Source organism: Eumetopias jubatus, unplaced genomic scaffold, assembly GCF_037043125.1.
Source record: "Eumetopias jubatus isolate StellerSeaLion01/CBP00866 unplaced genomic scaffold, mEumJub1_p1.0 scaffold_17, whole genome shotgun sequence".
NCBI lineage: Eukaryota > Metazoa > Chordata > Mammalia > Carnivora > Otariidae > Eumetopias > Eumetopias jubatus.
Genome location: NW_028274823.1, coordinates 59,438,659 through 59,722,901, shown reverse-complemented (window position 1 = coordinate 59,722,901; position 284,243 = coordinate 59,438,659). Strand labels below are relative to the sequence as shown.

General features: G+C 37.1%; 3 protein-coding genes and 4 pseudogenes across 7 annotated transcripts; 3 read left to right on the top strand and 4 right to left on the bottom strand.

Moving 5' to 3' along the window:
- Positions 1 to 12,343: 12,343 nt before the first annotated feature.
- Positions 12,344 to 47,749, bottom strand: DNAJC12 (DnaJ heat shock protein family (Hsp40) member C12). Its single transcript, XM_028109660.2, has 5 exons — positions 47,528 to 47,749; positions 32,926 to 33,004; positions 25,267 to 25,406; positions 20,052 to 20,256; positions 12,344 to 12,884 (listed from the first exon to the last, which is right to left on the bottom strand). The coding sequence occupies exons 1-5, from the start codon at positions 47,603 to 47,605 to the stop codon at positions 12,790 to 12,792; spliced, it is 597 nt and encodes a 198-aa protein (XP_027965461.1). The 5' UTR covers positions 47,606 to 47,749; the 3' UTR covers positions 12,344 to 12,789.
- Positions 47,750 to 77,830: 30,081 nt separating this feature from the next.
- Positions 77,831 to 89,940, top strand: LOC114214117 (tubulin alpha-1B chain-like; annotated as a pseudogene).
- A 142-nt stretch (positions 89,941 to 90,082) lies between these two features.
- Positions 90,083 to 120,040, top strand: SIRT1 (sirtuin 1). 2 transcript variants are annotated; one of them, XM_028109641.2, is made up of 9 exons: positions 90,083 to 90,569; positions 92,125 to 92,241; positions 94,641 to 94,882; positions 96,321 to 96,473; positions 104,295 to 104,442; positions 105,620 to 105,699; positions 107,899 to 108,085; positions 110,058 to 110,621; positions 116,634 to 120,040. In XM_028109641.2, exons 1-9 carry the CDS (start codon positions 90,167 to 90,169, stop codon positions 116,960 to 116,962), a joined length of 2,223 nt encoding a protein of 740 aa, XP_027965442.1. In that variant the 5' UTR covers positions 90,083 to 90,166; the 3' UTR covers positions 116,963 to 120,040. The 2 variants fall into 2 exon arrangements, with proteins under 2 accessions (XP_027965442.1, XP_027965443.1); XM_028109642.2 differs by lacking the exons at positions 90,083 to 90,569; positions 92,125 to 92,241; positions 94,641 to 94,882; positions 96,321 to 96,473 and adding an exon at positions 103,677 to 103,790 and having other exon boundaries at positions 116,634 to 120,038.
- Positions 120,041 to 122,174: 2,134 nt separating this feature from the next.
- HERC4 (HECT and RLD domain containing E3 ubiquitin protein ligase 4) lies at positions 122,175 to 253,502 on the bottom strand. 4 transcript variants are annotated; one of them, XM_088019910.1, is made up of 25 exons: positions 253,131 to 253,502; positions 251,050 to 251,354; positions 225,143 to 225,302; positions 218,900 to 218,976; positions 215,809 to 216,030; positions 214,633 to 214,724; positions 205,404 to 205,534; positions 192,266 to 192,426; positions 177,940 to 178,016; positions 177,537 to 177,661; positions 176,255 to 176,314; positions 176,013 to 176,124; positions 175,323 to 175,512; positions 173,659 to 173,831; positions 161,874 to 161,993; positions 154,723 to 154,746; positions 152,201 to 152,299; positions 150,516 to 150,683; positions 150,197 to 150,340; positions 138,023 to 138,189; positions 137,333 to 137,399; positions 134,731 to 134,813; positions 129,800 to 129,983; positions 125,071 to 125,173; positions 122,175 to 123,419 (listed from the first exon to the last, which is right to left on the bottom strand). In XM_088019910.1, exons 2-25 carry the CDS (start codon positions 251,273 to 251,275, stop codon positions 123,211 to 123,213), a joined length of 3,174 nt encoding a protein of 1,057 aa, XP_087876036.1. In that variant the 5' UTR covers positions 251,276 to 251,354; positions 253,131 to 253,502; the 3' UTR covers positions 122,175 to 123,210. The 4 variants fall into 4 exon arrangements, with proteins under 4 accessions (XP_087876036.1, XP_027965296.1, XP_027965298.1 ...); XM_028109495.2 differs by lacking the exon at positions 154,723 to 154,746; XM_028109497.2 differs by lacking the exons at positions 154,723 to 154,746; positions 251,050 to 251,354; positions 253,131 to 253,502 and adding an exon at positions 246,480 to 246,601.
- LOC114214099 (ferritin heavy chain pseudogene) lies at positions 133,224 to 133,874 on the bottom strand (annotated as a pseudogene).
- On the bottom strand, positions 176,556 to 176,674 carry LOC114214234 (5S ribosomal RNA; annotated as a pseudogene).
- On the top strand, positions 231,832 to 232,506 carry LOC114214084 (ribonuclease MRP subunit p24 pseudogene; annotated as a pseudogene).
- Positions 253,503 to 284,243: the final 30,741 nt, after the last annotated feature.

The following is a 284,243-nucleotide window of genomic DNA, read 5'->3' as shown; positions in this document are numbered from 1 at the left end:
TCATCAGAAGGAAGCCCTTGGACAGGAATAAAAGAGGCTGTTTAATTCACGTTATTGGAGTGGAATTTTCTATGCTGGATTGTCTCTCTGAGCTGAGCGAGTTCCCTGGGAATTGATTGCACGAAGCTGCCCGGAGCTGGCTCTGGCCGAGGATGCGTTTCAGACTTTATGAGGCCCTTCTCTCAAGGTGTGTCATTACTCTGACATTCGCTCCTACCTGGGCCTTTTTTTTTTTTAATGTCTTTTATAGTTCATTATTGGTTTTACAAATATAATTTCCCAGCCTGGGTTACATTCCTTCTTCCAACTCCATTCATCACAATTTTTAATTAAATCATATTAATGTGCTTATTGAAGAGCTAAGATAGTCTCCAGGCTTGAAATCATAACAGCTCCCTCCTCCCCCTGTCCTCCTGCCACCAGCGACCCCTTCCTGGACCACCTATGACCAGTTTCTCATCTTTTCTTTATGCACATGCAAGAATATACATAGCTTTTATACAAATGTTAGCACACTATACAAAGTGTCCTGAACCTTCTTTTGTTATTTTAAAATATATCCTGAACATCTTTCTGTAGAAAAAGCTTTCTCATTAAAAATGGCCTTCTGCTAACTGAAATGCCCTCACTGCCTCAGAATAAAAGGACTGTGACTTATTTAACCAAATCCCTAGTTATGATGATTAAAATTATTTCCAATCATTTGATTTTACAAAAAAAAAAAAATGCTTCAAAGAAAATCTTGTATCCATGACATTTTCGAAAGCAGGGATCTCAGTCCCAGTCATCTACTGTCATGCAGAATGAAGAGAAAGGAGTCAACCCTTCGTGCAGATAAGCAGGAATTGGGCACAAGAAATCACAGCGATTGAACCGTTCTAAAAACATAGTCTAACCTCAATAAAACTGAAAAGGATGATAAAAAAAAAAGTATAGTATAAACAAATGCCCTAGAAAGAAAAAGGCAGCGCTCCCCTCTGCTAATCTATTCCATTTCCAGGGAAAAGCAAGGGCTAAGAGTGAAAGTGCCATTTATCTTTTATCATCTCAAATGAGTTTGTTCTTGGAAATGGTCTCCTCTTCCTCCTGCTCTTTCCTCTCTCTGTCCTTAATTCCATATTCTACCAGAAACTCCTGGACTTCATGAGTTTTTATTAACAGTTCAAGATGCTTCCGTACTAATTCCTGTGACCACAGCCCCTACTAACTCAAATGGTCTTGGGGTGTAGTATTCACTGCCTCTGGCCATGAAGAGGAAAGCAAAGACTGGATTACAAAGAATGCAGGTCTGGAAAGTTCCCTGCGGAATGACAAAGGTTGTTTATAAGGACAGAGAGTGATGGGAGGTCCTTGGGACCAACTGTCAGTTACTACTTCTTCTTGCAGAACCTTTCAGGGGTGAGATGTAGCACTTGAATTTTTTTAGTACCTACATTAATCCAGCACAGTCCCAACTCCTTTGCAAGACTGACTTGAGGTGGATTCTCATTAGAAATGAATTTATTTCTAAAATGCAGGCAAAGAGGCACAGACACTCTTATCTATTGCTTTTCTTGTTCTTTTTGCCATGGAAATTAGCCAATATATCGTTCAGATCTACTTGTGACTATTTGATTTTCATTTCCATTCATCCGGGCTATGAAAAATGACCACTGCTCAGGCAGATTGTTGCTTCCCGAGCCACTCTTTTCTTTTTTTTTAAGATTTTATTTATTTATTTGACAGAGAGAGCACAAGTAGGCACAGTGGCAGGCAGAGGGAGAGGGAGAAGCAGGCTCTCCGCTGAGCAGGGAGCCGGGCCCAGGACCCCAGGATCATGACCTGAGCCGCAGGCAGACGCTTAACTGACTGAGCTACCCAGGCACCACTTGAGCCACTCTTTTCTAACATGTATTAATATATCAATACCACCTTCAAGTAGTATGTCTTTCCAAATTATTCTTTGTTCCCCCGCCCCAATGCTTTTTAAGCTTCATTTAAAAACAAAAACAAAAACCCTCTCACCATTTTTCTCGAGACTGTCTCTATAAAACATCCAGCCTGCTGCTAACTAGGCCATATCTTCATATTTCAATTTTTTAGTGGCTCTGTTTTATTAACTATTATTATTACTACAGCATTTGAGAATTTCTCATTGGGGCATATGTTTGGCCACTGGAAAAATAGAGATTTTCATCTTTCCAGCTAAACCTCACCACACAGCTGTAACATTTCCCAGTTACAACTCTTCTGCAATGTCACTTTCTAAAAATGATAAAAGTATCAAAACACTTGTATCTGTCTTAAAGTGTATGTTTAATGCTTCTATCTTCATGAAAGAAGATGTTAGTTGAAAGATGTTTTCCATACAGTATTCTTTCTTAGAGTTAAGTATATGACACTTCCTTCATGCTTTCCACATATTTGAAAACGCTTTTGAAGGGGCACGTGCACCCTAATGTTTATAGCAGCAATGACCACAATAGCCAAACTGTGGAAAGAGCCCAGATGTCCTTCGACAGATGAATCGCTAAAGAAGATGTGGTATATGTACACAATGGAATATTACTTAGCCATCAAAAACGATGAAATCTTACCATTTACATCAACATGGATGGAACTGGAAGGTATTAATGCTGAGGAAAATAAGTCAATCAGAGAAAGACAATTATCATGTGGTTTCACTCATATGTGGACTATAAGAAATAACACAGGGGATCAAAGGGGAAGGGAGGTAAAACTAAATGGGAAGAAATCAGAAAGGGAGACAAACCATGAGAGACTGTTAGCTATAGGAAACAAACAGGGTTGCTGGAGGGGAGGTGCATGGATGGATGGGGTAACTGGGTGATGAGCATTAAGGAGGGCACGTGATGTGATGAGCACTGGGTGTTACATGCAACTGATGAATTACTGACCTCTCATCTGAAACTAATGATATATTATATGTTGACTAATTGAATTTAAATAAAAAAATAAAATAAAATAAAATGTAGGTTTTAGGGGTGCCTGGCTGGCTCAGTTGGCGAAGCATGCGACTCTTGATTTCAGGGTTGTGAGTTTGAGCCCCACGCTGGGTGTAGAGACTACTTAAAAATAAATAAAGAGGGGCACCTGGGTGGCTCAGTCATTAAGCGTCCGCCTTCGGCTCAGCTTCTCATCCCAGGGTCCTGGGATTGAGCCCCACCTCAGGCTCCCTGCTCCACTGGAAGCCTACTTCTCCCTCTCCCACTCCCCCTGCTCGTGTTCCTGCTCTTGCTCTCTCTCTCTCTCTCTCTCTCTCTGTCAAATAAATAAATAAATAAATAATCTTTTAAAAAGAAATCTTTTAAAAATAAATAAGTGAAATGTAGGTTTTATTATTATTCAGGTATGGGGAGGCCAACAGATCAGAAGACTGACACTGAAAGGAAAGTCTGTTACTCAGACTAGAGGAGGGGGCACGCCACACCACAGAGGCAATGGGTCTGTCCAGAGGTCCTGCAAGCAAGGCAAGGGGGAAATTATGGGCTAGAGCCTTCTTTTTTTTTTTTTTAAGATTTTATTTACTTATTTATCAGAGAGAGAGAGAGAATGAGCACAAGCAGGAAGAGCTACAGGCAGAAGGAGAAACAGGCTCCCTGCTGAGGGGAAAGCCTGATGCGGGACTCGATCCCAGGACCCAAAGATCATGACCTGAACCAAAGGCAGACACTTAACCGACTGAGCCACCCAGTCTTCATTTTGGTTTCTGCCAAAAGAAGCTGGTGAGTCAGGGTAAGTAGGTTTAAGATTGGCTGCTGGTTTGAATGATTTCTGCAGGCTCTGAAGCCCAGGGGCCGTTCCTTTTTGTCTGGTACCGGTCCCCAGGACAGATTAGGGCAGGGGAATAGTGGCCTTGAGTGTAAGAGCTTGAGGAAGGAGGCAGTGGGGTGTGGGCTCAGGACTGGTGTGTTTGCAGACAAGAGGCCCAAGAGCAGGTGAATTGTTCCCTGTCTCTAGGAATTGGCTAGCCATGGGAGGGGCAGTCTCTCCAGATTTAGTAAGGTCTCATAGGTCAAAACATCAGAAAGGCAAAAAAATAAAAAGGCATGGTTTATAGTATATATAGTATCAGTCATTATCTCAGCAGGAAGCAGAAGGCACATTCAATTTAGGACAATTCTATATGGGTGGGTTTTTTTCTATATGGGTTTAATAAACAATTTACAAAGGTATGGAGAGGGTACAAGGAAACCACAAGGGACAGAAAGCTGTCACCACTCCTACGAGGGGAGGGAATAGCCACCAGAACCCAGAAGTAAAGTTCTGAAAAGAGGGCTGCCCCAGAAAAGCAGTGACCTCCCTTTAGGGGACACAAGTGGTGCAAGGTGACCCTGCAAGGGGGTAACCGCACCTCCTCATTCTTCTCCCTCCCTCTGCTCCCTGGCTGAGCCTCCCCATTGGCCAAATGCAACTGGTCAGCCTCGGCAGCTGAGGACAGCAGAGGGCGGGTCTGAGGGACAAACGGAGAAAGCCAGGACTCTGCCTTACATACAACTTGGGAAGCACACTGTGGAGATGGAGAGGCAAAGAAACAAGCAGGTCTGGAGTCTCTGCACCATCACAGCAACTAGCAAACGCTTTTTGGGTGGTTCTCCTACTATTAGCCCAAAGCTGCCATCTTGTGGCCATCTGAGGAATGGTGACTCGACCTTATAGATTTGAAAAATAGTTTTATTTTTAATTTCTTGAGGAAGCCCTGTCCTGTTTTCCATAGTGGCTGTACCAATTTACGTTCCCACCAACAATGCATAAGAGTTCCCTTTTATCCACACCCTCACCAACACTTGTTATTGTATTGTCTTTTTGATGATAGCCCTTCTAACAGGTGTGAGGTGGTACCTCATTGTGGTTTTGATTTGCATTTCCCTAATGATTAGTGATGTTGCGCACTTTTTCATGTTACCTGTTGGCCATTTGTATGTGTTATTTGAAAAATTGTCTATTCAGTTCCCCTGCCCATTTTTAATAGGATTATTTGAGCTGGGATGCCAGGGTCCTGGGATTGAGTCCCACATTGGGCTCCTTGCTCAGCGGAGAGCCTACTTCTCCCTCTGCCTGCAGCTCCCCCTGCTTGTGTTCTCTCTCTCTCACTGACAAATAAATAAATAAAATCTTTATAAAAAAAGGATTATTTGAGTTTTTGCCATTGAGTTAGATGAGTTCTTTATATATTTTGGATTTTAACTCACTATCAGGAATTGACTTGCAAGTGTTTTCTCTCATTCTGTAGGTTGTGTTTTCATTTTATTGATTCTTTTGCTGAGCAGAAGCTTTTTAGTTTGATATAGTCCCAGTTATTATTTTTGGCTCTGTTGCTTATGTTTGGTGTCTTATCCAAAAAAATCATTGCCAAGACCAATGTTAAGGAGTTTTTTTTTCCTATATTCTCTTTTAGGAGTTTCACAGTTGAAAGTCTTATGTTTAAATCTTTAATTTATTTCAAGTTCATTTTTGTGAGTGATGTAAGACAGAGATACTATTTCATTCTTCTGCATGCTGTCATCCAGTTTTCCCAACACCATTTATTAAGAAACAATCTCTTCCTCATTGAGTATTCATGGCTTCCTTGTCAAATATTAGTTGGCCATATAAGTTTCCCCCTTCTTATTAAGATACACCAGTCATATTGGATGAGGACCAACCCTAATGACCTCATTTTAGCTTGATTTCATGTGTAAAGTCCCTATTTTCCAAATAAGTTCACATTCAGAGGTTCTAGGAGTTAGGACTTTAAAACATCTTTTTGAAGGACTCAATTCAACCAATAACATGGAGTATTTCAAACATAATACATATGCAAACATATGCAGAAATAGAGAGTCTAGTGTAATGAACCCTATGTACCTATTACTGGGTTCAACAATTATAAATACAGAGCCAATATTGTCTCACCTGAACCTCATCCACTCCCTCCCCTCCTATATTATTTTCAAGCACATCTCAGACTTCTTATCATTTCATCCATAAATATCTGATGCACCTCTAAAAATAAGGACTTATTTTAACCCAACCACAATATCATTATCATACCTAAAAATATCAATTATTAATATCCAGTTAGTGTTCAAATTTCCAATCATTTCACAAATTGTCTCAGTTTTTTTTAACACTACATTTGAATCAGGATCCAAATAAGGTTCTCAGAGTCATTGACATCTAAACTACCTTCCTAGGAGGTGGGTTAGCTATCTCAGCATCTTTATTCTCCCTCTGGTTGGTTGAGCACTGGATGATTTTGAATATATAAAGGGAACTCTGAATTTTAAATGGATGGAGGGAGATCTAGGCAGGGGGGAAGAGGGAATGAAAAGACAGCAGGAGGTGGGAGGAGATTCAAGAGGAAGATTTAGATCCAGGGGACACAAGACCCTGATGAGAGGAGCCTGTGGGTAGGGGAAGTGGCCCAAATTGTGGTGGGAAGTGGCTACCAGACAGACTATGAGAATAAGGAAGTCTGGTAAATAACATTTTTTACCTTATACATCAGCTATCCAGAAGTTTTCTCTTTCCAAACACACCAAGCATTGTCAAGTCTCCAAGCTGTTCCTCCCACTAAAAATACTCTCTACCACTCCTATCCCAGCTCCTCAGCATGGAGAACTCCTGTACATCCTTCAAAACCCAGTTCAAATATCCACACTTGTGAAGACCTCTCTGACCTCTCCCCCACTCAAAGTTGATTTACTCTCTATTTACCACTCCATAAGGCTTTGGACACACCTCTCCTAGAGTACCCTACAAATTATCCTATCATTACCTCAACTCATGTCTGAGTCTCCCACTAAGCTGTGGGCTCTCTGAGGCAGAGAGGCAATGTTGGTTCATCTTTGTATCCTCAGTCGCCAGCACAGAGCATTCAACAAATTCTTACTAAATGAAAGAAAAATCAGAGGATGAGAAAGAAAAGAACAAAAGGAAAGAGAAAGCAAAGATGAACTCAAAAGAAGAGAAGAAATAGAGACAATAAAGGAGGATATACGTAAGGCAAACAATTGATCTTGGCAAGGCAGAACCACACAGCTTGATTTTCAGGCCACAACACCAAGTCAAATCTGGTATTCAGCAATGCTGAATCAGGTGTTTGTTTAGTAATCAAAATTTAAAACTTACATAAAAATCCAGATTTTAAACAAAAATAAAACTGTCTAGTGTAACCAGGGCCTAACCTCTTCCGTGGTAACCATTGGCTGTATCCGAATACGCTTTCCCAACCCAGTACTGCCAACCGTAGCCCCAGCACAAAGGTTGAGTATCACTGGCCACTCACCATGACAGACTTCATCCATTTACTTCGCCTGCCTGGCTCTTTTAAACATTAGTTTGTCACCCTTATCCCAGGCAATTTTCTCCATCTAGATGCTCTGTGGCTACCAAAAAAAAAAAAAAAATTATTGTGATAATTATTCTAGAGCTGTACTGTCCAGTAGAACTCTCTAAGATGATAGAAATGTTCTGTAATCTATACTGTCCATATGTATACTGTCCTATATGTGGCACTTGAGCATGTGAAATATGGCTAGTGTGACTGATGAACTGCGTCTCTAAAATTATTTCATTTTAACTAATTTAATTTTAATTGTAATAGCCACATAAGGCTAGTGGCTACTGTATTGGAGATGCAGTTCTAGGGCAGTGCTTCTCAAGATTTAAAATGCATAGAGATACCTGGCAATCTTGTTAAAACACAGATTACAACTAAGCATATCCAGAATGGGGCACCAGATTCTGCATGTCTAGTAAGTTCCCAGGTGGTGCTGATGATTCTGGGCTTTAGACCATACTCTGGAGAGCAAAATTCTAAAATAGTATTGCTCAAACTTCAGCATCCATAACGAACCCATGGAGATTCCAGAGAGATTCCAGAGTCCTGGGCCTTATCCCTCATAGATTCTGATTCAGTAGATCTAAGGTGGTGTCCAATAATTGGCATTTGTATCAAGTTCCTGAGTGATGCTGGAGCACCATTCTAGAGTTTGGGAAGGTGTTGGAAAAAAAGTTTTAGTCACTCTCTGATTTTCTTTCCCAATGGCTACTATTAATAGTTAATATTTTAAAATAGTTAATATTTGTGTCCTACATCGAGGTATTTACTATCCCATTTTACTGATGAGGAAACTGAGGCACAGGGACATGAGTAAACTTGCCCAAGGTTATACTGATGGTTAAGTGCTCTCTGCAGAGCCACGTCTTAACCACATATTTTCACCAAGGATGAAATCATTACGGATGTCTGCCAGTGTAGTGTCCTTGCCTTGATGCATAGACTCCCTGATTCCTTGACTTTAGACCAAAAGAATTAAAACCAGAACAGTCTGGTTTGGGTTCGCAATTTTCCTGGGTTCGTTTCATTTCCTGGTACAATGAGGTTTATGTCTCCTCATTTTACAAGAGAGGAAATGGGCTCAAAGAAATGAAAGGACTTGCCTCAGGCTACATAGCCAATCACTTCTCTTTAAGTATTATCTGGTGAATAACCTTCACATCGGCTTTTTTTCCTAAATTTTTAAGCTTTTATTTCTAAATTTTCTTTTTTTTAAAGATTGTATTCATTAATTTGTCAGAGATAGAGAATGCGAGCACAAACAGGGGGAGCGGCAGGCAGAGGGAGAAGCAGGCTCCCCAGTGAGCAAGAAACCCGATGTGGCACTTGATCCCAGGACCCTGGGATCATGACCTGAGCAAAGACGGACGCCCAACAGACTGAGCTACCCAGCTGTCCCTATTTCTAAATTTTTCAGTGCCACATTTTTATTGTTTAAGCACTGATGGAATTTCTAAAACAGCATTTTCAGCTAGCTGCTACTGGTGGAGACACATCACCCCCACCCCTACGGAATCTCTTGTGCTCATCTGCCCACTCCCCCCGCCCCTCCCCACTGCTCATTCTCTCTCAAATAAATAAATAAAATCTCAAAAAAAAAAAAGAAACAGCAAGGAAGAACAAGTTATTAGAAGGGTGGAGAAGACACATCCTCTTTCTCTGCCTTCCCTGTCCTCACTAGTCCTCGACTTCTAAACCACACACTCCTCCTCAGTCCCACACTGTCCTGGCTCCCAGCAGAGGTTGGAAGCAGGCCAACTCTGGACCTGGTCCTGGGCAGAGATCCCGTGTTCTACACAGGGGAGATTCCAGCCGCAGGCAGAAGAAACTGGATCAGAGAGCTCAAGTGATTTCCCCTAAATCCCACAGGTTAGAACAAGAGAAAGATCTAGTTCTCCATAAACCTAACCTAGATTCCACTATGAAAACATTCATGTGGGGCAGCTAATTAATACAAGGAACTGTCCAAGCGAAAACAAAGAAATGAAAGATCCCGGATGGGAGGAGAAAGGATGAGAATGAGCTGCCTGCTACAAAATATTCTCCCTCAATGAGGGTAAGATGACACAGGCAGCTGAGAAGTAATAATGCTGAAGACACAGCCACACTGATGCATATCACAAAACCTGAAATTGAAGGGAACTGAAGCATTTCATTGTGACACATTTCATCATTTTCTCAGTAATTGCATCAGTTTTATAATTTCTTCCATCACTGACTCCCCAGTGGTCCTGGCATCTCCTCATCCTCACTGTGGAGGTGGCGGGTAATGGTGTTTGCCTCCAGGAAATTAAAGACCCCTCTCAATAACTGCATTAGTCATCGGCACTTGCTGCTGTGATTGATCTTGTAACCACCATCAGATCTGGGCACAGAAAGGATATGAAAATTCATAAGCAGGAAAACAATGTTATCTTCCCCTTATCCAGCTCTCTCTTTACAAGAAATAGCTACAAGCCTTTTTTGCATTTCTAATTTGCTCATCAAGGGCCATATTCTTGACAGGCGGGGATCTATCCATTCAGGACTGGAAACTATCCTCAGTCACAGGAAATTGTGAATTCTGTCTCGGTTTTCCAGAGTTGCTCTGTTGAGTTTCCTGTTGCTCTGTTACTCAAAGGAGCAACAATATTTCAGAATTATATTGCAGCATCTCAGGACACCCAGAAGGCAGGAAGCTATAACACTGAAAAAACACACTGTTCTCTTCCTGGCTCCGAGAGAAGTTACTGGAAGAAAAGTATACTCTGGTTTTATTATCACTTTATATCTTGGTCACCCCCTGATATCAAGGTTCTGGGGAGGTGATGGGTAAATTGTTCCATAAGCACAGTTCTTCAAGCTGAGCCACTCAACAAATGCAGCCTAGATTAAAAAAAAAAAACAAAAAAAACAAAACAACACAAAAACCTGCAGGCAACAATCCCAAAACCCTATTTTCTGGGTTTTCCAATCCAGTGACCCTAATATCTTTGAAACTTGCCAAATTGCATCAGTTGTTTGTTTAAGAATGTGGTAATCAAATTCTAAATGTACATATGTACTCTTTGATCCATTCTGGTGTTTGCTTTTTACCCGACAAGTGTACTTCACATGCAAGAAATACTATGTACAAAGCTATTCATTACAGTGTTATTTGTGATTGAAAAAAATGTAAAAAACTTTGAAAGGTATCAATAGAGTAGAGGACAAGTTAAATAAACTGTGTGGTTCATCCACACCATGGAATATTATAAAGCACATAAAAAGAACAAGTTAGGGGCGCCTGGGTGGCTCAGTCGTTAAGCCTCTGCCTTTGGCTCAGGTCATGATCCCAGGGTCCTGGGATAGAGCCCTGCATCGGGCTCCCTGCTCCGCGGGAAGCGGGCTTCTCCCTCTCCCACTCCCCCTGCTTGTGTTCCCTCTCTTGCTGTGTGTCTCTCTGTCAAATAAATAAATAAAATCTTAAAAAAGAGAGAGAGAGAGAACAAGTTAACACTAATGCACTAAAATGGAAAAATCTCGAAGACATATCAACTGAATAAATGGAAGGTGGGCAGCACTGTAAATAGTATGCTACCATGTATGTAAAGAAGACAGATACGGCGGCGCCTGGGTGGCTCAGTCGGTTAAGGGTCTGCCTTCAGCTCAGGTCATGATCTCAGGGTCCTGGGATCCAGCCCTGAGTCGGGCTCCCTGCTCAGCGGGGAGTCTGCTTCTCGCTCTGCCCCTCCCCCCTGCTTGTGCGCTCTTTCACTCTCTCTCTCAAATAAATAAATAAAATCTTTTTAAAAGGAGAGAAATACATGTATGTGTATAAATGCACAAGATGTCCAAGAAAAGATATACAAGAAATGATGCCTCTGAGAAGGAGAATCAGGGGACAGGGATTGAGGGGTGGTCCAGGGAACCGAGCCATGCATCTGTTATTGATTATCAAGATTTCACACACAATAACAGGGTGCCTGGCTGGCTCACTCACTAGAGCATACATACATAATAAAACAGTAGGAATATAACTAAAACATAGTGCTTACTATGTGCCAGGCATATTCTAAACACATTGCATACTTGAAATTAATTTGATATACCTCTGTTAAACTATAAGATAAACAGATCCAGCTGTCCCCTAACCAGGCCTCTCCTGAGACAACTCTGTGAAGAGCCCCATGTCCAGTCTGGGCTGAGCTTGAGATTTATTCCTCCTCACACCAACTCCCACACAGGTCCTTCCTCTTTTTTTTTTTTTTTTTTTTTTTTAGGGGTGGGGAAGGGCAGAGGGAGAGGGAAAATTATAAGCAGTCTCCACCCTCCAGCACGAAACCCAATGCAGGGCTCAATCTCACAACCCTGAGATCATGACCTGAGCTGAAACCCGAGTCAGGTGCTTAAACAACTGAGCCAACCCAGGCACCCCCAGTTCTTAGTCTTTGAATGTTCTTTGAATAAACACTTTATTTTCCAATAAAATTAAAAACAAGCCTTAAAAAACTACTTTGTTTCTATTTTTGAAGTAAAATTTGCAGATATGGTAACAATGCCAAATCACATTTTACTGAAGTGGTAAAAAAAAATTTTTTTACAAGAGAACAAATCTACACCTTTATTTACTTTTCATTAAATTTAAACCCTTGAGGGGTACAGCATCATACGGATTCTGTGGCCAATGGCTTTAGCAGGAAGGTTGTTTCGGTATTTGGCACAAACCATGCCACTGTTTCCATGAGCACGAGTTACTTTTCCCCAGATTACTCTGGGGTTTTGTTTGGTTTGCCACCAGGAGTCACTGTAGTGTTCTTTGCTTTGTACACATAAGCACATCTCTTGCCTAGATAGAATTCCGTTTCATCCCGAGCATTAACAACTTCGGTTTTAAGAAGAGCTGTGTGCTCCCCCTGGTTCCGGAGACCCCGCTTATAGGCAGCAAAAATGGCCTTGGACCACAGCCTTCCAGACATTATTTGGCATTATAGGAGTCCTGTTCCCAGCAGGCTGCACTTATTTGCACCCAAAGTTCAGCAACAAGAAATTACAAATTGATTGTGAATTTTGGGAAGTTATTTATTTCGCTCTATAGGATTTAGACACATAATTTCACATTTCATTTTAAGTCAAGAGTCAGAAAACATTTCTTGTACAACCAGCACTAAGAGAGATCATGGTATATCAATGAATTATTCAAATACAGAGATAGCTTTTTAAAATGGAGTTCTATAAATAACATTAACAGGAAAATACATACCATACAAGCTAACTTTGGATCTAAGAGCTTTAATGTATTCAAATATTAAAAGAAACTAGTCTGAAATTTTTCTCATTTAAAAACACATTATGATAGAATGGGTTTAAGGATAGAGGAATCAATCCCTACTGAGTGATTCACAAACATGACAAAGAAACATAACATTTTTAAGATTTAAACAAGGACTTGTTGGCAGCACAGGAGATGGTCTTGCTTTCTGTCTCTCCTATCGAGCAGGGACTTTTCATATTTCATAGTTTCTGAATTTCCTCAGGAGTTCTGAGGGAGCATCCCTAGACCAGCGGAAACGTAGGTGCCAAGAGTTCACATCTGAAAAACCTTTAAAGCACAGAAGAGATTTTAAAATCAGAAAGGTAGGAAAAGAAAAGTCACAGTGTCAAGGCAAAATAGCTTGCTGATAAGATTTCACTGCAATAAATAAAATGCAAGAGTAAGTCTTTAATATGGATTATCAATATCTTATAGAAACTGATTATCTTAAGCAGACTTTTGAATCCTTTTTTCAGCACACACACACTTTGATTTGGCCTGGTGCATCCATTCATTTATTCATTTGTAAAGAAATATTTATTTAGCACCTATTACATATTTCCAGCCTCTATGCTGAGTACCGTGAAACAACAGTGCATGTCTCCTGATGGGGGTCACAGAAGAATCCAGAAAACTATTAATGTGGCCAAAAAATAAATTAAAAAAAATATGGAGGGAAACACATAGGAGAATGGGAGACCAGAGAAAGGCATTCAGTGTGGACTAGGTAGAATAAAGGTAGAATGAGAAAAGACTTCTGGAAGGAAGTCACATTCAAAGTGACCGGGAGTAGGAATTAGCTAGACCAGGGTGTCTCAAACTTGCATATGCATAGTCATTACCTGGCGATCTTGTTATATGGCAGATTCTGATTCTGGATGTCTGGGGTAGAGCCTGAGATTCTGGATTTGTAAGGAGCTTCATTCCCTGACCACTTGATCCAAATAGTACCCAGCCCCCACCTCCATACCTCCCTGACCCCTTACCCTGCTTATTTTTCTATAAAGCCCTTGTGAATATTTGATATTAAATATTCATTTATTTATATATTATATACGGGGAGACCCCATTCAAAAAAAAAAAAAAAGAGGAAGGGACTTCTCTGTGGTCACAAAACGTAACAGTAAAATGAGGAGTAGATCCCAGATTTCTTTTCCCTTTGATTTATCTACTTTGATTTTTTCTATTTTAAAATTTTTATTTTTTGAGTAGGCAGTATATTCACATGGCTAAAATTCAAAAGGCACAAAGATTTACTCCAAAAGTCTTCCACCTTCCTCTTCTCTGATATTCCCAGTAGACAAATTTGTTACCAGTTGCCTGCCTATCTTTCCAGAGATAGTCCAGGTATATAGAAGCAAATACATGCACACATTCTCCAACACCACCTTCCCACCCCTTCTTTATCCTAAATGCTAATATATGGTCCATTATTCTGCATTTTGACTTTTTGTTTCTAATATATCTTGACGTTTGCTCTTTATCAGTATATGAAGAGCTTTCTCATTCTCTCTTACAGTGTAGGAATATTCTATTGTACAATATACAAAAACACAACCCTACTAAGGGGCATTTATTTGCTATTCTGCAGTGAGTAACATGGCACACTAGTCATTTTGCACATGGGTGATCTGTAAGATAAAATTTGTGAAAATGGGATTGCTGGGTCAAAGTCATTGTGCATTTGCAGTTTTAATAGACATTGCCAAACAGTTCTCCATAAAGCTTGACCCAGCAGCAGCCGATTTTCCTACACCCTCATTAACACTGTGTTAACAAACAGTAACCTTAGCCAGGCGGATGAGTACAAAAAACTTAGTAACCTTTGCCAAGACAGATGAGTAGGAAACAGTGCAGTTTTAATTTGCCTTTCTCTTGGTATGAGTGAGTTTAAGCATCCTTTCATATGTTCCAAGGCTATTTGTGTATTTTCTGTTCTATGAACTATCTGTTCATTTCCTTTGTTCATTTTTTTTAACTGGATGGTTGATCCTATGTCTCACTGATTCATAGAAGCATACATTAAGAGAAGTTATCATTTCACTAATTACATTGAGATTAACATCTTTTTATATGTTTAAAAGCCACTGTATTTTCTCTCCTAAACTATTTATATAGTTTCCCTCCGTTTTTCTTTTGGATTATTGATCTTTCTCTTCTTGATTTGTAGAGCCAACTTTCGAATTCTTATCAGCAAGAATTAGTTTATATGGATCAAAGAACCACATGTGCTTAAATGATTAATAATAAAAGGATATTTATAGATGTCTCCAGTGGTGGGAATTTGGGCAATTCACTTGCAAAGAAACTGGAAACAATTTTCCAACAGCTGCCAAAAGTAAAAGGTCAATGGTAAAGGATCTCTGGAAATACAGATAATTTATTCCACAATAGTAAGATTTCTTTAACTCTAAACAACTTTGTTAAAAATTAAAGAAAAGGTCATTTTCCTTCTCTACTAGAGGGAGGGTAAATTGGCATTCAATTTGGCAAAATTTATCAAACTCATTAAAATGTGTAAACTTTTAACCCAATAATTCTACTTCTAGAAATTTATCCTAAGGAAATAATCACAGATGTGCTCAAGGGTTTAACCATAAGGATATTTATCATGACACCATTTATAAATCTTTTTAAAAATCAAGAAACAATCTAAATCTCCAGCAATAGAAAGTTGGTTAAAATCTTTGATATAGTCATTAACAATTTTTTAATATTTATGGTCATAGAAAAATTCTCATAACATATCACTAACTGACAGAGAGTTAGAAAACAGTTTATAAGGACGCCTGGGTGGCTCAATCAGTTAAACATCTGCCTTTGGCTCAGGTCACGATCCCAGGGTCCTGAGATCGAGTCCCACATCCGGCTCCCCGCCCAGCGAGGAGTCTGCTTCTCCCTCTCCCACTCCCCCTGCTTGTGTGCTCTCTCTCTCTCTGACAAATAAATAAATAAAATCTTAATAAAAACAAAGGTTACAGAATAATGTAGAAAATATGCTTCCATTGATATTTTAAAATATTATCTAAATATCTGATCAGAAAAATATGCACAGAACAGTTGACAGTGGTTTTTTTAAGAAAATGATCCGTTTGTACTGTCTTTAGAATTATCAGAGAACTCTTAATCTCAGGAAACTGAGGTTTGCTGGAGTGGTGGGGGGTGGGAGGGATGGGGTGGCTGGGTGATGGACACTGGGGAGGGTATATGCTGTGGTGAGCGTTGTGAATTGTATAAGACTGATGAATCACAGACCTGTACCCCTGAAACTACATAATACATTATGTTAACTTTAAAAAAAAGAATTATCAGAGAAAACAAATTTAAGAATTTCCTTTTAGGGAAAAAATAAAAGGAAATTTCTGAAAACCTGTGATTGAAATACACACACACACACACACACACACACACACAATATGTACAGTATGATCCTCTTAGTTTTAAGATAATATGAAAATATACCAAAAGATCAAGAATAGATATGTCTCTAGGTGTTAAGATTACAAATTGTATTTTCTACCTTTTGTTTGGCCACATTTCTCACATTTCTACTGTAAATATACTTGTTATTTTGTAGTTTGAAAAAGGTGTTTTCTAGCTTGGGTTCCAATAGAAATAGACCCCCCAAACAAGAATTCGAATGGAAGAGGCTAATTTGTTATTTGTTTTTCAATAGGCTCCACACCTAACATGGGGTTTGAACTCACGACCCCAAGATTAAGAGTTGCATGCTTGGGCATCTGCATGGCTCAGCTGGTTAAGTGTCTGCCTTTGGCTCAGGTCATGATCCTGGGGTCCTGGGATCAAGTCCCACATCAGGCTCCCTGCTCAGCGCAGAGCCTGCTTCTCCCTCTCCCTCTGCCCGTCCCCCCTGCTCATGTTCACATGCTCTCTCTCTCTCAAAAAAATAAATAAAATCTTAAAAAAAAAAGTTGCATGCTCTTCTGACTGAGCCAGGCTCAATAAAGTGGCTTAATTTGAAAGGTGATTCAAGGAGGTCCTGGTGAGGGACTCCTGGGTGGCTCAGTCGGTTAAGCATCTGCCTTCAGCTCCAAGTCATGATCCCAGAATCCCGGGATCAAGTACCGTATCAGGCTTCTTGCTCAGCCGGGAGCCTGCTTCTCCCTCTGCTTGCCGCTCCCCCTGCTTGTACTCTCTCTCTCTCTGTGTCAAATAAATGAAATCTTAAAAAAAAAAAGAGGTCCTGGTAAGAAAGTAGGGAAAAGAACCAAGTTTATAAAAGGTATATTATCAGGCAAGTTGCTACCCTGGGCAACTGGGGCTTGATTGCATTGGAGACCCCTGGAAGACAATATAAAAACCCCTCAGAGTTAATCCAATTTGAGAAGTAAAGGAGCCTCCCATTCACATTCATCAGTATCTGATGACTACATCCAAAGGTGTTTATTCCCTGGCACTTACTGCCTAGCCGGCTCAATTGCCAGAGAAAGCCCTTTGGTAGAAACCATAGAGTTGGTTGGCAATGGGAAGGCAGATGTCCAGAGACTATGGCAGCACACATCTGCTACATAGGATCTTTTTTTTTCTTAATTCCAGAGTGTTACACAAACTATTTTATTCTAGAATGGCATTTATCAGAAGCCATATTTATTGCATATTTAAGTGGAAGGAAAGGAAAAGTGAGATTGTCTCATACACCAGTTTTCAGAGGCTGTGCTCCATATTTTACTGGTTGCAGTGAAGAGTCAGAACAGGATGGGGACTATGTGACAGCGTTCATCACAGAAGAGGCATCAAAAGGCAACCTCCAAAGCAAATATCAACCATTGCTTAAGGAAATTAATAAATATGCGGAAAAGGTATGTGAGAAGCCACTCCGGACTCGGTAAAGCTCACATGAATAATATTTCTTAAATGTTGATGTTACAGACATTTACGCTGCAGTAAAATAAAGTTATAAATAATCATACGACTGCACTTTGGTATATCAAACTCCAACTTTACGGTGCTAGTCATTACAGCCAATAATCTCTTAAACGGCATTAAGAAATGGTAAATGCAGTTTTTAGTAAAATTTCATAATTCTTATTCTCCAACAACAGCTTCTCAGAACAATGACCCTCCTCTCACTGCTCCCCCCCCCCACATCCTGCCTTCATTCCTCAGTCACAGTAAGCGAACATACTTCACCATGTGAGGGCATCAAAACTGACATCACACATGGCACACCTGAAACTAACATAGCACTGTATGTTAACTACACTGGAATTTAAAAAATAATAAGACAGGAGTACCAAAAAAAAAAAAACCCAAAAACCTGACATCACAATTTATTTTGAGTAAATTACAATCTATCTATCCTGTGGAATACTTAACCTGCTGTTTAAAAGGACATAATAAAAAAATAAAAATAAAAATAAAAAAAGGATGAGTTCATTCTAAATCTAAGAGTCTAAGGAGAGGCCCCATAATAATAAAAGCTAACACCAAAAAAAGCACCTACCAGGTACCTGGTCTAAATATTTTACATAATTTATTTATTCACTACTCAAAAAAACCATAGGAGGTAGACACTAATGTTTTGGCCATTTAATAAGAAAACACAGATACAGAGAGGTTAACTTGCTTGCCAAAGGTCATGCAACTCATCAGTGGAAAAGCAGGGATCTGGTTCCAGAGTTTGTGCTTTTCAGCACTGTGTAGCAGTATAACACCATTCTTTATTTTTAAAGCCCTCATGAGTGAACATATATTTCTATATGCTTGTATTAGCATAGAGAACAATGTGGAAGGAGACGCACCTGGGCATCTGCACTGGTTACTTCAGGAAATAGAAGCAGAGAACGATGGGAGCCTGGGGTAGACATTAAGTCATTGTCTATATATGATTCTTTGAATTTTCTAATAACAAGCTCCTATTAATTGGGGGTTTTTAAATATTTAAATAACTAGTTTTTTAAAGGAAGAGAAAATTTCATAGAATCTGATGCAAGGGATTCCAGCCCCGTTCCTGAGTCTCTGAAGTGATCAGCCACAAAAGCCCCCGCCCCCACCGCCCCTGCCCCCCCCCCCATTTCTGGTGAACTCAGACTAGGTCTGAATCTGAAACAGAGTCACAGGGAGGCCCTAGGGGTTCAGGAAGCACAGATCTGAACATTCCAGGGCTGAATAGAGAAACATCTGTATGTTTGCTTGTGCGTAGGTGTTTGTATGCATGTATTTGCTTAAAACACTGTTTTTTCTTGAAATTCGGGCTTCTGCTTTGATCAGTTTGTTACATTATAACCATGCCCAGATATGAGGCTTGATGTAATCAATGTGCAGACTCCACAAAGGGATATCTTGAGTAACCAGCACAGACACCTGAATCACACCCTGAGAATCCTTATTCTAGCAGGTAATGAGCATATAGAAGTTCTTCCCAAAGGGAGATTTCAAGTGACTATTTCTAGAAAGACTATAAGTCACCACAAACTATCTAATTATCTTCTTTTCCTCACAAGGACCCTCAGGAGCCTTTGGTTTAAAGGCTAAATTCTAAAGAGGTGTTGAATCACAACCCTGAGAATCAAGCAAGAATCTGAAGGACAATGACAGTGTGTGTACATAACACACCTATAGATCAACACAGAGGGATGGCTGGAGACACAAAGAAATGATAACAATAGCTGACATTAACCCAAGACCAGCTTGGTAGGTGAATCACTGTGCTAAGCATTTTGCATGGATCTCATTTAATCTTCATGATAACTCTATGAGAAGGTACCATTATGATCTTGATTTTATAGATTAGGAAACTGAAATCTAGAGAAGTTAAGTAACTTTTACCAAGTAATAGAGATCATACGTAGTAGAGCTAGGTAGTGTACCTTGGGAGCTTAACCTCTATAATGCACTGCTTCATTGGATCTATATATCATTCAGAATGTCTACAGAGATACTTCCAAATAAGGTACCTTCTCAAGGTAGTGCAATGCCTTACAAACAGACTCTGAAGCCAAGTTGCCTTAGTTCAGCCCCCTCCCCTGCTGTATACAAGCTGTAGAGCTTTGGGAAAATTACTCAGCCTCCCTGGACTTCAGTTTTCTCATCTGTAAAATGATAATAATATTGGTGCCAATCTCACAAGCTTGTAGTGAGGATTAAATAAATTAATGTATATGAAATGAATATAAGACAAGATAATACATGTAAAAGTAATGCACAAAAGAACATTCCTGTACATAGTAAATACCCAATAAATGGCAGTGTTATTTCAGTCCAGCAAAAGACACTCCCAGAAATGCCTCAAATTTTCCCTTGCAAGGAATGTATGGAGGAATGTGTCTTCCAGTGTCTATATCAGTGCCAAGTAAGTATCTTTTAAGGTGATAAAGCAATCCTTTAATTTGGCACTACTATTTAGTTGGAAGAGGCTGAGAATAAATACATTATAAACCAAGCCCTTTAATTTCAGACTTTCTTTGTTCTGCAAAGCTGCATGACTACACTTACTTGGAGAATCAGGATTTTGTGGGGAGAATGACTTCTCCAAGGACTTGGATTCTTTCTGCTCCATTTTCTCTGTGATTGAACCCAGCTCCTCTTTCTTTATATCTCTTTGCTTGTTCCATTCCTCATTTTCAATCTTGTCGGTATGAGGCTGGTCAGATTCTTCCAGCATCAGATCTTTTTTACCTCTGACAGTCCAGTGCATTGACTACATTAATTAAAAGCAGACACATAATATAAAATCAAAATTATATAGTATTCTATATTTAAAGTTCAATGTGTGGTAAAACCTGACCTACTATTATGAATTTTTCTGTAGGTTTTATTTCAAAATAAAAATGTTAATTTTGGGGTGCCTGGCTGGTTCAGTCAGTGGAGCAGGTGGCTTTCGATCTCAGGGTGGTGGCTTTGAGCCCCAGGTTGGGCCTAGAGCTTACTGAAAGAAAGAAAGAGAAAGAGAGAAAGAGAAAAAGAAAGAAAGAAAGAAGAAAGAAAGAAAGAAAGAAAGAAAGAAAGAAAGAAAGAAAGAAAGAAAGAAAGAAAGAAAGAAAGAAAGACCTGGGTATCTCAGTTGGTTAAGCAGCTAAGTCTTGATTTCAGCTCAGATCATGATCTCAGGGTCCTGGGATAGAGTCCCGTGTCAGGCTCCACACTCAGCCAGGGAGTCAAGTCGCTCATGGATTCTCTCTCCCTCTCCCTCTGCACCTCCCCCTGCTCATGCTCCCTCTCTCTCTCTCCAAAATAAATAAATAAATAAATAAATAAATAAATAAATAAATAAATAAATCTAAGAAGGAAGGAAAAGAAAAAGAAAGAAAGAAAAAGAAAGAAAGAAAGAAAGAAAGAAAGAAAGAAAGAAAGAAAGAAAGAAAGAAAGAAAGAAAAGATGGAGAACTTGATTGGCTCAGACAGTAGAGCATGCAACTCTTGATCTTGGGGTTGTAAGTTTGAGCCCCACACTGGGTGAAGATATTACCTAAAAATAAAATCTTTAAGGGGCACCTGGGTGTCTCAGTAGGTTGGGTGTCCATCTCTTGATTTTAGCTCAAGTCATGATCTCAGGGTTGTGAGATCAAGCCCTGCATAGGGTTCCATGCTCAGTGGAAGTTTGCTTGGGGTTTTCTCCCTCTGTCCCTACCCCCACCTCTCACTCTAAAATAAATAAATAAATCTTTTTTAAAAATAAAAATGAAATCTTTTTTTAAAATATTAATTTTAGGGGCTCTTGGGTGGCTCAGTCGGTTAAGCGTCTGCCTTCAGCTCAGATCATGATCCCGGGGTCGTGGGATCAAGCCCCACATCAGGCTCCCTGCTCCGCAGGAAGCCTGCTTCTCCCTCTCCCTCTGTCCCTGCCCCCAGCTCATGATCTTTCTCTCAAATAAATAAATAAAATCATCTTTTAAAAATGCTAATTTTAAAAAAGGGCAGTGGCCTTAGCTGGGGCAAAAAAATCTGCTTTTGGTTTGGTTGATTGGGGTCTGTTGTTGTTTAGTTTGATTCCTTTTTCTGCATGTGCAGAGTAGAAGAGGCTAGTCATTGGCATCCTCTGTGGAGGGAAAGGATATTGGGAAGGTCAGTGAAAAATAGAAATAAGAAATGCAAGAATTCAGGGCCCAGAGAGCTGAAAATGTGGTCCCTCAACATCACAAGTCAGCTAAGTGTCCTGTACAGTGTATCTACTCCGCGTCAGTACTTCTTGGAATAAAAGTGCCTACTATTTTCCTTAGATGGTGTTGAGGATTCATGACTTACCTACAGTAAATGCTTTGATAGCCAGCAAAGATATTCTGAGATAATAGTTTTACTCATCCATCTACTTTATAAGAATAAAATATTTTATGGGGCGCCTGGGTGGCTCAGTCGTTAAGCATCTGTCTTCGGCTCAGGTCATGATCCCGGGGTCCTGGGATCGAGCCCCACATGGGGCTCCCTGCTCAGTGGGAAGCCTGCTTCTCCCTCTCCCACTCCCCCTGCTTGTGTTCCCTCTCTCGCTGTGTCTCTCTCTGTCAAATAAATAAAATCTTTAAAAAAATAAAATAAAATATTTTATCATCAGACCCTTGTATCTGCTGATCCCAATTAAAGAAATACACAGGGAAAAAAATCCCAACTGTATCTAACCTCATATTCAGGTGGCTCTCGTGCTTTGTACTTCAATCAAAGGACATGTAAGAGCGATGCTAAGCAGCCTGGTTTGCTGGGACACAATTAGGTCTCATGTCTGTGTTTACAGAGTGTATTTCTCAGTTCCCCTAAAATATGAACTGGGCAGAACAACATTTAACATCAAGCAAACTAGTGTGGAATGACTCAGTTCAAATGATCATCAGTAAAAATATCAGATGATAGCAGCAGATAGAGACTAAGAGGGAGATTAGGGGCGCCTGGGTGGCTCAGTTGGTTGGGCGACTGCCTTCGGCTCAGGTCATGATCCTGGAGTCCCAGGATCGAGTCCCGCATCAGGCTCCCTGCTCGGCAGGGAGTCTGCTTCGCCCTCTGGCCCTCCCGCCTCTCATGTGCTCTCTCTCATTCTCTCTCTCTCAAATAAATAAATAAATAATCTTGAAAAAAAATAAGAGGAAGATTAGGAAAAGGACAGTCTGTACAGCAAAATAATGAATTGCCCCAGACAAAAACAATCACTGTGTGCAGGGGGTGAACTAACGCTAAACAGACACCAAGACTGGGTGCAAAGGTCACTGTCCTACAGTCCGTGAAATTGGTATGTTGTTTATTCTACCTTCTCCACTGACTTGCTTACCAGCTTTCTTTTTTTTTTTTAAAGATTTTATTTATTTAATTGACAGAGAGACACACACACACATGCACAGCGAGAGCAGGAACACAGGCGGTGGGAGCGGGCGAGGGGGAAGCAGGCCTCCCGCCAAGCAGGGAGCCCCATGTGGGGCTCGATCCCAGGACCCTGGGATCATGACCTGAGCCGAAGGCAGTCGCTTAACCGACTGAGCCACCCAGGCACCCCGCTTACCAGCTTTCTTTAAGGTGTTTTTCCCCCTAGGAAGTCGTTTTTTAAAATTCTGGATGTTGGGGCACCTGGATGGCTCAGTCTGTTAAGCATCTGCCTTCGGCTCAGGTCATGATCCCAGGGTCCTGGGATCAAGCCCCGCATCGGGCTCCCTGCTCTGCGGAAGCCTGCTTCTCCCTCTCCCTCTGCTGCTCCCTCTGGCTTGTGTGCTCTCTCTCTCTCTCAAATACATAAAATCTTTAAAATAAATAAATTAAGTAAGTAATTTAATTTAATTCTGGACCTTGTTTAATAATAAAAAATTGTGCCTACATGCCAGTAAACATTAAATAGACAATAGAAAAATAAATAAATAGAAAAAAAATCAATTGACTCGTGAGCCATGGATCAGCTGAATATTCAAAATTGACTAGTTGTTTTTATTCTGGATCAACATGAGTGAATTTTTAACTTGTCTGGGTGATCTTTGACATGCTTTTGGATAACATTCAATTTGGACAGACCGCCTTCTCAACAGGCCCAAAAGGTGTTGAATTACGAACTGTTTCCCCTCTGACTGGGGAAAGTGTAATCAAACGGGCATAGTAGGAAGCTTCTCCGGTTGTTTGTAGCCAACTGGACTCACGCCAAGGACACCTCACTGAGCCCAGGAAACCAAACACAATTAGACAAATAGACTCATGTGAAGGTAACTGGCAGTCCCAACAAGCCTTCACAGAAGCAATCAATGTCAAACAATCAATTCACCAAAAATGTGTTCCTATTAACTTTTTTTTAAAGGTTTTATCTATTTATTCACGTGCGAGAGAGAGAGCACGAGCAGGGTGAGGGGCAGAGGGAGAAGCAGGCTCCCCACTGAGTGCTGAGTCTGATGTGGGGGCTCAACCCAGAGCTCCACCCAGGGCTCGGGGTTTGTGGCAGGGCTTGACATCAGGACTCTGAGATCATGACCAGAGCCCAAGTCATATTTTCTCTATAATATATAAAGGTTGGGGTGCCTGGGTGACTCAGTCAGTTAAGTGTCTGACTTGATTTCAGCTCAGGTCATGATCTCAGGATTGTGAGATCAAACCCCAGTTTGGGCTCCATGCTGGGCATATAGCCTGCTTAAGATTCTCTCTCTCCCAGGACGCCTGGGTGTATCAGTTGGTTAAGCATTTGCCTTCGGCTCATGTCATGATCCCAGGGTCCTATGATCGAGCCCCACATCAGGCTCCTTGCTCAGTGGGGAGCCTGCTTCTCCCTCTGCCTGCCTCTGTCTCTCTCTCTGACAAATGAATAAATAAAATCTTGAAAAAAAAAAACAGATTCTCTCTCCCTCTGCCCCTCCCCTCCTAAATATATATAAATATACATATTTATATATAATATGTTTAATAATATATACAAATATATATTTTTATATACTGAAATATATATATAAAGGTCAATGTAAGAACAAAGTAAGTGTATAACACAGTAATTATAGTGATTATTTTTATATTTAGTTTTTTAATAGCATGAAGAAAGAGAACACAATGATTTAAAAAGTCTCTCTGCATCATCCAATGACTCTTTCACCAGAATTTGTAACAAGAATAAATTTAAAATAATTTACAGCTTTCTTTAATTAATCAGGCTCTTTTTTATGGAATTTATAAGCCTTGAGAAGAGAATAGGCCGATATGAACTAAAAAGATGGAGGAGATGAATTTGCATTGGTTCAAAATTCAGCAGTATTATATGAGCAACTTGAGAAGCACAGTTGTCAGAAAGTATAAAACATAAATGCTAATGAGGAGTGTATACACTGACTCAAACAGCCAAGGAGAGACTTACAATTGTAGTCATCAGCTCTTCTGGTGCTGACCCATTGAATTCCCCTTCACAGGATTTGTGGACGCTGAGTTATATCTAGATTCCACCAGCTTCTTGGTCTTCTCCGTCCTATTGCCTATTGACTTTTTTTTTAAGATTTTATTTATTTATTTTGACAGAGAGAGAGAGAGAGAGAGAGAGAGAGAGCACAAGCAGGGGGAGGGGCAGAAGGAGGAGCAGACTCTCCGCTGAGCAGGGAGCCCAATGCAGGGCTTGATCCCAGGACTCCGGGATCATGACCTGAGCCGAAGGCAGATGCTTAACAACTGAGCCACCCAGGCGTCCCTGCCTATTGACTTTTTAAGCTGCTACATGAGTCTCATCCATGGGCAGCCTGAGCTTCATGAATTCACTACATCCCAGAGAGGAACCTACCGTTTTCACAGAGTCACTCAAAGCTTCCCACTGCTGGAATGGCATCGACATCTGGCTCCTGCGCCAGTGGTCATAGCGAGCGCGACTCTCTGTATTAGTCAGAATATCCTTTGCCTTCTGCAGTTTCTGAAAAGTCTCCACTGGAAAACAAATCAAAAGATGAGCACTTCTCTCTTGAAGGAGTTATTTTAAACTCCCAAGCAAAGTGATCTCACTGGAATAGGTCTGTTATTTACTGGCTATGTGACCTTGGGCCAGTTCACCTCTTCAAGCTTTCATTTCCTCACGTGTAGAGTGAATTGCAAGGACAAGTGAGATCATGTATGTAAAGGGCCTGGCTCACAGTTTATCCACTCTCTTCACTGAGCTCCAATGATGTGCCAAGTGCTATTCCAGGTGCTGATGACACAGGTGTGAACAGGAGACATGAACTATTTAGTGGGATTGACATTTACAAACACCAAAAAAATTATAGTTTTGTCTACTAGGAAGAAAACTACCTTTTCCAGTGGTAGTTGTGAGGAAGGGTAGTGATCAGGCTAGAGGAACAGTGTAAATGAAGACTCTAAGGCAGGAAGGAGCATAGTGATTTAAAGAAAGTAGAAAATGCCCATGTGACACAGGGCTGGGAAAGAACAATGAGGAAATGAGGAATGGGCCTGTAGAGTAGACAAGGGCCCAGTCATCCAGGACCTTAGAGGCCTAAGGATTCTGGTCTGTTTTTGTTGTAAAAACAATAAGAAGTTATTGGGAGGGTTTAAGCACAGGAAGTAACATGGTAGGTGGTTGATAAATGGTAGCTTTGTTGCTGATCTATTTGACCAGATGGCATGCAATAGAAACCATCCATGTCCCTTTTGTAAACACTTCCAATGTCTCTTCTGCTCTTCAGTGAAGCTCCAACTTTCTATAGAACAATACACAAAAATCAATTGTGTTTCTATACAGTAGCAATGAGCAATCTGAAAGTGAAATCAGGGAAGGAATTCCATTTACAATAGCATCAAAAAGAATAAAATACTTAGAAAAAAATAGTAACAAAAGAAGTGCAAGACTTATATATTGAAAACTGTAAAACACTGTTGAAAGAAATTAAATATCTAAATGAATAGATATCCATGTTCAAGGATCAGAAGACCTAACATTTCTAAAATGGTAATATTCTCCAAACTGCTCTATAGATTTAATGTAATCTCTGTCAAAATCTTTTTTTGTGACAAGTTGATCCTAAAAATCCATATGTACAGGCAAGGGTCTCAGAATAGTCAAAACAATCTTGAAAAACAAAAACAAAGTTGGAAGAACTCACACTTCCCAACTTAAAACTTTCTACAAAGCTACAGTAATGAAAACAGTGTGGTACTAGCATTAGAGTAAACATAAATAAATGGGATAGTATGAGTCCAAAATAAATCCTCAAATTTACAGTCAAATGGTTTTCTTTCTGTTTTTGTAAGATTTTTTTTAAGATTTTATTTATTTATTTGAGAGAGAGAGAAAGAAAGAGGGCACAAGAGGGGGAGGGTCAGAGGGAGAAGCAGACTCCCTGCTAAGCAGGGAGCCCAATGCGGGACTTGATCCCGGGACTCCAGGATCATGACCTGAGCCGAAGGCAGTCGCCCAACCAACTGAGCCACCAAGGTGCCCAAGATTTTATTTTTAAGTAATCTCTACACCCAGTGTGGGGCTCAAACCCACAACCCTGACAGCAAAAGTTGCATGCTCCACTGACTGAGCCAGCCAGGCGCCCAAAGTCAATTGGTTTTCTACAAAAGTACCAAGACCGTTCAACTGAGGAAAAAATCATCTTTTGGGGGCACCTGGGTGGTTCAGTCAGTTGAGTGTCTGACCAGGCATTCATATGGTTTACTTCCTCCAAATGTCATCTCAGACCCTGTCTTGTAGAGTGGGGTCTTCCCTGACTATGCTATATAAAATGACTGCCCACCAGCCCCATGCCTTTATCTCCCTTGCCCTACTTTACTTTTCATTATAGTACTTGCCCCCAGCCATTAGGTAGTTTTTTATGATCTATCTCCTCTACCACAATACAAACTCTGTGGAAACAGAGACTTTATCTGTTTTGTTCTCTGACGTATCCTTTGCACTGAAACAGCATAGCCTGTGCTCAAAAGGTATTTGTTCAATGAACCAATAAGTGAATGCTTCCTATCTTGAGTGTGAGAAAGATAATATATAGTGCTATTCCCTGAGCTCCAAACAGCAAAGAAATGACACATATCATTAAAACATTTTGTGAATTAGGAATATTTTAATACTATCAGTGGGAAAACTAATTTAAATTGCCCTGATAGTGTTTAAAAATACCTCATGGGGGGGGGTGCCTGGGTGGCTCAGTCCGTTAAACTTCCAACTCTTGATTTCTACTCAGGTCATGATCACGGGGTCGTGGGGTCTAGCCCCATGCCGGGCTCCATGCTCAGCGCAAGTTTCTTTGAGATTCTCGCTCTCCCTCTCCCTTTGCCCCTCCCCCCGCTCACATGCACTCTCTCTCTCTTTCTAAAAATAAATAAATAAATAAATAAAATCTTTGGGGCACCTGGGTGGCTCAGTCGGTTAAGCGTCTGCCTTCTGCTCAGGTCATGACCCCAGGGTCCTGGGATCGAGCCCCACATCAGGCTCCCTACAGGGAGCCTGCTTCTCCCTCTTTCTCTGCTGCTCCCCCTGCTTGTGCTCTATCCCTCTCTCTCTCAAATAAATAATAAAATCTTAAAAAGAAATTATTTAAATAAATAAAATCTTTTTTAAAAAACCCATGGGAAGTAATCCAGAGTCTCTCAAACAGGTGTTGAGGCAAATGTACAGTCAATACTGACAGTATTGAAAATACTGAAATATTCTGTACCCCAGTTGGTAAAGAATTGCTATTCCTGAGCCCCCATCCTCCAAACACCACCACTTTTAAGTGTTTCCCCAACAAGATACTCCCTGCCACAGCAAGGTCCCTCCAAGACCCTGCCCCAAAGCTGGACAGCACAGTACCTAATAGGCCATTAACTATTTAATATCACCACTGGAGGTAGTAGCCATTAGTGAGTTAAAGGGAAGACCCTAAAGATGAGGCTATTGAAAACTACAGGAAAATAAATAAACTAATAAAAAGCATCTTGCCATAGCAGCTTGCTCCAGTGAGTAATCCTTCTACCACTGATGACAATTTAAATATCTCACTGTACAAATAAGATGTCACTTTTTCCAAGGCGAATAAAAAGCTCATTAAATTATCACCACAGATGCACATGCCAGTTACTACTACAGCAGTGTTTATAAAGATTTACATATTTATCTATGAGTCACCTTCTCTTTGCACATTACTGTTAGCCTGGTTTCAGAGTCTGCAGAATGAAAGTAGCCTGCCTGGGATTATTCTGATGTCAATCCTTCAACAACAATTGATAAGCAGAAAGCTAAAGATACTTTATTTTGCCTGATACCTGGCCTTTCCTTCTTCCATCCTCTCTACCACATTAAAAATGAGTTTGGGTTTATATTTGTGCTTTAATATGTCAGCTAATCAAATGAGTCACACAAGATAAACATTTACCAGTTCTGGTAAGAGAGATCTCATTTTACAAGCTTATATGAGCAAATGATGCCAGGACCTTTGAGAGATATTCTGTTTTAACTCCTAGATCTACTCTGAAAATACAGAGGTTCTTTTAAATTCATATTTCATAATTGAATTTGTATTATTATAGTCACCTTTAAATGTAGACCACTTACAATTACTTGAAAAATAATAATAAAAACATAATGTCAGACCATACTATGAAAAAAATATGGAAGAAAATATACCACTGTTAATAGTGGTTCCCTGGCAGGGAGCGATAAGAGCAGACTTTCACTTTCAACATTATTTATTACTGTATGTTATTTTTATTCAAAGGGGAAAAAGCAATTAAGAGTTTTTAAAGTGAGAAAGCATGGAGACATGGAAAGATATCAGTTAGCAAGGACAAGGAGCTCTCCTTCAAATATCCAAATGTCATTGCAGCCTACAAATCAATAACAAAAATACCATTTCACAGATCTTTAATTTAGTCTGAAATCCCTTTCTTCAGGGTCAGGGAGAAGTTAATAAAGCATTTGCCTGAAACATTTACTGTCATGCACATACACAGGATTGGCATGAGCACCAGCCAGGAGTTTTGTGCTCAGTGACACAATTTCTACAGCACACCGGGTGTGGAACCTGCTAAAGATTCTCTCTCTGCCTCACCCCCAACCTGCTCTCATGCACAAATGCACATGCACTCTCTTTCTAAAATTTAAAAAAAAAAGAAATTTTTTTTATCTTGGAATGCTGTATAAAAACAAGAAAAGAAAGTCCACTGAATCATAATTGCCAACATTCATTGAGCATGCAAGCTACCTCATTTGTCCTTCATGTTAGATGCATGAAGCAATATATTACTGGTCTACCCATTTTTCCTATGAGAATGCTGAGGCTCAAGAGATTGCCCAAGGTCAACTAGCTCATCAGTGGGATCAAGGAGCAATCCAGACAGACAAGACTGTGCTCTATATCTACTACTCCATCATGCTAGCAAATTAGTAATTATAGTGGAAATGGTTGAGACTACACTTAATGAACCAAAAAGGTATATATATATACAAGTTTAATTGCTCCTACAGGCAGTTGCTCTATAAACTTTCACCTTGATGAAATATGTTTCAAAATCTGCCTAAATGTAGTCTGGATTTCTGCCAAACTAAAATTCAGCATCTGGGTGAATTTTTGTTTAATATTTTTTAAGATTTATTTATTTATTAGAGAGAGAGTGCACGCACGCATGGGAGAAGGGGTAGGGGCAGAGAGAAAGGGAGAGGGAAAGAGTCTCAAGTGGACTCCCTGCTGTGCTCAGAGCCCAATGTGGGGCTTAATCTCTTAACCCTGAGATCATGACCTGAGCTGAATCCAAGAGTTGGATGCTTAACTGACTGAGCCACCCAGGTGCTCTGTTTAATATTTTAAAACATTTTTATCAGTACCCTTAATCCTTCTTCAAGTGTATAAAGAACCACTTACATTTTCAGAAAGTCATATCAATCCAAATTGAGTAAATGGATGCTTGAACAGATTTGAAAACAATTTCTACCCACAGGTGGACTCATCTATCAACTGCAAGCCTCACAGGGGAAGATATTGATGTCTGTGTACCTTTCATTTTAAACAATACTTACATTTAAATGTTTCTCTGAACAAGAAGCCTCGAGGTAGCCCATATGTGAAAACTCCCATTACTATGGCAACCAGAAATGGCAATGATTGCACAGTGATTCATCGTGTATCCCAAATAGAAATTGTTTGCCAGGGACAGAGAAACAACTCAAAGCCATGCTTTATTGAAAAAGAACCCAGTTAAAGAATAACCTGGGGTGGTGGTTGTTTTTAAGTGTGTATTAAATTTTTATACTTTTATGTTAGGACATCTATCTTTTTTTTAAAAGAGGGAGAGAATGCAAGCTGGAGGGAGAGGGAGACTGAGGGAGAGAGAGAATCCTCAAGCAAACTCCCCACCTGAGCTCAGAGCCCCATGCGGACTCAATCCCAGGACTCTGAGATCATGACCTGAGCCGAAATCAAGAGTTGGCCACTCAACCAACTGAGCCACCCAGGCGCCCCAGGACATTTATCTTAATAGTAACTCCAGTTCAAAGAGGTAATTAATATGTCTCCTAAAGAAATGTTCATGAATTTATTCATTCAGTCATTTAATAAATGATTTGTACAAAGTGTCCTCCATGGTAGGTGCTATGTGAGGTGTGGGGCATATTAACTGCAAACAAGATAGCAGGAAGCCTGCCTCACTGAGCTTTCAGTATGACTGACAAGCAAACAGGCAAGGAGACAGTGTGATACACAGTTTTCTGCCTGATGTATAGGGTGCTCTGAGTAAGTGGGGCACAGGTGACTTCCCAGAGGCAGCGATGGCTAAGCTGAAACCTGACACAGGAGTGACCTAACCAATCAAAGCAAAGCAGAGAGGTGTGCAGGCCTCAGAGGGAGCCAGACAGAGGAGGCAGCAGGCATAAAGGTTTGAAGTGGAGGGGCACCTGAGTGGTTCAGTCAGTGGGTTAAGCATCCAACTCTTGATTTCAGCTCAGGTCATGATCTCAGGGTCGTGGGATCAAGCCTGCACCAGGCTCTGCACTGGGCATGGAGCCTGCTTAAGATTCTTTCTCTCCGGGGCGCCTGGGTGGCTCAGTTGGTTAAGCGACTGCCTTTGGCTCAGGTCATGATCCTGGAGTCCCGGGATCGAGTCCCACATCGGGCTCCCTGCTCAGCAGGGAGTCTGCTTCTCCCTCTGACCCTCTTCCCTCTCATGCTCTCTATCTCTCATTCTCTCTCTCAAATAAATAAATAAAATCTTAAAAAAAAAAAAGATTCTTTCTCTCCCTCTGCCCCTCACCCATCCCCTCCCCCGCTCTCTCTCTCTTTAAAAAAAAAAAAAAAAGGTCCAAGCTCTGAAGAGTAGAAAACAGGGCATGTTAAGGAAAAAAGGTAGTTCTGTGAGGCAGAAACATGGAGTAGTGGGTATGGTGGTGGAGAGAAGATGAAAATGTAGAGATGGGCAGGGGCAGGGAGCACATGAAGGGGCTTGTACCTAAAAGGCCAGCAATGACAAAGAATGAACTATCTCTACATGTACAAAATGGGCAAATATCACAGACAAGGTAAAGCAAAAGAAGCTACACACAAAGGAGGACTGTATGATTCCATTCATGTGAAATTAATTCAAAGCCACACAAAACTAATCAGTGATAATAGAGATCTTAGGAACCTTAGAGCAGAAGAGAAGGAGTCACAACAGAGACAGAAAGATCAGCCTGCGAGGTTGGAGGAAAAGCATGAGTGTTTATCTTGGTATCTAAGAGAAAAGTGTTTGAAGGAGGCATGGTCAACAGTGTCAATTTCTGATGCAAACACAGGGAAGATAAGAATTAAAAAGTAACCCTTGGATTTGGCAGCCAGGAAGTCCTTGGTGGCTATTCCAAGAGAGTTGAGGAGGAAGTCAGACTGGGATAAACTGAAAATTGGTGAAGAAAAGTAGAGATAGCAACTGTGAACTTCTTTCTCAGGAAGTTTGGCTCTAAAAGGAAAGAAAGAAGAGGAGCAGGAGGGAGACAGGTCAAGGAAGGATAATTGGTTTATATTTTTTTCAAGCTGAAATATACATAAGCATTTATGTCAAAATTTATGATAATGGAATTTAAATTATGATGAAGAAAAACAAAAGTATGAATATATTATCATATGTTCTACAGAGACATATTCAGTTCCCCAGAATGAAGAAAATACAGCAAGGTTCAAATCAAGGCAATCACCTGCTACAAACATACTTAAGACATGTTAACACTCAAGACCTAGTGAAATAAAGCATAAAATGGACACATTTTAAACCAGGAAGCAGCACATTACAGCTAAAGAAAAATGGAAGTTCAATACTATTGGAGAAAAGATCCTACACAGTTCCTCCCCTTCTGCCATCCAATGGTGCAAAAACATTCTTGGGCATTGAATGAAAGAATAAGTGTGAGCATAACATACAAAAGGAAATTTAGTTATTATTCAATAGCTTTTTAGTTCTAGATGCTATTCATTTTCGTGGGAAACAGGCATTATTAAATACGTACCAGCTTTGGAGTTCTCAGGATGTTTGTCAGGGTGACATTCCAAGGCTCTGACTTTAAATTCTGCCATGATTTGTTCAACCTAAAATAAAAATCAATGTTTAAAATAAGGAATCCAACTTAAATGGCATAAAGGAAGAAGCTGGGCATCATTCCTTCTCAAAACAGCCGTATTCAACCCAACTTTTTCTTTTGATCCTTATATTTGTATTTTGACTTTTTTTTTTAAGATTTTATTTATTTGACAGAGACACAGTGAAAGAGGGAACATAAGCAGGGGGAGTGGGAGAGGGAGAAGCAGGCTTCCCACAGAGCAGGGAGCCCAACGTGGGGCTCGATCCCAGAACCCTGGGATCATGACCTGAGCCGAAGGCAGATGCTTAACTAACGACTGAACCACCCAGGTGCCCCTTGACTTTTTACTCTAAGAAATAATTTCTTCTAGGGACACCTGAGTGGCTCAGATGGTTGGGCGTCTGCTTTCAGCTCAGGTCATGATCCTGGGGTCCTGGGATCCAGCCCTGCAAAGGACTCCTTGCTCAGCGGGGAGCTTGCTTCTGCCTCTCCCCCTGCTCATGTTCTCTCTCTCTGTATCTCTCTGTCTCAAATGAATAAATAAAATCTGAAAGAAAGAAAGAAAGAAAGAAAGAAAGAAAGAAAGAAAGAAAGAAAGAAAGAAAGGAAGGAAGGAAGGAAGGAAGGAAGGAAGGAAGGAAGGAAGGAAGGAAGGAAGGAAGGAAGGAAGGAAGGAAGAATTTCCTTTATAATAAAACTCAGAAAGCATCCAATAAAAACTTCTATCTAAATAATAGTCTGTGATGACAACTGAACTGCATTTAGATGACGGCCCAAGACACCTGTAAGCCTAATATATATTTAAATGTCAAAAATAGTCAGATAGGTTTATCCTAAGAATACATAAATTTAGATGTGTTCACTCACCTGAGTTCATTTTTTTCATCATCTGAGTTCTTTAAAAGATGCTTAGCCATCATTCATTATTCAAGGATGAGTGTCTAGTTTATAAATTATCCATTATAAAGTTCCCTCTTTCTGCCTTTGCCCCCTCTTTTTTCTTTAAGAATTTCGAAAAAAAAAGAATTTCGCAATTTTTAAAAAAGGACAGAATTCAAACCTGTTAATTTTGTTACCAATCAACAGTGTGGCTGGAGACTTTGATTGGGAAAAGAGAAACTTCTCCCAAACTAACATAAGGCTTGAGAGGCATTTTGATTTGATTTGATTTCACTCAGCCCTTTAATCCTTGTTACCATGAATCATCAAGACTTGTCTTTGTTAATTGTAATTCCAATGACAGCAATGGGAGACAACAGTGGTTATGTGGCTCAGCAATCTGATTGCTTCATTTTATTTATTTATTTATTTATTTAAGATTTTTATTTATTTATTTGAGAGAGAGAGTGCACGCACAAGAGAACAGGAGAGGTGGAGAGGGGCAGAGGGAGAGGGAGAAGCAGACCCCCACCAATACAGGGATAGGTGAGGGGCTTGGTGAGGGCCTCATGAGGGGCTCGATGCAGGGCTCCATGAGGGGCTAGATGTGGGCCTTGATGCGGGCTCGATCCCAGGACCCCGTGATCATGACCCCAGTGGAAGACAGATGCTTAACTGACTGAGCCCCCCAGGTGCCCCTGATTGCTTTGTTTTAAATCCCAGTTCTGCCCTGAGACTTTAGGCAAGTTATGTAACTTCCATGTGCCTTGGTTTCCTCATCTTTACATTGCATGCTGGATAGAAATAGGGCCTTTAACACAAAGCCTAATCATAGTAAGACCTCAATAATAATAGCTAAAACCAAAGGTCAGTGGTTAAGTAACTTGTCTGAAATCACTTAGCTAGATACTAAAAAAGCTGAATTTTTTGTTAACTAAGCAGTTGGACTTCAAATCCAATAATCTTAACTACTGTTTTATACGGCTAAATTCTTCAGGCTTAGGGACCTATTATCAAGTTCCATATTTACTATCCACTAATTAATGAAAGCAAATTACCTCTTGTTTGAGAAACAAATTCTCAAGCAGCTCTGCTCAATATGGTAACAAGACTCATGGAAAAAACATAAATTGATCAACTCTGGGTCATCCTTAATCAATTCTTAAAAAAAAATCTTTAATCAAAAAAAAAAAATTTCTTCACATTTATAACCCAGACTGTATTAGATAAGCATATGCATTAAGTGCCCAGACTAATAACTATTCTTTTCCGTATTAAGCATCTACTGAGAATCCCTTGGAATAACAGGAAGGGAGAGACTTCCTGTTAAGAACTGTAATTAAGGATGCCTGGGTGGCTCAGTTGGTTAAGCGACTGCCTTCGGCTCAGGTCATGATCCTGGAGTCCCGGGATCGAGTCCCGCATCGGGCTCCCTCGCAGGGAGTCTGCCTCTCCCTCTGACCTTCTTCCCTCTCATGCTCTCTCTCTACCATTCTCTCTCTCTCAATAAATAAATAAAAAATATTAAAAAAAAAGAACTGTAATTAATTGTGTTTCTTCTTCCTGGGTGTTCCCTTTAACCATCAGTCACTATAAACTGCTTATATAACAAAGAAAATTAAGAATGAGACTTGCTTTTAAATTTTAAAATATTAAAAATTCTAAAGATTCTAATAGTAGTAAGCATTTTTTAATTAGGTTACTTATGATTATTCACAATCTCTCTTCGAAAAAGTTTATATGAGGGGCGCCTAGGTGGCTCAGTCTTTGGGCGTCTGCCTTCCACTCAGGTCATGGTCCTGGGGTCCTGGGATCAAGCCCCACATCGGGATCTCTGCTCTGCGGGAAGCCTGCTTCTCCCTCTCCCACTCCCCCTGCTTGTGTTCCCGGTCTCGCTGTGTCTCTCTCCGTCAAATAAATAAATAAAATCTTTTAAAAAGAAAAAAAAGAAAAAGTTTATATCAATACGGAACAAAAAGTAAAAGCCACTTTATTCCTCATCCCCCCAGGATAACAGGTTACACCCTTCAAGACACACAGCTATACACATATTTATGTATATATATTGGAGGATTTTAATAAGATAAATAGATAAAATTATACCTATCTATCAAAGGTAGAAAATTTGGGAGGTTTTGTTGTTACTGTTTTATTTTTTCATTCCTATCCCATTAGAAAACATTCTAGTAAAAAAAGGAAAAAAAACCACATTCTAGTATTAGCCCATGGAAGCAAATGTATCAAAATGGTTAATTCTCAATAGTGCTAATGCTTGTGATTGTTAGTTTCTTCTTTATATTTTCTTTACTTTGCCAATTTTCTACTTTAAAAAATCAAGAATACTCCATATCTGTCTTTCATTACTCTTTACAGTTTTAGTGTCACAAAATTTGTCACAAGCCACTTATGTAGGACTGGTTCTGGGTAAACTAACTAGTAAAGTGGGTTAGTTTGTTTTGAGAATGTTCTGTTTATCTCCGGGCATCTCCATCCCATGTGCCTGTGCCAACTGCAGCCCATGGACAAATGAGGCCCTCCATGTCAAGGTCCACTGAATCCTGCCTTCCTGATGCAATGTTCAACGGTCTGGAAAACTGCCTATTATGCTGGCCAATAAACATACAAACAAATGTTCAACTTTACTCAAAATCAAATAAATCAAAACATCCAAGGCATGATAATGACCAGTGTCACTGAGGGTGCAAAAAAATGAACATTTTCATGCTCTCCCAGTGAGGATGCAAATTTCCCAGAAATATATATGTACATATGTATCAAAGAATGATATAATTAGATATATATGTATATATACATATATATATATATGAAAAGCCTATAATTTTTTCACCCTTTGATATAACAGTTCCAATTCTAGGAATTTGTATAAGAAGATAGTCAGAGGTGGGAAAATTATTTAGTTATAAGAAGGTTCATTGAAACATTAACAAAAGAAAGAACAAGAATCATATGATCCTCTCAATAGATGCAGAAAAAGCATTTGACAAAGTACAGCATCCTTTCTTGATCAAAACTCTTCAGAGTATAGGGATAGAGGGTACATACCTCAATATCATAAAAGCCATCTACGAAAAACCTACAGCGAATATCATTCTCAATGGGGAAAAGCTGAGAGCTTCTCCCCTAAGGTCAGGAACGCGGCAGGGATGTCCACTCTCACCACTGCTATTCAATATAGTATTAGAAGTCCTAGCCACAGCAATCAGACAACAAAAAGAAATCAAAGCCATCCAAATCGGCAAAGAGGAAGTCAAACTCTCACTCTTTGCAGATGATATGATACTTTATGTGGAAAACCCAAAAGACTCCACCCCAAAACTGCTAGAACTCATACAGGAATTCAGTCAAGTAGCAGGCTATAAAATCAATGCACAGAAATCAGTGGCATTCCTATACACCAACAACAAGACAGAAGAGAGACAAATCAAGGAGTTGATCCCATTCACAATTGCACCCAAAACCATAAGATACCTAGGAATAAATTTAACCAAAGAGGCAAAGGATCTGTACTCAGAAAACTATAAAATACTCAGGAAAGAAATTGAAGAAGACACAAAGAAATGGAAAAACGTTCCATGCTCATGGATTGGAAGAACCAACATTGTGAAGATGTCAATGCTACCTAGAGCAATCTACACATTCAATATAATCCCCATCAAAATACCATCCACTTTTTTCAAAGAAATGGAACAAATAATCCTAAAATTTGTATGGAACCAGAAGAGACCCCGAATAGCCAGAGGAATATTGAAAAAGAAAAGCAAAGCTGGCGGCATCACAATTCCGGACTTCTAGCTCTATTACAAAGCTGTCAGCATCAAGACAATATGGTACTGGCACAAAAACAGAGACATAGATCAATGGAACAGAATCGAGAGCCCAGAAATGGACCCTCAACTCTATGGTCAACTTATCTTTGACAAAGCAGGAAAGAATGTCCAGTGGAAAAAAGACAGTCTCTTCAACAAATGGTGTTGGGAAAATTGGACAGCCACATGCAGAAGAATGAAACTGGACCTTTTCCTTACACCACACACAAAAATAGACTCCAAATGGTTGAAAGACCTAAACGTGAGACAGGAGTCCATCCAAATCCTAAAGGAGAACACAGGTAGCAACCTCTTCGACCTCAGCCGCAGCAACTTCTTCCTAGAAACATCACCAAAGGCACAGGAAGCCAGGGCAAAAATGAACTATTGGGATTTCATCAAGATAAAAAGCTTTTGCACAGCAAAAGAAACAGTCCACAAAACCAAAAGACAACCGACAGAATGGGAGAAAATATTTGCAAATGACATATCAGACAAAGGGCTAGTATCCAAAATCTATAAAGAACTTATCAAACTCAACACCCAAAGAACAAATAATCCAATCAAGAAACGGGCAGAAGACATGAACAGACATTTTTCCAAAGAAGACATCCAAATGGCCAACAGGCACATGAAAAAGTGCTCAACATCGCTCGGCATCAGGGAAATCCAAATCAAAACCTCAATGAGATACCACCTCACACCCGTCAGAATGGCTAAAATTAACAAGTCAGGGAACGACAGATGTTGGCGGGGATGTGGAGAAAGGGGAACCCTCCTACACTGTTGGTGGGAATGCAAGCTGGTGCAACCCCTCTGGAAAACAGTATGGAGGTTCCTCAAACAGTTGAAATTAGAGCTACCATTCGATCCAGCAATTGCACTACTGGGTATTTACCCCAAAGATACAAATGTAGGGACCCGAAGGGGTACGTGCACCCCAATGTTTATAGCAGCAATGTCCACAATAGCCAAACTGTGGAAAGAGCCAAGATGTCCATCGACAGATGAATGGATAAAGAAGATGTGGTATATATACACAATGGAATATTATGCAGCCATCAAAAGGAATGAGATCTTGCCATTTGCAACGACGTGGATGGAACTGGAGGGTGTTATGCTGAGTGAAATAAGTCAATCAGAGAAAGACATGTATCACATGACCTCACTGATATGAGGAATTCTTAATCTCAGGAACAAACTGAGGGTTGCTGGAGTGGTCGGGGGTGGGAGGGATGGGGTGGCTGGGTGATGGACATTGGGGAAGATATGTGCTACGGTGAGCGCTGTGAATTGTGTAAGACTGTTGAATCACAGATCTGTACTTTTGAAACAAATAACGCAACATATTTTAAGAAAAAAGAAAAAGAAGAAGATAGCAGGAGAGGAAGAATGAAGGGGAGTAAGACAGAGGGGGAGACGAACCAGGAGAGATGATGGACTCTGAAAAACAAACTGAGGGTTCTAGAGGGGAGGGGCTGGGGGGATGGGTTAGCCTGGTGATGGGTATTGAGGAGGGCACATTCTGCATGGAGCACTGGGTGTTATGAACAAACAATGAATCATGGAACAGTACACCAAAACAAATTATGTAATATATGGTGATTAACATAACAATAAAAAATTTTTAAAAAAGAAGGTTCATTGAATAAAATGTTATAAATTTTAAACAAAAACTTATGTGTCCAACAATAAGATATTAAAGTTAATTGAAATACTACTATAGGCTGAAATATTTTGCAGTCATTAAAAAAATCATCTTGTAGTAGACTTTCAATAATCTGAGAAAAATTATGTAACATATTTCTATGAGGAAATGTAAACTACAAAGCATTATATGCAGCATAAAACCATAATATTTTACCTTAAAAAGGATAATGTACTGTATATGCATATGTGTATATAGATGATAACAATAATAATAATAGCTAAGATTTTTTTTTTAAGATTTTATTTATTTGACAGAGCGAGAGCAAGAAAGAGCACAAGCAGGGGCAGCAGCAGGCAGAGGGAGAAGCAGACTCCCCACCAAACAGGGAGCCCCAGGCGGGGCTCAATCCCAGGACCCTGGGATCATGACCTGAGCCGAAGGTAGACACTTAACCAACTGAGCCACCCAGCCACCCCATAGCTAAGATTTATTGAGACTTACTATATGCCAGGCACTGTTCTAAGCACTGTGCATATAACATCTCATTTAATTCCCATAGCAACTCTGTGAGGTACTGTAATTTTTCCCATTTTATAGATTAGGAAACCAAGAAATAGAAAAGTTAAGTAATTGTCCCAAGACCACACACCTAGTGGCAGAGCCAGTATTTGAATGAAGGTAGTCTGATCCTAAATACACATGGAAACGCACTTACAAATATTTACACATGGGGGGCCTAGGTGGCTTGGTCAGTTAAGCATCCAACTCTTGATTTCAGCTCAAGTCCTGATCTCAGGGTGGTGGGATTGAGCCCCACATAGGGCTCCCTGCTCAGGAGGGAGTCAGCTTCTCTCTCCTTCTCCCTCTGCTCCTCCCCCCCGTCACGTGCAGGCTCTCTCTTTCTAATTAATAAATAAATCTTTAAAAAATATATTTACATATATGTGCATGTACCTACATAACACATCAATAGGGGTGCCTGGGTGGCATAGTCAGTTAAGCATCTGACTCTTGGTTTCTGCTCAGGTCATGATCTTGGAAGTCTTGAGATCAATCAAACCTCACCTCAGGGTCCATGCTCAGCATGGAGTCTGCTTGAGTTTCTCTCTCTCTCTCTCTCGCTCTCCCTCTGCCCCTTCCCCTTTTTCTCTCTCTAAAATAAATAAATAAATAAGATCTTTAAAAAAAAAGCCATAAATACAGCATATGTGCACACACCCATATGTCATACTCCAAGATGTTAAGCATTAGGTTAACATTTTTCTCTATTGTATCTTCATACTCCATATTTCCCTATTGAAAATATATTAGTTTTAGAAATTAAGTTTTAAAACTTAAAAACTTATTTTTCCATAGCCTATTAGCACAATATTTTGATCTGTTCAGGGAATACTCGAGTGTGCAATAGGCACTCATTTGATTCCCACTTGGATGGATCCTCTCCAAATTTCCCTGGCCACACAAACACCCTCTGTCTTTCCCTCCATGTGTCTGAACTTTTACCTAGTAAGATCATTTCAAGCCTCATCTCTTCTCTGAAATCTTTTCAGATATTCTTCCTTTAATTCCTGTTGCACTTATAAATAGTACCACATAGCACAGCACTTACTTTTTCTCAAATTGTTTCCTTTGCATTAGCTTTGGCTCCTGAGCTGGATGCCAGGTTTCTTATACACTTGCACTATTTTCACCTTTTGGTTTGGTTTGGTTTGGTTTTACCCCCATCACTTCCAGTACTGGCCGGATGCCAGGTGTTGAATAAATACTTGACTATTGACTGACAGATGTTCTTTAAATAACATGATTACAGCATAATAGGAGCCTTCTGGAAATTGTGATTTATTCATTAAAAGAATGAATTGATTCTAGGGGCGCCTGGGTGGCTCAGTCATTAAGCATCTGCCTTCGGCTCCGGTCATAATCCCAGGGTCCTGGGATTGAGCCCCACATCGGGCTGCGGGAAGCGTGCCTCTCCCTCTCCCACTCCCATTCCCCCGCTTGTGTTCCTTCTCTCGCTGTCTCTCTCGCTGTCAAATAAATAAATAAAATCTTAAAAGAAAAAAGAAAGAACTGATTCTAGTGATGGAAACTGATATGCTGTAGAAAAGACTCATTTCAATAAGCGAATTAATTAGTATCCAGTGGTAACTATCCGAGCTGAGTATCTATGAGGATTCATTGTTTCTATTCTACTTTTATATATGGTTGAAATTTTTCATAATAAAAACATTTTAAGAGAAAAAAATCAGTATCCATCACTTCAATTTATTTAGCGTGAAACTGGATTTCCCCCCTAAAACTCCAAATATTAACAATATCCCTGAAATAAACCCATGGGATGATCCTACATCGTTCTAATCAAATGATAATCAAAACATGAGCCAGAGAAACAATTTGATCCACAAAATATATAATGGCAGTATTGTGTTATAATCCATAAAATGCAATAACTATTATCCATAGTGACGAAAATAGTTGAATAAATAAATAAATATGGGAGAAAGGATAACTTTACGGAAGAATTCTGAGAAATAAATATAAAACGAATGAGGAAAATAGAAAGCCACCATTAGGCAAACGCTATAGTAGTAATTATTATAGGCAAGATCCACCAAAGGATGCTAAAATCAGTGGGTGAAAATCTGAGGAGACACACTACAGTCTCCAAGAATCTTCACCAAAAATATTTGTTAATTACAAAAGGGAAACTAGTAACTCTACAATGCAAAAACCTGGCAGAAGAAACCTGACAGACACCACCTTAACTATGTGTTCAGGTCAATAAGACATATCAGCATCGTGTAGCCCTGAGGTGATACACTGAAAAAGGTACAATATCGCTTTGGCAGTGTTCTTTCCAAAAACACATAACCTCAGTCTAATCAAGAGAAAATCTGAAACAAACCAAAATTGAGGGACATCCTGCAAAATAACTGACCATTACTTTTCCAAGTGTCCATATCATGAAAGACAAGGAAGGTATGAGAAATTGTCACTGTGGAGGAAACTAAGGGAAAAGGACAACTAAGTGTAATAAAGAATTCTGGCTTGGATCTTGGAAGAGAAAAAGGACATTAGTAGAAAAACTGATGAAATTACAATGAGACCTATCCTTTAGATCAGAGGTTGACTAACTCTGGCCCAAAGGCCAAAACCGGCCTGTCACCTGTTTTTTAAATAAAGTTTTATTGGAAGATAGCCATCGTCATTCATTTCACATATTATCTATGGCTAATTTCTTGCACTGGCAGAGCTGAGTAGCTGTGACAGAGACCATAATCCTGCAAAATCTAAAATGTTTTCTAGCTCAAAAAAAAAACGGGGGGCTCTCGATGGCTCAGTCAGTTGGGTATTATTCTCTTGATCTCTGCTCAAGTCTTGATCTTGGGGTCATGAGTTCAAGCCATGCTGGGCATGGAGCCTACTTTTTAAAAAAATAATAAAATAATAAAATAAAATAAAAATAAAGTAAAATGTTTGCTATCTCAGGGCCAGCACCAGGGTGAGACAAACAGTATGCCTAGGTTTAAGGAGGTTCTCTCTCTCTCTCTCTCTCTCTCTCTCTCTCTCTCTCTCTTCTCTCAGGTTTCTGCACTTGCACAACCCTGAGAGTTAGTGCCTCCTTAAATTTTGTGTCCTGGGCGCCTGGGTGGCTCAGTCGTTTAAGCGTCTGCCTTCAGCTCAAGTCATGATCCCAGTGTCCTGGGATTGAGTCCCACATCAGGCTTCCTACTCAGCAAGGAGCCTGCTTCTCCCTCTCCCTCTGCCTGTCACTCCCCCTTCTTGTGCTATCTCTCTCTCTCTCTCTGACAAGTAAATAAATAAAATCTTAAAAAAAAAACTTAAAAAAAATTTTGTGTGTGTCCTAAGTGCCCTGTTTACCTCACTCTAGTCCTGACTCTGTCTAGCTGGTCTTTTACAAAAAAAAAAAAAAAAACAAAAAAAATTGCTCGCTGGCCCCTGGTTAATACTTTTATACCAATATTAATTTTCTGATAATTATTGTATAATTTTACTGTGCATGATAACTGTAAATATGATGCTAACATTAAGGGAAGCTGGATGCAGTGTATATAGGAACTCTGTATTATTTTTACAACTTTTCTGTACGCCAAAAATTATTCAAATAGGTGGAGCACAGAGGATTTTTAGAGCAGTGAAACTACTCTGTATGATAAATGTCATTATACATTTGTCCAAACCTATAGAATGTACAAACCCAAGAGTGAACCATAATACAAACTATGGACTTTGGGTGATAGTGACGTGTCAATGTAGGTTCATCATTATAACAAGTGAACCATTCTAGAGGAGATATTGTTAACAGGGAGGCTATGCCTGAGTGGAGGGAAGGAAGTGTAGGGGAAAGTTTTATACCTTCTGCTCAATTTTGCTATGAACCTAAAACTGCTCTTATAAAGTCTATTAAAAAATCTTTTTGGGGGGGCGCCTGGGTGGCTCAGTTGGTTAAGTGCCTTTGGCTCAGATAGTGATCTTGGGGTCCTGGGATGGAACCCACTGTCGGGCTCCCTGCTCACTGGGGAGTCTGCTTCTCTCCCTCCCTCTACCCTTCCCCCACCCCCCTTGTATTCTCTCCCTCTCTCTCTCTCAAAAAAAGAAATAAAATCTTTAGGGCATACCTGTGTGGGGCTTGGTTGGCGTCTGCCCTACGCTCAGGTGGTGATCCCAGGGTCCTGGGATCGAGTCCTGCATCGGGCTCCTTGCTCAGCAGGAAGCCTGCTTCTCCCTCTCCCTCTGCCTGTCACTCCCCCTGCTTGTGCTCTCTCTGTCTCTGACAAATAAATAAATAAAATCTTAAAAAAAAAAAAAGAAAAAATCATTTTGGAGGGCACCCGGCTGGTTCAGTCGGTGGAGCGTGGAACTCTTCCACATTGTGTGTAGATATTACTTAAAAATAAAATCTTTTCTAAAAAAAGATCATTTTGGGGCACCTGAGTGGCTCGGATGGTTAAGCGCCTGCCTTCAGTTCAGGTCATGATCCCAGGGTCCTGGGATCGAGCCCCACATCCGGCTCCTTGCTCAGCAGGGAGCCTGCTTCTCCCTCTCCCTCTGCCTCTCTCCCTGCTCATGCTCTCTCTCTCTCTCTCTCTGTATCTCCGTATCTCAAATGAATAAATAAAAATCTTTTAAAATAAATAAATAAATAAATAAAAATAAATTTAAAAAGATCATTTTGGGTCACCTGACCGGCTCAGTTGGTAGAGCATATGACTCTTGATCTTGGGGTTGTAAATTCAAGCCCCAGGTTGGGCATAGAACTGACTCAAAAAAAAAAAAAAGGAAAAAATTTTTCAAAAATAAAACATTAAAAAAATAATGTCAATTATGGAGTAGTCTAAATTTACAAAGTTCCAAGTATACAGTATTAGTGTGAGGCCAAAACAATGTCCATGCCCACGCCCACACCACAATGTGCCAGGCACTGTTCTAAGCACTTTATTTATCATGTCTCATTTAATCCCCACAATAACTCTATGAGGTGGGTACTATCATTACCCCTATTTGCAGATTAGGAAACAAAGGAATAGAAAAGTTAAACCATTTCCTAAGGTCACATAGCTAGTAAATGGTAAGATTTGAACCCAGGTGGTCTGAAGTCAATAAGAAAGAGAACTAGAAACAAAAAATAAGTGTCTCCATTTATCAAGTTTATGCTCAATTTTTAAATCTGTGAAATCTTGAAATCAGGATTGAAATGGTGGCCAAATATCAAAAAATCAAGTAAGTTATAAAAAAGAGAGGATGTCTTATATCACCAGTGTGTGGTGTATGCATTAATAAGGACTTTAGAAGATTTCATAACATGTGTCTTTTGTGTAAAATCTGATTCAAGGCAAAAAAGCTGACTAACTTGGAATCAACCTTCAGTAAATGTTTTTGAAATGAGGGTATGCTGTTTTCTACTCAACAGTGTGGAAACCCTCCCAGGGTTTATCTATGTCATTTCATTAATTTTCAACAGAAGTTTTAAATTGTAAGAACTATATACTAAAGCAAAAGAATTATATGTGTGTGTGTGTGTGTGCCAACACAGTTGTTATAAATAGAATCAAAATATGAAGTTGCTTTGAAATTACAAATGCTAAATTGCTTTCGAGTATGAACAGTTCTGGTCAACTTTTTAAAGCATCAAATCAAGGAATATTTGAAGTAAAAGAAATCCATCCAATACAAATCAAGTAAAGGAAACGTCACACTAAATACTCAAAAAATGGAATTAAAATATTTTTAGGGGCGCCTGGCTGGCTCAGTCGGTAGAGCATGTGACTCTTGATCTTGGGGTTGTGAGTTCAAGCCCCATACTGGGTGTGGAGATTATAAATAAAAAAAAATAAAATCTTTCTTAAATGGGAAATATATATATGAAGAGGGGAAAGATACATATAAAAAGAATTGACAAAATTGTGACAGATCATTTCATTTTAAATAAATGATTGTAATCTAAACATGCTATGTCATTGACAGAATCAGTAAAGAAGGAATGGCAAGACAATGCTTTCATTCTCCTTTTAATATATGCCACATATGCCATGTGACAAAATTGCTAGCTATAATGAAAGAGACTGTTATAAACATTATAAATAAACAATAGGATCATTTTTTTCAGTCTATTCAAAACTTATCCTTCTCCTTCTTTGTAGACTGAGGAAACAATAACATAACTATAAAAGACGGACTAAAAGGGTCTAGGGATTTATTTATGGGGATATAATGACCTTTACTTTATAACTTAGAATAACAATATTTTTTTAAATCCAAATTGTGAAGCTTATCAAGTTAAATTATGTTCCTTTGATTTTAAAAAGCTCCTTCAAAAACTAGTTGGCAATAGTATAATTCATAACAGATGGTAAAAATGTCAATAAGCTTTCTCAATTGCTATAAAAGTAAATCACCACTAAAGCAAACAAGAGTAACATATTATCCTAAAGGAGAAACACACAACTAAAGGAGTATTATAACCAGGTGTGTGCGTGTGTGTGTGTGTGTGTGTGTGTGTGTGTGTGCTTAACTAGAAGATTCTTAAGATAACTCCCTCAGTGTGATAACAATAGAGATTTTAATCCTTTATGTCCACCATCACATTCTATTTTCCAAACAAAATTAAGCACATTTTGTTAACTCCAGCCTTATGAAACAAAGATAAATAGAAAAATATTTTGATTTAAAATATTTTAATATTAATAGGCATATTTTAGTAATAAAATAAAAACATTTTGATAATTATATAAAATATATTTAATAATATAATTGAAATATACTTCCTATTCATCTCAACAGTATCTAAACCATTGAAAAACTAGGAATAAATGAAATATTTAACAATAAGGGAATAATCAATTGTGATACAACAATAAAACAAAATGTGCAACATTAAAATATGTATGAAGAGTGTTTTTAATAGCATGGAGAAATCCTTGAGTGGGTAAAAAGCAGGAATCAAGTAAATATATATCTTCCCAAACATGTCTCCAAAAACCGTAGGAAAAAGACTGAAGATTAATAAACCAAGCATTAATAGTGTTATCCTTGGAAAGTAGAATTATAAATGAGTTTTCCATAATTTAAAAAACTTTTACAAACTTCATCATTGTGTAGCCCTTTAAAAACATTTCATTGTAGATCAAGTGAACAACTACAGAGTTTTTCACACATTTTGTTTCAGAAGCCACACTTTTAAGTAATTTCTCTCACATGATTTAAAACGTTAACATAAAAGGACGTTTCTTGGCTTATATAATTCAACTGCTTATATAAAAGTACATATTTTAATAAAACATTTTAAATACACTACTAGAAAATTACATTGATCTCAATTTTAGTATAAAATACCATAATAAAGATTTAGCTTATGTATTCTGTGAAACATGGCCAAGAGCACTACAATAAAATTTCAAATACATATTTTTAGTGTATTTGAAATAGAGTCTATGGCCATGTGACAGAATACACATATTCAATCACAAACATCTATAAAATTGCAAAAGGACTCTACCCAAGTAAAGACCCAAGATTTAAATACTTAACTTTCTCTAAGCCAAACATGCTTTAAAAGAATATAAGATTAGGTTTCTAGGCAATGTGACTAAAAGTTCAAAGTTACCACCTTAAATAAAAACTTGAAAAAGAAGAGCATTATCCACTGTCTTACCGAAGACAGTTCATCACACCCCAGCAGCATGTAGTAATCTTCAGTGTCTTCTGACCTGTAACTTAGTATTGCATCCATTTCAATTACTAAATCAGCTTCTCTTCCCTCTGAAACAAGAGAGAGAATAAGCTGCGAATTAATCGGAAAAGCCTTTTTAGATCTGGTTTTCAGCAGCCCGTCCCAAACAGCAATAACTTGATTTGAGGCTGACCGCAGTCAATACGCCAGATGTCATCCTAGACCTTTGTAAACTCTACCTTTCATTGGCTGTTTGCAGAAGAGAAAAGAATAGGCCACGTGCGGAACTGTTGCAATGCTGCCTGGGATCTGTAGTTTAAGTTTATGTAAGTAATGCACTTGAACCATTCATTTTATGGGTTGACAAAGACTGACCATTTTTACATACTCCCCAAATTAGCCATTTCTCCATTTCCTGTATATTTTTAACTTTTTTCCTTTTTTTAAGAGATGGAAGAAAATTTGAAGCAATATAATAAAACTCTTAGAATTTGTTAAATCTGAGTAGTGGGTGTTTTTCTGAGTGTTTAGAATATTTCATAATTTTTTTAAATAGTTTAAGAGTAGAAGGAAATAGACTAGGAGAGCAAATTTTCAATCATTTGATAATTTATTCATTCAACAAGTATTTATTGACCTGGTGATGGGTATTAAAGAGGGCACATTCTGCATGGAGCACTGGGTGTTATGCACAAACAATGAATCATGGAACACTACATCAAAAACTAATGATGTAAGGTATGGTGATTAACATAACAATAAAAAAGATGAAAAAAAAGCAAGTATTTATTGAGAACCTGATTTGTGCCCAGTGTGATTGTAGGAAAAGGTGTAAGTCAGTTCTTAAGGAGCTTACATTCTGATGGAGGGGGACAGACAGGAAATATGCAAACAAGATCAATTAAAATAGTGATTTATACTATGCAGGAAATAAAACAGGACAGTGAGAAGGAGAACTGTATGATGACCAGGTTTAGTTCACTGTACCTTTGCTCCCGAGCTGGCTATCTCCAGACTCGTGTGTCCACCCAAGGTAGGTTCAGGGAGTGTGTTTCAGCTCGATGTGGCCCTAGGATATGCAGGTCAGGTCTAGGATTTAGAGAAGAAGGTGACTGGTCACGGATGCAACATTTTAACCACCCTTAACCCTTTAAACATTATCACCTTGAAAAAAAAAAAAACACGTTTTCATTGAGCTCACGTATATGCATCTTCTTTAAGGTTTATTTTGGAAAAGAAATAAAGCACTGAAGCACCATTTTTACAAAATCTTTATTGTATATCCTCTCTTACTAAACTTCTATATGGAATTTTATTTATTTATTTTTAAAGATTTTATTTATTTGACAGAGAGAGAGAGACAGCAAGAGCAGGAACACAAGCAGGGGGCGTGGGAGAGGGAGAAGCAGGCTTCCTGCTGAGCAGGGAGTCTGATGTGGGGCTCGATCCCGGGACAATGCGAGCATGACCTGAGCCAAAGGCAGACGCTTAATGACTGAGCCACCCAGGTTCCCCTCTGTATGGAATTTTAAAATAAAGTATAGCTATTTTTGTTTTGAGAAATTTACATCCCTTGGGGTATTTGGGGCCTACTTGGGTATCACAAAATACTGACCAGAAGAACCGACAAATGGCTTTAAAATGATGTGAAGTTGCTGCTATGGAAAATAGGGTGGTGAGTCCTCAAAAAATTAAACATAGAATTACCATACGATCCAGCAATTCCACTTCTAGGTGTATACCCAAAAGAACTGAAAGCAAGGACTTGAACAGGTATTTGTACACCCATGTTTGTAGCATCATTATTCACAATAGCCAAAAGGTAGAAGCAGCCCAAGTGTCTGACACAGGAAAAATTAAAATGCAGTATAGCGGCACCTGGGTGGCTCAGTCCGTTAAGATTCAGCTCAGGTCATGATCCTGGGGTCCTGGGATGGAGCCCCGCATTGGGTTCCCTGTTTAGCGGGGAGTCTGCTTCTTCCTCCCCCTCCCTCTGCTTGTGCACGCGCACTCTCTCTCTCTCTGTCAAATAAATAAATAAAATCCTTTGAGTAATAAAATGATGTGGAAACATACCTAATGCCTGGGAAATGTTCACTCCATTTTTTTGGTGAAGAAAAGGTTACAAGCCTGTATGTACTATGTCAAAATTCACTAAGCAAAGAAGACTGTACATGTCACTGGGTCAAAATATAAATATAAAATTTAAAATATGTACGGTACAATGCCAGTTTTATAAATATATATGTTATGTATATTTATAAAATATGAAAAAGCTTATATACCAAAACAGCCCAGTTATCACTAGATAACGGGGTCACAGATGGTTTACATTTTATTCTTTTTACTCATATACATTTGCTAAGGTGAACATATATTATTCTTGTAATAAAAAAGGAGCAATAAAAAACAAGTCAGTAAAAACTGCAAAATGCCAAACAGCACACAGCTAATTTACTGCCTTATTAGAGATGACAATTCAGAGGGTTTTTCCACTTGGTTTGGTTTGGTTTGTTGCACACCCTACTGTGGCTGTGTAACTAACCAGTTTACTCATCCTGGGAAGCTAACATTGTGCTGTACAGTTGACAAAGAAGAATAAAATGAATGCTGCCATCACAAGGTGTCCCCTCTCACAGGTGTCTCAGCTACTATCTATTCCTATTGGTAGGTCCAATTGTTGTATCTTCAGAAAGACTCCTTGCTTACAGGAATCATAATGCAAGGTAAACAATGCCAAACTCTGCTCCTTATTCCTAAATGATGTTTATACTTCTGAACTTCTTCTAAGGATAAAGTATTGCACTGTTATAACCAAACTAAAGTTGTGATCAAAAATACCAAAATGGCAAGAATATACCATATACTATATAGAATATACCATATACCATAGCTCTGAATAAAAGCCAACTCTAAATTTCACCAAAAGACAATCCAAAAAAATAAAATGTTGGGTCTATATATGTATATATTAATAATCAAATGCCTACATATAATACTTTCATTGTTTAGTTACATACAAAATGATCAAATGACTTCACAATATTTAACTTTTAAGATTTACTTTAACCTACATGTTTCAAATCATATATTATGAAAAATGTATTGTAAGTTTATAAGTACAAGGCATCTACCTGTTATTCTAAAGCATGATTTGGGGGAAAACTTTGCCTTATATCTAAACATACATAACGCTTTTTTCAATTTGGGAATTCTACTTCAATAATTCTCACTTTTAAAATCATTTTCATAATTTTTTTCTCTTTTTTAAGTTGTATATTATTTAGAAAAGTTTTCATTACTTATTTTAATAAATAGAAGCAGCCCTTATGGGGCATTGTTCAGAAAAAGCAATAATACAAGATAAGCAGATGTTTTGAGAAAAGCTGGAGTGCCACTTACTTATTTCTATTCTTTCCCCAAAATAAACCTCCAATCCTGCCATAATATCTCATTATAGGGTATGTTTTTAATGTTCACTGGGGCTTTTTCCTCAGTAAAGGTAACAAAAATCATTCTGGGACCTCTGGGTAGTATTTGGAGAAATGATAAATGATAAAGCTAGAACCATTCCTCCTTATGCCAAAATAAATTGCATATAATCAAATAACCCAGAAGTCATAGAAAAAATTAATAAACGTGAGTACATAATTTTCTTCTTAAGTAGGCTCCATACCCAGCATGAAGCCCAACATGGGACTTGAGCTCAGACCTTGAGATCAAGACCCAAGCTGAGGGCGCCTGGGTGGCTCAGTTGGTTAAGCGACTGCCTTCAGCTGGGTTCATGATCCCGGGGTCCTGGGATGGAGTCCCGCCTCAGGCTCCTCGTGCTCTGCGGGGAGCCTGCTTCTTCCTCTCCCTCTGCCTGCCACTCCCCCTGCTTGTGCTCTCTCTCTGTGTCAGGTAAATAAATAAAATCTTAAAAAAAAAGAAAAAGACCCAAACTGAGATCAAGAGTCGGAGGCCTTAACCGACTGAGCCACCCAGGCCCCCCAACGTGAGTATATCAATATAAAGTGCATTTGTGTGGCAAAAAAAAAATGCAAAATCAGAAGGTACTAGGAGAACAATTTCACATTTCCCATAATAGACAAAAGACTAACTTCCTTAATTTTCAAGAAGCGCCGACAAATCAGTAAGAAAAAAATTAACAACGCTGTAGAAAATTGAGCGGAGAATATGGCTACTTTCGGAAATACAGATGGCCAATACACACAGGAGTGCAACCTCATTTATGACTATGAAACTGCTAATCAAAAGAAAACAAATTGTTCACCTTTCAGAGAAGTGGAATCTCTGAAGTTTGATAATACCCAACACTAGAGCAGAAGTGAGGAAGTGAATACCTTTATACATTATTGGATAAGAGTGTAAATTGGCACAATTTGGCAATTTGGTAGTATTTATTAACTTACAAAGCTGTATCTCCTTAACCAGGCAATTTTGTCTCTATGAATTTACCGTGTGGATTTACACCAAAATACGTTCAAGGCGATCATTGCAACATTCTTTGCAACAGAAAAAAAAAATTAGAACCAACCAAAATGTCCCTCAATGGAACAGCGAAGATGGCAGTAGATGAATAAATTATATTTGTGGAATAAACTACTATACAGCCATCAAAAAGAGAGTAAATTAGCTCTCTCTGTGCAAGTATGGAAAGATCTCCAAGATGGATTATCAAATGAAAAAGGAAGTTTGAGAAGAGTATTATAGCACTATCACTTTTGTATACTTTTTAATAATATGTACATTTGCACCTATATTTTTTCTTTAAAAGGCTGGTGTTTTTCTTCTTAGGAGGGAGCTGAGCAGGTACAGAAGAAAGGCTTTTAGTTTCAGTCTATACCTTTCTGAACTGTTGGTACCAAGTTAATGTAGTCATACCACCACTTTTGTTTTCTTGTTATGCTTTTTAATATTCTAAAAGAGCAACTACCATTCATTTTACTTACACATGGTGATTGAAAAAAAACCATTAAAAAATACATACTGCAAAATATATAGTAGGAATCACGCAGAACTTTTTAACAGAGTTAAAGCTCTTTGCACCTCAAGACTCGCTGAGTCAGATGCCCAAACCCAGAACAAACCAGATCAGAAAAAACACCTAATCTCCCCTGGCCCGGGAGGCGTCGCCCACCCCAGGACTACAACTCCCAGGAGGCATCGCGGGATTAGCGTGAAAGGGGCATCGCGGGAAGTCCCAGTTACGTCCCGCCTCCAGGAACCATCCCTCCGGAAGTGTTTTTGTTTTTTGTTTTGTTGGTTTTTACCCCCCCACCCCCATCAAATGCGGTAGTCTTTAAGTGGGAAGGAAAAAACAGCTAAAGGTTGATGGAAACAAAAAGGAGAAAAGCTAGAAGTTTGGAGCCTACAAGCCTCAGAAGCGCCGAGCAAGGAAAGAAATTAGGGAGCCTATACGTGGGCTCCGCGCAGCACCCAGAGTCGTTCTCAGACTGGCCGCTCTCCTGCCCCTCTTTTCCTTCCAGTCTCGCGCCAGATTCCTGTCGTGCTAAACAAAACCGGCACTTTTCCCTTGCCATTTTTCGCCTTTTCCTTGAAGGCGCTAAATCCAAGTTCCAGAAACTGCCTTCAGCCGTTCGTCCTGATTTCCCACAACGCAGGCCCCCGCTCCTGCTCAGGCTGGGATCCTGGACACCGCTTGTGCACTGTGATTTAAAAAAAAAAAAAAGTTGCGAGCTCCTAGCTCCCAAAGCCTGCTCCTCAAACGCTACTGAGCTGTTCCAGCGTGAGATCCAGTGGAAAGAAAACGGAGCCTGCCAGGACCTTAGCCTCCATGCGTCAGTGTCACCAATTTGTAAAATAAACTAATAAAATCCCTTCCTGGCCTTGAGCAAAACAGCGTTTTGAGACCAGCACAGGGTGTTAAAAAAGGAGTCTTTCTGTTAAGTCAGACATAGAGTGGAATTTGTGAAAGATTCTTTAAAGGTTGTTGATACCTTAGCACCTTTACTCTCAAGGATTTGTCAAAAAGAGTGACTAAAAATTCCTCTCAAGGCTAAAAATAAAAATAATAACTAAACTATGGTAATAATGCCTCTGGAAAGATACAGAAAAAAATCCATGAGTACTTGCCTTCAGAGAGGGGGACTAGATGGCCCAAATATAGGAATGGTAGGTAAATTTTACTGTATACTTTTACACCTTTGGAATTTTTACTAAGTGTATGTATATTTTCAATTTTAAAAAATTACTCATTTTAATGATCATAAAAAAGATGGTTAATATGCCATTTGTTAGTAAACAAAGACGTCACCAAGTTACTGGTTTGTGTCTATTACTCTAACAGATTTATTTTTGTTAAAGATTTTATTAATTTATATAATTGACAGAGAGAGAGAGAGACCGCAAGAGAGGGAACACAAGCAGGGGGAGTGGGAGAGGGCTTCCCACAGAGCAGGGAGCCAGATGCAGGGCTTGATCCCAGGATCCTGGGATCATGTCCTGAGCTGAAGGCAGTCCCTTAACCAACTGAGCCACCTAGGCACCCCTATAACATTTATTTTAAACAGTGAAATTCCTTAGTTACTTGATAATGTTTGGGAAGGAAGCACTTAAATACATTCCTGACAGGGGGTACCTGGCTGGCTCAGTCAGTGGAGCATGCAACTCTTGATCTCGGGGTTGTGAATTTGAGCCCTGTGTTGGGTGTAGAGATTATTTAAAAATAAAAAATCTTTTGGGGCGCCTGGGTGGGTCAGTCAGTTAAGCGTCTGCCTTCTGCTCTGGTCCTGATCCCAGGGTCCTGGGATCGAGCCCCACATCTGGCTCCCTGCTTCTCCCTCTCCCTCTGCCTACTGCTCCCCCTGCTTGTGCTGTCAAATAGATAAATAAAATCTTTAAAAATTAAAAAAAATTTTTTTAATTCAATAAATAAGTCCCTGACATTTCGGCGTTTTCCCCCCTTCTCAAATAGAATTACGGTGGAGTATATTAGTAATACAGTAATCAAATCAGATACGATGGTAATTTTAGGAAAATAGTGACTTAAGGGCATGAAACTGGACCAAATCATTCATGAGATAACTCCTGGCAGTAAAATCTGTGATTCTCTGGTCCTATGAGTTTTGATTCCCAGAACCTAGACAAGTGATCCTCTAGTGTGGCTACATATTAAAATCACCTGGTGAATTTTGTGTGAACACACACACATATATTATATGTATATATGTATACCTACACACATACCAATGCCAGGACCATCCTGTAGACTAATTAAAAAGTAGTCTCTGTGGGTGTGGCAGGAGTATTTTGTAAAGTTTCTCCCAGTGATTCTAATGTGCATCAAGGTATAACCAAGACTGAGAATATTAATCTGAGGATTATTACTCAGGCAAATTAGTGGAATAAAAACAAGAAACTTACTATTTTTTAAATTTTATTTTTTTAAGTTATCGCTACACCCAAAGTGGGGTTGAACTCACAACCCCAAGTTCAAGAGTTGCATGCTCTACTGACTGAGCCAACCCAGCATCCCCAAAACAAGAAATTTTATTTCTTTATTTATTTATTTTGAGATTGTATTTATTTGAGAGAGAGAAAGTGAGAGAGGGCACGAGCAGGGGAGAGGGGTAAAGGGAGAGGGAGTAGCAGATTCCACGCTGAGCAGGGAGCCCCATGCGGGACTTAATCCCAGACCCTGGGATCATGACCTGAGCCAAAGTCAGACACTGAACCGACTGAGCCACCCACGCGTCCCCCAAAAGCAAGAAATTTTGATGAATATTTTCATCGTAGGCCCCATCCTCTTTAGTAAATTCAGAGAATCCATTTGATTTTGTGGTAAATTCACAGATACCGTATGATTCTGTGAAAGCCCAAGCTGCCAAATGAATGTTTGCCAAAAGGAATTGAAATCTAAATATACAGTAATACTCATGAGCAGCTTCATGGCTGAGCACAAATTCTTTGAATACATGGTATGTACCCAGCACTGTGAAAGATCTAAAAGGAATTTGTTTCAAGTGGTTCCTCACAAGGAACTTGCATTGCAATTAAAGAGACAATATTGAACTTGTGACCCACAGATCAAATCAGGCCTACCAAACCGTGTTCCTCGATGTGAATTAGTTGCCAACATTTTAAAATAGGGAAAATTTACATAAAACTCCAGGCTTCTATTTCCTTTTGAAACACTGGAAGATCTGACAATTTGGGGTTCATTTGCCATTCCAAGTGGCAACATTTGCCTGGAGCTAAAGTGGGACTACCCCCTTATAGAAGGAGCCTGTGTTGTTGTGTCAGTCTCCTGATTCCCTGTTCTCTGACACTGAGGCCAAGTGTCAGTTGCCAGGCATTATCACTTACAGTTTTATCATACAGCTAAGAGAAAAGTGAAATATTTCTTGATCCCTATTTTTATCCAATGTAGAACAACAAAAGACAGAGCAAGAAGGCCCTATGTTTCAAGAAAAACAAGAGGACATATTCCTTTGAGAAAATACAGAGTGTAATATCAAGTTCTCTGCATTCACTTCCTAGTCGCTATACACGAGTTTATGATCCATGATCTACACTGATTAAAATATATATGCAATATCTGTCTAGATAAGAAGCCATATATTCAAGTATAGGTAACTGGTTGAATGCATATGGTCTAGTCAGATAGGGATTCAATTCCAAGCTGCCATTTACCAACCATGTTCCTATTATAGGGGCCTGTGCCTTAGGTTGCCCTTCTCCATATGTATAAGGGTAGTGATAATAGCAAGTACCTCACAGGGCTGATTTGAGGACTGAACAAGGTAGCATGAATTAACATGGTATCTGGTACCTAGTGACAGCTCCCTAAATGTCAGCTATTTTTATCATGGTCAGGACTTCCTTAGGGACGGGTTAAGAAATGGACAAAGTGAGCTGTTGGGGAAGCTGTGCAGAGGGATGAGCTGCCCAAGATAGGAGAGAGTCATAACTTATCCAGGTGGAGGGAAGACAAGGCAGTGTAAGGCCTGAGCAAAGGCTCAGAAGAGATGGTGACCAGGGCCTGGATAGTTGCAAGACAACTGACCTGCAGCATTTTCTTCATGTTTTAAAATCTGAAGGTTTGGGGGCGCCTGGGTGGCTCAGTCGTTAAGTGTCTGCCTTCGGCTCAGGTCATGATCCCAGGGTCCTGGGATCAAGCCCTGCATCAGGCAGGCTCCCTGCTCCGTGGGAAGCCTGCTTCTCCCTCTCCCACTCCCCCCTGTTGTGTTCCCTCTCTCACTGTGTCTCTCTCTGTCAAATAAATAAATAAAATCTTTAAAAAAAATCTGAAGATTTTGCTGTCCCTTGCTTCATGATGTACAATAGGTGATTGTGACAATCACTGTAGCGATTTGGGGGTTTTTTTCCACCCACCATTTGGCAAGGATTACACAATTTCAAGAATTTAACCTTCTAAATGTGTCAGAATTTCATTGAAGATTTTTTGGCTCTCACCCTAGGTTGCTCGTGCTTGGACATAGCCACCAGAAGTACCCCATGATGGCCACTAGAGGGACCAGAACCAAAGGAATCGTCGAGCTTCTAGGGATAGTATTCACTTTACTAGATTTCTACTCAATATTCTGCATTAAAAAAAACTTTTTTGAAGCATATTTCTTATTTTATGCATTTTTATTTATTTTAAAGATTTTTTATTTATTCTTTAACAGAGAGAGAGACAGCGAGAGAGGGAACACAAACAGGGAGAGTGGGAGAGGGAGAAGCAGGCTTCCCATCAAGCAGGGAGCCCAATGCAGGGCTTGATCCCAGGACCCTGGGATCATGACCTGAGCTGAAGGCAGATGCTTAACGACTGAGCCACCCAGGCGCCATTATTTTATGCATTTTTAAATACTTTAAGAAATCCGGACTTCTCTTAAAAATAGAAAATTTAAAGAGTCCCCAATACCCAACCACAAAACAGCCACTTAATAATGTTAAGATTGTGTGTCCTTCAAATATTTGCAATTTCTGTATAAACATATTATTTTTTAATTTAAATCCATTATTTGTTCCCTGACTACCACTCCGACTTCATCTCCTACCATTTTCCCCTGTCATGCAGCCGGTATTCCAGATCTTCAAACTTGACGACTTGTTCCAGCCTCAGGACCTTTGCACTCGGTACATTATTTTCTTAAATCACTTTTTTCCCACATCCTCCTCATTCAGATGTCAGCTCATTTGTCACTTCCTCAGGCTTTTTGTGACATCCACCAAATAACTATTTCCCAACCCAAGTATCTATTACCTTTGTTTATTTATGTGCTTGCATACCTACTCACTCCTAAAATGTAATCTTTTGATAGCCAGAGCCTTGGCTGCCTCGTTTACTTCTATATCCCTAGATTCTAGAACATAATTAGGGACTTAAAAGTATTTGTTAGATGACTAAATGAAAAAGTGTTTTACAGGGTGCCTGGGTGGCTCAGTTGGTTAAGCGACTGCCTTCGGCTCCGGTCCCCCATCGAGTCCCGGGATCGAGTCCCGCATCGAGTCCCGCATCGAGTCCCGCATCGAGTCCCGCATCGAGTCCCGCATCGAGTCCTGCATCGGGCTCCCTGCTCAGTGGGGAGTCGGCTTCTCCCTCTGACCCTCCCCCCTCTTGTGCTCTCTCTCTTTCAAATAAATAAAAAATTAAAAAAAAGAAAATCTCTCAAGGTTTAAAAAAAAAGAAAAAGTGTTTTACATACTATTCTGCAACTTGCTTTTTCACTTAGTGTATCTTGTATAAGTTGTATTTTACTTTTTGTAGATAAGCTTTATTCTTTTATTCCAGTTATATTATTAATTTTAATTTAATTTTTTAGGTTAGATATTCACACGGCTCAAAAATAAAACAATATAAAAAGGTATTCAGTGAAAGTTCTCACATCCACTTCTATCTACCATCTACCTAGTTCCCACTTAATCAGATAATCATTTATATTCATTTACTGTGTATCCTTCTTTATGCAAATACATATATATATTCTTATTCTTATTTTCTTCCCTTTTCACACAAAATAGTATATGCTATGCCTTCATCGTTTAATCAAGCACAAACCTATAATGTATATGGATTTATAATTTATTTTACTTAATTATTAATGGACTTTCAATTTTTAATAATATTTTTCAATTGTAATCAGTGTTGTAATAATTATTTTAATGCTTAATAAATGTACAGTAGAATAAATTCCTGGAAGTGGCATGACTAAATCAAAAGGTGTATGTATATTGAAACATGAATGATCTTACCAAACCTCCCTCCAGGAAGAGTGCCTCAATTTATACTCCCACCAACAGTGTATAGGAGCACTAAATTCCCCACACTCTTGCCCATGATACATATTGACTTAAAAATGTTTGCCAATCTGATGGATGAAAAATGGTTGCTCACCGTTGTTTTGATTCTCATTTCTTTAATTATGAATGAAGTTGAACACCTTTTCGTATTTTAAAAAGAGCTTTATTGATGTACATTTCACATATCATATATTTCACCCATTTAAAGTGTATTTAGCATATTCACGTTAGGCTCCCTGCTCAGTGGGAAGCCTGTTTCTCCCTTTCGCTCTGCCCCTACCCTGCTTGTGCACGTGCGCTCTCTCACTATCTCAAATAAATAAAATCTTTAAAAAAAATAATAAAGTATGTAGCATATTCACAATCATCACCATAGTCAATTTTAGAACATTTGCATCAACTCAAATAGAAACCGATATCCTTTTTTTTTTAAAGTAAGCTCTATGCCCAATGTGGGGCTTGAATTCATGACCCTGAGATCAAAAGCTGCAATGCTCCACTGCCTGAGCCATCCAGGCACCCCAAAACCTGTACTCTTTAGCTATCCCTCCCTTTCCGCCTGTTGCCCCCAGTCCTAAGAAACCACTAACCTCCTTTCTGTCTCTATACATTTGCCTTTTCTGGACATTGCATGTAATTGGAAGCATTTTTGTTTTTTTGTGACTGGCTTCTTCCACTTAGCACAATGTTTCTTTTTTTTTTTTAATTTTTTATTGTTATGTTAATCACCATACATTACATCATTAGTTTTTGATGTAGTGTTCCATGATTCATTGTTTGTGCATAACACCCAGTGCTCCACACAGAACATGCCCTCCCCAATACCCATCACCGGGCCAACCCATCCCCCCACCCCCCTCCCCTCTAGAACCCTCAGTTTGTTTTTCAGAGTCCATCATCTCTCATGGTTCGTCTCCCCCTCCGACTTACTCTCCTTCATTCTTCCTCTCCTGATATCTTCTTCTTTTTTTTTCTTAACATATATTGCATTATTTGTTTCAGAGGTACAGATCTGTGATTCAACAGTCTTGCACAATTCACAGCGCTCACCATAGCACATACCCTCCCCAATGTCTATCACCCAGCCACCCCATCCCTCCCATCCCCCACCACTCCAGCAACTCTCAGCCTGTTTCCTGAGATTAAGAATTCCTCATATCAGTGAGGTCATATGATACATGTCTTTCTCTGATTGACTTATTTCACTCAGCATAACACCCTCCAGTTCCATCCACGTCGTTGCAAATGGCAAGATCTCATTCCTTTTGATGGCTGCATAATATTCCATTGTGTATATATACCACATCTTCTTCATCCATTCATCTGTCGATGGACATCTTGGCTCTTTCCACAGTTTGGCTATTGTGGACATTGCTGCTATAAACATTGGGGTGCACGTACCCCTTCGGATCCCTACATTTGTATCTTTGTGGTAAATACCCAGTAGTGCAATTGCTGGATCATATGGTAGCTCTATTTTCAACTGTTTGAGGAACCTCCATACTGTTTTAGCACAATGTTTCTAAGATTCCTCCATGTTGTGGCATGTAGAGTGTTTCATTCCTTTTTATGGTCAAATACTATTCCCTTGTATGGATATACATCTTTTTAATCCAGTTGTCATTGATGGACATTTGTGTTGTTTCCACTGTATATATTTTTTAGCAACATAGAATTTTTTTTAAAGATTTTATTTATTTATTTGAGAGAGAGAAAGCACATGAGAGGGGGAGGGTCAGAGGGAGAAGCAGACTCCCTGCCGAGCAGGGAGCCCGATGTGGGACTCGATCCAGGGACTCCAGGATCATGACCTGAGCCGAAGGCAGTCGCTTAACCAACTGAGCCACCCAGGCGCCCAACATAGAATTTTAGAGCAGTCAAGGACCTTAGAATTGTGAAGATGAGACTACATTTAGCAAATAGTCTCCTTAATTTCTATAACTGAAGAGTCATTTCTGGTGGGTAAAATGTTAGGCTAGGAAACACAACATTAAAAATAGCAACTTTGCCACAGGAGGGTTCTCTGTGTAATTTTAATATTTCTCTTCTTCGGGCCTTCCTTTGTGTCTTAGTTTAGGCTACCCTAACAAACTACCATACACTGAGTGGTTTAAACAACAGGAATTTATTTCTCAGTTCTGGAGGCTAAAATTATCTCAGATCAAAGCGATGGCCAATGTCGTTCCTTGGGGAAAAGCTTCTCTCTGGCTTGCAGATGGCCACCTACTCACAGAGTTGGCAGAGAGAGGGAGCTCTGGTCTCTGTCTCTTAGAAGGCTTCCTCTGAGGATCCCATCATGGGGGCTTCACCCTCAAGACCTCGTCTAAATCTAATTATCTCCCAAAGGCCCCACCTCCAAATCCCATGACACTGGGCATGAGGGCTTCAATGTGTGAAGGGGGTGGGACATGACCATTCAGTCCAGAACAGGTTCCCAAGTGTGAACTCACTTCTACCTACACTTCGACTAAGGAAGAGTGAAAGAGCATCAAGCTCTTTAAATTTCTTGGAGAAATGCTTACCAAAAAAAGGAAGTGGAAGGAGCTAACTAATACAGAAATATGATACCTTCTATATATTCCTGTGGAGTATGTATCACCTCAAGTATCAGTCATGCCCTGATATGTCTACCCTTGAGTTATGACAGACTAAATTACACAGTTTGACTTATAAGTAGATAATTTACTAAGTAAGATCATTTAAATGTAGTAAGCATTCTCCTGGAAGCTAACCTGTGAAATATCACAAAATGGGGAACCATCGGCCCTGCCTACTATTATAGTATTTCTCAGCACTGGTATTTCGGATGACACAAGGTGAAGACTGTCTCATACATTGTAGGCACTTAACATTCTGGTGCTCCAAATTAATAAAGGCCAATAGTGGCCCTCAGTTATTGTGACTCTGGAAAATTCCCTCCTGTATTTCCAAATGCTGCATGGGGGTGAGACAGTACTGATGAAATCTATTATTTATAAATGAGGAACAGGTACAGAGAAGTCACTGAGCCAGGTGATCTGACTTCTTCCAAAGTGTTCTTTCCATTGTTGCTCCTCACTCTCCGTACTCAAGGTTAAAGGAGAAGCTGGTCTCCCTGGGAATCCCACCCTCACTTGCCCACATCTTTCTTGCCTTTCTTTTCTATCCCTTTTTTCTCATTTTGCAATACAATAGGCTCAAGAGTCCAATTAAACCATTTCATCCATTTATTTTAACACATATTCATTGGACACCTAACATGTTTCAGGCTCTGGGCTACGGTCTAGAAACACAGTGGTGAACAAAACAAACATGGCCGCCACACTCGTGGGTAAAGTGAGGGACATGAACACTTTTAAAGTAGAATAAACACATATAGATAATTATTAACTGCGATAGTGGCAGAAATGAAAAGAACAAAGGAGAAGGTAATTTAGAATTTGGGCACCAGGGAATACCTCTGAGAGGAAGTAACATTTAAGATGATGCCTAAAGGCCAATAGGAGTGAAGCGGGATACAGCTGAGCAAAGACGCCAAGTAGGAAGGCGCTAGGAAAGAGCTGCGTGAGAGAACACCATAACCATAATAATGAGCACAGAGTAGAGTTTAGAGATGATGCTGGAGGACTGAGAGGGATACAGAGTCTTGCTGGCCACAAGGAGGAACCTGGATTTTATTCCAAAAGTAAGAGGGAGCCATGTAAGATTTTTAGCAGAGGATTAACATGATCTAATTTGTGTTTTAAATTTTTAAAGATCAGGGGCACCTGGGTGGCTCTGTCAGTTAAGCAGCTGACTCCCGGTTTCAGCTCAGGTCATGAGCTCAGGGTCTTGAGAGCTCGAGCTCAGAGCTCAAGGGGGAGTCTGCTTAAGAATTCTCTCTCCCTCTCCTGCTGCCCCTCCCCCTGCTTGCATGTATGTGTGTGTGACATGCACGCCCGCACGCGCGTGCACGCGCTCTCTCTCAAATAAATAAATAAATAAATCTTTAAATTTTTCAAGGTCCAGGGTGCCTGGCTGGCTCAGTCAGAAAAGCATGCGGCTCTTGATCTGAGGGTTCTGTGTTTGAGCCCCACATTGGCTGTAGCGATTACTTAAATAAACTTTAAAAATAAATAAATTTTAAAAGATCACTGTGAAAGAGTGCCTGATGTGAGAGTCCATGTCAGTGAAGTTCAAGAACAGGTGAAACTGATCTAGGATAATAAAAGTCCAAAGGGCAGTTCCGGAGGGGTAGAGGGGTAGGACGGACTGTGAGGGGCATAAAGAAATGTCTGGGGTCATGGCTGCACAGGTGTATTCACTTATCAAAACATCAGAACGTTAATACTTGTGCATTTCACTGTATGTACAATTTACCTTGATTAAAAAGATAAAGATCCTTCTGGCCGCCATTGCTTAAGTGAAGCAGTTTGGTCAAGGGTGAGTCCGTTCCCTGGCCTCGGTTCTTAAATTCAGCCAAGAAAGAATTCAGAGCCAAACTTTTTTTTGTTATTTTTTTTAAAGATTTTATTTATTTATTTGACAGACACAGCGAGAGAGGGAACACGAGCAGGGGGAGTGGGAGAGGGCGAAGCAGGCTTCCCGCGGAGCAGGAAGCCCGATGCGGGGATCCATCCCAGGACGCTGGGATCATGACCCGAGCTGAAGGCAGACGCCTAACGACTGAGCCACCCAGGCGCCCCTCAGAGCCAAACTCTTAAGCAAGCAAGTGTTTAACAGCAGTTTAAGGGAAGGTACACTCTGGAGATGGAAGAGTGGGTAGGCCCAGAGGGGTGGGGCGGCGAGGGCGACGCACTAAGGTGGGGGTCAGGGTTGTCTTTCCTTTTTTTCAAAGCAATCTCTATGCCCAACCTGGGCTCAAGCTCACAACACCCCTCCCCCTCCCCATATCAAGAGTCTCATGCTCTACCAACTCAGCCAGCCAGGCACATTTCTTTTTATATTTAAATAGGTGATAGGTCATAGCCAGGGCAGTTCCTGAAGGTTGCAGCCAATCATCCAAGGGACTCCTCCTACCGGTTGGGAGGGGCAGTTTGGGGCCCTGTAGGATCCTTCCCCCCACCACGCTGTGAGGGGGTCAAAACGACAATGTAAACATATTATAATGAAGCTCTAGGTTACTGTAGGGCAGTGGTCCTAGGGAAGACCGCATGGCATGCGTATCCGCTGGGGTCTGACCCAGCTGTTTGGAACTTGGTTTCTGCCCTTTTATCAGTGGGATAGCCCTTGTTCCCTGCTCATAGCTAATTGCCTACTTTGTCAGTGTCAGGGTACAAACTACATAAAATTGAGGTTATAGGCTTTTTTTTTTTAATCTGAGTCCCAGAAAGATAAATAAATTAGAGTTTCCCAGGCCTCAAAGTACCATTTCATTTAAGATTACTGTGCTCGAAAAGCAAAAAGGAAGAGGGGGCAGTCAGGTAATAAATATGAAGAAATGCCTTCTACATAGCTCCTATGGAATATTTGCTGTAAATATCAATTCTGCCCTAATAGCATATCTACTCTTGAGTTTTTATTGCAGACTAAATCAAACGTTTTGACTTCTAAACAGAGTATGTTAACTTAAATTCAATGAGCGCCTGCCTGGAAGGTAAGGGCCGGGCTTCCCAGCTCTCTAAAAGTGCCCATAGGTGGGGCTTCACAGCATACTGAAATCAGCTGGGCAGCTTTACAAATATTAACGCCTGGATTCCCCCACCCCCGAAATGCCAATGTAATTAGTCTGGGGTTCGGCCTCAGCATTCTGATTTGTAACCCCTGCCAGGCAGGAAGGTAGCCCATTCTTCTATCTTTAAAATGACTCCCATCAAAGATTGAGCGTTTTTGCATAATAAGGGCCCTAGAAACTGCCATTGCCTTCTGTTGGATTATGTAAAGAAAACTTTAAGATCTTACATTAAGATTTAGATTTTGGTACCTTCCCAATCCCTGAAAGTCTCAAACTGTTTTAGTGCTGACCTGCAGTCAGCCAGCTCTCCAGCGCCCCACCCCCACTTTTGGAGCTCTGAGGCGGAGATTACATCTACGGTCTCTGGATACAATCCTCCTGTGGTTCACGGTTCCATTCCCCTTGGCAAGGCACTGAGTTTGCTTTTGAGTGTGTTTTCTGATTGACCCTCTTCCAGCTTGCTAGGTTAAGGTTTTTTGTCTCCCTTATCCAGCTCTCTCAGGTCTAGGAGGGAAGGAATTAATGAGGGTAGAACAAACCCTTCCTCCCCACTCCAGGTCACCCAGAAAGCTGGATGGCAGGATAGGGAAACTGCAAATCCCAATGGGGGCAGAACAGACCAATTACATTCTAGCCTCAGGCAAAGCAAAACTACCTCCTTCCTTCCTGTTCTATGTGTGTGTGTTTTAAGGTATATTAATGTTTGCCCTTACACTCCCCCCAAAAAACTCATTCAGGATTTCTGAAATTGCCTCATCTCCACCGTATATGTACAGTGTCATTGCAATACTCATGTGTTGACTGCCTACCGAGTGCCAGGTGAAACATCTCCAAGTACCGATGTTTAATTTACAGAGTAAAGTGCTTTCTGTAAAACACATTCAACTGTGCTACAGTACTTTTCTTCCTTGGTCAGTGCAGATGCACTATTTGAGAATTTGTATTATAAAACGGTGAGATCCTGGGGCACCTGGGTGGTTCAGCAGGTTAAACATCTGCCTTGGGCTTGGGTCATGATCTCGGGGTCCTGAGATGGAGCCCCAGGATTGAGCCACAAGTCAGGTACCTTGCTCAGTGGGGAGTCTGCTTCTCCCTCTCCCTCTGCCCCTCCCCTGGCTCATTCTCTCTCTCTCAAATAAATAAAATCTTTTAAAAAGATAAAAAATAAAACAGTGAGATCCTGTAACATAAGAACATTAAATGTTCTTTTGAATATGTAAATATGGAGATAATGCAAACTTCCTAAGTTAAAAAATTCAAGAATTATGTGATTTCAGAGCTGGGGAGCTGAGTCAATTGCAAATATTGTTGATACTTTAGCTGTTAATCAAAAATCATTTCACCGCAGACCTTTGTCCAAATTAGTCTTGAAAAGCGTGATGTTTGATGTGAGATCTTCAGGAGCATAGATGTTGTTTAAAAGAAAATGATCCTCAGGCACCTGGGTGGCTCAGTCATTAGACGTCTGCCTTCGGCTCAGGTCATGATCCCAGGGTCCTGGGATCGAGCCCCGCATTGGGCTCCCTGCTCTGTGGGAAGTCTGCTTCTCCCTCTCCCACTCCCCCTGCTTGTGTTCCCTCTCTCGCTGTCTCTGTCAAATAAGTAAATAAAATATTTAAAAAAATAAAACAAAATGATCCTATGTTTGGATCTTCTGTACATGAGTCCATTTTCCCAACTGAACTGTGAGTACCCGGGACTCAGGAGCCTGCCTCTCATATCAGCATCCCCTTCCCCCACTGAAGCACAGAACTTTGGCGAGGTAGGTGTTCAACACATCTGTGTTGGATTTATAGTGCTTAGAGGAGAGTGGTTCATTTCACATGGTACTTTCTGGAGTAATGAGGTGGTAAAAAGATGGCCTCTGGGAAATAAATGTAAGGGAGAATTATGAAGCAAGAATCAGACTGGGTTATGCTTCCTTCTCCAGGAGGAGGGACACTTTCTGGCAGACCAGAAGCTCCTGTACCCACTGAGAGGCCATTGTCTACTTTACTTGCCTCACCCTCTTAAAGAAAGGGAGGACTAGAGGGAATAAAGATCTTAAGATACAGTCACTGACCAGGATTAACTCATGTTCTAGGGCCGACGTCTTCAAACTGGAGTACGGAAGATTTGCCAGGTGGTAGGTAGGTGCATATAATGTAAGAAAATTGTATTCCCATACCCTCAACTATACCCTTCGGTAGCCTGATTCAGGCTATCCTTACCTGTTTCCCTTTCATGACAGCATTTCTACTACTTCACAAAGAAAAGTCACTGCCCACCTCTGTCCTGAATACTACTGCCCTGTAACGAAGTCCCCAAATGTGACAACTTCTAAAATGCCACACAAATGGACAATGGGAAATGGCCCAATTTAATGTTTAATCAAAATGCCATAAGCCCTCCTTAGCTTCCTGCCTTTCCCAGACTTAAACATATTCCTGCTAAGGGTGGAACACTGATTTACAAATGGGGTGTACTGGCCTTGGGATGTTCTGAAATCAGCGTGGACAATGGAAGCAGTGGCGATTCTTGTTTAACCTAATTTCTTTCATCCTTCAACTGTTGTCCAAGAATGCACTGTTCATGAAGGAAAGTCTGGGAAAAGCAAAGAGAACTTCAGTTCTAGAATCTTCTGGAACTATTGGAAGGTTTAAAATGAGCTTAAGTTTTATTGTTTTTTGGATAGGGGTTTGGAGAGGGAGAGAGAGGTGGGGGAAGGGGCAGAGAGCAAGAATCCTAAGCAGAGCCCGAGGTGGGGCTTGATCTCACAACCCTGAGATCAGGACCTGAGCCAAAGGCAGATGCTTAACCATCTGAGCCACCCAGGTGCCCCAGGCTGATTCTTTTAAAGGTAAGTAGAAAGTTTCCTTGAAGTCCCTTTTTTTTTTTTAAATGTGGGGCTCAAACTCATAACCCAGAGATCAAAAGTCACATGCTTTACTGACTGAACAAGCCAGAGACCCCTGGAGTACCAAATTTTTCAAGTTTTTGATACTGGATAAAATCCATAGACAAACATTTGATGTAATTTATTTTCGATTCTGTGTGGATTATTAAATACCATAGTTACCACATGTTTTATTAAATCAAATAAAAAATATTTCTTCCCTTACTACAGGCCATCTGTATAAGTTTCCTATGTTGCATAAAAAGCCACAGTGAACCCTGAACTTCGTAGCTCTAAACAGCACACATTTATTATTGCAGTTTCTATGGGTCAGGAGTCCTGGTAGGGTTTAACTGAATCTGCTACTCAGGGTCTCACAGCCCGCAGTTAAGGTGTACTCAGGGGGGTTGACCTGGTGATAGGTAGGTGCTTGGGGTCCTATTCCAAGCTCACTGATTTTTGGCAGAATTCAGTTTGGCAGTTGTAGGACAGGGGTCCTAGCTTTCTTGCTGATGTCAGCCGTTCCTAAAGACCCCTGCAGTTCCTGTCGGATGGCCAGCTCACAGACTCCCCCCTCACAGGAGACCTTACTTCTTGGAAGCCAGCAGGAGACTCTCTCCAGTGGGCTAAAACAGGTTTATAGAAGGTGACTTAACCAAATGAGTAAATCACATTGTGTTTACAGGCCCCCCCCCATCCTCGGCAGTAGGGATGATAGATACAGCAGGGCAGGAATATTAGGGGACGTCTTAGAATGTTCTGCCCACCCCACCATCTTCACCTCATTGCCATTTTTGAAATGTTTAAAAGTTTCTGCCTTCTATTACCAAAAAAACAAAATTATATTTTAGTGGCTAGACCAGCTGATGAATTTCTACCATTATATCACTTCCTCTTTTTGCTAAAATACACAGGAAAAATGTGATGATGTGTCCAGGAAAATTAATAGAATAATTTAGGATCCATCTTTAATTAATGGAATTATTTCATAATCGTTATTTAACTCTTCCTTAAAAACAATATCAGAGATCAATATGCACACATAGATTTGCTGAGAAATGCCACATCTTTATAAATGACATAATTTTAGGGGACAACTGGGTTGTCCCCTAAATTTTAGTTTAGTAGTTAGTTTAACTAACTCAGTTGGTTAAACATCTGCCTTTGGCTCAGGTGGTGATCCCGGGGCCCTGGGATAGAGTCCCACATCGGGCTCCCTGCTTGGTGGGGAGCCTGCTTCTCCCTCTGCCTGCTGATTCCCCTGTTCGTGCTCTCTCTCTGACAAATAAATAAAAATAAAATCTTATAAATGACATAATTGTTTTGTTTTTTTAAATTTTATTATGTTATGTTAATCACCATACGTTAATATTTACAAACACTATTCATTGTTTGCGTAATAATATAATTGTATCTGTACATATTGCATTATTGTAAATTAAGTAATAAAATTCTTAGATTAGGATCATGTTTTATCATTATAATAAAAAATAGATTAATTTGTATCACATCAAAGTTGACTTAGTCTTACTTGGTTGCTTTTAATAACCTATTTAAATGGTACATTCTTAGAAATTTTTTTCTTGGGGCGCCTGGGTGGCTCAGCCTTTAAGCATCTGCCTTCAGCTCAGGTCAGGATCTCAGGGTCCTGGCATGGAGCCCCACATCGGGCTCCCTGCTCGGCGGGAAGCCTGCTTCTCCCTCTGCCCCTCCCCCTGCTTGTGTTCCTGCTATCCCTAACTCTCTCTGTCAAATAAATAAATAAAATCTTTAAAAAAAAATTTTTTTTCTTGATCAAATTTATCATTTCTGAATCAACATCTGACTTAAACCCACAAAGTTCAAGGGAGAATATCCTCTTCCAGAAAATAATGTACTTCCTAGGACAAGGTTTTGGCTGCCTAGGAATTTTACCAGTTACCTGCAGATGATATTTAAACTTCACGGTAATTTCCCTTTCATTAGAATATGGTAGATTAACTGCAATTTTAATTGTCTACCTTATTTCTTTTCTTTACCACTATCATCATAAATTTAAGTGATTTATTAATTTAATTATTTAGCGGACTTGCAGTCCAACTAGTGTATATATATATATATATATATATTTAAGATTTATTTATTATTTTAGAGAGGCAAGGGGAGAGGGGCAGAGGAAGAGGAAGAGAATCCTCAAGCAGACTCCCTATTGAGTGGGGAGCCTAATGTGGGGCTTGATCCCAGGACCCTGAGAACTCGATCTGAGCTGAAACCAAAAGCCAGATGCTTAACCTACTGAGCCTCCCAGGTGTCCCTATATATACATATTTTTAAGTAATCTCTACACGCAACGTGGTGCTCGAACTCAGACTAAAAGAAAAAGAGTCGCATGCTCTTCTTACTGAGCAGCTAGGTGCCCCTAACTAGCTTATATTTTAATTATAATTCCAACAGATGCTGTTAGGAGTTAGTTGGACAATTAGGTAGTCAGGGCCAGGGTCCCCAACAAGAAAATATGGAGTCAGGACAGCGAAAATAAAATAGTACTAACATTCTGTTTTGCAGCTTAGACAGGACTGTACTAGCATTCTGCTCTGCAGCCTTTGCAGAAATGACTTCTGCAAAACGGCCCAAAATAAGGCAATTAACCAGAAAACATTTGTCAATATCATGGGCAAGGGGCAGTGAAGACATAAGCCCCGAGATGTCAGCCAAAAAAAGACCATCAGCACGTTGATATTAACCTAATAGGTAGACAGATACATGACCAAAGCCTGATTGGCAGGACTCAGCAAACACTGATTGCTTAAGATGGTTCTGCAAAAGAGCTCATAAAAACCCCTAAACTTAGAAACTCCAGGGGCAACCATCTCAGGCCCCCTTCCTCTCTGGGAACTTTATACTATTGCTCAATAAACTTTGTTTTGCTGCTCACCACTCCTCACCTGGTCTATCTCTTCAATCTCCGAAGTGGCCTGACCAAGAACCACGGGCACTAAAGGTAGAGAAATCGGCAGTAACGCTAGATTTCAAAATCCCACCTACCACAAAAAGTTTTCTCATGTACATTCTACAAATATTTATTGAATGCCTTCTATTTGAATGATAAATGATATATTCCCCAAGTTCTCTGTGGTCAGGAATTAAGTATTTCCTGTTCATGTTCACCTCCTATTATGTATCTTTATGTAGTTGGTTGTTTTGTTTTTTTTTTAAAGTAGGCTCCACGCCCAGGATGGAGCCCAACCCGGGGCTTGAACTCATGCCCCTTAGATCAAGACCTGAGCTGAGATCAAGAGTCAAACGCTTAACCAACTGAGCCACCCAGGCGTCCCTAAGTGAAGATTTCAAGATAGAATTAATATTAGTGGTAAAGTAGATTTAAAAAATAGGGCCCAATAAAGTTTTACATCAAACATATTTGATATTACTTGAACTGATAAACTTAGGTAGAAACATCAGAGGTCTCCATCCATACAAGAGGTGTAAGTGGCAAAGATGTTTCCAAGAAGACATCACCTGGATTTCTGTCCATTTCTTAATTCTTCAGGAGCTGGCCTAATAATCACGGCATCCCTTGATTTTGCCTAGAGGACTTTGTTATGTCTTTGAGGTGAGCCTGTGCCCTCTTTGGAAACCTACAAGGCAAATACAAATCTCCTTCACCAGTTCTTCCTCAGAGGGTTTATGCTATTAGCACAGAACCTCACTTACTAGTCTGAAGTTAGCTTGGTATATTTACCACTTAACCCCGAAGAAATTCCTGCCACATGAAGCCCAGGACAGATCATTAGACAAAAGCAGATCATTCTGATCTATACCATTATCTCTCAAGAATGGGGTAATATTTTGAATGAATAAATAACCAGTCAAGAAACTTCCCATCATTAGGAATTAGGAGGAATAGGAGAGAATATTACTCATCTTAGTTTCCCCTGTTGGGTTTCTGGCTCTTCCTTTGAGGTACTAGTACCAAGACTTACTTGGCTATATGAAGTTATATAGTATTAATGATTATGAACTTTTTTTTAAAAGATTTTATTTATTTATTTACTTGAGAGAGCGAGAATGAGAGAGCGAGCACATGAGAGGGGGAAGGGTCAGAGGGAGAAGCAGACTCCCCGCCGAGCAGGGAGCCCGATGCGGGACTCAATCCCGGGACTCCGGGATCATGACCTGAGTGGAAGGCAGTCACTTAACTGACTGAGCCACCCAGGCGCCCCGATTATGAACTTTATGATTGATTAAAAAAACATTTATTGAGCACTAATGCTAATGCTAGATATTAGGTGAAAAGCTGAAGCCAAAAATGAAAAAAATCGGTGGTCACTGACCTTACAGAGTGAAAAAGAGGAGACACTCATTCAAGTTCTTGTGACATTATTAAATACATATCTTATTTTTAAATACCTATCTTTAAAATTCTAGTTATACATTAAATAGAGAAGTAATAGTTTGTATTTTAGTAATTTGTGAGTTGATCTAATGAAAAATGAGTGATTAAGTATTTTTTGTTCCTTCATTTTTCTTTGTTTTACTGAGGCATCATTGACGTATAACATTAATTTCAGTTATACAACATAATAATTTGTTATATGTATATACTGATATTGTGAAATAATCACCATAATAAGGCTTGTTAATGTCTGTCACCCACACATAGTTACAGATACTTTTCTTGTGATGAGAACTTTCAAGATCTACCCTCTTAGGGGCACCTGGGTGGCTCAGTCGGTTAAGCGTCTGCCTTCGGCTCAGGTTGTGATCCCCGGGTCCTGGGATCGAGCCCCGCATTGGGGTCCCTGCTCAGTGGGAAGCCTGCTTCTCCCTCTCCCACTCCCCCTGCTTGTGTTCCTGCTCTTGCTGTCTCTCTCTCTCTGTCAAATAAATAAATAAAATCTTAAAAAAAAAAAAAAGATCTACTCTCTTAGCAACTTCCAAATATACAACACAGTATTATTGACTATAGTCACCATACCGCACAGCACATTGCCCAGGACTTATTTATTTTATCACTAGAAGTTTGTATTGACCACCTTTAAAATCTTATTTGGCTGCTTTTAGTAACCTATTTTATATGACAAATCTTTATAAATTTTTTTTAATTTTTAAAACTTAATTTTTAAAAAAATTTAAGTATAGTTGACATACGATGTTACATTAGATTCAGTTGTACAACATAGTGATCCAACAAAATTGTATGTTACATTATGCTCATCACAAGTATAGCCCTTATAAAATGTTTTTATAATTTTATGTTATCACAGTGCATATTAACATAATTTCTTGTTGAGAAATGAAGACTTTTTCTGACAGAAAGTAAATCAAATTTGGCTGATTAGATTGATAATAAGGACTGGCTTTGCGACTTATACGTGGGGCATTTTCTACCTATACTTCACAATACAGTAGCCACTAGCCACGTGTAACTGAGGTAACTGGAATTGAATTTTTAATTTTAAATTTAAAAACCAAAGCAGTGGGCCACCTGGGTGGCTCAGTTGGTTGAGTGGCTGCCTTAGGCTCAGGTCATGATCCTGGAGTCCCAGGATCGAGCCCCTTGTCAGGCTCCCTGCTCAGTAGGGAGCCTGCTTCTCCCTCTGCTCCTCACCCTGCTTTTATCCTCTCTCTCACTCTCTCTCTCTCAAATAAATAAAAATATCTTAAAAAAACAAAAACAAAACCAAAGCAGTGTAAGTTTTATTATATTGATTATATTTTGAAGTGATATTTTTATATATTGATCTAAATGAAATACATCATTAAATTAATTTTAGTAATAACTAATATTCATTCATGGATGCTTAAAGTAATTGAAAAAAGTTTTCATACTGATTTGTGTCATTAGGTATACAATTCCAAAAAATTTTATTTTTTTCTCAATAATTATCAGAATTATATTGTTATTTTGATAAATTGTATAATAATAGTAACAATAGCTCATTCCAGAAGAAATTTTTTTTTGTTTTTTGTTTTGTTTTGTTTTTAAGATTTTATCCACCTATTTGTCAGAGAGAGAGAGCGAGCACAAGCAGGGGGAGCAGCAGGCAGAGGGAGAGGCAGGCTCCCCGCTGAGCAGGGAGCCTGATGTGGGACTTGATCCCAGGACCCTGGGATCATGACCTGAGCCAAAGGCTTAACTGACTGAGCCACTCAGGTATCCCTAGAAGAAATGTTTTTAACACTCAAGTTGTTTTTTTAATGAAATATATATATATATATAAAATAATACAGAGGTATAGGGACACCTGGGTGGTTCAGTAGGTTAAGCATCTGCCTTTGGCTCAGGTCATGATCCCAGGGGCCTGGGATCCAGCCCCACGTCTGGCTCGCTGCTCAGCAGGGAGCCTGCTTCTCCCTCTGCCTGCCACTCCCCCTGCTTCTGCTCTCTCTCTCTCTCTCTCTCTCTCTGACAAATAAATCAAAATCAATCAATGTAACTCCTCATTTCAGCAGACTAAAGAAAAACCATATGATCATTTCAATAGGTTCAGAAAAAAACATCTAACAAATTTCAACACTTATTTTTGATTTAAAAAAAAAACCTCTTGGGGCACGTGGGTAGCTCGTCAGTTAGGTGTCTGCCTTTATCTTGGGTCATGATCCTAGGGTCCTGGGATTGAACCTTGAGTGGGGCTCCCTGCTGGGCAGGGAGTCTGCTTCTTCCTCTCCCTCTGACCCTCCCCCCTGCTCATGCTCTCTCTCTCTCTCTCTCTCTCTCAAATGAATACATTTTTTTTTAAAAATGAAAAAAAGAAAGAAATCTCTCAGCAAACTAAGGATAAAAGGAATTTCCTTCTCCTGAGAGAGAAAGTCTACAAAACATTGCAGCTAACATTACACATAATAGGAAAGACTGAATGTTTCCTCCTAACGTCTGAAAAAGACAAGGATGTCTGCTCTCTTTACTCACATTAAACATTGGAAATTATAACCAGTGCAATAAGGCAAAAACAGGAAAAGGCATATAGATTTGAAAAGAAAGAATAAAACTGGGGCACGTGGGTGGCTCAGTTGGTTGAGCATCTGCCTTCCGCTCAGGTTATGATCTCAGAGTCCATGCATTGAGCCCCGCATTGGGCTCCCTGCTCAGTGGGGAATCTGCTTCTCCCTCTGCCCCTCACCCCATTCATGCTCTCTCTCTCTCTCTCTCTCAATCTCTCAAATAAATAAATACATAAATAAATAAATAATCTTTAAAAAAAAAAGAATAAAACTGTCTCTATTCTCAGACTAAAAAACTCCTAGAACCAGTGAGTTTAGTAAAGTCACAGATTACTAGGTTAATATTAAAAATCAAGTGCATTTTTATATTCTAGGAATGAACAATTAGAATTTGAAATTTAAAAATTACCATAGCACCCCAAAAATGAAATGTTTAGGTATAAGTCTAACAAAATATGTGCAAGATCTGTATACTGAAAGCTGCAAAACACTGATGGAAGAAATTAAAGATCTAAATAAACAGGAAAATATGCTGGTTGGAATATTGGAACATTCACTATTGTTATGATGTTGATTCTCTCCAAACTGATCTAAAGATTCAATGGAATCACAGTCAAAATCCCAGCCTGGTTTTTTAGATAGGTATGAGCAAACTTAATATAAAATTTTTTTTTAAAGATTTTATTTATTTATTTGAGAGAGAGAATGAGAGAGAGCATGAGAGGGAAGAGGGTCAGAGGGAGAGGCAGACTCCCCGCTGAGCAGGGAGCCCGATGCGGGACTCGATCCCGGGACTCCAGGATCATGACCTGAGCCGAAGGCAGTCGCTCAACCAACCGAGCCACCCAGGCGCCCCAATATAAAATTTTATATGGACAGGCAAAGGAATTAGAATAGCCCAAGCAATTTTAAAGATGAACAAAGTTGAAGGACTGCTACTACCAGATTTTAAGATTTACTATAAAGTTATACAATCAAGATGGTATAGTTTTGATGAAAGACATATACATCCATGGAACGGAATAGAGTCCCAGAAGAGACCCACAAAAAACCCACAATTGATTTTTGACAAAAGTGCAGAGTTAATTCAACAGAGAAAAGATAGTATTTTCAAGAAATGGTGACGGGGGCACCTGGGTGGCTCAGTTGGTAAAGTGTCTGCCTTCGGCTCAGGTCATGATCTCAGGGTCCTGGGATCGAGCCTGCAATGGAGCCCATGACGAAGCCCAAGATCCAGACCCACATCAGGCTCCCTGCTCATCAGGGAGTCTGCTTCTCCCTCTGTCCCCCAACTTGTGCGCATGTTCTCTCTCTCAAATAAATAAATAAAATCTTTTTTAAAAAAGTGGTGATGGAACAAATAGATACAAATAGAACAAACAGGCAAAAAGTAGGAAAATAAAAACAAAAAACACCGTGACCCATACTTCATATACTTTATACAAAAACTAGCCCAAATGAAGTTGACTTAAATTTAGAGTGTTCAGGGGCACCTGGGTGGCTCAGTTGTTAAGCTTCTGCCTTCGGCCCAGGTCATGATCCCAAGGTCCTGGGATCGAGCCCCGCATCGGGCTCCCTGCTCCGTGGGAAACCTGCTTCTCTTTCTCCCACTCCCCCTGCTTGTGTGCCCTCTCTTGCTATGTCTCTATCTGTTAAATAAATAAATAAAATCTTTAAAAAAAAATTTAAAGTGTACAACTAAAAAACTTCTGGAAGAAAAATGTAAGAAAATATTTGTGGCCTTGGGTTAAGCAAAGAGTTCTTAGATATAATTCCAACATCAAAATTCATAAAAAAATTATAAATTGATCTTCAGTAATATTAAAAATCTCTGCTCCATAAAGGGATCCAAGAGAATGAAAGACAAGCTGCAGACTGGGAGAAATATTTGCAAATCACATAACCAACAAAGGACTTTAATCCAAAATATAGAGAGAACTTACAAGACAAATTAAAACACTATGACAAAAAAGCTAAGAATATACAGTAGGGAAAGATGTTGGGAATATGGACAGCCACATGCAATAAATAGCGTTGGGGAAACTGGACAGCCGCATGCAAAAGAATAAAAGTGGACCACTATCTTTTACCATACACAATTATCAACTCAAAATGGATTAAAGACTTGAACATAAAACCTAAAACCATAAACTTCCTAGAAGAAAACACAGGGAGTAAGCTCCTAGACATTAGTCTTAGAGATGATTTTTTTAGATTTGACGCCAAAAGCAAAGGCAGCAAAAGCAAATATAAACAAGTGGGACTGTATCAAACTAAAAACCTTCTGTATAGTGAAGAAAGCCATCAATGAGATGAAAAGTTAACCTACTGAAGAGGAAAAAATATTTGCAAGTCACATATCTGATGAGGTTAATATCCAAAATATGAATTTAAAAAATAAACTCATACAACTCAAAAGAAAACAAGCAATCCAATTAAAAACTGGGCAGAGAATCTGAATAGACATTTTTCCAAAAAAGACATACAGATGGCCAAGAGGTATATGAAAAGGTGTTCAACATCCCTAATCATCAGGGAAATGCAAATCAAAACTACAATGAGATATCACCTCATGCCTGTCATCAAAAAGATAAGCCATAGTAAGTGTTGACAAGAATGTGGAGAAAAGGGGTGCCTGGGTGGTTCAGTCAGTTGAGCGTCTGCCTTTGGCTCAGGTCAGGTTAAGTAAAGCTAAAAGCTCATCACACACACACACACACACACACACACACACACACACACACACACAATTTTGTAACTATGTGTGGTGGTGAATGTTAACTAAACTTATTCTGGTAATCATTTTGCAATATATGCATATATCAAATCATTATGTTGTACACCTAAAACTGATACAATGTTATATGTCAATTATAGCTCAGTAGAAAAAAAGGGGGAAGAACACAAACAACCCAGTATGAACAAAAAGACTGATAAATTAGTCTATGTTAAAATTAATGCTTCTGTTCATCAAAACACACCATAAAAGAAGTGGATGCATTCCGTGAAAGGCTAGTTGGAAACTCCTTTTTTAAGATTTATTTATTCAGGGCGCCTGGGTGGCTCAATTGGTTAAGCGACTGCCTTCAGCTCAGGTCATGATCCTGGAGTCCCGGGATCAAGTCCCACATCAGGCTCCCTGCTCGGCAGGGAGTCTGCTTCTCCCTCTGACCCAACCCCCTCTCATGCTCTCTCTCTCTCTCTCTCTCTCATTCTCTCAAATAAATAAATAAAATTTAAAAAATATTTATTTATTCATTTTGAGAGTGGGGGGGGAGCAGAGGGAGAGGGAGAGAGAGAGAGAATTTCAAGCAGACTCCCTGCTGAGTGTGGAGCCCGATGCGGGGCTTGATCTCACAACCGGGATCATGACCTGAGCTGAAATCAAGAGCCGGATGCTTAACGGACTGAGCCATCCAGGCGGTGCCCTCTGGAAACTCTTTATAAAGTTATAATGAGTGGAGGTTCTCTTACATCAACTGCCTGAGTCACGCTATAAGAAACAACCAACTCTCCTCTTTCTCTCCACCATCTGCTCGGTAGCCCCAAAGCAGCAACCATGCATGAATGCATCTCCATCCACGTCAGCCAGGCTGGTGTCCACATTGGCAGTGGCTGCTGGGATAAAACCACTGGGGGAGGAGATGACCCCTTCAAGACCTTCTTCAGTGAGACAGGTGCTGGCAAGCATGTGCCTAGGGCCGTGTGTGTAGACCTGGAACCCACAGTCACTGATGAGGTTTGCACTAGCACTCACTGCCCACCACCTCTTCCACCCTGAGCAGTTCATTGCAGGCAAGGAAGATGCTGCCAGTAACTATGCCCGAGGGCACTACACCATTGGCAAGGAGATCATTGACCTTGTCTTGGACTGAATTTGGAAACCAGTGCCACAGCTCTGGAGGGGGAACTGGTTCCAGGTTTACCTTCCTGCTGAGGGAATGTCCCTGTGGATTATGGCAAGAAGTCCAAGCTGGAGTTCTCCATTTACCCAGCCCCATCTCCCCCTCCCCCCGGGTTTCCACAGTTATAGTTGAGCCCAACAACTCCATCCTCACTACCCACACCACCCTGGAGCGCTCTGACTGAGCCTTCATGGTAGACAATGAGGCCGTCTATGGCATCTATTGTAGAAACCTCGATATTGAACTTCCAACCTACACTAACCTGAATAGGTTGATAAGTACAATTGTGTCCTCCATCACTGCTTCCCTAAGATTTGATGGAGCCCTGAATGTTGATTTGACAGAATTCCAGACCAACCCGGTGCCCTAGCCCCGCATCCACTTCCTTCTGGCCACCTATGCCCCCATCATGTCTGCTGAGGAAGCCTACCATGAACAGCTTTCTGTTGCACAGACCACCAATGCAAGCTTTGAGCCAGCCAACCAGATGGGGAAATGTGACCCTGGCCATGGTAAATACATGGCCTGCTGCCTGTTTTATTGTGGCAACGTGGTTCCCAAAGATGTCAATGCTGCCATTGCCACCGTCCAGACCACACGTACCATCTGGTGCCCCACTGGCTTCAAAGTTGGCATTCATTACCAGCCTCCCACTGTGGTGCCTGCTGCAGACCTGGCCAACGTGCAGCGAGCTGTGTGCATGCTGAGCAGCACCACAGCCATCACCGAGGCCTGGGCTCGCCCGGACCACAGGTGGTTTGCCACAGTTTATGTGGGCAAGGGCATGGAGGAAGGAGCTTTTTCTGAGGCCTATGAGGACATGACTGCACTTCCGAAGAATTATGACAAGGTTGGTGTGGATTCTGTAAAAGGAGAAGGCGAAGGAGAAGGTGCCCACAAAGTCAGGCACCTGGGTGGCTCGGTTGGTTAAGCTTTCAACTCTTGATTTAGGCTCAGGTCATGATCTCAGGTCAGATCTTGGGCTCTGTGCTCAGCGGGGAGTCTGCCTGAGAGTCTCTCCCTCTTCTGCTCCCCTCCCCTTGCGGTCTCTTTCTCTCTAAAATAAATCAGTAAATCTTTAAGAAAAAACAAAAAGATTTTCTCTTTCCCTCTCGCTCTGCCCCTCCCCCCAACAACAAAAATGTCACAAAGGTGCTGCTTTTAGAAGGAGGCTTATTCTGTTTTGAACATTGAAAGTTGTGCTCTGATCAGTTAATTTATATGTAGCAGTGTATACTCTCATATACAATTACTGACCTGTGCATTAAAACATGACGCTTTGTTACAGACCCAAGCTGTCCTTTTCTCCGATGGGTTTGAATAAAGTATTTCCTGTCTTAAATGAAAAAAAAAAGTTATAATGAGTGGCTCCTGGTCATTGTCTTCTGTTTGCCCTCAACTCCATTCTATCACATTGAAAGATAAGATTTCCCAGGCTTCCTGGTGTGCAGCCACTTGACTGTTTCTAGATAGTTGAATGGGAGAAGGAGTAGTGTCAATTCCAGGACTGGCCCATAAAACCTTTCAACAGATGTTACCTAATTTCCTTTGCCTATCCAATGGCAAAACTACAGGATAGAAGGAACAAGGGTCTCTTGGTCACTTTTCAAAGGAAGCTGATCCCAAAAGCCATCTGATGAAGAGCAGCCACGTAGGATTTTTGTGTGAATGAAAAGTAAGTTTTGGGGGCTACTGGGTGGCTCAGGCGTTAAGCATCTGCCTTCGGCTCAGGTCATGATCTCAGGGTCCTGGGATCGAGCCCCGCATCAGGCTCCCTGCTCAGCAGGAAGCCTGCCTCTCCCTCTCCCACTCCCCCTGCTTGTGTTCCCTCCCTTGCTGTCTCTCTCTCTCTCTCGAATAAATAAATAAATAAAATCTTAAAAAAAAAAAGAAAGAAAAGTAAGTTTTGTTGCACTTAGCCAATGAAATCTATGGATTATTATTACAGCAATTAGTCTACTCTAACATAACTCTGACAGTGGCTTATTTACTATGTTCTTTTAGGACCTTAAAAATAAGTGATGTCTTGAGGGATGCTGTGGTGGAAACTTGGGGAGTCTACTTCAATGAGAACAGCCTTCCTTTTATATATTTAAGATATGTAATGTATGACATACTAACACACACATGTGTGATGTGTAATGATGTACATGGTGAAGACTTCAAGAGGCACAAAAGATTTTATAGTAAAAAAAAAAACTCCTTTATACCTTTGTCTTTCAGTCTCCCATTTGCCCTCCCTAGGAGCAATTTCTGTTACCCACTTCCTGAGTTTAAGTGATAATTTATATGCATATAAACATATGTACTGGTAAAACATTTAACCAATTCCTCATTAATGGACAATTAGTGTATTTCCAACCTTTTGCTAGTATAAACAATGGCACAATGAATGTTCTTGCATATATGTCATTTTACAATATGCAAGTATATCTATAAAATGGATTTCTAGAATTGAAACTGCCAGATTAAAAGGCATACGGATTTTACATTTTTTAAAAGATTTTATTTATTTATTTGACAGAGAGAGAGAGACACACACACAGAGAGAGTACAAGCAGGGGGAGCAGCAGAGGGAGAGGAAGAAGCAGGCTTCCCTCGGAGCAGGAAGCCCGGACATGGGGCTCCATCCCAGGACCCTGAGATCATGACCTGAGCCAAAAGCAAATGCTTAACTGCTTAACCGACTGACATCCCAGGCACCCCTGCATTTTACATTTTGATAAATAGTGCCAAATTGCCTTCCATGGGATTGTACCAACTTACATGTCTACTATTACTATACAAGTGGGCCCGGCTCTTCACATCCTTTCCAATGTAACATATGGCCAAATTTTGGTTCCTTACTCTCTTGATATGTGAAAAATGGCATTTCATTGTGTGAAATTTTACATCTTTCACATGTTTATTTTTTCTTTCTTTTTTTTCCTTTCTCTTTCACATGTTTAAAAGCTACTTGCATTCCCTTTTCTATGAACTGAACTCTTCATTTTCAGCTGAGCTATCAATCTTTTTCTTATTATTGGTGGAGTCCTTTAAATATTAAAGGAAATGTATCTACATTATATAATAGAGTTAAGATCATTCAATAGATAAATTCTGCTGCTAAAAACCAAAGTTTGAAAATCACTGCCTATGCTACTTTTCTTTCTTTTTTAAAAAATATTTTATTTATTTATTTAATTTCTTTTTTTTTAAGATTTTATTTATTTATTTGACAGAGAGAGACACAGTGAGAGAAGGAACACAAGCGGGCGGGGGGTAGTGGGAGAAGGAGAGCAGGGAGCCCAATGTGGGGCTCGATCCCAGGACCCCGGGATCATGACCTGAGCTGAAGGCAGACGTTTAATGACTGAGCCACCCAGGTGCCCCAAGATTTTATTTGTAAGTAATCTCTACACCCAACATGGAGCTTTGAACTCACAACCCCAAGATCAAGAGTTACATGTTCTACCAGCTGAGCCAGCCAGGCACCCCACTGCCTATGCTACTTTTTAACCTGGCCTTGCTAATAAAAGCTTGCCCCCTCATCGCCTTGGGGATCTTTGTCACTTAGAGTCCCAACCAATACCACCTGTCCTTGTGGTTGAAACTCTAGGACAGAGTTTCTCAACTGTGGCACTGCTGACATTTTGGCTGGAAAACTCCCTGTTGTCAGGAGCTGTCCTCTATATTATAGAATGTTTAGCAGTATTAATGGTCTCTATCTGCTGAATGTCCATGGTCCATCCTTTCCTCCCCCACTGGGTTATGACAACCAAAAAATGTCTTCAGATTGTCAAAGATCTTCTGGAGGATAGGGGGCAAAATTGCCCCAGTTGAGAGCCACTGGTCTAGACTATCTTTATATTGCTGGTGGAAAGCAGGCTGGCTTTAGTTTGGACATCCCACACATCTCTCCACATGGTGTTCGATAATGTATAGAATACTCACGTTCTGTATGGAAGTACAACAGTCGTGTGATAAACTAATCAAAAGACAAAATAATATACATGAAACCATGAAAGAATAACATCTGCTAAACTCGTGGTTATACCTAGGAAATTTTTTTTAATTTTTTTTCTTAGAGATTTTATTTATTTATTTGAGAGAGAAAGACACAGCAAGAGAGGGAACTGCGGGGAGCCTGACATGGGGCTCGATCCCAGGACCCTGGGGTCATGGCCTGAGCCAAAGGCAGACACTCAGCAACTGAGCCACCCAGGCGCCCCTTAATTTTTTTTAAATATTTTATTTATTTATTTGACAGAGAGATAGTGAGAGCAGGAACACAAGCAGGGGGAGTGGGAGAGGGAGAAGCAGGCTTCCCGTGGAGCAGGGAGCCTGATGTGGGGCTCAATCCCAGGACCCTGGGATCATGGCCTGAGCCAAAGGCAGACGCTTAATGACCGAGCCACCCAGGTGCCCCTATACCTAGGAAATTTTTTTTTTTTTAAGATTTTATTTATTTATTTGACAGAGAGAGACACAGCGAGAGAGGGAACAGAAGCAGGGGGAGCGGGAGAGGGAAAGGCAGGCTCCCCGCCGAGCAGGGAACCTGATGTGGGGCTCGATCCCAGGACCCTGGGATCATGACCTGAGACGAAGGCAGACGCTTAAAGACTGAGCCACCCAGGCGCCCTATATCTAGGAAATTTAAAAAGAAGCAATGTACAACTGGAAAGTCAGCCACCACTTAGGCCTCACAGAGTGGGAGGAGCTTAACTTGATCTCCAGAACCCAGAGTGTAGCCCTCAGATTGTAGTTTCGAAAAAATGGTTCCTCTTGGGCACCTGGATGGCTCAGTCGTTAAGCGTCTGCCTTTGGCTCAGGTCATGATCCCAGGGTCCTGGGATCGAGTGCCACATCGGGCTCCCTGCTCAGCGGGAAGCCTGCTTCTCCCCTTCCCACTCCCCCTGCTTGTGTTCCTGCTGTTGCTATCTCTGTCTCTGTCAAATAAATAAATAAAATCTTTAAAAAAAATGGTTCCTCTTTTCCTTTTAAATTATTATTAATTTTACATTATTATTGTATTTATTAGTATATTAGCATGTTATATATGTTTATCATTATATATTACACACATTATTATATATTATACATTTATTATTATATATTACCATATTTGTATATTATTATATTTATTAAATTAAATTATTATTTCCTAATTAATTAATATATAAATGCTCATGTTTATTTATTTATTAAGATTTTATTTATTTTTTTGACAGAGAGATAGAGAGAGAGCACAGGTAGGCAGAGAGACAAGCAGAGGGAAAGGGAGAAGCAGGCTCCCCACTAAGCAGGGGGCCCGACGTGGGGCTCAATCCCAGCACCCTGGGATCATGACCTGAGGCAGATGCTTAACCAACTGAGCCACCCAGGCGCCCCTAAATGCTCATTTTTAAAAAAAGATTTTATTTATTTATTTGAGAGAGAGAGAGCACAAGAAGGGGGAGGGTCAGAGAGAGAAACAGACTCCCTGCTGAGCAGGGAGCCCAACCTGGGGCATGATCCCAGGACTCCTGGATCATGACCTGAGCCGAAGATGGCCGCTTCACTGACAAGCCACCCGGGTGCCCCATAAATTCTCATTTTAATACATGAAATTTTAGCAAGAAACATTTATTGATGTGTCCTCAACCCTTACGTTTATGCCTACCCTCTCTATCAGGGATGTTAAAGTGTTAACATTTTGACATGTAACTTTCTATACTTTTTCCAAGCCTCTATAGCCATATTTATTTGTTTATTTATTTTTAATTTTTTTAAAAGATTTTATTTATTTTCTGACAGAGAGAGAGAGAGAGAGACAGTGAGAGAGGGAACACAAGCAGGGGGAGTAGGAGAGGAAGAAGCAGGCTTCCTGAGCAGGGAGCCGGACATGGGGCTCCATCCCAGGACCCTGGGATCTTGACCTGAGCTGAAGGCAGACGCTTGACGACAGAGCCATCCAGGTGGCCCTATAGCCATATTTATATATAGGTTTGTATATAGGTATATAGGGGTTTTAAAAATAATAAATAAGGGATCTTCATTAAATAATAAAAAGATCAATAGTATACACATTTTTTGCAACTTGTTTTGTTACAGTGTATCATAAACATTTCTCAAGATCAGTTGTAGATCTTTTCAATGATTGCATAATATGCCATAATAGGTGTACACCATAATTTGATCAACAGTTTTCCTAATGAAGACATCTGGATTGTTTCTTTACTTTTTTTCCTGCAACATCTATACCATAATAAACATTCTGGCATTCATAGTCTTACACTTTTATTTTGTTAAGATAAATAGGATTTTGTTTTGAAACGTATTGTGTGTTTATAATTTTAATAAATATTCCAGATTACTTTCCAACACTATGATCGCAATGCATATGTATGAGAGTATCAGTTTCCCCATAGCCTGGTATGCAATAGATGGTAACAATAAAATTTGTTTTGTGTTTGCCTACTAAGAAGTGAAAAATGGCACCTCATTGTTTTATTTGCATATCTCTGACTGCTAATAAATTTGAACATATTTTAAATTTTTAGGTACTCAAATATATTTTTTCATTTTTAATTCAATTTTTAAAAATTTTTTGTAAAGATTTTATTTATGTATTTGACAGAGAGAGACACGGAGAGAGGGAACACAGCAGGGGGGACCTGGAGATGGTGAAGAGGCTCTCTGCTGAGCAGGGAGCCCGGGCTCAATCCCAGGACACCAGGATCATGACCTGAGCTGAAGGCAGACGCTTAATGACTGAGATACCCAGGCACCCCTAATTTTATTTTTTATTTTATTTTGTTGGTGGCCCATACAGGGAAATATATATTTTATTTTATTATTATTTTTTAAAGATTTATTTATTTATTTTAGAGAAAGTGTGAGTGGGAGCAGGGACAGAGGGAGAGAGAAATTCTAAGCAGACTCCACACTGAATGAGGAGCCGGACTCAGGGCTCAATCTCAGGACCCTGATTATGACCTGAGCCAAAATCAAGAGTTGGATGCTCAACCTACTGAGCCACCCAGGTGCCCTGAAATACATATTTTAAATGGTTCCTGTCCTAGTTAAGGTCTTTCTTGCTACAAATTATACGGTATTCTTATTGTATTTTTTAATTTGGATCCTCAGTCCACCTAGAATTAATTTTTGCATTTACTGTGAGGTAGGAATCTATATTTTTCCACATTAATAACTAGTTTTGTCAATACCACTTTTTTATTTTTATTTTTTTTAATTTTTTTAAAAAGATTTTATTTATTTATTTGAGAGAGAGAATGAGAGAGCTAGACAGCACGAGAGGGAAGAGGGTCAGAGGGAGAAGCAGACTCCCCGCAGAGCGGGGAGCCCGACATGGGACTCGATCCCGGGACTCCAGGATCATGACCTGAGCCGAAGGCAGTCGCTTAACCAACTGAGCCACCCAGGCGCCCTCAATACCACTTTTTTAGAAGACACAGAGTTGGTACTAACTCCCCTAATAAATCGTAGTCATATGAGACTGATATTAAAGCTAGAAAGCCAATTTATTTGTTTATATTAATAGAACTGAACTCTTCAAACATTTTTTTCCCCAGTGGGAAATTCTATATGGGAAACCAAATTACTGTTGAAGGCTGCTTAGGGGGCTTAGCACTAGAAAGCAAGTGAAAAATCTTAGTGACTAGTGCCAGAAGTCTATGACATTGGTATAACAAAAAAATATTTTGTCTTTGTCCCCTATTCCTGACACAGAACACCCTTGTAATTTCCTGAGTGATAGGAGCTTTTTTTGTTATTCATAATAAGCCCCTTTCTGTCACTTCTGAGTTCATGTTAATGAGGTAGTTCTTAGGGGGGGCTCCCAGATAGCCTCAAGATGGGGCTGGTCACCACAAAGATGAGTGATTAGCAGGTGGGAACTTTTCAGCCCCACTTTAGGCCTCCAAAGACGGGGTATGGGTGTGCTGCGGATTGAGCTCTATAAAGACTCTTGAACAATTAGGAGGAAACTGGTGAACTGGTGTACAGATTCACATCCTGAGAGGGTGGTGCACTTCAACTCCAAAGGGACGTAACCTCCTATGCTCAGGACCTTTCCACACCCTGCCTTAGGTACCTCTTCATCTGGCTGTTCATTTCTAATCTTTGTAAGGGTACAGAGTAAATGTTTACTTTATAAATGTAAGTAATGTCTTCCTGAGTCCTGTGAGCCATTCTAGCAAATTCTTGAACTATAGGGGGGTGCCATGCAAACTCCCCATTTATAGTCAGTCAGAAGTACAAGAGTTCTAAGACTTGTGACTGGCATCTGATTGGGGGGCAGTCCTGTGAGACTGACTCCTGAAGCTGTGAGATCTTTACTAATTCTGGGTAGTTAGTGTCAGGATTGAGTTGAGTTGTTGAACACCCACGTGGTGTCTGAGGAATCAGAGAACTGGTTGTTGGTGCTGGAAAACACCTCACAGGCCGGTGCATCTATGTTCATCCTATCAAACCAGGTACCATCAACCTCTTGTCATCTTTCACAAACTTTCTCACCTGAACTGTGCTGGGGACAAACTGAATTTCCTTGTCTTGTTTCTTTGCCTTTTTTTTTCTTTTTCTTTTCTTTTCCTATATGGAAATAATATTCATTTACATTCTTAATTTATTCTTTCATTCAATAAATATATGTGCCAGTTACTCTCATAGAAAGCTGATGATACAGAGGTGAACTGGATGAATAAAATTCCTGCTCTAGGTGGGGGAGACCATCAATAAAACATAGAGAAAAATAAGTTAACAAAGGAAATAGGGGAATGTGCTTTATAATGTATTAAGTAAGGAGTAGAGAGGACTTGTTCTAGGGAAGGAGGCACCGGCAAAAAAGTATGAGAGATATGTGGCAGACTTTTATGTATTTAAGTGCTTTCAGAGTTATTTTCTACATATATAAGGACATACATATATATGGTCTCCCTTCCACACTCCCCCATCTATTTTTTTCAAAATAGCATTATATTATACATACTGGTCTACATCTTGCACTGTGTAGCTTGGAGATCATCCCATATGAGAACTTAAAGAGCTTCCTTATTTAAAAACATGGCTTCCTAAAAATGATAAACTCAAGTTAGAGTACACTAATGCTAAAAATATTTACAAGAAGGTCAAGGTCAGATTCAGGGGAAGTTTGAAAACCTGAATGTGAACTTGCAAACCTTAAGGACTCAAAATGACTTGAATTTCAGGCAAGTAGTTCTCAACAACTGGTAGGCCAGAAGCCTAGTTGAGAGGGTTTTGTTTTGTTGTTAAATACCATTTGTGTCTCATTTATCCTACCTGTCATGTATATCCCTCTCTGATTTTTCAGCACATTAGCGATCATATTGATCACATAGCATTTAATAAATACCAGCAAGTGTCCTTGATGTACAATATATATAAATGAATGAATGAATGAGTAAGTAACAGATGTCCATAAGCTTACAAATGTCTTTCTCAAAAAAAGCTGGGAATTCTCTCTCAATTTTGTTTAAAGGTAAACCGTTCTCTTTATTTTGTAGGTTTTTGTTGTTGTTATTGTTAAATAATCTCTACACCCAAGGTGGGGCTTAAACTCAAAACACCAAGATTAAGAGTTACATGCTCTGGGATGCCTGGGTGGCTCAGTCTGCCTTCAGCTCAGGTCATGACCCTGGGATGGAGTCTCACATTGGGCTCCTTGCTCAGCAGGGAGACTGCTTCTCCCTCTGCCTCCTGCTCCCCCTGGCTGGGCGGGCACTCTCTCTCTCTGACAAATCTTAAAAAAAAAAAAAGTCACATGCTCTACTGACTGAGCCATGCAACTACCCCAAATTTTCTCTCAATTTTGATGGGATACTGACTCTCAACATTTCATGTATTACATCCCACCAATGTGGTTAAGAATCAATTTATGAAATATTTTGTTGGTTAAGGAAGAAAAAGTGGGGGAGAGAACAGGGTCAAGACTGTCAGCCAGGAAGGGTGAGGTGCCTATGTAATTAGGAATTGGGGAGAGTAGGAGGGAAGGAAGGACAACAGGATCCAGTCACGGATTGGTTAGAGGGCATCAATCTGAAGGAATACTTCAGATATGATTCCAAGGCTTCAAGAACAAAAGGGATCACTTTCAGAAATGAAAAGTGACTAGGTGGGAAAGTTTCTCAGTTTAATTTTGAAGTGCAATGACTTTTGGATTTAAAGATTTATTTATTTTATTTTTATTTATTTATTTTTTAAGGATTTATTTATTTATTTTAGGGAGGAAGACGGAAGGAGAGGGAGGGAGGGAGATGGAAAAAGAGAGCGTGCACCTGCGCACATGTGAGCACCAGCACCAGTGAGCCAGGGAGGAGCAGAGGAAGAGAATCTCAAGCTGGTGCCAATGGAGTGGGGAGCCCCAGGCAGGGCTCCATATCATGATCCTGAGATTATGACCTGAACAGAAACCAAGAGCCAGAGGCTTAACCAACTGAGCCACCCACGCACTCCCAACTTTTGGATTTGGATGGGACCTTAGAAATACCTTTTCAACATTCTATTTATTTATTTATTTATTTATTTATTTATTTATTTATTTATTTATTTTAAGAATGAAGAAACAGGGCTCCTGGGTGGCTTGAGTCCTTAAGCGTCTGCCTTCAGCTCAGGTCATGATTCTGGGGTCCTGGGATCCAGCCCCATGCTGCTTCTCCCTCTGCAGCTCCCCCTGCTCATGCTCGCTCTCTCTCTCTCTCTCGAATACATAAAATCTTAAAAAAAAAAAAATAAAGAAACAAGTTGCTTGCCTAAATTTTCACAATTGGCTCAGTATAGGCAGGCCCCCATAAGCTTAAGGTATGGTTCACTATAAACTTGAAGAGATCCTTTAAGGGGTTCTAATGCCGCACTGCAGAGGCAGATGCTCTACCAAACATTGGCTCTAAATTTGCCTTAGTTAAGGCTAGATAGGGAGTGACAGTGTTCTGGAATTTCAGGGAAAGTGGAAAGTAGAGGGGCTTCTAGTATGCAAGGAACTACTTTAATTATTCATTTATTTACGGGACTGATATTTTGAGCTACTACGTACTCCTCACCTTACATGTATCTCAATTCTTACAACCCTAAAAATATTACCATTTTAGAGATGAGAATATTACATTTAGAAAGGCCAAATAAATTGCTCAAGCTAGCAGGCAAGAATCTCAAATCCCAACCCAAAAAAGTCAGAAGCGTATACGGGCCAAGTCAGGTTAATTCTGCTCTTTGCTTATCGCCCACTTGACCCAATACACTCAGAGAAGATAATTCACACACCTTTGGAGCCAAGGTGGGGCCGGAAAGCCGATAGGTTGATCTCCAACCCCCCAGGTCAGAGGTTTTTCAGGGCGAACACCTGCCTTTAAGGATTTGACAATTTACACCACCATGCAACTGATGGGGTTGGGGAGCAGTCAGCTAAAGACAGGAGCAAGAAGAAAACGGAGCAAAGAGGAGCTGTCAGAATGGTGTGAAGAGGGTGAGGAGTGAAATGCGTCTTTTATCCTCTACTTATGCTGTTAACAAGACTATCCGGCGTATTTCACGAAGCTAAGCCTTGGCCAGCTTCATTCCTCATCGCCTCTCAGGAACTAAGTTTTAACCTCTTAGCTTAAATCTAGAAAAGACTAAGGCAAGCAAGGTGTGCACTTCAGACTTAAGTGGAAATGCGCAGTGTGAACCAAAACTTGAGCCATCCGGGCAACAGGGATTTGAAGCCAGTTTTGGAAAGAAGTTGGGAAACGGGCGAGTTTGGCTGCTAGACTCGCCTGCCGCAGAGGGGTAGGGCCGCGTTTCCTCCCAGCCCACGCCGCCTCCGCCCACCACGTGACCCGCCGTGTTGTGGTCCGGCCCGCGTGGGTGGCGGGAGCGGCGGGAGGGCGGGGGCGATGAGGGCCGGGTCACGTGACGGGGTTTAAATCTCCCGCAGCCGGAGCCGCGGGGGCGCCAGTGCCGCGAGTCGAGCGGGAGCAGAGGAGGCGAGGGAGAAGGCCCAGAGAGGCAGTTGGAAGATGGCGGACGAGGCGGCGCTCGCCCTTCAGCCCGGCGGCTCCCCCTCGGCGGTAGCGGCCGAGAGGGAGGCCGCGTCGCCGCCCGCCGGGGAGCCGCTCCGCAAGAGGCCGCGAAGAGACTGTCCCGGCCTGGGGCGGAGCCCGGGCGAGCCCGGTGGGGCGGCCACTGAGCGTGAGGTGCCGGCGGCGACCGGGGGCTGCCCCGCGGCTGCTGCGGCGCTGTGGCGGGAGGCGGCGGCGGCGGGCGGGGAGCGGGAGGCCCAGGCGGCGACGGCCGGGGAAGGAGACAATGGGCCGGGCCTACAGGGCCTATCCCGGGAGCCGCCGCCGGCCGACGACTTCTACGACGACGACGACGACGACGAGGAGGAAGAGGCGGCGGCGGCGACGATTGGGTATCGAGGTGCGCAGGGCGCGGGCGGCCGGGACTGCGCATCCCCTCCTCCCTCTCTCGGGGCCCCTTCTGGTGTGGGGTTGGGGGGGTTCTCTGAGGCGGGCTGCGGGCTCAGGTCTGGTTCTGGGGCCTCCCTGTCCCCACCACGGGCCTCAACTGTGTGCCTACCCGGCTGCTGGCCGGGCTGCAGGAGCGGCCCGCGTACTCCCTCCCTCCGCTCCCTCTTTCCCTCCCTCCGCGGCCCTCCTGGGCGGCCTCGCGCTTTGCGCAGCCGCCGCGCGGCGAAGCTCCCGCAGTTGGTTTTAAAGTTTCTCTCTCCTACTCTTTTTAGCATATTGCCTTTGTTGAACATCTTCCGCTTTTCCACACCCCTTCCCTGCACAGTTAAATCTGCAACTTTTGCTGGTCCTTTGCATCAGCCTTTTGCAATTGTCTTTGCAAACTGACACCTGTGCAATTTTTGGGTTTGTTTTTTTTTTTAAGGACCTCTATTTTTAAACTTGTTTTAAATTTTAAGGAGTAAAGCTGTTTCTAAAGTCATAGCCTGCAAAATTGGAAAAGCATAGCTTTTTCTAAAAGACATTACAGTTCTTTGGTGCAGTTAATGCTGGGTATGGAGCATGATAGTACTTTAAGACTCTTTTTTTTAAGATTTCATTTAGTTATTTGACAGAGAGAGACAGCGAGAGAGGGAACACAAGCAGGGGGAGTGGGAGAGGGAGAAGCAGGCTTCCTGCGGAGCAGGGAACCCGATGTGGTGCTCGATCCGTGGACCCTGGGATCATGACCTGAGCCGCAGGCAGACGCTTAATGATTGAGCCACCAAGGCGCCCCAGTTTAAGACTTAATATAAGTAGTACTTTTTTTTTCTAATTATACACTTAGAATGTTTTTTAGGCTAGTTGTAATTTTGTGTGTGCGTTATCTGTAAGCCTGAAACACGAATTGACATTTTTCTGGTATGCTAAAACAGATGTGTTAGTTGTATATGTCATGTCATCTTTGAGGGTTTTCATATTTTCAGTCTGAGATGTTTCTGTCGTGGATGGATGTTCGTCTTTATCAGTAAATCCAATCAATGGACCATTTGACCATTCGTGTGCATTAAAGTCTAGATTAGTAAATTGACCCTTGATTTCAATAAACAGTTTAATATGGGAAACGAATAACGCATATACCTTTGTATGTCTAGTATTATATAAGAGAAGGGCGTAGTCATAGTTATGTTTGAATGACTTAAGTTTTTGACAAGTTTCATGAATTCCTATTGTGATCTGTAAATTCAGTGTAAGTAAATTAGTACTTTTTGTGTTTTAAGCATAATTATTTCTAGATTTTGGTGAACTGGAAGTTTTAAGATTCTTTGCAGAATCCATAAAGATGAGGATATACTCCTATGAATGGTGCAAGCTGACCCAGGAGGCATTTTTAACCTAGGCACTATGAATGAATATTCAGTGGTTTATTCAGTGAAAATCATTGCATCATAACTGTTAACAGATCTTCATACATTTTAGATGCAGATTGTTTCAGCCACCTTGAGTTACTTTGGGTTCTTTTGCAGATGACCTTCTGTTTGATGATGAAATAATCACCAATGGTTTTCATTCCTGTGAAAGTGATGAGGATGATAGAGCCTCACATGCAAGCTCTAGTGACTGGACTCCAAGGCCACGGATAGGTATGGTTTCAGAGCTTTAGAGAATGTCTTCTTTGTATATTTTTTAATATCAACTAAAAATAGAGTTTTCTGGACCCTTATAACCTGTATTGAGGTTCTTAGGTGCTTTCTGACATTTAGTGTCAGCTTCTGTTTTCTAGGGAAAGTCTAGTGCTTTGTTCTGTTTTTGTTTTTAAACAACTTAATAAATAAGCCCATGGAAGCTGGCACCTGGTATTTCTCAGGCAGGTCCTTCTCACTCCTCCAGTTCTTTCACTTGTACCCCTCTGTGTGGAGTGCTTTTTCTCCAGTTAGAGTATCTTGTTCTTTCTCAATTCAAATCTGTTTTTTTTTTAAACACTTAATCACTTCTTAATAACCTCTGTATCTAACTTTGTTTTATTTCCTGTATATAGAATATAAACCCCGTGGGGGGGCAGGGATTTTTGACTGTGTGGTATAGTGTTTTGTTGGTGCCTGGAAAAGTGCCTGGCACACAGTTTGCGCTCAGTAAATATTAAATATGCTAGATAATTAACCATTTAATCTAACCATTTAATTCTAGTAGCTTTTTTTGACATTTCTGTCAAATTTCTACTTAGATGATCTTGTCTACTGCAAATACTAACAACTTTATATCTGCCTTTCTAATACAGATTCCTTTTGTTTTTCTTGTCTGCTGTAGTGGCTAGTACCTCTAGTACAATATTGAAAATAAAAACAAAAACATTTACCAGAATTAAATTTCGATGGTTAAGATCTAGAAGAATACACAGTAATTAATAACAGAAGTATGTACAAAAGAGTTCTACAAATCAGTAAAGATACCAGTCATGAAAGCCCACAGGAAATCTATACATAATTACTATCTCCTTAACATTTTCCAGTAATAATAATCTTCAGTTTGATCTTAGACCGAGGTTATAGCATACATGATCATTATTTAAAACTCAGCTGTATTTCTGTATATTAGCAACAGTCAGAATTTGAAATTTAAAAGTTGATACATTGACCCTTTTTATCATTATATGATGACCTTTTTCCCTTAAAATCATTTTTTCTCTTAAGGTCATTTAAAAAATCTATACTGTGTATAGATTGACTTCAAAGGAGCAAGGATGCATTGGAAATGATTGCAGTAGTCATGGTATAAGACATGATTTTAGGTTAAACCATGATAGCAATAAAGAAATAGAGAAAGTAGCTTTAAAATTAAATTTTGAGGTAAAATTGGCAACTTTATTGTAAATGCCAGTCATCTTTTTTAATATCTTATTCTGTAATTTTTCATGTCTTCTTAATTTAGAAAGTTATTTCAGGTTAAAAAAGAGTGTATCCTTGAGAAAGAGGAGACGTAACTGAATTTGTAGAGTAACAGCAAAAGTTATTAGAGAATCTAAGATTTTTATCAAATGAAAATAGTGCTTTGATCAAGATTACCATAGATGCATAGCCTTTATATTTGTGCTAAGATAATTTTATAGTACATCTTTCAAAAGATTTTTAAAAACACTAAATGGCAGTGCTTCATTTTGTCACCTCTAGGAACAAGACACACCTCCATCTATCAAGGCAGGGTGGTGAGGGTGGACTTAACAGCACCAATAAAAACATAGGTTTGGTTTGGTTTGTTGTAAAAATAAATAAAAACTGGTAGTTAATTTTGACTTTTTAAAAAATGAACTCTTAAAATACTTAGTATTTTATAGCTCAAGATAGCTCAACTCCTTTTTTTTTTAAATTTTTAATTTAATATTTTTCCTTGGCTTTTCTTAAAATGAATGGTGCTCAAAACGATAAAAACAAATGTGAAAGAAATTGCAGAAGTAGAGGCAGTTGCTTTGGAAACAAGTTAGAGCGTGGAATTTGGCATGCAACTCTGGGTGTGCATTATGGCCTTTGCCACTTACTAACTGGGTAGTCTTGGGCAAACTGTTTTACCTCTCTCAGTGTCAGTTTTCTCATCTATTAAACGTATTTCAGGGAAGACTTATGTGAATTAATAACTGACAGCTCCTGACATTAAATAAGTACTCAGTAAATGAAGTTAATATCAGCAATTGAATAATTAATGTTGATAGTCTTTTGATCCAAAACAGCTTAACATACTAAATTTTTAAGTCTTACATGACAAATATTTTTTTGAAAGAGAAAGTAATAAATGATCTGAAGAATGAATTTTCATTTTCTTAGAAACAGAGAAGACGCTGGATTTAAGAGCGCTAAGAGCAGGCACATCTCTAATTTGATCTCCTTCATCTCATTGGGAGAGAGCACTAGCTCTGAAGAATGAAATACCTTTATATTGCATTTTCTTTGCAAAAAAAACTTTGAAGATTGCTAATTCATTACTTTAGAAAATGAGACTTTGAATTACTTGGAGGTGGATTCGATCTAATTCTTTTCTTTCTTGATTGTAGGTCCATATACTTTTGTTCAGCAACATCTCATGATTGGCACAGATCCTCGAACAATTCTTAAAGATTTACTACCAGAAACAATTCCTCCACCTGAATTGGATGATATGACACTGTGGCAGATTGTTATTAATATACTTTCAGAACCACCAAAAAGGAAAAAAAGAAAAGATATTAATACAATTGAAGATGCTGTGAAATTACTGCAAGAGTGCAAAAAAATAATAGTTCTAACTGGAGCTGGGGTACGTAAGATGTATAAAACACTAGTAAAAGAGGGAGGTGGTATGTGATTTTTCTTAGGCCTTTTTCTTTTTTTTAAAGATTTTATTTATTTATTTGACAGCGAAACAGCAAGAGAGGGAACACAAGCAGGGGGAGCGGGAGAGGGAGAAGCAGGCTTCCCGCTGAGCAGGGAGCCCGATGCGGGGCTTGATCCCAGGACTCTAGGATCATGACCTGAGCCGAAGGCAGACACTTAACGACTGAGCCACCCAGGCAGGCGCCCCAGGCCTTTTTCAATTAGGGAACATTTTTTGTGTAGAAGAATTTTTCCTAACATAATGGGAATTTGTGTTTGGAAACTGCTATATAAAAAGTGCTGCAGCAGTTGAATTGGTTCATTACTGTAAAAACCTCTCCAACAACTGTAAAAGATTTCTGTTTGTAAATACAGTAAGTGGAATTTAAGGCAAGGTTTTTATTTATTATATTATACTACAGCTCCTAAAGGAAATGCAGGGAATGCTGTTTGCATTAAAGTGTGTCAGGGTCTGATGGAAAAATTGGGTCTTTGTTCCATCTTTATGGGGAAACCAGGAACCTAATTGGTGTTCACAAGTAAATAACTTAGTGTTGGGAAGGCAACAGGTAGCTTGACATGTTGTATTAGCCCCACTTTGGGTTAGCACTTAACTAGCTACCTAAGGCTATTGTGTGTTGAAAACAGAATATGTTACATGTTAGTGACCTAGGGCAACTGTTGGGAGTAAAATTCAGACCTTTTTTTTGCCATTTTGAGTTAAGGCAGAGTGCTATTTAATCATAAATGATTATCAAGAATAGTTCCGCTTTGTTCCCAGATGTGATTTAGACAAGTTAGTTTTATTCTGAGGTTAAAGTGGAGTCAGCTGATAAAATTGTGAAACAAAAAGTTAACTTTTTGTTAACTTTCAGAATAAGAATTCTGAAATTCTTATTTGAAATGTCAGTTTAGAATTAAAATATATGATAGAATTTTTAAAGAAAATACAGGAATTTAATATTCTTGAAATGTATAACCCTGACCAGATGACAGTTTTGTTTTTTCAAATACCTGACTGTGATAGAAAATCTTGCCTGCTTTGTAGTTAAAATAATTTGAAATGATTTACTGTTCTCAAATTGCAGTTGCTTTAATGTGTTGGTTAAATGTTTAAAGGTTTAAAGTTAGCCTGAAAAAAAAATTAGCCTGACTTAAAATTCCTTACCCTATTGTGAATGGAAAATATGGTGGATTTCATTATACTCTTGTTTTTTGTGTGTGTGTTTATTTGAATTGAAATTAGAGTAGGGCAGTATTTTTGTAATAAATAAATTTTAAAGTAAAATATTTTTCAACTCTTCCCTAATTATCTGATGAACTAGTAATTATAAACGTAGATGGAAGATTTAACTGTACAAATTATGCAATGCATATTTCAGGTTTCTGTTTCTTGTGGAATACCTGACTTCAGGTCAAGAGATGGTATTTATGCTCGCCTTGCAATAGACTTCCCAGACCTTCCAGATCCTCAAGCAATGTTTGATATTGAATATTTCAGAAAAGATCCAAGACCATTCTTCAAGTTTGCAAAGGTACTATGAAGTCTTCTAGTTGTTCTTTGGCCTTCTCTCATGAAAATGTATTTTATTCATATTTAGGCTTCTTTTAAGTTTACCATTCATTGTCTAGTAAATTGGGTACTAGGACTGTGGTAGAGTAAGATCACGAAATAGAGTCATTTCAGTCAGAATTTTCTTTTTCCCAGAAGGGGGACTATCATTTACTTTCCATTTTAGGATTGGGCTTATTTTTAAAGAGATTATTTCATATTTTTCAAGTTTGCATTTTAGTAATGGCCTTTACATTGTTCAGGCTATTTTAGAGGTTAATAGACCATATGAAAATAACATCACTTTTGATTTTTAATATTTTTTATGGGTCATAAAGATCGTAATCTCTGCTTTGGTATGTTTTATAGTAGACAGTTTAACATGTGAGGATGTGCCTCAAAAATCTGTGGTTAGGGATGAAGATTCTTAGGTTGCATTTTAGTCAAGATTGCTTTATTTTGCTCTAGAGTCTCTAGAGCTGCACTAATTTGGAATTCTCTAGCTACATGGGGCTGTTGAGTACTTAAGTGTACTGAGATGTGATGTAAGTGTGGAAGACATACCAGATTTTGGAAATGTAGTATGGAAAAAATAGAAAATAGTATTATATAGTTACAGATACTGATTATATGTAGAAATAATGCTTTTGATATTGGGTCAAAAATTATGATAATTTCATGCTTTTAATGTGGTTACTAGGAAATTTATGGCTCACATATTTCTTTTGGGGTAGCTCTCCTATAAAGTTTGAGATTAAATTATACCATGCCCAGGAGATTTTAGTCATTAGAAGACTTTTATTTTTTTATTCTATAGTTCAGTCTTATGGAAAGAAATTTTAAAATTGTTATTGCTAAACTTTAGTATATTTGATAAGGGTCTTTTGTATTATTGACTAATTTTTCATAAATCTAGAAATTAAATGAACCTGAGTTTTAATTAGAGTGCTACTTTTTTTTTTTTTTAAGGTTGTATTTATTCGACAGAGAGACACAGCGAGAGAGGGAACACAAGCAGGGGGAGTGGGAGAGGGAGAAACAGGCTTCCCGCTGAGCAGGGAGCCCGATGTGGGGCTCGATCCCAGGACCCTGGGATCATGACCTTAGCCAAAGGCAGATGCCCAACAACTGAGCCACCCATGTGCCCCTAAAGAGTGCTACTTTCAAACCATACGATCTATAACTCAGAAAAGCTCTAACATTCCACTGCTAGTGGTACTACTACATGATTTTGAAGAACAATGAAATATCACTTAATTATAGGTTTCTTGATTTGGACCTAGGACGCTCACATAATAATAGCTCTAGTTAGCAGAAATCAACACTTAAGAGGGCCAGCAAGTAACTAGAAATTACTTTATCTTCTATTTGATGATAAAAGTTGATTGGTACATTTATATAATGCTCACTAGATTTTTGCTGTAAGTTCTGTGTTCTGAGAAGAAACATTGCCCAAACGAACTCGTCACCTTTTTCCCCTTAAGTATATATTAAATTGCCTAGCAAAATAGTAACCTGACACTTGGAAAAATATGGTAACTGAGAATTGAAATAGCAAGGGTAAGAAACTTGAGTTTCACGTATAGACCGGGGTACTCAGTTTGAGCTTAAACTAGCTTTGATAAGTAAGAATCTGTAGAAGCAATTCAGAATTACGCTACTAAAAACAAATTATAGGAACTTTAAAAAATGAACTTAACAGAAATCTGGTCCATGCATAAGAGAAAATAAATGAGTTATGGTAAAAATGGCACACTGTTAATGTGTTACAATGTTTTTTAATCATTGTGTACATCTTTCATGCCACCTGGGAGAAAAGTTTGGAGGGGCAGCATTTTTTTCTTTTATAAAAGCTTTAAGAATTTGTGTATTTTTTTAGTTTAGTGAAAAAAGTGTAGTCATTTATAAAGTGCATCCTTTTTCAGTTTTGTTAATATAAGTTTAATTCTGCATGATTGCTCTGAGTTTTCATTTAAGTTACGGTAAGAGCCAAATATATTCACCTTTGTAACTGCTGTTCATATAGAATTGTTATGCTTTAATTCTCATGTTAAGAACTGCCTAAACAAATGCTTTTTGTTGCTGAAGGAGTACTTAAAATTGATAGTAATGGTAACAGACTGAGTTAATTTTGGCCTAAAATTGAATAGGAAAAGGGGAAATAAGTAAGGACAAAGAATGAAAGATCATATACAGAAATGGAGAGTGGGGAGGATATGTAAATATTACACAATATTTTACTAGATTCTTTAAATATTACATAAATAAAATACTCATAACCTAAATTTTTTTTATCAGTTTCTCTAACTGGGCAGAAAGTTTGTAAGAATGACTTAAGATTTTAGTCCGTTATGAGAAAGTGAATTTAATATGATACCATGAAAAGAGTAAATATTACTGATGAAATTTAGACATTTTGGAAAGAAGGAATTTCTAAATACGTATTGAGGCAATGATTGTATATAATTATTGAGAAGAAACGGATTTCATTTAGATGGGAAATTCCAGCTGGCTCAGTAGAGCAGTTTCTCAACCTATTGACATATTGGGGTGGATGATTCTTTGCTGTCAGGAACTGTCCTATGCATTGTAGGATATCTAGCAGCATCCTTGGCCTTCTCCCCCTGAATGCTATTAAAAACACTCTCACTCCCAGTCATGACAATCAGAAATGCCTCCAGACATTGCCAAACGTCCCGTTTGAGCACCACTGTATTACAGTGTGCCTACCTGTGGGTATCTCTTTGAATTCTGGTATATAAGAACAATTAAGCCCAACATTAAAAAGCTGTATAGCTCTGTTCTGAACCATAGTGCATTGTAAGGGTTTGGATTGATAATGAGTTGTGGTCATGGTTCTCAGGAGTCTAAAACAATTTACTGATATTGTTAAAAATGAGGGATTGTATTAAGAGTCATGGTGAAACTGAGGATATATAAATAACTTTTTTTTGTTGTCAAAAAGGACTGTGTTCAGAGAGTATAGATGCTATCCATATTGAATTCAGTGAATATCCTTTACCCTAAAGTGATTAAGAGTCAAAAGAGGGGGAAATATGGGCTGAATTTTTATGAACTAAATTCTAAACATCTTTATATTATATTCAATAAATGATCACTTTATTGATAATGTGCAAACATACCAGATTCTGTAGTTAGAAAGTTAAACTCTTAAAACCAGCTCATCACCTATCATCAAAAAATGCAAGCCCCCCCGGCCCCCCCCGCCAAAAAGCCACAATCCCATTCATCTGAAGACAATGTTGGTACCTATGTGTATGTAGGTCATGTATATATAAAGGCACCTATAGTTTTATACCCGAATGTATTTTTTTGTTTTATTATTGAATGTATATTTTTATTATAAAAATGGGCTGTTTTGCCTACTGCTTTGGATTTGTAGTCTTTTGTATTTAATAAATTTTTTCTTTCAGATATTTGAATATTTTATAATGGTCATAATGTTTATCCACTGGTGTACTGTAATTCCACAAGTGTACATTTCAGGTGTTTCCTGCTTTCTTTTATTGTAAATAATGTTGCTGTGATTGTACTTTTTGGTATGTTTCCAATGTTTTTAGGGTAAATTCCAAAGTGCAATTGCTAAAGGTCATGATAGGTTTTGTCTCACTGCTACCTGGAAAGGTGGAATAAAATATACTCCTATCAGAAGTGTATTAGAAGGCTGACTTAGCATGCTTCTGCCCCCTACACACCCAAAAAACCCTCCACAGTATACTATTGGCATTAAAATACTTAAAAAAAAAAAATCACATGCACACGTGTGTGTATGTGTGTTGTGTATGTGGTTTAAAAAATTCTTAACAGTACAAAACATGTTAGTTGGCTTCCTCCTTCAGTCATTTCTACTTCCAGTCTCTTCAAAGTGTACCATGGTAAGATGTTTTCTTGGGTTATTGTTCCAGGAAAAAAAAATGAGTAAACTTGTTTGTGTATATAGGAGAGGGGCATTACTTGTAAGTTTTCAGTATTTTAAAAATAATTACCAGCAGAATCACACACCCTTTTCTCTACCTTTTTTTCCTGCTTAATATTCTTGGAAATAGTTTCATAGTGGCACTTAACAGATAAGAAAAGGCTACATAGTATTATAGTTGTACCACAACATATTTAATCAGTCTTCTATTTATGGATATCTAGAGTTGTTTTTAAGGCAGTTAAAACTATCAGTTCAATAGATAAAAATCAGTATCTTCTTATCATATTAGTGTTTTGTTTTTTATTAGTGTGGATGACTGCTTTTTACTACTGGCCACGTGTATATCTTTGAATTGCCTATTTGTTCTTAGCTGTTTTTTTTCCATTGAGATGCTTTTCTTTCTCATACTGATTGTGGAGACATCATGCATTCTTGAAGAGTGTTTTTAAGTTAGATGGTGATTGGAATTCAAGCTTGCAACAGTCCCTTGAGGATGTGCAAAATGCAATACCTAATAGTGGTGCTTAATTAGCTTAAAAGAGAAATAGGAAGTGATGCTGAGGGATCAAAAACTGAAAAGGCAGTATGCATAGTGATTAAGAACCCCAGTTTGGTGTCAAAACTGGATTTGAATGACAGCTCTTCTACTTGCTCTTGTGACTTTTGGCAAGTTATTTCTGTGCTTTAGTTTTTTCATCTGCAAAATGGGGATGTATATGTTTACAATAGAGTCAGCAAACCTTTTCAGTATAGGGCCAGATAGTAAATGTGGTTTTCTTTGTGGACCATATAGGAACTCTGTCATGTTTTGTTTACCTTTCCAGTCTTTAAAGTTTTTTTTTTTTTGAGGATTTAATTAATTTGTCAGAGAAAGAGAATGTGCACAAGCAGGGGGAGTGGCAGGCAGAGGGAGAAGCAGGCTCCCTGCTGAGCAAGGAGCCTGATGTGGACTGGATCCCAGGCCCCTGGGATCATGACCTGAGCCAAAGGCAGACACTTAACTGGCTGAGCCACCCAGGCATCTCACCTTTCCAGTCTTTTAAGATGTAAAACCCCAGTCCTCAGCCTGGTCTACAGCATTATAATAAAGGGCTCCTGTTATGCCTGGTAAATACATCTTTGTGGAAGCAATGCATCTTTTTAATAGCATTTCAAGTATTGGTCCCAGTTCTGCTTCCATTCTAATCTATCAGTACCCCTGTAGCAGTAACAGAATGGCCTAGCTCACATGATTGTTTTCCTAATAGTACTTTAGGATGTTGAGATTTGGGATGGTCTGTCTGTCTTAGAACAGGGCTAGCTAGCATGTCACAGTTCCAACATAGAAGATCAATCCATACTTTTGTGACTTTTTTTTTAAGATTTATTTATTTGAGAGAGTGGGGGAGAGCACGGGGAGGGGCAGGGGAAGAGGAAGAAGCAGACTCTCCACTGAGCAGGGAGCCCAGGACTGTTAAGATCATGACCTGAGCTGAAGTCAGATGCTTAAACCGACTTAGCCACTCAGGCATCCCAATCCATACTTTTATCTGAAAGTTTTATCCACAGCCATTTGGTTTTTAGCAGACTTCATGTTAAGAGCCTGTCTTGGGAGTAATATCCATTAAAAGTCCTTCCAGGGTAATTTTTTTTCATTATTTCAGATTACATCCTTTAGTTTGAATACAGTATTTAAATCTAATGATTCCGACACAGTCCACACACTATATGCGAAAGAAAATAGAGTTAAGATTCAAATCACTTAGGCTCTAACATATAAAATATAGGCTTATAAAATAAATTATTCATAATTTATTCCCAACTACAGGAATTGATTTGTAACTTTAAGGGCTAAACTATCCTGAACTGTTACGAATTGGACATGAAGGGAAACGAGTGTAGAACTGAATCTACTGTCCCACAACATCTTTGTGCTTCTTACCTTCCCCTTTAAAAAGGGAATGGGGAGGGGCATCTGGCTGGCTTAGTCGGTAGAGCTTGCAATTCTTGATCTTAGTTAGGGTCATGAGTTCAAGTCACGTGTTGGGCATGGAGCCTATTTTCAAAAAAAAAAAAAAATATGTATATAAAAGGAATGGAGGATGATAAGACACAGAAGTTCATTCCAGGAGAGTAGAGTCTTGGTACTCTTGCTTCCCAAACCTGCTCTGGAGGCAGTCATTTGTTCATGTTATGAGTTTGGCATGCTGTTCTCATGTTCCTTATTAGAACCTATTTGTAGCCTAGCATATTGTAATATTTGTTGGAAAAACATATTTTGTATAAAAATACTTTTAATAGCCATTTCCAGAGAGAGCTTAGTAAATAATTATGAATAATCCTTTAAATGTACTAGAACAAAGCATTCTGGGGAGAAAACAATGGTTAGTATAGCATGATACAGTGGTTCAAAACATAATGTAACTTTCAGTTTTCTATAAACATAGCTTTATAAGCCCTTTACTTGTTAATTCTTTCTATATGCATTGTCTCTTAAATTGCAAAGTTGTCAGTGAAATTCATGATAAAAGTTTGAATGTGAGGCAAAATCTTTGGAGTTTTGTAAAACATTTTCAGTAGCATACGAACATGTATGTAGTGGTAGTTAGAGATTTGCTTATTATTTTTCCTAAAAGGTATCTCTGTAGAGAGTTTCTTAAAGTTTGGAATATTAAATAGGTTAAAAGTAAAGTCATCGGTAATCTTACTAAACTTTTTTGTATAATGTCAGAAGTTGAAATTTTCCCAACTCTGTTAATAGCTTGTTTGTATCCTTCTTGACTTGATGTTTGTATGAATGTATCTATATATACATGTGCATATAATTTCTATTTTTGCTTAATAACAAAACAACAAAAACAAAACTCTACACACTGGTGACTAACTTGCTTTTTTTCACGTCATTGGACCATTTTCCAGGTCAGTACATCTAGACCTCTCACATTCATTTTAATGGCTGCATACTCCACTCTTATGGATGTATTATATTTCTACAACCGGTCCCCTATTGACAGACATACGGTTGTGTCTGATTTTTTTGCTAGCATTGTAATAGGTTAGAGGCTGTAATGAATGGTAAGGAAGTGTAGGTAGCATTACTACTTTAAAGAAAAAAGTAGAGAAGAAACTTCCTTTGCCATAGTCACTTACTAAATGAAATTTAATAAAAACACTGTCAAAAGTTGAGAGGACCAAAATTGATACTTTTTCTCTGATCTTTTTGCCATGTGTATATCTGAATTCTTTGTTTTTAAAGAAGAAACAGCATTGAAGCATTATTTGGGGGGAAAAACACACACACAAAATCCAGCAACTCAGCATTCATGAGCAACTCTATACTATACCAGTATGTGCCTGTGCAGTGGAAGGAAAACAATTTTGGTAAGGAATTAAAACTTTAGCTTTAAACTTCCAACAGGTTGATATTTATAATGAATGATGAATAAACAACTTTTAATATTGTGTTGACAGTGCCTTTTAGTTTTTAAAAGAAGTCACCATATCTTTGATATCTTTAATTTCAACTTAAACTTTTCTTTTCCCTTAAAACAAACCCTGAATTTGCAGCCAACAAAAAATTAGATATATTCTCAGGTGTGTATTTCTTCTGACTTTTCTTAAAATATCTGTTAACATTTATTAGAGATGCTTATGGGTTGACTTTTTCCTTCAGGGGCAAGTTCACTAATTGCTGAGTTTTATACATATTAACAGCAGTAATCCTTTTGTAGGTGTGTGTTGCAACCATCTAGATGCTTTGAGATGCTCATGTATTTTTTAATTTGTACATGGGGGACTATCATTGGTAGTTATTTGGTTAAACCTAAACATGGCATGTGTTATACTTCTTTACTGTAATCTTTTTTTGCCTTTTGCATTATGTAGGAAATATATCCTGGACAGTTCCAACCATCTCTCTGTCACAAATTCATAGCCTTGTCAGATAAAGAAGGAAAACTACTTCGGAACTATACTCAGAACATAGATACACTGGAACAGGTTGCAGGAATCCAAAGGATAATTCAGTGTCATGGTTAGTAAACTTCAGAATTGCTTTCTGTTATTTGATTAGTTTTGTAGGAAAAAATAGGATTAGAAAGTAGGCTGCCATCCAGAAATGGAGATTAAGCCTTTTTTTTTTTTTTAAAGGTTTTATCCATTTATTCATAAGAGACAGAGAGGCAGAGGGAGAAGCCGGCTCCCCACGGAGCAGGACTCGATCCCAGGACCCTGGGATCATGACCCGAGCCAAAGGCAGATGCTTAACCATCTGAGCCACCCAGGCACCTCGAGATTAAGCCTTTTTGTTTAGTCATTGTTAACTGATCAGTTGTAGATAAATTTTAAAAAGTAGAATGCAAAAAAAACCAGAATTACTGACCTTGATACTTAATTGCACAAAACATCAGATTAACGTTCTGTTGTATTTCAAAAGGTGTAGCAGTTGTATTCCATTAAATTCTTCTAAATAACCATCTTTGATTACAAAAGTAATGTGTCAATATTTTTTATATGTCAATATAAGAAAAATATGACATCTTTAGTTTATGAAACCAGAGGAACGGGTAGTTCAGATGTCTAGATTTAGAAATACAGAAGACTTTCAATCTAAAACAACAAGTAGGTGCAGGCCATTTTCTTATGTATCTGAACTGTTCTTGGGGCGCCTGGGTGGCTCAGTCGGTTAAGCATCTGCCTTCAGCTCAGGGCATGATACTAGGGTCCTGGGATTGAGCCCTGCATCGGGCTCCCTGCTCAGTGGGGAGCCTGCTTCTCCCTCTGCTTCTCCCACTGCTTGTGCTCTCTCCCTCTCTCTCGGATGAATGGATGAATAAAATCTTTAAAATAAAAAATCTTTAAAAAAAAAAAAACCCAGAAACAAAAAAAAAAAAATCTGTTTTTAATGTATAACTGTTAAGCTAAGGTCACACAAATTATAACCTTCCAACTCTGTAGAGTTTTAGCTCTGGAGGAATTGGTTTATTTTATTGAAAAGAATAGCTTTAGAAAGTGTCACTGTATATCAACATCTCAATTGAGGATTGGATTCTGTCTGTATTATATATAAATATTTTAATTATTCATCCCTGAGATTCCCCTGTGGAGTCTTAATTCTCTTTTCTGGATGTCAAACTTTATAATCTTTGTGGTATGTTTAAATAAATGGAAACATGTCTTTAATAATGCATGTGTGTATTGGTTGTTTTTAGGTTCCTTTGCAACAGCATCTTGCTTGATTTGTAAATACAAAGTAGACTGTGAAGCTGTACGAGGAGATATTTTTAATCAGGTAATTTATCCCCCATATTTTAGGAGTTGTGCATGTCTCTGACCTGTTTTTTCTTTTGCCTCCGCGTTCTTTTTTTTTTTCCTTTTTTTCTGAAAGTATGTGGTATGGAAAGATCCAGGAAGATAATATATACCATTGGGAATTCTGATGAAATAAATATACAAGAACCTTTTAATCCCTTAAGTTGAAAACATTGCTCTATAATGTCTCTAAAATGATGAAATTGGCTTCTTATTATCTAAGTTAAAATAACTTAAATCATACATGAGATGTTGCTATATTAGAGTTTCTCTTACTTTCCCCTTTTATAGTTCCTGTCGGATTTTGAATCTTAAATTAGTTCTTGGTAATCCTTTAAAACATTTAAAAAGTTATTGTAAAAGGTATTTTTTTAATCTTTTTTAAAAATTTTGTTTTATTATGTTAATCCCCATTCATTATATCATCAGTTTTTGATGCAGTGTTTCATGATTCATTGTTTGTGTATAACACCCAGTGCTCCATTCAATACATGCCTTCTTTAATACCCATCACCAGGCTAACCCATCCTCCCACCCCCCTCCCCTCTAGAACCCTCAGTTTGTTTCTCAGAGTCCATAGTCTCTCATGGTTCGTCTCTCCCTCCGATTTCCCCCCCTTCATTCTTCTCCTCTTGCTATCTTCTTTTTTTTTTTTTTAACATATAATGTATTACTTGTTTCAGAGGTACAGATCTGTGATTCAACAGTCCTGCACACTTCACAGCGCTCACCATAACATATACCCTCCCCAGGGTCCATCACCCAGCCACCCCATCCCTGCCACCCCCCACCACTCCAGCAACCCTCAGTTTGTTTCCTGAGATTAAGAATTCCTCGTTTCAGTGAGGTCATATGATACATGTCTTTCTCTGATTGACTTATTTCGCTTAGCATAATATCCTCCAGTTCCATCCATGTTGTTGCAAATGGCAAGATTTTGTTTTTTGATGGCTGCATAATATTCTATTATACACACACCCCCACATACCCCACATACTCCACATCTTTATCCATTCATCTTTTGATAGACATCTTGGCTCTTTCCATAGTTTGGCTATTGTGGACATTACTGCTATAAACATTGGGGTGCCACATACCCCTTCGGATCCCTACATTTGTATCTTTGGGGTAAATACCCAGTAGTGCAATTGCTGGGTCCTGTGGTAGCTCTATTTTCAACTTTTTGAGGAACCTCCATACTGTTCTCCAGAGTGGCTGCACCAGCTTGCATTCCCACCAACAGAGTAGGAGGGTTCCCTGTAAAAGGTATTTCATATATGATCACTGTCCCCCAAAAAAGAAATATGGGAAAATTCAGAGAATAAGAACCATCCAGATATAAATTTTATGTGCTTAGCTGCATACATAGTTATAATTTTGGATGGAGAATATAGTATTAAAATGGAATCATTTCTTACATTTTTTTTAAAGGATTAAGTCATATGTGTACAGGGCGCCTGGGTGGCTCAGTTGGTTAAGCGACTGCCTTCGGCTCAGGTCATGATCCTGGAGTCCCGGGATCGAGTCCCACATCGGGCTCCCTGCTCGGCAGGGAGTCTGCTTCTCCCTCTGACCCTCTTCCCTATCGTGCTCTCTATCTCTCATTCTCTCTCTCTCAAATAAATAAAATCTTTAAAAAAAAAAAGAAATTAAAAAAAAAGTCATATGTGTACATATATACAGGTGCTGGATTTTCTTAATCTGCAGTGGACTCTTAAATATCAAATGTAGGTCTTCGTGGCTATTACAATAGCTACATACTTAGATAATAACACTATTGTATTTCATTGTATGTTGATAAAGTCATTAATAGTTGAGATTGCCATTGAGGGTTGTATCCAGTTTTCCCTACTATTTATCCATAGCTTTTTTGTTTTCTTTGATAATTCCCCCCCAGCCCCCAAGCACTTAAGCACATAGCTCATTTCATAATGCTTCTACACTTCAGTTTGAAAACACTTTATGTGGGAATTCTAAATCTTTTTTTTTTACGTTTTTAACTTTAATTTCAGTATAGTTAACATACAGTATTTATATTCATTTCAGGTATACAATACAGTGATTCAGCTTCTTTGATAATTTTGAAATGCATTCTTGGGAAGAGTGTAAATGTTAATTATTTCTAACTTGAGCGCTTTCCCTTTTCCTCCCCATCTCAACCAAAATCTGGAACATGCAGGTGGTTCCTCGTTGTCCTCAGTGCCCAGCTGATGAGCCACTTGCTATCATGAAACCAGAGATTGTCTTTTTTGGTGAAAATTTACCAGAGCAGTTTCATAGAGCCATGAAGTATGACAAAGATGAAGTTGATCTCCTCATTGTTATTGGGTCTTCCCTGAAAGTAAGACCAGTAGCACTAATTCCAAGTAAGTTGGTGGTGATTTTTAGAGAATATTTCTGTATAGATTGCCATAGGTTGTGGGTCTGTACAATGGACCCCGGTGATCTTATTCTCTTTATGGTTAAAGAGTGGTGAAGAGCCCAACTTTATTTCTTAGGTGACGTTCACATTCGTGAAGATTGGTTAATCTGACATTTTGGTGCGGGGGTGTGGGAAAGGGAAAAATTAAGACAAAGGGAAACAGCTTTTTAGTGGAATGTGTTTTTATTATGACAGGAGTTAGCTTCAGCTAATTTACATAATGCTTAGGAAACAGTCCTTAATCTTTGTGTTTCTAGTCTTAATTTGATTATAGTTGTTGATCGTTCAAATTTAGTTGATTTTAGGTCCAATAAGTTCAGATATATAGCTAGATACAAGTGTAATCCGGAAGTGTAATATGCTCATGTAAGAGAATTTGGGGGCTCAATACGATTGGTCTGTTTTTATAAGAATAACAGTCATTCCTTGGGGCACCTGGGTGGCTCAGTTGGGTGTCTGAGCTCAGGTCATAATCTCAGGGTCATGAGGTCCTGTGTTGGGCGTAGCACCTGCTTGGGATTCTCTCCTTCAAAAAAAGAGTAACAGTCATACGTTGTCATAATCATTGTATGTGGTGTTTGTGTGTATGAAAATGCTCAAATATAATTTAAGTCCCTTTTGCTCTCAGGAATATTTAACATGTGCTCTCATATTATCTGTTTTCTCCCTCTAGTGAGGAAGCAAGGCAGGAAGATAGAGGGATTAATTCAGTAGCATCAGGTGTGCCCTAAAAGGTGAGGGAGAAAGGTTTTTTTTTTTTTTTTTAAGATTTAAAAAAAATTTATTTGAGAGTGAGTGAGTAAGTACAAGCCAGGGGGAGAGGCAGAGGGAGAAGCCGACTCCCTGCTCAGGAGCCTAACACGAGGCTCGATCCCAGGACCCTGTAATCATGACCTGAGCTGAAGGCAGATGCTTAACCGACTGAGCCACCCAGGTGCCCCCAAACTTTTTTTTTAAGGATTTTATTTATTTTAGAGTGCACGCGCGCAGGGGGAGGAGCAGAGGGGGAGGGAGAAGGACGAGGAAAAGAATCCCAAGTGGACTCCGCGCTGAATGCAGAGCCGGACATGGGCTGATCTCAGGACCTGAGATCATGACCTGAGCTGAAACCAAGAGGGATGTTTAACTGACCGAGCAACCCAGCTGCCCCAAGAAAATCAAACTCTTAATCACCGGATTAAATTAGAATTCTACATCAGCAATCATATAGGCAAGCCAGAGCAAACAATTGAAAGAAACAGGAGTTCAGCTCTACGATTGTGCATCTTTTTCCTACCTACATGTGGTGGCTTTATCAGTTTTAGTCTTCCCAAAATAGCTGTGAAATTCTTTGACAGTAGAATATAGGATAAAATTTAATGAATAAGTTCCTTTATTTTTGAGTTTTTTTTTCTCTTTAAAGGTAAGCAGAGAAATTCTTGAAAGCTTTCTGTGGGGCTCTGTATAATAGTGTGTTGCTGATACGCAAAGATAATTTTTAAAAGATGTAAAACACAGGCATATAATGGTGGAAAATGGACTTGTATGAATTTCCACACACTGTATCAGGAGCTATTTTGATAGAGTAACTGTAACTATGTGCCAAGAGCTCTTCTATGCACTTGATGTATTCTGACTACAACCTTGTCAAAAAGTAGTTTATCCCCATTATACAGACAAGAAAATTGAGGTACAGAGTAGAAAAGCCTGAGAAGATTGCTCGGAGGTAATCAGGTGACAGGAAACAGGACCTGAAATTGTATAAAGATGCTTAGCTGCCCATCTGTTTATTTGATAGCTTGATGAAATGTGATGGACTGGTTAAGTAGTAGTGGCGGGTTTCTTTTTTGGTATTGGGAGCATGTTAAATTTTGGCATTGTGTATTTGTTGTGGTTTTATCAGCTCCCTTTCCCTTATGCGTTTTTCATCTTTTTAGGTTCCATACCCCATGAAGTGCCTCAGATATTAATAAATAGAGAACCTTTGCCTCATCTGCATTTTGATGTAGAGCTTCTTGGAGACTGTGATGTCATCATAAATGAATTATGTCATAGGTTAGGTGGTGAATATGCCAAACTTTGCTGCAACCCTGTAAAGCTTTCAGAAATTACTGAAAAACCTCCACGAACACAAAAAGAGTTGGCTCATTTGTCAGATTTGCCACCCACACCTCTTAATATTTCAGAAGACTCAAGTTCACCAGAAAGAACTTCACCACCAGATTCTTCAGCGATTGTTACACTTTTAGACCAAGCAACTAGGAGTAATGATGATGATCCTGGTGTGTCCGAATCAAAAGATTGTATGGAAGAAAAATCACAGGAAGGACAGAATTCTACTAGGAACATTGAAAGTGTTACTGAACAGTTTGAAAGTCCGGATTTGAAGAACGTTGGCTCTAACACTGGGGAAAAAAATGAAAGAATTTCAGTTGCTGACACGGTGAGGAAGTGCTGGCCACCTAGACTTGGAAAGGAGCAGATTAGCAAACGGCTTGATGGTAAGGGAATGCTGTTGGAGGTATCCTTATTTTACCGTTTTGAAGGTATAATTATTTTAACAAAATATCTGTAAGAAATAAGCAATTTTGACAGGTTAGTTGATAGAAGGTAGCTTTATGCAGCTAAATGTAACAGTTGTGTTTAGAGAAACTGTAAAGTTGAGAATTTAGGCTAGAAAAAGGTTAAACCAGTGGTACCTTAACAGTAGGGGAAGAAATTAAAGTGTTCTCTGTACCTTGTGTTCCAGGGAATGAGAAAGGTAAGCATTGAATTGAGAAGAAAATTGGAAAATAAACTGTGCTCTGCCATTGTCTGGTGAGCTTTTGCTGGTAGAACTGATGACTGAGATTTGGGTGGTTACCATAGGGCAGCTGCTTTATTTATATACATTATTTGATTTTAATCTCATGAGGTAGGAACTGTTACTGCTTCTCTGCTCTTGGTGGGAAAACTGAGGACCATAGAGGTTAAGGCCTCTGCAAGGTAACAGGACATGGAAGAAGTCAATTGGATTGGATTCCAGGTCAATCCTCAAGAGCCTGTCCTCTTTTAACCACTATGCTGTGTTGTCTCAGATCTAGAAAACATCTCTGATCCTTCTCAACAGAATATTAGGAATAGCTTCTACCCAGTTTTTTGTTTTAACTGAAATATAGTTGACATATAATACCAGTTTCAGGTGTACCACATAGTGATATATATACCCTAGCTAGGAAATGCTGACCATGATAAGTGTAGTACTGTCACCATACAAAGTTATTACAACACTCTACCCTCCCTCTCTGGCAACCACCAGTTCTGTTTTTATGAGTCTTGTTTTTTTAGATTCCACATATAAGTGAAACCATATGGTATTTGTCTTTGACTTATTTTACTTTGCATAATATCCTCTAGGTTCCATCTGTGTCTCAAATGGCAAGATTTTACTCTTTTTTATGGCTGAGTAATATTCCATTCTTTATATACAACACATCTTTTTTATCCATTTATCTCTTGATGGATATTTAGGTTGCTTCCATATCTTGACTATTGTAAATAAATACTGCAGTGAACATAGCAGTACATATATCTTTTCAAATTAGCGTTTTTGCTTTCCTAAAGGAAAATACCCAGAAGTAGAATTGCTGGATTTATTTATTTTAATTTTTTTTAAAGATTTTATTTATTTATTTGACAGACACAGTGAGAGAGGGAACACAAGCAGGGGGAGTGGGAGAGGGAGAAGCAGGCTTCCCGCAGAGCAGGGAGCCTGATGTGGGACTCGATCCCAGGAACCTGGGATCATGACCTGAGCTGAAGGCAGACGCTCAACGACTGAGCCACCCAGGCTCCCGTGGATTTATTTTTATTTCTAGTTTTCTATTTCTAACTTTTTAAGGACCCTCTGTACTGTTTTTCCATAGTGGCTGCACCAATTTACATTCCCACCAGCAGTTTATGAGGGTTCCTTTTTCTTCATATTTGTGCCAACAGTTATTTGTCTTTTTGATAATAGCCATTTTGACAGGTGTTAGGTGATCTCATTGAGGTTTCACTTTGTGATTCCCTGATAGATAGTGATGTTTAGCATCTTCATGTGTCTGTTGGCCCTCTGTGTATTGTCTTTGGGGATATGTCTTATTTGGGGCCTCTACCCATTTTTAAAAAAATTTTTAATTCTTTCACCCAATGTGGGGCTTAAACTAATAACCCTGGGATTAAGAGTCACAATCTCCACGGACTGAGCCAGCCAGGCGCCCCTGTTTGGTGCCTCTGCCCATTTTTTAATCGGGTTGGGTGTTTTTGCTATTGAGCTATAGTTTTTTGTATAATCTGGCTGTTAACCCTTTATGGGAAACATCTGCTGAGTATCTTCTCCCAGTCAGTAGGTTGTCTTTTTATTCTCTTGGTTTCCTTCATGTGTAAAATTTTAGTTTGATATAGTCCCATTGTTTACTTTTAGGTCTTTAATCCATTTTGTGTTTATTTTTGTATGTGGTGTGGGAAAGTGTTTTGAGTTTCATTCTGTGTGTAGCTGCCTAGTTTTCCTAACACCATTGATTGAATAGACTGTCTTTTCCCCATTGCATATTCTTGCCGCCTTTGTCATAGATTAATTGACCGTATAAGTCTAGTTCTATTTCTGGGCTCTCTTTTCTGTTGCATAGATTTGTATCTTATTTTTGTGCTAATACCATGCTGTTTTGATTACTGTAGCTTCATAGTATAGTTTGAAATCAGGGAGCATGATCCCTCCAGTTTTGTTCTTTGTCAGGATTGCTTTGGCTGTTCGGGGTCTTTGTGGTTCCATAAACATTTTAGGATTATTCCAGTTCTGTGAAAAATGCTATTGGTATTTTGATAGGGATTGCATTGAATCTATAGATTGTTTTGAATAATGTGGACATTTTAATAATATTAAGTCCAGTCCATGAACATAGTAGGTCTTTAAATTTGTGTTCTTCAGTTTCTTTTCATCAGTGTCTTACAGTTCTCAGAGTATAGGTTTTTCACCTCCTCTAAACTTATTTCTAGGTTTCTCAGTCTTTGATGCAGTTGTAAATAGGATTGCTTAATTTCCCTTTCTGCTACTTCATTATTGGTGCATAGAAATGTAACACATCTACCCTGTTTTGACACGTAAGAACTCTTTACCAAGTAGTAGGGTGAAAAATCCTAATGAAATAAAAGTAAAACAAAAATATTCTTAGATATAGCAGTCTTGTACAACTTGAAACATTAAGTCCCATTCCATTTACGATATGCTTCTTACTCTAATCATTTACCATAAATGAATTTCAGTTCATTTGAATAAGCCTTTGTACCTTTTCCATACCAGACACACTGTGTAGTAAGTTCTGGATATACAGTGATCAGTCTTTTGATGTTTATGTATAATTATAAAAATAGCTGAATAAACAAAATAGGTGATATTAAGAAATGTAGATGCTACTTGGAGGGGATTAGGTTATAGAAGGCTTTCCAAAAACCCAACTTTTTAAAAAAATTTTTTTTTAAATTAACATAATGTTTGTTTCAGGGGTACAGGTCTGTGATTTTTCAGTCTTACACAATTCACAGTGCTCACCATAGCACATACCCTCCCCCAATGTCCATTACCCAGCCACCCCATCCCTCCCACCCCACCCCCACTCCAGCAACCCTGTTTCCTGAGATTAAAGAGTCTCTTATGGTTTGTCTCCCTGATTTCGTCTCATCTGTCTTGTTTCTCAGATTCCTCATATTAGTGAGATCATATACTTCTTTCTCTGATTGACTGACTTTGCTTAGCATAATACTCTCTAGTTCCATCCACATCCTTGCAAATGGCAAGATTTCATTTTTTGATGGCTGCATAATATTCCACTGTGTGTGTGTGTATACATCAGATTTTTATCCATTCATCTGTTGATGGACATCTAGGCTCTTTCCATAGTTTGGCTATTGTGGACATTGCTGCTATAAACATTGGGGTGCAGGTGCCCCTTCGGATCACTACCTTTGTATCTTTGGGGTAAATAGTGCAGTTGCTGGGTTGTAGGGTAGCTCTATTTTCAACTTTTTGAGGAACCTCCATACTGTTTTCCAGAGGGGCTGCACCAGCTTGCATTTCCACCAACAGTGTAGGAGGGTTCCCCTTTCTCTGCATCCTCGCCAACATCTGTCATTTCCCGACTTGTTAATTTTAGCCATTCTGACTGGTGTGAGGTGATATCTCACTGAGGTTTTGATTTGGGTTTCCCTGATGCCGAGTGATGTTGAGCACTTTTTCATGTGTCTGTTGGCCATTTGGATGTCATCTTTGCAGAAATGTCTATTCATGTCTTGTGCCCATTTCTTGATTGGATTATTTTTGGGTGTTGAGTTTGATAAGTTCTTTATGGATTTTGGATACTAGCCCTTTATCTTATATGTCATTTGCAAATATCTTCTCCCATTCTGTTGGTTTTCTTTTGGTTTTGTTGACTGTTTCCTTAGCTGTGCAAAAGCTCAAAAACCTAACTTCTGACTTTGGTCTTGATAAATAGGGAGTTAAAAGAGGGGACAACTTTCCAGGAGAAACTAGGAAAAGCATAGAAGAATGCTTATGTTTGCAAATGTGGCAAGAGCTAGTAGAAGAAAAATTGCTGTTTAATGACACATGGCTGACTCAGTTGGTAGAGCATGTGACTCTTGATCTCAGGGTCGTGAGTTCAAGCCCCAAATTGGGCATGGAGCCTACTTAAAACTGTTTATAGTCAGGTAAATACTGGCATTTATACAGTCTGCCTATGTACTGGAAGACTTTTACACTGGAGATTTCTTTTGAGTATCTTTTTGACAGATGGGTCAAACAGAAAACTCTTTGCTGGCCCCAGGAAACAAGATTAAACCTGGAGCAATCTTTAGATTTTTCTCTACCAGTTTAGGCCTTAAAGGGACAGGCTTTGGAATCAGACCCGAGTTGTCTCAGATTTACCTTGGGCAAAGTTAATCTGTTTCCTAAACTGAAAAATGGGAATCAAATAGCATATACTTCAGCATTGTGAGAATTTAAAAAGATAACTGATGTAGAGTGAAAAATTGCAGCTGTTAAATTACCACACTAGTCTTATTTTTGTTTACCGTGATTTCTGTTGATGAGATCAAGGTTGAAAAAGAGAATGTGGGAGCATATATGAGGCAAACTTTTAAGTCTGTCTTGATGGTTCCCAAGAAGAGGCAAAAACCAAACAGGTACAGGATTCTTGGGCTGAGAAATAATAGATTATTCTGTTCATCGGGGGGGCTAACACAGAATGAAGCAGTTTTTAGAAGCATGGACCAAAACAATAGTAAAATGCACAACAGCCATGTGCTGGGACCCCTTACAAAAGATACTGAGAAGTAGCAGATGGACTTTTCTGTTAGTAGCTAGAATAGAGGCACTCCCTCTTCCAATTTTGGAAATATAACACTAGTAGCTTAGAAAACTGAAAATTCTTCCAAAATAGAAGGAAATAAATGGTTTTCACACAGCAATTCGTGATGTTTGTGGAATGTGAAGTTAATTTTGTGGGTTCAGATCAGAATTGTTACGTGCATATTAGGTTGTTTCCAAGTGAGAACCTTGGTCATGATGGGGTATAAAGTTTGAAAGCCATTTTGAAGAGAAACCCAGATATGCTTGGCAGATGGCGTGTCACTTCAGATCAACTCTGTTAGTAGCCAGGCTTTTGTGAATCAGTCTGGGATGTGGTGCAATAAATAGGACATTTATTATGTGTAGAAACAGGCTTAAGTTAGAAGTTACTTGTTCTTATGAATTCAAGGGTAGAAAATTTTTTTCATCCCGCCGGAAACCTGGGACCCATAGCTTGGGGGAGAGAGGGAATTGTCCTTACCATCATAGGTCACATCTTAAACTATGAATGCAAATTTGGGAGGGGATTGAAGAAAGGTTAATGTCCAGTGGTAGATCAGTGTTTCTCATACTTTGTGTAGGACTTCTGTAAAAATAGATTGATTCACTAGGTGGGGCCTGAGAATCTAAACTTCTAATAAACTCTCAGGTGATGCTCTTGCCTGCAAACCACACTGTTGAATAGGTGGTGAAGCCATTATGGAATTAAAACTATTTGAAAATAATGATGGTGCTTTGAAGGCATAGTATGTGCTTTAATGAAGTTCTATTCAGTGAACATGAATTGAGCAATATAGGCAGGCCTGGATATTTGATGTCATGAGTTCTGTTCAAAGGAGTTGGTTAAATAACCTTTATTGAACATGGTTTTCTACATTTATTCATACTTAGTTGATAGAGTTGTGAAAATTATTTAATTTTCTGGATGAGGAAATTGAGGCATAGAGATTAACTGCCCAAATAGCAAAGCTGGTTGGTGGCAGAACTAAGACTTGCAGCTAGGAGTGAGCACTTTGTTTTTGAAGAACACTATGGTAATAGCCTCTAGTAATGATACGCAGGTAAAAGGCAGAGCTGGAACCTATAATTAGACCAAATTAGTCTTAGAAAACTGGGAATAACTTACTTCTTTTTTATTACTATATTTCAGGTAACCAATATCTGTTTTTACCACCAAATCGTTATATTTTCCATGGCGCTGAGGTATATTCGGACTCTGAAGATGACGTCTTATCCTCTAGTTCTTGTGGCAGTAACAGTGATAGTGGAACATGCCAGAGTCCAAGTTTAGAAGAACACTTGGAGGATGAAAGTGAGATTGAAGAATTTTACAATGGTTTGGAAGATGAAGCTGATGTTAATGAGAGAGCTGGAGGAACTGGATTTGGAATTGGTGGAGGTGATCAAGAGGCAGTCAGTGAAGCTATATCCATGAAACAGGAAGGAACAGACATTAACTATCCATCAGACAAATCATAATGTAATAATTGTCCAGGTACAGGAATTGTTCCACCAGCATTAGGAACTTTAGCATGTGAAAATGAATGTTTACTTGTGAATTCAACAGAGCAAGGAAACCAGAAAGGTGTAATATTTATAGACTGGTAAAATAGATTTTTTTCCCATGGGTAATTTTTAACTTCTTATTTCTGTACTTGTACACTCAACACTAACTTTTTTTAAAAAGAAGGGTACTAAGTATCTTTAATCACCTGTTGGTCAGAACTTTTCTTTTAAAGGTTCATTTGTATGATACATCCATATGTATATATAATTTTGTTCTTGCCTAGTGAGTTTCAGCATTTTAAAGTTTTCAAAAGCCATTGGAATGTTAAATTAATGTAAAGGGAACAGCTTATCTAGACCAAAGAATGGTATTTTCACACTTTTCTTTGTACCATTGAATGGTTTGAACTCCTTAAATGTCTGTTCTGCTAGACTTTTGATTCTTTATTAGCACAATTACCTATTTTTAAACACTGGCATTTTCCAAAACTTGAGGCAGCTAACTTTTTAAAAATCACATGACATGCAGTGTGTAGAAGGAAGTCAACAATATGGGAGAGCACTCAGTTGTCTTTGCTTTTTAAAGTAAGACTTGGTGCTAAGAGTTTCAGGAATCTTGTATTGGTGAAATGAAGATGGCTTTTGTACTTCCTGTGGACATGTAGTAATGTCTATATTGGCTCCTTTATAAAACTAACCTGAAAAAAATAAATGCTTTGGAAATGTTCCAATTGCTTTAGAAACAGTAGTGCCTGTCTGGGTACCCTTAGTTTCAAGAATATTTGCCCTTGTTGTTTAAATACCTATCACTGTGGTAGAGCTTGCATCGATTCTTTCCCACAAGTATTAAACTGCCAAGATGTGAATATGCAAAGCCTTTATGAACCTATAATAATGGTACTTCATCTGGGGAGAGTGTAATATTTTGGACCGCTGCTTTTCTTTTCCATTAATGAGAGCAACAGGCCCCTGATTACGGTTCCAAAGTACTAAGATGTTAATTATAACTCAGTAAGTACATGTCTCCTGTTGGGAGGATTTGGTGTAATAGACACCACAAACTGCTAGCCTCGTATTATGGAGATGAATATGATGTAACTTGCAGTAGCAGAATAGTTAATGAATGAAATTAGTTCCTATAACATCTTTATTTAAAAGCTTAGCCTGCCTTAAAACTAGAGATCAAACTTTTTCAGCTGCAGAAGCTTCTTAGCCTTTCAAAAAAAAGTTCATACTTTATAAAATTGCACAATTTATTTTCCGGACCTTTATCCCACATTACTCCCAAATTATAAAGTATTCCTATGTTGCTTTAGTATTTATTACAATTTTTAAAAAAGGTTTGAAATATAGCTGTTCTTCAAGCATAAAATACCCAGCTAGGACCATTACTGCCAGAGAGAAAAATTTTATTGAATGGCCACTTCCCTACCTAAAAGATGTTTCAATCTGAATTTATTTGGCTACACTAAAGAATGCAGTATATTTAGTTTTCCATTTGCATGATGTGTGTTTGTGCTATAGATGATATTTTAAATTGAAAAATTTGTTTTAAATTATTTTTACAGTGAAGACTGTTTTCAGCTTTTTATATTGTACATAGTCTTTTATGTAATCTACTGGCATATGTTTTGTAGACTGTTTAATGACTGGATATCTTCCTCCAACTTTTGAAATACAAAACCAGTGTTTTATACTTGTACACTGTTTTAAAGTCTATTAAAATTGTCATTTGACTTTTTTCTGTTAAATTACATTGTTCAAGGTATAAAATTTCACAGAATAATAAGCAAACACTGATACTGTTGGTTGTAGCAGTTGGCGCTTCACCAAGTTTCAAAACTAATATTTCAGTTCTAGGCCCAGGAACCTTTGTAGGTGAAAAGTAGGGGAGAGGCAAGACAGGGCCTAAGAACTTGACATATGGAAGACTGGACATAGGTTCAGGACTTTGGTATTAGGAAGACAGAATTGTGGAAATACAGTGAACTCAAGAGTGTATATGCTATAAAAGCAGAGTGCCTCACAGATAACACAAGTCTTAACACAGGAAGGTGTGGACAAAAAATGACTACAGACCACATTTGGTATGAACTTTCCAAGGCTGACCTGCAAACCTTAGTCCATTCAAGTTCTTGAGTGAAAGTACCGTTCAAGAACCCAGGAGCGTGCCCCTTAGAAAGTGTTCTGTGATGAATAAAGCCTTCACTGGCAGTTTCCTACTCTCAGGACTCTTGCCTTCCTCACCAGCAAACTTTTGAAGTGATTTTTAAAATAGTACTCTGCCCTGGGATGTCATGTTCTCACTAGAAAAGTTACCTGTAGGGGGTGCCTGGGTGGGCTCAGTCTTTAAGCGTCTGCCTTCGGCTCAGGTCATGATCCCAGGGTCCTGGGATCGAGCCCCACACCGGGCTCCCTGCTCCGCGGGAAGCCTGCTTCTCCCTCTCCCACTCCCCCTGCTTGTGTTCCCTCTCTCGCTGGCTGTGTCTCTGTCAAAAATAAAATCTTAAAAAATCTTAAAAAAATTACCTGTAAAAATCTCAGGTATAAAAATAAAGAATAGCGACTTCATTCACTATATACACAAAATGGGAAGGTAGTTCATACCTTAAAAGGTGGTGTTTGGTCAGTTTAGTTAAGCTAAGTACATGTTTTGAAAACAGCTAATTTTTAAGCCTTGTGTTCAGTACTGTTCCAAGTTTCCTTGGTTAATGCATTATATATTTCACTGTAATACCCTAATTAATGATACATGATGGTTTAGTTAGCACTGCTCTTCATGGTATAGAAAATAATGGTGTGCTTTCAATCAGTGGTTTACATCACCCACCTATGAGGCATTTGGTTTTATTTGAAAGCAGTCTCAACTCCTAGACTTGTAACCTAGAAGGGCACTGTGTGTATGCACACCATAACCTCTCCTCAGAAATGAAATCTAAAGCCTTAAGCTAGGATGTTACCAGAAATAAGGAGAAGTGGTCTAATGACCTCTCCTTCCCACTCCGAGTGCCTCTCAACTGTGACTATTAAATTGCCTGGGAAACTTTTTTGGGGCGCCTGGGTGGCTCAGTCCTTAAGCGTCTGCCTTTGGTTCAGGTCATGATCCCAGCGTCCTCGGATCGAGCCCCACATCCGGCTCCCTGCTCCACAGGAAGCCTTCCCCCTCTCCCACTCCCCCTGCTTGTGTTCCCTCTCTCGCTGGGTCTCTGTCAAATTCTTTAAAAAAAAAAAAAGTATAACCTGGGCATCACTCCTTAGAGAACATTTAATTGGCATGAGGAGGCCTGTGCATAGTATTAAAGGTAACTCCAGGTGATTCAAAAGTATAGCAAGGGTTGAGAAAGGAAAAAAATAGGGGAGTTCCCTTCTGCGTGTGACACTCCATTCTGGGGGCTGGCCTCACAGAGAAGGTAGACTTCCATGAAACAAACTTTTCTCAATTTCTCTAGGAGTAGTTCACCAATCAGCAAGCACTGGCAAGAACAGGGTATCGGGGCGCCTGGGTGGCTCAGTCCTTAAGCGGCTGCCTTCGGCCTCAGGTCATGATCTCAGGGTCCTGGGATCGAGTCAGGCTCCCTGCTCAGTGGGAAGTCTGCTTCTCCCTCTCCCTCTGCAGCTCCCTCTCCCTCTGCAGCTCCCCCTGCTTGTGCTGTCAAATTAAAATCTTAAAAAAAAAAAAAAAAAAAACTACTGAAATAGGATGAGTAAGGAAACTACCGTAAGGAATATGGATGGCCAAAGTGCAAAAGAGCTAGGGAGCAGGAAAGTGGCTGAGAACAGAACATGTGTCCTTGCTCTCAGCTCGCCATACACTCCTTCAGGGGAAGACTGCCCTATTAACACTTTGAGGACTTTTTGTTAAACTAAATGCAGTAAAAACCAAGTGTAAGAAAGGCTAGGACTTTATTGCAGGTCTCCAGTTTTAAAAAACTGCATTCTGGTTTTGTTGTATGCCATGTGTGTCTTGGTTCTACCACTTCATCAGACAGGAGCTACAAACATAATTGCTCTTACTAGTAGATCTTTATGGAAGCCAAATATTTTCAAGTTTAGTCCACTCCATAATCACAGTCTTTATAATTTAGTGAACTCAGTATTTGCTTATTTTCTACACTCATCTACAAAGCTGATATTTTTCTTGCTTTTTTTTTTTTTAAATAGGCTCCATACCCAGTGTGGAGCCCAAAGCAGAGCTTGAACTCACGACCCTGAGAACAAGACCTGAGCTGAGATCAAGAGTTGGATGCTTCACTGACTGAGCCACCCAGGTGCCCCTCGTGCTATTTTTAAAAAAGCAAACAGCAATTTGAAAAATCCTCAATGGTATTTTAATTTTCTACCATTAATCTCCCTGCTGTTAATGCTACTTACTGTCTTACAGCAACAGAGGGAGAAGAGTATAAGACTTACCCAAATTAAGCCTTGTACTGTTGGGCTCCTAGATAAGATGTGCCAGGTCCTTGTTAAAATATTTGTTCAATGAAATCCATCTGTATTAATCCAAAGTGGCTGCTATTTCACAGATCAGTACATAGCATAGAGGTCACTAAAGAAAAAAAATCATCTTACACATACACATGTGTTTTCAATGTGAACAATCACTACCCTCAAGAAACGGATAAACAGGGAAACAGTACAAAATGAATTTTCAGAGGGAGAGTGCTAATTTGAGCTAAATTATTGTATGTGAAAATACTTATGTTTAAGGGCTTCCCTCTATATAAATAGACACCTATGGTATACCAGTGGAAGTTCTTAAGTTAAATTGAAAAGTATAGGTCCACAATCCCGTCTGCAAAATACTTGGGCTCATTTGCATTTTGGAATTACGAATGTTAACAAAATTTTTAAAGCACCCCACAGGGGTCTTGAGGCAGCATCTAAGATCAAATGCACTAAATACATCAAACCTATTAATATCACCACAGTAAAATGTACAAAAAAATGTACAAATAGTCTCATTTAATACCATAAATAATAGCCTCAACAATTCAAGTTTTGCTGCAAAATGAGATACACAAATTTTTTTCAGAGTTCTGGATTTTGGAATTATAGCTAAGAAAACTGGAGATCTCTGTAAAACAGTTTGTATGGCAATGGTAATACTCAATCCAGAATTTAAAGACCTTTCCTGAGACATTGAGGAATTTTGAATCTTATAGGAGAACCACTGAAAGGCTAAGTATTAAACCAATAAATCTTTATTACTTAAACAATTTTCACGGCTTAAAAAATAAATTTAAAAAATAAATATTTGCATTATAGCAGAAAGTCACATGGGTTGCATCAACTCACTGTTACAGTTAATCACAGGAGATAACTAAGCATCAGCACCATAAAAATTGTGTTAAGATTTGTTTCTAAAAATTCAAGGAAATAGTTCTAAAGCATTGAAAATTCTGACTAAATACCAACCTGCAGCATCAGTAGTTCTGGAAGCTATAAGCCAGTGGCTGGTTCTCAGTAGCCAGTCTCTATTGCTGGCCGCTGTAGGACACAGTTCTTCTAGTACCAAATATTAAGCTTTCTGATAACCTCCCATTTATCAGTAGCATCTCCAGGTTCACAAAAGGAAAGAACTACAAGTTATTTAAGTAACTCCTATCTGTTAATTTAGATTTGCACAAGGATATTTATTCTAGTAAAAAAGCAAAGATTATGTTTCATCATGCTAATTTTTTGCTTTTACAGATTCTCAGAATAAGATTTAATCATAATTGTTAATCCTTTTAGCTCAGTTCAATTACAACCATAGAAACTGTACTGGTATCAGAACATAACTATTTTATTACAAAACTTAACATTATTTACAAAATGAAAAAATAATCGAATGACTATTGCAGGCCAAAGATAAAGGTTTTTCACTCAGTGATTGAAAATTAAGCAACATTTCCATGCACTCACACCCAGATTATTTGTGAAATATGCAAACTCTTAAAATTCATGTTAGTAAAACTTTAATGTATTCACAATACTTGTATGTTTATTGGAAGATAGCAAAAAAAAATCCATGGTTCTGTACAATAAGTTTAATATTAACACAGTTTGTTCACTTTCCATTAATATTTTTTGGCTTTCATGAATACTCATAGCATTGAACATTTTGCAAGTAAGAATTATAATAGTACCTCTGTCACCTTGCTGAATTCATCACCACAAGAAAAACACAAATAGTTTAATGCTTTTGCAATAAACTAACTGATTAGTTATTATTTCCAAAGTTATATTAAACTGAAGCCTTCATTATGATCAATTGCTTGAATCAGTTTAGAGCGTAGAGTTTCTTTATCTTTGTATTTTGGAAGATCCAGAAGATTAAAACAGGTATGGGAAACTGGAAGATATTCCTCGCCACCTCCTGTTGACTGGATGACTAGTTTTAGACTCTTCATACCAAGAATAGGAATGCGATCACTACCTGTCAAAAATACTACCAAGAAAAAAAATCACTCAGCCAACCACTTTTATCAAAACAATACAGATTACCAAGTTATTTATACAGTCACCATGGCAAACCTTTATATTAACATTTACTCTAATGTGGAAGCCTATCTCTAGATTTATGGAAGCCTGATTTTGGAGACATACTAATTATACATCCGTACAATAGTTTTTTCTTTAAAAGTGTAATCTTAATGTTAGCACACAGGAGATGCTTAATAAATGTTTGATGAATCAATGACTCTTGTCCCTGACAAAACACTTGAGAGCCATTCTTTTGGGAATAGCCATTTAGTCTGCAGCTCAAATACAAAATGCAGTTTTGATTATGATTCCTTTTTCAATCTGTTTTGTTTCTAACATTTTTGAATAAAATATATAATGGACAGCTAAAACTCAAATCACTTAAGACTTGTCATCCTTACAATATACAAAAGAATTTAGCCAAGATTTTTATTTCAACTATCAAAAAGAGATTGACAGAAATATTCTTGGCAATAGCAGAAATATCAAAGGGAGCATCATTTCCTGACGAATGGATAAAGATGTGGTCTATATATACAATGGAATATTACTCAGCCATCAAAAGAATGAAATCTTGCCATTTGCAAAGACGTGGATGGAGCTGGAGTGTATTATGCTAAGTGAAATAAGTCAGAGAAAGACAAATACTGTATGATCCCACACATACATGGAATTTAAGAAAACAGATGAACATATGGGGAGAAAAGAAAAGAAAGGAGAAAGGGAAACAAGCCATAAGTGAGTCTAAATGATAGAGAACAAAGTGAGGGTTGGAAGGGAGGTGGGTGGGGGATGCACCAGATGGGTGAGGGGTATGAAGGAGGGCACTTGTTATGATGAGCACTGGCTGTTGAATTTAAGTGACGAATCAATGAATTCTACGCCAGAAGCCAACACTGCGCTGTACACAAAATTTAAATTAAAAAAAAAACAAAAAACAAACATAAGGAGTGTCATTTCAATTAGAATACACATTTAACAGATGAAAGACACACAAATTAGGTTATAAATAGGTACAGAGTCCAAAAGTTCTATTTTCTACAGAAATTCCCCAAAGTTTTGATGCAGAAGCCGAAAGAAAAAAAAAAATGGAGACTGAACAAGGAAAAAAGCTATCCTCCAGAAATTTTTAGGAAAAAAAAAAAAATTTTTTTTTTTTTAATTTTCCTGACAGAGACACAGCTAGAGGGAACACAAGCAGGGGAAGTGGCAGAGGGAGAAGCAGGCTTCCCACTGAGCAGGGAGCCCGATGCGGGGCTCGATCCCAGGACCCTGGGATCATGACCTGAGCCAAAGGCAGACATTTAATGACTGAGCCACCCAGGCATCCCCTTTTTTAGAAATTCTAAAAGGAATCACAACCCTAGTTGACTGTAATCAGTGTTAGAATTTGTTTTCATTTGAAAGAACCAATTCTATTTGAGGCAAATTGAATGTAGCTTTCAAAAGAAGGATGCAGATCAAAAATTTACTCTAACTGAAAATTAAAATAGTACCTTGGAATAATAATAAGGAAAAAACCTTATCCAACAAAGTAATCAATTAATCTCCTACAAAAATAATTTAATCATTAATTCCATTTCCCATAAAACACAGGACCAGTTAGAAATACTTACACAGAAATTGTTTTTTCTTTTCCAATGGTAATTCATGAAATACTTCCCAAAAAATTTTTATCGTTGGATGTTCTGCCCAATATTCCCCTTTGTATTCTGTATTCTAAAAACAACATAATCTTTCATTAATATTAAGTGATGTTAGTTTTGTCTTGAATCTGACAAATTTTCTGTGGTGGTCAATTTCCACAATGGCCCCTAATGATCCCTGCCTCCTACTGCTCATGCCCTTGTGTAGCCCCTCCCACAGCATATAGGCTTGACTCTGTAATCATTATGACTTCTGAGGCTAAATCATAAACTCTGTGGCTTCAACCTCTTTGATCATTCACTCTGGGTAGAGCCAGGTCCCATTTTAAGGGGACAAAGAGCCCTACGGAGAGGTCCTCATGGTGAGAGAATAGGCTTTTAGCCAACAGTCTTGTGAGTGAACCATCCTGGAAGGGAATCTATCTTTAATCAAGTCTTCAGATGACTAAAGCACCAATCAGTATCTTGACTGCAATCTCATGAGAGAACCCTAAGTTAAAACCACCAGCTTAAGCCATTCCTGAAATCCTAACCCACAGAAAGTGGGAAAATAAATGTTCACTGTTACTTTTAATCTACTAAATTTTGGGGTAATCTGCCGCAATGGAGCTAGTGTACTTCTCCTTTAGAAAACATACTAGCACTAAGAAAAGGCGAGTAGAAAGGAGAGGAGTAAATCTTACACTGTGAAGTGTTCTTTAAAATCTAGCCACAGTTGGCCTTCAATTTTAGTTCTTAGAACCTTCCAGCATCAAGGCCTTTGGACACACTGTTCTCTCAGCCTAGACCTCTTAATACATCCTCCTTCTTCCTTTTCTCATCAGGCTAATTTCTATTTATCCTTTAGGACTCAGACTAAATGTCCCCAGATTTTCATTCATTCATTCATTCAACATATAGAGTTTTAGTCAAAATTTGGAGCCCTGGGGAAACTGCAGTGAACAAAGTCCTTACTTGTAGAGACCACCATCTACTGAGATGCTTTCCCAGATTTGTGTAGCCTAGGTTAAGTTCCTCTTTATATTCACTGAACACTCTTCCTTTGTATTCATCAGAGTTAATTTATTTAATGTCTACCTTCCTTACTACAGGGCAAAGACCATGTTTCAATCTTATTTACTGATGTCTCCCTAATCTCCTGCACAGTACTAGGTATCCATAGGGGCTCAGTAAGTATTTGCTAATGGGTTTCTTAAAATTTTTGGCTCTATTTGCAGCCACGATTATCTCAATGACTGATCTCTTGAAATCTACAAAATACTTGCTATTTATTTGTAAACAGGTTTGGAGAAAATGGCTGAAATTCTAGCAATCAATTAATGGATTAATGGGTAAGAATTATAGTCTGTGAGCATGTTAGTGGGGAATGAAAGGAGAATGGCTCAAGTTTTTTTTTTTCCCTTTTAAAAACCTCTAAATGGTTCTGGGGAAATGTGTACACAGTCCTGATGAAAGAAAGAGTATTTAAAATCACAAATCATAATCACTGAAATTATAATGAATCACATATAAAATGGAAGAAAACAAAGTATACTAAGTACACTAAAATATACTAAACTACCATCTTACTAAATGAATATTTCTATCAATTATATCTTCAAGTGAGGTTTTAAGTACTTACTGAGTGCTCTTCTAGGCTGTGAGAATATAGCAGTGAACAAAGAGACAAAAATCCTGCCTTCATGGTGCTTACATTTTAGTGGGGGGAAGAAGCAATAGACAGTGATGACAATTAAGTAAATTTTATATTAAGTCAAATTCAAAGAGAAAATAAAGCAGGGAAGGGAGACAGGGTATGAGTGTGGGTGTGTGTGTGTGTATTAACACTCAATTTTAGATGATAGCCAGTAAAGGTCTCTGAGAATATATAAAGACACAAAAGAAAGTAAGGGCAAGAACCCTTTTGGAATTATCAAGGTGAAAAGAGTCCCAGGCATAGGAAATAGCAAATAGAAAGGCCCCAAGACTGGCTCAGCAAAGAGGCCATTAAGGCTGAAGTAGTGTAAGTGAGAAGAAGAATGATAGGAGGCAAAAGGGACAAATTGTGTAGGATGTAAAGTGTGATGAGAGGCCATTGTATCATTTTCGTTTTAGGGTGACTGGAGGTGGAATCCATTTCCACTGGGGTGTCCTTAAGGATAGTGCAGCTTTCCTCTCTAGCAGATCAATTTAACCAAAAAAAGAAATCTTCAATCTCCTTCCTGAAGGATTTAAGCTTGCCTATCAGCTTTCCTCAGTTATTCCTGGTTTCCCAGATTCTGTGGCTTTCCCTAGAGCTGTCTTTTGTTGGGTAAGAGAGAGAAGCCGAGGAGTCTAACAATTCCTAAAATTAGCTGTGAAGTAATTGTATTGCTTTTAGCCTAACCATGCATCCTGCCACCACAGTAACATGATGTACCAATTCCTGAGCCTTTTAGAAATTCTAGGGTGTGAAATGGGTTGCCTCTTAAAAACTCTGTCCCTCAGGAGGCTCAGAATTCAGTTTTCTTTGCTCTAGTCACTCATCAACTCATCCATCCATTTTCTGTCTTCCAAAACTATTTTTTTTCTCTTGTTCATGGTATTTTTACATTTTCTCTGTGTATTCCTATTTTTATTCCTTTATTGTCATTCTAGTGAGATTTTGGAAAGGAGCAGAGATAAATGTGTTTATTCTAGTGTGTTTAACTAGAAGTCCTAATTATTTTTAAATTAAAACATGTATTCTCTAAATTATTACACAGTAAAATTGGCTTTTTCTGGTGTGTGTATAGTTCTGTGAGTTTTAAGCACGTGTAACGACTCGTGTACCTACCACCACAATCAGGATACTAAACACTTCCATCACCCCAAAGAACTCTCTTGTGCTACCCTTTCCCATCACATACTCCCTCCACCCCTAGCCCCAGTTCACCATAGTTTTGTCTTTTCAAAAATGTCCTATACGGGGAATCATACAATATATAATCCTTTGAGACTGGCTTCTTCATGCTCCATAAGGACTCCGAGTCATCCCAGTCATTGCACGTATCAGGAGTGTATCCCTTTTTATTGCTCAGTAGTATTCTACTGTATGGATATACCCTAGGTTGGTTTATCCATTCACCCACTGAAGCACATCTGGGTTGTTTCCAGTTTTTGACATGTTTGCAGATTTTTAAAAACACAATTAAGAAAGACTGTGGTAAAATACCTCCAACAAAGTTTACCATCTTAACCCTTTTTAAGTGTACAGTTTGGTGGCATTAAGTACATTCACACTGTTATGCAACCGTCACCACCATCCATCTCCAGAACTCTTCCTTTGGCTAAACCAAAACTCCATACCCATTAAACAATAATGCCCCGTACCCCCTTGTTTACAGATTTTTGTGTGAACATAACTTAAGACCTTAGAGTGGCACTGCTAGCTCATGTAGTAAGTGAATATTTAACTTTTAAGAAAATGCCAAACTGTTTCCAAAGTGGCCATACCACTGTATTTTCACCAGCAGTGTATCAAAGTTCCCAATGCTTTGTATCCTTGTGAGACTTACTGTATTTTGTAATGTTAGCTAACTTAATAGGTGCTGTTATGTATCAAACTTTTATTTGTTTATTTATGTGAGAGAGTAAAGGAGAGAGAGAGAGCACAGGAGCAGGGGCAGAGGGAGAGGGAGTGGGAGAAGCAGACTCCTCTGCTCAGCAGGGAGCCTGACATGGGGCTCGATTCCAGGACCCTGGGATCGTGACCCAAGCCGAAGGCAGATGCCTAACGGACTGAGCCACCCAGGTGCCCCTGTATCAAACTGTTTATGCAAAAATTGTATTAGAGGTTTTTTAGATTACAAAGATGGAAAAACTTATTTGTGTGTGTGTGTTGAAATTTTTTAAATTAACATATAATGTATTATTTGCTTCAGGGGTACAAAACAAAGATGGAAAAACTTGTAAGTCAAACTTGCATACATCTTTCTCAAAGCTGATCTAACCTAGCACTTTTTTTTTTTTTAAGATTTTATTTATTTATTTGACAGAGAAAGACATAGTGAGAGAGGGAACACAAGCAGAGGGACTGGTAGAGGGAGAAGCAAGCTTCCCGCGGAGCAGGGTGCCCGATGTGGGGCTCAATCCCAGGACCCTTGGATCATGACCTGAGCTGAAGGTAGATGCTTAACGACTGAGCCACCCAGGCGCCCCTAACCTAGCACTTTTTATTCAATGTTTATCTGAAGAAATATCTGAGAATTCTTTGTATAGAGAAGAAGGAAAAGAAAAAAGTAGTTTTATAATTCCCAATCTTCTTCCTAAAAATCCCTTTATTGGCTAAGGCACTAGTGATGAAGATCATGAATATTATTTACTCTCTGCTAAAAAATTTAACATTGAGAGTAATCAGAAAAAAAGAAACAATGATCTTATGCAATGTGAGTGCTTTTCATAATGGTTTTCCTATGATTGGGCAGAATGAAAACTCAGTTTTCGCTGGGACTTCTATCTGACCTCTGTCATAAATGACATAATTTTTCATACGAAAGCTATCACTACCACAAATAAAAAATGCTATCTAACTTATATACAACTAAAATTCATTCATTGTGGAATAAGAAGGGTACAGTGTTTTCCTGTAAATATAGTGTAAAATGGAAAACAGTAAGTGAGAGGGCAATTTTTCCATCAATAAACCATATTTTCCTTCGCCTTTCCATTAAAACAATTTCATAGATTTGTTTTCCCCTACCTTTTCCAGTTCCTTCCAATCATAATTTGTATTTCCAATAACCATTGCTTGTAGTTCATTTGGCTGGAAGAGTTGAAGGACCTTTCCTCCACAGACCTTATGAAAGCCCGCATGAAAAGCATCAAACAAGGAAGCCACTGATTTATTGAATATGTAATCCACATAAGCATCAACAAATTCCTGCCTAGAAATGAAAAGGCACACATGGCACAGAATATAAAAATCTTTTTGTATGGAGAATAGCTATGTAGTCTCATTAAAAGTTTGAGTGCTCCTGTACTTTTTGTTACTTATCTTTAAAACTGAGAAAGTATGACTAGGATTCTAAGGGGACAAAGTCTTTAATGGAGAAGTTTATTATTCTTTCTATACAAAAATCTGGTATTACCTAGGAGGCATGTAGACTTATCATTCACAGCCTAATGTAAATGAGGCTATTCCGAAGTGAAACGTCATTTCCTAATGGGAAGAATGATGACACAAATGTCTATCAAAATAATTTTTCAATACTCACAAACTATTGAGATTTATATGCACCACTCCACATGTATCCCTAAAGAGAGTCATCTGTTAAAAATATCAGGTGATAAAAAAATGAGAGCTTTGGGATTCAGACTATTAGACAAACAACAGTCTGTTTTTCCTCGGGTTTCAAGGAATCTGAAAACAAAATTTATTTTTTTATTTTTTTTTAAGTAGGCTCTATGCCTAACATGGGACTTGAACTCATGACCCTAAGATTAAGAGTCACATGCTCTACCGACTAAGCAAGCCAGGTGTCCCAACAAAATTTATTTTAAAAACTAAATACCCAAAAGGTTTATTAAGCACTCTTTTAGGATAATCATTAAAGATTACAAGTAGTTTTCTTTTCAAAAGTATGTGTGTATACACAGATGTACCCATACACACACAAACACTTCTGATGCTTTTTCCTGCCTGTTATCATTATGATAGTAAAGGAAACTATAAAAGAAAAAAGTCCCTTTACCCAGTAATCCAGTAATTAGCACTACAGTTTTATTCAATTTGTTCTGTTAGCCACAAATATTTTATGCAGCTATCTAAGTCAAACAAATAATGAGAATGGGTACCAGAGGATTTCAATATTTTATATTCCTGTCTTAAAGGGTAATTCTACAAATGGGAATATTGGTAAATTCAGTTATCTACAGATAATCTTCTTAGCAAATTATAAAATAATTCCAAAGTGAATTTACAAAGAGGAAAAAAAGGTTACAGGAGGCCATTGTAAAACTGGACAGGCCTAAGGAAAAGTCAGTAGCATATGCTATTAGACTCTGATGGAAAGAAGCAGATAATTTTGTAACGGCATAATTTTATAATTCATCTAATTGGAAAGTGAAATTTATCTGTACTAGTTAAGTGCCTTAAACACAAAAGGCTAAATTATTTTATGTGCTAACATTTTTATCTTCAACATTTTCATTATCTAACTAGGATTGGTAATACAAAGATAAAAATTCTTCAAATTATTTCTAAACTAGATAAAAAACTAGAGACTTTAAAAGCAGGAAAAAAAACCTTTCTAAATCAGTTTTTCAAAACCAAGATTTTTTTTTAAAAGAAAGGATAGTTAGAAAGACCTAAACTTTTTCACATTATTTTAAAAACAGCTATCAAAGTAAGACATATGTACAGTTTAAAATGTCAAATAGTAATACTAACAGCCAACATTTACTGAGCACGTAACATGTGCTAGGTACTATTCTAAGCATCTTAGAATTATTGCCTCATTTAATCCTCAAGATAGCCCCATGAAACAGGTACAATTTATCATCCCATTTTACAGAAAAGGAGACTGAGGCATGAGACATTCCTACAGTTACACAGCTTCTAAGTAGCAGAACTAAGATTATAACCATTTGGATAAAGTCCCTGGCGAGAGCCAATAAGCTAGCTCTACACAGTAGAGAACGAAGCAGTTCTGTCTTGCACCTTTAGAAATTTCAGATATTTGAAGGCAAATTCTTAATTTTTTGCTATTCCCTCTGATATTTACCTTCAAACTTCAACAACCTAATTATATTGTTATTCCTTAATTTTCAATTTAAAATATAATCTAATGAACTGATTATCTATTGTGGAAGATAAGGATTTACCTTTTATTTAGTTGCCCCATTCTCACTTTGTCTCCCCAAAAGCTCCCATGATAACAATTTTGGTTCACTATTCACTAAGGTTAACATATTTGTGATTATAAACATTCAGAATCAAGCTAGAATATTTTATGGTTACCTGCCTTTTCTTAAAAAGAACTTCTGCAGTCAATTGTTTCTCTAATTTGCTACTTGATCCCTAACTTCAACAGAAATGTCAATCTCCTTTAGACTCATTCAACTCTAGGGAGCATCATTTGTATTCCATCCTCTTGATTTCACCCACTTTTGTTGCTCTTCCTAAACCTACACACTGCTGTTCCTGCAGAAGGAATTCTCTTTGCCTCTCTTCTATACTGGATCCTATTTTTCTGGATCCTGTGTCTTTCTCTTTCTTGGTTTAATTCCTTGTCTGGTAGAACACATCTTCCTGTAACTTCCTGAGAAAACTGCACTGGAAGTAGATTTCTCTGAGACTCTGGATGCATGAAGATGTTTTTATATACACTCACATACTTGATAGTTTTGATACAGAATTCGAAGTTAAAAAGTATTTTTTTCCCACAATTTTGATCTCCTAGCTTCAGTGTCATTCTTTAGAAATTTGATGTTATTCTGTTTCTTAATTCTTTGTATATAGCATGCTTTTTTTTTTTTTCTTTTTCCTGGAAGGTTTTAGGATCCTTTTTTTCCCCTGGGATTTTGAAATTCTATTTTGCCTTGGTAGGTCTTTTTTTTTTTCCTCCCACTTTCCATGCTTTCAATTTTAAGGCATGTCTTTTAAGGCATGTCATTCAATTCTGGAAAGCTTTTTGGTACCATTTCTTTGACAAATTTCTTTAAGTGAATATTTTTCAATTTTTGATTGAATTTTTTATTTTTTTTTAAAGATTTTATTTATTTATTTGACAGAGAGACACAGTGAAGAGAGGGAACACAAGCAGGGGGAGAGGGAGAAGCAGGCCTCCCGCGGAGCAAGGAGTCTGATGCAGGACTCTATCCCAGGACCCTGGGATCATGACCTGAGCCAAAGGCAGACGCTTACTGACTGAGCCACCCAGGCGCCCCTGAATTTTTGATTTTTAAGTGAATAATTTTTAATCCATATAGATGAATACTGATTACAGTTTCTTTTGAAGTTTTGTTCTTCATCCTGCATTGTTTCGCTTTCCTTGACATTCTTTTCAACTATTTTGAAGGGCTATCAATCTTTGGCTATCCACTCTTTTTTTTGGGGTACCAAATTATTTGAAGAATGGTACAAATGAAAGAAGTTAAGTAGATGTTTTGGTACAACTTATAGAAAAGGTAAAGTAACCCCAACATGCATGCACTGCCTTGGTGACCAGGGAAGTCACGCTTGTGGCTATGGGAAGACAGCCTAAGGCTTAGCTTTCACTATCACTGTTTCCCAAGGTGTGCTTGTCAAAGAGATACTTTGCCATGCCAGATTCGGGAGCCCCCATCTTGCGCAGGTTGGTTACGTGGTCACCCAATTCTTTGATGGATTTCACATGCTCATTCATGTAATAAGTCTCAATGAAGTCACACAAATGGGGGTCACTTTTATCAGTGGCCAGTTTGTGCAGTTCCAGTAGTGACTGATTCACGCTCTTTTCCAAATGTAATGCACACTCCATTGCATTCAGCCCGTTCTCCCAATCATCACGGTCTGGTTTCTTGATATCCTGAAGGAAGATTCGACCACCTCGTTGGTTCTGCAGCTTCATCAGTTTCTCAGCATGTTCCCTCTCCTCATGAGACTGGTGAAGAAAATATTCGGCAAAGTTCTTCAAAGCCACATCATCGCGGTCAAAGTAGTAAGACATGGACATGTAGACGTAGGAGGCGTAGGGCTCCAGGTTGATCTGGCGGTTGATGGCGGCCTCCGAGTCCTGGTGGTAGTTCTGGCGCACCCGCGAGGGGGACGCGGTCGTCATGGCGGCGGCTGAGAAAAGGCGGCGGCGAGGGCCTTGGAGCGGTCTGAGGGCGCGACGAAGAGATGGCGAACGGCTGGCTCTGAACGGCCGGCCCGGGTGGGGGGCGAGCGCCGGGTTCTGTCCAAGCACTGTCGAAGCAGGAAACCGCGGCGACTCTCGGCGGAGACTGTGGCCTATCCACTCATATTTAAAAGTGAGACAGTGTATCCAAAGAATCCTCCAAAATACAGTACCAAGGCGGGGTGGTTGTAGACTCAATCCACTTGTTTTCAGTTCTGCCACTTACCCCCTGCTGTGTCTATCCATACTCAAATCCAAAGTCGTCTTCCCTCCCACCCCTAGGATATCCAAAGTCCCTTCAGTTCAATCTCCCCAGAAGATAAATTGCTGATCATCTGCCCAGGCTACTGTGCTAATTAAAATGGGTTTCTAACTGCTTTTTATAACAGCAATCTTTCTGTTTCCAGCATTCCCCTAAACCCCATACACTTTCTAACATTTTTTATTCTCAATGCCTAAGACTTTATATTGATGAACTGGCTGCCAGGATTCTTGGCTCCTCCCAGTCCATCTTATATTGCAGCTTTCTCTGGTTGGCTAAAGTTAGTTACCCCTGTTTTCTAGCTTCCAAAAATGAGTTTGCTGTTGTCTCCTCTCCCTTCTCTTTGTTTTGCTTGGTTATGACCTTTTTATCCCAAACTTTAGTAATATCTTAAAGGGATTTCAGAAGCAAAAGGTGGTTACTTCCTTACTAACCATTCAAAAAGTTTTATCTGAGTAAAAACTTAAGGTTGTGACAAGTTTCTATATACAGAAGAAAAATGCCTACGGAATCTTATTACTACCACTGATGCTGCTATAATTCACTTACCGATTTTGTTTGTTAACAGCTGTGTCTGCACCATTTAGAACCAGCTCTTTCACTTCTGTTGCACCAAAGTTTTCAACTGTGATCTATTAATTTAAATTTTTAAAAAAAGTCAATGTCAGACTCAAAACTTATTAGATTTTAATAATCTATTATTATATTCTACCTTTCTCTCATTAAATATAAGAATAAAGTTGAGGTAAAATTCTGTTACTACCATAAGCTTATTTGTCAATTCTGCATAACGCCACAACTAGAAATTTTCATTTCTACCGTGAGGTAGTTATGAAATCCTACCGTGACTAGTTAATTACAAATTACAAAGTGTTTGGTTAGTTAAGAACAGGAAACTGAGTACTTACTATGTGTAAAACTTTTTTAGAACAATCACTACAAAAGTAAAATATTAGAAAGGATGTTTTCCTTGTACACATGACAGAATCTAAGTGTCAAAATGTATGCAGCCCAGACCAGCTATGCGTTCTTCTCACATGACAGCTACTACTACTGTATTCCTAGTATCTGCCTTGTTTGCATTCTTGATCACAGGTGATTTTTCCAGTATGCTATTAATTGGATTTATAAAGACAGTCAATTATTTTTAAACTTTTTATTTCCCTTACTAGTTTGCTAATTTTCCTATTAATATTACCAATCCCATATCTGTATCTTTTCTCTTTCTAGTCCCTCTTTTTGGAATATTATCCTCTTCTATTAGAACATTTTCTTTTAGTACCTGCCATCTAGAAAACACTGTGGTGGCAGTGGGATGATAAGAGATGAATAAATCCCTGCTGTGGAGTTTACTATCTAGTTGAAGACGAGAAATGTGTTATGTAAACAACTTCTTATAATAAAATAAATGCTATAATAGAGACATGCACAAAACGCTATCAGACCACAGAAGAACACTTACTTCTACGTGGAGGAAATATGAAAGACCTCAAGGAAGAAATGTCATTTGGAAAGCACCTAGAAGGATGAGTAGGCTCTCAAAAGACTGAGAGGGGACAGGATTTCTGACTGAGCACAGAGACTGGACAGGATGGATATGAGAGTAAATATCAAGTTCTGAAAATGTATGGCCCTAAAACACAGGAAGATAAGGTACGTGAGAGAATACTGTGTGACATGATAAAACTTGGTATGAATGGAGGGATACAATTTAAGTTAGAAAGTCATATTACAAATGTTTTTGAAGCCTGTTATCGATCTATTGCTATGCAAGCAATAAAGAGCCACTAAAAATTTCTGTGAAAGAAATGGCAGTGGGAAGGAATGTTTAAATTATCATACTTCTTGAATATACTAACCATTCACAAACTTGGTGATTGATAAGTTAGAAATTATATTGTTTGGAACCCAATGTTTCAGTCCATTGAGATAATCAATAAAGATTCAAAAATAATTGATACTGCTATAAGTGAAACTGAATTGAAGAATTAAACCATTGCAAAACCAACCATTCAGTTGAAATGGGGAACTAAAAATTTCATAGTAAATAAAGTCCAAGGAGGACCTTTCTTGAAAAAAAAAATTGTTAAAATAAATTCATTTATTTCATCTTAAATCTACTAAATTTTCTTACAATTGTACTATGTGCCAATTCTTAAAATGATAAAAAAATGGATAAACTTTTTTGAGGGGGGCACATAGTATTTTTTGGCAAATTGTGGGATAGCAGAATATGGTTATCTGTCAGATTTGATCTCAAGATCACAAAGAGGACTCTTGGCGGGGGCAGGGAGGGGATGGACAAACACACAATGTATTTAAAATGAAAAGAAAAAGAAAGAAAACCAAAGGTTTTACCATTTTCCCGAGATTAATTTATAATATTCAAATCATTCCATTCTGAAGTGCCTTCTCATAATCCTTGCTGATTTTCTCTTCTTTGTCAACTGTCTACTTCTGCCAGATCCTTGTTTGTCAATGGCTTTGCATTTGGATGGGTAAGTTATTCAACATCCCTTTCACTGAATTAACAAAATTGTGTATCTTTGACAAGATTTGCAATTTCATTTTCCAAATAACATTCCAACATATTTGCATTTTCACTGTGGTATGTCATTTCCAAAGTAAGATAAATGGGCAAGGACAAATATTAGTGTGAAGCAGAAAGGGATGTCTGAGTAGGAATTAATCTTTTAAGTGGTAAGTTCATTACTGAATATTCTAATGTACAATAACCTTTGCTTCTCTAAACATTCTTGTAATTGCAGACTCAAAAATGAATACTTGAATAAAGAGGTCCTCTTGTATTTGTAAAGGATCTTTAGCATAATGATAGAGCACTAGGCTCTGAAGTCACAGGCCTGGGTATAAATACTATTATTGACATGTAATGATTGTTTTCAGTTTTCTTCATCTGTAAAATAAGGATAGTAATACTAATCTCATAGGACTGTTATGAGGATTAAATGAAATAATGTACGTACTGTGGCTAGCATATAGTTAATGCTCAATAAATGTTAGCTAAAGGGTTAAAAATTCCACCCATCAAAATAAAAAAAAAACAAAACCCAAAGCCATAAGGCACAGCTGTTAAATAAATGGGATGAGGAATAATCAGGCTATTCTGTCTTATTCTGTCTTTCCATCTTACCGTAAAATTAAGACAAAATGTTTCCTCAACATCATCTTCTGGATAATCCAGTAATTGTTGCATGCTTCTGCAAAACAATACACGTTTCTTTGAGGTAAAACATTATTGGGTATTTTGACTATTTTGGTTATGAATAAATATATATTTCTCATTCTTGATAAAATCTTTTTATTAATCTATACTTTTATATTTGTTTCAGAATGGTAGATATACAGTGGCTAGCGAATGAACAATTCTGAAGAAAAAAAAATCACTCTAAGGTTTTTATCTCTTCTTCTGAATACAAAGGCCATATATCTACCCATTTTCAACATGTTCTTACTTATATACAATTTCTATTCCATTTTATGTAATAAATAAAAAGAAACTTTACATATTCCAGCTAGGAATGAAGGTAATCGGAAGTCCAAATAAATCACTTAACTACTCTCAGGAAGCATTACCTTCCTAAGTTTATTATCTGATATTTGCAAAATATTGTTAAATTACTAAAAATTTAGCAAATGGTTTTGTACATGTAAGTCTTTCAGTAGAAATTTGGAATCTGGGTAACATGAGTTCTCCAATATCAAAAGGGCTTTTGTTTATTTTAGAAATTCAACAAGAACAAAATAGAATTATTCCTAAAAGGAAAGCTTTCTGTACATTTCCCATTCCCTATTAAAACCCTTGTCACTTTTTGTTACTAACCTTCCAACATCAGGTACTAGTTCCTTCAAATCATCCAAGGATGGCTTCTTTTTTAGCAGTTTTTTATACAAAGCCAAAGGAAAATGGAGGTCCACAATAGTAAAATTATAAATTGCTAATCCACAGATAACACCAATCAAATGGAATAAATCACTGTCTTCAAATGTCTAAAATAACAGAAAAAAAAGTAAAGACGTCTTCTACAAGTTTTAAAATAATAAATTTTTCTGATGACAAAAACACATACTTGTAGTAAAAAATTTTGAAGATATAGAAATAAGTAATGAAAAAGCTCATTCTCTCTTTTTTTTTAAGATTTTATTTATTTGACAGAGAGAGACACAGCGAGAGAGGGAACACAAGCAGGGGGAGTGGGAGAGGGAGAAGCAGGTTTCTCGCTGAGCAGGGAGCCCGATGTGGGACTCGATCCCAGGACCCTGGGATCATGACCTGAGCTGAAGACAGACACTTAACAACTGAGCCACCCAGGTGCCCCGAAAAAGCTCATTCTTAATCACATCTCCCTGGGATAGTATCACTATTAGTATTTCTGCACATTTCCATCCAATATATTTTCTAAGACAAAATAAAGACCTAGCTAAGGTCAGACTAGATGTATAACTTCACAACTGGCTTTTTTCCCAGGAAATATAAGCATTTCCACATCACTAAGCATTAAGTTAATACGTGAAATGACTATTAGAACATTTAATCTGATTTAAAATAATTATACACATTCAAAATTTGGAAAACAAAAAGCATAAAGAAAATGAATCAATGCCTGTAATCCAATCACTCAGAAACAAGGATTTAAAAAATATTTTTATATATTTGCAACCACTATTAAGTTCAAAAAAATAATTTAAAAACATAGTTAAGGTTTTCTCTTTTGTCTAATCACAAGTATTTCCTTATATCATTAAATATTCTTCTAGAACATTTTTATTTATGTAATTTTATTTTCTTATTTTTTAAAGTAGGCTCCACAGCCAGCATGGAGCCCAATGTGAGGCTTGAACTCACGACCCTGAGATCAAGACCTGAGTAAGATCAAGAGTTGGACACTCGAGTCACCCAGCAGCCTCAGAGAACATGATTTTTAATAGTTGCATATCACTCTTATAAAAGTACAAAGGTGTGCTAAATTAGCTATTTTACTATAGTTGGATATTTAGATTATTAAATCACTGAAAACAATGCTTATTTCCCCGTCTTTAAAGAAGCAATATATGGTCACAGAAAATTCAGTGAGCATGACAGTTAAAAGAAAAACATTTTTTATCAGATTTGGGGCTCCAGACCTAGTTCTTTCAGTATCTAGCCTCTCTATTTTCAAAGATAAAAACAGTATTTATCTCATAAGGTTGTTCTGAGGATGAAATGGGATTAATGTATGTAAAATACTTTTAGCCCAGTTCCTGCAGCACATGGTAAAGGCACAATAAATGTTGGTTATTCCAACTAGCTAGTAATATTCAAAATAAGTAAGATGGTATCATTTCTGCATATATATATATATATTTTTTTTTTTTTTAAGATTTTTTTAGAGAGAGCGAGCGTGCACAAGTGGGTGCATGTGTGACCAGGGTGGGGGGAGGGGCAGAGGGAGAGGGAGAGAATCACAAGCAGACTCAGCACTGAGCACGGACCCCCAAGTGGGGCTGGATCTCACAATCCTGAGATCATGACCTGAGCCATAACCAAGAGTCGGATGCTTAACTGACTAAGCCACCCAGGCGCCCCATCATTTCTACATATATTTTTGTCCATAGTTTGGAATCTTTGCTTAGGAGAAATTTTGCTTTGTAAGAAGAATTTTGAAGTCAAATGACAGTTAAGCATATCCCGAAACTGCTTTTGTTCACACCTATTCCAATTTACCCTGACATCTGCAGTCTAGGAAAATGTCTATCTTTCCATAGTTTCATCTGTAATATACACAAACACACATTTCTATCTGAGTTAAAAAATGAAAACTTGGGGCACGTGGGTGGCTCAGTCAGTTAAGCATCTGACTCTTGATTTCAGTTCAGGTCATAATCTCAGGGTCGTGATACTGAGCCCCCCACCGGGCTCCATGCTGGGTGGGGAGCCTGCTTAAGATTCTCTCTCTCCTCCCCTCCGTCCCTCTCCCCCCCCCAAATAAGACAAGAAAACTTGTTTTAGTATGTATTTTTGTCTATTAGTGATACTGAAAATTAGGGATTTGTGTGTATTTGTGAAATGCCTCTTTGTATTCTTGGCCCATTTACCTTTCAAGGGCCAGTGTTTTCTTTCTTTGGTGCAAAAAGATGATTTTATTAAAGCATGGGGACAGGACCCGTGGGCAGAGAGAGCTGCTGCTGCTAGTGTTTGCTTATATATTTATATCTGAATTCTTCATATACCAGGAATTAATATTATCCTATGTCATATTTGTTACATATATCCGAGTCTACTATATGCTTTTTAATAATCTTGCTTTTGTCATGCATAAATGTCACATTTTTTTCCAGTGGTCAAAATTTTTTTAAATTTTTTTAAATTTTTATTTATTTGACAGAGAGAGACACACGAGAGAGGGAACACAAGCAGGGGGAGCGGGAGAGGGCGAAGCAGGCTTCCCGCGGAGCAGGGAGCCCGATGCGGGGATCCATCCCAGGACCCTGGGATCATGACCTGAGCCGAAGGCAGACACTTAACGACTGAGCCACCCAGGCGCCCCAATCCGTTTGTTTGAATATATCTCCTGCTTGAGAATCCAGAGCCACTTTGGCTCATCCTTTCCAGAAAAGCAAGGGACTTTTTACCACTCATCCTATTTTCAATTCTACTTGAGTACCTCTGACTTTCGGAGTCTTAATGTCTTACCAGCTGAGCTAGCTTAGCTACTAGACTTTAAAGGTATTTTTTGGTACTTCTGGTTCCTCAGCCTGAAATACAAATTAGCCTGTTTCTCATTGGCTTTTCTCTTAACAAGCTACTGTTTCAGTTTCTTCTGCTTTACTGAATCAGGTACCAGCCATCTGTCTACTTTTCATATTTTAAAATATTAACATCTCTTTAGTGATATTAAAATGATCCCCTATAGCTTTTTTTTCTTGTGGGTTTATTATCATTTTTATTCCTTTATTCTCATTTAGAGGGATTTCAGGAGGAAGACAGATTAACACATTATTCAATCTGCCCTATTTAAGAAGGACTTTCTAAACTTAAATGCAGTATAGGACATCGCAGAGGAAAAATATTAATTTGACCACTGGAGGGGCGCCTGCGTGGCTCAGTCGTTAAGCGTCTGCCTTCGGCTCAGGTCATGATCCCGGGGTCCTGGGATCAAGCCCTGCATTGGGCTCCCTGCTCCGTGGGAAGCCTGCTTCTCCCTCTCCTACTCCCCCTGCTTGTGTTCCCTCTCTCGCTGCGTCTCTGTCAAATAAATAAATAAAATCTTAAAAACAAAGAAAACAAACAAAAAAAACACAAAGGGATCAAAGTGTTCAAGGGGATTAAGAGTACAAACCTCCAGTTATAAAATAAGTCACAGGGATATAAATTGCAGCATATGGAATATAGTCAATAATATTTTAATAATTCTGTACAGTGACAGATGGTAACTACACTTATCACGGTGTGCACTGAGTACTGTATATACATGCTAAATCACTAATGTTATATACCTGAAACTAATGTAATACTGAAGGTCAATTATACTTCAATTAAAAACTTAAAACGTAAAATAAACACAAAAAAACAAGACGATCAAATGAAGGTGTATATAGTTAACAATGAGAATCCTAGCTTCCCTTTCCAGTGTTCAGAACACTACTAAAACACTGGCAGTCAAAGAGTAAAAAAACCCAAAGAGTGAAAAACTATATACGTTGACATTTGAGGGTTCCCCCCTGAAATGCCCATACCTAATCACTCTATGAATAAGGACTTTAAATCATAAATGTGTATGCCCAGGGGCACATGGGTGGCTCAGTCAGTTAAGTGTCTGACTCTTGATCTCAGGGTTCTGAGTTCAAGCACTGTGTTGGGTTCCACACTGGACATGGAGCCTACTTGGGCAAAAAAAAGAAAAAAAACGTGTTGGCCCAAACTAAGTAGCTTTTTAGTGTCACATTCTTAAATGTGAATAAAAGTCAAGGATCAGAAGAAAAAGATAAAAGAAATAAAAGAAACCTGGAGGAATAATTGGTACTGTGGGGGGGGGGGGGACAAAAAATGTCAAACAACAAAAAAAGTACCCAGTATTCAACAAAAATTTATTAGGCATGCAAAAAAAAAGAAATATGGCCCATTCACAGGAGAAAAAGAAATCCTATAAATTGTTGAGAAATCCCAGACATTGGTTTTTCTAGATGAAGACTTAAATTAACTGTTTCATTTTACTTATTTATTTTTTAAAAGATTTTATTTATTTATTTGAGAGAGAAGGAGAGAGCACAAGCAGGGGGAGCTGCAGAGGGAGAGGGAGAAGCAGGCTCCCCAATGATCAGGGAACCCTGATGTGGGGCTCGATCCCAGGACCCTGAGATCATGACCTGAGCTGAAGGCAGACACTTAACTGACTGAACCACCCAGGCGCCCCTAAATCAACTGTTTTAAATACGCTCAAATAGCTAAAGGAAACCATGGGGGCAGGGGAGTGGGGGGAGAAAAAAGAATAATAATGTCTCATCAAATAGAGAATATCAATAAAGAGATAGAAATTATGGAAAAGAAGCAGAAGCTTGTTTCCGGAGCTGGAAAGTACAGTAGTAACTGAAATAAAAAACTCACTAGAGGGGTATAAGAGATTTGAGCAGGCAGAAAAAAGAATCCACAAACTTGAAAATAAGTCAGCTGAGATTATCCGCTTTGTGGGACAACAGCAAGAAAAAAGAATGAAGAAATATGAGAGCCTATGAGACCTGTGGCATACCATCAAGTGTACCATCATACAAGTAGCAGAGTGCCACAAGGAGAGGAAATGAGACAGAAAAAATGTCTGAAGAAATGGTTGAAAATTTTCTAAATTTGATAAAAGACATAAATCTAACACCCAAGCAGCTCAACAAACTCCAACTATGACAAGCCTGAGATCCACATTCACACACATTTTAATCTAAGCATTGAAAGTTAATTATAAAAAGTATTGAAAGCAGCAAAAGAGAAGCAACTCATCACATAGACCATAGACGGGCTCCTCAATGAGACTAACAGTTGATTTCTAATTCAAAACCATGCATGCCAAAAGGCAGTGGAATGACATATTTAAAGGGCTGAAAGAAAAAACTGCCAATCAAGAATTTTACATCTCAGATAAAGAAAAACAGAGAGTTTGTTGCTATCAGACCTTCCTTAAAGAAATGCTAAAGTCCAAAAAGAAGAAGACGATAGCAGGAGGGGAAGAATGAAGGGGGGGAAATCGGAGGGGGAGATGAACCATGAGAGACGATGGACTCTGAAAAACAAACTGAGGGTTCTAGAGGGGAGAGGGGTGGGAGGATGGGTTAGCCTGGTGATGGGTATTGGGGAGGGCACGTCCTGCATGGAGCAGTGGGTGTTACGCACAAACAATGAATCATGGAACACTACATCAAAAACTAATGATGTAATGTATGGTGATTAACAATAAAAAATTTTTAAAAATACCAAAAAAAAAAGAAATGCTAAAAGTTCATCAGCTGAAAGGAAAGGATGCTATACACAGTAACTCCAAGTCGTACAAAGAAATAAAGAACTCTGCTAAAGGTAGCTATACAGGTAAATATAAAAGTTAAAATTACTGTATTTTTGATTTGTAATTTTCTCTATATGGTTCAAAACTCAAATGTATAAAATAATTATAAATCTACATTAATGGTCACACAATGTATAAAGCTGTAAGGTGTGAGAATAATAAAGGAACAGAGCTGTTCTGGGAGCAGAGTTTCTGTATACTACTGGAGTTGATATAAATTCAAACTAGATTGTTGTAAATAGAAGGCGTTAATTGTAACCCTCAGAGCAAGAACTAAGGAAATAACAGATCTCTCTCTCTTTCACTCTATCTCTCTCAAATAAATAAAATCTTTTAAAAAACCCAGATTGAAATGTCAATGAATTAAATTCTGTAATCAAAAGGCAAAGACTAGCAGGAAGGATTTTTTAAAAAACAAACCATTATTCAATGACAGCCGACCCCTAACTTATCTTTGACATGATTTTCTGATTTTACAGTGGTGCAAAAGTGATAACTATACCAGTAGAAATCGTACTTCAAATTTTAAATGTTGCTCTTTCCCTGGGCTAGCAACATGCAGTAAGATACTCCTGTGATGCTGAGCACAACAGTCAGCCAGGCAATCATGAGGGTAAACAAACAACACACTTATAATCCCTGTGCTCACACAACCATTTTATTTTTCACTTTCAGTAAAAATTAAGTGTGATATTCAACACTTGGTTATAAAATAGGCTTAGTGTTAGATGATTTTGCCCAACAGTAGGCTAATATAAGTGTTTTGAGCATTTTTTTTTGAAGATTTTATTTATTTGAGAGAGAGCTACAGCATAAGTTAGGGGGAGGGGCAGAAGCAGAGGGAGAAGCAGACTCCCCACTGAGCAGGAAGCCCAATGCGGGGCTCAATCCCAGGACCCTGGGACCATGACCTGAGCTGAAGGCAGACACTTAACCGGGTGCCCCTGTTCTGAGCATGTTTAAGCTAGGCTAAGCTATAATGTCCAATAGGTTAGGTGTATTCAATGCATGTTGACCTATAAAATTTCCAACTTACAATGGGTTTACTGGAACATAACCCCACTGTAAGTCTAGGAAGATCTGCATATGCCTATAAACCTCACTCTAAATCCAAAGACTCTAGATTGAAAGTGAAAGTTTGAAAAAATGATATACTATGTAAATAATAGCCAAAAGAGCTGAGTGGCTATACTACTATGAGATGAAAAAGACTTTAAATCAAAAAGCATCAATTCATCAAGAAGATATGTAACATTTACAAACATCTACATACCTAACAATACAGCTTTAAAATATATGAAGTAAAAACTGACACAACTGAAGGGAGAGTTACAGTTCTAAAATAATAGTTGGAAGCTTCAATATCCCACTTTCAATAACAGATATAACAGTCAGACAGAAGATCAATTAAGGAAATAGAGAACTTGAAAAATACTATAAAACAACAAGACCTAACAGACAGTTACAGAACATTCCATTCCACAACAGAATACATGTTCTCAAGTGCACGTGGAACATTTTCCAGGAGAGACCATATGTAGGTCAAAAAATAAGTCTCAATAAATTTAAAAAGACTAAAATCATTAAAAATATATTTTTAGACCACAATGGAATAAAACTAGAAATCAACAACAGAAGAAATATGGAGACAGGGCGCCTGGCTAGCTCATTTGGTGGAGTGTGCAATTCTTGATCTTGAGGTTGTGGGTTTGAGCCTCACGTAGGGTGTAGAGCTTACTTAAAAATAAATTCTTAAAAAAAACAAAAGGAAATATGGAGAATTCAAAGATGTGAAAATTAACACACTCCTAAACAACCAATGGGTCAAAGAAGGTATCACAATATAAAAACTTATATGATACAGTGAAATCAGTATTCATAAATTTATAGTTATAAACATATATATTAAAAAAGAAAAAATATCTCAAATCAATAACCAAACTTTATATCCTAAGGAACTACAAAATGAAAAGCAAACTAAACCCAATGCTAGTAGAGGGAGATTATAAATGAAGATTAAAGTGGAGATAAATAAAATATAGAATAGAAAAACAATACATAGAAGCAACAAAACCAAAAGTTGATTCTTTTAAAAGATCAACAAAACTGACAAACCTTTAGCTAGAATGACCAAGAAAAAAAGAAAGACTCACATTACTAAAATCAGGATTGAAAGTGGGGACATTACTATCATTCTTACAGAAATAAAAAGGATTGTAACAGAATACCATGAACAACTGTATGACAACAAAATAGATAATCTAGATGAAATGGATAAATTCCTAGAAACATACAAACTACCAAAACTGACACCAGAAGAATTAGAAAATCTAAAGACAAACAAACAAACAAACCCCTAAGAAACAACCTATAAGAAGAAACTGAATCACTCATTAAAAAACTTCCAGGGGTGCCTAGGTGGCTCAGTCAGTTAAATGTCTGCCTTTGGCTTGGGTCATGATCTTGGGGTCCCTCTGCCCCTCCCCCAGCTCATGCTCCCTCTCAAATAAATAAAATCTTTAAAAAATCCCTCAAAATAAAAAACCTTCCAAAAGGGCACCTGGGTAGCTCAGCTGATTAAACGTCCAACTCTTGGTTTTGGCTCAGGTCACCATCTCAGGGTTGGGGGACTTGAGCCCCATGTGAGTCTCCACGCTCAGTGGGGAGTCAGCTTAGGACTCCCTCTCCTCTCCTTCTACCCCTCCCCCTGCGCACATGCTCCCTTTCACTGTCTTTCAAATAAATAAAATCTTACAAAATAAAACAAAAAAACCCTTCCAACAAAGAAAAGCCTAGGATCAGATTCTACCAAACATTTAAAGAGTAAGTAACACCAATTGTTCCTTTTTCAAGAAATGGAAGATGAGGGAACATTTTCTAACTCATCTGTGAGGTCAAACTAACATGACACCAAAGACAGACAAAGACATCACAAACACCAAAAAGAAAACTATAGGCCAGTATCCTTAACAAATAAGGATGGAAAAATCATCAACAGAATACAGGTCAACTAAATGGATTATACACCATGACCAAGTGGGCTTTATCTTAAGAATACAAGGTGGTGGGGTGCCTGGGTGGCTCAGTCGGTTAAGCGGCTGCCTTCAGCCCTGCTCGGCGGGAAGCCTGCTTTTCCCTCTCCCTCTGCCTGCTGCTCCCCCTGCCTGTGCTCTGTCAAATAGATAAGATCTTAAAAAAAAAATTAATTAAAAAAAAGAATACAAGGTGGCTTGACATAAGAAAATGCACCAATGTAATACAACACATTAATGGAATGAAGGAAAGAAAGCACACGATCATCTTGAAGCAGAAAAAGCATCTGAGAAAATCCCACTCTTCTTTCATGATAAATATACTCAACAAACTAGACATGGAAGAGAACTTCCTTAACATGATAAAAGGAATTTATGAAAAATCCACAGCTAACATCCAACTCAGATCAGGAATGAGAAAAGCATGTCCACTCTTACCACTTGTATTTGACAGTGTTTTGAAGTTCTAGCCAGGGCAATTAGGCAAGAAAAAGAAATAAAGGTATTTAAATTGGAAGGAAAGAAGTAAAATTAAATCTATTTCATTTGTGGATGCCATAATCTCATATAAAGAAAATCCTAAAGAATCCACAAAACCACCTATTAGAGCTGATAAATGAATTCAGCAAAATTGCATGATACAAGATCAACATACAAAAAGCAGCTGTATTTCTGTGCCCTAGCAATGAACAAACCAAAAATAAAATTTCTGAAAAAGTTCAATTTATGACAGCATCAAAAAGAACAAAACGTTTATTCAATACCTTCTCCATCAAATCCTTAATGGCCTTTTTTGAAGAAATGGACAAGCTAACCATAAAATTCATACAAAATTGCAAGAGACCCCTAATAATCAAAACAATCTTGGGTGCCTTCGGCTCAGGTCATTATCCTGGAGTTCCAGAATCAAGTCCCACATCAGGCTCCCTGCTGAGCAGGGAGTCTGCTTCTCCCTCTGCCTCTGCTCCTCCCCCTGCTCATTCTCTCTCTCTGTCTCTATCTCTCAAATAAATAAAAGTCCTGGGATTGAGCCCTGCATCAGGCTCCCTGCTCAGCAGGGGGTCTGCTTCTCCTGCTCCCTCCCCCGACTTGTGCGTGCGTTCTCTCTCAAATAAATAAATAAAATTGTTAAAAAAAGAATTAGAGGTATCAGTATGATTTGTATCTGGAAACCATAAGATGTGTACGTGTAGGTATACATAGTTATAGCTCCTAGTTCTTTCTGTCTGCCGAGAATCTGAAAGCAATGACTCCCTGGTAATAGTGAGTACACTTAGCATCCAGAACACAATTTCTAAATACCATTTCCATCTAAAGAAGTCAGGGCTTTTAAAGAGAAATGGCTAATGCCAGGGCTGGGATAAACACAAGAAGAGCCTCAAACATTTGTTGTATTAAATGTAAAGAATTAAGGAAAAATGGGGACATGTCAAAAGTACACAAAAGAGGAACCAGTTCAACAGGGCTCCCATTGGCCAAATCAAGATATAACTGGAAAGGTCTCACAGAGATCCATGATAAAGCTTGTTAAAACTACCCCTCCCAGGCGCCTGGGTGGCTCAGTTGGTTGGGCGACTGCCTTCGGCTCAGGTCATGGTCCTGGATACCCTGAATCGAGTCCCACGCTGGGCTCCCTGCTCGGCGGGGCGTCTGCTTCTCCCTCTGACCCTAACCCCTCTTGTGCTCTCTCACATAAATGAAATAAAATCTTTAAAAAAAAAGACTGCCCTTCCCCTGGTTTCAAAACATTACCTCTCTGTAGAGCTGAATAAAGGCCCACAGCACTCTTTGTGATCCTAGCAGGACAGGCCTCCATCCTATGTACCCTCTCAAATTCCATCTGCTACACCATTAACAAACTACCCTAAGAGACCAAGCCAAGGAGGAGACTGTAATTCAGTCAGATTGTCCACCTACTGGGGTGACTGGGTGGCTCAGTTGGTTAAGCGTCTGCCTTTGGCTCAGGTCATGATCCCAGGGTCCTAGAATTGAGCCCCACCACTGGGCTCCCTGCTCAGTGGGGAGTCTGCTTCTCCCTCTGCCCCTCCCCCCCACTTGTGCTCTCTCTCAAATAAATAAAATCTTAAAAAACAAAACAAAACAGAACAAACTCTCCAACCTGTAGAGCTCTCCCTAGACAAAGACGGGAGCAGCAATAAAGATAATAACTACAATGGACTAAAAACATCAAATATACTTAAATCCATGAATAAATAATAATATTTGAAAACAAAACTAAAAAACAAATTGTCACCACTGAAGTATGATGCCAATGAACAGATTCATTCTTTTGCAAAGCTGGCAACTGAAGAAAGAGAATCCTTCCCCATATGAATTATACTACTAAGGAACCAAATAGTAGATGTAGGGAAATTTCTCTATATAGAAGTATCCAAGCCAATAAAATGAAATATAAATTTAAAAGTAGCACCGTTTTTGCAACCTAATAAATTAATGAGCCTTGGCACTGATCATCAATGACTGCTAACATGACAAAGGACAGCAAGCCTCCTGAAACAATGAATAAATAACACACATCAAGGTTTTTAGAACAAATAATAAATATTCTATTCAAATTTCTTTCAACTTGTTCTGTAACTGAACCATCCCCATTTCATTTATAGTCTCTAAATCAAGGGTAGCAAACTTTTTCTGTAAGGGGACAAATGGTAAATATTTTAGGCTTTGTTGATCATAGGGTCTTTGTCTTAACCACTCAACTCTGCCTCTTCCAGTTGTAGCTAGAAAGTAGCCATGAACAGGTAAATGAGTGGACATGACTTTCTTTAAAACAACATGTGTGGAAAAGAATTTAGCTTATGGACTATAATTTGCTGAGTAGTTACCTCTGCCCTAAATGATAAGGTAGAGAAATCAATGATTGCTAATGATAAATTAATTCTTCCGAGAGGAAAAGTTAATCTGGTAATTATTGTCTAATCCTCAAATCTAAATCAGCAGAAGGAAAGGTCACCATCATTCTCAGGCTGACCGTTCCTTTAATTTATTTTGCTAATTTGAAATGTGTGAGAAATATTAAGGTGTCCTGATGATTCTGAGTCCAAAAGTTTATAATTTTTTTTTAAAGATTTTATTTATTCATTTGAGACACAGAGATACAGAGAGAGAAAGCATGAGCAGGGAGAGAGGCAGAGGGAGAAGCAGGCTCCTCGCTGAGCTAGGAGCCCGTGACCCTGGGATCATGACCTGAGACGAAGGCAGACACTTAACCATCTGAGCCACCCAGGCGCCCCAAAAGTTTATAATTTTTCAAACTGTAATAAAGCAAATCTCTGAATATGTTAGGAATCCAGTAATAACTTTACTGAGTCAACGTGACACATGTAGGTATATATACATAGGTATATTTCTAAAATTATTCTTAGATTATTCTAAATTATCTCTAAATTAGAAATAATTTAGACAGTTGGACCTCACCTTATCAGAAAACCAAATGAGCCTGGAATCTTCGTAATACCTAAACATGCCATATTTAGGATCCAACAATTCTCTCATGATGAGCAAGAAAAATTCTTTGCGTACTCCTCCTGCATCAACAGCGTCTTCTCCAACAAATATAACCTACAATAGTATAATGCAAACACTGAACGTAAAGAAATGGAAGTATATTCTGGAGAGCCGAGAGAGAGCCAAGAGCCCATAACATGTAATTTATTAACAATAAATGCTCAGCAGTTAAAAACTATTAATTGCTGAGCATATATTGTAATATATATAACAGAAAATGTCAAATTACCTTGAGTGGCTTTTTGTAGTCTATATTCTTTGTTTTCCTAAGGACTTCCATTGCATCTCCTACAATATTTTCTCTACGCACCACTAGAATTAAGCAGGGATTCACAGATTCAATTACTGGGAGAAAAAGAGAGGAGACATTCTGTCTGTGGGCCTGGTCAATAGCCATCTAGAAAACAAAAGATTAAAATTTTAATAGCGATGCTATAAAGAAACTAATGTGACTAGGTAAGCTAACTTCTACCTATTGATTATAATCCTATATTTATAATTCCTATAATACTACCTATACTACTGAATTCACAGAACACCTAATACCGTTATAAGCTTAATAAAACTGTATTCTCAGCATAAAGACTATCCTTTTGAATGTTTAGACTGAAGTATATCTAATGATACCATTAAACAAGCAAGGAACTATAATATGGTAAATCTGAACACTGCTATTTCTCAAAAAACAACATGGATGAAGAGTGAGAAGAAAAAGAAAACAACATTAAAACAACCTCTAATGAGAATAAGGAACAGCCTGGCTAAGTAGTATTATAGAAATTCATCTAGTACAGTGATCACCACATGTGCTCACAAACCAAGCATTTGGCCTTCACCATCTAAAACCTTTGTTTTTTTTGTATGGTTTTTCCTGTGTTCTTGTTCTAAAATGGAATATACTATATATTAAAAGCATGAGGCAATTATTGTTTTAACAATGACTATCCAAAAACTGGTTCACCAGCTATTAGTATAAACCCTATAAAAATACTTATTTCTTCTGTTGATGAAAATGGATATAAGCACCTCTAAAATTCCCCTAGTATTTATGCTTTAAATATCTGGAGGCATTTAAAATACTAAATGCATTTATTTTAAAGGAATGAAAATAACTATCAAAATTGGGGTGGGGATAATTTTTTTTAAAGCATTTTTAGAATATTAACTGCTCAAGGTTTCTTCCCATCTTTCTCTTAGTCCTTAGCTTCTACCATCTGATACTCTGCTAAAAACTCAAAACCTTTTTAATTTACAGGCTGAAAACATAAAGCAAATCTACTGTAGCTCTCAAAGCTCTTTTTTAACATAAGTCAGTTAAAAAAAACTCATTATAAATGAAAAAATGTTCAACATAAAACAGAGCAGATTGGGGGAGAAAAGAGAGAGAGGAGCAGGAGATGACTAATCTTAGGAAAATGCCTTATTACTAAAAACTTTCTTCAAGGAAACTTCATATCCTCCCCCTAACAAGTGATCAAATTCCTCTTACTTTACTTCATCTCATCTCTAGTTACTTCCATTTTTTACCAAGTATATAAATATGGAATATATAATGAAGCAAGATTTGAAACAAACCAATGTTTATCAAGGAAACTAGTAAAACTGTTTACAAAAATTGCATATTTCTGTAACAAAAAGGCTCATACCTTTTTTTAGATATAAAATTATTAAAGGCTATTCTATTTTCATTTAAATATACATAAGTAGCCCTCATAAGAATATACATGTAACCAATGCAACAGTCTTCTTTATAAGGTACCAAAGGTACTTTGCAAAAGCCAGACCACTGAGGTACAGAATGTTCCCAAGGATTACTGATTATAGGCAAAATTCAAATATTTACTTTTTAAAAAACCTCACAGAAACAATTCAAAAACCATTCTCAAATCAGTTTTGTATTAAACTATATTTTACCTGCATCTGTAACACTGCATCTGTCTGTAACAGAGTAGTTTTTGCTTGGGCATCAAATACAAATGGATATGTGCAGATTGTAACAGGGATATCTGCCAACTAGAAATAAAAAATTAACATATTAGTACAAATTGACTTGTGATATATTTTTTTGTAGGTGCTGTCATTTCTTTTAAAGCTGATCAGATTCTTGGTTTATTCACTTATCTGCTGTTCAGGAATTATAACTAAAACATACTGCTTACTTCCAAATATGGAATTTTTACTGATAATCAGGTGAGGCACTGGAATAACCTCAATTCCCAATAACCCCAATTGTAGGAGGGAATTGTATACTTCAAAGTCCATACAATTGTAAATTCCAAGATTCAGTGAATTAGGCTGCAAATATATTCTAAAACTGGGGGCTCCTGGGCACCTGGGTGGTTCAGTCAGTTAAGCATCCAACTGTTGATTTCAGCTCAGGTCACAATCTCAGGATTGTGAGATCTAGCCCCACATCGGGCTTCATGCTGGGCATGGAGCCTGCTTAAGACTCTCTTCTCTCTCCCCGCCTCTTTTCCTCTCTCCCCTCCCTCTCTCCCTCTTAAAAATAAAAATAAAATAAAATTGGGGGCTCCTATGTTAAATACATTACCCAGTTCTTATATTTTAGGGCTACTCTAGCAACTGAGGCCAATAATAAGCAATCTGATTATTCATTCATTTAACAGGTATTTATTGTATGTCATTAGAGTGCCAACAAATAAGTCCAACAATCTTTCATTCATTTTAACCTACAAAATTAGCACCACCAGTATTATTTTCTGTCAACTTCTGAAGTTGAGAAAACTGAAATATTATTACCATTATCACACATTAATCACTTTACATTTATCCTAGCAAGTAATACAGTGATTGATCGCTAAGTATTTTAACAATGCAGAAAAATACAAAGAGCTATGCATTTCCAGCCACAGATTCTTGCAGTTGGAGGAGGATTCCTACCAGGTACCCAACAAGGCAATGTTTTTGTGTCAGCCCTGAAACAGAGCCCCCTGCTGTAAAGTTTCTGTGAAGACAATACACCATGAAACAACCCACTTCTTAAGTGCTTAGGAAGTTCTCTTTATTTAAAGTCTGAATTCACATTTTTATACATTACTATGCATCACTTCATTTGTATTTCAGTCTTCATTGCAGGAAAGCATATACGGTTTAACATATTTCAAGTCCCCAGGCTCTCTCTAAATTGTCTTTCTTCTACAGTAAACATTCCCAGTTTTTCCAGCCATTCTGAATATGGTTTCCAGCCCTTCTCCAACCTAAATGCCTTCTTTTAAATAAGTCTCTCTTAACGAAAACAAACAAAATAATTCAATAGGGCCCAAACAGTATAGAATATGATGAGATTATCAACTCTTTATTGTCAACATATAAGACAGCAGGCTGAGTTATATTAACCTTAAATCATCATTCTTCACTGTTCTTCATATGACAATTTTTACCTTGATCCTGTATTTGTGTCACTACCTACTGATGGCAGAAAGTGATTTCACTACTCTGAAACTCAAAACTACCAAGATGATTTCTAAGGTCCTTTCTGGTTCCAAAAGTCTATGATTTCATAATTTTATGTACTATTTCTGTGTGAAGATGAGGACGCAAACAATACTAGGCCTATGATACAAAGTTAATTCTAAATGTTTCACTGGTTCAAGTGCTGGGAAAAAATAAAACAAAACAATAAAACCTAAAGTCTATAACAGAAGTATAAAAGAAGTACTATAATGATCCCAAGTGTTAAAAAAAAAAGGTGGTTTAGGTTTGTTGATAATGTAAACTAAAGTGCTAGAACTTTGTATGTTAAGATAGTGTATTATACAAAGTGAGGCAGATGACCATGAGTTTATTTAACTTTATGATCATTCTGAGTATCAATTATTAGTTTAAAAACTGAAAATCATTTTAGTTCTCTAATATAAAGTATTTTTTACCTTACTGGGTAAGCATTTGTCAGACTTTAAAAGTCTGCTTTTCTCATTACAAAGGACACATATTAATTTTATACTGGGAGACTTTAGGAGGGTAGAAACTATTTTAACACAAATATTGTTGAAGGGCATCATATAGGTGTAATGTTAACTAAAACAGAAGTTTTATTTTTCTTCAGAAAATTCCTCTGAAATGTTATATAAGACAATTCCTATATACTTATTAAAAAAATAAAAGTCACACAAAACAGGAACCTTTTGCTCTATCACTTTTTTTTTAAAGATTTTATTTATTTATTCATGAGAGACAGAGAGAGAGAGAGAGAGAGAGAGAGAGAGAGAGAGAGTCAGAGGCAGAGGGAGAAGCAGGCTCCCCACGGAGCAGGGAGCCTGATGCGGGACTCGATCCCAGGACCCTGGGATCATGACCTGAGCCGAAGGCAAACGCTTAACCGACTGAGCCACCCAGGCGTCCCTGCTCTCCTATCACTTAAGACAAAACAGAGTATATCTCACTCTGGACATGAGACTGCATTACACCAAACTTACCTCAGTTAATCCATGGTTGACATCCTAAGACAGCAGTGCAGAATGTAACAGTAATGAAAGAGCAATGTTAGTGTCCAAATTTAACTATTCCTATTCAAAGTAGCATTTCATATATTTTGCTACAGCAGAATATTGAATTAATGAAGTAGATCAAAATACACCTACAACAAAACTTACCCTTTGCACTTGCACCTTATGTATCTCTATCTATAAAAATAAGAACTTTGTTTCATGTGTCTGTGGTCATAAAATTATCAAGGCTTGAACATAATGAAATTTGGCTTTAGCAACTAAGCACCCCATTTGTAGAATTTAGGTAGAATAGGAAAACTAAACCTAAACTTGGTCTAGAAGATGTAATTTTATGTCTCACAGTTACTCCACCTGGAAAAATGGAGAAAATATTCCCCAGACTTCAGGACTTGATTAATTTTGACAAAATGTTTGAAAAGTCTTTAGTAGATTAAAACGCTATATGTAAAAAAAGTGAAGAAAATTAAGCCATTAGTTATTTTAACTGAGTCATTGTAATTTGTGTGCTTCCCCTATAATAAACTGTAAACATCAGTATAACGGTTGTCAGTGAGTTCTACGAGAACTTGAAACCAATTATTGAACCTAAAGGTGGGTGTGGGGAACCCCCCAAAATTGCAATTTGTGCCAGAAGTGAGGGCAGTCTTGTGTGAACTATTCCCTCTAACTTCGTAGTATGCTAAATGCTCGCATGCCTTGGGGGTACCTTTGGACACTTTAAGATATGAGCAAAAACTTAAGATTCTCTCACTATATTGTGCTAAATAAAACCAAAGCAGTATGAGCCTAAGCAAAATATGACTCCATACAAATCCTATTCAGAGAAACATAATTACTGATTATTTTCTTTCAAAAAATTCAGAGTACGAAGTTTTCACTAGATAAGTGCCCCCACTGTCAATGTTAACAAGAACATATTTAGAAGCTGTACTGCAGAGAAAGCCTTTTAGATTACACTGTTTAATTTGAAACCAACTTAAAAGGAACATCTGACATTCTTTTATAGTATATCTTGTGGGACATTTAAAAAGTACTATTATTGCTATGAAAGTCTAAACAAGCAAAGAAACACCTTTCAATATTTTCTGGCTACCTATAGCCTGCTTGATAACTACACTAGATACCAAGACAGTTTAGATCATGGGAGATTAATTTTTTTAAGCAAATAATAAAACAATATATAAGCACTATTTTTTTATTGCTACATGTAAATAGATAAAGGTGCTATGCATATCATTATGCACTGGGGAAGTCAGTGAGATTGTTAGAATTTATGGTGTGACTAAACCATACTAAAGCAGAACCTAAGTTTGACTGTAAGCTGAAAAGGATATAGGAAATAATGGGACATATGGAAAATTTGATAGATATCAAGTAGAATGATTGTCTAGGAGAGCAGCATCAAAGGGTAAACCAGATTAAGATCATTATTAGAAATTTCAGTTTAAGGGTTAAGGATCATAGACAAAAGCTCATTTTTTTTTTAAAGATTTTATTTATTTAGCTGAGCAGGGAGCCCAATGTGGGGCTCAATCCCAGGATGCCAAGATCATGACCTGAGCTGAAGGCAGATGCTTAACAACTGAGCCACCCAGGTGCCCTGAAGCTCAAACATTTTTAAAAAGGTAAATGCAAAAAGAAAAAAAGGTAAATGCTTAAAAGAGCAATGGCTGAACTCTTCTAAGAAATATTAGAGTTGCAAGGTAGTTGTTATATTAGTTGCAAAGTAGTCAAAGTCAAAGTAGTATTTCCAAGAGAATTTTAAAAGGAAAACAAAGTCAAGTGGGGGTTGGAGATGGGCTATCATAAAACATGTGAGGTAAATTAAAGGTCTATTACTAAAAATTCAACATATCATTCAATGTGTGACCTACTATTGGCTCCAAATCCACATACTCAAGCACTAGTTGTTGGCTGTTTTTAGATGGGAGTCCTAAAAATGGGTCAAGGTATGCCTAATTTTAGTTACTCAATGTCCTAGAAGCTGGAGTGAGAAAGGCTTGAAGCAATGTTCAAAAGTCAGGTTCTCATGGTCTAAAACAGACTTCACTAAGGATGCTTTTAATACCAATGATTAATGATGGTTCCAGTTGGTTATAGACAAAAAGATGGAGCTCCTCAGCACATTTTAGTTTCAACTAGTTACTTACAGCAAAACATTATATCACTGCTGGTGTCATCTTGATATAATGACATAACACAGGATTATTCTAAGAAGACATAAAGAGGGGATACTGAAGTTGATGAAGTAATTCCAGTAAAAATGAAAGGTCTTGGTAACTAGATAGAAACAAGATAACTTCTAAAACATGAAGGAAATGGAAATATGTAAACATAATTTGGTAATCCAAGGCATAAGGAGTTAGTCGAAGAATTTAGTCAGCAAAATATTAATGCCATTAAAAAGGATTAAGAGAGCTTAAAAAGCAAGGATGAACTTTTCTAGGAAATATTACAGTTGCAAAGGAGCACAAATGTACTTTTCTTCTTTTTATTTAATGAGAACAAAACTCAAACCCAGAAAGTACTGATGTATCTTTCCTAAGCTGGTCTCCCCAACTGCTGCATCAGTCTATCTTTCTAGTTTGCTGGTGAACATGTCACATAGCTAGCTCAGCGCTGTCCAAAGTTAAAGTACAACTTTATTTCCATCGAACAAAGACAGTGATGATTTATACATACAGCACTAGTATCAAATATATGACTTATGACTTAAAAAATATATATATGTAAGGTAGCATCAAAGACTGTAAAAATTTCACCAAGTATTTTCACTAGTATCTACTTGTATCTGCATGCCTTACATAGCTATACAGTTCTTGAAATAAGTGAGTATGTATTTTTAAAAATGCCTAACATTAATCGTATAGTAATTCAAACAAGCAGACCCAGCACATACCTTTCTATACTTCAGTCTAAATCAGTCAATTTTTACTAAATAAATACTGATGATATGTATGTACAGTAATTAGAAGTATAAGAAAGGGAAGAAAAAAGAGCAGAGTTTAGTAGCAACCACTGAAGTATTTTCAACTTAAAAGCAAAGTTAAAAGAGGGTAAGGAAATATACAACTGAGACAGTACTACAAAGTGGAGAAAAATCAAATAGCAGAAGAGAAAGAGAACCCATGTGCCATTTTATTTTGCCAAGAGATTAACTGTAGAAGGAGAAAAATAGAAAAAAGCAAAAGGAATTCAACTGAAAAAAAAAAGTTTCATACACCAAGATCAGAGTATTGAAAAACAAAAAACAGAGAAGCTTACATAGGATTCAAACAAAAACTTTATAAAAACATGTAAAAAGAAAGAGGGAAAAAAGGATGGGAAAATGAAAGGGGATGAGGTAAAGTTAGAAGTCTCAGCAGTACAAAAGGATATTATAAGAAAAGCAAAGAACTTCACAGAATTAGTTTTAAATGTTTAGGGATAAGGGAAGTGTATACCTGCTGGATTCTTAAAATCCTTAACTGGGAAAGAAAAGAAATGGGAGGAAAAAAATATCTCAAAAGATTATGGCATGAAGACGAATATAATACAGGTAAAATAATTTCCTTGCAGTATTTAGAACAATGTAAAGTTTTCATATATATACATACATTTTATATATGTATGTATACGTGTGTATATATATAATACTTATAGACATATACTCCTTATAACTCACAGTAATTATGTTTTATCAAAGAATATTTTAAGCTTCCACACTGAAGCAATGGAATTACTTCAAGACTGTAACTCTTACTCAATAGTGGTATACATATGCATACATATACATACACACATACATACACATCCAAATCATTACAAAATAGCATGTAATTATCTTTAGGGTAGATTCTTTAAAATTTTACTTAGAGTGTTAATGTGATAGTTAAGCTTAGCATTATGACTAGTAATGTAAGTATGAATTTTATTAAAAAGCCCCAGGAAAAATGTCTTTAGAGTTATGTGTAAATGTGAAATGTGAAAGTGCTTTGAACTCTGAAAGAAGCTTTGTGAAATCCAATGTTGTAATATAAATTAATAAACTATAAGAGTTGCACAAAGACCTTCTTCAAAGTAAATGACAGCTTTCTATTCCCAAAGGTATAGAAGAACAAATCACAGTTCTACATTTTGATTTCTAAGATGTGATATTAAACCCACTATGCAAATTAAATAAAGAAAAGCTTTCACTCATTCTTTCTACAAATGAAGACAAAGGAAAAGCTTGTGGTTGAAAGAGCAGAGTAATAGAGGGCAATTATCAAGTATAGCAAACACATAATCTGGAGAGAACGAGAAAGAGGAAAAGCCTAGAAAAGCCTACTGTCTCCCCCTCAGCAGAAAACAATAGCACTGAAATAACTCCTAAGGAAATTCAATTTGATATCACTACAGCTATATACCAAGAGGAGCTTGGATACATGCCTGCCAAACTTAAAAAGTAAACAAACCACAGCTTTTCCACACAGCACCAAGATTACTACAAACTAAAAAATCCTATTAGACTGGCTAATTTAGATTTGTCCTACTTGCTCAGAATACAAGTATTTTATGACCTACATACTAGATATAAATTCAGAAGGCAAAGGTATCTAATTCATAGTGACACAGGAGGATATGACTCTCCAAGATAATGTTTCTCAAACTAGGCTTGCAGACCCCTGAAGGATATAATTTTAGGGGTCTATGAGTGCTCTGGGAGAATTTGTAATTTTAGTGTTTTTATACCAGAATTTTTAAAAAATTGATTAAAAAAATCTAAAATTAGGAAAATCCATTTATAATCCCAGTATTTCCATGAAACCCCAAGAGTTCCAATGGTTGTGAATGTAATCACACTGGCACCAAACAGGAAGGATCTCTATGTCTAGGACTTCATACATAAATGATGTGCTTGATGAGTGAAGGCCAAATGAGCATGACATCTCATTCTAAAAGCAAATGTTTCATTGTAGTTCAAATAGAGAAAGACAGCAAGATAACAGAGTTATCACACACCTCAGAATAGAGGCTATTGCCAACCAAAGCCTGTGTATAGGCAGCCAGCAATAACCATCATTTTACCAAGACTTAACTATGTGCCAAGAACTGCCCTAAGCACTTTATATTGATCATACCAATTAATCTTCTCATAACTATAAAAGGTAGGTACTGTTACCCCTAATTTACAGAAAAAGAAGTCATTTCTTCAAGGACACAGAGTGAATAAATGCTAAGCTGGGATTTGAACCCAGGTGCTCTTATGTTACACTACTTTCTCATCCTATTTAGGCTGTTAGGTGAGATTCATCAAAACAATTATCCTCCACTCTAATATTAACTTGGTATTTTAAATTTGTAGTGTTATTTATACTTTATAAATTTGTTATGGTTTTAGAGTTCTTTTAAAGTCTAGGCACCAGGAGTTCAGAACTAGTTTAGTGTTTGAACATATTTAAATAAGACAATCATAAATAATGTAAGTGAATGCTGGACTTCTTAGGAACTGTTTTACTTTAAAAGGGGTCCATATATCACTCCAGTTTCAAAAACACTGCTCAAAGACCTAGGGTACCCTATACTGCTGTGTCTGGGCTTATATGCAAAGTCAGGATTCTGACCATCTTGATGGCTTATCATAACACATCAGATAAAATCCAAGTTCTTGATCCTAATTTACTAAACCCTCCATGATTTGGTGCCTGTCCATTTCTGATCCTTTCCCAGAACTCTTCCTACTCCTGTATTTTAGCCATACTGTCCTCCTCTATCCTTCAAACATGTCAAGCTTGTTCTCACCTAAGGTCTTTTACTGGATATTCATTTTTCTTGAAATCCTCTTTGATCTTACGTGGTTGCTTCTTGTCACTTAGATTATAGCCCGTACTTCAGCAGACAGGACTTTTCTGATTACCCAATTGCAAGAAATCAATCACAGTCTTTCTTATATTCCTTCAATTCTCTACATAGAGTGTACATTATTAGCTAGTATTTTTTGCTTTACTGGATTACTGTCCATCTTGCCCACCAGATTGCAAACTGCATAAGAATACAGCCCTTATCCGTCTGGTTCCTCACAGTATTTCCAATACCTCAACTGATGCCTGTCACTGGAGGTTTTCAATATTCTCAGTATTTGTTGAATGAGCAAATGAGTAGACCTAAATCTACAGAAAGGCTACAAATTTGACCTAGACTCCTAATGATTCCAGGAGAAAAAAAATCAACAAGTCTCTCCCAATCAAGATGCATATACCTAGGGGAGCAAAAGATGTTCTAGAAGTGACCTGATTTCTACAGATGAGAGTATTCTAAAATTAGCATGCACTAATCACACTGCCATTCAAAACTACTGTGCTTGGTGCCTACTACACATATTCCAAAGACTATTAGAAGTACTGGTGAATAAAATTATAGAGTGCCTATCCACAAGGAGCTTGCAGCTGGTGCCTAGCAAGCAGTGAAAGACTACTCGCCCTTCTACAACTGCTACATACACATTGCTTAAATTACCTACTTCATGGGGGAAAAAGTTGGCCCCAAGTATACTACGATGGTTAGCAAATCTATTTTAGATTTAATTGCTTACCCATTTCTATATTAAAATTCTGTGTCTACATGAAGCTTTATACGACTGCTATTATTTTAATGGGACATTAAGTGTCTAGTTACTAAAGACTTAGCTACACGGGAAGAATTATGTACACATGGGGATTTATGTCAAAACTCTGAAATAAAATTAAAAACATTAAAGGGGAAAAACTGGAATCAATGGTCCTACAACTCTCTTCTGGTAATTCTGAGGCACTAATCTCACAATAGTAATATATTCCTAGAGTTCCAGTATCAGGGACTCCAGTATTCTCAACATGAGAGAATTAAGAGGCAACCTCAAGGAAAGTAAGTGAGAGTTAAAAATCCATGTCACATTTGCATTTTTCTTTAGTTGGCTGGGCTTTGGTGTAAGAGTGGAATGTCTACTTATAAATACTACGAATAAGTAGCTACTCCTTCCCAATGTGTTTTTATTTCAAAAATAAGATTTGAATAAAAGCTCTGAAAAAACTGGTGTTTCAAAAACAAGCAATTGTTTCTTTTCTGTGAGAATAAATGATACATAAAAATGAAATCATAAGATGCAATAGGAAACATACCATTCCATAGGCCTGCTGTTGGACCCAGTTGATATAATCATTCCTTATGTCTATCAATTCTTGTACTTCATGTATATAAAATTTATCATACTGTATAATCTGTCCCGATTTCTCATTTACCTACAAAAAAAAAGTATAATCAACATTAAGTTTAACCAGTACCCAATACAGAGATTAAAAAATGTTTTAAATAGAAAAAGTCTTGAGATTTCTTAGCTAATTTTCTTTCTATAAAAAAAAATTACTGAGTACCTACTATATGCAAAATGCTAGTTAAGTGCTGTGTGAAACATAAAAATATCTAAGATGGAATATCTGCATTTAGTACCTCAAAATCTACTAAAAAAAGAAAGATATTTCTGTAACCACCACATAATATGAGATATGTACCATTAAAGTATATATGGTATATAAAAACTAGAATCTATAAGAACTCTGTACTGGCAGAGTACTCTGTAGTGGCATCTGAATAAAACATTTGGATAGGACACAAAAAATGAAGAGAGTTGCAAATTACCACCCTAGAAATTACTTACTAATTACAAAGGGAAAAACAAATCTTTGCAGTGAAGAGCACTACCTTAACCGAGTGATCAAACCAATCACCACCGATACTGAGACAATAAAATATAATGTTCCTGCTGATATAAGCAAAAGGAAGTACAAGCATCATCTATGAAGCAGAAAAATGTTTAACTTGAATCTAATCAAGTCTCTTGATCTAAATTCCAGTTCATAGGTAGTACAAGGGATAGAGGAACAAATGAAACATCACCATAGGGAAACAATAAAATATTCTGATCGTAGAATTTTCATAAGAAGACTGGACAGGAATCTCCAAACAGTTAAGGGAATGGGATAAAAAAGCGGGGGTTGTTGTAAGTTAAAAGAGACAAAGAGGTGTTCCGGTGCTGGATATAGCAGAGCTCTTTATGTCAGATTAACCTCCTGACAATAACAATTATAAACTCTGGACAATATATAAAAGCCCAACAATTTGAAAATACTGGAGATCAACCAAAAGTAAGCAGAAACAGGAAAGGACACAATCTTTGAAAGGAGCATGTGTGATACACATTTTGCCCAAGGGAGTGCTTCCAAATCAGCATCAGGAGTAGGGGGTAAGAGCTCAAGCACAAAGCAGCAGTTTTACTAGACAGAAGAGGCAAATGTCACAAAGTGAGGCAGCTAATGTGGCAGACAATGAGGAATACAAATCCCAGAAAGGAATCCAGAGGGTGAAGCCAAAAAACCAGCATGCAAAGTCCTCCCACATCTTTACCTCTCTTTTTTTAATGCTCATTTGTTTATTTATTTGAGAGAGAGAGAGAGAAAGTGAGCAAGTAAGCACCAGCAGGGGGAGGGGCAGAGGGAGAGAGAGTCCGATTCCACTCCGGCCTTCATTCCAAGACCCCAGGATCATGACTTGAGCCTAAGGCAGCCGCTTAACTGACTGAGCCATCCAGGCGTCCCACTTTGGCTAACCTCTCAAACCATGAGTGCACAAGGTGAGACCTGGGGGAAAAAAAACACATCCCAGCAGAGAGCAGCAACTGGGAGGCTACTCTTAGAAGCAGACTTCAAGACAAGCATTTCTAGAGAAAAAAAAAAAATGCACATTTGATAAGCATGATAAAAGGACTGATTTATCAAGAAGTCATGTAACAATTCCAAATTAACAGTGCTGCAAAATACATGAAGGGAGAATTGACAGAATTTGTTGCTAATTTTAACACCCCTCTCTTGATTACTGATAGAGAAAAAACAGACAAAAGCAAGCACCAAGCACCAAAGATCTGAACAATTTCAAACAACTTGAATTCACCATAGAATATCCCACCCAATAATTGTATACAGAATGTTCACTAAAATACTAAAATAAAATATCCTGGACCACAAAACAAGTCTTAATAAATAAATACATTTAAAGGAATCCAAAGTATAATGAAGTATGTTCTCTGACCACAATGGAATTAAATGAAAAGTCAGTAACTAAAAGATATTTGGAAAATCCTAGGACATAGGACTTGAAACTGTTAACACCTCTAAATAACCGAAAATGTCTCTTGAATCCATCAGAGCACTAAAGCCATAAGATAATCGGGTAGTCTGAATCCCAAGGATTGACAGTTACTTCTAAAGAGAAACAGAATGCTAGAAAAAGGTCACCTGTGGCAAAGCAAGAAGAAGATACCACTGTCAAGCAAGCAGGGAAGAAGAAATCAGTTAAAATTCTAAGAAACTGCTAATGGCTGAGTATGGAATAGCCTGACAGTATAAAACCCCTAGGTGCCCCCAGACAGTTTGCATGCACTCACAGGTTCTTTTCCACACACCTCCAATGGGTAGCCATGAGGATGACTGGAAACAGGGTAAAAGATCATGAGTCTCTCTTAGTGGTGCAAGGAATTGGCTGCCACCATGACAAAAAAAAAAAAAAAGCCTGCTACCCTGCCTAGTCGTAAATCACTGAGGAAGGTGAAGCAAATTCCATGCCTCATTGTTGGAGGGAAAAAACCCTCACCTCAATAGTCAGAAGGAATGGGGATAAGAACAGTCCCAAGCCCAGAATCTTCTATCAGTAGGACTAGAGGACCTGATGAGGGAGGGATCAGAAACTCTGAGAAAGTCCCACCTTAAGGTCCAAGCATACATAATCACCTAAGACCAACGCCATACAGTAACAACAAAGAACATTTCCTGTGTCCACTCCTCTATTAACTTTGAAAGCACTGAGTTAACAAGCAAGACCACTTTACCACTGAGGAGGGGGCAAGAGTGAGAAGAGAAACCCCTCTATCAAGCAGGCATACAGAGCAAATACAAACACTGAGAAAAAAACTGACACTTCACCTCTGTCCTACATCTCAGGCAGCATTAGAGGAATCTGAGGCCTCTGGTTCAATGAAGATAACTATAGCAAAATAAAAACTCAATCCCAGTTTAACTCCTGACTAGACTGACTTAAGTCCCCACATTAGCCACACAGAAGAGGTGTACCCATTCATAGGCTTTAAATCTCTTTACTTCAGCCTTTACTCTTTTATGGACAATCAAAAATTATGAGACATATGAAAAAAAAAAACAAGAAAAACAAAACAATCAAACAAAAACCACACACAAAAAAGTCTAGAGGCATAGCAATCAACAGAGCCAGACTCAAAAGATAATTCAGATGTTGGAGCAAGAAGACAGAGGCTTTAGGAAAATATTTTGAACTTAATGAAAATAAAAACACAACATATCAAAATTTGTGGGATGCTGGTCAAACAGGGCATAGAAGAAAACAGCATTAAATGATCATGTTAGAAAAAAAAGGTCTAAAACCAATGATCTAAGCCTCTGTTTCAAGGATGTAAAAATAATGATCAAATTAAGGACAAATCAAGTAGAGAAAAGGATATAAAGATAAGAACAGAAATTGATGAAAGAGAAAAAAAAACATGAGAAAAACCAATGAAAGCAAATGTGTTTTAATGAAAATATCAATACAGTTGAAAGACTCTGAGAAAGATGGAGAAGACACAAATTACCACTATCAGGAATGAAAAAGGGGGCATCACCATACAGACATACATAAACAGCGCCACATGGACTTACCAAAACTGACTCAAGAAGAAATAGAAAACATGAATTATACTCTATTTTTAAAATTTAATATGACATTTTAAAATTTCCCAAAAGAAAATTCCAGGTTAAGACAGTTTCACTGATGAATTCTATATAACATTTAAGGAAGAAATAATACCAATCTTAAACTCAGAAAAGAGAGAAAGAGGGATTATTTCTTAATTCGTTTTATGAAGTTAGAGTAACCTTGATACTAAAAGTCAATGACAATATGAGAAACAAAAATTATCAGATCAACATCCTTCATGAATATAGACATAAAACCTTCAATAAAATATTAGCAAATTAAGCCCAATAATATATATATAAAGTATAACATACAATGCCCAAGTGGAATCCCAGGAATGTAAGGTTCAAGTATCAATGAATTTCACTATATTTCAGAAAAAAGGCAGAAAAGAAAAAAAAATGGCTTGTTCATCTCAACAGATGCACAGAAAAGCATCTAACAAAATTCAGCAACTCTTCATAATAAACACTCTAAGCAAAACAGGAATAGAAGGGGACTTCTTCAAACAGATAAAGCCCATCTAAAAAAAACACATTTTACAGCTACCATGATACTTATTGATAAAATATTGAATGCTTTCTTTCTAAGACTAGGAACTAGGCAAGGATGTCCACTGCAACCATTATAGTCAATAAGGGAAGAAAATAACAAGCTTGTGTACATAAAAAATCCAAATGAATCTGTAAGAGAATTATTGAAACTAATAAATTAATTTACCAAGGTCACAGAGTACAAGGCCAATACACAAAACACAAGTGAATTTCTCCATACTAGCAATAAACAATTGGAAAATAAAAAAAATTAAATTTCATTTACAATAGCAACAAAATATTTAGGAATAATTTTTTTTAAAGATTTTATTTATTTATTTGAGAGAGAGAGAGAGAGAGAGAGACAGCAAGAGAGGGAACACAATCAGAGGGAGTGGGAGAAGGAGAAGCAGGCTTCCCGCTGAGCAGGGAGTCTGACGCGGGGCTCGATCCCAGGACCCTGGGACCATGACCTGAGCCAAAGGCAGACGCTTAACGACTGAGCCACCCAAGCATCCCTAGGAATAAATTTAACAAAAGATGTTTAAGACCTCAGAACTGCAAAACATTGCTGACAGAAAATAGAGACCCAAATATATAAAGATACATACTTTGTTCACAAATAGTAAAAGACAGATAAGACTCAATAAATGAAAGAAAGAAAAGAAATCTGACTGGACTCAAGTTTTTTAAAAAGCAGCAATACAAAAAATTTTTTGGTACAACAGAAGAAATTTGAATATGCCTGGATAGGTAGATGATATTACAGAATTACAGTTAAGAAAAATAATAGTATTGCTGTTATATAGGAAAATGCCCAAGAAGAAGAATGATGAGGTGGTATCAGGATTTACTTTCAAACGACAAGAAAAAAGTATATACACACACAGATGGAAAAGCAAATGTGACAGCATATTAACAATTACTGAATCTAGAATGGAGGGCATGTACGTATCTATTTCATTTGTCTTTCAATATTTCTTTATATATAAAGATATTCAAAATAAAAATTGAAGAGTAAAGTGAATGAAAAGGATTTCAAAAGAAAGTTTGAGGAAGAAAATTCTAGGCAAATAGCATGAGCTAAAAGAAAAATTTCAGAGGGAAATAAGGCTTTAGAGTCAATAAATGATAGAATCAGAGTGATATTAAAATTTTCTGTTGATGGTGTGAAATACAGTCAAAAATAAGTACAGAGGCTAGTGGTAGGGAAATAAATCAAGATATTAAAGACTCAAGATTTCTAGATAATAAGAAAGAATGCAGGGGCTGTGGTAGCTAATTGATATAGAAAAGAGTCAAAGCCAACTTCAAAATTCAAGCATGAAGAACAGAAAAACAAATGCTGGCAACACAAACAAGCATTAAGTCAGGAAAAGATGACAATTTGGGTAGGAGAAGAGAGCTGGGAAGGATGAGAAACTTGGTATTAAATCATTTTTTATTTTAAAATGATGGCAAGAGAAAGGTTTGCCTAAAACACATAACTGAGAACATTTTCCTTAAAGGAGACAAAGCTGTGGCAGGAGGTGAGACAGAGGTAGAAAGTAAAACAAAAAGGGCCAAATACAGACCACTAAGAAAGATGCCACATTTAGGAGAAGAAAATAAGACATCAAAAGAAACAATGTGATCTAACATACAAACTAAATAAAACTAGCTAAATATCCTATAAAATGTAACAAAACTAGTTGTTTATAATTTTAAAAAATAACTAAACCAACTAAGTAGCATTCAAAAAGGAACAAAAGAAATCATTTAGTAGAGGTATAAATCTATGAGACAGTGCTTGTGTCCAAACAGGTGCTCTATAACCATGAGGTGAATGAATGGACAAATAAAATGAGTAACAGATATATATACATATATATCTGTATATATCTATATAGTTCGTGCTTCTAATGACACTTAACATTTTCACTGAAATGCAAATTTTACCTTAAAATCCACCCAGATGTTATGTTCCACAAATGTAACAACATTATGGACCACTTACTAAATAGACCTCATGTACATTACCTCATTTAATTTTTAAAACAACCCTATGAAATAGATACTATTATTATCATATAGATGAATATACTAAGGCTTAGAGTTCAAGAATCTTAACCAAGGTCACACAGCTAGGAGCCAGAAATCTAACACAGGCCTCTGTAATACGCATGCACTTTTTCTTAATAAACATGCATTTTGGGGGCACTTAGGTGGCTAAGTCAGTTAAGCGCTGACTCTTGATTTCGACTCAAGCCATGATCTCAGGGTCGTGAGATGCAGCCTGAGTGGGGCTCCGTGGTTAGTGGGGAGTCTGCTTGAGATTCTCTCCCTTTGCATGCACATGCAAAGTGCACATGCATGTACTCTCTAATAAATAAAATCTTTAAAAAATGCATTCTTAACTCACTATACAATTTTATTCAATGTATGTTCATATATATATGAATACATATGAATATATGACTATTTGCATAGATAAATGTGTGCAACATATATTTAGAATATATAAACATATTTTTTTCTTTCTGTTAATGTTTAAAAGCTGGCTCAGTCAGAAGAGTATGTGACTCTCAATCCTGGGGCTATGAGTCTGAGCCCCACACTGGGTGCAGAGATTACTTAAAAATAAATAAATAAGCTTTGTTTTATTATTATTTTTAAAAGATTTTATTCATTTGACAAAGGGTGGGAGGAGAGAGCAAGCACAAGCAGGGGGAGCAGCAGGCAGAGGGATACATTAGTATTATTGCCTAAAATATACAAAATAAAATCTATATTTGTTTGATAACACTTTTATTTCACATTTTCATTACTCTTTAGTGTTCTGGTTTATAAACCTCAGTTCAGAGGTAGTATATGTTAAGTATATATGTGTGCCTTATCTGGGATCATGACCAGAGGCAGCCACTTAACCGACTGAGCCACACAGGTACCCCAATAAATAAACTTTAAAGAATTTTTTTATTTTTATTTTATTTATTTATTTTTTTAGAATTTTTTAAATAAGTAAAACTGTCATCAAGTACAACCAATGCTTGATCCTGTGGTCTACTCTTAAGGGAACAAATAACCCAGTTTAAAAAGCACATGTTAATAATGCTGTGTTCATATCCGACTCCTGATTTTGGCTTAGGTCATGATTTCAGGGTCATGGGATCAAGCCCCACACTGGGCTCCACATTCAGTGGGGAGTCTTGCCTGAGATTTTCTCCCTTTCCTTCTCCTTCCCCACTCTCCCCACCGCACGCAAGCATGTGCGTGCGTACTCTCTCAGATAAACAAATAAATCTTTAAAAAAAAATGCTGCTGCTGTCATTTTCAAAGTTGATACTTTTAATCCCTCTATTTGGTGACAAAAGCACTCTGAGCTCTTATTTTCACTGTTGGATTAAATTTTATCTGTGGTCAGGAAACACATTTGGGAGAAACTGACCGGAGTAAAACCACTATTCCTGGCTTTCAAACAAAACAAAGATATTTAATTTATATATGGAGATCAAAACCTTCATCTGAGAGAAGGGGTGAGCAAACTATAGCCTGTGAGCCAAATCCTGCCCACAGACTGTTTTTGTAAATAATGTACTGGAAAGTTGCCATGCCCATCCATCTACATACTGTCTGCAGCAGAGTTGAGAACTTTTTTTTTTTTTTTTTGAGAGTTGAGTAATTTCAAGAGAAACCATATGACTTGTAAAGTATAAAATATTACTACCTGGCCCTTTACAGGTAAAATTTGCAGGCCCCTGCCCTAGCATCTTTCGCCAAGCTCTGTCTACTAATAAATAAAACATACACAACAATTACACAAAAAACTCTTTGGCCTTTCCCTAATATTTGTTTATAAACATAAACACCAACTTTTAATCACATTGGACTCTAAAATTTAGTGAGTCCTGTACAAAATGCTTCACATCTCACTGACCAATATATATTTTTATCTTAAATATTTTAGATTTTAAAAGGTAAACTGTAGTTTCCTTTGCCAATAGCGACCAATGTTTTCAGTTTGTATATTCTGCAGATAGATCTGTTTTTGGAAAGAAGTGCTATGTTAGAATAAAAACAATTCAGAAATTCAGTTCTGGTTCAAAAACAGTCAAATATCAAATTTACACTAGGGGGAAATTATGGCTGATACTTAATTCAGTCACAATGATTTAACAACTGAAGAGAAAATCAGTTAACACTGCTTTTAAAAACAGGGAAATTAAGAGACTGAACAAGAAGACTGATCTAAAAGACCTCATACATATATATATTTACATATAAAATCAACAGTTTTAAAATATATATATATATATATATAAATATATTTGTATGGTAGATAACATTGACATTATTTTGTCCAGGAAGCCTTCATTTATTCTTCAGAGTATGAGCCCTCTTATGTGTTCTCACAGCACCCTTAGTTTTCCTTAATCTTGCACTTACCATGCTTTATAACACAAATGCTTATTTATTTGTATGTATATAACTGCTCTACATTTATAATCTCAACAAGGGCAGAAATCACATCTTTTCTTTATCACTGCATCCCTAATGTCTAATACAATGATAAGAACATAGTAGGCACTCAGTAAATATTCGTGAAATGAATAAAAAAGAAATCACAAGTTCAAAACAACCTATACATTAGTATTATTGCCTAAAATATACAAAATAAAATCTATATATGTTTGATCATAACACTTTTATTTCACATTTTCATTACTGTTTAGTATTCTGGTTTATAAACCTCAGTTCAGAGGTAGTATATGTTAAGTATATATGTGTGCCTTATCTGGTTTATTTAGGGGTTCTTTACCAAAAAAAATTTTTTTTTGAAAATCACTGATTTAGAAGATTAGCATGATATGTAGCAATTAGGCAAGAGAGACCAAGTCAGTCTTCTCTTTCGGCATCTCAGTATCTCTACAATGTACTGTGTCAAAACTCAAAAAACTACTAAATAACTGAACGACTTGCCAATAAACTCATTATCTGGTAATATATCCATTCCTGACAGCAAGTACCAAAGCTATCTTTCTTATAATACCATTTGGAACACTGGGAGTGATTTTTAACTTAAAAGCTTTTGAAAGGACATGACATAAGGGAGGAACCAGTCATCCACATATCCTGAAATGATTAGTAAACACACGGTCCAATTCTCTAGTTCCTAATCCTTGACCAGTAGGTCAAGAAGGCAACCATTTGAGGAAACTTCTAATTTTCAACCATGGATCAGAGAGAAGGAATATATTCACAGCTGTCATACAGAAGGTGTCTTTGAAAATACAAGTTTCTGAGAAGCAACTTGGGTTTCACTAAAAATGAAAATGAATCATCCCTGATGGTTAATATCCACAAATATCTATTTATGGCAGATTAAGACCAAGGAAAGTTTTCTTCAAAGTAAGGAGTAGGAGAAAGATAAGTGATCGCCCTAAGGACTCCCAGTAAGAGATGCTTCAGACATTAATAACATCATTCTGCTTTTGAGTATGTAACAACTTCAAACAACAACCCAGTTTCCTCATAACCCAATAAATCAAATTGAAAGTAGCCGTTTCCCATCCAAATGGTGGTAGTGGTGGTAACAAAATCAGTGCCTTATGAATGTGGAATATTACATATATTATATAATTTGAATAATACATTAATCCTGGGAAACTATCAAGGACAGTATTTTAATCCTTTTTTTATAGATAATTAATTCTCCACTTACATATATGATAAAGAGAAAGACTTGTTCAAAATTACACTGATAGGAAGCAGCAAAAATGGTCTTTTAACAATAAAATGCTATCTGCAATTATGTAAGTATGAACCTCTAGATCTAGGGGCATAAAATAAAAACAAACCCCTTTCTAAACATGTTCTATTACCATACCCACTAAGAGAAGTACATTAAAAATGGCAGGGACTTTGGAAGTAGATTTGTATTTGTATTTCAACTCTGTTATTTATTGGTTTATGATCTTTGACATTTAGATTAGGGGGCAAAATATAAACTATACAGAGTTTAAGAAGTTAAATGAAGACTATATGTCAAGTGCTCACATGAATTAATGTACAAGGGAGGTTCTAATCTTGGCCACTGTTAAAATTATTTCCTCTTCCCTTTTAGCCAGCAAGAACATCGGATCCTAGTATCTAGCATGGCTCCATCAAAAAGGTCTCTGGAGACGAAGCCCCATAGGGTTCGACCTCAGTACACGTTGAGGCTTCTGTAGCTAGGCAAAGAACTTACTTGCTCAAGTTCAGTCTTTGTGAAAAAAAAGTTCAATTTCCCCTCCTTCTCCCACCTTCTCCTTAACTTGTGGTAAAAGATACAGCTAAGGAAACAATTATTTTTTAAAGGAGTAATAAAGACAAGCAGATAAAGAAGTGAGAGAGTGAATAATTATTTGGCAATAGGGTCCAGCTGACAAAGGATGGTTCACTGAAGTAACAGGAAAACAGAGTCCAGAGGAAAGAAAAAAAATCTAATTAATCTCTTGAATCCCTGTCTAGACAAAAGGCATAGAGAAAAGTAGAGACTCATCCTATGAAGATAGAGGATCTTAACAGCAGTTTATTGCAGAATCCAATTAACTCTAAAATTCTGCAAGAAAGCCTTGTTTTGGGAAAGGCAAAAGACAGAATGACTTGTTTCCCCACGGAAAGAAATTGCAATCATCTCTTCAATTATAATAAGAGAAATGACTACTTTACTAGGAATCTTGAACATATTCAATACCAAAGAAAAAAATAAATTCAAGAAGTTTAACTTCTTTCCTTCATAGGAAATACCCAGGAACCTCACTAAAATAAGAAGGATTATCTCTTTTATCCCTTAACATTTACCTTAGTACTAGGCAAGAAGGGTCTGAAAATGCTCAAGAAGCTAAGTAAGGAGAGGAAACTAAAGATTAAAGGTTTGAATGGGTTTTTTAGTGATTCTAGAGATAAGAAACATATGCTTCTCCCTTAGGTCATGTCTCCCAAAATAGCTTCTCAAGAATACCAAATGGCATAACAGAGATATACCTACCAGCTGTCAGGGATGTCTCAAATCCATCTTTAATGAAACAGCTGAGACTCTACTTCTTCATATAGCTTTGAACTGCTACAAGTGTAAAGGGTACTATTTCTTACACTGGGAAGAAGGGCAGGAAAGAACAATAGGCAAATTAATGAATTATATATGGTTCCAATTTCAAGTTAGTCGTTTGTTTCAAGTGGAATGTTCTACTTTGATTGAAACCATTAGTACCCAATAACAAAATAACTTGAGTTTAAATATTCATAATCACAACTAGGATGCAATCTCTCTCATATAATAACCACTTATAAATGACAAAAATCATATTTAAACTAACAAATTATGTTCTTCACAAGGAAATGTAAGAATTCTAATTCATTAGTATGCTATTGTTCTGCCCAACTACAGACAAGTTACCTACAAATGCCTAACAAAGTCAAGTAAGACCAAAACTCCGAAGTATGTATTATTTTTTAAAGAAAAATTTAGATAACTTTCTAAATATCTGTAATCTATATCTCTTATGCTAACCTTAATCTATAATATTAATGTTAAAATAAACATCATCAATCTGTTAGGCAGCAACGAGGAAAATAAAAGAACTATTAGACATACCCTATGCAATATTTCTAAAACCTTTAATGCAGTATGAAGAAAATTGTTGAAAATTCTTCTTTCAGAAGGGGGAATGCCGATCTTGTAGAGTTTCAAAAGATGTACCACAACTTCCTTAAAAAGTTCTACAATCTTGAGGAATAGTGGAGGTTCAAGTACTGACCACCAGTTTTCTGTTATTAAAGGGTGAACATACAAATAAAATGAATTTTTTTTAAATCACAATTTTCAAAATCATACAAGACTTTTCTTCTAAAAGCAGTAGTCTTAACCCTTTCAAAATCCCAAGAAGATCAATTTAACACAGTATTTTATGTAACATTTCTAGGGTTTACAGACACCATCCTACTCTCAAGTTAAAGAATGCTGTTCTAAAAGCTCTCAGAAACAACAATAAAGAAAGGTCTACTGAATTTATTTCTTGGCTTCCTACATTATATTAAAAACTCACTACTATACCTAACATTAAAATCAGTTACTAAAAAGTGCTTTGGGGGTGGGTACCTGGCTAGCTCAACAGGAAGAGCATGTGACTCTTGATCTCAGGGTCAGGAGTTTGAGACCCATGTTGGGTGTACAGATTAAAAACAATAAACTTGAAAAAAAACCCACACCACATCTTTAAAAAAAAAAAGTGCTTTGAAAATTAGAATTTTTAAAGATTCTAAAATCCCAATATTTAGGGATCTCTCCAAGTTATATCTTTCAACTTAACATAAAATTGAAATATTATGAAGTACCACCTTTAAAATGCAAGGTAATCCTAAAAACTGGATACTGAGAACAATGTAAAGTATTAACATGTCTGTTCTTCCCCACAATCACTATTTGTTTGTAGTTATTAACTACAAATACCATAATCTTATGAAGCAGGCAGAAATACAAAACCTTTTGACAACATGGAAGCAATACTCTTGTCAGTCCCTGCTTCACTCTTATTCACTAATTATCTCAGAATTGAGGATTCTACTCTTTGCTTACTACTTCCCTCTGCTCACTCTCAGCCTAAAACTTCTTGTACTGATTTTATGACTTCTATATATCTTAGCTTCACAAACCTATAAATTCTATCAGGAAGGAAAGTATTGGGTTAAATGTAGCAAACAAACTATAATGGCCAGGAGACAGGGATGAAATCCATACAAACTGAAAAATTAAAGTGAGAAAAGTTTAGGCCAAAAAATTACAGGAGACAGAGACAGAACAATAAAATCAGATTAGTGGTTAGAATCTCTTCTACATGGAGAGAAATAAAATCAAACAAGGGAAATTAGCAAGTGAGAGATATACAAGGCAAAGAGTTAACAGAGTTCAAAGAGGATTTAATACCCATGTTTGTCAGTTTTAATTGTTCCTCCACCTTTACTTCTTTAATAGCAAGACCAAGGGGACGAGGGAGGGGAATACAGAAAATAGTTGTTATCTTTCCTGATATGGTCTCTGCTGTTGTGTTTGATTAAAATTTTAATATTTAACATGCTTTGCCTCTAACAACCAGCATGACTAGAAAAAAGCAATAAAAGAAAAACAGATTTATTTTTCTGTAAGACACTGTCAAATAAGCAGGGTAGCAAAATTTCAGACAGCAAAAAAAATTAAAAACTTATTAGCATTTTCATTTAAAGAGAAAAATTTACAAAAGAAAAAAAGACTAAAATTCTTACCAAGTACTTTCAATGGTGCCTTTTCTAGGTTCACAAGAGCTGTACCAAAGGGAATTGCTATTGTTGTGAAATTGTTGGAATCACTCATCAGGGGGCATTCTGGTAGAGTAAGATAAAATCTCAATGCTTCAACATCAGGTAAGGAGCTAGTCAGTTTAGGAATAAGATTCTTTTCCAAACTAGCTGCCACCTATATTTTGACAAAAAATAAAACCTACTTTATTTAAAATGAATGTACTTTCCAAAAAGAAGAAGAAAAATCATAAACACAGCAAACATGAAATGGTGAAAGAAATGTATCTTACAATGAATCACTGAATGTACTTTGAAGCACAGTGAAAATTAATGCCTAAGCATTGCTAAGAGCATTTTAAAAATCTTGTGCGTAAGTCTCAATTTAAATTCTCTCTAGCTATACCCCTATAAACCAACACGGTGATGTTAAGTATTAAAGGTCTACTCAAACATCTGGAGAGATTTACAGATATTTGATAGCTAAACTGTAAATTCTTTAAAATAAAACCTTATTTTAATTCTTGTATTAGCTTACATAAAAAAAATCACAGAAAGCACATCACAATGAAACATTTGAAACTATAAAGTTAATTAGGCTATAAATACACAAAATAACATGGAATATAAAATTCAACAGGCTACATAACACAAATATAAAATACTTTAAGAACAAACCTGCTGAGATATCTGAGGATGATCAGGTTGTATAAGTTTGTGGAATAAAAGCCTAGCAGCATTCATATCAACCCCTGAAAATCTGGTGCCTGTTCTATAGTGATCATCATTGCTATAAAAGAAAAAAACAGAAAAAGAAGAGAGAGAGAAGGAAAATAATAAAGCCTTAAAGTTATTTCACTTATTTAATATATTACTTAATAAATTTTAAAAATTCCGTATACCAAAGAATTACCACTTACCTAACAGCTAGAAAGCTTCCATTTAGACAACCAGAGGAAGAAAATGTTCCGTCTATTTCACTAAAAAGAAAGTTAAAAATCCCCAAATCACAAAATGAGAAATCTACTGTTCACATTTTTTAATCAAAATATTTAATATAATATTTAATGCCACAGAGCACTCCTCTAACCAATACTCAACCAGTATAAATCAAAATTTTATAAATTACTAAATTACTAAGGATTAAAGTAATACTGCTTACCCTAGACTTTCTCAAATTCATCAGACTAATCCTATGTTCGTTCCTTCTTTTTTTTTTAAAGCCTACAGCACCCAGTATTCCCAGGCGGTCTCCCATCCAAGTACTAACCAGGCCCGACCCTGCTCAGCTTCCGAAATCAAAAGAGATCAGGGGCATTCAGGATGGTATGACCACAGACACAAATCTGATGTTGTTAAAAAAACATTTTTTTTACATAAACATATACATTTAATTTTCTTAATTATACATGATGGTAAATCTTTTTTTTTTTTTAAAGATTTTATTTATTTATTTGAGAGAGAGAGAGAATGAGAGAGAGCACGAGAGGGAAGAGGGTCAGAGGGAGAAGCAGACTCCCTGCTGAGCAGGGAGCCCGATGCGGGACTCGATCCCGGGACTCCAGGATCATGACCTGAGCCGAAGGCAGTCGCTTAACCAACTGAGCCACCCAGGCGCCCCTACATGATGGTAAATCTAACGTAGGATTTTTTTTTTTTTTTTGAAGTCCACTCTTTGGCTTTTAAGAAAAATTTTAATTTGGGAAAACAATCTATAATTAAAAAACAGCTTCTCAGATATAGTCCCTCATCCCCAAAACCAATGCTACCTGCAGTAACAGAAAACTCTTAACTACTAAACAAGTTCATCTATAAGCAAAATATTCAAGAAAGATTTAATTTTAATACTTAAGTCTTTTAGGGAGTATAAAAGTTAAAAGACAGTGAACACTAGGAAGCTAAGAAGTAACATTATTTTAAATGCAATCCTAAAGTGATTGTGTTTAATATTTTATCATTTAATATTATGTATATGAAAGAATTACAACATATATAAATTCAAATGAGATCTCTTAAAATATCCATTATTATAGAAATTCTAGACATTTAAACTTATGTATGATTTTTTTTTTGGTGAGTGATATTAATAAAATATTTATTAAAATAAAAACTTCTAAGTATTTTTACTTCTAAGTACAAGATAGCACTACCATGTAGGTAAAAGGTTGTGTTTGTGTTGTGTAGGTAAAATGTTTTTCTTACTTGGCTATCTCCACAGGCAACCTTCCAGAGGGGTAGCTCAGCCATTTTTGAATTAGAGCTTCATTCACAGTCCAGATCTGCTTCGAAGGATCAGGACATCTAAAGTCATCTGGTGGTCCACAGTTCTAAATTTAAAATAAGTAGATTAGCAGGAAAGAAGATATATATATATATAACTTACACCAAGGCACTCCACTATGTATTTAGGTTTTTTTTTTAACAGAATATATCTCTACTAAATACCTGAAACAATACTTATCAACTAGATCAGAAAAATTCTGTAGACTTGGGGGCAAAAAAATTTAAGGCAATTACTTTGTAACATACAAAGAACATTAATATGGGCTTTAAAAATTCTTCAAAGTTATTTGAGCTCAGTAATTATTTGTATGACTACTCTTACCTGGCGATTAGAATAATGTGAAAAGCTTTGATCTCCCCCTGAGAAAATTCTTTTCACACAGAAATATTCTTCAGAATCTGTAATAAAAATAAGATGTAAAGAAATTCAAGATTTATATGACATTTTCAGAGCATCAAATATGCTACTGGATTTTCTCTTAATAATCTAACTCAATTAGACCTCCCATTCAGCTTTCAATGATATAAAATGACTTGGAATATTTTGATTACTATGGAAATGAGATTGACCAAGTGATACACATTGAATAATTCCATAAGCATAAACAGCACTTGGTAAGTTTGCCAAGTCTTTCTTCTGGCTTACACAAAAAGGTGGTGTTTTCTAGTCTGTCTTTTTTATCTCAATATATTTTACTTTAAACTGAAGATGATGTAAAAGTGAATGAAGGGTATAAAAGACAGCTCAGAAGAAAATAAAAATTAAGAATATTCATTTTTTGGGGGCGCCTGGGTGGCTCAGTCGTTCAGCGTCTGCCTTCGGCTCAGGTCATGATCCCAGGGTCGTGGGATCGAGCCCCGCATCAGGCTCCCTGCTCCGCGGGAGGCCTGCTTCTCCATCTCCCACTCCCCCTGCTTGTGTTCCCTCTCTCGCTGTCTCTCTGTCAAATAAATAAAATCTTCAAAAAAAAAAAAAAATGAGGGAGGCAACAATGTTGTGTTAAAAAAAACAGAATATTCATTTTTTTAAAAGAATGAAAACAAACAAGTAAATGTTAAAACTTCCTGAGTAAAATACTTGATAATGCAAAATTATTTTCTTTTAATATAGCTGTACAAAAGTAAGATGACACACAGAGCTCTTCATTGATAACTATTTTATCAATAAAACCCAAATTCACCGCCTGGGTGACACAGTCAGTTAAGCCCCGACTACTCTAGGTTTCCGTTCAGGTTGTGATCTCGAGCCCTATGTCAGTCTCTGTGCTCTGCTCTCAGTGGGAGTCAGCTTCTGCTTAAGACTCCCCCTCTGTACCTCCCCCCACCCCTCTCTCTCTCGAAAAAAGAAACCTTAAAAAAAAAAAAAATCCAGTCCAAAAAAATTAATAAGCATATTTAGTAGCCGTAAAATTAAGACAATAACGTTCTTTTTCAAAAAGATATTTGATGCATCTTCCTTTCTTTTTTTTTGCTTCTCAAAATGGAAGGAGTATCTATTATCAAAAGTACTGCGGGGAGTGGGGGAGAGTACTGCTTGGCTAGTACTCAGAGGTATCACATACCAACACATCAAAGCCCAATACTGTAACCTAAGGCTCATTATTTCCAAATATAACACATTTCTGTCATCCTACTCCTGACCCCCACACCACCCTTTAGTTTACTAGTTCTTTACCTTGTAACATTTGTGACCATGGCTGCTACAGAATTATACATTCTTAAGGAAGGACCACATCTTAATTTCCTTGATTATTCCTTACTACCAAGCACAATGTTTTATTTGCAAAAGAACTCATTAAACATTTGTTAACATCAATATATAATATGAAGCAATATATACCTAGCTTAGAACATACTAAGAACCTCAGAGTTCAGAACATTAACATGACTAAATTTTTCACAAGTACCAAGAATGCTCTAGATCAAAAATAACTTTTAAGAATAGATTAAATGGGTAAATCTAAAATATTAAATAAACTAATGATTCCACTTAAAATCTTTTCTCTACATCATTTTCACAAATCTAAATGAAATCGTTCGCTTCCTTAAAAGATTTAGCAGGATGTTATTCATTTATCCCTAAAATGTGATTCTGCTCTCTATAAATAATCAAGAAGGATGAGTACAGCACATGAATAGGTTTCTTGGGAATATGAGGAAGGTACCAAAAATTATTTTTCTTAATTTCCTTTTAATCACTACTCCAAAAAGTTTACATAATCTAGTTATCTGTTTTATACAGCTTCTTGCAGACTGAATTTTGCTAATTGTATCCTCGAGGTTTCTCCTCACATTTTTCTTGGTCTTCTGTACTTCCTGTAAATTGGTAGTTGGATCTAGAAAGGCTTTAATTAAAGTCTGATAGTTTTAACACAACTATTACAAGGTGGTAGTGGGGGCTGTTCTTCCATCAGGAAGCACATAATGTGTGGCTGGGTTCCTTTCTGCAATGTTAGGAACCACTGACGCTCAGTGCTTAGACTATTAATTCATTGTGGGTTGAAAAATGATGATATGCAAGCATTACACATTACTTCCTCATCTTGTAGCTGGCCCATTAGCTTCCCAAACTACAGAGTTTGTTACCCTGTAATAGGAAAAAATTAACTCTTGATCTTTTCATTTGCTCTTGCCTTTTAAACCTGCATTTCTTTGATACTAAAGAGGATAATAATTTTTCTTTATTTTTTAAAATATTTTATTTATTTATTTGACAGAGAGAGAGAGCACAAGTAGGCAAAGCGGCAAGCAGAGGGAGAGGGAGAAGCAGGCTCTCCACTGGGGCTCGATCCCAGAACCCTGGGATCATGACCTGAGCCAAAGGCAGACACTTAACCGACTGAGCCACCCAGGCGCCCCAATAATAATTTTTCTTAAAGATTTATTTATTTAGAGAAAAAGAGAGTGCATGAGCAGGAGGAGGGGGAGAGAATCTCAGCAGACTTCCCGCCAAGCATGGAGCCTCACACGGGGCTGATCTCACAACCCCGAGACCATGACCTGAGCCAAAATCAAGACTGACTGAGCCACCCAGGTGCTCCAAGAGAGTAATAATTTTTGCGTGAGTTTTAGTAACATGAATTTCCTCTTTGAGCATTTCCATTAATTTCCTTTAACTATTAAGTGTGTTAATGTTTGTCTTATTTATTTATTAGGTGTCTCCCTGTTTTTCTCACCAATATGTATGAGCACTTTGGATATTCAGGCTAATTAATCCTAGGCTGTATTTGCTACAACAATTTTTCTTAAATATTTAATTTTGACTCACAGATTTGTTTTTCCATTTAATCAAATGTATTTATCTCTTCCTTTATAAAGACTTTCATTGCCATAATGCTGAGAGAGGCTTTCCCATTTCATGTGTGTGTGTATTTTTTTTTTTTTTTTAAGTAATCTCTACACCCAACGTGGGGATCCAACTCACAACCTCGATACCAAGAGTCACATGCTCTTTCAACTGAGGCAGCCAGGAGCCCCAAGGCTTTTCCCATGTTTGAATCAGAGAATTATTTTCTTAAGAACTTTTAAACATTTAATTCTTTAATCCTTTATACCTTAGTGTTATAAACTATTAGGTTATATATATAACTCAGGTTAGGATCTAAACTGACCTTTTCTCCCCAATTTTCATGTGCTGAGTAATTCTCCCTTCTCAGATTAGTGATGCCTTGTTTTAAAGTTATGAAAAGGCACTATCTCTTCCACCTATAACCACAATGCTAAAAAATTCTGACACTCTTCTCTACCAAAGTGTTCTCTCAAAGTCCTTGAGAATATATATCTCCAAGAACGATTACCAAGCAACTAGAGTTTGAATTTGAAATAAAACTTATATACAATGTAAGTCATATATACACCTTATAGAATATTATATTCTTATATAAGGTATAATATACCTCATATAGGGTACGTGTGTGTGTATATGTATACACACACACACACACACACACACATATAGGGTGTAATATAAATATTATATACAATACCTACATGGAATTTCCCTTCCCCTGGACTTTCCATTAAATTCTAATGATCTGAATATCTATATACATACCAGTAATCTGATTTGTTATAGTTTTATATAGTACATATTGTCATATCTAGGAGGGCTATTTCACGTTCTCCTTGCTCTTTACAAAATACTTTTTACATTGTAAGAAAAAATTGTTAAGACTTTGAAACAGGGCTCCCTGCCTACCAATACTAAGCCCTGATTACAGCATCCTTCAGGAATTGCCGAAAGGTGTTACTGAGCTACTTACTATTCTGTAAATTGTACTTCTATTTAGGAGCAGTACTGACAGAGATAGAACAATGTACGTGTTCTTTTTTTTTTTTTTTTTTTAAGATTTTAGGGACTCCTGGGTGGCTCAGTCAATTAAGTGTCTGCCTTTGGCTCAGGTCATAACCCTGGGGTCCTGGGATCGAGTCCCACATCAGGCTCCTTGCTCAGCGGGGAGTCTGCTTCTCCCTCTGCCTGCCGCTCCCCCTGCTTGTGCTCTCTCTCTCTCAATAAATAATTTTTTGATGAAGATTTTATTTATTTGCCAGAGAGAGAAAGAGAGCATACATACAAGCAGGGGGCGTGGCAGAGGGAGAGGCAGGCTCCCCAATGAGCATGGAGCCCAATGCAGGTTCAATCCCAGGACCCTGGGATCAGGACCTGCGCAGAAAGCAGACACTTAACCAACTAAGCCACCCAGGTGCCCCACCCCCCTTTTTTTTTAAAGATTTATTTATTTTAGAGAGAGAAGAAGCACGCAGAGCTGGGAGAACAGCAGGGGGACCTTCAAGTAGATTCCCCACTGAGCGTGGAGCCCAATGCAGGGCTCGATTCCAGGACCCTGAGATCATGACTTGAGCTAAAATCAAGGGTTGGATGCTTGACCGAGTCACCCAGCACCCCTAAAACTACAAAAATTTTAAAATACTGACTCATTTAAAGATGAGCAATAATGAATGTACTACATGTTAACAAATATAACATCTTAGTATTAATACGAAAGCCATTTTGATTTCATGAACCTTCTGAGACAACACCACTATCCTGAAGCAAGTCTGTTTGCTTTAGAATATGAAAGAACATAAATGAAGACAATGGAGCAAGTGAATTTTATTTGCTTGGTTTATATTTGACTCTGAAAAGAAGCTATAAAATGTGTTAACATCTTAGCAAATTTCATTTAATTTTGAAGGGTGTGCTCCTATGGTTTAATGACTAATGCCTTCACCTATGATATAAAATGTTATTCTTTACTTTTTGTGTAATCTGCTAGACAGCAAAAATTCTGTCTTATTAGAATAATCTTCGATACTTTGTTGACTTCATTGTCTTTCATTATTTAAGGGGGAAAAAAAACAAATGTTCCTCAGTTTTGAAAGAGCTAAAAGTTCTTTTCAATCTCATTACCCTCTACATTTATTTTGAAATCTTTTACTGTGACTTTGATAAAATAGGTAACCAAGTATTGTTTCTAGCATCTAATAGTTGTATCTTAATAAAGTGTTCAAATGTCCTCTCTTTCTTTGATTTTTGCCTTCCTGTTATGGATTCAATTGTTTCCCCAAAATTCATATGTTGAAGTCTTAACCCCAGTAACTGAGAATATAACTGTATTTACAGATAGAGCCTTTAAAGAGGTGATGAAGGTAAAATGAAGCTGTTAGTGTACCTGGTGTCCTTATTTTAAGAGGAAAAGACATCAGCAATGCATACACAGAGAAAAGGCCATGTGAGGACACAGAAAAAGGCAGCCATCGCTAGCCAAGGAGAGAGGCCTCAGAAGAAACCAAACTCCTGACATGACACCTTGATCATGGACTTCTAGCCTCCAGAACTGTGAGAAAATAAATTTCTGTTCTTTAAGCCACCCAGCTTGTGGTATTTTTTATGGCAGCTCTAGCAAATGAACACGATTAGCAAAATCATATCCTAAATACAGAAAAATAAAGCTTCTAAGATACCTTTTACGAAAATATCTTTGAGATTTTCCAGACAGGCCTTGGAGAATTATAAAGGTTGTTCTTTTATTATACAAGAAGAGATGCGAGAAATAATCAGGTTTGTTTGATGTGTTACTATTTCAAGAGTTGCATGGGAAGAGTTGTCAAATCAGAAAAGATACTTAATCTTCCCGAAGTTAAATTTATATGGTAAAATGTAATTAATATAAACATTTCAAAAATTGTTTGTCTTATGGGAAGTCCCTGGGGATTTGTCAATATCCTTGTTTTCTGTATGTTTAAATATGAAGTAAAACACTATTCAAAACTCTTATGAAATTGTTATTTTCCTATATTTATCAAAGTTCTGGTCCTATTTTCAATTATTATTTGTTATTTTAAACGTTTTGTGGTATATTCTCACCGCTTTAATTCACATCTAGTTATCTCCTTGGTTTGCAAATGGGATGTATTTCAGACTTACCCACGAAGTCTTATAAAAAATACTGATGTCTAACTTACTGAATCTCTTCACTTGATATTCTTAGTGTTATTCCTGGTCTATTAGTCTATTCCTAGACCTATTAGGTCTCAGGATTATCATGTTATATCTCAACATTTTTTCATCTATAAAAAGTTAAGAGTTCTCTATATTTGTGAGTCAGATGTTAAGAGTCACTGTTCTCTTCAAGAACAAGCTTAATCATCGTCTTTAGAAATGTGTTTTGCTCATGGAACACTACATCAAAAACTAATGATGTAATGTATGGTGATTAACATAACAATAAAAAATTATTAAAAAAAAAGAAATGTGCTTTGCATGCCAACATACCCATGGACTGCATTAGAATTACTCATAATTTTTTTAAAGTTGCTACTTAAGTAGTTTTATGAAATTTCTTATTAGAACACCTTACACTGGAATGAATGAACTGATGAAGAAAAATTTATTGTGGTTATCTGTTTAGAATAATGTTTAATTTTGTTTTAAAGCTGTTTTTTGGATATATAAGGGAACTATTTGTCCTTCTTCTAAAGATATCTAATTCACAACAATTTTGTAAATTCTGCTTTGTTAAGTTGAAATGAAACATTTAAAATGGTATTTCCCTCTGCCTCACCTCAGCTTGCCAGTATCTCCTGGAGAGGAGCTTGTACCCTGGTCTGGCACCCCAGTTTTTGTGGCTGCTGCCCAGGAAGCACCTCTAGGTGCTCTGGGGGCCAGTGGGGTTTATGCTCACAGGTCTCATAGGACTGTAATCAACAGAAAAAAGTTCTTAAACAGCTACCACCACTAGGGTACAGCTAGAGACAAGAGATGAAGATGCCCAATCTTTCTGTGAGAGTCTACCATTAGCTTATCTTTGTAGCTGTGGCCTGAGAGGCAGGCTTCTAATTAAACACAGGTCTAAGGGCCTACTATAATCCTCCCCAGAGACCTCAGAAGGAGGGCCTTATCCTGTGCTCTCCCTCTGCCACACTCCAGAGCACCATTATCTCCCCTCAGGGGAAATGTAGACACATCTGGCCCTGGTTTTTGTGGCTGCCACCTAGTGGATACCCCCTGATTGCCTGGTTCTGGTGGACTGAGGGACTTGCATTCCTGGGACAGGGTTCCCATGAGCTGTAAAAATCAAAGAGACAGTTCTTGGCTGGCTACCAACCCCCAGTCACAGCACAAACAGCAGACTGAAATACATCCCCAGTCTTCCTGTGAAAAAGGCCTACTTGCATGTCCTGGAGCTTCGACCTTAGGGGCAGGCTTCTGGTTTAGCATACATCTATCAACTTACTAAGGTGATCTCTGGGGACTAGGGCTAGCAGATGCCTTCTTTGCCCTGTCCCTCTGCATTACTACAAGTCACTGCTATCTCCTGGAGTGGAGCTTGGACCATTGTCTAGTGTCCTGATTTTCATGGCTACTGCCCAGGGGACCCCTCTAGGCTCTCTGGTGGCTAGTGGGACTTTCACATGTGGTCCCAAAGGACCGTATATATTTGCATACTTTAAAAGCTGCTGCCTGAGAGTCTGGCTTCCAATTAGCCTGAATCTAGGTGCTGCCTGAGATCCTCCCATTTGGGACACCCACAGGCCTTGGCACACCCTCAATTAGTGGGAGCCACAAAAAATAAAAGACTGCTTGGACAATCACAAAGGTCTGAGAGACAACCAAGAGCTAGGGCAGGGTTGAACTATATTACAAAGCTCTAATAATCAAAACAGTATGGCATCAGCATAAAAACAGACACTTAGATCAATGGAACAGAATAGAGAAGCCAGAAATAAACCCACAAATATATGGTCAATTTATGACATAGGAGCCAAGAATATACAATGAGAAAAGGACAATCTCTTTAATAGATGGTGTTGGAAAACCTGGACAGCCAATATGCAAAAGAATAAAATTGGACAACTATCTTACCCCATAAACACTAACTCAAAACAGATTAAAGACTTGAACGTAATGACCTGAAATCATAAAACTCCTGGAAAAAACAAAGGCAGTAGTTGACATCAATCTTAGAGATGATTTTTTGGGTTTGACACCAAAAGCAAAGACAAGAAAAACTAAAAAGCTTCTGCACAGCAAAGGAAACCATCAACAAAATGAAAAGGCAACCTGTGGAATGGAAGACGATATTTGCAAATGATATATTTGATAAGGGATTAATATCCAAAATAAATAAAGAACTCATAAAACTCAAGAGCAAAAAGGCAAATAATCTGATTAAAAATGGATGGAGGATCTGAATAAACATTTCTCCAAGGAGGACATACAGATGACCAACAGGTATATGAAAAGGTGCTCAACATCAAAGAAAAGCAAATCAAAACCACACTGAGATATCACCTGTAAGACTGGCTATTATAAAAAACACAAGAAATAACAAGTGCTGGTGAAAATGTGGAGTAAAGAGAACCTTTGTGCACTGTTGGTGGGAATGTAAATTAGTACAACCACTATAAAAAATGGTATGAAGATTCCTTAAAAAATTAAAAATAGAACTACCATGAAATCCAGCAATTCTACTTCTGTGTATTTATCCAAAGAAAATGAAAAAAAAAACAAAACTTGAGAATATATATGCACCCCCATGTTCCCTGCAGCATTATTTACAATACCTAAGACATGGAAGTAACCTAAGTGTCCACTGATAGATGCATGGTTAAAGAAAACGTGATACACACACACACACACAGGAATATTATTTAGTCATAAAAAAGAAGGAAATCTTGCCATTTGTTACAACATGTATGAACCTTGAAGGTATTAGGGTAAGTGAAGTAAGTCAGAGGAAAGCAAATACTGTATGATCTCACTTCTATGTGGAATCTTAGAAAAAAAAAAAGCTCACAGATATAGGGACCAAATCGGTGGTTGCCAGAGGTAAGGCGGGTGGGAGGGTGGACAAGATGGGTGACGAGGGTCAAAAGGTATAAATCTGGACACAGATCCACACAGAGAGAGAACGCCATGTGAAGATGAAGGCAGTGATCTACTAGCCAGGAAATGCCAAAGATTGCCAGCAAACCACCAGAGGCTAGCAGAGACACATGGAACAGAGGCTCCCTTACAGTCCTCAGAAGAAAGTAATCCTGCGGTGCCTGGGTGGTGCAAATGGCTAAGTGTTTTTGGCTCAGATCATGATCTCATGTTGGACTCTCTTCTCCCTCTCTCTCTCTGCCCCTCCCCACCCAATCCTGCTTGTGCATGCTCTCTCTCAAATAAGTAAATAAAATCTTAAAAAAAAAAAAAGAAGAAGAAGAAACCCTGCTTTTTCTTGGATTTCTAGCCTCCAGAACTGAGTCAATAAATTTGTGTTGTTCAAGCTACTCAGTTTGTGGTATTTTGTTACAACCCTGCTTGTGCATGCTCTCTCTCAAATAAGTAAATAAAATCTTTAAAAAAAAAAAAAAGAAGAAGAAGAAACCCTGCTTTTTCTTGGATTTCTAGCCTCCAGAACTGAGTCAATAAATTTGTGTTGTTCAAGCTACTCAGTTTGTGGTATTTTGTTACAGCAGCCCTAGAACACTAACACAGTTGTCCAAACTTTATACATTCTAAAGAAAGGTCTGCCCTATGCCAAGCTCCAAGGGCATAATCCCAAAGTCTGGAATATCCTGTTAAGAATGTTTTTGTTTACCTGTGAGCTTGAGGCCACATCAGAACAATGTGATTTATGGTGGGGGCCATGGGCTTCACCTCTGAAGGGACTGAGCAAATTAAATTCACATTTAATGGGGCGACTGGGTGGCTCAGTTGGTTGAACATCTGACTCTCTTGGTTTCGGCTTATGTCATGATCTCATGGGTCATGAGATCAACCCCTGTGTCAGGCTCCGTGCTCAGCAGGGAGTCTGTTTGAAGACTCCCTCTGCCCCTCCCCACACTTTCTCTCTCTCTGAAATAAATAAAACTCAAAAAAATTTAAATTCACATTTAACTAGTTTTTATCCTACACAGCCTTAATATAGTGCAAAGTAACTATCAACCATTATATATATGACACACACACATATATATATAATTTGTGGTAAAATATACATAAAATTTCCCATTTTACTGCACATCTATAAACAGAAAAAATGACCAATGGAAGGTAGGAACTGTGGAGAGTTGATTCATGGGAGAAAAAGGCCCCTGGCGCTGCACAGGGGAGGGAGGCCTAGTGGTGGAGTGGGTAGTGAGAGACAAGGGGAGGGAGAAAGAGTTTGGGGTGGGGGTGGGGGTTAGAAGTGAAAACACACAGAGGACTGTACAAGAAAACTGTTCCCCAAAACCACTGACTAGAAGAAAGGAGAGGGTTTCAACACTGCCAGTTTTTTATAAACAGCAGAGTGCAGAGTTTGAAGTTTTGGAGGTCAGTGCCATAGCCAGGGTTGTCTGGCAGCGCTCCAGGAGGGAAGCAGCCGGGGCCATAGGAGCAGGCAGAGCAGTCTGAGGATCTCCTGGGTTGCACAGGGAGAAACGGTTCCCCCTGCTGGGAGTGCATTTGGTAGAGGTGACATTGGTTTTTTTGTTGTTGTTGTTGTTTTAAGATTTTATTTATTTATTCATGAGAGACAGAGAGAGAGAGGCAGAGGGAGAAGCAGGCTCCCAAGCAGCAGGGAGCCCGATGCGGGACTCGATCCCAGGACCCTGGGATCATGACCTGAGCCGAAGGCAGACGCCCAACCATCTGCCACCCAGGTGCCCGAGGTGATACTGGTTTTGTATTTTTGGATACAGAAAGAGCAATTCTTTTATTTTTTTAATTTTCTATATTTTTTTAAATTTAGTATCAAGCTTCTCTTAACAAGCAGACCAAAACACACCTAGCTTCCTTTATTTTTTAAATTTAAAATTTTTATTTTATTTTGCTTTATCTTTTTTTTTTTATTTATTCATCCCAAAAGGAAGAACAGGAAGAAATGATGACCAGGGATTTAATCAATACAAATATAAGTAAGATGTCTGAACTAGAATTTAAAACAATTATAAGGATATTAGCTGGACTTGAAAAAAGCATAGAAGACACCAGAGAATCCCTTACTGCAGAGATAAAAGAGCTAAAAGCTAGTCAAGCTGAAATTAAAAATGCTATAAATGAGATGCAAACCCAAATGGATGCCGTAACAATGAGGACAGACGAAGCAGAGGAATCAGTGATATTGAAAATAAAATTATGGAAAATAATAAAGCTGAAAAGAAGAGGGAAACAAAGATGATGGATCGCAAAGGTAGACTTAGGGAACTCTGATTTATTAAAACGTTAATAACATTCATATCATGAGTCCCAGAACGATGAAGAGAGAGAAAAAGAGGCAGAAGGTTTATTTGAGCAAATTATAGCTGAACATTTCCCCTTAAGTAATCTGGGGAAGGACACAGACATTAAAATCCAAGAAGCATGGAGAACTCCCATTAAATTCAACAAAGCCAGCCATCACCAGAGATACCACAGTCAAATTCACAAAATACACAGACAAGGAAAGAATCCTGAAAGCAGCAAGGGAAAAAAAAGTCCTTAACCTACAAGGGGAGACAGATCAGGATCACAGCAGATTTGTCCACAGTAACCTGGCAGGCCAGAAGAGAATGACAGGATATATTTAAAGTGCTGAACAGGAAAAATATGCAGCCAAGAATGCTTTATTCTGCAAGGCTGTCATTCAGAATAGGAGGAGAGATGAAGAGCTTCCCAGACAAACAAAAACTAAAGGAGTTCACTGACCACTAAACCAGCCTTGCAAGAAATAGTAAGGGAGACTCTGGGGAAAAAAACAAAAGCAACAAAAACTAGAAAGGAATGGAGAACATCATCAGAAACACCAACTTTACAGATAACACAATGGCACTAAATTCGTATCTTTCAGTGATGACTCTGAATGTAAATGGGCTAAATGCTCTAATCAAAAGACATAGGGTATCAGAATGGATAAAAAACCAAGACCCATCTACATGCTGCCTCTAACAGACTCATTTTAGACCTAAAGATCCAATCAGAAATTCTGTACCCATTACACAACTCCTCTGTTCTCCCCTTCCCCAAGTCCCTGGTAACCACTATCTTTCTGTCTCTATACATCTGACTGTTCTAGATACCTCATATAAGAACAGTCCTATGATATATTGTCCTTTTGTGTCTGGCTCTTTTGACTTAGCATAATATTTGCAAGGTTCAACCATGTTGTACCATGTATCAAAATTTTATGCCTTTTTATGGCTAATTTTCAATTACACGCACATATCACATTTTTTTATCCATTCATCTGTTGATGGGACACTCGAGTTGTTCACACCTTTTGGCTACTGTGAATCGACAAACTTCTGATGAAACTAAATCGTAGCAAAACAACTAATTTTAAAATTCCATTTCCTTTCCCATTTGAAAGCAAATGATCTCAAGGTACAGTTTCAAGGGTAACAAAATGCACCCCTAAGTGACTAAACTTTACAAACAGAAATACATGATTCCTTACAATATTCGTGCTGCTTTAAATTACAAAATCTCTTTGTTATGTTATTAACAGTGCTCTTCATGGAAGAAACTAATATAATAAAATACCAACATGCCACTAAGTACACAAGAACAGTATTACTAAAATAAATGCATGTTCTAAACCTAAGAGTGACTGGAAGAAAATGAAGGCATATACTAAATACAAAATGAAACAAAAACAAGAAAAAATAGTATCATCTGCTGACCTTTGCTAAATAAAAGCATAACTGAGAATAGCCTTTTTCGTTACCAAAAAAATAAAAAAATCTTCAAGGTCATTGATAAAAAGTTATGGACCTTTTCAAATATCAACCTTCAAAGTATGCTCATCACTGAATAAAATCTTGACAGACCCTAGTCCTCACAATTCAAAGAAAAATCCCTAAGGAAATCAGACACAATAAAATGAAGAAGAAGAAAATTCTGAGGAACAGTTTAGAATGATAAAGGAAACATTTTTAAAAGCATATTTTATCTTTTTTTAAAAAAGATTTTATTTATTTGAAAGAGAGCGAGAGAGCACGAGTGGGGTGGGGGCAGAGAGAGAAGCAGGCTCTCTGCTGAGCAGGGAGCCTGATGCAAGGCTCAGTCCTGGGACTCCAGGATCATGATCTGAGCCGCAAGGCAGACACTTAACCGACTGAGTCACCCAGGCGCCCCAAAAAGCATATTTTAGTTGCAGCATGTTAAAAAAGTAAATGAGAAAACAGCATTCAAATATTTCAAACTCTTTAGTAAATTAATACCAATGAAAAAATAACCAGATCTACTGAAAAAATACTAGAAAATAAAAATAAATCACAGATGTGGCTAAAGCAGTAGGCATGTAAAAGCAAATTTAAAAAATTTAATACTTTAAATAGGTAATATATTCATCTGATTCAAATTTCAAAAAGAAAGAAACTGTCATGTATTTTAAAGTCCTGTATATACCCAAGTAAACTGAAAGCAGGGTCTTCAAGAGATATCTGTACACCCATGTTTACATGACTCACAACAGTCACAAAAGGTGGAAACAATCCAAGTGTCCACCAACAGGTGAGCAGATAAAATGTATATATGTACAATAAAATGTTATTCAGCCTTAAAAAGGAAGGAAATCCTAACACATGCTACAACATGGATAAACCTTAAGGCCATTATGCTAAATTTATGAAGTCAGTCAGTCACAAAAAGACAAATACTGTATGATTCCACTTACATGAGTACCCAGAGCCAAGTCAAATACATAGAGACCAAATGTAGAAATGTAGAATGGTGTTTGCCAGCCGTGGGAGGAGTGAATGCAGAGTTGCTGTTTAATGAATACAGAGTTCTAGTTTTGTAAGATGAAAAGAGTTCTGGAGACTGGTTGTGCAACAATGGGAATGTACTGAACACTACCGAATTGTACACCTTAAATGGTTAAGTTCATAAATTTTATGTTATGTGTATTTCACACAAAACAAAAATACTCCTGCCCACTGGCATTGAGCCACCACCCAGTTCCCATACGCTCAGCCCTCTGAAACCATTTTTCTACTTTATCATGAGTTTCCTTATGCATAAATAAGCAAGTATAAACAAACTAAGCAAATGTATACACTATTCTGTATCTTGGTATTTTCATTAAACAACTTATTTTGGAATTATTTCATTTCAAACACAGAAAACTTCATCATTTAAGAGCAACATTTCAACAACTTTAATGTGTGTAGCAAAGCTTTAATATAATAAAACTTACCAGTATCTGGTGGACACTGCCCATTATAAGGGAACCAATTTCCTTTCACAGTGAAAGGACTTTTCCTGTTGCTTGTTGAACCAGTTCCTAGCTGCCCATTACCACCAAGTCCAAAAGAATAAATTCGTCCTGATGAAGGAACAAAAGCAGAAGTGTGCTGCCTAGAGTAAAATGATAGAAAATCTCAGACTCTTGTTACCTTCCAAACAATTTACATTTAGAAAAGCACACAAATATTAACTGATAATTTGTCTTCAAAAATACATTAACAAAACTATTACAGTTCTAAAATGTTCTGTACAAATTAGTTATTAAAAGTCTTACTCTAAAAGAAGATAGCAGGAGGGGAAGAATGAAGGGGAGTAAGTCAAAGGAGACGAACCATGGAGAGACGATGGACTCTGAAAAACAAACAGAGGGTTCTAGAGGGGAGGGGGGTGGGGGGATGGGTTAGCCTGGTGATGGGTATTAAAGAGGGCACGTTCTGCATGGAGCACTGGATGTTATACACAAACAATGAATCATGGAACACTACATCAAAAACTAATGATGTAATGTATGGTGATTAACATAACAATAAAAATTTAAAGGTTAAAAAAAAAAGTCTTACTCTACACTGAATGAACTCTCTACCCAGAAAATTTCCACAAATGTCCAAATTTAGAAAGGCCCAGACCTATAGTGGAATCCCTTATAAGAGATGATTCAGCACAAGAGGTAGCATCTAACTATACTGTCCAAGTTCCCTTCCCTTCCCTGTAACATTCTAGCCTAAAGGATCTATGACAACCCACCTTTGGACACCAATCAAAAGTTTTACAGTAAGAACTGGGCAAGTAATCCAGGACCAATCAGAAGATTGAGGGGGGTGTGTGTGTGTATGTGTGTAAAATAAAACAATGCATAAATATATAAAATGAAACAATGTATCCTTTCTTCTAAAGAAACTGATCCTTATATCTATGTACCCAGACTCCTTTGGAGGTAGCAGAGTGGAAGCAAATCTAAGAAACTGCAGAACTGAAGCTGAAAAAACCCACTAATCAGTGAACCTATGCAACTCCCTCTGATGTTTCACCACTGTATTTTTAAGAACCTTATATGTTTGGGTTGAAGATGATTATCCAGCTCAGGCCTTGTGTTCCTCAATCTCAGGTTTTATGGCTTCAATCAAGTCCGGCAAATTCTTAAGTGTTATTTCTATAAATACTGTCTCTCTCACATTTATTCAATTATTTTCTCCTTGACAGTATTATACAAATGTTGCAACTTCCCAATATATCCTACCTACCCAATATATCCTACCTGTGTTTTAATCTCTCTTTTATATCTGTGCCCCTTTGTGGGTAATTTCCCTCGATCTGTTTTTCAAATCATACTTTTCTTTTTAGCAGTGTGTCTAACCTGCTGTTTTAATTACCCACTTTATTTTAAATTTTAATGATGAAATTTTTATCCCATTTCTAGAAGTTTTTTTTACCCCAAATCTGCCACTCTGTTTTTCATTTAAAACCCATTTTACATTGTGAAATTTAATACATACACACCAACCCAGGGTGACTTTGACAAGCCCCAAACCCACCTTACAGTAGTCCTGTGGTTACAGATTCTCAGAGGAGATTCAAACTCAAAACTAGACCAAGGACAGAAAAGTCTCCTTATGCTAGCAAGGGAATATTTCATGGTGAACCCTTTCCATGATGTGGTTTTATTGAGAGGAGATGGTTTCTCAGGCCTCACTAATGCTTCTATCAGTTCTCAGGTCTCATCTCCTCTCCTAAACTCCTTTGCCCTCTATGGTATACTGTTTATCAAAAGAGCCAAAATTATTCCTCTCTCTATACCCATTATGCTTACAATAGGACTTCTGCAGCTGTTTCCATCAAGATGGGGAATCTACTGGGGCACCTGGGTGGCTCAGTCGGCTAAGTGTCTGCTTTCAGCTCAGGTCATGATCCCAGGGTCCTGGGATGGAGCCCCCTGAGCGGGGACCCTGCTTCTCCCTCTCCCTCTGCCTGCTGCTTCCCACCGCCTCCCCCCCCGCCCCGCCCGTGCTCTATCAAATAAATAAATAAAATCTTAAAAAAAAAAAAAAAGATGGGGAATCTATTTCTCCATGTCTTAAACCTGGGCTCTAACCTGTGGCTTGCTTTGAATACAGAATGCAGCAGAAATAACAGTGTATCTGATCTGACATTATGCCTTACAAGTGGCTTTGCATTCTTTCCCTCTCTCTCTTTAGAACTCTGTTCTACTAGCTTGAGACCAATCCAAAATTAGCGTGTAAAGGATGACAAATAACCTGGAGCAGAGACAAGCTGTCCCAGCTATGACCATGACAAACGACCCAGCCCCTAGCCAGATAATCAGCTGATGAACTGAGTCCAGCTAAGATGAGAACTGCCCAGCTAAGCCTAGCCCAAATTACCGAATCAAAGAACTATCAGCAAAATAAAAAAAAAAAAAAAACCTGTTTAAGCCACTAAGTTTCAGGGTGGTTTGATTAGCAATATAGGCTAATTAATATATTACCTACACAGGCAAATTCTTTCAGGGCACCTCCAAAGTCCGTTCAGACAGACACCAATAGCTTTCAGATTTCTTTGTTTTTGCCCTGCGGCATTCCCTTTAGTTTCTGGCAAACTAACCTGTTATTTAAAAAGGTGTTTTGAATCAAAGTGTTTTCAAGTTATCTAGTCTGCCATATTACTGAAAATCTAAGTAGAATCTAAGAACCATTTTACCTTTGAGCCAAGGGAAATCAGAATTTTTTAACCAAGGAAACTCTTTTAACAAATGAAATGTTAAATGGAATCCTAGCATATAAAACAGAAAAACTGCTATGCTTGAAGAAGGGGTTAACATTGCCCAGTCTGCCTCCTTCAGGAAGCAACCACTGTGATATCTCGAAAGAACATACAGCTTAAAAATTATTGCAATACTAGTTCACTAAACTCCTCCTCAAAATGGTATACCAAAGGAGTGGTTCTTAAACCTTGCTGCATATTGGAATCACCTAGGGGTTAGCCTAGGCAATAATATACATTTTTAAAAATATTTTATTTATTTTTTTGACAGAGAGAGAGACACAGCGAGAGAGGGAACACAAGCAGAGGGAGTGGGAGAGAGAAAAGCAGGCTTCCCGCTGAGCAGGGAGCCCGATGCGGGGCTTGATCCAGGACCCTGGGATCATGACCTGAGCAGAAGGCAGATGCTTAATGACTGAGCCACCCAGCTGCCCCAATAATATACCTTTCTAAAAGCTCTCCAGAAGATAAACAGCATGAAGTCAGAGTTAAGAGCCACTAAATAAACAACCATCCTAAGTCCTAGATTTGATATAATACCTCAAAAACACTATGATATTATACCACTAGAATTTGAACCTTTTACTTTTGGATCATCACCTTGAAGGATTCACATTTCTGGTGTTCCTCAGCTGCTTCCTTTGGGAGGCTTTCGGCAATTATTCCATAAGGAAGTTAATAGATCTTATTGTACTGACTACCTGGAAGTAAAACTGGCCAAGATACCATTTATCTACCTACATTCCCTTTACAGATAAATCCTTACATCTTAATCAATATATAACTGAAAATTTTTCCCCAATACAATAGTTGAATAAATTAATTAAATTACTAAAAAGAACTGAGCTCATAAAGCTAAGAATAACTATCCCAATCATTCTACTTGTTAAGGATTACAAAATTAGGTAACATTAAATCACCTGTGATATTTCACAAGGGACTGATGAAGTATTTCACCTGAAAAAAGTTATTTTAAAATATTGCTTTTTAGGGGCACCTGGTTAAACACAGTCAGTTGAGTATTGAGGTCATGATCTCAAGGTTGTGAGACTGAGCCCCGCGTTGGGCTACACACTTAGCAAGGAGTCTGCCGGGGATTCTCTCCCTCTGCCCCTCCCCACCACGTGCATGCACAAGCTCTCTCTCTCTCTCTCTCAAATAAATAAATCTTTAAAAAGTAAATAAATAAAATATTGCTTTATAGTCTTTTAATGAATTATGCATGAAGTAGATAAACAAGAAAAGATAAACTCTCTAAATTTTGGGAACATATATTCATGTATAACTTTAACAGTATAAACAAAATTACAATAGAAGCACCCCTGGCTCATATATACGATGAGCTTTCATTTACTTTTTACGATAAATTCTAGTCCATATATGGGAAAAGGAAGGGAAAGCTTTTGTCAAATCACTCCCATAATTTTTCAAATACATGGTCAAGCACACAAAACTGGCATACAAAGAAACAGGGCACCATGAACACAATTTAGCAGAAAAAAAGAAATAGAAATAGATCCTAAAGATTTCAGATATTGGAATTATCAAACACAAGAGTGTAGAACAACTATGTTCAATAGTTTTTTAGTGTCCAAGAAATAAAAGCCAAGCGTGAAAAAAAAATTTTTTTTTTAAAGATTTTATTTATTCATGAGAGACAGAGAGAGAGAGGCAGAGGGAGAAGCAGGCTCCCAAGGAGCAGGGAGCCCGATGCGGGACCCGATCCCAGGACTCTAGGATCCTGACCTGAGCTGAAGGCAGACGCTTAACCATCTGAGCCACCCAGGCGCCCATCAAGCGTGAAAACTGACAGACAACTGGAAACACTAAAGAAAAAAAATGTCAGATTTTAAAAAGAACCAGTCAGAAAGACGAGTACTAAGAAGTCAAAATAACTAAAATCAAGGTCTTGAAGGATAGGTTTAATGAAATACTGATATAGCATAAGAATAGGCTAAAATACAAATCATAAAAACAATCAAGAAAGCACCAAAGAGGGTCAAAAATGTAGAAAATGAAGAATAAGGCTACAAGGCAGAGGGAGAAGATTCAATACACATCCAGAGTCCCATGAAGAAAGGAGAAGCTATATCTAAAGAGATAATAGCTTAGAATCCCCTATAACTGATCAAAGATATTATTCCACAGATTCAAGAAGCCCATGAGAGAATGAGGAAATCATACTTCGACAAATGAAATCAAAACTGGAGAAAGATAAAAAAGAAACACATTACCTTCAAAAGAGCAACATACTGATTAATAGCTGGCTTCTTCACAACAACCAAAGCCAAAAGACAACAGAATATTATCTTCATAGAACTGAAAGTAATTATACCAAGCTAGAATTCTATAACCGAATAATATCATTTAAGAATGAAGGTAAAATAAAACATTTTTTAGATACATAAGAGTCTGTAGATCTACTCAAAGAAAATTCCAAAGGGTGTTCAGACAAAAGGAATTAGAAAATATGAAGAGTGGAAAAAAAAAAAAAGGTAGTAAATATACAGGTATTTCTAAATGTACCTTGACTATATGAAGCAATGTTTTTGTGAAGTTTAATACATATAGAGAATGAAAAGATGGGAAAGGTAAATGGAAGTCCTTATATTGCCCAGAAAAAGAGAAAGGTATTTATTAATATAAATTAAGGATATATGTTATTTCTGTTTATGTTTAATGTAACAACTAAAAAGGAAGGTATAGTTTCCAAACAAGTAAAGGGAATTAAACTAACTTAAAAAATTATCAATCTAAAGAAAAGCAAAACAGAAAAGAAAAAAAAATGAAACATTAAAAATAGAGGGCAAAAACAGTACAAATATTACGGCAGGTTTAAGTGCAAACATATCAGTAATTATAAAACAAACAGAATGGTCCACTTAAAAAACAAAATTGCCAAAGTGGATTTTTTTTTTTAATTCAAGTATAATTAACATACAGTGTTACAGTAGTTTCAGGTGTAAAATATAATGATTCAATAATTCTTATTTTTTTAAAGTTTATGTTTTTTAAAATTATAATTCCTGTATGGTTAACATACAGTGTTATATTAGTTTCAGGTGTACAATATAGTGATTCAAGAACTGTACACATTACTCATTGCTTATCATGATAAATGTACTCTTAATCCTCCTCACTTATTTCACCATTCCCCCACTCACCCTCCCTCTGGCAATCACCAGTTTGTTCTCTATATTTCAGTCTGCTTTTTTGTTTTTTTCTTCCCTTTGTTCATTTGTTTTGTTTCTTAACATATGAGTGAAATCATAAGGTATTTGTCTTTCTCTATTTCACTTAGCATTATACCCTCTAGATCCATCCATGTTGCAAATGGCAAATTTGCCAGACTACATTTTTAAAGATCCAACTTAATACTGTTTACATGATATTCATCTAGAATGTGCAGAAAGACAAAGTAAAAGAATATGTATGAACAAATATGTAAAGAATGAATATAACAGACAAAATAGGAAAAATATATTAGCAGATATAGCTCTATTAACATCAGATAAAAGAGACTTTAAAAAATCAAAAGTATTGGGGTGCCTGGGTGGCTTAGTCAGTTAAGCATCCAAATCCTGATCTCAGCTCAGGTCTTGATCTCAGGGTCATGAGTTCAAGCCCTGTACTGGGCTCCACACTGGGCATGGAACCGACTTTAAAAAAAATTTTTTTTAATATATATATATATTTTACTAGAGGTTTAGAGGTCGATAATGAAAAGTTCAATTCACCAAGGAGAGATAAAACTGGAATTTTATGCACTCAAGAATCAAGATAGCCTCAAAATAAAAAATTGTTAGATCTACAAGAAGAAACTGAAAATAATCAGTGTGAGACAGTATAATATTTATTGTTAACTGATTAAAAATGATCAAGCAAAACAAACAACAACAACAAAAAAACACCATATAGAAGATCTGAACATTGTTAGAAAAATTTTACATACTGGGCATATACAGAACACTGCATCTCACCACTGAATGAAGACCGAAAGGTATGAAATGAAAAATTGATAAATTTTCCAGAGGTTTCTCTGGAAAACACAGGTTTTAAAAAAGAGATCAGGAAAGAAAGGATAATTTACCAACTTCAAAAAAGAAAAAAAAAAAGGAGATCACTACAGAGCCTACAAACATTAAAAAAAAAAAAAACCTTAAGATCTGTGCATCTGTGGTATACTGAAATAGTAATCCCATTTCTTTACTATCCTGTAGTATTAAATATACACAGTCCTGTTACAGCCTGATGGGAGATAAGCAGCATGTATTCCCCTACCTTAACCTTAGGTTTGGCCATGTAATTGTAATTTGCTTTGGTCAATAGGAATTTAGTAAATGTGATACAATCAGAAGCTTGAGATGTACATGTACAGGTGTTATTCCCAAGAGAATAAAATACCCAAAGGTAGCCACTGTCACTCTGGCCTGAAATGAGACAAGTAACAAAGCCACCCCTCTTAGCCACAGACTGAGCAAAGTCTCCCTTAATGGACATGCATCTTGAACCAGCTGCAATGTGCAGCAAAAATAAGAGCCGCTCCAGCTAACCCATGGCCCAAAGAAGAACTGTCTCAGAACGATCCACAGAGTAAGAGACAAACATTTCTTAATATAGGTCACTGGCATAATTGTTTGCACAGAGCAACAGGCCAATACAGACATTGGAAACTTTACATTAATATGTTTAAAATTTAAGCAAAAATGGAAAAATTTAACTTACAAATAACTGACTCAAGAAAAAATTTAAAAGCTGCCTTATAAAGAAACTGAAGAATGTTTTTTAAAATTCCAAAAAATAAAATACCAGGCGCAGATGGCTTTAAATGACAAGGTCTACTAACTTCCAAAGTGGTTCTATTTCAAATAAACAGAAAACAAGGGGACAATCCTCAATATATATTATTAGACTAGCATAACCTTAGTAATAAAATCTGGCTAAAAGAATAAGAACAGAAAATTATAAACCAAGTTCAGCAATAAACATAAAAACAATATTTTAAAAATACTGGCAAACCAAATGCAGCACTATATAAAATGATAACATGATGACTAAATTGGAGTTACTACAGAAAAATAAAGCTGTTTTTAGTTAGTAAAATCCATTTATAGAATTCACCACATTAACAGATTAAAGGGGAAAAATCATAAATTATCTCAATAGATTCAGAAAGATCAACATTAAAAACTTAACATCCATTCATTTAAAAAAAAATCCCTCTAAACTAGGAAAAAAAAAAGAGAAATTCCTTAATCTGATATAGGTATCTACAAAAAATGTATGGCAAACATGATACTGAATTGTGAAATACTGAAAGCTTTCCCACAGAGAGAATGCAGAACAAGGATGTCTGGATGTCTTGATCTTTCAGCACTTTTTTTTTTTTTGAGAGCAAGAGAGCACAAGGTCAGGGAAGGATCCTAAGCACAGAGCCCCTTGCAGGGCTAGATCTCACAACCCTGAGATCATGACCTGAGCTAGAATCAAGAGTCAGATGCCTAACAACTGAGCCACCCAGGTGCCCCGAACTTCAGCACTTCTAGTGAACGTTATCCTAGTGTCCCAGCCAGGACATTAGTAATGGCAAGAAATAGGTTAAGCATAAGTATTATAAATGAAGAAACAAACTAAATTGATTCACAGATAATATGGTTATTAATAAGAGTCTACCAAAGTGGTTGGATTTAAAATTAATATATAAACGTCAACTATTTCTACATGCCAAAGATACCTTTGAAAGTAGAACTTATAATAGTACTATAAAGAAGTCTCTAGCAATAAAATTACCAAAAGATATACAAGACCTTTATGATGAAAAATCTTAAACATTTAATTAGAAGACATAAAATAAGTTTGGAAATTGATTAGAAAGGCCAAAATTATAAAGACAACGTTTCGACATATTAATCTAGAGATTCAAAACATTACTAATCAAAATCCCCCCCAAAATTTTTTTGGAGAACCCTGACAGGCTGATATTAAAATTTCCATGAAAGTAAAAGGCCAGAAATAGCCCAAGCATTTTTTTTAAAGATTTTATTTGAGAAAGCGCACACATGCGCACGTGGAGGGGGGGACAAGGAAGAGGGAGAAGCAGACTCCCCACTGAACAGAGAGCCCACCTCAGGGCTCGATCCCAGGACCCTGAGATCATGACCTGAGCTGAAAATAGATGCTTAACTGACTGAGCTACCCAGGTGCCTCCAACCCAAGCATTCTTGATGGATATGACAAAAAGGACCTGCTTTATTCCAAACAGCAGAATTACAGTGTCATAAAATTTATATAGTGTGAAAGGGGCACAGGGATACAGGTATTGAAGGAGTAAGATGAAGATCACAGAAACAGCTCCATGCATATATGAGCTTACAAAGAAATTGGGATGTGTGGCCTATTTAAAGGAAAACAAAATTAACCAACATGGGTAAACAAAACGATACAGCCACTTTAGAAGGCAGTCTGGTGGTTTCTTACAAAACTAAACATACTATTACAATAAGATCTACAAATCATGCACACTACCATCAGATAAAATAGGTTTTAAATCAAAAAAGGTTACAAGAGACAAAGGACATTGTATTTTAACAAAAGGTTCAGTACAGCAAAAAGGTAACAATTAAAACATTTACACATCTAATAAAAGACCATCAAAATATATGAAGCAAAAACTGAAAGAATTGAAGGAAGAAATTATTCTACAATAAATGGTTGGAGACTTTAATAACCCCGCTCTCAATAATAAATAGAAAAACCACACAGACGATAAGTAAGGAAACAGACGACTTGAACAACACAATTAGGTCAACTAGATCTAACAGGACACACACGCTACCCAACAACAACATACACATTCTTCTCAAATGTACACGGAACACTGTCCACATTAGATCCTATGTTAGGCCAGAAAGTAAGTCTCAATAGATTTTAAAAGACAGACACCATACAAAGTATCTTCTCCAACCACAATGGGATGATGTTAGAACTCGGTAACATAAGGAAATTAGAAAATTCACAATCTGTGGAAATTCAGTAACATGAATCAGAAATCATAAGAGAAATTAGAAAGACTTAAGAGATAAATGAAAATGAAAACACAACATTCAAAACAAAAGATGCAGGGAAAGCAGTACTAGGGGGAAATTTACATTAAAAAACAAGAAAGATGTTGGGGTGCCTGGTGGCTAAGTCAGTTAAGTTTCCGACTCTTGATCTCAGCTTACGTCTTGATCTCAGGGTTGTGAGTTCAAGCCCCGAACTGGGCTCCATGCTGGCCATGGAGCCTACCTAAACACAAAAACAAAAAACCAAACCAAAACAAAAAAACAGAAGAGAGATCTCATGTGAACCCAACTTGACAACCTAAGGACCTTAAAAAATAACAAAAACTAAACACAAAACTTGCAGAAAAAGGAAGTAATAAAGAAGAGAGCTGAGATAAATGAAATAGAGAATAGAAAAATAGCAAAAGTCTATGGAACTAAAAGTTGGTTTTACAAAGATCAACAAAATTGACAAAACTTTAGCTAACTTGACCAAGAAAAAAGAACTTATTAAATCAGAATAAAAAGGGGGCTATTACTACTAATGCTGTCAAAATAAAAAGGATCATAAGAGAGTGCTATAAACAGTTATTTGCCAACAAATTAGATGATTTAGATGAAACAGACAAAATCCTAGAAATACAAAACCTACTAATACTAAATCACGAAAAAATGGGAAACTAAAACAGATCTATAAATAGTAAAACAACTGAATCAATAATCAAAAATCTCCCAACAAAGAAAAGCCCTACACCAAATGGCTTCATTAGTGACTTCTACCTGACATTTAAAGAACTAAAACCAATCCTATTCACACTTTTCCAAAAAACCTGAAGAGTGCAACTTTCTAATTCATTCTATGAGGCCAGCATTGTCCTGATATCAAAGTCAGACAAGGACACTACAAGAAAACTACAGACTATTATCCCTTATTGAGTACTGATGCAAAAATTCTCAATAGAGTATTAGCAAACAGAATTCAGTAGTAATAATGAAAAAACTATACAGCATAGCCAAATGGGATGCAGGGATGGTTCAGCATACACAAATTCATCAGTGTAATTTACAGCATTAAGACAATGAAGAAAAAAACCCACATCATCATCTCAACTGATGCAGGAAAAAAAATCAACAAAACTCAACACCCTTTTATGATGAAAAAAACTCAAAAACTAAGAATAGAAGAAAATTATCTCAACATAATAAAAACCGGATACAAAAACCCACAACAAACATCATACTCAATGGTAAAGGACTAAAAGCTTTTCCTCTAAGATGAGGAACGAGGCAAGGATGCCTACTTTGAATACTTCTATTAAACACAGTACTGGAAGTTTGAGCAAGAAAAAGAAATAGAAGGCACCTAAATTGAAAAGGAGGAAGTAAAATTATCTGTGTACAAAATCACCAAAGCGCAGAAGGATACAAAAATCAACATGCAAAAATGAGTTCCATTTCTATACACTAATAATGAACAATCCAAAAAGAAATTTAAAAGATAATGAAAACTACAGAAAAATTACTGAAACAAATTAAAGACATAAATGAAAAGATATCTCCTATTCATGGCTTGGAAGACTTAATATTGTTAAGATGTCAATACTTCCCAAAGTGATCTACAGATTCAATTCAATCTGTCTCAAATCATGGAAATGCAAATTCAAATCATGATTAAGTAACACTATATACCCAAGAGATTAGCAAAAATTTCAGTCTGACAATACTAAATAGGGACAAGGACACAGAGTGTCAGGAATTCTCATGCAATATTAACGGGCATGTAAATTGGTATAATCATTCTGGTAAATAGAGTGACATTAACCCGCAAAATTTCAAGGTAAGTATCCTCTATGACCCAGCAATCCCATTTCAGGCATATATTTAGAAATATGAAGGTTTATGTATATCATATAATAAATGTTCAAAGCAACATTTTTTTGTAATTGCCAAAAACTGGAAGTACCCAAATACCTGTAAGTAATAGAATGAGTAAATAATTATATATGCATATAACTGAATAAAACACAGCAATGAGATCTAATGATGAAGAACCACAGCTTCACACATACAGATAATCAATCATACAAGTAACATGTTAAAAAAGAGAAGTCACCAAAGACTACCTACAGTGTGATTTCAAGTATTTGAAGTTAAAAGTTGGCAAAACTGAACCATATTGTATATGGATATCTACTACGTAGAAAAAATTAAGCTTAGTCAAACAAAGTACACTTTGTTTTTTGACAGTCCACCTAATTTAATCCACCAAAGGTGAAGCTCAATTTCAAAGTTGTGACTCTTCTATTTACTCCCAAGAACTGGGAACCAGTATTCCAATTCAACTTTTACCAATAACTAATTTTATGTGTTAAATAATTAACTGCTCAATTTCCTCATTCTTTAAATTAAAAAAAGGTGGAAAAGAAAAAGAAAAATACGATGATTTGTACTTTCCCTTCAAGTGTGATGCTATATACAATAAATATATTACATATTCATTATTAATATCTTGTCCCAGATAAACTTATTTCAAATAGAGAAAAGTAAAATAATCAGTAGAAAAAACTGTTTCTCCTGTTACTATTACTCCTGAGCAGCAAATTAGGCATTTAGGGAAGAATGTTTTTATCTTAGATTCCTAAACTGCTAAACAATGTTTAAAAAAAAAAATCCCTATTTCAGCTAGGAACTGCTATCTTCCAGTAATTTGTAAAATGACCAACACAAAGGGAAAAAGGAGAGACACCCTGTACGTTCTCCAGGCCTTTTAGAAAACATGGAATTATTACGTTGGCCACATACATGCAAATCCACAAGAAAGGTTATACTGTAGACATCAAGGGGACCAGCACTATTCAAAAAGCAATGCCCCACCAATGTTACCATGGCAAAATGAAGTCTACAATGTTACCCAGCATGCGGTTGGCACTGCTGTAAATAAACAAGGGCAAGATTCTTTTTGTATAGAAAATTTTTGTGCATGCTGAAAACATTAAGCACTGAGAGACAGATAGAGCTTTCTGAAATATGTAAAGGAAAATGATCAGAAAAAAAGGAAGCCGAAGAAAGAAGTAGTTGAATTCAACTGAACTGCCAGCCTGCTCCACCCAGAGAAGAACACTTTGTGAGAACCAATGGAAAGAAGCTTCAGCTGCTGGAACCCACTCCCTATAAATTCATGACTGGGTAGGTGTAAAAAAATAAAAGACCTCTGGACTGTTAAAAAAAAAAAAATTCCTAAATAATTGTGTTATGGAGACTAAGATTCTCTCTTATATAATAGCTTACCTTCCACAAGCAATCTGAGTGACAATGCTTCCCATAAGTTCAAAAACTTTCCTTGGGTTTATTTCATGACTGGTAGAGTTATGACCCAACTGACCATACCCTCCAGCTCCAAAAGTAAACACTCCACCTTCCTAAAAAAAAAAAAAAAAAAAAAAAAGACAAAACCCTTTATCATTAGAAGGCCTGATAAAAGAAAATAATCTTCAAGAAAATAGGTTAATCTTTAATACATGGAGTCAATTTTTCTCTTCTATTGTCTTCACAATTTAACTTAACAAATAGCTGACTTTTCAAGGTAGAATGACTTAAACCTAAGAGAACTGCAGGCTATTTTCAAATATTTTAAAAGTACTTAATTATGTTCTTATCATTATGTTGAGCTGAAGCCATCATTAAAGAGATACTAATCATTTTTTGCATTGCCTTTCACGATCATTATAATCAGGATCTTGTTGAATCCCAAGTACATACCTATAAAATATCACAAAACCTAAAAATGGTATCATCTTCAGTTTTCAAACTAGTTATGCTTTTATATAAAGCCACTGCAGAAAGACTGCAATTAAACCAGAGTGCACAAATATTGCTATTTTTAACACACAGTTGCTACAATACACAGTTGACCTTCAAACAATTCAGGGGTTGGGGTGTCAATCCCTTGTGCAGTCAAAAATCCATACACAGCTTTTGCTTCCCCAAAAACTACTAATAGCCTACTTCTGACTGAAAACCTTACTGATAACATAAACAATACCTAACTTAATTTTTTTGGTATTTCTAGGCTACACAGTTTACCTGAGTTTTTTCAAATTGTTGCAAATCTCCAAAAACTTTACCAATGTATTTGTTGAAATAGATCTGTGTATAAGTGGACCCATTCAGTTCAAACCTGTGTTGTTGAAGGGTCGACTATATAGTCTTTTAAAAATTTATGGTAAAAACACACAACTGGATTAGGTTATGTATATAAAAAAGTAATTTGTGATGACAGCTTAACACAAGCACAATTGGTTTTTCAATTCAACTGTTTTTCTTTAGAGTTGTAGCTTTATATACAATTTTATATTCTGCTTTCATCATTGAATAGTGTAAGTATATATATGGCTATGTAAGGAAATTGATTTTTCTTTTTATCATGAAAAATTTCAAACTACATAAAAGTGAAGACATGTATATATAAATATAAATACAAATACACACACACACACACACACACACACACACCCCATCAAATAACCATCACTTGGCTTTAACAACCAGCAAAAGTTAAATAACCTTGTTTCATCAATGCCCCTGCCATTTTCCTTTTTCAGGGTACCTTAAAGCAAACTGTGGACATCAAATCATTTCACCTATAAATGTGTATGTATCTCTAATGGCATATACCTCTCACATACATAAATATGTAACACAGTAATACTATTATCACATTTACAAAATATTAATTTCCTTTTTTGACAGAAATGGCAAAAGTGTTCATTTTTATTTCTTATGGTTTTTGTAACTGGTATCATTTTTTTCCAGTTTTATTTAGGAATGATTGAACTGACAAATAAAACTATATATTTGAAGCATACAATGTGATTTCACATACATATACATTGTGAAATGACTACCACAAAGGAGTTAATTAACACATCCATCATCTCCACTTTTTTTGTATGAATAAGAATGCTTCAGATCTACTCTCCCGGCAAACTTCAGGCATAGAATACAGTATTGTTAACTATAGTCACCACGCTGTACATCTTATAACAGAAAGTTTGTACCTTTGACCAATTTCCCCCCATTTTCCCTACCCCCACCCCAGCCCCTGGCAAACATTCTATTCTCCATTTCTACAAGTTTGACTTTCTTTTTTTTAAGATTCCCCATATAAATGACATGATCTTTCTCTAGCTTATTTCACTTAGAATAATGCCCTTCAGGTTCATCCATGTTGTTGCAAATGGAAGTATTTCCCTCTTTTTGTGGCTGAGTATTATTCCTGTGTGTGTGTGTGTGTGTGTGTATGTGCACGTGCGTGCATGCACACACGCATATATATGTACACATCACACATTTTCTTTATCCATTCATCTGGTAACGGACACTTAGGTTGTTTCTTGTCTATTGTGAAAAATGCTACAATGAACATGGGAGTGCAGTTATCTCTTCAAGAACCTGTTTTTATTTCCTTCAGGTATATACCCAGAAGTGGAATTTGCTGGGTCATATAATTCCATTTGTAATTTTTTGAGGAACCTCCATATTGTTTTCTATTTGCACAGTTTACATTCCCACCAGCAGTGGGAACAAGGATTCCCCCTTTCTTCACATCCTCACCAATATTTGTCCTTTGTTTTTTGGGTAACAGTCATCCTAACAGATGTGGGGTGTTCTCTCACTGTGGTTTTGATTTGCATTTCCCTGATGATTGTGAGGTTAACACCAAGCATCTTTTCATGCACCTGTTGGTCATTTGTTATATTCTTTGTTAAAGTACCTATTCAAGGTCCTTTGCCCATTTTTAAACTAGATTGTTTGGTTCTTTTAGCCATTGAGTTATAGGAGTTCCTTTTATATTTTGGATTATTAACTCCTTATCAGATAAATGGTCTGCTAATATTTTCTCATTCCATAGGCTGCCTTTTCATTTCATTGACTGTGTCCTCTGCTGTGCAAAAACTTCTTTCATTTGTAGTTCCACCTATTTATTTTTGCTTTTGTTCCTTGTGCTTTTAGTGTCACACCTAAAAAATGATTAAGACCAGTGTCAAAGGGCTTTTCACCCCATGTTTTCTTCTAGGAGTTTTAGTTTCAGGTCTTAGATTCATGTCTTGAACCCATTTTGAGTTACATTTTGTTAATGGTAAAAATAAGGGTTTAATTTCTTTCTTTTGCATAGAGATACCCAGTTTTTCCAACACCATTTATTGAAGAGACCAAACTTTCCCACTGTGTGTTGTTGGTGCCTTGTCACTGATTAGTTAACTGTATATATGTGGGTTTATTTCTGGGCTATCTATTGTTTGATTGGTCTGTCTGTGTTTATGTCAGTACTATACTGTTTTGATTACTATAGCTTTGTAATATAGTTTGAAATCAGGAGCTTGATGCTCCAGCTTTGCTGTTTTTTCTCAAGATTGCTTTGGCTATTCCTGGTCTTTGTGGTTCCATATGTATTCCAGGATTGTTCTACTTATGTAAAAATGCCACTGGAATTTTGATAGGGGTTCCACTGAATCTGTGGATCACGTTCAGTAGCACAGACATTTTAACAAAATTCTTCTAATCCAAGAACATGCACTATCTTTCCATTTATTTGTGTATTCTTCAATTTCTTTCATTGATGTCTTATACAGTTTTCAGTATACAGGTCTTTCACTCCTTGGTTAAATTTATTCCTCAGTATTTTATTGTTTTTGATGATACTGTAAATGAGACTGCTTTCTTAATTCTCTTTCAGAGTTTGCTCTTAAAGTGTATAGAGATAGTACTAATTTTTTATGTTGACTTTGTATCCTGAAACTTTACTGGTCATTTATTAGTTCAGAGTTTTGGCAGTCTTAAGGGTTTTCTATATATAATATGTCATCTGCAAACAGAGGCAATTTTAGTTTTTCCTTTCTAATTTGGATGTATTTTTATTTCTTCTTCTCTACTAAAATTGCTCTGGCTACAACATTCAATACTATCCTGAATAGAGGTGATGAGGGTGGGCATCTTCATCTTACACTTGATCTTACGGGAAGAAATTTCAGCTTTTCACCGCTGAATATGATGTTAGCTGTGGGCTTGTCATTTATGGCCAATGTTGAGGCATATTCCTCCTATACTTTACTGACAATTTATTTATTTATTTTTTTAAAGATTTTTATTTATTTATTGAGAGAGAGAAAGAATGGTAGAGAAAGAGCATGAGAGGGAAGAAGGTCAGAGGGAGAAGCAGACTCCCCGCTGAGCAGGGAGCCCGATGCGGGACTCGATCCTGGGACTCCAGGATCGTGACCTGAGCCGAAGGCAGTTGCTTAACCAACTGAGCCACCCAGGCGCCCTGACAATTTTTTTAAATGTTTTATTTATTTATTTGACACAGAGAGAGACAGCAGGAGAGGGAACACAAGCAGGGGGAGTGGGAGAGGGAGAAGCAAGGCTTCTCGCTGAGCAGGGAGTCTGACGTGGGGCTTGATCCCAGGACCCTGGGATCATGACCTGAGCTGAAGGCAAACGTTTAATTACTGAGCCACCCAGGCGCCCCACTTTACTGAGGATATTTATCATGAAAGGATGTTGAATTTCACCAAATGCTTTTCCTGCATCTATTAGGATGATCATATGACTTTTAACCTTCATCCTATTAATGTGGTGTTGACTGATTTGCAGATGTTGAACCATTCTTACATCTCAGGGATAAATCTCACTTGATCATGGTATGTGATCATTTCAATGTACTGTTAAATTTGGTTTGCTAGTTTTTTGTTAAGGGGTTTTGTACCTATGCCCATCAGGGATATTGGCCTGTAATTTTACTGTTTTTGTAGTGTCTTTGTGTGATTTTGGTATAAGCATAATGGTGGCCTCATAAAATGCATTTAAAAGTGTTCCCTCCTATTTTTTGAAGAGTTTGAGATGGACTGGCATTATTTATTAAATGGCAGAATTCACCAGTGAAGCCATCTGGTCCTGGAGTTTTCTGTTATTGTTGGGCAATTTTTGATTAGTGATTCAATCTCCTTACTAGTTAAAGCTCTGTTTAGATTTGCTATTCTTCGTGATTCAGTCTTGGGAGTTTGGAGGTTTCTAGGAATTTATCCATTTCATCTATGTTATCTATCCAATTTGTTGGCATATAATTGTTCATAGTAGTTTCTTATAATCCTTTTATTTGTGCAGTATCAGTTGTAATGTCTCCTCTTCATTTTCGATTTTAAGTCTTTTTTCTTAGTCTCCCTAAAGATCTGTCGATTTTTTTATCTTTTCAGGAAAACAGTTCTTAGTTTTATCTTTTCTTATGTATTGTCTCTAGTTTTGCTCTGACCTTTGTAATTTTCTTCCTTGTGCAATCTCTGGCCTTAGTTTGGTTTTCTTTTTCCCTAGTTCCTGGAGGTATTAAAGGCTATCTTTTTGAGAGCTTTTTCTTTTTTTCTTAATGTAGCTGTTTATTGCTTTATAGGATATGCGGTGATAACAGTTTATCACTATCTACCCTTACAGCTGTTTTGTTGCATCCCGCAAGTTTCAGTATGTTGTGTTTCCATTTTCACTTGTCTCAAGATATTTTATTTCTCTTTTACTTATTTTTTGACCCATTGATTATTCAGGAGTTCCTATTATTGATTCATATCATTATCACTGGAAAAGATACTTGATATGATTTCAATCTTCTTAAATTTGTTAAGACTTGTTTTATGACCTCTAACATATGATCTCTCCTGCAGAATATTCTGTGGTGTCCTTGAGGAGAATGTGTATGTGTTGCTGTTGGATGGAAATGCTCTGTAGATCTGTTAGGTCTATTTGATATAAAGTATAGTTCAAGTCCTATATTTCCTTTTTTTTTTTTTAAAGATTTTATTTATTTATTCGAGAGAGAGAGAATGAGAAATAGCACGAGAGGGAAGAGGGTCAGAGGGAGAGGCAGACTCCCTGCTGAGCGGGGAGCCCGACATGGGACTCGATCCCGGGACTCCAGGATCATGACCTGAGTCGAAGGCAGTCGCTTAACCAACCGAGCCACCCAGGCGCCCCAAGTCCTATATTTCCTTATTGACTTTCCAATATGGATGACCTATCTGTTGTTGAAAGTGGGGTACTGGAGGGGCGCCTGCGTGGCTGCCTTCATCTCAGGTAGTGATCCCAGGGTCCTGGGATCAAGCCCCATATCGGGGTCCCTTCTCAGTGGGAGACCTACTTCTCCCTCTCCCACTCCCCCTGCTTGTGTTCCTGCTCTCACTGTCTCTCAAATATATAAATAAAATATTTTAAAAAAAAAAGAAAGTGGGGTACTGGAGTCCCCTACTATTACTGCTGTCTCTTTGTTTCCAGCTCTGTTAATATTTGCTTAGTATTATTTAGGTGCTCTTATGTTGGGTGCATACATAAGTATAGTTGTTATGTCCCCTTCATGAACTGACCCCTTTAATTTTAATTTCTTAATATCTGATACTGAGGCCATGTTTAAATTTTCCTGATTATTTTATTATATCACACCAAAGTATACGTCTGGTTGGTAATGTTACTAAGTGGGTTAACAAATTTCACAAACTAATTCATCCACATTAAGCTTAATGTTTCAATCTTTGTCTTGATCCACTATTAGGGAGTATAGAGATTTTCTAATCTTATTATTTCTTCTAGATTTATTGGTTGGAATTTTTCTACAGAGAACTTAATTCATCAACTATTAAGTTACTCTGAAATACAATCTGCAAATAGGATGCAGGGGAAATGTTTCTTTCTCATTTACTAATTTTTTTAAAAACTGAGTTGTTGTCCTAGCAACTTGCAAAGATAAGCAATGAAGTTTGCTTTGTATTGACTTCAGGAAGAAAAGTATCATAACGAAATCATGGATTTTTATATATTTGGTATATTTCCACTTATTGCCATTGGTATTTCTTTCTGTGAAATCTCCTGGATGTTGTCCCTCTGACATGACCTTGGTCCTCTTTTTTGTAACACATAATACCCAAGGCTATTCTTAGACTTTTTTTCCCCCAGATATGAAATCAGACTCTTCTCTAAGAAGCCCTGGTTATTTTTCATATAGAGTCTACAATAATCAAGGGATGCCCATTGCTTTCAGATTGTACATGGCTAGTTACTTCTAGGATCATTCAGTGGTCATGGCAAAAAAAACCCCACTTTTCTTAGAAGGAAAAGAATAAGAGTATATAATAATACTCTTAAAAGTGATTAAAAGTAAAGATCACAGGATTTTAATTTAATTCCTATTGTTTCATATCTCTTTTAAACCGAAGGTTATAGTTTCTAATGACAGTAAAGTACTTATTTGCTTTATCCTATCCTGTATGTAATATATTGAGAATAATACTATCAATTTTATTACTAACAAGACTACAGAAGGCAGTTTAAAATTTTTGGGTGAATTCAGTTTATCTTTAGACTATTTCCTACTATTGATATACAACAAAATACTGTATTTTAAAAGGACTTAATTAAAAGAATTCTTTTGAGTTGTGCCACTAGTATTTTTTTATTTTCAATTTTTAAACAATTGTTTAAAACTTTTTAATTGCTTAAAAACATGTATGTTGTAAACTGTAAAGCAAAGTACATTATACCTAGCTATTAAATTTTTAAAAATATAAATATCATGTAACATGTTCATCTTTTACCCCTGCTTATACAAAAGGCAACTATTCTGTACCTTTTTACTTAACAATATATCCTAAAGATATTCCACAGCATAATATAGAGATCTGCTTCATTCTATTTTACAAGTCACATAAACATGACTTGTAAGTACCTGTTTCACAAGTCCTGTGTGTTTACCACAGTTTATTTAACTAGGCTGCAACTGAAGGACATCTGCATTCTTTCATTCTTTTGCTATTAAAATAATGCTGCAATAAATGGCTTTGTGCATATATAATTTCCTATCTTTAAGACAGATTCTTAAAACGAGGATTGCTAAGTCAAAAGATGTATGTATATGTGATCTGCGTAATGAATTTGTAAATGAACTTGAAAAAATCTGACATCTTTATGATAGTGTGTTCACACCCATTAACATACATGTCTTTACATTTATTCTGTTTTTTAAAGTCTGTTTTTAAATTGCTAAGGTAGGTTTTGCAAAAGGAAACTGCTTCATAAAACAATCCTAATTTATTTGGAAAAAGCTCTTCCAGAAAAACAAAAGATATATGGATATGGAACTGTATTCTAATTTAAATCAAGGGAAAATAAAATATTTTCCTGTTGGGATATTTAAAACTATCTGATTTTGTTAAAAATAATACACACCAAAAATTCCAGTGAACAAGTATCACCAGCTACTATCTTGAGAGGAATACAGAATATTAAAATTTAAAAAAAAAACAGATAGAAATAGTTACATATCCTGGGAAAATGAGTTAAGTGGTTATTTGAAGGGCTGAATTTGATAAGCAGTAACATTGTGAGTCTTTCTACCACAAAGCTAGTCCTAAGGGATAATATACAAAATATTTTTTAGTATTATTTCAGCATAGCCTTATTTCTTCTAACCCCCCATGACAGAAGAGAATGACTAGATTTATAACTTGCCAACATGAGTTACTAAAACTGTAGTGATTACATTTGTAATTTGAATAAAAATCAATAAAATACAGTAAGATTAGCAGATAAAACTTCCTTACTAAAAAGCAAATAAGTTTTTAAAAATCACCTTTTATAATTAGTCATATTTTTAAAAGTACTCTGAGTATATTATACTTGATAATGGCTAAGAATAATTCTTATCAAAAAAATTCCCAATGTGGGTGTGTAGAATTTTGTGTATGTAGAAGTCTGATTAGAAGTTAATTTTGTCTTGCTAATATTATCTATTATGCAGAAGAAAGATAAAGAAGCAAAAACATTCATTTCTAATTCAGCTAATAAAAAAAGTGCCAGTTCCTTTATGTTAACATGACTAAAATAATATTCCTGGTAAAGGTTAGTTTAATGTGTTTATTTTCATTTTACTTCTAATCACTAGAGAACTATAAAGTCCTGATAACGAAATGGCACATACCCAAGAAAGTTACAGGACAGAGTTAAAACCATTAACAAGATTGTGATGAAAGCTCATTATAACTGTTTGCATAATACTTAGCCTATGGTTAATAGATTCATTCTCCTCTATTACTTGTTATGCAGTATTTACAAGCCAAGTGGGAGTTAAATTAAAATTAGGCAGTTATGCAATATAAACGGGATTGATACACAGAGGCTGGCAAGTCTGACAAACTAAAAAGAAATTTTCATTCAAAATATTATTTAAACAGTATTTCACATAAAGCTGAGAAATTCAATACATATTATCACATTTAATAGATCATAATTCACATTTCATAACATAAAACAACATTGAAAATTAAGGAAAATTGTTTTTGACAATAATCTAGTTCTTGTCTTCAAGATAAATTACATTTTAGACATCAGTAACACTCGAGTTTTAATGTAAATATCATGAAAACATTCACTAATTATAAATAACTTCCATGAGTAAAAATAAAGAAGTTTTATAGGAGTACAATACCTTGGTTAGTGCAGCAGTATGATCTTCTCCACAACAAATATAAACTATTTTCTGAGTTCTTAGTGACTTTAGTAAATTAGGAACATACCTATCTGAAAATTCCAACAAGAGACGTTAACGGTATTTTTTAAGTTAAAACTCTTCTAAAATGTGTTTCCTCTACAGCTTCCCAAGCTCAGCAGTGATAAATAATTTTAACTTGATTCAATGATTTTGTAGTACAAGCCTACTTAATTGGGTTCCCAGGTCTTTCTATTCATGCTGCTGTGATAGAGGGTTTTAAAGAGTAATTTAAGTGTTAAGCTGCCTTAACACCAATCTGCACTGAACTAGAAATCAAGGAATTTCAAAGCTATTTGCTTCTAATATCATTCTTTATATTCACATCATGATAATTAAGCTCACAGGATTCTATTTAAGTACTTGAAAATTATACTTTCTGCTATTTTGTAGCAGAAAAGAAATATGTCCTAATCTGACATTTTTCTTATGTAGAACAAAATATTTTAAAATTCTGAGTATTTTTTGCTTATCATTACCAGTTGTTACTAGACCAACAACTCACTTTTGTCCACTTAAGTCATGACAATTATGTTGAATTTTATGAAATTAGTTTTTGTATTTCAGGTATTAGCATCTGAATTAATGTAGTTACGAAAAATCAGTTCCAAGATCCTGACTTGTTTCAAGTAATTATAAATTTTAAAATTCAAATTTTTTATTTTCAAGATTCTAGAATCAATGTTAAAAGTGAAGCTTCAAAATAAAGATTTAAGGACTCAGATTATTTTAATATTTCCTTGAAAAACTCAAATAGACTAACACTTCATGTTACTTTCCAGAATAATTTTACAACTTCTTTCCACCAATGGTGGCCAATAATGTGATTACCAATTGAAGTAATGTTTTTCACAACTTTCTTTTAATGAACATCTAACAATAAAGATTTCTCCAGATATACTTTCTAGAGTTTATTTTGTGATAAAACGGTATTTTCTGGCATTCCCACCATCCCTTAAAAATATTATCTAATGGAATTTTTAAATAAATCTTTCATCCCCTTCTCCACATCAGGGAAGACTTGGGTACATTTCTTTCTGACATCAAGAATCACTGATCCATCTCAAAAGATCATTGCTTTTTAAGTACATTTATCTATAAATAATGAGAACCTACCATTTTCATCATTAAGACCTAGTTGACCAAATTTGTTGCGTCCCCATCCAAAAATAGCTCCAGAAAGGGTGAGTACAAAACTATGGGCTCCTCCTGCTGCAACTTGCATGAAAGGGATTCCAAGCAAAGACTTAATCAGCTGTGGTGAAGCTTGCTTTTTACAGTCAATGCCTAAACCCAACTGGCCATATTTATTTTGTCCCCAACAGAAGACTTCACTTGCTGTAAAACAGAAATTACAAAATTAACTATTTTCCTCACACACACAAAAATTTCATTTGAAGATCATCAGTCACTTTGGGACATTCTCCCTCTCATCAAATGGAAATACATATTCTCCTCTATTAAGTTTATTTCTTATATGGAAACACAATACCACCTAGAAGAACATTCTATATTAGTACACTTTAAGTCTGACCCACTTTACTAATGAATGGGTAAGTCACATAACTGAGGGTAATCTCATTTCCTTATGTTTCTTAAGATAGGACCATTCCTTTTTAATAGTCCTCAAGTCTCACTTTTATTCTGTGATTTATCCCAAGAGGCACTCAACCAGGCTCAAGGCTTCAGTTATTGTATACTGATCACATTCAAAATTTTATCACTAGACTAGACCACTCTTATGAGTAATAAACCCATGTATCTAATTGTTTATCTGACATCTACACTTGGATATTACAAAGGTACCTCCAGCTCAGTGTGTTCCAAACAATTTATGACCCCCACCCTACCTCCCATATCTGGACCTATTCTCCGTGTTCTCCATCTCAATAAATGATATTATAACTGATTCAGTAGCACAAGCCATAAACACAGAGAGTCATGCTGAACTCTCATCTCTTACCTTATACACAGACTGGTAATCAGTCTATCATATATCACCACATAATATACAGTTTTCCTTCTAAAGAAAATATGGCAAATAGATCCATTCCTCACCATCTCTGCTTGTCACTTTTGCTCCCCCCAACTGTCACCCTATTTCGCAATTTTAGACATCTTTTTATTTTATTAAATGGCACTAATAACTGACACACTAATAACTGTTTTTAAAATTCATACTATAAAACAGTATACATTTAAAAGTAAGTTTCCCTCTAAAATTAGATCTTGAGTCCTCTCCCAAGAGACAACCGCTCTTACCAATTACTGGTATGTACTTCCAGAAATATTTTATGGACATACTAGCAGACATCTGTATATATACAAAGAGATATTATTAAAATGTAGATCTGATAAATGTGACTAACTGAAATAGTTATCACAGCCTTCCCAATGACACTGGGATAAGCACTTTTAACAAGGTCTGTAATGTTCTATATAATCTACCTGTTTCCGAGCTCATTTCATACCTCTTCCCTCACTATACTCTAGTGATACTTGTCTTCCTTTACATTCTCCAATGCCCATTTCTCACACACTTGCAGTTCCCTCTGTGTAGACCTTCCCCTCATCTTTGTCTAGTTCACTTCTACTCTCTCCCAGCAGGAAGCTTTCCCTGGTCACCCAGATTACCTTCAGTCCCCCTGTTATAGGCTCTAAATATCCTAAACTTTTCTTTACAGTGCTTTTTCATAGTATGTAATTATACTGTTATTTGTATATGACTGTAACATAAGGGCTAGCAGCATACTCCTTACCACTATATACTGTAAATTCCAATGTGCCTAGTTCATACTGAGGAATCAAAAAAAAAAATCATTAAATGAGTAAAATACTGCTAAAGCATGAAGTCAAACAAGGCAAAAGAATCCCTTTAAGTCAAGACAGAAAACTATCCTCCTCATCAGTAAAACGTTTGGGTTTAAATTGATCTTGGATCTACCTACCAAAATATCAAAAGAAGAGCTGACAAAGTAACAACAAAGAATACAGGGATCCCAGATCCCCACTGCCTACAGAAATTCAAATGCCTTAATAAGGCATTTAAGGCCTTTGTAACATATTACCTCAGCTGAAGGATCAGTATGTCTCCCACGCTCACAAAATCCACATAAAACTACATGCTAATATTCAAATACACAAAATACATTCCTCATTCTATGCCTTTACTAGTACTATCATCTTAGCCAATCCTCAACACTTCCCCTAGCTACTTCTCAACACTTCTCTAATTCTGAATATATTTTATTCGTCTTTTAAGACTTGCATCAAATACCAATTCCTTCTTTATTGTTAACAATTTTATTGATTTGAACTAATTACACTTTTTTCATTTCCATAGCACTTTACTTTGACCTTGATCAAAACAGTATTTTTCTGTCTCAAACTAGTTATTTGTATTATCTGCCCCCTCCACTAGATGGTATAGTTCCTAAAAATAATTCTATTATCTTACCTGTATTTCCCCACAGTTATACCCTAGTGCTGTATTCACAGTAGGCCTGGACATTTAATGAATTAAGTAATACTAATAATGAAGCCACTGGAGCTTATTTTTTAAATGGTAAAAACCAACATAGTAACCCATGCTACAATCCTTAGTTGGCAGATGAAGAAGTTAAATGAATAAGTAACAAAAGCAAACAAGCCTAATAGGATGCTTCGCCTTCTTTGTTTTTATTCATAAAAAGTCTGAGATCAAAGGAGACTGGGCAAGTTATAACCTTCCCACCCTCTATGAAGGCATGGCATTTAGCAGACTATAGAACAATTAGACACAAAAATCAATTCCATGTCTATATACTAGCAATAACAACTTGAAAATGATTCAATAATAAAAAATATCATTTGATATCTAGGGGAAATCTAATAAAAGATGTGTAAGACCTATCCACACAAAACATTGAGAAAAATTAAAAGATTAAAATAGAGGGATATAACATGTTCAAGAATTTAAAGAATCAATATTGTAAAGATTTTCCTAAAATTGATATATAGAAACAATGTCATCCCAATCAAAATCCCAGTAGTCTGAGTCTCTGTGAAGACCGACAAGCTAATTCTAAAATGTATATGGATATGAAAAGGATCAAAAAGAACCAGGACAATCCTGAATTTCAAGAACAATGTTGGGAGGACTTCCTGCTCAATTCAAGTATCCAGTAATAAAATTGAAAAGGGGCAAGAAAATAAAAATAATGCTTACCTTTAGAAAGTGCAAGTGAATGATAGTAACCGCAAGCAACCTGTACTATCTGGATATCTGACAAACTTTTAATATTTCTAGAAAATAAGAAAAGAAATCAAAATCAGTTAATTCCATTTAATAAATGGATCCTGAATACTATTTATTAATGCCATTTATTGACCACCTATTATGTGCAAGTAGTTTCCTACTGACCTAGCAGTTCATGCTATTTTTTATATAAGTCCACTTTACCCAGTTATTTATGCTAACATCAGTAAACAAAATCAAATATGAAAAAAACTAAGAGGTGCAATGAGAAAGCACTTTGAAAAAAGAATTTAAGCAAACTATGCTCACACCTCAAGTATTCCTCATAGTGCTTTTATAATTCAGATATTTTCTTTTATCAACAGAAATCTTTAGCTCAAAGTGTGAAACCTGGCAATATATTTGTATAACAAATGCACATGATCTAATTTGTCTAAAATTGGTGTTTGGCCTAGTTTAATACATGTTCTCTATCAGGTTCCTCAAGAACCAACAGGGATTCTTATCACGTGGTGCTACCAATGCACAAATTATGAAACCTATTCCTTTTGAGCTATCCTTTTCCTTTACATCTAAATCAGTGATATCGAACTTAATTCTTTACTAGAAAAACTTAATTCATATGTATTATGATCACTGATATATTGTCATATTTTTGCCATCTTGCATTTTTTCCTTATATTTTTATAGTTTCTTCCCCCCTTTCTGATTTTTCCTTAATTGCAATATAATTCTGAAGGCTAATTTTTAAAACATTACAAAAATCAAGTAACTTTGTGCATCAGTCATCCCAGGTGTTTCTTATGTAGTACCCCTTCTCCTGGTCATTCTGTTTTTCCTGAATGAATGTTTTCAAGGTAAAAAGGGGGGAGGAAACATATGTTTCTTATTTCCCTTTACCTGATACTGCCACCTGACCTGATTCTGCCATATGAGAGTCCGGAGCAAGTTCTGACCAGAGTGTCGATACCCATGATTTTCGGGAGGCAGCTCCAGCAAATCAAATTTTGAGTAGGAGAAAGGAGAGTTACTCTAATTCCATATTGTTCTATTAAAAATATTTTTATTTAGTGGATTTATGTTAACTACAAAACCTGAGAGTTGCACTGCTAATAATTTAGCAGAATCCAACAAGTTAGCAGGATCCAATGCACCTTCATATTTTCAAATGTAGCAAAATGCCATTTTTTCTGCAATTAGCAAAATCAAACTCTAGCAATGCAAAAACAGAAATAAAAAAATACATGGATATGTGTAACCGTGCTGAAGTTACTAAACATTTACCGTTACTGTTTATATGCATATTAGGCACAAGATACACTGACCAGTGAACTATATTTATTTTTTAACTATATTAACTATTTTTTTTAAAGATTTTATTTATTTATTTGAGAGAGAATGAGAGATAGCACGAGAGGGAAGAGGGTCAGAGGGAGAAGCAGACTCCCCGCTGAGCAGGGAGCCCAATGTGGGACTCGATCCCGGGACTCCAGGATCATGACCTGAGCCGAAGGCAGTTGCTTAACCAACTGAGCCACCCAGGAAAAACTTTTTCCAGGTATCAAGTCCAAATAAAACATTTCAAATACTACACTTTCATAGCACCTTATATTTTTTCCTTCACAGCATTTATCACTATTAATTAGTAGTGTACTTATTCATTTAATTATTACTAGTGTACTGTGCTAAACAATAAGCTCTACAGACGCAGAATATGTGTCTTATACTCACAGGCTCCCCAGCACTTACCACAGTGCCTGGCAAAAAATATGTAATGAATACGTTGTTTAAGGATGGAGTTTATAAAGTCTTTGGGGCTTTAATATTAAACTAGTCATAAAATCTGTCCCTAAAACTTCTAAATTTGCATAGCAATTTATACTGGGGTGACTTCCACATTTCCAAAATTATCATAAGGCTTGGAATAGAACATAAATACTCATTTCTTTAGCCATGTTTGCTACAGCGACAAGGAACTATATTCTTCTGTGGTATTACTGTTTAAAAAAAAATCTCCCTTCATCTCCATGTAAATTAATATACTGAAGGTTTGGGGAGCTGAGGATATGTTTTTCTTCTTTCCTTTTTTTTTTTTTTTTAGCTTTCAGGAATAAAAAAAGAAAAATAGTGAATGGTAATAAGTTACCATATTAGTTCCCCATGTTTCATTTTTCCTAAAGGGATAACAAATTATAAAATTCTTAATGAAACAGAATTTTTTAATTCATCAAAAATAATTCTCTTTAAGTAAAAAAGCTAATGTAGATATTTAATTGTTTTCAATTTTTTAAAATGATTCAAATACAGTTAGGAAGTAAAATAAGCCAGAATAAACTTTGTAAATAAAAATACATACTTATATATACACACTACATGAAGATTCCTATTTAATCAGAACTATGAAGAGAAAAAATCAGAATTCAGACATCTAGGGTCAATATTTTCTAACTGCTTATAAATTTGAAATAACTCCTTAGAGTATGTCAAACATTTTACTTTATTTATTTATTTTTAAAGATTTTATTTATTTGACAGAGACACACCGAGAGAGGGAACATAAGCAGGGGGGAGTGGGAGAGGGAGAAGCAGGCTTCCCGCAGAGCAGGGAGAACAGGGAACCAGATGCGGGGCTCGATCCCAGGACTCTGGGATCATGACCTGAGCTGAAGGCAGACACTTAACGACTGAGCCACCCAGGTGCCCCATGTCAAACATTTTAAATGGCTATGAGATCACTAAATGATTCACTATGAAGAACTGAATCATTTCTTTTCTGTACTGTATTTTGAAAGATGTCTGAAATTTGTAAGAAAACTCTTAATAAACTTGGAATAAGATTTGTACTCCCCTCTGTTGGGAAGTCTGCCAAAATATATTAATTATTGGATATGGGTGCTATTGTACTGTTATACTTTACAATTTAATGTACAGGGGCATTAGAGACAGAAACAAGGCACTTCGAGTTGTTTGTGAAGGTAAAATTCCAACACTGTTGACAAAGACTAGTAAAAAGTTTACATTACATAATTAAAAATTTCAGAACTAAAACATTAAATATTTTGTCAAATTCAAGCTCAACAAGGTGTTTACATTATTTTGTATGTCAATTATACCTCAATAAAGTGGTTTTAAAAGTACCCAGTGCTCATTACATCAAGTGCCCTCCTTAATGCCCATCACCCAGTTACCCCAGCTCCCCACCAAACTCCCCTCCACCAACCCTCAACTTGTTCCCTATATTTAAGAGTCTCCTCTGGTTTGCCTGTAGACCTGCATTTCTGCCTAGTTATTTCTTTTTATGTAGGATATATGTTACACCTTTTATATAAAAAAAAGTTAAACCTAATTTTACTGTCTTTTGTTTAGTTTGATGTAAGTGGAAATACATACTTTTCCATGCAAACTTTAGAAAACCAGTTGTTGGCAATAAAATTGTAGGGTTTTTTTTTTTTTTAATTCTGTTTCTTGGACCTATGCAATAAAAACTATGAAAGGATGGTATAACATGATCCTTGTGAGAACAGCTATTTCTGGATTATAGAAACTAATTAAATATGTTTGACTGTCTGTTCTGGATGATTCAGTGGCTCAGCTGCTGTGGGGCTCCACTGGGGGCTTACCAATAAAAACACATGAAGAAAAACTTTAGCTAGAGGACATTTAGACTATAAATACTGAGAGTTTGTGAGGACTATCCCAGACTCTCAGGTCTTAGCTGATCTAAATAGCCCTCCAAAGACAAGGCAATTAGTGGCAGCCACAATAAAGGAGACTTTTTAACCTTCAGTGGTAAAAACCAAGCAGCAGTCGTAGGGAAAAGACCCTCTCGCCCATCAACACTTGCTAGGTGTATCCTTCCTTAGCAACATGCTCTAGAACAGCGGACTTTTACTTTTGTGCTGGCAGGAGGAAATCAGCTCTCAGCTGGCTAAACCATCTCTCCTTAGTATCAAGTCATATAAAGATATACCTCAACTAAATTTGATGTTTATTACTATCATCTCCTCTTGCTTGAAACAATAGTATGATTTATCTATCACTGGTCTGGAGTATGTTATTTATCCCATATGCTACTGGCTTGTGAAATTCCTTTAGTAAACCTGTGTTAAAATAGATGGCAGGCAAAGACAAACTCAGTCTCTGAGCATGATTTGCCCCAAACAAAATATACTGAAATACTAAACTGCCCTTTAACACATGAATATATCAGTAAAAACTACATATATGTTATAACGAATCAGATCAGTCCATTGAAAACTGAGTAGGTTGAACAGGAGAAGTGCCTTAACACAGAGCTTAAAAGTTAATACACATATTTAGCAAATTCAAAAACATACAAGTTTAAACCAAATGACTCAAATAAGATCTCTTTCAGGTCCCCATCCAGGTTCATGAAATAGTGAAGTCACAAATACATAATTTATTATAGGGCACTGTTCAAATAAACTGTCATATAATAAAATTCTCTCCTTATAATTACCTTTCTTTCCATTTACTAAGTATCTATGAATTACTGACTGAAATCCCCTATACTAGAAGTGAAGAGCAACAAAAATGTAAGTATGATTTTAAGAAACCAGTGGAGTAAATGTAAATTAAAAAGCTTTGACATAAATCATGGTTTTGAGATGGTGATTCAGAAAGTCTCACATGTAAGTCCCTTTTCAATCATAAAAACACAAAATTTTAAGAATCTTAAATTAAAAATCCCATTCTCCGACAATTATTTGTGGGAGGAAATAAAAGCAGAAGATATGACAAATGTGAGGTCACTAAGTTTCTATGAATGCTTTGTATTATTATCTAGCCAATAGCTATTTGGTTGCAAATTACTATTTCCTGATATAAATCAAAATTGAAATGACTAAAAAATTCAATTTACTTAGCTTAAGGAAAAAAAGTTTTCTCCCAAGAGCACCATCATTAAGAGATATTAAAAGCATAATGGGAGTTGTGTTTGTTATTTAATTGTTATAACAAAAGAAATTAAGGGGACTTGGGGAGTTCTGTGGAATTTAGTTACAAGATCAATCAAGGAAACATGAGAATATGATGTATCCAAAAGTCTCAACTGACAGTTTTTACTAGAACAGATATAAAACGTTAAACTAAAGACCAAAAAAAAACACTTTTCATAAATTAAAACAAAGCAAATACTTTTAAGTTCTCAATAAACACATACGAGGAAAGGTCACAGGCTTACTAAAGGAACTAACTATCTTTCCTAGTTAAATAAAACTCATTTCTAACAATAAGTTTCTGTTCTGAAATATATTATTAGTTCCTGTGTTCCATTATCTTATCCTAGTAAGTTACATCCTATTTCTTAAACCAAAACAAACATTAATCAATAAGTTAAAAACAAAATATCTAAATGTGTATAAAAATAATGCTACCTAGATTTATATCTAAAATTAGTTTAATACCTTTGTTTCTCTGGAGAGTTTTCTTTTGTCCCTATAACTATTACTAGGAAGGAAGAACAAGAGTTTAAGGAAGCAAGAATTTGTATAATTTAAAAAAAAAGTGTGAGTTACTGTATTATTTATGTATTTAAAACAAATTGGATACTTTTCTTTAAATCTGTATATTTTTACCTAAATATGTTCATGCTCTTAAAATTTTTAATATTAAAACAATGGTATGCCCTATGTAAAAGACTACACAACATTAACAAGGCATTTATTTTTTATTTTTGAAATAATTCTATGATGAATTAGTAACATAAATTAAGTCGTGGCCATAGCTTTGTAAAAAAGTGGAAAGTGACTGAATTCTTTTTACACTAAGCATGAGGGACTTCTATATTCAATAAAAACAATAAAACACAAGATAGAGAAACATGCAACCAACCAATGTTTAATAAATATTTCAATGGCTGGGGTACTCAAGATAGAACTAGTAGTTTAAATTAGCCTAAACCACTTAAAATTTTTAGTAAGAAAATAGTTATAGTAAAGTACATATTCCCCATCCCTTTTCTTTACAAACATAAATAATTTAGGGGAAAATATGTAGTACATAAATAGTACATAAAAAATAGCACTCAGCCCAAATTAAAGGCAAGAACCTACCTAGTAAACGTCCTTAAGAACTTAAAAGGGAGAAATAATTAGATGTCACCTCTTACTTGCCCACAGTAAGCAGAATAATTTAGAAAACAAATTTATTATAAAAGATTGTTAAAGACCTCTTTTTGGTCACCTTTGTTACCTGGGTACTCTGATACATTCCTCTGATCCTAGCAGGCCAAGCTGTCCATCAGAATCGAGACCCCACGCATACACCTGGCCCTTGTCATTTAGTGCTAATGTATGAGCTTCTCCACATGAAACAGCTACGATATTTTGGGCATCCAGGGCAACAACCTGCTCTACAGAAACCAAGAAGAGAGACATTACATTCTAGTTTTGAACTACCAATGAGAATAAAACAGTCTTCATCTTGTGCAAAAAAAAAGCTTAAGAAAATGATAAAATACAGACTAAGTAAAACACTATAGTTACTCTGAAAAATTTAACAAGTATGTGCCATATAAAATTCTCATTGTGGTAAATACAGATATACATCCTAGGGCATAAGCAACTCAAAATATTAAGTGACTTGAACATTTTGGGGAAGAAGTTAAAGGTTTATAAAGTTTCTCTCAGAAAGTGCTCTTCATTCAAAGCCATTACCAGTAACAGAAGAGTCCAGCTGAAAAGGGAATAATTTAAATATCCTGGGCCAAATTATTTAATAATGAAATCATAATTGACATATACTACTATGGAGTGATTCTGAAATTAATAATCTGAATTGGCAATTTCTGATAGAAAAGCAAATTCTTTACAGATCTCATAAATAAAGCATCTACTAGATATGCTGAGGAGGGAACTGAAAGGCAATGTAACCATAACGAACAGGTTTTAGTTTATGGACTGCCTTATCAAAGACATAAAAACCCCATATGTGGTTAAAATATATTCAAGTTTTAAACCAGAAAATAATTTAAAATACTGGTCCTTCATTAGATCGTCAGTAGCCACTGACACACCAGCAAAGAAAGTGAAATTGTTTCCTTAGTCTCCTTAAGATGTGTAACATCTATCAGTTTACTACTCTACTACTACATGTTTTTTTTTAAGATGCCATTTGAAATGAACCTTTTTTTAGCTTACTAATAAAATTATAATTTCTGTCTTCAATAAACTGAAAGCCTCATGCTGAAGAGCTGTTAAACTGAATCAATCAGGGTTTCTTCTGAAGCACACTTTAGCTCAATGTAGAAATGCAGCTGTTCAGTAAAGAAACCAACTGCATCAAAAAAGTTTAAATCCCTATGGTTAGAGAAATTCACATTCTATCTGGATTACTACCCTGCATTTTGGGGTGGGAGGTTAGCCCTAGATAGCCTCTAAGAATCTATACAACTTTAATGATATTATTTAAAGTACTTACCTTAAAGTACTATGAGTTAGTAACTCGTGAAGCTGGTGAACAGTATGTGGAAGTTCATTATACTAATCTTTTGCTATCTGTATATATTTTGTGTATATGTTTTTAATGAAATTATATTGTAGGAATATACAAAACAAGCAAACAAAGAGAACAAGATATAACACATTGTCCTCCCCAAAAAAATCAAGAAAAAGGACTTACAAGTATGATGTCATTTATTTACATCAAAACATTATCATAAATCTTAATTATGAATAAAGAAGTAAAACACTCAAAAGATCTGTTCTCTTTCACACAGGCCCCAGAAATAAGTCAATGTATCTCCAAGACTATCCTCAAAGGAAATATAGTAAAGAGCAGAAAATGACAAGATGACAAGACAAATGAGTAAGACTGGTCAGTTCAACAGCTAGTGAAGAGTACTTAAATTAGATAGCAATGGCTATAAAATCAAAGGCACCAAAATCCAAGAAACAAAGAAACAATAATCATTCATAACAAACACTAGTATTTACCATATACCCTTCTGCTCCAAAGACTGGAGTCACAATGAGAATAAAACATTTCTAGCCCTCAAAGGGTTTACGGTCTACAGAAAAACAGGTGAGATAAGGACTGTGATTAAATGCTAAGATAAAGATAACAAAAGGCACCATGGGAACATGAGATACTTTTAAAACCTTCAAAGATACTAGGAAGAATTCTGGAAGACAGTAACACTTAAACACTAAATCATCAGCTGAAGAAAGAGGAAGAGATTTCCATGTAGCCATTTGAAAAATTCTTACACCAAAACAAACTAAAAACAAAGTGAAAAGACTAATAGGAAAAACAGGGGAAAAAATGTTATTCATACCTCAAAGAAATAATCTCCCCAATTTTTAAAGATGTAGTTGGGGAAAAAAAAAAAAGACCAGTAATTCAATGAAAAATGGACAAAAGATGTCAACTGATAGTTCACAGAAAAAGAAACAGAAATGGCCCTTTATCATAATGAAAAGATGCTCAACTTCATTGATGAGAGAACTGCAAATCCAAACTACATTTGGAAGCCAATAATATGTTCACTTAGAAAATTTATAAAACCACTTATAATTTTATACTTTTCCATATGGGTTAACCTTTAAGCATCAAAGTTTACATTTATCAAGAGAATGAGAGGAAAAGCCACAGAATGGGAGAAAATATCTGCAAAAGATAGCCCTAATAAAGGACTATTATCCAAAATATACACAAACTCTTAAAACTCAACAATAAGAAAATAAACAGCCCAATTAAAAAATAGGCAAAAGAAGTGAACAGACACCTCACCAAGGAAGACACACAGATGGCAAGTAAGCCTATGAAAGGATGTTCTACTTTATATGTCATCAGGGAATTTCAAATTAAAATGAGATATCACTATACACCTTATTAAAATGGCCCAAATTGCTGGAAAGGATAGAGAGCAACAGAAACTCTCATTCACTGCTGGTGGGCATGTAAAAGGATAGAGCCACTTTTGAAGACAGTTTGGTAGTTTCTTACAAAACTAAACATACTCTTATTGTATGATCAAGTAATCACACTCCTTGATATTCACCCAAAGGAGCTGAAAACTTATGTCAACACAAAAAACTACATAAAGATGTTTACAGCAACTTTAGTCACAATTGCTAAAACTTGGAAGCAACCGAGATGTCCTTTAATAGTGAATAAACCGTGATACATCCAGATGATAGACTATTATTCAGCAATAAAAAGGAATAAGCTATCAAGCCATGAAAAGACATGGAGGACACTTAAATGCATATTACTAAGTAAAAGAAGCCAATCTGAAAAGGTTACACTCTGTATGTTTCCAAATACATGACTTTCTGGAAAAGGCAAAACTTTGAAGACAGTAAAAAGTTTAGTGGGTGCTGGAGGTTAGGGGGAAGAGAGGGATGATTAGACAAAGCACAGAGTATTTTAGGGTAGTAAATAAAACTATTCTGTATGATATCATTACTATTCTGTACAATACTACATGTCATTAGGCATTTGTCAAAACCCATAGATTGTACAACACAAAGAGTGAACCCTAATGAAACCATGGACTTCGGATGATGTCAATGTAGGTTCGTTAATGGTGGTAAATGTACCACTGTGGATAGGCTGTGGATAGTGGGGGAGATTGTGCATGTGTGGGGATGAGATATATGGGAACTCTGTACTCCGCTAAATTTTGCGGTGAACCTAAAGCCACTCTAAAAAATAGTTTATTAATTTAAAAAGCTTATGATTAAAATAAAACACACACCAAGATACTATTTTTCATAAAAATCCAAAAGTTTGGTAATAATCTGTTGGAGAAAAAAGCACTCTTATATCCTGATAATAGAACTGAGAAACAGAACACTCTCTATGGAGAGGAATGTGGCAATACCTAACAAAACATATGCATTTACCTTCTGGAATTCCATTTCCACGAAAATATCCTACAGATACACCTAAGTACTTTGGCACAGGATTATTTTGAGCTCAAAAACATTAAGTAGAAATAGATACAGGAAAAGCTCTCTGCCCTCTCCCTATTTGCCTAAAAGCAGGACATAAAAATATAAAGGTGTCCACTGCTTCCCTCTCTACCAGGAAGAACAGAAGTTAATCACCAGAGACAACTCTAAACCCTTATCAGCTCAGAGATGGCACCAGGAAAACCTACATAACAAACTTTCCTAACTAGCCCTTATCTTCCGTTAGTTTCCCCACCTATTTACCTTCCCACAATTTGCCACCCCAAAACTCAATCCTTTTTGCTGTTACTTCTCTAAAAATTTACTGTTCTTGGGCACCTGGCTGGCTCAGACGGTTAAGCGTCTGCCTTTGGCTCAGGTCATGATCCCAGGGTCCTGGGATTGAGTCCCGCATCAGGCTCCCTGCTCAGCGGGGAGCCTGCTTCTCCCTCTGCCTCTCTCTCTTTTATGAATAAATAAAAAATCTTTTTAAAAAATTTACTGTTCTTTTGTTCTCTGTAAGCCCATATTCTACCACCTGAATTACTCATTACAAGTTTATTAACACGTGTTGAGGTCCCATGTGTAAGCTCAACGCATGTGTTAATAAACTTGTTTTGTTTTTCTCTTGTTAATCTACCCTTTGTCTAGACAAGTCCAGCTAGAGAACCCAGGAAGGTAGAGTACAAATACACATGTGTGTATGTGTTTCTGTTTGTATGCGTGAATGTGTGTATTATATTTGCAGCACTGTATATAATAAAAGACTCGAAATATTCCAAATATCCATCAACAAAGGATTCCATCTACACACTAGAATACTATGCTCCACAAACAAAATAATAATAATGAGGAAACTCTACATACTGATATAGAAAGACCTCAAGGGTATATTAGCAAAGAGAAAAAAAAACATCAAGATGTGGAATACTATACGATTTGCTACTTTTGTATAAGAGGTAAGAATAAGTATATTCATACTTACTTAGATCCACATAAAGAAATTTTGAAATGATATACAAAAAAACTAATAAACATATTTATAGGTGATGCAGGTAGAGGGGGAAATACAGTAGTCAAATGTAAGGGGAAAACTTCCCAATGTGTATTTACTGATTTTTGAACCATGTGCATATATTGTCTATTCCAAACAAAAAAATAAAAATTAAATACATCAGAGAAAATAGTTAAAGCCATTTGTTAAACCAACATTTTCATTTTAAAACTGATGTGAACTCTTTAATTTTTTTCTACATACTAAAAACTCAAGACAAATAATCTTGGTTCTTGCAGAATTTTTGTCCCATCAAATTACTGAGATACCTATTTTGAGAATGGATAACAACTTCAGAAATACATTATTAAAGAAACATAATAACAGTTTTATGTCCCGGGAATAGCATTTAATATAGGCTTCTCAGACAACAAACACACAAAACTCATAACTTCTTGTACAAATCTTTAAAATTACTTAAGTTTTTCCCAATGGCTCATCAAAACAAATAGCCTCAACCCTACCCCCATCCCTAGTATACTAGAAAGTCAGATCAGTGGTATACTGCAACATTTCACATCTAATGAAATTAGATGGTTGAATGCTTAAAACAAGATCACCAAAAAAGAGTCAATGATAAGCAAGAATGAAGGAGGAATAAATGAACCCAGTAAAACAAAAAAAATTCACTAGAAGCCCAACTCAATGATTCCATGTGTGAGAAAGAAAACAGAATGCATACCAAACCCAACAGCTAACATTTATTTACCATGTACCAGGTACTATGCTATTAAGTTTTAATCATCAAGCTACATTTGCCTTTCAAAGCCAAGTTATAATAGAGAAAAAGAAGGAATAAGTGGGAATTAAATTCACTTGAATTAGGGTAAGTATGAATATATGTTAGAGGACAGAAAGCAAAAGAAAAGTTGCCAAGCAAGCCCATTAACCAGTTGATTCCTTTAACAAAGAGAGGCTACAAGAAAATGTTGGAATTATGAACGTATGATGTTAAACTTGATGCTAAAGTTTTAATAATGGCACATGATCATACAGTTATCTCTTTAAAAAAATATACAACAGATAAAATATGTGGTGTTAACTGTTGGTCATTGTGTTATTCTTTCCACCTTTTTTTATGCTTCAAATGCTTATAAAAAGTTGAGAAAAGTACACTCTGTTCCTATCAGTATTTATGGCTCACAAGAACATTTAGTTTGGGGAGGCACAAAAGGGCAAAGAAAACAAGTGGTGGAGATTGCCTTGAGAAAGAAAAAAAATACATTATTCAGAGACAGGAGCAAAAACAGTAAAGATAAAGAACAAGAGAGATGTAACATATCTATCTTGTAAATACTGATAGCAGATATATTCTAAATACATCTCTAATAAGTCCTAGATCATCATTACTTCTGGTTGGCCTTACACTTACATTGTTAAAATGCAGTATTTTTGAAAACTAGTGGTGCATCATTTTAGTAAGGAGGAAAAGGCCATCATCTTTACTCCACACATGTAAATACAGTCTCTTTTAGACTTATAAAAACCAATTAAAATGTTCAAGCTAATGACAGTTTTTCAACATCATCTATTTCCTCCCAATTACCTCTGGATGTATATCTGACTTCAGCATTTGTTCATAAACTAACTGTGTCAAATAAATTTTGTTGCACAAACACTGTAAAAGAAGAATACTGCTGCACATCCTTTTAACAATACAGAATAGATCCAGGTTCTTGCTGCAAAATGTTACATGATAAAATCCTTCCTATTCAATAACTAACTGGATAAAAACATCCTATTTCCTTTGGGACCTAAGAAATATATTCATCAATTCTTGAATTTGTGAAAAGAATTCATGTAGATTATCTCCAGACTCATTTGTGTAAACTGTTTACACAGTCTGTTAAAACAAATTGTTAAAATTTGTTTAAAGAGTTCACTTAACTCCTCTTGTCGCTCGTCTTAGCGGCGTGGAGGTGGCGGTAACGATGAGGCAGAAGCACCACCTTGAGGCTGCGGCGTGGCAACTACACGATAGCTGCCCGGGCCAGGCCCGCTATCTCCTATGATAACATAACTTTTGAAGGAACATGTCCATACTGTTTCCAGTTGCTGGTTTTGGATAATTCTCGAGTGCGCCTCAAACCCAAGTCCAAACTGACACCCAAAATACAAAAACTTCTTAACCGAGAGGCAAGAAATTATACACTCAGTTTTAAAGAAGCAAAAATTGTGAAAAAATACAAAGACTCCAAAAGTGTATTGTTGACTACTTGTAAAACATGCAACAGAACAGTTAAACATCATGGTAAAAGTAGAAGCTTTCTCTCAGCACTGAGGAGCAGTCCTACCACTCCTACGAGCAAGCTCAGCCTGAAGACACCAGAGAGAAAGACTCCGAGTTCTGCAGACTTGAATCAGAAGTGTGGTTCCAAAGGCAAGAGCCCAGCCTTGATATTCAGGACACCTACATCTGGACAGTCAGCACCCACTTGCTCCTCAAAGAATGTGAGCAAAACAAAGAAACGCTTCTCTCAACTAAAAATGTTGCTTAGTCAGAGTGAATCCCAAAAGAATTCAAAGATGGACTTCAGAAATTTCTTACTATCTTTGTAAAGGATGGGCTGTGAAAATAAATGTTTAATGCAATTTCTGAAACTAAAGTTAGTCAGAAAAACATCTTTCTTAAAACTTTTATTTATTCTGGGGTACCGGGTTGGCTCAGTCAGATAAGCATCTGCCTTTGCCTCCGGTCATGATCCCAGGGTTCTAAGGATGGAGCCCCACGTTGGGCTCCCTGCTCAGCAGGGAGTCTGCTTCTACCTCCCCCAGCTTGTGCTCTCTCTCTCCCTTGCTCACTCTCAAATGAATAAATAAAATCTTTAAAAAAAACTCAAAAAAAAAAGAGTTCACTTAAATGATCAATTTCATATCATCATACGGTCATGATCTACATTCACCTTGAGATTTGTCTAGTAATTGTGAAACATCTTCCTCCCAATTTTGTCATTATGGATAGAAATAAAAAATCTTGCATTCTCAATTTTGCCATTTGTGCAAAAGAGAAATAAAAGCTACAAAGACAGTGACTCGAGACTTATTTTCTTAAAAACTAATACAAAACTCTGCACAACGTGTATGAAGAAAACGATGTTAAATGTTGATGATTTATTTCATGGCACCATCCTTCTAGGAAACCCCACCATTGTTCCACTTACAATTTTAGTCTGTTTATTTTAGTCTACCTGAGAATACAATCAATTCTTATTATTGGCCAAAAGTTATTTTATAAAGTCACCAAAAATACTTATTTAGCGAATACTGAAACACTACCCCCAGGGAAAATACAGGGTTAGGCTCCTGCAAGCCTCTGATTACATTTTCACGACTGATCAACACATAACCTTGTTTAATTAATGTGTTTCTGCTTAAAGACATCTTATAATTAATATATATTGTTGGTTCACTAACATTAAATTCACAGCCATCAGCACTGTAACTCATGCTTCAATGTATTATCTAGTAGGGCATATCACAGCCTTCTTGTGCTTAGAACACCAGATAGCACTTCAGTACTAAGAGGCCATTTTAAACAGTGAAATCACCAACAAAAGTACAAAAATGTAAAATATGTGGGACTAAATGTACTGCAAAAAGGATACTGGTTTACAGTATGAGAGCTGAAACAAGAAAGCAGAGCACTGTTTTGCTGAACCTTAGCTGGGAGTGTGCATACCAGGAGACTCAACTATTTTCCAGCTCTGCATATGTGTGTCCAGGAATGACCCTAAAATGCCCTGTATTAATTGACTACGACCTAGGTTGATTTAATAACAGTATACATAAACACTTCTTCTTAGACAACCAATCACAAAATACACAAGATGGTCTATTAGTAGTCTTTTTACTAACCAAGGTTTAAACCTGATACTAAGATATAATCATCAAGGGGTGCCTGGGTGGTTCAGTCCATGAAGCATCTGACTCTTGGTTTCAGCTCAGGTCGTCAGATCAAGCCCTGAGGGGCGAGCTCCACACTCAACAGGGAGTAAGCTTGAAGATTCCCTTCCTCTGCACCCCCCCCAACTCGCATGTGCACGCTTTCTCTCTCAAATAAATGTTTTAAAAAAAGATATAATCAATGATATGCTCTGAGAATCTCATAAATAAAAAATACTAAAAGTAAAGAATGCATTGTCTTCTCAAAAAAAAAAAAAAGAATGTATTGCCTTCTGGATCTAATAGATTCAGATAATACATACTACAAAAGATAATACATACTACAGAAACACCATTAGTAACATATTCACAACTAGCATCTCTTAAAAGCTGCTTCTTATTCAAAATTCTAAAATTTTGAATTTTAATTTGCTAATTTGAAGGAAAATATGAACATTATCATGTTACTCTGTATTCTCTTTCACCTACAGACCTCAAAATCTTGTTTAGGATGATTTGTGTTCTCCCAAAATGTATATGTTTAAGTCCTAATCCTCAGTAACTCAGAATGCAACCTTACTTGGAAACAGGGTCATTGAGGATATAGTTAGTTAAGTTAAAGTCATACGGGACAGACTTGTACCTCTGAAACAAATAATACATTGTATGTTAATTAAAAAAAAAAAAAAGATGAGGTCATATGGGAGTAGGGTAGGCCTCTAATCCTCAAAAGGGTAATTTTGGTCACAGTCACACAGGGCGAATACCACGTGAAGGAATGCCTAAGACTGACAGCAAACTACCAGAAGCTAGGAGAGGGCCCTACATAATTCATTCATAAATCAGGGACTAGCTGGTATACAAAGTACAATTACCAACCATGATCCCAGTCTACAATTAATCTTAGCTCTTAATGTGGTCAATGATTTAATGAACTTCTACACATATTTTTAATAAAAAAATAAATAAATTCCAACAAAGGCTGAACAACTATCAATGTTTTATACAGAGAACAAAAATCTTTGCTGATATTCAAGTTTATAAAAAGGTCTAAAAAACAATACTGTCATGAATAGCAACAAGCACAGCAATTTGGTAACAAAAGACTGAGGTCTCAAGGAATAAACTTTGCTAAATAGCTCATTTTAAAAAACACCATTTCAACTTCTTACTAAAAGTTTAGTTCTGCCAGAGTTTAAGTTTCACAATCCTGTCCTCCCATGCCTCATTAGTTGCTATAAATACAGGTTTCCTTTTCCCTTCTCTCTGAATTACTCAAAACTCTAACTAGAGCAATGGAAAAAATCCATCTCTAAAAATTTAAAGTTTACACAATACCATACTATGAAATTTAAAAAGTACTGTATAACCTCATTCTTATTTAAAAATATGTCACACACAGCCCTAACATATATGCAGAGAAAATACTGAAAAATACTAAATTGTCAACACTGGTTATCTATAAGTGGCTTTTTCTTTTTTTATTGTTCTTTGTTTAAAGAACTGTATGTGTAGTTGATGCATTTTATGATTTTGACTTTAAAGATGAAGACATTAATTACTTGGGAATAGCGAATGGTACCAATAAATAATTCAGAGTGCTTTTCCCCCCCTTTAAATAACCATAGGGCTAATTTTGTTACAGAGATTTATAAGCAAAAGGCTGCTTCACTCAAGGCATATACTTCTCTATTCCTAAAGTGAAATTACTGCTTACTGACATTTTTTAAAGGATCTGTAATACAGTGCATATAATGATAATAAAACAAATTAATAAAACTAAACATCTAAAGTAAAAACTAAAACAAAAATTAAATGAAAATGTTTATTATCTAAAATTACCACCAATAGGAATTTGGAATGGTATAATCGGTAGTCACCAAAACATTTTAATGAGTTCCCAGATAAAATCTAAAGTTAACATAAAGTAATTTACATGTCTTAGCTGACAGCTCACAATAAAATAATGTTCTTATGGAGACAGAATTAAATTACAAAATTCTTTATAACAGATGTTACAAGTTTGTACCCCTTTTATGCATTCTATACATACAGGTGCAGAGTTAGCATACATAAAGAGTTTATGGCACTGTGTTAAGCACTTTATTTAATCTCATTTAATCCTCATAACACCATGAGACAGGTGTACCATCATCCCTACTTCACAGATAAAGGTACTAAGATATAAACATTTCCCTATTTATTGAACTGCCCGTCCTTTTGTTAATATTTAAATAACAAGGTTATGTTTTTGTTGTTGTTTTTTAAAGATTTTATTTATTTATCAGACAGAGAGACGGCGAGAGAGGGAACACAAGCAGGGGGAGCAGGAGAGGGAGAAGCAGGCTTCCTGCAGAGCAGGGAGCCCGATGCAGGGCTCAATCTCAGGACCCTGGGATCATGACCTGAGCCAAAGGCAGACGCTTAACGAATGAGTCACCCAGGTACCCCAACAAGGTTATGTTTTAATATTTTCAAAATATACTTAAAATTTTATATTTAGGGCTTCATAACATTTCTTCTTTAGAAAAGTCCTTTCTGGAGGCGCCTGGGTAGATCAACCGGTTGAGTGTCCAACTCTTGATTTTGGCTCAGGTCATGGTCTCAGAGTCATGAGATCAAGCCCCACGACAGGCTCAGTGCTCAGCTTGGAGTCTTCTTGAGATTCTCTCTCTCCATCTCCCTCTGCCCCTCCCTCCCCTACCTGCACTAAATAAATAAATAAATAAAATCTTTTAAAAAAGAAAGTCTTTTCTGGATGTCTGGGAACAACTGAAATTAACTGCTTTGAAAAGAAGTTGATATATAAAGACCTCAACATAAATATAATATCAAATAGTTGCTTTGCTTTCTTTTTAAGACAAGCAAGAATGAACCCTCAGGAATATACTACCAGAATTTTTGTTTTCTTAGATTCTTTGTATATTTGACATCCATTCATCAAAGGGTCAATTACATTAATTATATTTTCTTGTTTTCTGTATTCTTGAGGCTGACATCTGGGGAGCAGGAGGCTTACAGACCCCAGAAGAGATGGCCCTTCCCAGGGCTAGCTAATTCCTAAAGAAAACAACTTGCTCACAAGCATGCCTTTCATAGGCATACCACCAGTCTCTATCTCCTTGTCTCTCACACACCAAGCCAATATTTCCCTTACCCTCAATCACCCCAGGGCCAGGTACCAGGAAACTAAAAACCAACCCCACAGACCAAAGCCTGGAGGAATTAACCAAATTAGCCCATCCAAACTGTTTATCCTGCCCAGGATGCCTTTCCCGGGGAAATCCCAAAGAAGACCATGATCTAAGATCTCCCCTGCGCTCTTGTCTTCTGCCTCTTAACTACGCTAGTGTTTTCCCCTATGGCTGTGTGGCATGTGACTCCCTCTCTCTGGGACCTGAATAGAAAAAACTTCTTCCAACCTCATTCTTGTTTCCTCTTATGGCCACACTGACTTTACCGTAATAAACCCAACATGTACATTCTTATAATTTAAAATTTTACAATTTTGGTTATAATATCACTCATGGCCATCAAGTTAAGAGTCTATAATTTTTGGGGCGCCTGGGTGGCTCAGTTGGTTAAGCGTCTGCCTTCAGCTCAGGTCATGATCCCAGGGTCCTGGGATAAAGCCCATATCAGGTTCCCTGCTCAGTAGGGAGCCTGCTTCTCCTCTGCCGCTCCACTCGCTTGTGTACTCTCACTTTCTGTCAAATAAATAAATAAAATCTTAAAAAAAGTCTATAATTTTCTTCTCTTTCTATGGTACATCCAATAAAATGCACATATCATGTGTTTATTCAACAAACTCCTAGGTCCCCTCTGTGTGTACCAGCGTTGTCACTATAGTGATAAATATATATAAAAGTTTCTACCCTTCAGGAACTGACATGGTAGAGAAGATTTTTACCTAAATAATTCTATACAATAGGAAGACAGAAATGCAACTTATTAATTTACTGAATGCTAGGTAACTGTGCTTGATACTGCACAAAATATCTGACTTGCAGTTCTTACAAAAGTAACCACGGAGATGTAGGAAAGTCCTTCAGCTGGGCAATATTCAAGAGACAGAAATGGAAATATGCTGTAGAAAGAATAACCCAGAATTACAAGAAGGATGAACTAGAGCAGGGAGATCAGTAGGAAAGCTATTGCCACAGTTTTTGCGTAGACAGTAACAGTCTAACTAGAATGAAAACAAAGAATTTCAGCTTGAGATAGGAGGACCCTAAGGGCCAGAGAGTTTAAAATAACTAGCTCAATGTCAAATATTTAGCCATTAGAAAAAAAAAAAAGACAGGAGAGTTACTAAAAAAACAATCAGTAAGATTTGGCAACTGAGGGGCGCCTGCGTGGCTCCGTCATTAAGCATCTGCCTTCAGCTCGGGTCATGATCCCAGGGTCCTGGCATCGAGCCCCACATCAGACTCCCTGCTCGGCGGGAAGCCTGCTTCTCCCTCTCCCACTCCCCCTGCTTGGGTTCCCTCTCTGTCAAATAAATGAATAAAATCTTAAAAAAAAAAAAAGAAAAAGAAAAAAGATTTGGCAACTGAGTCGATGTTGGTATTATGGGCTCAGAAGCAGACACTAAGGTGAATCTAGGGTTTGAACCTAAGTGAGTTCAAGAAACATTAATACACAAGGAAGAGCTGTTTTTGCAGTTTGTTTTGGAGAGATGGAGATAGCTAACTCACAACTGTTTCCATTTAAAATGTTCCTTTTTCTCCACATTCTATCAGTTTTAAATTTTCAGAAATAAGTATAGTTGTCTTTCTTGATTTTCTTTCCTATAGTCAAACACCATATAAACAGTGGATACCTTACTTATTAACAGCATCTTTATATACTATGCACATAAATTTAAGCACATTGTTGTTAAAATAACTACAAATGCAAAGTAAGAGTAGAAAGGTATAACCAAATGCATTATTTTAGCCTATCATTCTAGGAGGAGAATTTAAAAGTGTGAATAAGCTGAATTTATTCAAGTGTCTATGTTCCTCAAACTATACCTTCTGTTATACACTGAATGTTTGTATCTCCCCAAACTTGACATACTGAAATCCTAAGTCCCAATGTGATGGTATTAGGAGGTAGGGATTTTGGTAGGTGATTAGGTCATGGAGGTGGTGCCCTCATGAATGAGATTAGTGCCCTTTCCCAGAGAGATTCCTCATGCCATGTGAAGATACACAGTGAGACAATGGCCCTCTATGAACCAAGAAGCAGGTCTTTTCCAGACACCAAATCTGCTAGCACCTTGACCTTGGACTCCCCAGCCTAAAGAACCATGAGAAATATATATGTTATTTAAGCCACCCAGACTATACTAATTTTGTTATAGCAGTCTAAGTGGACGAAGACATCTTCTAATTATTCATCATTAAATAAATTTTTGAAAATAAATGATAAATCTAATTTCTAACATTTATATCTTCTCACAGGAAATAAAAAGGGATCTTTAATTCTTTTATTTTTCTGTATCCACTGTATCTCTAAAGTCTGATGGTAAAGGAATCCAATTCATTTTCTATCTTGCTCCAATATAGCATTACCTCTAAACATCACATACATTTTTTTGAAATTTTGGCATACTTTTGAAAATTTGTCATAATATGAGCTCCAACAAGGTAACAGAAGACAGAAGTATTTTCATGCTTAATGCAGTATCTGGGACATAGTAGGAAGACATGTTTGTGGAATCAATGCCTGAAGTTCAGTCATAAATAAAAAAAAAAATGTGTATTGTCTATCTAAAGGCAAATATGGAAACAGCATATAGCCCACTTCAGCGTAAGGCAGACCTAAAATTAAATTCCCACTCTAATATTAAAGGCAGTTTTAAGAAACATTTAGAACACTCACCACATGCCAGGCACTGTTCTTTTCACTTTATGTATTATCTCATTTAACCATTACAACCATCCTAAGAATGTGGCATGATTATCCTAACAGAAATACTTAGGCATAGAAAGGCTAAGGATGTGCCCAAGATAACACAACTAAGAAGTAACAGAGTCAGAATTCGTATCCAAGCACTCTAATTCCAGAGCCTATTTAAAAATAATATAGTATATTTACATTATTTTTTTAAAAGGGTATGCAGTGAAAACCTAGGTCCACTATCCATTATCCTCTACCAACCTCGTTCTCATCCCTTATCTTACCTCTACACCAAGGTAACCACTATTATTAGATGTATGTATCTCTCCAGGGTTTTTTAAGTGTATCTACAGGCAAATGCAAATATAAATTTTTTCTTATTTTATCTAAAACACAGTTTTCTATAAAATGTTCTATACCTTGCTCTTTTTAATGATGTATCTTAGAGATCTTTACATATTAGTACACAAAAAACTCCTTTATTCTTTTCTCAATTACATAGTATTACATCACATTGATTTAACAGATGACAATTTATTTTACCAGTTCCCAACAGACAATCACAAGGTTGTTTCCAATGTTTTGCAATTATAAACAATGTTGTAGTAATATGTCAATGAATCATTTTGTACAAGTACAAATGGAGCTTGAGCAAGAGCTATATTCTTGTGCTTCTTGAAGGGTATGTGCATTTGCAATTCTAACATGTTTGCAAAATACCCTCCTAGTGTTTACCAATTTACACTAACCACCTATGAACACTTGTTTAGTGACACCTCACCATAGAGGATATAGCAGTCCCCTCTCCTAATTACATAATTCACATCCCAAGGCCCAGTGGATTCCATTTTGAAACCATGGATAGTAATGAATACTGAATATACTGTTTTCTCTATACATACATAACATTTAATTTATAAATTAGGCACAGTAAGAGATTAACAATAATAAAATAGATTATAACGTACTGTCATAAAAGTTATGTGGTCTCACCCTCTCTCAAAACATCTTATTGTAATGTACTCACCCTTCTGTGAAGATGTAAGATGATTAAATGCCTACCAATGAGATGAAGTGAGGCGAATGATGTAGGCACTGTGATATAGCATTAGATGACTACTGACCTCCTGACAACATCAGGACCATCTGCTTCTGGACCTGCAGATGACCATGGGTAACTAAAACCTCAGAAAGTAACTCTGGTTTGGCGGTTGAAGAAGCTATTCTATTATCAAAGTTAAGGATTTTTGCTAACCTGTTATGTAAAAAAATGGTACTTCAGTGTAGTCTTCTGCATTTCTCTTAATATGAATAAAGCTAAAGAGTATTCATTTAAGAGTCATTTATATTTCCCTTTCTGTGAACTGCCTGTTCATATCCTGTGACCATGTTGCTACTGGACTGTTTTCATCTTGCCAATTTCTAGGAGTGCTTTATATATGGGAAATTACCATTTTGACCGAGTCAAATATTTTCCCATTTGTCTTTTAACTTGTTTATAGTTGATTTCTACCTAACAAAACTTTTTTCAGTTTACTTTTCTGTGCCTCTTCACAATTCAGTCAAAAAGGCTTTCCTGACTCTAATGAACAAATTTGTCCATGTTTTCTTTGAGCACATTTATCATTATAGTCTTTACATTTAAATATTTGATTCACTTGGAATTTATCCATATACATGGCGTGAGGTAGTAATCCAGTTTTTTTTGTTCCCTAGATGATGCTCCTACTTATTCCAAGATCGTTTATTAACAACCCTGCTTTAATTTTTCCCCACTGATTTGAGGTGATTTAAGTCTATGTTCTGGGCTTTATATTCTGTTTAATATGTCTATTTGTGAGGCAGTTTTAACTATTAAGACTTTAAAATATTTTACATATTGTGGCACCTGGCTGCCTTAGTTGGTTAAGTGTCTGCCTTTGGCTCAGGTCATGATCCCAGAGTCCCATGATCAAGCCCTTTATCAAGTTCTCTGCTCAGCAGGGAGTCTGCTTCTCCCTCTGCCCCTTACCCCGCTCTCGTCTCTCTCTTGCTTTCTCTCTAATAAAATCTTTTTTAAAAAATCTTTAAAAAAATGAAATAAAATATTACATATTTCTGCTCTTATTTTTCAGCATTTTCCTGGTTTCTTTATTTTTCCATAAAAACTAGAGAATCCATTTATCTAGTTTCTTCAAAAAAAAAAACCACTTGGTATTTTTATTAGGATCACCTTAAGCTGACAAATTATTTAGAGAAAATGGACAGATTTACTTAGATTAGTATTCCTACTTAACAAACATGGTTTCCATTTGTCTAAAATTTTTGTGTTCCTCAGAAGTGCTTTCAAGTCTTCTTCAAATAGGTTTTGCACATTTCTTAGGTTATTCCTGGGTCATTTTATCTTTCTCTTGCTATTATAAATGGTGTCTTTCCTTTCATTGTTAACATCTAATTGGTTCTTGTTTCCATTACATTTTAATTTTGATTTGGGGCAAGTTTTTAGCCTCTTGAAGTTTTACTTTCCTCACCAGCAAGATTGAGCCAATATGTACTTTGCAGGGTGGTTTTATGATTCCAGGATAATGTATAAAGGATTTAGCTCAGTGCCTGGCACATAATGGTGGTTACCATTATTATTTTTAAATATCAGTGTCCCACTATCTAAATAATATATTCCAAATATTATTTCTTGTTAAACTTCTCTCCAGTTATGAGGTTTGTATCTTTCTTCTCCCTTTACATTGTAATACCAACTTCTAATGTGTTCCCTTTCCTCCGTATTTCCAGTTGCAGAGGCTTACTCAACTCCCCAAACTAGTGTAGAAGTAGAGCTATGTTCAGACAGATGTAACACCAATCTGTCAGGCTTTTATGTAACTACTCTCCAGAAGATAAGTTTAGGTCCATTACATCCATTTCTGTTAGAATGCCTAGTTACGAAATCTATAGGTAAGCAATACCTGGATCCAAAATCATAAAGTATACATGCACTAATTAATAAATACTTGGGACCAACTGTGGAAAGCAATCTAAGCTCTACTTTACTTTCATCATGCCACACTCAAAAAAAACAAAAACAAAAACAAAAACACAAGCTTCTTCAAAACAAGGTAAAGCAGCTAAACTTTCCTGCAATTGTTTTTAGATGCTCCTAATTCTGCTCCTCTTATAGCCTTATGCTGTTCCTTCCCCATTCCCATTTCCCTTTCATAGAAACAACAGCATATCTGAGGACACATTTCCTAGGGGCTCTTGCCTACATGCCAACACATACACAATATATAGTAACAATTATTTCAGCTCTCAGTGGAATCAAAAGTAACTTCTAGTGATTCCATCTTGTGACTTCAAAAACTTTGTTTCCAGTAAAACCTGGAAGAAAGTCATAAAGTCAGACATAATTAAGTAACAAGTTTGTGTCAGTTAAGCAAAAATAAACAAATGAACCTCTTAATAAAATTCAAATGAGTGGGGTATCAGATGGTACCTGGCAAATAAATGTTTCAATTTTACAAAGGTACTTTAAACAGTCCCCACAAAACACAAAAATAAGTACTGTTAACAGATTGGTGTTTTTTTTTTTTTAACAACAAATATGACTTGGATTTTATTTCTCAGATCCATCCTAGTGAACAGATTGTTAATTACTCAAGTAAATAGGCTGGAATTAGGGAGAAATTTACAGCTGAAATGTTAGCCTACTTTGTACTGAAGAGGGAAAAGAACTGGAAATAAAAAATCTCATGCCTTTAGCACTGATCTTTCTCCCCACTTACAGTACTGAATTTCTTACTGTTTACTAAATATTGTTATCAAGTTCAAAACAAAATTCACCCCACCATATCTTTTCTCTTCTCCTAAAATAGGACAATTAACATTCTTCTTCTTCCTGGAGTCCACATTTCTATTAAATACTAATTCAACCTCGGATCACACCTGGCTCCCCCCTTTACCTTACTGTTACCAAAGTAACTGGTTACCAAAGCCTGTCAGTTCTTTCTGCCTCCCTAATCTCTCCTTAATCTAATTGCTCCCTTGTATTAAAGGGCCATCATTACAGCCTAATTGATTTCTTTACCTCTAAATTCTCTCCCCTCCTTTATAAAAACCTGATAATTCTCATTAGAAACTATCAGTGGATATCCACCAAATTCAAGCTCCCTAATTTGATTAATTCTATAATCTGAGCTCAATTTTACCTTTCTAACCTTCTTGCTCACATTCTCAGACATCTGAGTTAACTGGACTACTATTCCCTTAACAGGCTTCCAATCTGCCTATTGCCATTTGAGCTGCTTTACCTATACAGCATTGCTCTTTACTCTTTCCTCCTTGAAATACTATGTATCCTTCCAATTCACATACTACCTTCCCTATAGAAACTCACCTACAATCCACTCCATTCCAAACGGTTACAATATTCCTCTGTATGCAGTAATCTGTTTATGCATCTTATAACACTTAGCACATTTATATGCATTTCTATTTATTTCTGCACTTGTTTTATCTTCCTTTCCGGATCTTTAAATGATATTCATCCATTATACTCAAAAACCTGTCAAATGAATACATTTTTAAAAACTTTCATTTACAGGGCCGCCTGGGTGGCTCAGTCCTTAAGCATCTGCCTTTGGCTCAGGTCATGATCCCAGGGTCCTGGGACCGAGCCCTGCATGGGGCTCCCTGCTCGATGGGAAGCCTGCTTCTCCCTCTCCCACTCCCCCTGCTTGTGTTCCCTCTCTCGCTGTGTTTCTCTCTGTCAAATAAATAAATAAAATCTTAAAAAAAAAAAAACTTTCATTTACAAATATCTTCTTAGCTTAGCAACTTTGTAGGGTGAGGCACAACTATGCTTAATTTTGTTTAAATAAATTCAGTTATCGTTTCTTCTAGATTTGCTAAAATTAAAGATATTCTTTTTCCTAAAGAAATTAACAGAGATGCAAATAAAGGCTAAATTGATATAAACGCGCACGGTATCATAATTTATAATAAAAATCTGGATATAAATTCCAAAAAATAGGAGAACACAAATTTTGGTACGTTTAAATGATGAAGTGTTAAACTATCATTAATGACAACCCTAAACAATATTTTAAAACATGGGGAAATAATTATTATTTAATTATTACTGGAACAAATTGAGATATAAGAATATATTCTCAGTCTGTGATCACAAACATATATGAGTATAGAAAAAGTGTTAAATGACAATCGTGTTTATCTACACATGTGATGGTATTATGGTTGAATTTTACTTGCCTGTATTTTTCAAATTCTCTACCAAAAACATGAAATACTTTTAGAAAAAAACTATAAACTAAAAATGTGTTATTTCTGAGTAGCAGGACACTTAGCAAAGGAAAAAAATGAAACTAAACTCAGATATTAATAAGGAAATAATTAGGATATTTTAAAATGTCAAAAACATATTAAAGGACTCTAGAACATTTTCTACAAGGCCAACAAAAGCTAAACCAAACTTCTGCCATCCTGGAACTGAAGAAAAAAGAATAATTCCATGCAAATAAAATATTATGGTTTGAAGACTGAGCCACCAATATTCAAGAAACTTCCCTTCTTAATAACAATAACTCCAAAAACACATTTATACACAGCACAGGTTTTTCTTGCATGTAAAGTAACTACCACAACTCATTAAGATAATTATGTATCTTAATAAATAATTATTGTCTTAATTCCATCAGCATGAAAAAGATCCATAGAAGCTGAAAGGAGATAAATCATGGGCTCTTTAATATGGTTTCTTTATTAGTGCTTCCCACTTTTCTACTCACTAACACAATCCTAGCACAAAAAAGCCCTTATAACAATATATGAATACATGTCCTCTATTAGGTTTTCTTTACTATGTATATACCTATACCTGATATATACCCAAATACCTGATATGCTTTCTAGCCTAGGAAAACTAAATATCTATGAAGTGAGACTTATTTCTTCAAAGCAATTTTAAAAGTACATGGGGTCTGTAAGAAATGAGCTTTAATAGTACTACACATTTGTATGACATATTGGGAACACAGAACCCTAAGAACACTTACTAAGGAGATGATGGAAACTAGACCACCTAAGCTTTCACCTACAACAAGGATTCCTTCTAACTCCCCAAACTGGGAAACTGAAATCTACCATACTCCTATTTTTTCAAGGAAAGTAAGTGGTTCACTACCAATCAGATAAAAAACACCAATATACCAAAGACGAACAAAAAACTAACTGGTTCTAAGTCCTCTAAAGAAGCCTCTATTTGTTAGACTGCTCAGATTAGGCATCCATTATTGCCTTCTTTATGGATTAAAGATTTTATAAAGCATGAATCAAACCAATGCATCCTATAAAGAGCTACATGGCAGGCTTAATACAATATAACTAATCCAAGTTCCAATGTTGACACCAAATCAATCACACCTGGCAGTTACTATGGATCTCGGATAGTAGCACAGCAAAGCATTAGACAACAAAGGGAAATAGAATATGATATATAACAGAAGAAAGAGAAAAGACTAGGTATTACCATAATTTTTTGTTTAAATATGCCTCATACCACACAAGGTTATAATGAAGTACCAAAGTGCTAACACAAGCAAGCATCTTGGTAAAATAATGATTTATTTCAATAGGCCATCACATAAAATGGCAAAGAAACAAATTAGTATTTGATCTGCCTCAAATAAAAGATATTACTGTAAATAATTCTAAACATAAGAACAATTTAGTGAATAAGGTAGGAGACTGGTAGACTTAAATTTTCAGATTCAATTTATAGGTGTTCACCAGTCACCTGCTGTTTTGACAAGTTACTTACCAACTTGTGCTGCCATTTCTCCGTAAATTTATCCCCTAAGATGAGGATAATTCTTGCAAATTGTGTCACAAGCATTTTGAAAGGAACCATGAGTTATTGTGTAATGCTCTTGAAATTCCTCAGATGTAGGGTCCTACACAAAGTAAAGTATTATTATACATCTCTCTAACAGTAGTCATCTGCATTATGATTTTTTTTTTCCCTACCCTTGACACTGTGATTCTTGGACACTAACCTTCCTCAAAGTAAAGTGTCCAAAGCAAGCCTCCATTCCTGACCCAAGTAATTACTTTTTTCAAGTCTTCATATCATCCACATCTTTCTCATCCTTAGAAGGTATCATGAAAACTAGGAATTATAAAACATAATAAGCTTCTCTGGTATTATATGCTTTGGTTCAATAAGAAACATGTGGGATAATCTGGCAATTTTAATCTTCTCTTAAGTGAACAATTTTATTTCACATATTTATACATTTATTTTCCTATATTACTTTTTATATTTCAACTATATTTTAAGAAACTCATTTACAGATTTATGTTTTATGAACAGAGAGCAAGTCAGAAAATGATGTAGCAAAAAGGCAAGCAAGTAATTACTGCTATGTGACCAAAATGCTTTCAATGGACTGACCCAACAGTAGAAATCACCATTTTGAGATATAGGAAAAAGAATCAATGCTCATGATCTTTACAACCTCTGTAGAAGAGTTGAGCATAAGCTACAACAAATTTTATACTACTGACAACTTTATCGGCTGCTGACTTTGCTAATCAAGTTAGTCTTCAGTTAAGGAATGAACTACATATATTTGTATTTTTAGTTTATGTTGGCATGATATTACATCTTGAAAATAGGACTCTCAACCTTCTATACAGTTCCTAAAATGACTTCCTTCTGAATTTATACATCAGAAGGGAGGAGATAATACATCTTCACTGTATAACATTAGTTATAAAAGAGTAAAATTTTAAGAGTTTTTTTTTTTTTTAACCCTCAGAATTACATTAAAATACTGATGGAAACTAGTTTCCTCCTAGGTGAATAAACATTTTTTTATTTTTTAAATATGGCAGGTGAAAACCTTCATGGGATAAAGGTAAAACCACAGGATTTAGAGAGCTCCCTTAACATTTCCTAGCCTACTAATTGTTAGTCTTTTAATCTCATTTTACTTCAGTTTTCCTCATTTGTAAAATACACCTGCCCTAGCTACCATACAAGACTGTTGTGAGGATTAAATGAGATAATCTAACTGAAAGAACTCTGTAAACCACAAAAAAACTATCAAAACAATCCTTTTTAAGAGGACTATATCACATTATTTTACATATTCATGGTCATAAAATATTTAGTACTATTTCTAACATGAAATAAATGGAAACAGATGTGCTAAACATTAGGACCATGGTTACCAAATAATACCTATGATTGAACAGAGAGTGAATAAATGATCTTGTTAAAAAAAAGTACACTTCCTATACATTATCTTAAAATCTTCAGAAGTGAATTTGGAAGGAAATATAAAAATAAAACAATTTATTCAGATGGACTGGTCTAGCACATTAAAGATCAGATATATTTTATCTGTTAGCTATGAATTAAGAAACTAAGAGCCACTAGCTAAAAAAGAGTTTTGAAAAATTCTTATGAAGGAAAAATACATACACAAGAGTGAAATAGATGTTCACGCCTCTGGAAATAATCAGAAAGAGCTAGTAGTGATAGCAAGGGGCATACATATACAAGAGAACGGAGATGAACATGGACACAATCTGTACTTCTGATGTATAATAAAGGATACGTGGTTCCTAAAATTTTCAGAATGAAAACCTCTCCCAATAGGCCATAGGCTGAATCTATTTACTATACTGTAAGCCTGAGTCCTTCAGGAGGTTATGATAACTCTCAAGAACAGCTTATTCTTAATGAATGAAACGACCTGTTTCTCTTTCACTCCTTATTATAGAGTATTTAGTATGCTTATAAAGCCATTATCTGCAAGGAAACAATTCCTAGCTCCCTCCTTTCTGTATGCTGTCAGTTTAAAGCTCTGATGAAATGAATTATGTTTATTATATGGTCCTAGAAATTCAATCAGACTCACTCAATTAACAGAAAACTTTAAAACCAGTTAAATAAGAATTCCTTATCTTCTAATTCAGTCCTCAAACTCACAAATTAAAAAAAAAAAGTTAAGGAAGGAATACATTTAAATTATTTAAATCACTGAAGAATTATTCCCAAGGGAAATAATTTTAAAGACATTAGAAGTTTCCACTCTAACACCTGAAGTCAAAACTGAGGTTAAAAGAAAAGTCCCTATCAGAGCTACTACCTCCTTTTGAACTTTTACTTTCTCCTACCTCTGTAACTCAGATATACTTCAATGTGTCATTGAACCTGGACTTCCAGTAAAAAGTTTTTCTCAAGATCAGACTCTTCTCCTTTAAAACTAAACTTTCAGCTCCAGATTTATTTTCTGGCTATTTATGTGATCAGGGGTTGAATTAAAATTAAGACTTCATTTCCTCCCAGAAATCTACCCCACAATGACATTTCCCATCATTAAAATTTCCCAGTTTCAAGGGACATATCATATCATGTCAACCTTCAATCCTCTCCAGCTATTTCACTTATGTATGCCTTAACTCCCAACCCAGACTCCAAATTTTTCAAAGACAAAGTTCATGACTTTTTCATTTTTCTAGTCCATAAGTGTACCCTGAACAATAAGGCAATCCTGAAGAGGTATTGTAAATTAGGTAAACCCACCCTCCCAACTTTATAGTACCAAATAATGCTTCCAAGATGAATCAATACGGTATATAAATGTCACAATGCAATCATCACAATGTCAACATGACCACAAAAAAACCTCTCCTGGGTAGTTAAGTTTCTCAGAATCTTACCTACAGAGTTAAAAGCTGTTAAAGACACATACTACTAATGCACAGTGGCACAGTGTCTACCCTTGTCCTGGACACAAAACAGATAGATGCTTAGTAAGATTTAAAAAATTAAAACTTAAGTAAATTTCAGTAACTATACTGGCAATTCCTATGTGCTGGCTTTGTACTTTTTACTTGTTCTGTAGCCTCTCAGAAATTACTAAAGCAATAAAGAGATTTGTTCAATTATTTCTGTGGAGCATGTTAAGTATAAAAAAAAGCAACAGCCCCAAAACCATGAAAATCTCAACTTGAGGCAGCATTCCAAGCTAAGCAAAAAAGGTAAAGGATACATCTGCCTCTGAAGCAGTGATAGCAAATATATATCAATAAATTACCATTCATGTCTACACATGACAACCTCAATACCTAAGATTATGAAATTCTGGTAGGATTCCATAAAATATTCTTAGTAAGGTAGAGTACAAGACAGCTGCCACTTTACCTTGAATTCTGCAATAATTAAACCTACTGTATTAAGGACTGCTACCATTCATCCGAAAGACTTAAATTACAAATTAAGGCAGAAGGAAAAAGATTAAGACCCTACCAACAAAGAAAGGATGAAAACTATACAGTATTTACAAGTTAGAAAGGTGAGGTCTGGCATGGTGGTGAGATGATATGAAAGATGAATAACATGCTTAAAATTTAATATCTTACTATTTTATATCTACATTAACCTCTCAAAAGTAGATTAACAATAGAAACCACTTAAATAATGAAGTGGTAAAGAAAAATAATTCCATAGAAAATACTTAAGTGCCATTATTTGAGTTAAAAGAAGAAACTATAAATCAGTACAGCTGCGGTCTTATCTGATTTTACCATCTTAAGAATTAACTTTTAGTAATCAAAATTGAGAGCAAAATTCACATAACAATATTTCTAAGTCTGGTAATATCTTATTTTTAAAATCTGTCTATATCCAGGAAGAGAACATGACATGAGAACAAATTCCTCAAAATTCTCATTACACTAAAGATTATTTTACATTTGGCTTATATGGCTACTACAAAATCAGGACATATAGTCACAAAACTTTTAATAGCTAGTGCAGCTACTTGAAAGTATGAAATTAGGGGAATAAAAGATATTTCAAACTAAACCAAATAAAATTCTGTATTTCATATACTACAATAAGGAGAACAATAGAAAAATTAGGATATATTTTAGGCAAATTTCCATCTTATTTACTTTTCTTTCTGATGTATGGAAAACAACACAATAAATTATGCATTTAAAACCTGCCAAGGTAGCTGAATAGTACTTATTACAGAGGACCTACATTCTATATGCTCTATACCTATATACTCTGTCCGAAAGAAAAGGTATCCACACGGCATGCTGGTTTTCTCTATTGTTTTACAACACCATAATATTCTGAAACCAAAGCTTCATACAATAAGGGTTTATAACAACAGTAGTTTAAAATAATAGAAACCACAAAATCATCAAGTACTTCGAAGCATACAAATGTAAAGGATATATTTAACTCCTAGTTTGCTTTTAAAGCTTGATAAAAAAAAATATGGGTTTAGGACTAGGGAAATTATTTGACATTTCAAACTTACATGATAAAATTATTAGAAAGAGCAAACAAAAATTTTTCAACTTACCTGGTTTCTTTCTGGATTTTTCATGACCTAGCTGTCCTAGATCATTACATCCACATGTGTACACTGTTCCATCATCCAGAACAAATACTGTATGTCTGAGTCCACATCCCACATCTCGGACCTTTTTATTTATAAAAAAGTCACTTTTTCTGGGCTCTAGTACAATTTCTTCATCAATTCCACCCAAACCTAGCTGTCCAAAAGATGCATTTCCCCAGCACAACATGTTTGTAATTCTTTTGGTCTTCCAGTTTCAATAAAAAACTTCCTTCTGAAACACTGGAAATTTGGAGGTATACCTATGTCTGAGGAGATACAAAAAAGTTAAGATGACTTCAAAGGAAACGATGTATAACTGTTCAAGTGCTATGCTACAATAATTACTACATAGTAAACATGAGATCTATTTTACTACATAAGTATCATCCAGTTTAAAAAACCAATCAGTTGAATTTTTAAAAATACACATTTACAGAAAATTTCACTCAAATTCTTTGCAAAATTTAAAACATATTAACTAGTTTCGACTTTTTGCTACCTTGTGTTAGACCAATCTAATGGAAACATTAAGTACTTTGATGAACTTAATTTTTGCTTCACTTTAAATCATTTTATTCTGAGCAAGAAATAAAACATCTATCCACTACCCCCAAAATCAAGTATATACACAGTGAAAAATTCTGCCAACTACACAAATATAAAACCTTGCAATCTCCCTCAAATCATAATTAAACCTTTTAATACCTACCTCTGTATCAGCAAACAACTGAAGTTCTTATTTGTAACAGAAATAAAACCAATAATGGAAACTTTAAATTTCCCACAATTTAAATGATTTTCCAAGTATCCACACCAATAGGCCCTGGAGAAAAGTATGGTTCTCTCTCGCCAAACCTCAGTCTTAAGACAATCGCCTCCAAAGATGTATTTTACAAATCAAAATAGTAACACTCCAACCTCACTACTTATTTAATTTTAAAACTAAGTCACCGTACATAATTATATACTCACAAAACAAAATATGTAGTTTAAGTATCAAGATGCTCCTCCAAATTCAACATTTTCTATTACGAATGGTAACCGTGACTGAAAAATATTTCTCCTGGGCAATCTGTATCGATCTATACCTCTGTGACAAGTATTTGGAAATGGGAAAAAATGCAAATAACCCTACCACTGCCGATTTTTCAAGAACAGGAATGGGGGATGGGACACGGTAGTCTGGTGGCGAAATCTGTAGAATTTTCCAGTACACTGAATATTATTTCTTCCCTTGTAAAGACACGTATCAAAAAGTCCACTTCATGTAAACCCACACAGACTTTTAAATACATCACGTTACTAAACAACAATTACAGGAAGTCAGCCTTATTCCCGTTGTTGTCACCCACATTCCTTACACAGAACCTGAGAAGTTTCAAAACCCAACTTTCCTACGTTCCGGCTAGCAATTGCCAAAGCTGTCCATTCCATGACCTATCCATTCAGAGAAGTTTGATTTTATTCTTTGGGGACATCAGAACTCGATGGTTCCCAAGAGTTCTGCATTGTCTAACCGTATTTTTTTTAAGAACAGACAGAAAAATACCTCCGATTTCAGCGCATGAGGTTTAACCATCCTTTTCTTTAAAAAGTCAGAAGGTATGGGAAAGGCGTGCTCTCGCCAGCAACAGGTAGGAGAATGAGAAGCACTTTATTCCCATCATTCCCTGAACATGCACTCAGATCAGCCCAGGGGAACCAGGAGAGAAATTGTCTACACACACCCAACCCCGCGGGCCGACCAGTCAACTACGGCAGCCGCCCGCTCGCAGCAGCCGCAGAGGCCGGTCGACAAGGCTCCGCACTTCGGCAGCCCTCAGTCGAAGGGAGGCCCTTCCCCAAGGAGGTGCGACATTCCAGCCCCCCCCCCCCCCGGCCAGAGAGCACCAACACAGTCCTCGTCCCCCGTCCCCCGCCCCCCACCCCGAGGAAGCGCTGAGAAAGCACCCAGCGCCAAGCCGGCCTGTATCCGCCCAGCCCGGCCTGCCCCCTCTCTAACGCCGTCACACGCCCCCGAACCCACCGGGGCAACGACTCACCCAGCCTCTCCAGGTAGGGGAAGCCCAGGGCGACGGGGGGGCGGCGCCTCCCCAGAGAGCAAGGCAGCGCGGCAGCTGAGGCAGGTCTCCAGCTCCTGAACCCTCCTTCTTCTGCCAGTGGCTGCGAACACCAGGGTTCCTCCGGCGTCGGTGCCGCTGCTCTGCTGCTCCGCTGCTCCCCTCCCCGGCTCCTGTGAAACTTTACCGGGTACCTAGAGAAAAGCAGCAGCCACCGCTGTCCAGTCCAGAGACAGCCGTCAGCGACCCGGATGGAGCGGGCGGGGAAGGACAGGAGGCAAGCGGGGCGGAGAGCGCGAGGGGTGGGGAGAGTTGGGGAAGAGACGGGAGGAGAAGGGAAAGGGGGAAGGTAGCTACGCGGGGAGGGGGAGGGGCAGGCCGGAAGTGAACCATAGAGCACGCGCGCGAGCCTCCCCCCCCCCCCCCCCCCCGCGCCTCACTTCCCGGCGCGCGCGCCTGCGCCAGAATCCTCCCAGGGCACCTCGACTCGAGCGCCTGCGTAGTGTGTGCTTTGCGTTGATTTAAGAGGAAAATGCCAACTACCGAAGCTGGAGTTTGCGAAAGCGAGTGGAGGTCTTTGGCGTGTCTTGTAACAAAGCTTCGGCACGCTGATTGGCATTGTAGTGAAGAAAATCCCTTCGTTTGCTGGTTGTCTTTCTGCTCATAGGTTCCCGTCTCTATTATTTCATTCTGCCTTTTTCTGAGGAGAATTTGAAGTGGCAGATAAACATCACAAATACGAATATAAAGGCGGGTTGAAGCCTTTTATTTTACCCTTAGCCTCAACTGGAGCTAATCTGAGGATGCCAGGTACATTCATAGCAATGACTGAACCTACTGGCATAAAAATATATCAGCACCACCAGTTCAAGCTGTTAGTGTCGTGATGGCTGCCATCATATTGCACTCTGCCTGAAAGATAAACTTATACAGTGTAAGGCCTCCTTCATTCAGGAAAATTAAGCAATGCATATGACTGGAGTCCCTGCTTCATAAAAACGAAGTCTGGCTTTCCTAGGGCAGTCTTCATAACAGTCTCTTTAAAAGGAGGAAAACTTGAAACAAGCCACTCTTGAAATTTTGCTAGACTTTGCTAGAACCTGTGACTTCAGAGTGAATGTTGAATTTAGGAAGAATTCCTCAGTAAACCAAGTTTCTTTATCTCGTTGAAAAATGTATTTCAGATTAGGAAATGCCTGTGCTAAAATATGTATGTGTATTATTCTTTTAGGGCTGCCATAACAAAATATCATTAATTGGATGACTTAAAACAAATTTATTGTCTCACAGTTACGGAGGCCCGAAGTTGGAAAACAGTGTGGCAGCAGGATTGGTTCTCTCTTGAGGTCTCAGGAGAGAATCTCCTCCATACATTTTTAACCTTTGGGGGTTGCTGACAATCCTTGGTACTTCTTGGTTTGTAGATGCATCACTGTAATCTCTGCTTCTGTCTCTATGTGGTATTATTCCTGGTGTGTCTGTGTCCAAATTTCCCTCTTATAAGGACACCATTCATTGGGTTAAGGCCCACCCTGATCCATTATGACCTCTTTTTAACTGAATTACATCTGCGAAGACCCTCTTTCCAAATAAGGTCACATTTTCAGGTACTAGAATTTAGAGTTAAGTGTATCTCATTGGGGGATCCAACTCAACTCACAGCAGTGTGTTACAGAAACAAGCATAAAAATGACAAGATACTTAAGCAAAGAAAGCATAATTTCAATATTGGGAGTGGTGGGGATTCTAACAAAACGTACTTTATTCTTGTTTTGATAGCTTCATTGCCCTGGACTTTTGTTGTCTTTTAACCCTAAGGACTTGATGTCTCAATATATCATATAAGGGGAAGTTATGGGATCTGGGATCTTTAAGATATGTACTTGATATTGCAACAAATAAATACTAACATTTGAGTGCCTTAACATAACGAAAGTATATTTTCTTTTATATTTTAACAGCCCAATTGAGTGTTCGCACTAAGTGATGAAACTGATTTCCAGGAACCTTGGGAGATGGAGGCACAGGGGAGCCTCTTAAAACCCTTGTTGGGGAGGTGCCACATACCACTTCGGCACCAATAACATTTGCAAAAACTACACATCTAGGTGCAAGGGGACTGGGAAACATACTACCTGTCTGAGTTCTCGGTACTTCTTTAAACTATGGAGGAGAAAGCATGAATTAGTATACAGCTGTCTCTGCCACATGGATGCATCTCTGTCTGGAATATTCTTAAAGCTTGTTAAAAAGTGGAAAGGACATTTCTAGATGTTTGCTTTAACCTTATAAATCTATGAAACTATGGTACGAGATCTTAGAAAACAACCTGTGATTATCTTTAAGATAAGTATAGGTTCAGAGGGCTATTAAGATAATGTAAATTTGTTGTATAAAAGCAACATTAGATTGATGAGTACGGCCTCTGGTGCTGGTTCTCTGGATTCAGAGCCTGAGGCTACAGACCATCTCAGACTTCTGAACTTATATTCTCCCAAAGACACCTACAGACATTTATTAGTGGTCTATTTTACAGAAAATTACTTCTCAGTCACAATTCTATAGATTGAGAATGTTAATAATCCACATTTCACTGGGTTGTGAGGATTTAATAAGGTAACATGTACAGTACCTTGTACCTGGCAAGTGTTTAGAAAATATTAGCTTTTTTTTTCATATACTACAGTACTGATTTAATCAGTATAAAATCGAAAGAGCTTTAGATCTGTAATAAAAATCCAAATTTGGGTTAGGGCAGACTTTAAAACAGCAGCCAGTAGAGAAGGGTTGGGTGGGGGGCAGGTGAACAGGCACGTTGGAACAACTGTGGGGACATGTAATTGACCACTGTCAAACCAGTGTTTCTTGTTTTCTCATGGAAAATATTTTATATTAGCTTTTATTATTATTAATATTATCCTGAACTACAAGGTATAAAACATTTGGGAAAGCACTTTATCTCACCAATAATGATATAATTTTAATTTAGGAGAAATGTAAAATACCTTTTACCTATTGTGTTATTTTCATTAAAAAAAAAAATAGTGCCCACACTGTTGAAGGACCACTAAAATAGGTATTCATTCTGTCCCACTCTATCCCTTGCTACTTTCCATCCAGCCATACTGCTTGTGCTGGATGTCATCTCACCTCCTTAATTTGTTTCTCTACTGGTCGCCTTTCCAGTCTTCCTTGACCACCCTATCCATAATACTACCCCCCTCTAGAATCTTATCATGGTTTATTTTCTTTCATATCCATTATCACTACCTGATATTTTATTGTGTAACACTATTATATTTATTATATTGCATGCCACATTTTGATAAGTTTTAAAATAGATAATCAATTATATATAATCTATATATATATACAGCTGACCTTGAACAGCACAGGCTTGAACTGCATGGGTCCACTTATATGATTTTTTTACAGTAAAGTACTGTAAATGTATTTTCCTTATGACTTTTTACATAGTATTTTCTTTTCCCTAGCTTACTTTATTGTAAGAATACAGTACATAAAACATATACAAAATATGTGTTAATTGACTGTTGATGTCATTGGTAAGACTCCTGGTCAACAGTAGGCTATTAGTAATTAAGTTTTTAGGGAGTCAGAAGTTATACACGGATTTTCGACTCTGCAGGTGATCAGCACCCCAACCCCTGCATTGTTAAGGGTCAGCTGTATTATATAGATAGATAACTTTTGTCTCCTGCATTACAATGAAAACCCCATAAAGGTGGGAATTTTGTCTCTTTTACTCAGTGCTGTATTCCAAATATCTTTTTTTTTAAGATTTTATTTATTTATTTGAGAGAAAGAATGAGAGATAGAGAGCACGAGAGGGAAGAGGGTCAGAGGGAGAAGCAGACTCCCTGCTGAGCAGGAAGCCTGATGTGGGACTCGATCCCGGGACTCCAGGATCATGACCTGAGCCGAAGGCAGCTGCTTAACCAACTGAGCCACCCAGGCGCCCTATCCCAAATATCTTGAACAGTTCCTGGTCTACAGCATGAGCTCAAAAAAAATTATTTTTTATTGAATGAATTTATTAATGGTGCTGGTAACATTATAAATTATCACAACCTTTTTATAAATAAATTTGACAGTAATGTTTCAAGAGCCAGTAAATTTCATTCAGCAATAGTTAACAATATTTGTTATGAGACATTGTACTAAATTATTTACCTGTATTATATCACACCTGCACTCTGTCCTAAGAAAATACAAGATGCAGTCAACAAATCTTTATTTTGAACACCTACTATGTGCCATGGTCCCAATTCTAATAGGAGAAATAGATAAAAACAAAGAGGCAGCAAATAAAATAATGAACAAAGATTTTTATTGTAATGTGATTTCTATTAGCAAAAATTCAAAACAACCTAAGTTCCAAAAATGGAGAAATGGAATGTATGGCAAGGTTAATCTTTTTATTGTTAATTTTGATAGAATTTGTCACCACCTGCCACCAAATCACAGGTTCTACCTCAAGGGGATAACTGGAAGAGCCTCCTCCAATCATTTTCCCCACTCCTACTCTCTGAGTTTAGAGTCTTCAATCAAGCAGTTACACACCCACATTTACTTCAGTCCATCTGGAGAGTTCTGCTCTTTTCATCCAGTCTTAAAGGGCCAATGGTTATCTCATCTCCTTGGTCTTTGACCTAGCTTTATGGCTTCAGCCTGAAATGTACATAAGGCAGCCAGGTCTTCTATAAGATTCTTCAACAAATCTTTACTGAACTCTTGTGCTGTCTTCCCACTTCTAATAAGATATATATATATATTTTTGTTGTTGTTGTTGAAAGGCCACTGTGATTATCTTTAAGTTAAGACAAGTATAGGTTCAGAGGACTATTAAGATAATGTAAATTTGTTGTATAAAAGCAGCATTAGATTGATGAGTATGGCCTCTGGTGCTGGTTTATCTGGATTCAGAGCCTGAGGCCACAGACCATCTCAGACTTCTGACCTTTTATTCTCCCAAAGACACCTACAGACATTTATTAATGGTCTATTTTACAGAAAATTACAATTTTTTATTTATTTATATTAGCTTTTATTATTATTAATATTATCCTGAACTACAAGGTATAAAACATTCGGGAAAGCACTTTATATGTGTATGTATGTGTATATATATATATATAAAACAAGTAGGCATCAAATAATAGTAGTTCAAACTGTAATAAATACTAAGGAAATAAACAAGAGGTAGAAATGGAGAAAAGAGTAAGTCATTGAAATAGAATGGACATTGAAGGCCTCAATGGAGAAGTTGCTATTAAAACTGAAAACAAAGGGAAGGGTCAAGCCATAGAAGAGAGGGATGAGAAAACATTTTAAGTGGAGGGAGCAAAGTGAAGCCTTTGAGGCAGGAAAGAACTTGGCATTTTCCAGGAATTGAAAGAAAATTAGTGTAGTTGGAGTTCAGGGGCGCTAGATATGTTTGGTGAGAGATAGCCAGAGGCTGGATCAAATAGGTCATATTAAGGGATTTTACTGCAATTACTGCTCAAGGGGTTTAAGCCAGGAGAGGGGGCAACAATTATAAGTGTTAAAAAGATTACTTTTGCTGCTGAACTGGATAGGACTGCTGAAGTAGAGGCGGGTGAAATGGAGGAAGTTATTTAGGAGGTTTTTACAATAATCCAAGTGGATTAATAGTGGTGGGGACTAAGGTCGTTGTGATGGGGGTAAAGTGAAGAAGATAGATTCAAAAATATACTTTGGGGATAGGACTAACAGGGCTGTGATGGATGGTTTGTAGGGGATCAGAGAATGGGAGAAATGCTGGGTGATCACTGGTAGTTTTCTGATTTGAGGACATTTACAAAGATGAGGATGGCTGGTGAGGGAAGGGGGAGGACATATTTTAACTAGGAGAAATTGTGTTTTGTTTTGACCTTAAGTTTGAAAAATCAAGAATGTGTTTCTGTATTCATTTGGTAGGGCTGCCATAACAAAATACCACAGACTAGGTGCCATAAAGAACAGAAAATTATTTTCTCTAAATTCTGGAGGCTAGAAGTCAGACATCAAGGTGTTGGCAAATTTGGTTTCTTCTGAGGCCTCTCCTTGGTTTGCAGATGGCGTCCTTCTTCCTGGGTGATCATATGGCCATTGCTTGCTTGGTCCATGTGTTCTCTGTGTCCTAGTCTCCTTATAAAGACACTGGTCCTATTGGGTTGGTGCTCACCCATTTAACCTCAGTTTACTTTAATTACTTCTTTAAAGCCCTATCTCCAAATATGGTCATTTTCTGAGGTACTGGGGATTAGGACTTCAGCATATGAATTTGGGACGACCCAATTCAGCCCATAACAGGTTTTTTTTCTTTTGAATTGCATTATAAAAAGTCTTTCTTCTGTTATTCTAGGTGTGTATGGGCCTAGCCCAAAGTGGGTGAAATGGGAGAAAAAACTCTCTTCTGCCACACAAATGAGAAATCACAGAAGAAAATATTGTTCCTTCTTTTTAATAGATGCTAGCAAAACAATTTTATTGGTAATATTATATGTAATGATAATATGCCTTTTAATCTACAACATAAAGAGTAATAACTCTGAATATTATAGAATCTTTCTCAATGTCATTCTTGCAATTATGCTAACCTCCTTTGCTGCTCCAAATGTACATTTGGGTTGGGCTTCAATTTTTTTCTCAGTATCCTAATGTGAAACAGTAGTGAATGCTCATATTATGAATACCTGAAACATTTTTAAATGCTCTCTTTTTATAACTCTCTATAATTTCTTTGTGTTTACTTTTCATCCCCTAATTACAGGAATTCAGCTGGCATTCCAATAGGCAAAAGCCTAAAAAATCACATGTAATGTGGTCCTTGACCAGTATGTGGGGATGTGTCCATGCCTTTGAAATTACAGTGCGATTACTCTAGTTACTACACTTTCTAATCAGAGAAAGTTCTCAAAACACTCTGGGGTTTTTTGTGTGTCTGTGGTGGCAAAGAATAAAAATTGTTAAACAAAGTCCTAACTGTGTGATAAGTTATACTTTAATTTTATCCCACAGCAATCATAAGATAAGGATTCTATGAGTCCAATTAATAATGAACATTACCGAAGCAATAAAGTGTAAAGTATGGGATCTATACTTCTATGAATCTTTTAAGTCTGTGTTTTCTTTAAAAAAAAAAAACTATTAAAATAGCAATAAAGAGGAAGAATCTCAACTATTAGAGCTTAACAGTCAAACTGTTGGGTAGCAAATTGAATTATTTTGTTGCTACTGATTTCATAAAGTCTTATAAAGATGTTTGAGGTTGGAAATTTCTAATTTAGCTGTTAGAAATATGAAATCTGGGAAATTTGCTTCATTTTGTCCCTTGTCCCAGGTCCCACAAGCTAAATCATTAATATAGCCATCAAGTCAAAGGACGAGATTATATATATATGTATACAGAAACACACACATATGTACACACATACATATACACATATTTATTTTTTAATAGTCTTTATCATTATGTTATGTTAATCACCATACATTACATCATTTGTTTTTGATGTAGTGCTCCATGATTCATTGTTTGCGCATAACACCCAGTGCTCCATGCAGAACGTGCCCTCCTTAATACCCACCACCAGGCCAACCCATCCCCCCACCCCTCTCCCCTCTAGAACCCTCAGTTTGTTTCTCAGAGTCCATCGTCTCTCATGGTTCGTCTCCCACTCCGATTTACCCCCCTTCATCCTTCCCCTCCTGCTATCCTTTTTTTCTTTAAATTTTTTATTGTTATGTTAATCACCATACATTACATCATTAGTTTGTGATGTAGTGTTCCATGATTCATTGTTTGTGCATAACACCCAGTGCTCCATGCAGACGTGCCCTCTTTAATACCCATCACCAGGCTTGCCATTTGCAACGACGTGGATGGAACTGGACTGTTATGCTGAGTGAAATAAGTCAATCAGAGAAAGTCATGTATCATATGACCTCACTGTTATGAGGAATTCTTAATCTCAGGAAACCAACTGAGGGTTGCTGGAGTGGGGGTGGGGTGGGAGGGATGGGGTGGCTGGGTGATAGACATTGGGAAGGGTATGTGCTATGGTGAGTGCTGTGAATTGTGCAAGACTGTTGAATCACAGATCTGTACCTCTGAAACAGATAATGCAATATATGTTAAGAAAAAAAAAGAAGAAGATAGCAGGAGGGGAAGAATGAAGGGGGGAAATTAGATGGGGAGACGAACCATGAGAGACAATGGACTCTGAAAAATAAACAGGGTTCTAGAAGGGAGGGGGGTAGGGGGATGGGTTAGCCTGGTGATGGGTATTAAAGAAGGCACGTTCTGCGTGGAGCACTGGGTGTTATATTTTTTATAAGAGTATTATTTAAATGACATGTCTCACTGCCCTCAAACAGAATCCGGACTAAGACTGTAACTACAGGTCTTAGTCCAATTAACAGTACTACTTCTTTAAACAGCTGCAGCATGATTATCTTCATCTATTGAATCCTTTATTAATAACTTCCAAAGTAATGGTATAAAAGAAACAGCCTTGCTGTATAACCTAATCAATCATCACTCTTTATAAGAGGAACTGACAACATATTTCAGATTCTTATGCATTAAAAATCTTATGAAGGCAGCACAGAGGACTGCAAAATTAAGGAGATGGAAAAGCTTTTTAAACTCCCCATCAAAAAAAAAAAAATAAAGTCCCTCTCAACACATGCATACAACTCATGTACTCTAGGACCAACCATTAGTTGCCCTCAGCATACAGATAAATTTTACACTTATTGATTGCAAATTATTAAAAAATGTGTACTGCTACTCATGGTTTTTTTTTTTTGAAAAATAAAAAAGTAATAATTGGGATCCAGAAATAAATAAAACAGACATTTTTATGGACAGATTTTCAATAGAGTTTTAAAATGTATTCTTATAGTCTCAATGTAAGATCTTATAGCCTGAAGGAACAGTTGAGTAGTAGTGACTAGCAAGGACAGAGTGTTCCTAGAAGACAAATTATAGTTGCCACCTCCACATTGCCTAAATACAGTTTAACCACATTAAAATGACAGAAATGTTTGTCCAAGAGGAATGTCATGCAGTTCAAGCCTCTGTTTTTTACCTTTTCAAAAAGGGAGAGAGAAATTACTCTTCGTAAACATAGGGATATGAAAAGTTGAAGTGTTGTGTACTGTTCACTTTCAACAAAGAACAACCTCATCTGTTCAGTTTCTATCAAACTGCTCCCATTCGCAAGTTCTGATAGCGTTGACAATGAAATAGAAATCCTGTGGACTGTTGAATGTTAAACTTATTCTTAGTGTGGAAAACATCTTTTTAAAATGTAAGGTCCTGCATGATCAGAGAATCTGAGTACACAATAAATTAATCTATGATAAGGGTAAAATGTCTTATCCTTCTCTAACCTAGTTACAAATAGACTGGGTAAGATGGTTTATTTAGTGTAAAAACTCTTCTGTTTAAAATTTAAATTTGTTTAGTATGGGAAATTCTCATTTAAAAAATTAAAATAAGTTTTATTTTAAAATATTAATGTTTATTGTTAATAATTCAAACAATTTAGTAAGATACAAAGAAGAAAATAACCATCAGAAATACCACCTTAGGAGATACACATGGCTAACATTTTATTGAACATCATTCTGATATTTTTCCCTATTCCAAAGTATATTGTACACACATAGAGGTCAATGTAAGTTTACCTAATGGATCTTGGAGCTTTGTAGCCTACTTTTTGCTCAACAGGGTGCTAAGGACTTCTTTCCAAGTATTGGGGGGCTTAAAGTTCACGTAGAAGACATGCCCAGACCATGAAACTACAGGGCCAATTATCCACAAATGTAAATAAATAATAGATATGTTCAGTCTTCTTTTGTTCAAGTTGAATAAAATCTTTTTTTCCAGTGTTATTGAAATAGAATTGGCATATAACATTGTGTAAGTTTAAGGTGTACAGTGTAATGATTAGATATACATATGTATTGTGAAATTCTTACCACAATAAGATTAACACCTCCGTTACCTGAAGAAAATCTTATTAACTTGAATGTATTCAGATGTGTCTTGTTACATTGATAGTCATCATCTGTGTTTTCACCACCTAGGATTGGCTTCTTCAGGTTCTTCAACCAGTCTGGCTCCATAGAATAGCAAAATGTTTATGCGGATATAACGGAGAGCCTTGAGATGCTGCTTAGCATATCCATCTTGTCTACTACACTTGTATATTTCTATCCTTTAAGTTAATAAGCAATTTGTTTGATTATACCAATAACATATGAAGATGTAGTTGCTTTGCTTTGTGGCCATAATTATTCAAACTTTCATCCCTCCTACCACTACCTCAGTTCCAATTATCCAGCCTGGACTTCTGCCATAGCCTGTGGACTACCGATAGTCTTCTTGGCTCTTTGGTCCATCCACACAACCACTGGGGCGATATTTCTAAAATGTAGATTTAATGATCATATCTCCTTAAAACTTTTTATCATTTAGGCATTTAACATCCTATATAATCAAGTCCTTACCTCCTCTGCAACCTCATCCCTACCACATTCTCCAAATCATACCTTATCTTTATTTTATGAGCTATGAAAAATTCTCTCTCATACCTTCCCACATTTTCATGTTGTTTCTTTAACCTAGTGAAATTATCATTTTTCAAGACTCAGCTCAAGCAGTACTTTCCTTGTGAAGACTTGCCCTCTCTGTCACAATTGGGAGAACCCCACCCTCTCTGTAGAACTTGCCACTTTATAACATAATCAACTGTCTTCTTCCTCACTAGACTGCTGGCTCAAGGTCAGGAACTTGGATCTTTTCACCCTTGTATCCCCAAAAATGAACAAATATAAATTGTTTCATATTAGTCAGAAACTCTAGTTGGCATAATTTTTATCCTTGAATAATAAAACATGAGAAATAAATTGTTAGAAATTGTTATTTAATGTACAAAATCTTTCAAAACAATGTCTCCAGGGGAAAAAAAGATAATTAAGAAGCCCTCAATGAAGAGGATGGATCATGTATATAATAAATATACATTAAATATTTGTTAATTGAGCAGTTCTTTGTTTAGATTATAATCTTTCTAAGGGAGGGACCTGTATTATGCTCTTTTTTTTTTTAATTTCTTCCAATGCCTGGCAGAGTACTATGTTCATGGAATAATCTGAAGTCCGGTTTTACTGAGTAACCAAATGAGTGAATCCATTCATTACATCAAAACTAAATCTCAACAGTAATTTATAAGCCCTGCCTCTTTGAATCTCTGTGCATATTGAAATACCTTATAAGTTCTTTGAAGACAGGGACTCTACCTTATTGATTTTTATATTCCTAGGTCTTAAGAGAGAGCACAGAACACAGTAGAAGTTTGATAAATCTGTTATCAAGATTACATTAGTGAAATAACACATCTGCTTTGCATATTATTGTATCCCTGTGACCTAAGGCAACATCTCTTTTTAAATAATTTTTAAAATTTTATTTCTAGTATAACATACCACATTATATTAGTTTCAGGTATACAGTATAGTATATAATAATTCTATATATTACTCTGTGCTCATCAAGGTAAGTGTACTCTTAATCGCCTTCATCTATTTCAACCCATCCCTAAGACAACATCTTATCCACAGTAAAAAACCAGTAAAGATTTTTTAGATAAATATGATTTAGAATCTGACTATTGGAAGGTACAATTAAAATCTAGTAAAAAAAAGTTTTCCTTGTTCCCTTGGATTCAGGAATAAATTCAGATTAGAATAAGCATAATTCTGAAAGATATTTTATTTCTTACTATGAAATAGCACAACCCCACAGAGGTGGGGAGGTGAAGGGAGAGAAGTTGGAAACAAACAAGTAAGACTCAGGACAAAATAGCTCCTCCGAGGGGAGCCACATGCTCTGATACCCATCGCAGCCGCATGAGGAAGCAGCCTAAAATTAGCAGAATGGGCAAGCCCAGGAAGGGAAAGCCGCAGCAGCTTTCCCTGCCCTCAACAAGTGAGGTGAAGGGCCCTGAGCCCTGGGGGAAACCTCCTTAGCTTGTGGAGCTCCACTGCAGTTTGTGCCAGGTAAGTCCTTCCCTTGGAACTCACCTTGGGAGGTAAAACAAGAGATTTCTTAAGGGGATGTCCAGACAATTGAAAGGTTTAACATTGCCTACTAATGAGGTGCCTCTAGGAATCTAATGATTAAGAGAGCAATAAAAGTATTCCTTATACCCTTCTTCCATAAGGTATTCAACTGAACCACCTCTTTTTACCTTGTTGAACTGTGGCTCTCTGGGTTATGTAGATGCAGGGTTTTTGTTTTTGTTTTTTGTTAAGTGTTGGAGTAAAGGGAGGAGGCTGTCCTAGAAAATTTGTAAAACCACGTGGAAGAGGAGTGCAGGAAAGATACCTCCCAGTGGCATTAAAAAAATGGTTGAGATACTGTAGGGCCAAAAAGGAAAGATTAGAGGTAACACAAATAGGACTCAGTGGGCAACAGCGTGCATTTTTCACAGATGAAGTACAGAGTAGTTGAGCTGGCTGAGGGCAGACAACAGAATTCTGGAGGGGGCCAGGATTTTCTCAGTGTTGTTATTTCATAACAAGAGATCAGCGATTTATTTTATGATGCACATATGTTATTCCCAGTGGGGGTTTTCATCTATCACTCTCCACGGTTTCTGTAAGTTCCTGGTTTCTGAAGATTTCATATTATCTATTGCTTTTTGAAGTTACAACTCATTAATGGTAAAAACCTCCAGTGCTATTAAGAGGGTGTCTCACAAAGTTGATCGGAAGGGACTGTGCAATCGGACAGCAGAAATTCAGAACTACTTAAAAATTACAATTGTATTGAGACATAATTCACATACAATACAATTAACTTATTTAAAGTGTACAATTCAGTGGCTTTTAGTATACTTACAGAGTTTTGCAACTATTGCCACAATCAATTTTAGAACATTTTGTCACCTCCCCACACCAAAACCCCCCAAAACAAAACAAAACAAAAAACCAACCAACCCAAAACCCAACCCATACTCAAAAGCAGTCACTCCTCTTTTCATCCAACACTTCCCTCCCCAACAGCCCTAGGCAACCATGGATCTATTTTCTGTTTCTATTGATTTGCCTGTTCGTTATGCAATTATACAATATGCAATCTTCTATAAGTTTTTTTGGTGGGGGGAGGTAATGTTTAAATGTGTAGCTACAAAGAAGAGAAACCTCTTCCATTGGGAGTATTAACTGTTGGTTCATCCTAAAAGAGAGTTGGCATTGCCTCCAGTCTCCATTTAGACTGAGCATTTATAACCCATTACTCTAAGATTATTCAGTTATAGTGGCACTTCAGTGCTATATATAATTTTGTGATTCATAAATGTTTGTCAGTAATTTATCATTTTTATTTAATGATAATCTTGGATATAACCTGATGGGACAAAGTGCATCCATTCACGACATCATTAGATGGTACATCCTAAGGCTTAGTAAACAATAAATGAAATAAGATGTAGCATGTCTAGAACACTGCCTGGCAGGTATTAGATTCTTAGAAAATAGCCGTGTTTTCCTCTACTCCACTTTCAATGTCAAACATTTACTCATTAAACATACAGGGCGCCTGGGTGGCTCAGTCATTAAGCGTCTGCCTTCGGATCAGGTCATGGTCCCAGGATCCTGGGATCGAGTCCCACATTGGGCTCCCTGCTTGGCAGGAAGCCTGCTTCTCCCTCTCCCACTCTCCCTGATTGTGTTCCTGCTCTCACTATCTCTCTCTCTGTCAAATAACTAAATAAAATCTTAAAAAAAAAACCCACACATAGCAGATTTGAAGAAACTCTTACCCTAGCAGAGTGCTTTAAGCATATTAGTTACTCAATAAATGCTTACTGAAACAAGGAAGGGAGCATTTTACAGCTGTGAGCATTTTACAGTCATAATATTATTTCATAAGGGCTGTGGAAAACAGTTTCATATGCTGGACTAGGAGGTACCAATTGTAATTCCAAGTTTAGGCTGCTATCAACTGCAATCTTGGATAACTGACTTGCTTTCTCTGATCCTCAATTTATCTACAACTCCAGACTGAGAATGATATGCTGGATCATAGCTAAAATGCCATCCCCATTGTTCATATTGTGGAAATATCTTATGTCAAGGTCTCCAAGACACTCCTGCCCTGTATTTATTTCATGCTAAAGGTCACACACTGAATTATAGGATTGCTTCTTAGGGAAGTCCAGTTGGTTGTCCTAAGATCTTGCAGCTTGTAATTGCCTTAATAAAATCATCAGGTTCTATCACCTGATCTTCAGCTGTCCAAGCTCAGAAACCTAATTTGTTTTTCAGAATTTCTTATAGTGATCCAGTCCTTCAGCAAAGTACTTATATTAACCAAACTCCCACAAAAGTAATATAGCATCCACAATTCCAGTTTGTTAATTTACAATGAGAAAAATTGTTTTATAGCAAATCAAATGTCATATTCTCCTATCAACTTATTTTTTCTCTGTAAGGAAATCTACTTAAAAAATAACTAAATTGGGGCACCTGGGTGGCTCAGTCGTTGGGCAACTGCCTTCGGCTCAGGTCATGATCCCGGGGTCCTGGGATCGAGGCCTGCATCGGGCTCCCTGCTCAGTGGGAAGCCTGCTTCTCCCTCTCCCACTCCCCCTGCTTGTGTTCCTGCTCTCACTGTCTCTCTCTGTCAAATAAATAAATGAAATCTTAAAAAAAAAAAACCAACAAACAACTAAATTGAAATCAGAATGCTGCTGCGTGAGCACGGTTTGGAGTGAGGCAGGGAATTGGCCATGGCATTTGGCAGTGTTGGCCTGGGGCTCCCAGCACCACTGTCATGAGTAGATAGGGCTCTCTTGGATGAACACTGCTGATTCTTTCTTCTTTGATTTCCCTCTCCTACTTGCCATTCTGATTACTTCTTCAGATATAGATGTAAATACAGATAAAATGTAGAGACATATTTATAATCGTATACACACATATATTTGATAGATAACACCAATTAGGCAATAACCAAATTTTGCTCTTTTTTTTCTTCTGGTGTCCTTGGAGCTTTTTTCTTTGTGCCTAGAGGGGAGATTTTTATAATTTTTCTCTTTATAAATATATTTAATAAAATATATTATATATACATGCTTAAATATATATTATATATGTTATATATATAATACATGCTTAACAGAAGTATTTAAAAAGTACAGCTAAGGAAAAATGTGAGAGAAAAATCCCCCATAATTCCACTACCTAGATATAACCATTTAACATTGAGGAATATTTTACTCCAGAACTTTAAAAAATAAAACAGAGGCATATTATAAACACTGTTTTGGAAACTGTTTTTTTTTTAATTTTATATATCATAATTATCTTTCCATGTTAAAAAATGTATGCTGTTTTTAATTTTTTGCTATTACAAACAGTTCTTTTTGAACATCCTTATAAATATATTGGAATGATAGTTGTTCTTTTCTTAAGGTGCCTAAATTTACAAAGATTAGTCATTGTATGTTGATTTTCTATTTTAATTTACAAAGTGTTAGAGGTGCTCTGCTGATGCCTCCATGTTTTCCCTATAACATAAAATTCTTTTTTAGCCCTTTTTCTTTTTTTAAAGATTTTTACTTATTTGAGAGTGAGAGAAGGAAGAGGAGCAGAGGGGGAGAAAGACAAGAGAAAGACAAGCAGACTCCATGCTGAGCGTGGAGCCCCACACAGGCTCTATCTCACAATCCAGAGATCATGACCTGAGCCAAAACCAACAGTTGTCTGCTTAACCGACTGAGCCACCCAGGCGCCCCAAGAGATCCACAACATTTTTTAATGTGTCCTTGTACTTAAAAGAATTAGGAAACTGCTGGGGCACCTGAGTGGCTCAGTCGTTGAGCATCTGCCTTCAGCTCAGGTTGTGATCCCAGGGTTCTGGGATCAAGCCCCACATCGGGCTCCCTGCTCAGCAGGAAGCCTGCTTCTCCCTCTCCCACTCCCCCTGCTTGTGTTCCTGCTCTCGCTGTCTCTCTCTGTTAAATAAATAAAGTCTTTAAAAAAAAATTAGGAAACTGCTTTCAGCCTTGCTGTAGTTCACTGTATTTGCTTTCAAGTATTATAAAATGTCTTAGAACTCTTGACAAAATCATGCTATAAAAATATAGCCAGCAGTATTTTATCACAAATAAAATTTCCCTTGCGATATATAAATTGTGCTGCCCTAAAATAATTTTATTGGGGCTTGCTCTTTAGCACGTTCAAAGAAAACAAAAAAATAAGTGGCTAGTAACTGTGTAAAGATGTAAGACATGAAAGGAGGTGAGACATGAAAGGCATGCCACTAACTCTTTCTTGCCATCCTTTGCAGAAGTGTCCTGGGCACTGGCAAGCTAGAAGATCCAACCATAAATCACATCACAGACTGGAGGCCCTTGCCTCCATGCTGAAGTATGAGTTGTTTCACAACTCTACAAACTCCGAGGACCTAGAACTAGCTTAATGTGGACCTTCAAAGGAGAACCCATACATTCTAGAGACTGATCAGAAATGAACAATGAAGGAATTTACCCCTAAGCTTTCTTTAAAAACACACAAAAAATTTTGAATGTTCATAATAGGTTACCGGGAACTGTAAGTGGTCAAATTTATAGGAACAGAAAGTAAAATGGTTGCCAGGGGCTGGATGTAAAGGGGAATGGGGAGTTATTATTTAATGGGTCCAGAGTTTCAGTTTTGCAAGATGAAAAAAGTTCTGAAGATGGAAGGTGATGGCGCAACATGAATGTACTTAAAGCCACAAAGCTATACAATTAGAAATGGTTAAAATGGTAAATTTCATCACAACTAAAAATAAATACATTTTTAAATAAATAAATTTTTAAAAGAAGAATATGTTACCTGGAGATGAGATTTCGAAATAGATTTTTGATTAGGAACTTTACTCACAATATCAAAATAGAACAGAATTATCCTAAGACATTTCATTTCTTTTTGTATGAATTTGATTTACAGATGGGTAAAAGATACTGATACTTCTTTTTTTAAATTTTATTTATTTATTTGAGAGAGAGAGAGAGAGTGCAAGTGGGAAGGGTAGAGGGAGAGGGAGAAAGAATCTCAAGCAGACCCTGCACCAAGCACAAAGCCCGACATGGGACTCGATCTCATGACCCTGAGATGGGGACCTGAACTGAAACCAAGAGTCAGATGCTTCACTGACTGTGCCATCCACGAGCCCCAAGATAGTGATACTTCTAATAATTCCTAAATCCTATGTATGTGGACACAGTTCACCAAAACTTGAAGATAAATAAAATAATAGTGATCTTTGCCAACAATAACTCAACACTCAGATTTTTTTTTCTAGTATTGAGTTGCTGTGTAACTAAGGTAATTATTCTTTCTGTATATCAGTTTCCTCATATGTAAAACATGAGTATTAAAACATTCGCTGACAGGACTCTGATGAGAGATAACTAACAAAAAACAATAAAATACTTTTCAAATACAGTGTTAATACGTAAAAGCATTTAAATAAGATTTAAAACATCACTTTTCTTTATATTTGACATCTGCCCCAGTTCATCATCATTTCCATTCCAGCATTTACTTAGTAACTCTAAATCTGCTTTATCTTATTCTGCATGGTCTTTCTATGCATTCTAGTTGCATGTTAGTCTATTAGATAATTCAGAATCATGGAAAGATTAAGATATTCCTCACTTCCCCAGCTTTCTCCTGTCTAAATCACTTAACCTTAACAATTCCTTTGTTAACCTAAGTTGAATACCAATCTTGTGCTGACATCCTTTTTTAGATCAGATGAGAAATAAGATACTCACCAGTACCCTCAATTACTATTTTCTTGTCATAAAGCACATACCATAGAGTGGATATACTGCTCTGATATTTGTCACCACTCTACTTATTTGGCTAAAGAAGTCTCGTTTGATACCTGGGTTGTCAGATCAAATTATAATTTAAATCCTTTAGCTATGTTTAGCCCCTTGGCAGTGGGTAAGCTGAGAATTTAGAATTCAGAAGCAGATGGTTCAGGAGCATGGTAACCAGATATGAAGCATTTTACCTCTATGTCATTGGTTTGAATCTGAACTCGGTTGATCACTATTGGTGTTCTATACAAGATGTTAGTGATCTGATGTGAATCTCAGCACCCCACGTTAGAAAAACTCATCACTCCTGGCACTAATTGGCGTTCTTGTTGTCAGCGTCAGGAGAGAAGCCAAGGACTGAATCAGTCTGGAAACCTGAACTGCACTGTGTCTGAGTCATCAGCCTAGGTGGCCCATTCAGCCTTTGGCCTTTCCTTAGGGGGTTTACAGCTTAGCGCAACTGTGTCTCCTTCATTCCCTGGGACTTCACAAAGCTAGCTTAACAGATAAATACTTAAAATATATCTTTTTATAATAAAAATGGTAATAATTGCAGCTAACATTTATGGGCCACTTGCTAGAAGCCAGGCATTATTCTAAGCGTATTAACTCCCTTCATTCTCACAGCAATCCTATGATAGATACTATTATTTTCCCCATTTTTTAGAGACGAGGAAATTGGGATTAAATAACTTGCCTAAGGCTTCTCACATAGTAAGTGGTAGAGTTGGAAGCCAGCTCTCCATACAATTATTCTCTGCCTAATTATAGCACTTAGTTGATGTTTTTTTACCATATTATTATGCCACTGATATATTTTTTTAAAATTCTGTGTTTAAACCAAACAACATATATTAATGTCTCAACTTTAAAATTGCTCATCTTTCTGTACTAGTTATTATTATTTGTTTCTGAAAGAGGTAATGAATCTTTCTTAAATTTGATTCATGTGCCTCATTATTCTGAGCTTGGTTTTACAATGGCTTTTCTGCCCATATATTTTTTCACTGTTTGAGCTAAATGTTACCTGAACTTGGAAACATTCTTTCACCTTATCTTTCTAAATTAATAGAGAAGAGATAATCAAATAAAATAAAACTCTGCCAACCACTCCATCCCAATGCAAACATAGTAAATGATCACCCAAATCTCCCATTTACTATTCATACGAAATAAGAAGGCAGATAAGAATTTTTTTGAAAATCTGGGTCTCTATTTCATGAGATTTCCCAGTAGTTAGGGAGAAAGGTTTTAGTACATTGAAATGAATGACAATTAAAATAAAGTTCATAAGCAATCAGATCATTTTAACGAACAAAATAAATTCATTGCTTCTCACAACTAGTTTTTTTTTGTTTTTTTTTTTTTAAGTAAAGGCTGGTGGTGGTGGTGGTGTTGTTTTAAGATTTTTTATTTATTTATTTGACAGAGAGAGACACAGCGAGAGAGGGAACACAAGCAGGGGGAGTGGGAGAGGGAGAAGCAGGCTTCCTGCTGAGCAGAGAGCCTGATGCGGGGCTCGATCCCATGACCCTGGGATCATGACCTGAGCCGAAGGCAGACGCTTAATGACTGAGCCACCCAGGCGCCCCCACAACTAGTTTTCTTAAGACTTAGTAAAATATTATGTGCTATATAACTACCAGGTAGAAATAAAAAAGAATCTATAACCACTTTTTATGTTTCTTTTAGTTGCCATCTATAGTCAGTTACTCAAAGCATGTTGTCTCATTTGGCACACCCTTATTGTTCAATTTTGCTAACAGATAAAGCTTAGGGTATCCCCTTATTGAACTAAATTAATAATGTAAACTTGGCAATCAGGGTTTTACTGCTAATATATATCTACACATAGTATGGGCATTCTAGTGCTTAATTTTCCTCTGTACAAAATAACCATAATAAAGACTTCAAGCACAGTACTGTTGTTTTGGTTTGGGTTTTGTTGTTGTTGTTATTAAAGCCTAATAACCAATATGTGATTGTGAATAACTTCATAAAGATGAAATGCTAAGTAAACGTCTACTTAAAATATAGTAGCTATATGGTCTCTCATGCCTAATTTCACTAAGTCTAGTAATTTGCAGATAGAGATGTACAGAGGGAATTGTCCATTATTTATTGTTGCTTCAATTCCTTTAAGTTGTTTCTGTGACTGGTCAGAGGTAGTGAATCATCCATATTTCTAATGATTTGGAAGGACTTTGGAACAAGTCACTAAATCAACATAATCCTAGTATCACTGGCGGTCTCCTCATTACTCTACATCTTCTGAGTTTTTTTCCAAATTGACTCCTAAAGGCATTACTAACAGCGTGGATTCCTCTGAAAGGTAGTGTGATATAATCCAGAAGAGCTTGGGCTTTGGCGTTATGTAGACCTTGGTGTGAATCACAGCCCTGAGTGGCCTTGTGCAAATTTATTCTCTGATCTTGAGTTTCCTGCTCTATAAAAATGGGATAATAATATAGTACACCTTGGACAATCTCAAGGTGTACTTCCTGAGACTTGTTCAGATCCCTGAATTTGCAAAACCACAATGCCATATAATTTTTTCAGTTTCATCCTCCATAAAATGGGGATAATGACCCATACTTCCTGGGTTGTTAAATTAAGTTATGTATTAAATATGAACAACAAAGCTTGGTTGATGTGGACCCTGGGCTGGGTCAGCTAGGATCACTCAGAGAGCTAAATAATTCATTCTGGCTTATCTGCCTTTCACGAAGTCCAATTTGGAGTGAGTCACAAATAGATGAAATCTTAATCTAAATTAGAGAATATAATGTGTATTTTAAGTGTACTGTTTATTTCTTTGAAAATAGGGAGCTCGACCTGTGACTTGAGCTGGAATCCCAAAGACCAGGGCATGAGAGTGGACAGAACTGCCCCTCAGTGGCAGTAGGGTCCTAAAAACCCAAACTCAAAGAAGCAGTCTATGCTAGCAAAAAAGAGTTTGATTTTATGGAGTGAACAGAAAGAAAGGACCTGACATAAAGCAAAGGTTATGCAAAGGTTAAAAGGGGGAAAGGACAACAAAAATAGTAGTAAGCCAGTTCCAGGGGATGCAAGGGTATGACAGTGCCTCTATGGAGCACCTACAGAAAAACTCTTAGGCAAGGTTGGGCAAGTGCCAAGCCTTTTCCGAAAGCAAGGGTACCCCATATCAACTAACTCAGGAATTGTGAGCGTCCACTAAGCCAAAGCATGTAGTTCCTTACTTGATGACTGGTGCACAATGAGCATCCAATCATTTTTAGCTCCCTTCCTCAATTGAATTGATTCTTTTTTTTAATTTAAATTCAATTCGCCAACATATAGAATTGATTCTTAATAGTATTTCCGTGTTAAACTAATATCATAACCACCAATGACAAATCACTTAATGCTGCCGAGAGTTTAGGTCGCTTAGTCTTTCCTGGAACACAATAAATGTTCAGTAAATATTTGTAAAATGGAGTAATTTAGGACAACTAACAATTAATTAATGCATCATCTTATGGCATGCTATGGACGAATATTTATTAAGTGCCTACTTTGTGCCATGCCATGAGATTAAAACTGTTCGGCCTATAGAGAAATTTTTTTATGGCTCTGATTCTCAAGGAGTTGACCTAGTTAAATATATAAAGCATAAATACATAAATGAAAAAATTAGTTTAATTCAGCAATATGAGAAATGTTGCGACCACTAGTTGTTTAATTATATAATAATTTGAAGAAACAGTAACAAAGGCAAGGAGGAAAAGAAAAGGCAAGGAATATTGGTGAAACTTTTTGGAGACAGGATTTGTGTAGAAAAGGGGCAGGTATTTTATAGGATTAAAGTGATCACATTTTTGTTTATTGGTTGAAATTTGCATAAAATTATGAGGCAAGTGGACTATCTACAAATAGTTTTATCTCCAGCTCAGTTTACAGAGTGGTAAATTTTGTGTTTAACTGTTCTATGACATTGTACATTTACTTATCCCTTTTATGGACATTATTACATTTTGAGTTAAAGCTTATTGTCTAGCCAGAAATAAATAAGAGGAAAGTATGTCTAAGATATTAACAGACTAGGTTTTAACAATCCATTCTCAGTTTGGAATGAAGGGCAATTGGGTGATGAGCAGAATGAATAAAAAGCAAAACAAAAAAAGATTTTCCAGGACTTCCTACATTAAAGTATGCTGCCTTTACTCGACAGGAAGTTTACTAAAGCAAGAAACACCAAATAGATAGGTCCTTATGCAGATAAAAATGTAAACTTTGGGGGGGCGCCTAAGTGGCTCAGTCGTTAGGCGTCTGCCTTCGGCTTAGGTTATGATCCCAGAGTCCTGGGATCGAGCCCTGCATCAGGCTCCCTGCTTGGCGGGAACACAAGCAGGGGGAGTAATCCCACTCCCCCTGCTTGTGTTCCTGCTCTCGCTGTGTCTCTCTCTGCCAAATAAATTTAAAAAAAATCTTAAAAAAATGTAAACTTGGTTAGGGATGTAAAACACAAATTCTTTCTGAGTTTTTCATAGTTTATATTCTCCAAACTCTTCCTCTGTACTCTTCCCTACTTGCCAACAAGTTGCTTCCATTCAGCATTTGCTAACTTCATTACAGATTTCATGTAATAAAAGATAACTTCTCAGAAATGTGTATTGGCGCTTGCTATTTCAGTCAACCAATTTTACTGAATCTTTCTGAGAAAGTAGCCCTAGATGTAGTCACATGCTATTTTTCCGTTCTTTTCTTGCTTCTGTTAAAGAAATGCCAAATTCCCAAAATCAAAGTCATAGCTTTAACAACCCTCTGCCCATTGATACATATAAAAATGATGGTGAATTTTCTCCTTTGGATGATTTCTGATTTTTGAGGTAACCTGCATAATTACTTTTCATGAGAAGGCAGTAGAGGCCAATAAAAAGAGAATTTGTTTTATTTTTTTCTTCAAATTTTTATTTACATTCTAGTTCATTAACATATAGTGTAACATTAGTTTCAGGAGTAGAATTCAGTGATTCATCACTTACATATAACACCCAGTGTTCATTACAACAAGTGCCCTCCTCACTACCCATCACCCATTTAGCCCATCCCCCACCCACCTCCCTCCATCAACCCTCAGTTTGTTCTCTATAGGTAGGAGTCTCTTGGGGCACTTGGGTAGCTCAGTCAGTTAAGCATCCAACTCTTGATTTAGGCTCAGGTCATGATCTCAGGTTGTGAGATCAAGCCCTGCGTCAGGCTCCCCACTCAGTGGGGAGTCTGCTTGAGATTCTCTCTCCCCCTACCCCCGCGCCTACTCCGCCCCTGCTCACGTGCACTCTCTTTCTCGCTAGAATAAATAAATCTTAAAAAAAAAAAGTCTCTTATGGTTTGCTTCCCTCTCTTTCTTTTTCCCTTTCCCCTGTGTTCATCCATTTTGTTTCTTAAATTCCACGCGTGAGTGAAATCATATGGTATCTGTCTTTAAAAGAGAATTTGTTTTAAACTAAAGTGCCTAGATTTGAATTCACCCAGCTGTGCAGCTCACTGTTTGGGTAACTTTGGGAAAACTAAACTTCTTTAAGACTCAGTTTCTTCCTTGTAACTTGCAAGTAACAATACCTTGTAGAGTTGATCTGAGTATTAAATAAGAGATAACTTAAACTACTCCTGGCTTAGAGTACACTCAGAAGAAATGTTAATTCCCATTTCCTTTCCTTCATATCATTAGTGTTAATGGGTATATTTGGGTCATGGTAAGAACACTGAACTTTGTTTTTGGCTTTCTGAGATGTTGGTGCTACCCAAAAATAGAACCTGAGTGGAATCACCCAGAGCCTGGCATACTGGCATTTAATATATTCAGCGCTAACGTTATTAAGAGAGAATATTTCAACTGCTGTTTTCCTATCCCTAACTTGCAAAATATTTATTGACCCATATTGATGTGCTGAGAAGTAATACCAGAGCATTTAAATCTACTTTCAAAAGAGCAAAGCTCTTAAATTGTCTCAGCAAAATGACTATCATAAATAGGAACAAAAAAATAGGTCTGTCAAAGCATTCAGACTGTCGTCCAATGCCCTACCTTTCAAAATTACTACCCAATGCTTCGTTCTACATAACAATTCATATTCTCAGCTAAAATATTGAAGATAATGTATCTGAAAACATTTGCCTTTTTCCTTCTGTATTTTCTCTTCTTTTTGTTTAGTAATCCAAAAAACCTCAGAGCTGGTTTCAGTCAGAAAAATTATAAACTTAAAATTCTATATAGCATTCCTCTAAAATACTCACTAAAAGAGTATGTTTTTTGTTCATTTTTATCCTTAAATTTTTTTGCAAATACCTTAGAAATGTGAACATTTAAATATTTGCAGTGGTTATGAGCACAGACTTAGAGTTAGCCTTATGTTTAATCCTAGCTCAGTCACTCACTTATGTGGCCTTGGGCAGATTTTAACCTCTAAGCCTCAGGTTCTCATCTGTAGAATTCTAACAGTACACACTTCATAGACCAGGATCATGACCTGAGCTGAAGGCAGCCGCTCAACCAACTGAGCCACCCAGGCGCCCTGGAATAATACTTTCTAAAAAGTGTGAACATTGATATGTTCTCTATATCAAAAGTACAAGTAAAGAAAGTCCTATTGTGTTGGGTGCCTCGGTGGCTCAGTCGGTTAAGCATCTGCCTTCAGCTCAGGTCATGATCCCAGGATCCTGGGATCGAGCCCCACATCGGGCTCCATGCTCAGCGGGGAGCCTGCTTCTCCCTCTTTCCCTCACCCTAGCTCGTGCATGCTCACGCTCTCTCTCTCTCTCTCATGCGCAAAAGTAAATAAATGAAAAATCTTTTTAAAAATGAAGAAAGTCCTATCGTGTCTTCATGGAAACCACGTAGTAAAGCTTTAATCTAATTACCCTAAAATTAGAGGAGCACACATCAAGTATTATAATAATTGACTGTTTTCTCATATTCACTTTAATAAATGTATTGACCATATTCTTAATTTTGTATCAACTAAAGGTATCTACACAGGTCATCTGCATCCTGTGTATAGATATTTTGCCCATTCTTCTACTTAATTCTTTAAAATTCCATCTTTATTATCCTTTTTATCTAAGGAAAGATCAAGAAAAGTCTCCTTCCTTAGTCATCTTTGCCATTATCCGCCCCCACCATCCCTCCAGGCTAAGAACATCGTGCAGACTGAGTTATTAAAGTTGATCTGAAAGAGCAATCTGTTCTAAATGACTGTCCCTGGATCTGCCACGGAACCCTGTAAATACCCTTCATTACTCTGGTGGGGTAGTATCATATTTCCTTCATGATACTTCTGTGACTGACACAAGTTAGGCAGTGAGATTTGGGCTTTGGATGATCCTGGTTGATTGATATAGGAATGGTGCTTCTCCCACAGGTAACTACAAATTTACTTCTCAGGATAATGTTTTAAAAATAAGTGTTCTTCTGTGTATAGTTTAAAAAAATGTTTTTAGTTTTTGAAACTAAATGGGTTTTGGACTTAGAGCATTTTTAATGTTTTTGGTTTTAGTTTTAGGTAAGCATTTTCAATACCATTTAGATTAAAAAGAAGTTTCATAAGGATTTAACTGTATTTCTCAATTACATTGTATTATGCGGTTTGGATAAGACACTCTATAATCCACCATACATATATCATTTTGGATCGACAAGAACTTTTCTTCGGTGTGAATATTTTTCTCATTAACAAAGGTTAGGAAATACATACATGTCTCTGTTCCTTAAAAATAAGATATAGAGGGGTTTTTGTTCTCATCTGCTACTAGAGGGGAGTAAGTGAATATAAACCCGTGAACTTTAAGCAAAACTTACTGAAACTTTGGTATATGTGAGCAATTTCTTTTAAAGAATTAAAATCTACAGCAGTATGGAAAAATAAGAAATACAAAATTTTACATGAATCTACTAGGGCAGAATTCTTGCATGCTTTTCCTCCAAGTGAAGACTTCCTCTGTCATAGATCTTCCAGGTTCCTCGGTATTCCTGTAGATCATCCCAATGTGAGTAAATTGTTTCTGTAGCTGAGTGACTGAATTAAGAAAACAGCTGAAGGCAAGCACAGGATCATGTTCAAACCACAATAAACACATGCGTTGGATGGGCCACTCAACTTTATGGGGAAGGCTTAAGACATGTAACCTTGTGTTTACTTGTCACTTCTGAAACTTCTTTTTAACTATGTTGGAATATTTTTTAAAGTTTTAAAAATTATTCTTTGTATCAATAAACTCTTGTAAAATCTAAACTAGTGGGTGTGTGGTACAATGTTTATATAAGTACTACAGTGATACCCAGGATAGAGGCTGGTTTACTTGGGAGAAAAAACTAATTTTAAAAAACAGAATCTAGAATACCAGGTTTGATGTGTTGTAAGCAAGGTGTCCACAATTGCTGAATATTATTTATTTTAAATATTTACATCCAGCTTTTTTTCCGTGTTCAAAAAATTTTGTACACTGTCTTATCATGGCATAGTTTGTATGGAAGTAGAAATGTATTCACTTACAGCATGTATATGCATTTCCCTTTGGAAAATCAAATTGTGGCTCATCTATTTTTGCCTGAAATAGTTCCACTTTCCCACATCCCTAATGAAGAACTAGCAGCAGTTATATTGATTAGGTCCCAAGATCTGAGTGGGATAGTTGGGGAAGATTATTTATTTATTTATTTATTTATTTATTTAGAAAAGGGGAGAAAGGCTTTCTTCTCCCTTTTAAGATTTATTTATTTATTTTAGAGGGAGGCTTGGTGGGAGGGGCAGAGGGAGAGGGGGAGAGAGAATCTTAAGCAGATTCCCTGCTGAGCACAGATTCCCAATGCAGGGCTAGATTCACAACCCCAAGATCATTACCTGAGCCAAAATCAAGAGTTGGATGCTTAACTGACTGAGCCACCTAGGCGCCCCAAGATCTTATCTTTAAATAAAAAGAAATTGTTGGAGCAACCACATAAATAGAAATAAGTAGTCTTGAGGTTAGTATCAGCACAGGATTAGGTAAGAGAGCAAAGGAATCTGTCATTAAAGATCTGGACTACCGTGGTAATAAAAACAACCTATCCGCATAACTCTGTTCTTTTTGTACCTTTTTCCCGCCTCGGTAATAGTAATTTTAACCTTTTTATTTAAAAGTTTTCCTCATTTTTTTTCACTTTGCCTGTGTAAATACAAAGCTCCATCAGAAGGGAGTAGTGAAAGCTCTGATGTGATCATAATAAACAAAGAAATGTTATATCTATTCAATATACAATAGGAAGTCTCAAGAGCCTAAAAAAGGTAAAAAGAGCTCTTAGTAAATTCCATAAGGTTAAGAATTTTGGTATATTTTGTACACTGCTTTATACCCAGTACCTGGTACATAGTAGGCATTTGGTAAATATTTATTGAATGAATGAATGGGAAGAATTCCTACAAACTGTTGAGTGATTTAATTAAGAAGCTAGATATAAGCCAATGTATTTCATGCTATCCAAATCTAAGAATGATCCTTTTAAAAAATAACCAATGACATTTACCTGAATTTTCAAAATGCAGGCTTCTGCCAAGATTAATGACATTACAGCACACTTAATCTGTACCAAGCAATGGGGTTAACTTCTTTTTCCCCAAATTTCTATTCTGAAAATGTATGAAATTAATATCAAAGAACCTATACTTTGACAAAGAAGGTTTTTGAGCAGATGATGGTTTGGTTAAGCATTCTTTTTTATTGATTGGTAATGCTTGTGAAAGAAGACATCTGGCATAGACTTTTTCAAATAATACATAAAAATGTTATTCCAGATGCTAATACAAGAATAGGAGTTGTAATCTATTATGTTATATAGTCATTTTGACTTTTAAACAGTATCTGATTTTTTTTTCTGATGCAGTTTGTTCAAACTAATTTGTTACTGGGTTTACTCTCAGGCTGATGGTTCTTTCCTCTCCATTTTTTTGTTTGTTTGTTTGTTTGTTTTTGTGATCTCTAATTAACAACTTTTAATGTTAGTTATCTTCTCTTTTGCTTAGCCTTTGGATGAACAGTTCCAAAACTCTCCACTTTTAAAATGTTAGGCCTCAGCTTCATATGGCTTTTCGCAGCCAAATTTCCTAAAATGTATCAGTGATTAAACGATAATAAATTTTCCACTAAAATTAAAGTTCCTAAAAATTAAGAATTCTGATGTATTTCAAAAAATAATGCCATTTTCTTTGACAGATGGAACATGGTGCCATGAATTTAGTATTAATTCCAAACATAAATCAATAAACAACTTGGGCCTCTAGCTAGAAGTGAAATTCTATAGGTAGGAAAACTGATTGACCCCCACCGCCCATAGGTGCTGTCCCGCTATGGAATCCCTTTGCTCAGTTTTCTCCTGTCCAATCAGGTGGAATGTTTCACAGGCACATGGTTTATACAGCTCAAAATAACTTGGGACCTGTGAGCTGACAAATGCTCTGGCTCCGGTGGTGACAGGTTGTCCAGCTTCTTACAGCCATCTTCACTGAAACTAAGGTTAACTCCTCACTCTCTATGGACGGCTACTCTCGATTTCCAAGGACGTGAAGAATTTTCTTCTCCTCCTGTGCTTTCATCTAAAAAGTTCTCCTTGGATAATTATCATCACAGTGGATTGCCTGGGTTGGACATCCTCATCTGGGTCAACTAAAAAAAGAAAGGTAATATCCAGATTTAAGTTCTCAAGTGTGTTTTGATAACAGGGTACTGACAATGGGAAAAGGGATATTTCAGAGACCAAGTTACTGTTGTTTAGAGTGAAACCTAGGAGAGCTTCCTAATTATGTATGATGCGACACAAAAGTTTGCAAAAAAATAAAGTTTTCTACATGTAAAGGTTTTGGAGGGGATTGATGAGACTCACAAAGATCACAGCCTCCTTGGGTCCTAGGGAGAAATACCTCAACAGAGGAAGTTGTGACATGTTCCATACATCATTGGTATTTCCACACATTCACTTATTAAAATAATGGTGTTTGTATAGAGAATATGTGTGTGATGCCTATTTCCTTTTTAAAGGAAATCAAATCTAAAATAATATGACTCCATAGTTAAAGACTTTCATTTTAATTTTTTTTATCATGTAAAAGGATATGGTTGCTATATTTAGTGTTGGGAGATCTGTTCCCTGGATTAATGTACACAACAGCTGCAAAAAGTCTTGCTCAAAGGACATTGCTCTTTCTTTCTCCTTTCTCTCTCTCTCTCTCTCTCTCTCTCTCTCTCTCTCTTCAACTACATCAGAAAGACACTTGACAGTCAGTGGCAAGTGTTTGGCCTGATACGTTGCACTATTAGCAGCAATTAGATGCACATCTTGAATTATATTTTAAAAACCATATAAGCAAAGAAAAAGAGAACATGGATTAATCTGTATTTCCATTCCCCAAAAGTAAACATTACAACAATGGTGTTAAGAAATTTTACTATTTTATCAACAGATTTTTACTCATACTTGTTAAAGATACTAGAATCAGTCAGTTTGAAAGAAACAAATCCAGTTTTCTTTCTCAAAAAATTATGGTTCAATTACTTTCACATTGATAATAATGAAATGAATTCTTAATAAAGAATTTGTCACAACTTTTCAGTCTCTCCTTAATAATAACTCTTAAGTGCACATAAAATCCATAATCCTTTTCTAGGAAATTGAGAATGTCTATACTTAAAGCTATAATAAACATATTTTTAAACAAAAATTAAGATATGTTGTCTGACACATGATTTAACAACAAACAAAATATTTATAATCAAGGCCATTCCAGGAAATTTGAAATATATGCACGTTATATTTATTTTGTCAGTAGACAAAATTATAGCCATTACAGAATCTTGTAATAATGGACTATGAAACAAACGGTTGGACACTATCCAAATTCTGGAAGTTTGTCTCTATTCCCACTTATAGAATATGGCTAATGCTATTGGAACTCATACTAATGTGTTAAAGCCCAGTTCTATAGATCTGTAATTTAGAATACAGGCCCTATTACATGTTCCTATTACAGTGTGCTTCGTCCATCCAGTGGAATGGACTCAGAACCACAATTCATGGACAGCAAAAATTGAATGAGTTTTTAATCCAGGCTGGGTTTTGGAATTCATAGAGATCGTTTATTTTTGAAGAAACAGGACAGCTGATAAATCACATTTCAATGTGAAGGGGCTTTAATGAAATAAGGTGACAGCTAAATTTTTCAACAGTTATTTCCTTATATGTAATAGGAGTAACGAACTCAGCTTGCTAACCTGAAAATACAAGACGAATGATACTGCTAACCCCAGAATAATTACAGTAGTTTCCTTCATTGACATTGAGATTTGACAAAGGCATTGCTTGTCACCTGGTGTCATTACCTTTAACGAGACCAAAAAAATGAAAGAATTATCTTAACTTTTTTCCTCTCTTAGGAGATATAGAAGAATCAAGCACCATGGGGTATTTTCTTAAATTTCTATGGGGCTTCATACTTGACAAAGAGCTTTTAAAACTGCTAGGGCATTGCTTGCACTTTTGCTTAAAGGGAACAACCCAAGTACAGACAGAAGAATCTGTTTAAAAATTTAAGAGCATATATTCAGCAAATACATTTTTCGTGGGCACAAAGGTTTATATGACTATTTACTTGCAGTCACCAGAGTCTGCAGAGTTCATGTATAACCACTGTCACCTTGACAGGCTCTGCACAGGCTGTGTGTTGCATAGACCTCCACTTGGAGTCACAATGCACTACACCCTCTGGGAGGGGCACAGCACAGCCTTCCCACCAAGCACTTGAACTAAAACTAGATCTTCAGATCTGGAGCCTCTTTGGGGTACTTGCTCCTCTCCCAATTTAGCCAGCATGTTATGTCAATGTAATTTGGGAAGTTATCTTTTCCAAATCCTTCATCATCTAAAGAAAATTGACAGGCTGAAGAGGGATGAAAATGTTCTATTTTTTTCTTATTTAAAATAAATCTTTGAGTTAATGAGACTGACGTTTTCTCATTTTTGATTTCCTGTTTAAGAGCTAAGTGCACCACAAATGGTGAGATCTTGAGAGTGATAGAAAACCTCATTTTTTATGACTACCATCAAACTCTTTTTACATCCTAGATGCCTGAAGTCTTCTTGTTTGCCTTTCATTAGCCTTTCTACAGGTTGTAGAGTTTACCTTTACAC

Excerpts from the sequence above, each read along its gene's own strand:
- DNAJC12 (XM_028109660.2), bottom strand. The coding sequence starts at position 47,605 with ATGGATGCAATACTAAGTTACAGGTCAGAAGACACTGAAGATTACTAC. Across the intron at positions 25,407-32,925 it reads TCCTGAGAACTCCAAAGCTG|TGGAGACTTTTCAGAAACTG; the intron begins GTACGTATTTAA and ends TTTGTTTTCCAG. Across the intron at positions 20,257-25,266 it reads TGAGTGACTCTGTGAAAACG|TCAATGCACTGGACTGTCAG; the intron begins GTAGGTTCCTCT and ends TAATTAATGTAG.
- SIRT1 (XM_028109641.2), top strand. The coding sequence starts at position 90,167 with ATGGCGGACGAGGCGGCGCTCGCCCTTCAGCCCGGCGGCTCCCCCTCG. Across the intron at positions 104,443-105,619 it reads AAGGATAATTCAGTGTCATG|GTTCCTTTGCAACAGCATCT; the intron begins GTTAGTAAACTT and ends GGTTGTTTTTAG. Across the intron at positions 105,700-107,898 it reads GAGGAGATATTTTTAATCAG|GTGGTTCCTCGTTGTCCTCA; the intron begins GTAATTTATCCC and ends TGGAACATGCAG.
- HERC4 (XM_088019910.1), bottom strand. The coding sequence starts at position 251,275 with ATGTTGTGCTGGGGAAATGCATCTTTTGGACAGCTAGGTTTGGGTGGA. Across the intron at positions 178,017-192,265 it reads GCAGTGTCCACCAGATACTG|ATTCTGAAGAATATTTCTGT; the intron begins GTAAGTTTTATT and ends TTTTTATTACAG. Across the intron at positions 137,400-138,022 it reads CTAGTACCTGATGTTGGAAG|AAGCATGCAACAATTACTGG; the intron begins GTTAGTAACAAA and ends ATTGTTTTGCAG.